The sequence below is a fragment of the Leucopleurus acutus genome (genome assembly GCF_964270905.1).
Source record: "Leucopleurus acutus genome assembly, chromosome: 3".
Lineage (NCBI taxonomy): Eukaryota > Metazoa > Chordata > Mammalia > Artiodactyla > Delphinidae > Leucopleurus > Leucopleurus acutus.
Window position 1 is genome coordinate 111,126,148 of NC_139145.1, and position 288,358 is coordinate 111,414,505.

At 37.7% G+C, this 288,358-nt stretch overlaps 1 protein-coding gene across 2 annotated transcripts; it reads right to left on the bottom strand.

Moving 5' to 3' along the window:
- Positions 1-13,852: 13,852 nt before the first annotated feature.
- ATG10 (autophagy related 10) lies at positions 13,853-235,802 on the bottom strand. 2 transcript variants are annotated; one of them, XM_082836068.1, is made up of 8 exons: positions 235,791-235,802; positions 220,392-220,511; positions 177,930-178,037; positions 104,198-104,336; positions 90,309-90,406; positions 15,697-15,794; positions 14,911-15,026; positions 13,853-14,586 (listed from the first exon to the last, which is right to left on the bottom strand). In XM_082836068.1, the coding sequence occupies exons 2-8, from the start codon at positions 220,497-220,499 to the stop codon at positions 14,549-14,551; spliced, it is 705 nt and encodes a 234-aa protein (XP_082692194.1). In that variant the 5' UTR covers positions 220,500-220,511; positions 235,791-235,802; the 3' UTR covers positions 13,853-14,548. The 2 variants fall into 2 exon arrangements, with proteins under 2 accessions (XP_082692194.1, XP_082692193.1); XM_082836067.1 differs by lacking the exon at positions 235,791-235,802 and adding an exon at positions 235,530-235,591.
- Between the last annotated feature and the right edge of the window lie 52,556 nt (positions 235,803-288,358).

Here is a 288,358-nt window from a genome sequence, read left to right on the forward strand (position 1 = left end):
AGAACATGGTATATCTATCTGTATCATCTTTAATTTCTTTTTTCAGTGTCTTATAGTTTTCTGTATACAGGTCTTTTGTCTCCTTAGGTAGATTTATTCCTGGGTATTTTATTCTTTTTGTTGCAGTGGTAAATGGGAGTGTTACCTTAATTTCTCTTTCAGATTTTTCATCATTAGTGTATAGAAATGCAAGAGATTTCTGTGCATTAATTTTGCATCCTGCTACTTTACCAGATTCATTGATTAGCTCTAGTAGTTTTCTGTTAGCATCTTTAGGATTCTCTATGTATAGTATCATGTCATCTCTATGTATAGTATCATGTCATCTGTACTTTTCCAATTTGGATTCATTTCTTTTTCTTCTCTGATTGCTGTGGCTAAAACTTCCAAAACTATGTTGAATAATAGTGGTGAGAGTGGACAACCTTGTCTTGTTCCTGATCTTAGTGGAAATGGTTTCAGTTTTTCACCATTGAGAACGATGTTGGCTGTGGGTTTGTCATATATGGCCTTTATTATGTTGAGAGAAGTTCTCTCTATGCTTACTTTCTGGAGCATTTTTATCATAAATGGATGTTCAATTTTGTCAGAAGCTTTTTCTGAATCTATTGAGATGATTGTATGGTTTTTCTACTTCAGTTTGTTAATATGGTTTATCACATTGATTGATTTGCATATATTGAAGAATCTTGCATTCCTGGGATAAACCCCACTTGATCATGGTGTATGATCCTTTTAATGTGCTGTTGGATTCTGTTTGCTCCTATTTTGTTGAGGATTTTTGCATCTATGTTCATCAGTGATATTGGCCTATAGTTTTCTTTCTTTGTGACATCTTTGTTTGGTTTTGGTATCAGGGTGATGGTGGCTTCATAGAATGAGTTGGGTAGTGTTCCTCCCTCTGCTATATTTTGGAAGAGTGTGAGAAGGATAGGTGTTAGCTCTTCTCCAAATGTTTGATAGAATTTGCCTGTGAAGCCATCTGGTCCTGGGCTTTTGTTTATTGGAAGATTTTTAATCACAGTCTCAATTTCAGTGCTTGTGATTGATCTGTTTATATTTTCTATTTTTTCCTGGTTCAGTGTCGGAAGGTTGTGGTTTTCTAAGAATTTGTCCATTTTTTCCAGGTTGTCCATTTTATTGGCATAGAGTTGCTTGTAGTAATATCTCATGATCCTTTGTATTTCTGCAGTGTCAGTAATTTGGTACATTTGTATGTGGTAACTGGACTGGCAGTTCTTGGTTTCCATCCCAATGCTTCCTAGTGCCTCTAATTGCACAGTTACTGGTTAAGCCATTCCCAAATGCTGACCAGATGCTTCCAGATGGGTGTAATTGAGCCAAATGGGGAGCCCCTGGGCCTCGCCTGCCTGTAACAGAAGAGGCTGCTGAGGGTCACAGTTTAACCCCCGGGCTCAGGTGCTGGGAGGGCACCCCTTGCGGGAGGGTGGGGCCCTGGCAGTAGGGAGCTCTGCTCAGGGGCGGGCACGCAGAAGGGAGGAGGGGTCGGATGATAAGGCCGGGTGGAACAGACAGCCACCTACTCCAGCGTCTCGCTCCTGCAGCGCTGAGACCTCAGCCAAACCTATAAAGATGAACAAGCCTGGGAGTTAAGACACCCTGCTACAATGGTTCGCACTTGTCTCCTGGGTACACCCAGGACGCCTCTGTCCTGTGACGACTGACCCATAAATCCACCACAGGCGCCTCAGACCCAAATGTTTGACCCTGATGTGAGTTGCCTCTGCCTCCTGTGTATTCCCTCCATCCCACCCCCTACTCCCCCACCACCTGTGAATAAAGCCCCTTCATTCTTGGATCCTTCTCGAAGTTCTAGGGAGGGAAATGAGGCACTAACCTTGGGTGCAAAATTTAAGCAAAATCCCAGCAGCTCTTTTTGGTAGAAATAGAAAAGCTAATTCTAAAATTTGTATGGAAAGGCAAAAGAACTGGAATAGCTAAAACAATATCGAAAATGAAGAATAAAGGTGGAGGAATCACAAACTGGTTTTAAGACAATTTGTAGCTATAGTAATCAAGAGGGTGTGGTGTCGGAGGAGGTACAGACACACATCAATAAACTAGGAGACTGGAAATAGACTTACACAGGTATGACCAACAGCTATGTGACAGATACAAAAGTAATTGAGGGGCGGACAGATACTTTTTTCAATAGATAGTGGGGACTTCGATTAGCAGAAAAATGGACTTCAACCTAAACTTCACACCTTTTACAAAAATTAACTCAAAATGGATCATATATCAATATAAAAAGTAAAGCTGTAAAAATTATAGACAAAAACATCTTCATGACTTAGGGTTAGGTGAAGAGTTCTAAGAGATTACACCAAAAGCACGTTCCACAAAAAGAAAAAAAGGATAAAGTGGTCTTCATCAAAATTAAAATCTTTTGTTCTGTGAAATATCTTGTCAAGAGGATGAAAAGAAACTACAGACGGAGAGAAAATATTTGCAAGTCACATATCCAATAAAAGACTTGTATCCAAAATATACGAAGAACTCCCTAATCTCAAAAGTAAGAAAACGATCCTATTACAAAATGGACGAATGAACAAACATTTCACTGAAGAGATGACAAGCACATGAAAAGATGATTAACATCAGCCGTTAGGAAAATGCAAATTAAAATCATAAGGAGATATCACTATACACCTAGCAAATGACTAAAATTAAAAATACTGACAATACCAAGCACTGGAAAGACTGTGGAGCAACTGGATTCTTGGTGGGACTCTGAAATGGTAGTCACTCTAGAAGTTTGGCAGTTTCTTATAAAGTTAACATATGCTTAGGATCCAGCAATTACACTCCTGGGTAGTTATCACACAGAAATGAAATGTCTGCCCCCACAAAATCCTGTACACAGATGTTCATGGCAACTGTATTTGTGATAGTCAAGAACTAGAAGCAACCTAAATGTCCTTCAGTGGGCAAATAAACTGTGGTTGCATCCATAAATGAAATGCTACTCAGTCGTAAAAGACACTTGCTGCATGCAACAATTTCTATGGATCTTAGTGGTATGCCAAGTACAAAAAGGCAATCTCAAAAGGTTACATATGTCTTGTATCATTTCATGTATATGAACTTCTTGAAATGACAAATTATAGCAATGGAGAAGAGATGGGTAGCTGCCAAGGATGAATGATGGGGATAGAGACAAACTATAAAAGAGTGGCAGGAGGGAGTGTCTTTGTGGTGATGGAACAGTCCTGTGTCCTGATTGTGGTGGTATTTACACAAATCAATACTTGTGATGGAATTTCATAGTCCCCAGAAAGTGCATAAAAAATTGATGAAATAAAGCAAGTTCTGTAGTTTAGTTAATACTGTTGTAATGTCAATTTACTGGTTTTGAAAATATACTCTGGTTATCAAGTATGTTATTAAGGGGAAGTTGGGTGAAGTATACAAACTATACTGTTTGTTCAACTTCTTGTGAGTCTTAGTTACAAATTAAAAGGTTTAAAAATTGTAGATGAGTAAATATTTAAATTCTGTGACCTCTTACATTTGCCTAGCAAACCTCAAACAAATCAGAAATTGTTAGTGCAGAAAGAATCTGGAGATCACTTAGTCCTGTGGTTCCCAAATCCAGAACGTCAGAATCCCTAAGGTATTTGTTAGATTATACAAATACTCCTGATCTTCTGGAAAACAATCTTTACAGTATTTCTGGAAAAAATCTGTCCTATCGACAAGCTATCAGGCAGTCTTTATGAAGCTATCCCCTTGCTTTCCGCACTTATGGGGATACTGCTGCTCTATTCCAGCCACCTCATTTTATAAGTCAGAAGCCAAAAATAGCTCAAGTATTTTTGAAATAATTTGCCCAAGTAATTGGCATAGCTGAAACTAGAAAAATAATCTGTCCTCTAAACTAAACTGTTCCTGTAGGAGATGCACCTCATAGCAAAATAATAAACACTACCTTACAGGTGGCTCCTTAGTGAATTATGGCATACATAATGCTGGGTATTTAATAAGAGTTTTTGTTGTAAACTGTATTATGGAAATACACAATACCTCAACTATATGGGGTTTTTTTCCTTTTATTTTTTGATAGAGCTGAGAGACAGTTCTAATTTGACAGCTATGCAAATTTGAATGTATATCTTTGTATAGATGAATTCATTCCAGGTAAATGTCTGGATTTTGTTATAATAGTCATCTGTGGTAACATTCCTGGAGGCTGTTTCACGTTTGTCAAAGTAGCTAACATGTCTTTATTGATTTTACACAAAGTTGAGAAAAGAGACTAAGGTCATAAATTACCATATTACAATAAAATTTTCACTAACAGCTGCTTGTATAATCTTTATTCTGACCTATAAAGTCTAAAATAAAATGGATCATCCAAGTATTAACTCACATTTCTTATGATATTGTACTTGGGGGACTGCCTTGGCAGGATGTACTAAGCATTCTTAGTTTCTAGCACAATTTCTATCCGTATTATTTGGTAAAATGATGTTATATTTACTAGTATGTGAGGAAAAGAAGTGGACTTTTTAAAGCTTATTGTCATGGTATTGTCACCACAGGAGTTTTAGAGCAAAGTATTAAAACATTTAACAACTGAATATTTTAGAGTGATCATTTGAGGGGACCCAGGAGTGACAGATAACCAACATTTACAAATATGCACACAAACAGTTGCCACCTCATCAGACTGTCACTTAAGCCTTCAGTATGTGGTGTCTATCTTCAAAATGAGGGAGCCACTCACATACAGCCCTTAGAACTTGAGCCAGGCTTGATGAACATCATTGACCTCCCTTGCTTCCCAGAGGATCTGAAGCTTTCAAACAGCAATTCTGACGATAAGGAGAGCTTTTCCTGTCGGAGGGAGAGGAGGAAATTGTGGCCCCCGATCACCCCTTCAGACCTTGCAGTCTGAGAAGTGTCAGCTTCCTCTGCAGTTCCTTACCAGTGATCTGCTTATTTGTGGTAATAAATTATTGACATGAATTGTCTAATGTACTCACAGTGTAGGAGTTTTTGTTTAAGTCTAGCTTTCTAAACCTCTTTGACTGTAGTTAAGTAGAAGTCGAACAGTGGGTCATGTTACTTGGCTGGGTTACAAGTGTAGGACATGCTGAGCATACCCAAATTTTCAAATAAGATGAGGTTAGATGCTGATAAATATATTATAATGCTTTCTTACCTCTTTAACAACCAGTGAACGTTTAAACCTGTACAATAGGGGGCAGAGTGAGCCACATTTTAAATAATTCTTTTTTTATGTCAATCACAGCTGAGAACAGTTGAGGGAAATGTTACTTGTTGAAACACGTTTTGTCCATTAACACCTGCTTTGGAAACAATGACATGAAATAGATTGTCTTGTCATATCTTTCTCCCCCAACAGCTTGGTGAATTTGTTTATCCAGTTTATAAGAAGATATGTTTTCTCTATATAGCTTGACAGCTTCAGGTATTCTGTTTTTGTGTGTGTTTGCAGGTAAGTTGGACCACACTGCCCCTGCTTAGGTTCCTGATAGATTCCAGGTATTTCCTTAGACTTTTAATTCCAGTATATACAATAGTTGACTTTGTTTATTCTACATTTTACACATTTTCTTATGTTTATAATTAGGTAGTTTTTTTTCCCCGTCACCATACCCCTTTTCCTCCTGCCCATGACATAACATAGATGTGTGTGTGTATGTATGGGGGTGTGTGTGTATGGGTGTGTGTGTGTGTGTAATAGAAGAAAGCCATTTTGAACGATTTATTGATTAAGAGTCTTGATCTAGGATTATATTTTAGAGGGTCTAGGAATCTCCTGAAACTTTATGTAGAATTTTCTGATATAAATATGTACCTGTGCGTGTATGCATACACACACACACACACACACACACACACACACACACATACCCAACACATACATTTTTCTGGAAAAGGGATCTATATATTTTTCAGATTTTTGAATGGTTTCTTCCCAAGAAACCAGCTACTGTTTAAATTTGTACATCAGTGAGCAGATTATTACATAATTTTCCAATTTAATCACAGCTGAGAACAGTCATGAGAAGTTGCCTGTGATTTGACATCATTTATGAAATGTCCAGAGTGGTAAGGATCTGCAGATGCATGATCCAGGCTGCAGAACCTGCAACCTGCACATTTCACATACTGCTTTGACGGCACCAGCTAACCTACTTATGGAGCAGTGGGCCATTTTAGAGAAAAGTTCCACAATGTCACTGGTAAATACAGAATCAGAAAGAGGGTGTATAAAGCCCCAACCTCAGGAATAAATGCAGAGGGCAAAAACCCAAAGATGTTTTAACACCTAAGACTGAAGTAAAACTTGACAGAATAGATCAAATAAAAAATGTGCAGTGTGTGCCTATAAAAACAAATGACACAACGTTTGTGTTTGCTTTAAAATATTTAAGCAACTATAAAGTTTTAAAAAAGGGTTAAATGAAGCAAATATGGCAAAAATCTTGGTAACTGCTGATTCTGATTTATAGGTATGTTAAAGTTCATTGTACTATTTACTTTTCGGTATGTATGAAATTTCCCATAATAATTTTTTTAAATTACATACATGTCCTAATTGCTTAACTGCCATACTCTCTCTGGTCATAGTAGAACCAGTACAGTCAGCTCTGATAGGGGCAAAATGAAGATATGGAACAATCAAGTGGACAATAAAGAAGCTGGAAACTAACCCAAGAGCACTGAGACATATGTAACACATGAGGAAGAAACAAAGCTGAGAATCCATGCAAATTTTAGCAAGACTAGATGAGAAAAATGATCAGTTCAATAATAAAAGCACAATAAACTAAAATCATTTTCATTGATTTTAGGAAATGGTAAAACACAGACTGCTTTGGGGAATGTAAATTGGTGTAGCCTTACTGGTAGAACAGTTTAGCGACATGAATCAAAAATCTTAAAACATTCCATATCCTTTGATCCCTTCATTCCCTTAGTAACAGTGTAACCCAGAGAAACATAATGTGAGCAACTATTTCTGCACACATATCTTACATTTGAAAGCTCTGGGGGGAGAGGGACCCTACTGAACACTATATCCCTAGCACAGGTCCTCCTAACCATGCAGGAAATAAGTGCTAGTTGAATGCATGTTAAATAAACAGTGAAGAATTAGAAACAACCCCAAAAGCCCTAAAACTATTTGGTACATTTTGATTTAAAAGAAATACTAGTCATTTTAAGTTGTTTTTCTTCAAAGAATGTTAAATGATGGGAAAATGCTGCACATAAAATGTTAAGTGGGAAAAATCAGGGTGTAAAACCATATACAGAATGATCCTAATTAAATATGTTTAACCACAACAAGAAAATATATCGAAATTTTAACTGTAGTATCCCTGGGTTATAAACACAAGTAAGTTTTAAATTTTCTCCTTCAAATTTTTCTGCGACTTCCAAATTATCTATAAGGACGAAAATCTTTTTTTTTAGTGCATTTTTAGTTTTGCAGTCTCTGGATACATGTGTATACTGCATTAAAAAAGAGCCCAAGTCTTCTTTGATCACTTCCAGTCCGAGTTCCCACTCTCCACCTCTGAGGTAACCTCTCTTACAAGTTTTGTGTGTCCTTCTGACCACTTTAATGTTTTTAGATACATATACTGTATATGTACTACAGAAAATGTGTGGTATTAGTGTATTTTTTATATAGTGTTAAGTGGCATGCATAGTTAGCATCTAGTTTTTGTTTTCTGTTTTAACTCAACATTTTATGAGAATTGCCTGGTTTTTTTTCTTTTAATTTATTTATTTCATTTTATTTATTTTTGGCTGCGTTGGGTCTTTGCTGCTGTGCGTGACACACACACACACTTTGTTGCTGTTGTGGTGAGCGGGGGCTACTCTTCGTTGCAGTGCGCGGGTCTCTCATTGCGGTGGTTTCTCTTGTTGAGGAGCATGGGCTCTAGGTGTGCGGGCTCAGTAGTTGTGGCTTGCGGGCCCTAGAGCGCAGGCTCAGTAGTTCTGGCGCACAGGCTTAGCTGCTCCACGGCATGTGGGATCCTCCCAGACCAGGGCTCGAACCTGTGTCCCCTGCATTGGCAGGTGGATTCTTAATCACTGCACCACCAGGGAGGCCCCGAGAATTGCCTGTTTTGATACATGGAGATGAATTCACTCCCCTTAACTACTGTATGCTACTATATTTAACCATCTCCCTCTCACTACGCAGGAAAGGGCTTGGGTATTCTCTCTCTGAACCTACTGAAGGAGGGGGCTATGGAAACCTTCTCCCACTCTGCTGCTGGTGGCAGGGGAAATGAATCTTCTCAAAGGATAGAGGAGTGGGTGTCAGTTCCCAGGAGCAAAACAGGTCCAGTCCTTAGCGTCTGCAGAAAGGAAACCATGGGAGGCTTCCCTGGGCTCAGTGATCACCCACATACACAAACATTCCACAGAGATCTATTGAGTACTACCAAGTGCCAGGCACCATACTAAACCCTGAAGATCTGGCATGCACGTGTAAATACCAATGCACCAACAGCTGCAGATATACTGAACTATGACTTCCTGTTAGCCTATCAGGGCATGCTTTGTTAAATTTCTGCTTCGCTGTTATTACTAACAGTGATCTCTGGGTATTTGAAAAGCTTTAAAGTAACCCTTTAAAGAAACCCTTTAAAGCTTTAAAGAAATCACCACCTAGCCATAGGTTTTATTTATTCTCATGTAAAGTTTATATGAATGTAGGAATACATGTGAGTTTCCAGTTTGTTTTTAATAATTTACAAAATGGGACTTGGTGATCTCTAAAATCACTTTTCAGCTCTAAGTCTGTACAAGATATTTGCAATATGACTCTTTTACCACTAGGTGTCGCTATTGACAACACAAAAGTTAGACAAAAGCAAGGGGTTTACATTACAGAACTGCTTTAAAGAACACTAAGAAATTTAAGAATAAAAATGTGAAAGCACTTTTACAGACAAGCCCTATAAAAACCCAGAAGGGGCGCTTCCAGAACCTATGTGCATATCAAAGTAGCCCAGTTCCATGGGCATGCTAATAGTTAAGTACTCCCTATACCTTCCAGAACAACCTTTAGCAACTTACTGGTCAGCAGCATAAGAAGGGAATCAAAGGTCTTAGCATTGGAAGGGAGTTTATTTGCCTATTAGTTTTCAAATCTCTGCTCCCTGGAGTTAGAGATACGTTTACATCACAACCTAGTGCACACACACACACACACACACACACACACACACACACACACACACCATAGACACAGATTTTCTATGTCTGTGTTTCTACTTCTAGTTGAAATCAAAGTTTCACAAAACAATGATACCCTCACTATTGCAATGCACTTTTTTCTATGTACTTGTGAACTAATAGAAAACATATATTGGTCTTTGCCCCAGTTCCTAGCACAGAGCTCCTAAATGCCTTGGAATTTCCCGGGTGATAGGAGTGGCTTTTGTTCTAATGGGTTGACTCTTGGTGGGCTCCTGAATAGCTTCAGGATGGGAGCTGGTCGCCAGGAAGACCAAGCCCTGATTAAAAGCTTGGAACTTTCAGCCCCATCCCCCATCATCCGGGAAGGGGAGAAGGGTTAGCAGTGGAGTTAATGATTGATCATGCCTATGTGATGCAGCCTCCATAAAAATTCCAAAAGTACATGGTTCAGAGAGCCTCCAGGGTGGTGAACTCGTCTACATGCCAAGTGGGTGGTGCTCCCCAACCACAGGGGGACAGAAGTTCCTGCACTTGTGACCCTTCTGGACCTCACCTGTGTAGCTCCTCCTCTGTATCCTTTATCATATCCTTTGTTATATAACAAACTGATAAGCATTAATTAAGTGTTTCCCTGAGTACTGTGAGTCATTCTAGCAAATTACTGGACCCAAGGAGGGGGGTCATTGGAACCCAGATTTATAGCTGGTCAGTTAGAAATACAGGTGACAATCTGGGACTTGCAACTGGTATCTTAAGTGGGGCAGTCTTATGGGACTGAACACTTAACCTGGAGGATCTGATACTAACTTCAGGTAGATGGTGTGAGAACTGAACTAAATTGTAGAACACTTAGCTGGTGTTGCAGACTTGTCTGATGTGTGGAAAACCCATAACATCTAGTGTCAGATGTGCTGTATGATAGTATTGTGACAGTAAAGGAAACCCAGGGAATGTTTTTCCTAGACATATTCTATTTCATAAAAAAAATACTGGTCATAATCCAATAAATTGATTTTACTTGATCTAATACCCTTCCTTCCATTTAATACGTTAGGAAACAGAGATTCAGAGAGGTGCAGTGACTTGCCCCAAATAACACAGTAAACCAGGACTCAGACTTTTCAGGACACTGGCAGGTTTTGCTTTGAAAGGTGCTAGGCAAAATTCAAAAAGTGTCCTTGACATACTCCCAGCCCTTTCTACACTCCTGTTTCTTCTAAAGTTTGTGGGCCAGTGCCTGCTGGTGAAAAAACCAACAAAGTGTATGTGTGATTAGTCCTTTTAAAAATACGAGTCCTTTCTGAAATACAAATATGATCACTTTAACTGTTCTACTTGAATTCCCTCGGCAGCTCTTTGTGGTTTTCAGGCCAAATACAAATCATCAGTGTGGCAATAAAGGCTCCTCCAGACCTGGCCCCAGTCCTGCTAGCCAGCCTCACTCTTTACCACTTTCCCCCATGCAACTTCAAGGTCTTTCCTTCCTCCATTCTTGGCCTGGCTAAATCCTAAGTTTTTCACAACTCTACTCACATTCCTCTTCTGTGACTCTTCCCTGGTGCTTGCTTTCCACACCTCCGCTACAACACACGTCGTGCCATCAATCTTCTTCTTGTCTGTCTTCTCCACTGGACTGGGGCATTCGTATGAGCCGGGTCAGGGCTCTCGGTCTGCTGCCCCTGCCACCCAGCCTAGGGCTCAGCACACAAGAGGAACTCAGTAAGTATCTGCCGAAGTGAATCTTTGCATATTCTTACTCTCAGATTTTAATCCCCCCAAAACTCCAACTCACTGGAATATCAGCTCTCTGAATTATGTAAGAACTAGTTTTTCTTTGTTTTTTTTTTTTAACATCTTTATTGGAGTATAATTGCTTTACAGTGGTGTGTTAGTTTCTGCTTTATAACAAAGTGAATCAGCTACACATATACATATATCTCCCTCCCTCTTGCGTCTTCCTCCCACCCTCCCTATCCCACCCCTCTAGGTGGTCACAAAGCACCTTGCTGATCTCCCTGTGCTATGCAGGTGCTTCCCACTAGCTATTTTACGTTTGGTAGTGTATATATGTCCATGCCACTCTCTCACTTCGTCCCAGCTTACCCTTCCCCCTCCCCATGTCCTCAAGTCCATTCTCTACGTCTGCGTCTTTATTCCTGTCCTGCCCCTAGGTTCTTCAGAACTTTTTTTTTTTAGATTCCATATATATGTGAAGAACTAGTTTTGATAATGCAGATCTCTGTTTCCTAATATCTTGAGAGTATTAAGAAAAACTATACCTATCTTGGGAGAAATGGATGCAAAAACCCACTTCTGACTCTTTTTTCCTCCTTATCTTATACATATTGGGTGGGGGGTGGTAGTTTCCTTTTTTTTAACCTCCAGATTGTAGGCTAGTACCTGATGATCAGCACACCCTCTGACTCTTCCATGGTTACTCAAAGAACTAGCCCACCCACTCGGGTCCCCAGACTGAAAGCTTTCCCTGGATCACTTACGAGGGGCAGACAGCAACCCTTCCTGAATGCCACCTTACAACATACCCAAAAAAGTGGCTCAAGAAGTTACTTATTATCCATCAAATCAGAGTGAAAAGGAGATAGTTAAATGCTTCTATGAATAAGTACAGGGATAACAAAGGGAGAGGTCCAACACGGGGGGCTGTGGTGGTCAGAGATGGCTTTGTAAAGAGTGGATCACATATATAGCAGGTTGAGAATTGGGCAGAGAGATGGGGAGGGAAACACTTCCAGGTGAGAACCAGCATGAGGGACAGTCAGGCTGTGGGCAGAGAAGGCGCCCGACCAGGAGCCCATTCGCCTGGGGAGAAGTCAGGCCCAAACTGAGGTGGGAAGGAGCAGGCATGTGCCTCAACGGCAGCAGGGCAGATTACCCTCTCCCGCTGACTCCATGCGGCACTGTGTTAGTTATGCAGCGCATTCAGACTCACTCACCATTTCGATCTCTGTGCCCTTGTTAGGTGAGTGGGATTGATATTAACGGACTTTTTAAAACAGAAGTGGTAACAGACTAAAGGAGATTAAGAAAATTAGCTCAAGCCACGCAGCTAGTAGCAAACCAACCTCACAGTCCAGCTCCCTAGACTTCTCCCAATTTCACAGACCCAAGAGTCAGGTGGGCCTCACAAGTCACATGGCTGAGCTTCCTCATGGTGCAGATGAAGACTCTGAGGACCAAAGAGGTGAAATAGTTTTTCCAAGGCCACACAAAAGTAGAGTTTAGGAGACTGACTTGTAGCAGCTTTAACCAGTCTTGTTCCTCACTGAAGGGGCTTTGCATTGTATTGGCTGGAGAGGAAACCCCGAAGAAGAAAAATCCTCATGTTGCAGAGAAAGAACTGTTACTTTGACAAAACAAAATATTTTCTAATTTTATGACAGTTGGGATAACAGTCTGTTATTTAACTGCATTCTTAAAAAAGGGAAATTTTTATCAACCAAAAATTAAAAGTTTAAGTGAAAAAAATTCTGAAAAAAATAGAGCTGCTTGAGGAGAAGCATCTGTCTGGGGAGGGTGGCCTCTACAACCTACAGGAGCTCTTCAGAACTTTGTTCTGCCACTGGTGAGTTTTAAGGTCTTCATCAATCAGGGAATTAAAAAAAAATTAACTTAAAAAAAAGAAACTAGGGCTTCCCTGGTGGTGCAGTTGTTGAGAATCCACCTGCCAATGCAAGGGACATGGGTTCAAGCTCTGGTCTGGGAAGATCCCACATGCCGCAGAGCAACCAAGCCCATGCACCACAACTACTGAGCCTGCACTCTAGAGCCTGCAAGCCACAACTACTGAGCCCATGTGCTGCAACTACTGAAGCCCGCCTGCCTAGAGCCTGTGCTCCACAACAAGAGAAGCCACTGCAATGAGAAGCCCGCACACCGCAAAGAAGAGTAGCCCCCGCTCGTGGCAACTAGAGAAAGTCCACGCGCAGCAACGAAGACCCAACACAGCCAAAAATAAATAAATAAAATAAATAAATTTGTAAAAAAAAAGAAAAGAAACTACACACCTGCCCCCAAACTGACAGACTACTATCATCTCAGAATCTGTTCAAAAAGGATAACTAGTATTTCCAGACAAGTACATCATCCAGATGACACATTATTACAATTTTTTTTTACCCTAGAAATGACATGGCTTGAGAAATGACTTGCTGAGAAATCTGTGTTTACATTAGGGAGAGTCGGGGGTGGGAGGTGGAAATCCCTTGCAGAAGCTGAAAAGATGTTAAGTGGTAAATACCAAAATGCCCAACAAGCATGTAAGCAGGCTCTCATCCCAGTAAGAATATGTGCAGCTCAGCGTTTTAAAATTTGCTTTTAGCTTTTCCAGCAGTTTGAATTAACCCTTTCTCTACTTCTGTTCCCTTCGTGAGAGTACAGCCCTTAACCTAGAGACTCACAGGGCTGTCGCTGTCCTCTGCTATTCGCCAGCAGATAATCCCCTCATCCTAACTGCTTCTCCAAAGTAGGCCGCCTCTCCAAATGCCTCCTAGACTTCCTTGCTATACAGAGTCTCGGGGCAAGGTCCGGGCAATGTTAGGAAGTAAGTCCATCTTGCAGGAGCTATGCACAGAATTGGAAAAGACCTACTGGGAGACCAAAGCAACACAAATAAATGCCACTTGAAAGGTACATCCAGACCAGAACTTCTTCAGGAGCATGTGCATCAGAATCACCCCAGAGGGGCTGTTCCAGCAGGTGGCCCCAGCGTCTGTAATTGTAAAAGATCCTCAAGTGACTCTAAAGTGCATCCCCCACTGACAGACACTAATCTAGATGTTCTAAAGAGTCAATTACGTTTTTCTCTTAGTTTAAGACCCTAGCAAGTTCAAATGAAAAACAAAACAGGCAACCCCAAACCGAAAATTCTATGGTTCATCTTAATATCTTACTGACTATTAAACTTACTGACAGCCTAGGTGAATGACAATCAAATATAAGAAAGGTGACCATTTAATGAATATTTGCATAATACTTTACCGTATTTTCTCATACACTAAGGCTCTCATGTGCTTCACACAGCAACCCTGTGAGGTAGCTTGTTATTCTCAAATTAAAGGTGAAGAGAATGAGTCTCAGAGACATGAGGGAACGACCTGGAAGTGCCCTGATGATGTCAGTATTTCTATTACCAAGTTAGATTCCTTTTTTGCTATTTATAGTGATTTGTGTCTTTGCAGTGTGTCTTCTAAACATAGAGTACATCAGTTGCTGCAGACATTGCTTCCAAGGGGAAAAAAATCCACGTCAAAATCTCGGTGATCTGAATCTCACACCATATTGGTCCCATTAAAACCAGGGCCGGCCACGTAAACTCTCAGAGTTCTTCTAAGCTCTTTGGCTCAATAGAAGAATCTGAAGAACAAGAACAAAACAAAAGCCAAGAAAATAAAAGAAGGTTAACTGAGCAGTAAAGACTTGTTTCAAGAATATCAATTCTAAAATAAAACCACTCAGCTCTGTGGTTGGGTGAGTGTTATTATAGCAAAGCCAGAAGCTTCCTAAATGAGTGGGTGCTGATTGGTTGGAAAACTAAACAAACAAGTCAGTGCCCAGTCCGTTAAAGATGAAAGCAGACTTAATACATGGTGGTGCCAGCAGGGACGACATATCCAAGTGCAGAAGAGACACCAGGATCTTTGCAACAGTGAAACATGCAGCGCAGGCTTCTCTTTTTACCTTGTCTGTCGACGTTTCCTTCATCCTGAAAGGCTGCTCTGGCGTAACTCAGAGGCAGATTCAGCCCGACAGCTGGCCCTACCATGCTCAGCCATGACGTGATGTAGTTGACATTCCTGGGAAACAAGTGAAACACAGAAAACTCTGTTTCCATTGTAGTTGTTTGAGTGGTAGAAAATCAGTTACCAACAATCATAGAAATGAGGCTTTCTTCAAAGACGTGCGCTCAGCACCTGGAAACTCAGCATTTCCAAATGCCAGCCTATTGCTTAACAGGGACTCGAGGGCCAAAGAGGCTGAGGATCCATCCCTCACTAAAGCAGTTAAAGGGAAGGTCAAGGCACTGGGGCTCCTGACTTCCCTGGATGATTCCAAGTTGATGCAATTGACAACATTAGCTAAGGTAGCAGAGTGCAGTTAAGTGCATGGCTTGGAGGCAAAAGTGCCTGGGTTCAAATGCCAGTTCTACTGCTTAACTAGGTGTGTGACCTTAGCGGAGTCATTTAGCCCCTCTGTGCTTTAGCCTCCTCCTCTGCAAACTGGGCAAAATAATGGTCCTTAGCTCGCAGGGGTGTTACAGGAATCCAGTGCTTTACTATAGCCGAAATACTTAGAACAGTGCCTAGCACACAGTAAAAAAAAAAAAAAAAAAAAATCAATAAATGTTAGCCATTACTATTATTACAAAGAATATTTCTTTTTTAGCTTAGCTTTTAGAATCACATAAAAAGATTTACACTTTTAAAATAAGAGTGAAAGCCAATGTAGCTTGATGGTGTTTCTTACCTATTGATTTTCTGAGAATTCTTTAACACAGGAGTCATGAATTCATTCGTCTTGCAGGGATGAAGTACAAAAAAGGGTTGTCCAAGTATCGGATGCTCCTGTAAGAATCAGAGTTGGCCCAGGATTGCCAGCTTAAGTTACCTTGAAAAAGTTAAAATCCATAATCTGGTTTACTCCTTTAAGATAAAGGTTTGTTTTAAATTTCAAGTTATAAAATTAAGATACAGATTGATTTCTATTTTGAAATATAATTCATAACCCAAACATGAGAAAAAGTTGGTGAGAAGAAACTATCGATAAAGGACAGACACTCAATACAAGCTGCAAATACATTTATCAGTTCCCTCTAACTGTTCTTTAGCTAGTGTTTCCTTTGGCCTATAATTATTCTTCAGTTTTAACTCAAGGATATCCATGAAGTCCAGGAGCCTGACCATCTGAACAATGCATTTCATTCATCTCTTTGTCAATGGTAAGGGGACCAAAATCATTCACATATTTTCTTACATAAATTTTGTCAACATGTTAATTGTTTCAGGCATAACTGCATCCAGTGCCAGTGGGCACATGTCCAGTGAGTAGACGGGATAGGTGGTGGTGTGGAAGAGGGGACCAGCTGGCACTATTTAAATTGCACTGCTTCTGTCTGTCTGTCTGTCTCTCCCTGAGTTTCTCTGTTTATCTATGTCTCTCCTTCTGTCTCCCCCAAGCCTACGGGGTTGTTTCCGTAAGTTCAAAGTCCGTAAGATGGAACTCCACTGCCTTTATGAGAGAATGACTGGATATAAGATACAGGTCAGACTGCTGCCAAGTTAGGGATGTGAACATAATTTGGCAAGCATTGGGGAGCCCTAGAAGGTTTCTATATAGTGAGTGATCTATGCAGAAATTCTACCAATGCAAAAACAATTATTGTTGATAAATTTATCAATTGCTTACATTGTGCATTAGCCATTATGCCAGAGATTGCAAACCCAAATGCTGCTATGATCTGAATGTTTGTGTTCCCACAAATTCATACACTGAAATCCTAATGCCCAGTGTGATGGTATTAGGAGGTAGGGCCTTTGGGAAGCGCTTAGGTCATGAGGGTAGAGCCCTCATGATGAGATTAATGCCTTTATAAAAGAGGCTCCAGAGGGCTAGCTTGCCCCTTTCTTCCATGTGAGGACACAGAGAGAAGTCTGCAACCTGGAAAAGGGCCCTCACGAGAGAGGGCTGGAGACCTAAACCTGGTCTCAGACTTCCAGCCTCCAGAACCGTAAGAAATAACTTTCTGTTGTATATCAACTACCCAATCTGTGGTATTTTGCTATAGCCGCCCAAAGAGACCAAGACAACTACCTATGAAGACCAGGCAAGTGACCCGAAGGGGTGAGGCCAATTAACTACATCAGCAGGTGACAAGGACTGTGGGGACCTGGAGAGCCCAGCCGAGGCTGTGCTTGCCAATCTGCTTCAGCCAGCTGTGCCACGTGGGGTGCAGGCTTGGTGTGCAAGGTCTTCCCATTTGTCAAAATAACCTAGAAATCTAGATTTTTATGCAAAACCCCCTAAATTTAAATATGGGCACAAATTTTTAAAAACATGGTGTGGGCCAAATAAAACAAGCCTGTAGGCTGGATCTCGACTAAGGGCTGCCTAGCTTCTTCTCCTGGCTTCTTCTCTTCTCAGCCAGTCCAAGGAGAAGCTGAACTCAGAACTGTCCATGGGAAGAATTGTATCCTGCTGCCTCCACTGTCCAACCCTAAAACATTCATGGCTGTGCACAAGTGAACACACCCAACCATAAGAAATGGGAGGAATAGTTCCATTTGTATGGGTGACATTGGGCATGGAGATGCATGTGTTTGTGAGCACGCGTGTGCACGTGTGGTGAGGGCTGAGCTATCCACTGGGAGTAGGTTGGAGTATGTCTCCCTGAGTGCCACCTCTGGATGTCTCTACCCAGGGTCCTGATTCTCACACAGAGCTTGAGCTTCCATCTCCTGCTCTCTCCCTACCCCTCATTTCTGTCCCTAGCCAGATGCAGGGGTCACAGCCCCAGATGTGTTATGCTTATATCACAAGTCCTCCTGTCCAACTTGACTCTGGCTCCCCTTACCTGCCTTAAACTAATATTTATTAATTCATCACATATCTAGTGATCATCTCTTATGTGTCTTCCAGGAATAGTTCTGGATCTAGTTACAGAGATCACTATTTCTAAGATAAACCAAGTCCCTGATCCCATGGAACTTACATTCCAGTGCAGGAGACAGCCAATAAACACATAGAACAAATAAGTAAACAGGATAATCTAGATAATATTAAGTGCTATGAATAAAACAAAACAGGGTAATGTGATTTTGGAGGGACTGTGGTAATAATTTCGATTTGGTGAAAGGGAAGGCCTTACTGAAGAGGTGATCTTTAAACAGAGATCAGAATGGCAAGAAAAACCCAACTGTGCAGAGAAACTTGATGGATACAGAAGACCATAAAGGGAAATGAGTACGGGAAATGTACACAGGAAATGTGAAAGAACTTTAGAATCATCCTGGACTAAAATAATTATTGCTTATAGAGCTGAGATTTAAAAGGTTAAATTTAGTCTACATTCTTTTTGGATTACTTGTGTAGTAAACACTGGAAGGAATGAAGAGCAGGAACCAAATCTGTGAAGACATGTTACCTTCTTTAATAAAATGAAACCTAGACCTCCAAGGATGGCATTACATGGAACACTCACGAAGGGGAGAGTCAGCTCAGCCATGCCTCCACTCCTCCAGGACTCACCCTCCCCTTGGCAGCCCTTGTTTCCCATGGCCACTCTCACACTCACGGGGAAACTCCCCCAACTTTAAACACTCGAGCCCAAGTTTCCTGTAGCTGAGGTGGAATGGACTAGTCAAACAAGACTCTACTGAAAGCCTAGGAATACTGAAAGGGTAACAGAACACTAAGCAACAGAGCTCTAAAAGATCCAGAGTGTTACAATACTGGGGCTCCCAGGCCCATTTGAGTCATGCGGGACACTAGGAAGAGATCTTGGCTGGGCTTTCCCTTTCTGGCCTGCATGGTGGATGGAAGCACTCACAACCACTATGCAAGAGTGTCCTCCAAGAATCTTAACCCCTAATAATTCAGTCTCCTTGAGGAGATGGTAACTCTCATGAGGAATGGCTTCATCATATAGACAAGACCTTGCCTCTTCCTTACAGGTCTGTGGCCTAACGTTTACAAGACCTCAGAAGAATAACCACATCAGAGTATAACATACATCTGAGAGTTACAGACACACTTAAAGTTCAGGGGTCCATTTTCTAAGCAGATGTCGGCCCATGTCACATTGTAGCTCTGCTTATTGGATGCTCCTTAGTAAAGACTTGGACTTCATGTCTACAAGTCATCTTTTGCTCACTCCATATAGCAAGTAGATAAGAGCAGGCTTGGGATCTGTAGTTAAGACTTAAGTTCTGCTCCACTACTCAGTAGCTGTGAGCTTTGAGGCAAACCACTTAATCATTTCATGTCTCTGTTTCCTTATCTGATAACTGGGACTAATGATAGTATCTACGTCATAGACTGACTGTGTTACTTCAATGAAAAAATGCCAGAAAACTGTTCAAAACAGTGCCTGACATATATAATAAGCACTTAGTTGGCTATTATTATTAAACCCATTGTTATCTAAACAGACAAGGATAGTAGCACTCAGACATCCAGAATATGGTCTTATAATACCCTATAACAAAGTCCAATTTCAATATGTAAAAACAAAAAGCTCCTATAGAGTTATGCAGCACAGGAAAAATATCCCTGACCAGTGTCTAAATGTTTAGGAACATTTGACAACTGATTATAACCAAGGGCAAGAAAACTCTAAATTAGTAAAAAGTCTATGTACAATATATATGGCAATTAGAATTATCAGTACATTGGTATTCAGGACAAATTAATGGAAAATAATTTAAAGAATTTAACTTAAAATACAAGTTCAGGCACTTCAAAAACCCTTCAGTAATCTACAGCATTTTAATATTCATTTTTCCTCAAACAAAATAAAAACAGTTATATTAGCATTTAAGGTTATATTCTAATAAAGTGCATGGTAATGCTTATGTGAAACACTTTTTTAAATAATAGGGACTTTCATGCCTTAGAAGAGCTTTTAGATCAGCTTGGACAGTTCTTTAATACAGGTTTGGTGAAATTAAAAAAAATTCTTTGTCTTTTATTATGTTAAGAACTTATATTTATATAATTAGATAGAATATATTTAAAGCAATGACTGCCTTTAAAAATCAAATGTTTAAATTGTATTTTAAACATGAAAATTATATTGTTTTGGTAAGATGCGTTGGTTTAAAAAAGCCAAGCTATGAGATGTTAATCTCCTTATAATAGGAATTATAATAAGGGACATTTGTGTAATCTCTTGAGAAAAGTTTTATAAATAAATAATAGGAGTAGACTTCTAGCTATAGCAGAATGATATAGAGGTCAACAAATTTCCTTGAAAAACAAGTTTAAAACTGAACAAAATTGTCAAAAAAACCCCACTTCTGGGATATGGAAATCAACCAAAGGCAAATAAAAAATTTGGTAAGTGTTTAACTCATGAAAAGCTGCTAGAACCTCAAGTCAGACACAGAGAGAGTCTGCAGCCTTCTTGCCTAGAAATACTCTCATACTCTCCCCGACCTCCACCTGGCTCCTCAACAGGGAAGTTTTACGGGAGTGGAGCTGGCCATGAGAATCAGTAGCTGTGCTGCTAGCAGGGCTGACTTGATTTCCAACAGTCAAAGAAAACTACTGCCCGGTGGCATTAGCAACAAAATCTAATAGGGAGATCTTGGAGGTGAGACAGTTGTAGAAGGGCTAGGTAAGTTCTCCAGGTATCCTGGGCTGATGGGAACTAAGCACATGTTCAGGGGAGGTACAAGAAGGCCTGATGAAAAGTAAAAGCTGATGACAACTTGAACATTAACTGAAATTTGGATGTGCTCCCAACCCACACACATCCATGAACAAATGAGGGAAGGCTTATAGGCCTGAGGTATATAAGCACAACCTCTGTCCAATCACTGGCTAACCAGCAAGGTATGCAGATAGAGCTGGTGACCCTGTGGAAGTCAGGCAAAAACATGAAAATAAGAATGAAAGACAAAATAGAGACATGAATGGCCACACTTACAGAGTAGGCAAATTCTGCAGGTAAAACCTAGGAAAGCTACTAAAACAAACAAAAACAACAGCAACAATAACAAAGAGACAACCCTCAGGAGAAAATATAGGAATCCAGAATTGCTACAATATATTACCTAAATTGTCTAGTTTTCAAAGAAATTTATGAGACAGGCAAAGAAACAGAAAAGATACATACAAAAGGAAAAAAATCTATTAATAAAAACTGACTCTGAGTGGGCCTGGTTATCAGATTTACAGAGAATTCAAAGCAGCTATTATAAATTTGTTTGAAGAATTAAAGAAAACTATATTTAAAGAGTTAAAAGGGGAAAATTATGATAATGACTCTGCAAACAGGTAATCTCAATCAAAGAACACAAACTATAAAAAGAACCAAATAAAAATTTGGAGTTGGAAAGTACAATACAGATATAAAAAATTCACTAGATGGATTCAGCAGTAGATATGAGATGGCAATAAAAAGAATTAATGATTTTGAAGATATGTTAATAGAAATTATTCAATCTGAAGGGAAAAATAAAAATGAAGAAAAAAGAACAAAGCCTCAGAGACCTGTGGGACAATACCAAGCATACCAGCATACCCGTAGTAGGAGTCTGAGAAGGAGAGAAAAAGGCAGGCAAAATGTTTGAAGAAATACTGGCTGAAAAGTTCTAAACTTTGATGAAAAACATTTAAGCTACAGATACAAGCAGCTCAACAAACCCTAAGTAGAAACACAAAAATCCACACCTAGCCACATCATAGTCAAATGGCCGAAAGCCAAAGACAGGAGAAAACCTTAAAAGTAGCAGAGAGAGCAAGAACTCATCACATAAAGAGGAATAAGAATACAATAATGGCTGGCTTCCCATAGCAGCAGAAAGACATATTCAAGTCCTGGGGGAAAAAAACCCTAGAACTGTCAATCAAGAATTCTATATCCAGCAAAACTGTCCTTCAAAAAATGAAGGTAATGTAAATACATTCTCAACTCTCAATGTATGAGAGAATTCCTTGCTAGTTGACTTGCCTATAAGATATACTAAAAGAAGTCCTTCAGGCAATAATACCAGAGGGTATTAGTGAGATACCAGAGGGTAACTCAAATCCACAGGAAAAAATAAAAAGCATCATAAATGGTAAACATAAAAAATGAGCTAAGTATATTTTCTTCTCTTAATTACTTTGACATAGGATTATATAAGCAAAAATTATAATACTGTAGTGTTGGGTTTATAACATACATAAATGTAATATACATGACAATAACAGCACAAAGGAAGGGAGGGGATAAAACTATATGGAACAAAGTTACTGTATTTTAGCCAAATTAAGTCAGTACTAACTTGTGCTCCTGCCATTAGAATGTTAGTAAAGGTATTGTTTTTGAGAGCATTTAGAACTCAAAAGGTCCTTCTTGTTGTTAAATAAATCCTTTAAGTATGTTATTAATCAAAGTTAGCCTTGTGACTTGAGCCAATACTATTTTTTTCAGTCACATTCAATGAGCTTATCCTGTAAGCCAAGCAATTTGTATTCAGACAAAGTAAGGTAGAGAATTTACAAATAATTTGAGGCATTTGATCAGTGTAGACAATCTGGATAATATTCTTCAAAAGCCTTTTTTCTGCAATGGAGATTTTTTAAGGTTTACACTATCAGGAAGGATTATCTGCATTTTCTACTTTCTCCTTCAGACAGCCAGAGTCAGAGATAAAAGCATCTTTACTTGGTTTAGGAATTATGTGTTGGAGTTAAAAAAAATCTAAAATCCTACACCTTATTTGTTTAACATACCATTTTCAGAAATGGAAGAACATCAAAACTGTCAGGATCGCTTTAGTGACATTTCTTAGATCAATTCAGAAGGTAAATTTGTGTGAAAGTGCTACCATCTGCTGTCAGTACTAATGAACTGATGCAAATCTGCGCTGGGAAAAATGTCAGTGTGTAAATGCAGGCAGCCAATGAACTGTGTTAGGCTTACAACTCAATAAACACTTCTACTGGAACAAAGTTCTGCTAAATGGTTTTCCGTGAAAGTAGAAATGATGGGTCAGATTTCTATCTCTGTAACTCCAGAGGAGTTATAGTGGCACATTCTCTTATGAAATTTAATTTAGCATAATCTCTTATGAAATTTAATTTAGCAATGGTTAAATGTCTCATAAAATAAGTCTGACATGAATACTGTGAATTGGTTTCAGAACTATTAGATATGACTATCATAAGGAAATGATAATACTGCACCTTCATTCTTACATCTAATAAATATGATGAGTTACTTGGTTCATTTCTTAATTTTCTTGGCTCTCCAGGACGGCACAAATAAAATTTCACGTGCTAAGCTTTCATCCAGTTTCACATTCCAGACTGATCAAATTTGCCTTCCACACGGGGCACATGCCTTAGAAATGGAGAAGGGTATCTCCCTCATCCTGCCTCCTCAGGCTAGGAAAGGAAAATGGCCACTGAGCACCTACAGTATCAGGCACTGTACTAAGAGCTTTGCAGGGGTCCCCTTTCCCAATAACTCTGAGATAGGCTTTATTACTGCCTCTTTGGAGAACAAGTTCCAAGAGATTATGCCTTACAGTCACCCAAGTGAGCATCCAAAGTGCATGCTCATACACCGTACCTCCTCATCCCATTGACCAGAGCTGGTGTCAAGGATCGTCCCTGGTTTTAATCCTCTCCAGTCCACTTCTTTAAAAATCTATTTTTTCAAATTTCAAATTAATGTATTTTCATAAAAATTATAAGCAATAAATGGAGAGTTCAGAAAATACAGAAAAGAACAATGAATAAAAACAGAATTATCTAAAACTGCCCAACTCAGATTTATTCCATTTGGTGAATTCCCTTTCAGATCTTTTATACACATGTTTATAGTTTTCTGTTGCTTTTTATTGACTGAACAGATATTTATCGAGTGCCTACTATGTGCCAGCCCCATCATATGTGTCTTTTGTCAATCAGTCCTTTGTCTTCTGTTTTACTAATTTCTGCACTTATTTTTATTATTTCCTTTCATATAATTTGTTTGGTTTTCTTATTCATTTATATTAGTTCTTTGGTATCTTTTGAGGATATTGATTCTTTTCATTTATTCAACCACGATTGTGAGCCATGCACTGGGTCAAATGTTAGTAATACTATGGTACATAAACAGATTACCCTTGCTCTCATAAAAGTTGCTGGAACAGTCAAAACATCGTTTATTTCCAGATTGTCATTAAATTATTTTCATGATGATTTAGATATGAAATGTATTATTAAATAATTAAATCAATAATTTTTCTCCTTTGTTATTTCTTTTATCATTTTTATGTTTAAAAAATCCTCTTCATAAGTCAGAAAGAGAAAAACAAATATCATATATTAACACATATATGTGGAATCTAGAAAAATGGTACAGATGAACCTACCTGCAGGGCAGGAATAGAAACACAGACATAGAGAACGGATGTGTGGATACAGGGTTGGAAGGGGAGGGTGGGATGAATTGGGAGATTAGGTTTGACATAAATATACTACCATGTGTAAAATAGATAGGTAGTGGGAACCTGCTGTAGAGCACAGGGAGCTCAGCTTGGTGCTCTCTGATGACCTAGATGGGTGGGATGGGGGGGGGAGGTCCAAGAAGGAGGGGATAAATGTATACATAGAGCTGATTCACTTCACTGTACAGCAGAAACTAACACAACATTGTAAAAGCAACTATACTCCAATAAAAAAAAATCCTCTTCAGAATCAGAAAACCAGATATTTACCTATATTTATGTACAGTTTATTATGACACTTCTTGCTGTTCCCCGAACACAATGCTTTTTCTTACCTCCAGACCTTTGAACATGCAGTTCTCTCTGCCGGGAACACCCTCCCCAAGCCCCCTCACCTACTAATGTCCTTTTCTTCCCTACAGATCTCAGCTTTCTTTTACCCCAACCCTGTATCAGGTGCCCTCCCTCTGTGTTCCCACTGCACCCATGCTTAAGCCTACTGCTTAATTCCTCACTGTTCTGTATAGGACATTGACTGTTTACAGGAGTCCTCCTCTACTATAATTTCTTGAGGGCAGAAGAAATACTCTGATTACTATTTTAATCTCAGCATCCAGGACAGTGCATTTCATCTAGTAGGCACTCAACAATAATTTGTAGAATTACTGCATAGAAAAAGACATCCTACTATGCCAAAGTAAATTATTACTGGCACACGCAGCCTGTTCCATAAAGGGGAATATTTGTGCAGGAATCACCAATGGCCTCCACGAAAGAGACCAAAACATTCTCTCTCCTTGGCACAAAACCAGGGGCAGCACCTCCTGTACATTTATAAGAGTCCCCAGATAAGAAATTCAATATCTGTTTTCTGAAATATTTCCTCGAAAGTGTACCTAAGAACAAAGGAGAGTTTGAGGGTATGGTTAGGAATAACTCTCTATGTAAAAAACTTATGTCTACTATACAATATATTCTAAAATCTACTGGTTTCTACATAAAAATAATACCTTTCATTATCATTTTAAAAAACTGATGAAAGATGCATATTTTAGTTCTGTGAATTAGCCTTCCCTCTGCCATGCCACCCTATTCCCCTAAGGTTTGTTACTCAGACTTAGAAGCAGATCAAATACTACTAAAATATGTAATAAACTCGTGCCTTTCTACTTAATTCACTCCTTCATTACTTCATGCAATTTTTGCTCGTGCATTCAATAAACAGCACTGAATACCTAATGTGGGTAAGACTCTATGCTAAACATTTGTCCATCTAGCCATCCACCTCCCCTCTCATTTATTCAACGAATATTTATGGAGCCTGTTCTATGTACCAGGCACTGTTCTAGGCACTGGAAATATAAGTACACTCAAGACAGAAGCAAAATCTGCTTTCACAGAGGTTACTTTTAGTTTGAAGTACTAGAAAGATATAAAACAACATCCTATTATCTCAACTCCTAAGGTTTACAGTCAGTTACATGCCCAGGACTGAAAGTCCCAGATCGCACCTCAAAGGCAGAGAGTTCCAAAGGTAAAGTAAGTTTGTCACTACTCACTTCCCTTCCCTTAGGATTTCTAAACAGAATGGAAAAGCAGATCCCCAGGGAGAATAGCAGTGTCACCTGGTCTAATGATGGGAGATGAATAATAGGACTTGTGACCAGTAACAAGAAAAGCTGGCAAGAGAGACGCCCTCGGTGGGAGGGATTTTTTTTTTTTCATCATTTGGAAAGAAGGCATGGGGAGGCTTCACACTCCACAGAAAACTGTGTAGGTGATCACAGTGGCACTAGCATAGAATGAGATGCTCCCCACTGTAGGATGGAGGGTTTCCTAAGGAAGACATATAAGTACCTGAGGCCATAGAGGAGCTCACCAGTAAACTAAAGGAAAACCACAATGCAGAGGTGGCCAAGCCTGAGACCCCACACATGGAAAGAAGGCTTGTTCCCTGGAATGATACTCATGGCATCCAGGTATCATGATATCCTGATGCCTGGAACTCAACTACTATTTTCACCCAGCAGAGCTAATGCTTATTGTAGTTATGCGATTCCTATAATTCTATGTTGAGTGCTCTGCAATGGGAAACACCAAACTGAACACAGGGTGTATAAATCTCCATGAGCTGAGAGCGACCTTGAGACAAATGAAATAGGTCATCTCCTCTCCTCATTTCTCCCCATGCTCCTGTTAGGACAGCTGCAATGCAAGGATTACAGAAATCACTATAATACACAACATTTAAAAGGCACAAACCCAGGGATATAGGAACTCAGAGAAAGAAAAGGTCAGTTTTGTCTGGGAGAAGGAGTGAGTAGCAAAGATTTCCTGAAGATGTGGTATTTAACCTGGTCCAAACCCTAAAGGATGGGCAGGGCTTGGAGCAGGGGAAGAATATGGCAGTAGAATTGAAGACAGAAAGAGGCTTCTCTAAGTTTAATGGGAAGGGAGTTAAGTGAGAGGCACAGAGACTTCCATCTTTTGAGTAAGACTAACAAGTTTGGTAAACTGAAGAAGAAAAAAAATGCCTTTTTTGTTTGTTTGTTTGTTTTGTTTTTTTGGTGTGTTGTTAAATGATTGAGGTAATCCCTGTAAGTTCCAAAGTATTTGCTGGAAATAATCAACACCACAAGACAAAGAAGGTTTGAAGTTCGAGCAATCCTCTCTTATAGTTTTGAAAAAAAGGGAAAAGGGGGGGAAAGAAGATATACCCTGGTACACATTTTTACCCCTAATAAGTGCATGAGGATATAGTTAGAAACACAGTGAGAAAATATTTAAGAAAAAAAATATGTGGAAAGAAATGAAAGTCATGCCGAAGTACCCAAGAAAGGTCCCCACAAGCTATGCTTTGCTCTAGCTGTACCTGTTGACATTTTGTGGCCAGTTAATTGGGAATAAAATTCTAGTGGTGTTTGGAAAGGTGGATTTAAAAAAAAATAGACAGTTCCTCAAATTCATATGTTGCACAGAAGCCACTAGGCTTCCTAGAAGTTGTTTTTTTTTTTTTTTTTTTTTTTTTTTTTTTGCGGTATGCGGGCCTCTCACTGTTGTGGCCTCTCCCGTTGCGGAGCACAGGCTCTGGACGCGCAGGCTCAGCGGCCATGGCTCACGGGCCCAGCCGCTCCACGGCATAGTGGGATCTTCCCGGACCGGGGCACGAACCGGTGTCCCCTGCATCGGCAGGTGGACTCTCAACCACTGTGCCACCAAGGAAGCCCAGCTTCCTAGAATTTTTATTAAAAATTACAGACACCAGAGCAACAGTCCTTAGATACGACCTCTCCTGCTAACAAAAACTTTCTTTTCATGGCTCCAGAGGAAGTCCAGAAACTAATTCTCCCACCCCTGCATAAATCTACAAAGGGCTCCCTCCTTGGGCTGCTGACAGTCCCAACTGCGACTCCTGGATTAGAGAGCAGAGTTTTAATATATTTATAGAGTCTATATATGGGTTGTTGCTTTAAGCAACACCATTAATATGCCAGAACTCTGCATTCTCAAACTTATTCACTTATCAATTTGTTGTACATAATTTAATCTTTCTGTATTTTGATATGCAAAATGGAAATAGCACTGCTGATACTTCACAGGGTGAAAGGAGATAACCAACAAGACGATTATAAAGCTTGCTGGGGGAAAAAAGAGCTTATGTAAATGTCTATTAATTAAACAGGAATGGCTGCACAACTAGGTCAGGCATGATGATAAGACAGAACAACCAACCCCAGCCATCAGCATCAAAAGGAAGAAATGAGCATTTAATGCTAATAGCACTTGTTGGTTGCATTTTATAAAGAATATTAAATTGTAATATTCTGTAACATAACATGGAATAGCATATTTCAGACCATCCTCAAATAATTCTTTGATAGAACATAAACTTATTAGAGACAACAGCCAAAAACAAAAACAAAAACACAAGCCAATTACTAATGAAGAACTTGCAAAAAGCTAATCAAAGCTCTCATCCAGAGAAAATGAGAAAATCTCAGCTCAGAATGATTTTGTATATTGATGAGATTTTATACAGCACCACAGAAAGAAAAATAAAGCAGCTTTAAATGAAGACAAAAAGGACTTTAAGTCTCTGTTAAAAAGCCTTGTTATGGTCCATATCAATGTTTTTATTAAAATGTTCTGTTCGGGTGGAAACATCCATTTTTAAAAAGTACCTGATGGGTGGTGTTGGCAGTAGAGGACACACTCAGTTTCCTGTCTCTCTGGTCAAATCCCTGAGTTGTGGGAGGGTCACACAGAAGAACCTTCATTCAGCCTCCACCCTTTTTGTACAAATCTGCTCAGAGAGGTGGCTTATCCACCTCTCTGGCACTCAGAAATTATGGAGTCAAGACTCATGTCTAGATTCAAGAATAGAACTTAGTCTTTCTCTACCAACACCAAGCCTACTGAGACTAAATGCGGCACTTGAGCATGAAACAACTTGCAGGCATTACATTTCTTCTATTTTTGTCTTAAAGGAAAACAATAGGGAGCTTGTGCTTTCCAAGCATTAATTCTTCTTTTTTTTTTTTCCCTTCCACTACGTTACATAACGGTGACAATTTTTGGCTAAGTTTATTTCTGGGATACTCACTAAAACAGTGACACCACTTTAGATTATGTTGGGGTATAATAAAGTGGTGAATCAGCAATTAGAAAAGTCAAGGATTTTCAAGAACAAACTCACAAAACAGCCTAATTTATTGGTAACCAGATATTAATGTCTAGCAACTATCACATAGGAAGATGTTTTATGAGCAACACAAAATAAAATAGCAGTCTGTTAGTATAATTACTCTTTAGGATGATGCCAAATAGAATTTTAAAGTAACAGAACAACATACAGATTAATCTTTAAGATGATTTTTTAAAATACCACAATGCTTCTCTTTATGTAAATATAATCAACATAAATTTCTAACAAAACACCCCAGTTTACAGCTAACAGGTATTTCCTTCCTGACTCTTACCCAGTTTTGATAATGAAAATATTCTTTTTACCCAGAAGCAGATTCCTAGTGATTTCTTTAAGTTAAAATCAGTTTTTCTCTTTAGAAGTGCTCTAGAAAGAGAGTCTATGAAGAAAATTCCTAAGGATGTGATAAACCCATTATAAAATCTGTTACTCATCTAATAATGAAAAATGTTAGGTAAATTGGACCTGTAAAAATTTAGCTACAATGAGATACTCCCCCAGTTTTTAGATTACTAGTCATTTGAAACCAGGAAACAAAAACAATGCTACTAATAGGCTACAGTATTAAGAAATCATATTCTTCTATATAATATATAATCATGGATTTTCTTTCAGGCAATAATTATATCCTGGTATTTTGCAAACAAGTGTTAGAAAGAGGAATAAGCTGATACATATGGGCAAGAATGGCAGATTCTTATATTTAAAGATATTTTATTAAAATATAAGCAACTTAATAATGTCAGGATTAAAAAAATGTACACTCTAATTCTATTTCCTGACCAAACATTTCTCCATAGTAACTTCTGTCAGAATCCTAAAAACTGATTTTTATACTTTGGATCTAGTTCTATATTTTCTAGACACTAAAGTCTAGGACACAAGAAAGAGTCTAAAGTCGAAAAAGAAAATCAGTAGCAGCAAATACAGAGGGTTTCCACATGAACTCAGGAGTGAACCCTGATTTAAAGGCTGAGCTCTGAGCTCACCATTTTTTTTTTTAATTTTTAAATTTAATTTAATTTTTATACAGCAGTTTCTTATTAGTCATCAATTTTATACACGTCAGTGTATACATGTCAATTCCAATCTCCCAACTCATCACACCCCACCCCCACCCCCACCACTTTCCCTCCTTGGTGTCCATACGTTTCTTCTCTACATCTGTGTCATTATTTCTGCCCTGCAAACTGGTTCATCTGTACCATTTTTCTAGGTTCCACATATATGCATTAATATACGATATTTGTTTTTCTCTTTCTGACATACTGCACTCTGTATGACAGTCTCTAGATTCATCCACGTCTCTACAAATGACCCAATTTCGTTCCTTTTTATGGCTGAGTAATATTCCATTGTATATATGTACCACTTCTTCTTTATCCATTTGTCTGTCGATGGGCATTTAGGTTGCATCCATGACCTGCCTATTGTAAACAGTGCTGCAATGAACATTGGGGTGTATGTGTCTTTTTGAATCATGGTTTTCTCGGAGTATATTCCCAGGAGTGAGATTGCTGGGTCATATGGTAATTCTGTTTTTAGTTTTCTAAGGAGCCTCCATACTCTTCTCCATAGTGGCTGTATCAATTTACATTCCCACCAACAGTGCAACAGGGTTCCCTTTTCTCCACACCCTCTCCAGCATTTGCTGTTTGTAGATTTTCTGATGATGCCCATTCTAACTGGTGTGAGGTGATACCTCATTGTAGTTTTGATTTGCATTTCTCTAATAATTAGTGAGGTTGAGCAGCTTTTCATGTGCTTCTTGGCCATCTGTATGTCTTCTTTGGAGAAATGTCTATTTAGGTCTTCTGCCCATTTTTGGATTGGGTTGTTTGTTTTTTTAATACTGAGCTGCATGGGCTGTTTATATATTTTGGAGATTAATCCTTGGTCTGTTGATTCATTTGCAAATATTTTCTCCCATTCTGAAGGTTGTCTTTTCGTCTTGTTTGTAGTTTCCTTTGCTGTGCAAAAGCTTTTAAGTTTCATTAGGTCCCATTTGTTTATTTTTGGTTTTATTTCCATTACTCTACTAGGTGGATCAAAAAAGATCTTGCTGTGATTTATGTCAAAGAGTGTTCTTCCTATATTTTCCGCTAAGAGTTTTATAGTGTCCAGTCTTACATTTAGGTCTCTAATCCATTTTGAGTTTATTTTTGTGTATGGTGTTAGGGAGTGTTCTAATTTCATTCTTTTACATGTAGCTGTCCAGTATTCCCAGCATTTCTGTTTTCATTTCTAATTTTATTGAAGAGACTGTCTTTTCTCCATTGTATATCCTTGCCTCCTTTGTCATAGATTAGTTGACCATAGGTGCGTGGGTTTATCTCTGGGCTTTCTATCCTGTTCCATTGATCTATATTTCTGTTTCTGTGCCAGTACCATACTGTCTTGATTACTGTAGTTTTGTTGTATGGTCTGAAGTCAGGGAGTCTGATTCCTCCAGCTCTGTTTTTTTCCCTCAAGACTGCTTTGGTTATTCGGGGACTTTTGTGTCTCCATACAAATTTTTAGATATTTTTGTTCTAGTTCTGTAAAACATGCCATTGGTAATTTGACAGAGATTGCATTGAATCTGTAGATTCTTTGGGTAGTATAGTCATTTTCATAATATTGATTCTTCCAATCCAAGAACATGGTATATCTCTCCATCTGTGGTATCATTTTTAATTTCTTTCATCAGTGTCTTATAGTTTTCTGCATACAGGTCTTTTGTCTCCCTAGGTAGGTTTATTTCTAGGTATTTTATTCTTTTTGTTGCAGTGGTAAATGGGAGTGTTTCCTTAATTTCTCTTTTAGATTTTTCATCATTAGTGTATAGGAATGCAAGAGATTTTCTGTGCATTAATTTTGTATCCTGCAACCTTACCAAATTCATTGGTTAGCTCTAGTAGTATTCTGGTGGCATCTTTAGGATTCTCTCTGTATAGTATTGTGTCATCTACAAACAGTGACAGTTTTACTTCTTCTTTTCCGATTTGTATTCCTTTTATTTCTTTTTCTTCCCTGATTGCCATGGCTAGGACTTCCAAAATTATGTTGAATAATAGTGGCAAGAGTGGACATCTTTGTCTTGTTCCTGATCTTAGAGGAAATGCTTTCAGTTTTTCTCCATTGAGAATGATTCTTGCTGTGGGTTTTTCGTGTATGGCCTTTATTATGTTGAGGTAGGTTCCCTCTATGCCCACGTTCCGGAGAGTTTTTATCATAAATGGGTGTTGAATTTTGTCAGAAGCTTTTTCTGCCTCTATTGAGATGATCATATGGCTTTTATTCTTCAATTTGTTAATATGGTGTAACACACTGATTGATTTGCATATATTGAAGAATCCTTGCATTCCTGAGATAAACCCCACTTGATCACGGTGTATGATCCTTTTAATGTGCTGTTGGATTCTGTTTGCTAGTATTTTGTTGAGGATTTTTGCATCTATGTTCATCAGTGATATTGGCCTGTAATTTTCTTTTTTTGTAGTATCTTTGTCTGGTTTTGGTATCAGGGTGATGGTGGCCTCATAGAATGAATTTGGGAGTGTTCCTTCCTCTGCAATTTTTTGGAAGAGTTTGAGAAGGATGGGTGTTAGCTCTTCTCTAAATGTTTGATAGAATTCGCCTGTGAAGCCATCTGGTCCTGGACTTTTGTTTGTTGGAAGATTTTTAATCACAGTTTAAATTTCATTAATTGGTCTTAATTAATTCATTAATTAATTCATTGATTGGTCTGTTCATATTTTCTATTTCTTCCTGGTTCAGTCTTGGAAGGTTATACCTTTTTAAGAATTTGTCCATTTCTTCCAGGTTGTCCACTTTATTGGCATAGAGTTGCTTGTAGTAGTGTCTTAGGATGCTTTGTATTTCTGTGTTGACTGTTGTAACTTCTCTTTTTTCATTTCTAATTTTATTGATTTGAATCCTCTCCCTCTTTTTCTTGATGAGTCTGGCTAATGGTTTATCAATTTTGTTTATCTTCTCAATGAACCAGCTTTTCATTTTACTGATCTTTGCTATTGTTTTCTTTGTTTCTATTTATTTCTGCTCTGATCTTTATTTCTTTCCTTCTACTAACTTTGGGTTTTGTTTGTTCTTCTTTCTCTACTTCCCTTAGGTGTAACGTTAGATTGTGTGTTTGAGATTTTTCTTGTTTCTTGAGGTAGGCTTGTATTGCTGTAAACTTCCCTCTTAGAACTGCTTTTGCTGCATCCCGTAGGTTTTGGATCATCGTGTTTTCATTGTCATTTGTCTCTAGGTATATTTTGATTTCCTCTTTGATTTCTTCAGTGATCTCTTGGTTATTTACTTACATATTGTTTAGCCTCCATGTGTTTGTGTTTTTTACGTTTTTTTCCCTGTAATTGATTTCTAACCTCATAGCATGTGGTCAGAAAAGATGCTTGATACGATTTCAATTTTCTTAAATTTACTGAAGCTTGATTTGTGACCCAAGATGTGATCTATCCTGGAGAATGTTCCATGTGCACTTGAGAAAAAAGTGTAATCTGCTGTTTTTGGATGGAATGTCCTATAAATACCAATTAAGTCTACCTGGTCTATTGTGTCATTTAAACCTTGTGTTTCCTTATTAATTTTCTGTTTGGATGATCTGTCAATTGGTGTAAGTGAGGTGTTAAAGTCCCCCACTATTATTGTGTCACTGTCAATTTCATCTTTTATAGCTGTTAGCAGTTGCCTTATGTATTGAGGTGCTCCTATGTTGGGTGCATATATATTTATAATTGTTGAATCTTCTTCTTGGATTGATCCCTTGATCATTATGTAGTGCCCTTCCTTGTCTCTTGTAACATTGTTTATTTTAAAGTCTATTTTATCTGACATGAGTATTACTACTCCAGCTTTCTTTTGATTTCCATTTGCATGGAATATCTTTTTCCATCCCCTCACTTTCAGTCTGTATGTGTCCCTAGATCTGAAGTGGGTCTCTTGTAGACAGCATATAGATGGGTCTTGTTTTTGTATCTATTCAGCAAGCCTGTGTCTTTTGGTTAGATCATTTAATCCATTCACGTTTAAGGTAATTATTGATATGTATGTTCCTATTACCACTTTCATAATTGTTATGGGTTTGGTTTTGTAGGTCCTTTTCTTCTCTAGTGTTTCCCACTTAGAGAAGTTCCTTTAGCATTTGTTGGAGAGCTGGTTTGGTGGTGCTGAATTCTCTTAGCTTTTGCTTGTCTGTAAGGCTTTTGATTTCTCCATCGAATCTGAATGAGATCTTTGCCGGGTAGAATAATCTTGGTTGTAGGTTCTTTCCTTTCATCACCTTAAGTATATCATGCCACTCCCTTCTTGCTTGTAGAGTTTCTGCTGAAAAATCAGCTTTTAACCTTATGGGAGTTCTCTTGTATGTTATTTGTCACTTTTCCCTTGTTGCTTTCAATAATTTTTCTTTGCTTTTAATTTCTGTCAATTTGATTACTATGTGTCTCAGCATGTTTCTCCTTGGGTTTATCCTGCCTGGGACTCTCTGCACTTCCTGGACTTGAGTGGCTATTTCCTTTCCCATGTTAGGGAAGTTTTCGACTATAATCTCTTCATATATTTTCTTGGGTTGTTTCTCTCTTTCTTCTTCTGGGACCCCTATAATGAGAATGTTGTTGCATTTAATGTTGTCCCAGAGGTCTCTTAGGCTGTCTTCATTTCTTTCCATTCTTTTTTCTTTATTCTGTTCAGTAGCAGTGAATTCCACCATTCTGTCTTCCAGGTCACTTATCCGTTCTTCTGCCTCAGTTATTCTGCTATTGATTCCTTCTAGTGTAGTTTTCATTTCAGTTATTGTATTCTTCATCTCTGTTTGTTTGTTCTTTAATTCCTCTAGGTCTTTGTTCTTTAATTCTTCTAGGTCTTTGTTAAACATTTCTTGCATCTTCTCGATCTTTGCCTCCATTCTTTTTCTGAGGTCCTGTATCATCTTCAGTATCATTATTCTGAATTCTTTTTCTGGAAGGTTGCCTATCTCCACTTCATTTAGTTGTCTTTCTGTGATTTCATCTTGTTCCTTCATCTGGTACATAAGCCTCTGCCTTTTCATCTTGTCTATCTTTCTGTGAATGTGGTTTTTTTCCAAAGCCTGCAGGATTGTAATTCTTCTTGCTTCTGCTGTCTGCCCTCTGGTGAATGAGGCTATCTGAGCTCACCATTATTTTCTCCCCATTGCCTTTCAGACCAGCAAAGTCAATAAATCTCATGATTGCTTTAGACTAGGTCATCCTTGAGTTCTATTTTTCCTTCCTCTTAAAGGTTGATTTCTTTCCAATTTTATTGATATCTACCTACCCACCTATCTATCTTTCATAGTTATGTACACAGTGAATATATAATTTTATGATTCAATTTTCCTTTTACCTCTCAACATTATTTCATATATGCTTTCCTATATTTTGCATAATCCTCATAATTTTCTTTTTAGCTACATAACATTTCATCTGGTGAATATATCATAATAGATATTCCACTGTGAGACATTTAGATTATTTTCCAGGTTTATATTGTTATAAATTGTGTGTGTGTGTGTGTGTGTGTGTGTGTGTGTATGTATAATAAAGTTTCAGGAATGAGTAGAAACAGTGGGGATATTTACATGGCTGTTAATCTATATTATCACTTTTCCCTCCATAATGATTAAACTAATTTATATTGCCACCAATGCAAATTGCTTGACTACTCCCTCACTGCTTCAAGTAGCACTGTCAATGTTACAAATTAAAACATCCTTTGAAATCTTTCACAAAAACATCACACAGACTCTACAAAGACTCTAAGCAACTAGCTTAGGCTTCATGCCACTTTTGACTTGGCCATAGGATGCAACCCTTGGGAATGACTGACTCGATTCAGGAGAACATATGGAAGAAGGCTTAGGGCTCATGATGGGGTTGAGTAACTCTCTTGAAAGTTTGTAAACACGTCATGTCCCTGGATGCTGTTTTTCCAGATTGGCTGAGGTAGGGTCAGCAACTTTTGAGGAATGGTATGCCAATGCCCAAGCTCTCAGAGCAGGCTTGCATTATCTGACCTGAGTCTCCAACAAGCTGGTACTTGGGTCTTGGAAGGTCAGGAAAATAGGCCAGCACAAATCACATTAACTAAAGTTTATGCTCTCCTCAGATTCTGTGCCATTTGGTATAAATATGGCTACAGTATTATCATATCACTCGTCTAAGAAGCTCTACTTTCCTTGGCAAGGGTCTGGAAAATAATGTTAAGTGAGAAAACCAGCTCACAAAATTGTATATTCATTATGGTTACAACTATGGATATGCTGACTTGAAACTTGCCCAGGAAGAAAACGGCATCTAAACTTTCATTTTGAGTTATGGCCGAAATAAGAATGAAAACTAAAATCGTGCACATCAAACTGATACAAATATAATTGTCAGTAAACACATCTGAGGCCATACACACTTTCTTCAACACTTATTTTTTTTACATAGGAAATAGCCCATTTGTAGCAAGTCCCTCATAAGGGGGCCATTCATTCTTTCCTGTCCGAGCTGGTGCTCCTCCAGTAGCAGTAACAGGTGCCTTTTCCAGCATGAAGTAAAGTTCTCAGAGCTTCCATCCAGCAGTACAGCCTCCCCATTTCTGCCTCAACAGGATCCACTCTGAGAGGACACCTTCCATAAGCAGATCAAAGGACAAATCCACCTCCCTCTTCAAAGGTAAGGCTCTCTCCCAGACATTACTAATTAACTTGGGAGCACACGTGTAGTCTTCACACTGACCTACTGTGAAGCACCAGAGATACTCAGCCAAATTAGTCTACACAGAGTCAAATCGACTTTCTGCCAGAGGAGTCTCAAAATTCTAGAATTTTACATAGTTTCCAAACTTGATAAGGAAGGTATTATTCTTACTATCTATATTCTTAATATCTAGTACTCAGAAAACATAAATTATGAAGTTAATTTTATATTTCTACTTTCACCATTACTCTGATTTATAGAGTTTTATTACAATGTCTGAATGTTTTTGCTTGCACATACCTATATTTTAAAAATATGTATCTACAAACCCCAAGGCAAAAAAAAAAAAACAACCCAAAGGCACATAGTTGACCTCTAAAATTTTTCATTAAATAGTTGCAAAGGATGTAATTTCCAGGGTATTGTAAATATGAACAATTTTAAAAACATTCTGTTTTACTTAAACATACAATTTTAAATAATACTATTGTCACTCTCTTAAATGCACTCAATCAAAAATAAATGCCCCAGTGTTATGATCCCCACCATCATTCATTTTAAAAATATATGAACAATTGGATGTTTTATATTTTTCTCCTTGAATTCATCTCCATTCTGCTTCTCTCAAAGAACTTTATCCTAATGTATATTTCATGGTTAAAAGCTTTTTATTGATCACATGCTTGTAAACAAAAAATATATATACAGAAAGGAGTTTACTTTCTAAAATTTCCTGTGACCATTTTGCTCTAGGTATTAACTAAGATGTGTGATTGAGTTGTCATTATAATTATTAGTAGTACTCGGTTGAGCAAAAACAATATATTATAAAATTTGATAAATAAACATGTAAAGTGAAATATTTTTGGAAATCATGGGCTAATAGCATCATTTAGCTTGTACTACAGGTCATACTTCTTTCACACATGCTTGAATTCACTTAATCCTCACAACACCCTATTATTATTATCCCCATTTTGTAGATGCAGAAACGGAGGTTGAGAAAGCTTAGACTTCTCAAGGTCACAGAGCCTGTATCCACAACCCTCCCTGGTTCCAGAGCCCAGGCACTTAATCACAATCCTGTACTTCCTGACTCTTAAAAATATGGATTGGGGGGCTTCGCTGGTGGCACAGTGGTTGAGAGTCTGCCTGCCAATGCAGGGGACACGGGTTCATGTCCCAGTCTGGGAGGATCCCACATGCCGCAGAGCGGCTGGGCCCGTGAGCCATGGCTGCTGAGCCTGCGCGTCCGGAGCCTGTGCTCCGCAACGGGAGAGGCCACAACAGTGAGAGGCCCGCGTACCGAAAAAAAAAAAAAAAAAAAAAAAATATATATATATATATATATATATATATATATATACACACACACACACACACACACATATGGATTGGGGCCTGGAGAGTGGAGCAATATGCCATGGTAAGGGATAGGGTGGGTGCGATGTATGCCTTTCTCGGTGGAGAAAGGCAAAAGGGGGAGGTGTGGTAGGAAAATCTCCGTAAGGGCCTTCGAGGCAGATGGATTTTATGAGACGGTACATATGGAAGTAGAAGATCTGGATATTAATTCCTTTAAACCTTTCTATACCCACATATCCTTTGGGATGTCTTCATATCCACTCAGGGGTACACACACCCCAGTTTGAATGCTATTGGTCCACTCAATCTTTGATACAATAAAAGGGAAGGTTTTGTGAAACATTCAGAATGCTTTAGAAACAAAATTTAATTAAAATTTAAATTATTTTAACCCTTGAATTTTATTTTAAAATGGCAGTCAATTTTGATAATTTGGAAGGACACAAATGCTAAAATATTACAGAAGAATAATAAGCAAAACTATAATCTACATGGTAGGTTTATAATGATTAGATGTAATGCATGAAAAGAGAGCAGGTCAGTAATAGAGCCATGCATCAAATGCTCCTCTCAAAATCTTTATTTGCATTTCTATTACTGACATCATTTCCTAATAATGAAGTTGCCATGAGAGAAGCTCCATTACTAAGGAATCACTGTTATAGAAACAATGTTATTAAAGCATTGCTATGTACAGGAACTTTTATTAGGATGATACAAGTTATATATCATTGTAATAAAGCTTCCATTATAATCCTAATTGCATAAAGCTGTGTTTGAATATAGCAGTGCTAGAGCTATAGGACTTTTAATAAAGTATCAAAATAATGCCTTGGTAATAGGATTGTTTAGAATACTAATACTTCAGGGAAGGCTGAACTGACTAATGGATGATGTTTATGTCACTGATTATACATGCTCTACCAAGAATTAAAAAGAACAGAAGTGAAAAGAACCCTCATGTACTTAGTGGCATGCAGTGTGGAAATACAAGTGTTGAGGCATACATACCAGCTCTCTTTGATATAACAACTCAGTATGTCCAATTCGCTTACTGACACAAGATAGCAAGTTACCAAATGGACATTTGTAACTGTGATAATTAAGAGGTTTAATGCTCATATCTATGAAGATCTGGTAATCAAAAAATTAATTATACCCAGCACAATTATATATACCCACAGACATGTACACAGGCACATCTTAGGAATTCCTGTTAGAAGAACCACTGGAGAAAGGTGAGGTTTTGGTGGAGAGAGAAAGAGATAGATAGATAGAGAGAGAGAGATAGAGAGAGAGAGAGAGAGAGAGAGAGAGAGAGAGAGAATATTTAAATACTATATAGATAATTCACCCTAAGGTGCCACTCTATATAATACATCAACAACATAGCGATCCTTCTGAGTTATAGCTAGAAGTCAGTATAAGACATAAGTTCACACCAGAGAATTTTAGCAGATTCATTCAAATGTTTGTTTTTGCATTTGCTCAAATGGAGTCAAGTATTCAGCTGTTCCCTCTAAAAGCGTATCTAATGTTTATCACCAGAGACCGCCAAAGAGCCATCCAATCACCCAGTAGGCACGGAGATGCTCCTCAATATACCCGCTGTGTGGAAAGCGTCAAGGAAGGCACCAGACTGTCGGAAAATGGCTTCGGCATATGCTAAGGCAGCAGAGACCCTGACGAGTGGCTCTGCCACAGTCACATTTGTGTCAGATAATGGGGCCAAGGCCATTTCGGTTTTGAGACCACTTGTGGCAGCTGGACTGACTTGAAATCGGCTTAGAAAGGTAAGTGCTTTGACCTTTGAAGACAGTGTCTCCTCTCCACAGTTCCCACTTGGCCTCTGCCTCCCAGATGTGCTCAACTACAAACAGTTGGGTGGGATTAACTCAGAGCCCAGAAGATTTATTGTCCTTACTGACTCAGGTGATCAAGAGCAAATATGAATCTTCCCCTAATGTGATGGTCCCCAAATCTTTGTTTTACCTCAGGGGAAGGTACAAGGTGGTGTTAGTTAGTTTGTTTGTTTTACTGTATAGTCAGCTAGAATATGTTATTTTTCAGAATTCTAATATTCTTTCATTAAATATGGTCAACCCAAACTAATTTGCACTGAGACAATGAGGGACTCTACTTCTGAAACACCTACAAAATTTGAAATCTCATGACTTGGGAATGTGTGACATTGAGAGAGTGAAAGGGCTTAGTTATCCAACTGGTCAACTAAATGTCTGCAACAACTGAGGCATCCAAAATATTTAGAGACATTTCAACTTCCACGAATTTAACTGAAAATTTGAAATCAGGTAATTTTGAAGGAAACTATCTTAATTTCAGCATTCATATGAGTTGGCAGTTCACGATTCACTAATGTCCTTTTATTTTTTATTTTTTTCGGTACGCGGGCCTCTCACTATTGTGGCCTCTCCCATTGCAGAGCACAGGCTCCGGACGCGCAGGCTCAGTGGCCATGGCTCACGGGCCCAGCCGCTCCGCGGCATGTGGGATCTTTCTGGACCGGGGCACGAACCCGTGTCCCCTGCATCGGCAGGCGGACTCTCAATCACTGCGCCACCAGGGAAGGCCCTAATGTCCTTATTTTTAATACATCTTTCCAATCAGGCCTTGCAAGGTAAGTCTAAGCTCTCATTGCCACAGGAATAGAGTTTTTATATGAAAGGCTTTACATCAACATGGTGAAGACTCAAGAGGCTTGAATAAATAAATGTTAACTGATTGATTTCTTTAGAAACTGATTTGAACTTCACTACCTCCCATTTCCCCATCTTCTCCACAAATGTTTTGACATTATCCCCCAAAGGAGAGCTTTCCTTTAAACACCTCCTTTTCCCTCTACCTCCTTGAAGATTGTCAGTCCCACCCATGGGGCTGTCACAGCCACATCTGTCCCTCCAGCCTGCTGCAGCCTCCCGCCTGGAGTCCTCTGCTCCAGTCTCTCCAGTCTGTCCCTCACCCTGTACAGATACCGGAGTCATCATCCCAATTACCAATTTTATGTCACTCTTGCTCAAAATCATTCCTTATTATCCATTACTTATTAAGTGAAGCTTAATTTGGAGGCAGGGGGCATGAATGTCTTTCAATATCCAATAAGAACAATGCACAGGTTTTTGCCTATGATTCAAGGGGTTCACATATATCCTGAAGCTTGGGGATTTGTGACCCTTAGGTAAAAAATCCAAACCTATAAAGTTTGAACTGCACGGCCCTCTCTCTATTCAGTTTCCCTGCAAACTGGCATCAGACTATTAATATTTTTCTAGGCTTATCTTCTATCAGGGTACCCTAATCACAGACAAGAGTGAAGGCTTCATTGTTCATATGAACATTCTTCTGCTGTTCATATCCTAGAGACTCACAGTTATCCCGTGTCTTGTCACACCCTAACCTGCTATTGCATATCCTCAAAGGTATGCAATTCCTAGTAACCTGGCTCTTCATGTAGTTTATACTGTCATTAATTGGGTTTGCTCTCTACTCTCAGCATACCTTGTGTTTCCTCATGTCTGTGCTGGTCCCACCTACCTAGAATAATCCTTTCTCTCTCCCTCTCCCTCCCTCCCTCTCTCTCTCTCTCTACCTCTCTCTCTCCCCATCTCCATCTCCACTTCCATCTCTATCTCTCTCTTTTCAAGAAGTCTTCCCAGAACCATTTCAGCTTACAATAAACAAACTTTCTTCTTATATCTCTATCAGTGATCTGGTGCTTTTTCATATACTGCCTGCAGCACCTCTTAAGAGTTACCTCATTTTATAACTTATTATTAATTAATTCTGCTATGTAATCTGTGCATTATCACCCCATCTTTGGAAAAGGAGACCATGCTATAGATTTCCGTTTCCCGAACAGTGCTGTCTATCACAGTGCCTTTTACACACACTACCACTAAATCTCTGTTTGGTGGCTATTGCTGGTTGATTGCAAAAGATGATGCCACTGAGATGATGAAACTTATCTGTAACTTTCAGGGGTGGTCCAGAGAAATTTCAGAGAATCTTTCTCTTCTTGGAGATTGATAATATGACCAAAGTGATGCACAACTTAAGCAAACCAACCCAACCACTGTTATTCATCATTCTGACTGTGAGACACCTGTGTGCAGTCATTGGCATGCGGACAATACGTAACAAGGTTGTTTATATTCCAAATAATAATTTGCTTTTGCCATCTACATATGGCAGAGATTAGATGCATTCTTATCTGACCTAACCTTCATGTTAATACGTGAATCGAAATCTTTGAAGGCAACAAAGGGCATCTTAAAACAAACAAACAAACAAATAAAAAAAATAGCTGACAATAATGGTATACATGTGCTGGCTTGTTTGGTGCTATTAGTCACTGTAAACATATTTGCTATCTGTCTGCATCTATAACTCTCACCATCACTTCCTTGCAGAGTAAACAAATGATGCTTATAAACTTCCACACGCAGACTGTCTTCGCAGTATTTTCTAACCTACCAATGTGCTCACCAGACTCAAATGCTTTGTTAAAACCAAGTAGATGGCATACAAATTACAAGGCTATTCTTTGGACTGTATCAGAGATGGGGTGATAGAATTTCTTAAGCTTGATACTTGTTTTCTTAGAAACCTGAAGGAACAACGTGTCCTGATTGTTATCCTGGCATGTCCATTTCCACTCATCCCTATGCAACCTCGCAGTTGATATGCTTTGAAATTCTGAAGAATATCTTCGACCTCCCAGAGCCTGGGGTAATCTCCATGTGGGTCGCTATTTACCCCAGTGACAGAGTTCCATAAAGTGATAATCACTATCAGATCATCCACCCCATGATGACTGTTGGATGGCAAAATAACATGAATTTATTTCTACTTAAGTATAGTGATATTTGTTATTTGAGCTTATGTCTCATACTAGCCACGTAGTAAGGTTAATTTTGAATTTGGTGAATGAATTCATAGAGACTATGTTTATCATCAACTTGAGATAAGATCATTAATAACAATAATAGCTAATATTTATTGTGTGATTGCATACTATGTGCTACAATCTATTCTAAACATTTTATATTTATTATTTTATTTAATCCATGTAACAATTCCATGAAGTATGTACTACTATTGTCATCATTTTACAGATGGGGAAACTGAGGCACAAAGAGAATTATTACCTTGCTCCGGGCTTCACAGCTGGTTTTGAAAAGCCAGCATTTGAATCTAAGAAGTTTGGCACTAAATCAAATATTCTTAATCACTGTGTAATACTACTTCTCATTTATTTTGTTCCATTCTTTTTTTTTTCCAACTTTAATGAGATATAAGTGATGTATGGCACTGTATAAGTTTAAGGTGTATAACATAATGATTTGACTTCCATATATTGTGAAATGATTACCATAATAAATTTAGTTAACATCCATCATTTCATATAGATACGAAAAAAAACAAAACAATTTTTTTCCTTGTGATAAGAACTCTATTTAGTTCCATTCTTAAATTGGGAAGTTGATGCATCACTAACTACATCCTGTCTTGCCATGTCAGAGGAAAAATAGTATCAGATATTTATCATGACTCCATATGCAGTTGACTGTTGAACAATGTGGGTTTGAACTGCATGGGTCCAGTTACACGCAGGTATTTTTCGATAGTAAATACTGTTACATGGTCCATGGTTGGTGAAACCCATGGCTGTGGTGGGACTGTGGACACCAAGGGCCGACTGTAAGTTATGCACGAATTAACTCTGCGTTGTTCAAGGGTCAACTGTATATGGTGTTCAATGGGCTGGTCTTAGGCAGGTGTGTAGTAATAATAATTCTGAGTTCTCCTCCATACATCCAAGCAACCTTTACTTTCGCAACAAAACACGCTCCATGCCATTGTTTGTATTGTGGACTTTGTGATGACCAGTGATTTGTCTGACTAGATGGTTTCAGCTAAAACAAGCACAGAATCATCAAGAATATTGTGGTGCTTTCTGTAAACCTGGGGAGAGGGTACTAATCAAACCATCACAGACGTATCTGTGTTCTCTGATAGCTTCTGCTTCTCTAACGTAGAAAGAAATGCACTATTCAGGTTCACAATTTGGCCTACTTCAAGCATGACATTTAATGCAACTTTGACACAAACTTCTCTGTCAACATTCACTGAAAGACTAGCAAAACGTTTCTTTGGTGAATATTCTGATTGGCATGCAAACTCAGGTCTTCAGACTCAGCATTATGCTGAATTTGCTGACTATATACTCAAGGGCTATTGGCCTTCCACATCTCCTCTATAGTCCTCTAGCACGTAACAGTCTGAATCATTCATCTGATACTTAGCTAGAATTCACTTTATTTGTTTGTATCTACATTTTTGCATGTCTACATCTTACACGGCCAGCATCAGGTCCTTGAACCATCTCTACATTGTACATTCTGAGTCCAGTCAAATGTCCTGATGCTGCCTTGGCTCTTGGCTTCTCCGGCTGTTGGAAAAACCTCAGAATGAACAGACACCAAGACAAGTGGCGACACCAAGACAAGTGTCAACACCAAGACATGTTGCCTGGCTTGCCCTGTCCTTGTGATTATCTGACATCTGGGTGTTTTCTAAATTATTACTGTACTTGGCACCCCATCTGCAACCTGAAGGCAAAAAACATATATAGTAGTTTAAAAAAAAAAAAAACAACGAAACTCTATCAGACCCGTTCACATCAATGAACGTTTATTAGCTCTTACTTACACAAAGGTTAACACCCTGCTTATGCATGTTACACAAATAAAAACAAAACACAGCCGCTACTGTGGAACAGGTTGTATGTAAGTAGGAGAGATACCTCATTGAACAGTTTCCAGTTGGTATCCTAAATAGAGAAACGCAGAGGCATCAAAAGGGCAAGCCATGCTAGCTCAGAGAAGATCTCTAGGCCAGGTGGGAAAGTGTTCCAGACAAAGAGAACCACAGGAGAACAGGCCTGGAGTCACGAAGCAGCATGGAGCACAGAGAGGGCCATAGAGAGATGCAGAACACGAGAGGAAGAAGTTCTACGTGTTGGAGGAAGGTCGGGTCATGTATTTCCCCAACCGGCACCCCCACCCCCATGCCTTCATCAAGTCATACATATTTTCCCTCCTAATATTTCCCTCTAATGTTATTTCCTTCCTCACAGTCTACATTCTCTTCCATCCCTGTTATTATTGGCCCACTGCAGTGGTCTTCTAACCAAAAAAGGGGAGGGGGGTTTAATATGTTGAAAGAATAAGCCTTCAATGGCAGGGCCTCTGTGCATTGTCCTGCTCTATCTCTGAGCCTCTCTTGGGGTTCCAGGCACCAGCGTCAAGGGCTGACGGAAGCCTGCTTCCTGCTCATGCCCGTGGAACCCTTTGTACACTGCTTGCTCCCTCTCACCCCCTTCCCCGTGTGTATGACAAACATACTCCTATTCAACTCCATCTATGAGTCCTTTGCCCAGGCAGAAAAACTGCACTTGTTCCTTCCTCAGCTCCTTACACAGTTTCATGGTGAGTCTTATCCTACTGTTTTGCAATTGCTTGTTCACAGAATTGTCTCCTCACCAGAATATAAGTTCTTTGAGGACAAGGACTGTGTATTAAATGTGTCCTAACCCCAGCACTAACCACAGCTCCTTGCTTATGACAGGTGTTCACTTAATGTTCGTGAACAAGAGAGAAAAAGAAAAAATGAATTATTGCTACATTTTCCCCAGACTCTAATAAGCCTGGAAGTAATGAAGCATGTAGACCAAACAGACCAAATCAGCTTGTCTAAAAGCAATGTTTCTGTATGGAGCAAACCTTCTCTCTGTGGCCAGGCAGACCACAGGTAACAGGATGTTGATATGCGGCAGGTCCTCACCGGGATGGTGCACTGAGTTGGCTGTTAGGCTGCTAGCCTGACTCCCCCAGCAACATAAGCCTCAGTGAAAGTGGCTGACGAAAGTCTCTTCACTATCGACAATGCCGCAGCTAATCAGAGAGGACTATTTGGGTTTTAAAACCATTATATGCCAAGACTATATCTTTGTAGAACCTAGTAAACAGTCAGTGCCTATTAAGTGCTTACTATTAATATAGCGTTTCAGTAAAAGAGAAGAGAATCAGTGGAACCACCACCCTAGCATGCTAATTAATTCTCTGTGTGAAAAGAAGTGCTTATCTCCATTTTAAGACATCAATCACGGAAAATAAACTAAAATGTGACCAGATTTTAAAATGCTACTTGTTCTAAAATCAGATGTAAATGAAAGCTTCCAGGATTCTGTAAGAGGCGATTATATGGTGCTGAGAAACCCCATTTAAACTCAATCTTCTAGGAAACTTTAAAATACTTTTTACCAGTTTGAAGCTGTTCCCTAATATCACCCTTCATATGCTTTCCTTGTCTAAGAAGCTTTGCTCTATAAAAATTTCTCCCGATTTCTAAGTGAAATATTATAGAATTTCCCAGAAGCATTAGCGACGGTTCCTTAGCAACTGTTGATATGTCTCAAAACAACCTGAGACAATCTTCTCTGAGACATACAGTCTCTCCCTCTATCTGCTAACAGAATTCCACAATATGGCATAAAAGATCGTGTGGCTAAAAATAGCTTCTGACACACATTTTTAAAGTTGACGGAGTCTTAATGATTTAAGTCTTCCATATCGCAGCTTTGGGTAGGTATGCCTCAACAACAGTATATCAAAGGATTCTGTGCAGAGAGATTTTTGAGTCTTTTTCTTTTTTAATCACACCATTAACACTCTTGACATGTCAGAAATAATGTTTATCGATTTTGGTGTTAGCACTCCCATAAATTAAGTAATGTAATGGACGGGATTATTGTGGTACTATAAAGAACGTGTCATTCAGATTGTTAACTACATATTAGAAAAAGCACAGACTTTGGATTCATGTTAAAAAAACCCCAGATCTGGATAGTAAATGAGAGATGGAGGAAACTGACATACTCCAGTGATTGATAGGTCTATCTCCACCATTCCCTCCTGGATATTGTACCAAAAACAACTGAACTTGTTTAATACAAGCAAGCTATAATAGCAATGGTAATTCTCTACACACACACACACACACACACACACACACACAGGCCCCAAAGGTGAAAATAAGACATATGAATTCAAGGTTATTCACACCAAAGAAGTCATTATGAAAAGAAGTATTAGGAATAGAGAAAAAAGCATTGAGAACCTATAGCAGAAAAGAACCACCATGGTACAGAAAGCAAAAACAGTCCCTAATAATCTGTGGGGCTATAAGCTTCCACAAGGAATTTGCCTCTTTTACTAGAAGAGAGTCAGAGTCTAGCCAAAATCTGTGATTATGGTTCTGGGGTAAGGATAGATAAGCTGAAAATGGTAAAACCACCATGTAATGGACAGATTGAAAGAATTCATGCGTGTGTGTGTGTGTGTAATGGTAAACCACCATGTAATGGACAGATTGAAAGAATTCCCACGTGTGTGTGTGCGTGTGTGTGTGTGTGTGATAGGACATATATGGGATAAGAATTGCACTTATACCTCATAGGGTTACTATGAGGAGTGAATGAACTAGTGCACATAAAAATAACGCAGTGCCTGGTACATAATAAGCACTTAACACATGTTAGCTGTGATCATCATCATCATCACCATAATCATCACCATCATTTCTCCCATTTTATATAGGAGGAGACTGAGTTTCCAGGGAAGTTAGGTAACTTACTCAAGGTCACACAGCTATCAAGAAACTAGGCAGAGACTGATGTCTGTCTAATTGCAAAGCCCATGACCTTTCTAATTTCACTACAGATCTAAGCAATCTTATAGAGGGGTTAAGCATCTTGCTTCTATGAGTTGGATTTCAAATAAGAAGAGAATATAGCTGCTGGTACCATCTTCACTCCTATAGTTGTAAATGCAAATAAATCTAATGAAAACTCTTAATAGTATGAGTTTTATTGGCCAGACATATTAGAATAATCTATTGCTAGGCTAAGACATTTCCTGGTCATAGGTTAAGTATCTAGAAGTGGCTTTTGCTAAAGTGTTGCCAGTCTGTCATTGATCTATTGTTCTATACATATACAATTAGCATTCCTGAAGTTGCTGAGGTGACTAATTTGATTATGTTATTTTAAAACAATAACATTACTGTGGATATAATGAATAATTTTTACCATATCAGAACATCAAACTCCATTCATTAAAGAATCCATCAAATAAGTCTCGATATAAATTAATAATATGTGTCTGTGTTCTGGTTTGGATATGAAGGAGGAAAGTTACTTGAAAATAAAGGGGCAGAAGATTTATTTTTAGTCCAGGATATACTTAGCATTAATAGTCCTAAGCCAGTGTGGCTCAGGGCCAGAGCAAAATTCACTAATTTGAATCTCTTTTTGTTGCCCTTCCTCTTTGCTCTCAAACAGGCAAGCTAATAAGCAGTGGGGACATAACTAGGATCTACAGAATATTTCTGCAGTTTCTATTTTCTAAATCATCAAGCTGTTCTTTAGTTTTATAGAGCAGTTTTTCAATTGTTGAGGATCTTTCTGCAGAAACGCAATTTGATTTCTATCCTTGGCTTTTCGATTCTACATTTCATCATCACTAAACACTGATTAAGCCTGCTGCAATACACTCCCTTGTATTTGGGTCTTTGAATTCTCAGAAGGTCATTATTTATTACAATGTAACAATCTGGAAATATTTTTTAAAATATGGTCAAAACAGGTGCTGTACTTATTGGTATTGACCTTTGTGGGGTTTTTTTCAGGGGAAAAAAATGAACCAATGTTTCTGAATAACTATGGCATATTTAATTCAATTTTTAAAGACATATGAAAATTAATATTCTTTTTCTGAGAATGTCATCATTTAAAGAAACTCAAGGTTTGGTAGGCAGCTTTCTAAAATGGCTCAATAATCCTTATCTCCTGGTATTCATTCCCTTGTGCAATCCCTTCTCCCTGCATGTGGGCTGGATCTAGTGACTTTCTTATAATGAACAGAATGTGGCCAAAGTGAGGGAATATCACCTCCATGATTAGGCTACAAAAGGCTCTGACCTCTACAGTAGTAGCTCTCTCTCTCTGTCTCTCTCTGTCTCTGTCTCTCTCTGTCTCTGTCTCTGTCTCTCTCTCTTGCCCTCTCACCTCCTCACACTGATGGAGCAAGCTGCCACATTGTGAGATGCTCTATGGAGAGATCCACATGGCAAGGATCTGAGGGAGGCCTCCATCCAACAGCCTGTGAGAAACTGAGTCCTGCCAACCATCATGTGAGTGAGCTAGAAAGTGGATCCTCCCTAATCGAGCCTTGGGAACCACTGTAGCCCTGTGACAGACCCAGAACAAGAGGACCATGCCTGTTTTCCTGATCCACAGAAAATGGAAGGTAGCAAACGTTTTAAGCCACTATATTTTGGGGTAATTTGTTATACTGCAATAAACAACAAATAAAAGCTGTAAAATATATAATGTCATCATTCATACTATTTAGTAAATATTTAGCAAGAGCCTCTTATGTGCCAGGCACTTGGCTAGGTACAGGGAAAGCTGTGGAGAATGAAACACACATGGTCCTTGTCCTCTGGAACAGAGGAAGATGGTCCTGTGTACACTTCCTTGGCTGCCAGTTTGCATTTGGTTCCCCACAGGAACTCTGATGAGTGTTAACTGCCGTCTGATGAGAGAGCCCCTCCACCTTGAGAGATACACTCTTCTCCCGCAGGAGGTTTTGGTAACCCACAGCCTGGTCTGAGCAATTATCCCTGGCTCCAAGGGGCTTATTATCTTCTTATCAGGTACCACAAAAGTCCTGGCATATGTAGATAGTGATGCTTTATTACTCAGATTCTTCTACACATGAAAGGTAAGAACAACCCTTGAATGAATTTTTTTCATATTAAAAAATGTATCTCATTAGTCTAATCATAATAATAATTATAATTGGAACCCAATTATATTGTTGCAACAACAATGCAACTGCAAATCTTCTGTAAATTAGTAGTCTTCATCTGCTTCTACTAAAGTAACCTTATCAAGCTTACAAAATATCATACATTTAACTCATTATCATACCTATTTTTTTTTGTTCTAGTTTTACCTATCAAAAAAGTCAACTATATTCTTGTTGCCTTCAGATTTTGTGGCACATTTTTTTGGTGGTAAATCTCTATTCTTTAAGATTAGTTACATTTTTAGAAAGATCTTAAGGCATTCATATTTAAATATCCATGGATTATGAAGCAGTGTTCAAAGATTAACAGGTGGAAATCCATGGGTATGAGTAGATGTCTTATGCTTCTAGCTTCTGATGCACAATTAGGCCAATGAGTAGTTTAGGTGACAGTGAGGCAGAACCTCATAATTAAACTGGTGAAATCAACCCTAAGTGTTTGGGATTAAATTTGTACAAAAGTTACCTTAAAAGACAATATCTAAGGCTCAAAGTGGAGAGAGCACGATTCTGGTTTGAATGATTCAGAAAGAATGTGTCAACAGAAGAGAGAGAATTAGCAGAGATCAGGGGAAAATGGGAAACAGAGAGCAGAGTTTGGCAGTGCTCATGTAGCACCATCCAGGACAGGGAACTCTGGGCATATTCATCCACAGGCTAAGTATTGGATTTAATGGTGAGCATAAAAGATATGGACTCTGCTCTCATGAACCCTATATTCTATTAGACCAGATGACAAAGTGACTAGTCTATTGGCAGAAATATGCATGGTGGAGTTGGCCACACCGAGCTATTTGTTACCTTTAAAATTATCTAACTCTTCTTTGCTGAGATTTCTAGACTCACCATATAATATTCTGATTATAAAGTGGCTTCCAATAATCTTCCTCAATGCTGATTAGCTGACACCAGCTTTCCCATTCACATGGCAGTTACAACACATAATTATAAATTAATACACTGGCATTCTAAGTTTTCCATATCAGTCACTTAAGACTCTGGTTGGCATTCTCTGAGCTTTCCCCATAAACTTGAAGCAAGGTGGTGGCCAGAGGAAGGAAGGTCACCAGGTAGGACTGGGAGAGGTAGTTAGAAGCAGCCAAGGCAGGGAGAGATAACAAGCCAGTATCATGGACAGGAGGAATCAATCTCTTAGCCTGGAAAACTATAACTTGTCTCAAGTCCAAAGAGGAAGTTTAAAACAGAAATTGGAGAGTGAGAAGCAATGTCAAATCTTCAAGTTAAAAGAAGTTAAAAATGGAATAAAGTCAAGGAATAAATAGACGCCAAAAGTTCAGGATTAAGTGAAATCAAAGATGTTGTTAGTTTTCTTGGCCCGAGAAACAGGGAGGGTAGTGGAGTCATTTAATGAAATTAAAAAGGCTTGGTGAGAGGAGGAGTGGATTTAGGGAGGAGGAAGAAGAATCAATCCTACTTGGGCCACCTTAAGTTTGAGATACCATCAAACTATCATCATGTAGACTGTTGAGATGAGCTAGTCCGGAGCGATCAGGAATCTCTCAGTTGAAGGTCTGACTTTAGAGTCACTGGTGTATAAAAGGTACTTAAAAGACAAGGAAGTGGGTAGAACCACTTAGGAAGAGAATGTAGACACAGAAGGTCCACAAAGCCCTGGAGGCACTCTAACGCTTGTAGGTCTAATACAGGATGAACTCCAGAAGTGGGGCTGCTGGGTCCAAGGGCATATGCATTTGGTAATTTTTCTAGATATACTCAGATTGACCTCCATTGAGGTTGTACCTATTTTCTCCCACTTCTCTGTGTGAAAATACCCTTTCCGCCATACTCTTCTCATTACTATGTTTTCAAACTTTTATATCTTTGCTGACATGGTATGGTGAAAAGGTCCTTTCAATATAGTTTTAATTTGCTTTACTCTTTTTGTGAGTGGGCTTGAGTACCTTTTCAAATATTTAAGATGTTTGTTTGTACCTATCTGTGAACTGCCTATTCATAATCTTTGAAGAGAAAGTTTCTCAAGATGGGTGAAAATAAAGGTGCTCGTAAAGCAGTAGAAGGATCCTGTGGCAGGGTGGCAGGGAGACATGATGATGCTAGAGGAATAGGGCGTTACTGCCAGAGTCACATCCTTGAGAAGGAAGAGGGTTTAGGGCCCAGGGCGCACAGCAGGGCTTAGTGTTGGGAAGGGGTAGTTCCACTTTTCCCATGGTAACAGGAGTTAAGGCAGAGTGTGTGGGTACAGGTGTCAGTAGGCTCAAGCACTGGTGCTGAGAAGATGAGGGGCTCTCCCCTGATTATATCTATTCTCACTGTGAGATAAGAGTGGGGAAGAGAAGCTGAGCTGTGAGAGGAAACAGTGTGAAATAGTGCCCTTGAGGAGTGGGAAAGTGAATTTACTAGAGGAGCGGCATTGAATGACCAGGTAGCTCTACACATCCTTTTGAGATTTGTGGTCATCAATTTGAAGTGAGCCTTGACAATGTGTTTGTGTGATTTTTTCCACAGGGATGTTCAGTTGCTTGGATATGGGCACAACATAAGAGAGATACAAGATGATAAAAAGTTTGAAAGAGCATGATTATTGACCCAGGCCATGGAATCTACACTGGGTCTGGAGAGATGTGAGGACACTGAGGTGCAGAGGTGTTAACAGTAAAAAGTAGAGGGGTGAATTGACTGAAGGACTCAGTGAAGTCGGGGGACTGCTAGAGTAGGAATCCACAAGTATGTGAACGAAGGGGAGTCCTAGGAAGCTGTACATGAGAGCAGTGAAGAGTGTAGACAGTAGATCAGCCCTGACCTGAAAGGAGCTGGGGATTTTACACAAAGAAGAAGGAGTCATGAGCCAAAAAGACAGTCTGAGATATGCAGGAAAGAGAAGGCTGCAGGAGCAGCAGGATCCTCTTGGGAGAGCCAGGATTCAGTTGAGGACAATAGCTGAAAGGAATATTCAGTGGAAAGGCTGAGAATGTTGGAAGCTCTTTCTACCATGGAAGAGCAATTCTAGACAGCATAGTGAAAAGTATGGCATGGAGGGAGCAGTGGGAAACAAAGGGGAAAAAAGGACAGAAGATAATGAGCATGAAGACCCAGGAGAGGTTAGATGAGTGGAGGCACTTACATCATGAGCAGAGAAACACCCAGAACCTGTAGACTGTATAAAAGAAATAATAAAAACATAATACAGTATAAGATATGAGGAAATGAGGCAGTTTCCATAAGTGTATACTACACAATGATCCACAGAACAGTAAATTCCTAGCAGATAATATTGCAACTGGTTCCCTATAGACTTAAGATTTTAGAATCCCATTGTGCATTACAGAAAGAAGCTGGTTCAGCAATTTACAACTGGGAGCTACTGTGCTGAAATTAAAACCCGGAAGTTTTCTTTATGATGATAAGCCTCCTTATCTCTATAGGAGAAATTTTAAGTTCTAATTAAACTTCTAATTAACCTAAATGGAAGCCCAGCTCATTTAATAGAATCCTAGAATTTCAAATTACACGGAAACTTAGATGTCATCTAGTTCAACCAACCTATCCTAAAATAAAAAAATAAACACTTTTATATTAACTCGCCCCTCCCCAAGCTCTCCAACTTCCTTAGCCTCTTCTCAGCATGAATCCTTTAACTCTTGTCCTGAGTAATATCTGACAGCCCCTAAGGTCTCTTTCCCTTGGAGCCCTCTCAAATAGAAACTCAGCGCCTGGAGGTAGGACAGGAGTGATCCTTCCCCACTGACAATTCCAAACAGTTCCTCCCAACCATCTTCCAAAGCCCCAGCTCATATGAGTTCTATATGAGCATGGTTCCTACTAGGAACTAGGCAAGCTGGAAAAAATTTAACAACATCTGTTTGAAGGCATCAGAGTTACAAAAACATGGGATTGTAGGACAAAGAATATGGAGAAGAAGGAAGCTCAGCAAAGTGAACCTGGCACTTGGAGCTGCCTTTTCCTTTGCAACTGCTGATTCTGGAAGTTCAGGGTCTACTAAGGAAGAGAGGCCCTAGTAAGCACATGAAGATTTTGAATGAGATTCGGAAGGACTACACTTCAAAACTAAGGGTATTGAAAATAGACCAGCCCATATAGCAACTGAAGCCCAGCTTCAAAACATCTCAGTCCTTAGCTGGATCAACATAGGCAGAAATTGCTAGTGTCTTAAGCTAGCTGCCTGCCTGAAGCAGAAATAAATCCTCTCTGGAGAAAAACAACATGTCACAGAGCCTTAAATTACCCCTGTAAACTTTTTATATGCACAACATCTGGCTCCTAATAAAAAGAAGCTATTAAACTTATATAAATGAAAAGACTTGACCAAAACCCAAGAGATAAAACAGACAATAGAAACAACCCACATGAACCAGATAAAAGTGTTAGCAGACATTGACTTCAGACTTCTATTAATGCATGTAAGACAAGCTTGAGCATCTTGGTAGGGAACTGGGATTTTTTAATGAATTAAATAAAAACGCTAGACTGAAAATACTATAACTCAAATCTGGAATTCAATGAAAGGCTTTCAGGGCAGATTTACATAGATGAAACTGGAAGACAGGTCAGAAAAAAAAATCCAGAATGAAGCACAGAGAAGCAAAAGTGTGTGTGGGGGGCTGGGGGGATGGCACGGGACGAGTCTAACAGACATACGAGATATGGTAAGGAGGTCTAAATACCTGTAATTGGAGTCATCAAGAGGGGATAGAGATCCTGGGGCAGAAGCAGTATATTTAAAGAGAAAATGGCCAAGAAACTTCAAAAGCCAATGAAAAACATCAAGCCACTGATTCAAAAGGAACCATAAATCTCAAGGAAGATGCATATAAAGATTATAATGCATAGATATATAATAGTTAAAAAACCAAGAAGTTCATCCTGAAAACATCCAGAGAAAAAGAAAGACTACCTTCAAAGGAGCCACAATGAGACTGACAGCTGGATAATATCATATCTATTAAAAAAATCAAATCCTTTATTAAAAACCTTACCATGAAGAAAACTCCAGGCCCAGATGGCTTTACTGATTAATTCTCCCAAATATTTAAAGAAAAAATACAACCAACATAACATAAACTCCTCCAGAGAATAGAAAAATAAGATCCCTTTCCAACCAATTTTATGTGGGTAACATATGCTTGATATCTAAAACTGACAAGACACTATAAGAAAGAAAAATGCCAATTTCTCTTATGAATATGGATGAAAATGTCCTAAGCAAAATATTAACAAATTAAATCAAGCAATATATTAAAAGGACAGTGTATTAAAACCAAATTGTATTTTTTTTCCAGGAATGTAAGGTTGATTTAACACTTGAAAATCAATCAATGTAATTTACCATATCAAAGAATAAAAGAGAAAAATCATATGATCATCTCAAAAGATGCAGATAAAGCATTTGATTAAAAAAATTAACATCTCAAAATCACTGAGTAAACTAGGAATAGGAAGAAACTTTCTTAATCAGATAAAGTATACCTATTATATAAAAATGTAAACATTTGGATTTGAAGAATTTTGAAGGATAACAAAAAAATAAAATATTTGATTTATTTGAAAAAAAAAAAAAGAATACCTAAAATAAAACTTAATGCAAACAGCAGAGATTGACACAACATTATAAATCAACTATACGTCAGTAAAGATAAATAAATAAAATAAAATATTGAAAGTTTTTCCTCTGAAATTGAGAATGAAATACCTATATCACCACTTCTATTCAACGATGTACTGGAGGCCCTAGACAAAGCAAGAAGCTAAGAAAATTCAACAAAAGATATGTCAGAGCTATAAGTAGAATACTATAAAATAATATTAAAGGAAAAAATTTTAAACTAAATTAATGGAGGAATATACCATATTCATGAATAGGAGGAGTCAATATTGTAAAAATTTCCACTCTCTTCAAATTGATCTCTAGATCCAATTTAATACCAAAATCCCAGCATGATTTTGTGGAAATTGGCAAGCTGCTTATAAAGTTTAAATTTATAAAACTTAAGACTACCTAAGAAAAAGAAGAATGAAATTAGGCAGCTTTCTCTACTAGATATCAAGACTTAATATAAACCTACAGTAATAAAGATAGTGTGGTATTGGTACAAAGGCAGACAACTGAATAGAACAGAGATTCCAGAAACAGACCTATGCATATGTGGAAACTTAACATGTAATCAAGGTGACAGAGTACTGTTGAAAGGACAATCTTTTGATAAATGGTCCTGTTCCAATCAAATATCCACATGAAAAAAATGAAATTTGACCCATACTTCATATCATAAACAAAAAGCAGTTCCCAGTGGCTCACCAAAATAATCTGAAAGGTAAAATAATAGATCATCTAGATAACAAAGCTGCCCAGTAGCACAATTAACAGCCACATGTAGCTATTTAAATTTATTAATATTAAAACAAAATTTAAAATCCAGGTCCTCAGTCACACCAGCCACATTTCTAGGGCTCAACAGCCACATGTGGCTAGTGACTATTCCATTGGACAGTACAGATAAAAACATTTACATCTTTGCAAAAAGTTCTATTGAACAGCACTGGACATTGACTATCTTCATGACCTTGTAGTAGACAATTATCTCAAACAGACTACAAAAAGCAAAAACCATAGAGGAAAGATTCATAAATTAGCTTACATTAAAACTAAAAACTTCTGTGTATTAGAAGATACCGGTAAGGAAAACCAAAGTCAGTCTACCACGCAGGAGAAGCTATATGCTATACATATATCCATCAATGAAGTCATACCCAAAATATATTACAAACTCCTACAAATCAGTAAGAAAAAGACAGGCAACCCAATAGAAAAAATGGCAAAGACCTAAACAGGCACTTCATAAAAGAATGTATCAAGCTCATTAATCACCAGGGAAATCAAATTCAAACCATAGTGAAATACCAAAACACATCCACCAGAATGGTTAATTTTTAAAAGACTGACAATTTCAAACAGTAGTCAGAATATGGAAGAATTGAAATCCCTATGCTGTGGATGGGAGTGTATGCTGATAAAATAGTTTTAGAAAACTGTTTGGTTTTACCTACTAAAGTTGAACATATTCATACCTTATGGTACAGCAATTTTGTTCTTGGTACATACCCAAGAGAAATGCATATGTATATGCATCAAAAGACAACTAAAAAAAAAAAAAAAAAAAAGACAACTAAAACTTGAGGGGGGGCACCCATATGTCCACCAATAGTAAAAGATAAATACTGTAAATTGTAGTGTAGTCATACAATGAAATACTGTACTACATAGCAATGAAAATTAATAAACCCCTGCTATATGCAACAACGTGGATGAATCTCACAAACATAATATTTTGCTTAAGTAACCAGGATTAAAAGAATACAATCCTGGGCCAGAGACCTGCAAGATGGCAGAAGAGTATGGAGATCATCTTTCTCTCCACAAATACATCAGAAATACATCTGCATGTGGAACAACTCCTACAGAACACCTACTAAATGCTGGCAGAAGACCTCAGATTTCCCAAAAGGCAAGAAACTCCCCATGTACCTGGGTAGGGCAAAAGAAACCAGAAGAAACAGAGACAAAAGAACAGGGACAGGACCTGCACCTCTGGGAGGGAGCCGTGAAGGAGGAACACTTTCCACACACTATGAAGCCCCTTCACTGGCGGGGACAGGGGTTGGCCAGGGGGAAGCTTCAGAGCCTCGGAGGAGAGTGCAGCAATAGGGGTGCAGAGGGCAAAGCGGAGAGATTCCCGCACAGAGGATCCATGCCGACCAGCACTCACCAGCCTGAGAGGCTTGTCTGCTCACCCACCAGGGCTGGTGGGGGCTGGGAGCTGAGGATCGGGCTTTGGAGGCCACATCCCAGAGAGAGGACTGGGGTTGGCTGCGTGAACACAGCCTGAAGGGGGCTAGTGCGCCACAGCTAGCCGGGAGGGAGTCCAGGAAAAAATCTGGACCTGCCAAAGAGGCAAGAGACCATTGTTCTGGGGTACACAAGGAGAGGGGATTCAGAGAACCACCTAAACGAGCTCCAGAGACGGGTGCAAGCCGCGGCTATCAGCGTGGACCCCAGACACAGGCATGAGATGCTAAGGAGGCTGCTACAGCCACCAAGAAGACTGTGTGCAAGCACAGGTCACTATCCACACCTCCCCTCCCGGGAGCTGTGCAGCCCGCCACTTCCAGGGTCCTGTGATCCAGGGACAACTTCCCTGGAGAACACATGGCACACCTCAGGCTGTTGCAAAGTCACGCAGGCCTCTGCCACCTCAGGATTGCCCCGCATTCCGTACCCCTCCCTCCCCCAGGCCTGAGTGAGCCAGAGCCCCCTAATCACCTGCTTCTTTAACCTCCTTGTGTCTGAGTAAAGAACGGATGCCCTCAGGCGACCTATACGCAGAGGAGGGGCCAAATCCAAAGCTGAACCCTAGGAACTGTACAAACAAAGAAGAGAAGGAAAAATTTCTCCCAGAAGTCTTAGGAGCAGCAGATTAACCTCCACAAACAACTTGATGTACCCTGCATCTCTGGAATACCTGCATAGACAACAAATCATCCCAAAATTAAGGCAGTGGATTTTGGGAGCAACGATATATATTTTTCTTCCTTTTTCATTTTTTGTGAGTGTGTATGTGTATGCCTCTTTGTGTGATTTTTTATGTATAGCTTTGCTTTTACCACTTGTCCTAGGGTTCTCTCTGCCCATTTCTTTGTTTGTTTCTTAGTATAGTTTTTAGCTCTTGTTATCATTGGTGGATTTGTTTGTTGGTTTCATTGCTCTCTTCTTTCTTTTTGTTTCTTTTTTTATTACTTTTAATTTTTTTTATTTTTAATAATTACTTATTATTTTAATAACTTTATCTTATCTTATTTTTTTCTTTCTTTCTTTCTTTTATTCTCCTTTTTCTTCTGAGCCGTGTGACTGAGAGGGTATAGGTGCTCCAGCCAGGTGTCACGCCTGTGCCGCTGAGGTGGGAGAGTCGAGCTCAGGACATTGGTCCACCAGAGACGTCCCAGCTCCATGTAATATCAAATGGCAAAACCTCCCCCAGAGATCTCCATCTCAACGCTAAGACCCACCTCCCCTCAACAACCAGCAAGCTACAGTGCTGGGCAAACTATGCCAAACAACTAGCAAGAGAGGAACACAACCACACCCATTAGCAGAGATGCTGCCTAAAACCATAATAAGGTCACAGACACCCCAAAACACACCGACAGATGTGGTCCTGCCCACCAGAAAGACAAGATCCAGCCTCATCCACCAGAACACAGGCACTAGTCCCCTCCACCAGGAAGCCTACAACCCACTGAAGCAACCTTACCCACTGGGGGCAGACACCAAAAACAACAGGAACTACACACCTGCAGCCTGCGAAAAGGAGACCCCAAACACAGTAAGGTAAGCAAAATGAGAAGACAAAGAAACACACAGCAGATGAAGGAGCAAGGTAAAGACCGAACAGACCAAACAAATGAAAAGGAAATAGGCAGTCTACCTGAAAAAGAATTCAGAGTAATGATAGTAAAGATGATCCAAAATCTTGGAAATAGAATGGAGAAAATACAAGAAAAGTTTAACAAGGAACTATAAGAACTAAAGAGAAAACAAACAATGATGAATAATACAATAAATAAAATTCAAAATTCTCTAGAAGGAATCAATAGCAGAATAATTGAGGCAGAAGAATGGATAAGTGGCCTGTAAGACAAAATAGTGGAAATAACTACTGCAGAGCAGAATAAAGAAAAAAGAATGAAAAGAATTGAGGACGGTCTCAGAGACCTCTGGGATAACATTAAATGCACCAACACTCAAATTATAGGGGTCCCAGGAGAAGAAAAGAAAAAGAAAGGGACTGAGAAAATATTTGAAGAGATTATAGTTGAAAACCTCCCTATAGGGGAAAGGAAATAATTAATCAAGTCCAGGAAGCGCAGAGAGTCCCATACAGGAAAAATCCAAGGAGAAACATGCCAAGACACACATTAATCAAACTATCAAAAATTAAATACAAAGAAAAAAATATTAAAAGCAGCAAGGGAAAAACAACAAATAATATACAAGGGAATCCCCATAAGGTTAACAGCTGATCTTTCAGCAGAAACTCTGCAAGCCAGAAGGGAATGGCAGGACATATTTAAAGTGATGAAAGGGAAAAATCTACAGCCAAGATTACTCTACCCAGCAAGGATCTCATTCAGATTCAACGGAGAAATTAAAACCTTTACCAACAATCAAAAGCTAAGAGAACTCAGCACCACCAAACCAGCTTTACAACGAATGCTAAAGGAACTTCTCTAGGCAGGAAACACAAGAGAAGGAAAAGACCTACAATAACAAACCCAAAACAAGTAAGAAAATGGTAATAGAAACATACATATTGATAATTACCTTAAATGTAAATGGATTAAATGCTCCAACCAAAAGACATAGACTGGCTGAATGGATACAAAAACAAGACCGGTATATATGCTGTTTACAAGAGACCCACTTCAGACCTAGGGACACATACAGACTGAAAGTGAGGGGATGGAGAAAGATATTCCACGCAAATGGAAATCAAAAGAAAGCTGGAGTAGCAATTCTCATATCAGACAAAATAGACTTTAAAATAAAGACTATTATGAGAGACAAAGAAGCACAATACATAATGGTCAAAAGGCCAATACAAGATGATATAACAATTGTAAATACTTATGCACCCAACATAGGAGCACCTCAATACATAAGGCAAATGCTAACAGCCATAAAAGGGGAAATCAACAGTAACACAATCATACTAGGGGATTTTAACACCCCACTTTCACCAATGGACAGATCATCCAAAATGAAAATAAATAAGGAAACACAAGCTTTAAATGATACATTAAACAAGATGGACTTATATATTTATAGGACATTCCATCCAAAAATGACAGAATACTCTTTCTTCTCAAGTGGTCATGGAACATTCCCCAGAATAGATCATCATATCTTGGGTCACAAATCAAGCCTTGGTAAATTTAAGAAAATTGAAATTTTATCAAGTCGCTTTTCCAACCACAATGCTATGAGACTAGATATCAATTACAGGAAAAAATCTGTAAAAACTACAAACACATGGAGGCTAGACAATACACTACTTAATAACCAAGAGATCACTGAAGAAATCAAAGAGGAAATCAAAAAATACCTAGAAACAAATGACACTGAAAACATGACAGCCCAAAATCTATGCGATGCACCAAAAGCAGTTCTAAGAGGGAAGTTTATAGCAATACAATCCTACCTCAAGAAACAAGAAACATCTCAAATAAACAACCTAACCTTACACCTAAAGCAATTAGAGAAAGAAGAACAAAAAATCCCAAAGTTAGCAGAAGGAAAGAAATCATAAAGACCAGATCAGGGGCTTCCCTGGTGGCGCAGTTGTTGAGAGTCTGCCTGCCAATGCAGGGGACGTGGGTTCGTGCCCCGGTCCGGGAGGATCCCACATGCCGCGGAGCAGCTGGGTTCGTGAGCCATGGCCACTGAGCCTGCGCGTCCGGAGCCTGTGCTCCGCTGCGGGAGAGGCCACAGCAGTGAGAGGCCCGTGTACCGCAAAAAAAAAAAAAAAAAAAAAAAAAAAAAGACCAGATCAGAAATAAATGAAAAAGAAATGAAGAAAACAATAGCAAAGATCAATAAAACTAAAAGCTGGTTCTTTGAGAAGATAAACAAAATTGATAAACCATTAGCGAGACTCATCAAGAAAAAAAGGGAGAAGACTAAAATCAACAGAATTAGAAATGAAAAAGGAGAAGTAACAACTGATACTGCAGAAATACAAAGGATAATGAGAGAATACTACAAGCAACTATATGCCAATAAAATGGACAACTGGAAGAAATGGACAAATTCTTAGAAAAGTACAACCTCCCGAGACTGAATCAGGAAGAAATAGAAAATATAAACAGACCAATCACAAGCACTGAAATAGAAACTGTGATTAAAAAATCTTCCAAGAAACAAAAGCCCAGACCAGACGGCTTCACAGGAGAATTCTATCAAACATTTAGAGAAGAGCTAATACCTATCCTTCTCAAACTCTTCCAAAATATAGCAGAGGGAGGAATACCTCCAAACTCATTCTAAGAGGCCACCATCACCCTGATACCAAAACCAGACAAAGATGTCACAAAGAAAGAAAACTACAGGTCAATATCACTGATGAACATAGAGGCAAAATCCTCAACAAAATACCAGCAAACAGAATCTAACAGCACATTAAAGGATCACACACGATGATCAAGTGTGGTTTATCCCAGGAATGCAAGGATTTTTCAGTGTATGCAAATCAATCAATGTGATACACCATATTAACAAGTTGAAGGATAAAAACCATATGATCTTCTCAATAGATGCAGAAAACAGCTTTTGACAAAATTCAACACCCATTGATGATAAAAAACCTCCCGAAAGTAGGCATAGAGGGAACTTAACTCAACATAATAAAGGCCATATATGACAAACTCACAGCCCACATTGTTGTCAATGGTGAAAAACTGAAACCATTTCCACTAAGATCATGAACAAGACAAGGTTGCCCACTTACACCACTATTATTCAACATAGTTTTGGAAGTTTTAGCCACAGCACTCAGAAGAAAAAGAAAAAGAAATAAAAGGAATCCAAATCGGAAAAGAAGAAGTAAAGCTGTCACTGTTTGCAGATGACACGATATTATACATAGAGAATCCTAAAGATGCTACCAGAAAACTACCAGAGCTAGTCAATGAATCTGGTAAAGTAGCAGAATACAAAATTAATGCACAGAAATCTCTTGCATTCCTATACACTAATGATGAAAAATCTGAAAGAGAAATTAAAGGAACACTCCCATTTACCACTGCAACAAAAAGAATAAAATGCCTAGGAATAAACCTACCAAAGAAGACAAAAGACCAGTATGCAGAAAACTATAAGACACTGATGAGAGAAATTAAAGATGATACAAACAGATGGAGAGATATATCACGTTCTTGGATTGGAGGAATCAACATTGTGAAAATGACTATACTGCCCAAAGCAATCAACAGATTCAGGGCAATCCCTATCAAACTACCAATGGCATTTTTCACAGAACTAGAAAAAAAATTTTCACAATTTGTATGGAAACACAAAAGACCCCAAGTAGCCAAAGCAATCTTGAGAAAGAAAAATGGAGCTGGAGGAATCAGGCTCCCTGACTTCAGACTATACTACAAAGCTACAGTAATCAAGACAGTATGGTACTGGCATAAATACAGAAATATAGATCAATGGAACAGGACAGAAAGCCCAGAGATAATCCAACGCACATATGGTTACCTTATTACGGATAAAGGAGGCAAGAATATACAATGGAGAAAAGACAACCTCTTCAATAAGTGGTGCTGGGAAAACTGGACAGCTACATGTAGAAGAATGATACTAGAACATTCCCTAACACCATACACAAAAATAAACTCAAAGTGGATTAAAGACCTAAATGTAAGGTCAGACACTATCAAACTCTTAGAGGAAAACAGGCAGAACACTCTATGACATAAATCACAGCAAGATGCTTTTTGACCCACCTCTTAGAGAAATGGAAATAAAAACAAAAATAAACAAATGGGACCTAATGAAACGTAAAAGCTTTTGCACAGCAAAGGAAACCATAAAGAAGATGAAAAGACAACCCTCAGAATGCGAGGAAATATTTTCAAATGAAACAACTGACAAAGGATTAATCTCCAAAATTTACAAGCAGCTCATGCAGCTCAATATCAAAAAAACAAACAAATCCAATCCAAAAATGGGCAGAAGACCTAAGTAGACATTTCTCCAAAGAAGATATACAAATTGCCAACAAACACATGAAAGAATGCTCAACATCACTAAGCATTAGAGAAATGCAAATGAAAACTACAATGAGGTATCACCTCACACCAGTCAGAATGGCCATCATCAAAATATCTACAAACAGTAAATGCTGGAGAGGGTATGGAGAAAAGGGAACCCTCTTGCACTGTTGGTGGGAAAGTAAATTGATACAGCCATGATGGAGAACAGTATGGAGGTTCCTTAAAAACCTAAAAATGGAACTATCATACAACCAGCCATCCCACTCATGGGCATATACCCTGAGAAAACCATAATTCAAAAAGACACACGCACCACAATGTTCATTGTAGCTCTATTTACAATAGCCAGGACATGGAAGCAACCTAAATGTCCATCGACAGATGAATGGGTAAAGAAGATGTGGCACATATATACAATGGAATACTACTCAGCGGTAAAAAGCAATGAAACTGAGTTATTTGTAGTGAGGTGGATGGACCTAGAGTCTGTCATACAGAGTGAAGTAAGTCAGAAAGAGAAAAACAAATACTGTATGCTAACACATATATATGGAACCTAAAAAAAAAAAAAAGGTTCTGAAGAACCTAGGGGCAGGACAGGAATAAAGACGCAGACATAGAGAATGGACTTGAGGACATGGGGAGGGGGAAGGGTAAGCTGGGACAAAGTGAGAGAGTGGCATGGACATATATACACTACTAAATATAAAATAGATAGCTAGTGGGAAGCAGCCACATAGCACAGGGAGATCAGCTCAGTGCTTTGTGATCACCTAGAGGGGTGGGATAGGGAGGGTGGGAGGGAGACTCAAGTGGGAGGAGATATGGTGACATATGCATACGTATAGGTGATTCACTTTGTTATAAAGCAGAAACTAACACACAACTGTAAAGCAGCTATACTCCAATAAAGATGTTTAAAAAAAAAAAAGAATACAATACTGGGAACTCCCTGGCGGTCCAGTGGTTAGGATTCCGTGCTCCCACTGCCAAGGGCCTGGGTTCAACCCCTGGTCAGGGAACTAAAAATCCCACAAGCCATACGGCAAGGCCAAAGGAAAAAAAAAAAAAAAAGAAAAGGAGTACAATACATGGTATACGATTCAATTTATATAAAATTCAAAAACAGGCAAAACGAATGGAAGGTTTGAGACGTCAGACAATGGCTTCATTTACAGGGAAAGGAACGAAAGTGATTGGGAGCAGGTATGAGGTGGGAGCTTCTGAGATTTTAGAATGTACTTCTTGGTTGAATGGTAGGTACACAGGTAGAATCACTACATGATAATTAATGATCTGTATACATTTTATTTGTGTATGTATGTTATGCCCCGATAAGAAATATTTTTTAAAAATCAGCTCCGTTGATGCACATGCCATTGGGTTCTCATACCTTCTACCTCCTCCCCATTTCTGTTAATTTTTTTCCCCTTGCTCTCCTTTGTTTATCGTCTGATACATATTCATTAAGAAATACATATTGGGTCACTGAATGAAGAAAAAGCAAGCCAGTTAAAGGTCCAAGCTACCAGAGTTATTCATGTCAGAAGAACTTTTAGAAGGACAGACAAAAATAGCAAGAAATCAGCCAGAAATGAAAGTTTCAAGAGGATATAAACGAATTTTGTGAAATACTGTAGTGTATAAACAAGGAGAATACTGATTTTATTAGCAAAATCAAGACTACAAAAGTAAGGGACATTTCTTACCATTTTAATTTTTAAAAATTTATATAGAGATATCTCGGAGTTTTCTTTGCTTCTTTAAATATTCTGAGGGTGATGGAAAGTGTTTGGGTTTGTTTTGTTTTAGGAAGCCTTTGGTCTTATTTGTATATTTGACTTTTTTTATGGAAAAATTTTTTATGGAAACATTCTAACACACAAAGATGTAGACAGTATCATGTATGGAATCTCTAATAACCATAACTTAGATTCAACAATTATAAACCCTTGTACAATCTTGATTCATCTATACCTTCACCTACTCTACACTCCCTATCCCCTACACCTGGAATATTTTGTAGATAATCTCAGACATCATTTCATAAATATTTCCATAAATATTTCAGTATATATCTCTCAAAGTTAATGATGACATTATCATATCTAAAAAAAATTAACATTGATTTCTAAATATCATCAAATAGCCACAAGAATTCAAAATTTCTCCGTCTCAAATTTTTTTATCACCGAACTATTATGTATGTTCCTAAATGTTTTTCCTATATTTGTTCCCCCTTCTCATTGCTATTATTTATTGATGTAGCCTCTAAGAATTTAGCATTTGATTCATAGTCTTTCCTTCTACTTCAAGTGCCGCCATCATCCAAGTTGACTTTATATCCATGTGGATGATCCATGCAACACCCTGGCCTCTCTTTCTTGACTTCCACTTCAGCTAAGCACACCAAAAGTCACACTGAGGAATTTATCAACACCAACAGTCACTCCCCCTCTAAAACCATTTCCAGACCAAAATATCCTATCTTTTCTGATCTCTTAGAAGATCCCCAAGATTTCAGTTCTTTGATCTCATGGGAACTTCTGGTCCACATTTTCTATGAGCTCACCTCCTCTTTTCCTTATTAAACTTAGATTCTATTCTTTGTCACTTCAATCACATTCTTACCGGTATTCTCAATTTTCTTTTCTACTGTCTCTCCATTTTAACACCTGGCAAAATCCCAATTCTGGCTGACTCTATTTTGCACTTCCATCCAGGTTGCACTGCTTGAGAAGATCATGTAACTGGGCACATCTCAAGTGGACCCACCATGCCTCCTCCTTGTCCTATTTCTCTAGTCTACTTTTCCATCACCATAGAAGGAATTCAAATCTCCATTTTCTCTAAAGCTCTGAAATCACTCTCTGTCAGCAGATGAGTTTGCTTCCAACTTTACAGAAAATTTAGAAACCATAAAATATATTTTTCTTGCCAAACTAAAAATACATCTGAATCCATAACCATATCTTGTTCTCTGTAACTTCTGTTAAAAAGGAAGAGCCATCTCTTGTCCCTCCATCAACCCCACCTTTTCTGGAACTTTGCTCTCTCAATTCTCCTTCTATATCCTCTCTCTCTGTTGGCTCTTTCCTATGAGTTTTTAAAACACTCAAGTCCTTTCCATCTTAAAAACAAACAAATCAACTACAATGAAAAATAAACCCCTCCTTCCCCTTCATTTTCTTCTCCAAGAATCAGCCTATCTTTCTCTCCCAATTAATGAAACAATTATTAACTCTGTCTACTTCCTCATTTCCCCACTGAGGCATCAAACCACAATAATCTGTTTACTCATCACAAGTACACAAATGACCTTGTCGTTACTGAACCCAATGGGCACATTTCAGCCTTTTCTTACCTAGCTTCTCTGAATACAACAAGCTCAAGGTGCTGAAACCCATTCCTCCCTAGGCTCCAGGGTCTCAGAATCTCCTGAGTTTCCTCCTACACTTTTGGCCACCCTTTCTCAATGCCTTTCATAGGCAGTCTTCTACTCTTCGCTTAAATAATGGTATGCTTCTGAATTCTCTCTTAGGCCATTTTCTCTTTTGATTTCACATTTGGCTGGGTGACCTCCTCTATTCCCATGGCTTCAATTACTATTTATTACTGATAACTTCCAAATCCACATATATATTCCTGATATGTTCTCATGAGGTTCAGAGATATGACACTTAGATGTCTTGCATGATCTTTAAACTTTAAGGATCTTGAAAACTGAATTCATCCCATCCCTCCTCTGTGACTGGTATCATCCATCACCCAGTTTCCCCAACACTGTCAATTCCACCTCCTAAAATAAACTTTCTCTTTATCTCTAGAATCATTCTTTATCTCCACACACCTCCACCCCCCATCTAGGCCATCATCATATTTTTCTTGGGTTACTTCTTTCTCCTAACTGGTCTCCTGCCTTCGGTCCTGCTCCATTCCAATCTTCTCCATACTATACCCAGAGTACGCTGCAGTTGTTTGTTTAAAGATTTGTCTTCTCATTAGATTATAAGATTCATGAGAATACAGACCATGTCAATCTTGCTAAACTATCAATTATTACAATGTCCTATTACATAGTAAAATTCAAGAAACACTATGGAAGAGATAAATACATTTGCATCGTTGACTTCATCTAGTATGAAAATAATATAGCAAAATCCCTTAAGACTTCACAGGTCTGGTTTTGCTCTCCATTGTACCCCAGAGTCTAGCACAAATCGGGCCTACATTTGTTGAATCCATGAATGAGAATAAAAACAAAATATGAGATATTAACTTGCTCTGCAAAATGACATATAAAATGCTATGCAAAAGAAACGTGCAAAGAACAAAGCAGTACTATTTCTCATACAGAAGGAAACTTGCCAGTTTACAGCTGTCAACTCTACCTTCCCATTGTTCTCCCTAACCCCTTCCCTGCTTTATATTTTTCCATAGCAATTTTTGTCCTCTATCAGACTATGTAGTTTACTTATTTATTTTGTTTATTGGTGTCTCCCCTGCAAGGATGTAAGCTCATAAGAGCAGTAATTTATATTTGTTCTGTTATTGAACACATAATAGGTGCTCAATTAATCTTATTAAATTATATTTACTGTACCTGGGACATGTTAGATACGTTAAATATTTTACCTCATTAATCTTGAAAATAACATTCTAGTTAGATCCTTTTATCTCCATTTTAGAGATTAAAATTAGGAATCTCATAAAAGTTACATAACTCTTTAAAATTAGAAGAATGCTATACGAGGAAACCAAAAAGGAAGACAAACAGAAGCACAAATAAGATGTAGGAGAAAAACTGAAATACATCACAATAAAAGTAAACAGATTAAACTCTCTGGTTTAAAGACAAAACTAATAGACTGGATTTTTTCAGTACAGCAATATGAGAAAAATATATAAATAGCACTTAAACATAAGGACTCTATACTTCTGGTGCCAGCCAAGATGGCGTAAGCCCACTACAACCTATCTCTCCGATTGACTAAAGCTAAAAAAAACCCCAAAATTTTAAAAGCAACTACTCTAGGACTCTGAAAAGTTAACAGTAGTAGCAGATTGGAAAGAGAAGCCAAAACTTGAAGAAAAACTTCCAGGGGAGTAAATTCCCTGGCTTTTCCTCTTTTATCTCCTGGCTTTGACCCAGGGGTTGCCCAGTGTGGGGTTGTGCAAGGAGTGCAGGCAACAAAAACACTGGCCAGACAGCCAGGAAAAGCAGTCCCTGTGAATTGAAGAGGATGGGGAAGAGCTATGTGATTTTTTTTTCCCTCTTTCTTCTCTCACAGTCCTGCCCCAAGGATGGCCCCAGTCATGGACCTGCACTACAGTGGCAGCCTAAAACTTCGAAAAAAACCAAACCAAACGAAAAAACACATTTCTGTGGGAAAAGGAGACATGGTAGTCTGAAGATGTGAGGGAATATCTGGGTTTATTTTTTTTCCTTCTTCTCTCTTTTCTTCTTCTGCTTTGTCTCAAGGGTAGTCCTAGTAATATGAAACTACACACAGAGCAAGAAGTTAAAACTCCAAGAGAAACCCTCTCTTTCTAGCCAGAAGACCAGGAAAAGGAGCTTCTGAGATCCAGAGAGTGTGGGAGAAACCATAGGGAGCTGGAGAAATGGATCCCCTAATTCTGCACACAAACAGAAGTCCCAAGCTCACTCCCAAGCAGTGCATGTCCAGGACAGATCCAAACCAGCCTAGGAAAGGCTGTGAGGCAAAGGAATAGCTGACACAATTTTGTCAAAGAACAAGGTTGAGAGACTTACACTCTGATTTCAAGACTTAATATAAAGCTACAACAAGCATGACAGTGTGGTATTAGTGAAAGAATAGAAAATAGATCAATGGAACAGAAAAGAAAGTCCAAAAATAGAGCCACTCATATATGGTCAGTTTATTTTTGACAAAGGTATGAGGCAACTCCATCAAGAAAGATTAGTCTTTTCAACAAATGTGCTGGACCAAATGGACAGCCACATGTAAAAAATAAAATCAACATGAACTCAGACCTCACACCTTACTCAAAAATTAACTCAAAATGTATCATAGACATAAGTATAAAAAGTAAAACTATAAAATGTCTATAAAAAATCTTTGTGATCTTGGGCTAGGCAAAGAGTTATTTGATATAATACTAAAAGTACAGTACATTAAAAAATTTTTTTGATAAACTGGACTTTGCATAATCTTAAAACTTTTGCTCTGTGAAAAATACTGTTAAAAGAATAAAAAGAGAAGTCACATAGTGGGAGCATGTATTGTATATCACATATCTTCTGGTAAAGGACTTGTATCTAGAATATGTAACGAACCCTCAAAAGCCAACAATAAGAATATAAAGCATCCAATCAAAAAATGGGCAAAAGATTTGAAAAGACATTTCACCAAAGAAAATATAGGCACACGAAACAAGCACATTAAAAGATACTCAATACCATTGGTCATTAAGCAAATGCAGAATAAAACCACACTGTGATACTATAATACACTAATTGGTATAGCTAAAATAAATTTTAAAATTGACAATATCAAGGGCTGGTAAGGATGTGGAGCAACTGGAACTCTCAGAAATTGCTGGTGGAAATGCAAAGTGGTTCAAACACTTTGGAAAACAGTTTGGTGTTTTCTTATAAAAATCATATGGACTAGTAATCTTAGTCTTAAGTATTTACCCAAGAGAAATAAAACTTAAATCAACCAAAAACCATGTTAATGAATTTTACCATGTTTCCACGTTAAAGAATTTTATAATGGGTTGTTATTTTTAATCAATGAAAAGTACAAACAACTCAAAGGTCCTTCAAGTGGTAAAGGAATAAAGAAAATGTACACTTATACAATGGAATGCTACTCAGCAACAAAAAATTATAAACTATTGATATATAGCAACATGGATGAACTCAAATGCATTGTGGTAAGTGAAGGAAGCCAGACTTAAAACACTATATACTGTATAAATCTATATACAACATTCTGGAAAAGGAAAACATAGGTACGGAGCACAAAGGCTGGGGCAGGAGAAAGGATTGATGACAAGGGGCTGCACTAGGGAATATGGGGCAGGTGTGAAGGAGCAGCTCTGCATCTTGTTTGTAGTGAGAGTTACACTTCTCTATACATTTGTCAAAATCCACGGAACTATACAGCAAAGAAAAATAAGTGAATTTTACTGTACATAATTTTTTAATGTCCTATTTATCAAGAACAACAAACAGAGAAAGATGAATAATTAAAGGGCAAAGAAAAGTTTATCAGACAAAGAAAGTTGGTGTTGCTATATTATACTAGGCAATGTGATTTTTAAGTAACTTGCCTCAAGGCATATAACTCGTAAGAGGCAGATTCAACCTTTAATCCACTTCTTCCTTGCTATAGATTCTATGTTGTTTTCAATATATCTTAATGATGAACATTCTAGTTATTAACATGTAGGAAATTTATTAATTAAAAAAGAAAAGTTTGAGACAATCTCTCACAAGCACACAAATTCTACCAAGAAATAATGCAGTTTTCATGTTTTGAGAAAAGTCAGTAAATATTCAGAAAAAAAATGTTTAAATCGGTAAAACAATTTTTGTCTCACTTGGAGATTTCTTTCCTTGTTTTCTTTCGTAATACTAGAAGTCATCCATTAATCCCACCCTAAATTTCAAAATTTCTACCAGACTTCTCTATAAGAAGAAATCAATATTAACATTTAGAATTGAAGAATCTCTGCAGCTAAGATAAATGATCAGAGGAACTTGCCTGCTTTGAACTGAAACATGTGCAGGAAATACTAGGGGAAAATTAGCTATATAACATGTCAGTGTGAGCTGAATGTGCACATGCACCTGAAAACATTTAAGGCATATCATGCTTCTTATAGGACATTAAAGGAAAATAATCATATTAACCATTAAGTAGGGACTTCCCTGGTGGTCCAGCGGTGAAGAGTCCGCCTTACAATGCGGGAGACGTGGGTTCAATCCCTAGTCAAGGAACTAAGATCCCGCATGCCATGGGGCAACTAAGCCCGTGCACCACAACTACTGAGCTCATGTGCCTCAACTAGAGAGGCTGCCTGAATGCCACAAACTACAGAGCCCATGGGCTGTGGAACACTCACACCACAACTACAGAGCTCACGCGCTCTGGAACCGGCACGCCACAACTAGAGAGAGAAAACCCACATGCCACAACTAGAGAGAAGCCTGCTCGGGGCGACGTAGAGCCCTCACGCTGCAACAAAAGATCCCGCATGCCTCAACGAAGATCTTGCGTGCCGCAACTAAGAGTCGAAGCAGCCAAAAATAAATTAAATAAATAAATAAATAATAAAATAAATATTAAAAAAAAGAAAAACCATTAAGTAATACTTCCACTGATGAAATTAGGGTGTTCGGTCTTCAGAAAAGTCAATGTGAAAAGTCAAACAAAACAGCAATTAAAGTTTCAATAAGTCCCCAAATCCCAAGAAACTATTCTAGTACTGTTCCCTCCTGGAGACGTAGAGAACAAATGTATGAATACCACGGGGGAAAAGGGACGGAGGGGTAGGATGAATTGGGAGATTGTGACTGACATACATACACTATTGATACTATGTATAAAATAGATAACTAATGAGAACCTACTGTATAGCACAGGGAACTCTACTCAATGCTCTGTGGTGACCTAAATGGGAAGGAAATCCAAAAAAGAGGGGATATATGTATATATATATGTATATGTATACATATAGCTGATTCACTTTGCTGTACAGTAAAAATTAACACAGCATTATAAAGCAACTACACTCCAATAAAAATTTTAAAAAAATACAATAGCTGCCTGTTCTTAGAATGTTGCAGAATGAAAGATGAATAACCTCTTAGACCAGGAATTCAGGTTGTGGAATCTTTGCTTTTGGGAGTGAGTCCAAAGTTGACATCAAAACTACAGAAAACCTGTAGAAAATATGCATCCTTATCCTAGCCTTCTTTATTGGTTATTAAATGAAAATCTGGTTTCTTTTTGCTCACTTATATATGATCTAATATTACTTAAGAGTATCTACAAATTAAATCTAGAATTGAGCAGGTGAATTAAATGAAAACCTAGAGGGAAATATACCACATTAACAGCTGAATCCCCTTAATCAACTTTCCCCAGACCCAGTCCCTCCCTCTCTCCCAATTTTCCTCACATTTTTCACTCCAAAATATGTGAGGGCTTCTCCTTCCATAGATAGGGCATGTAACATCATGCAGTAACCAGGACCTTGAGAGAACATTCATACATTAGGAAATGGATTTTACTTCCTGCTAAACACCAGTGCTTGGCAAGAGTGCTCAGGGCACTCGATTCAGCTGAAGTTAGTCCCCTGAACCCCTGAATGTGAACTTGGTATGGGCATATGGATCATTTTATCAATAGATATAGACAGACAGACATAAAATAAGGGGCACCTAAGATTTCCAAACCATTACCTGGAAAGCCACCGCTGTCCTTAGACTGGTTTGGAAAACCTCCCATCTTGGCTGAAGAGTTTGGGATGGTTAGGTAGGTCCTGCCAAATTTGTTGTTTGTGGGCCAGAAGAAGATAGGAGGATTTTTCTTCAAGTAACAAGACCAAAGCCAACGTTCACAAGAGAGAGCTGAGGTTTGTGCATCATGAAGACATCTCTCAAGTACCAAGGTCACAGGACAAAAGAAGGTCGGTACTAGGGTTACACAACAAAGTACTTGAAACCAGGCATGAATGAGACAAGGGTGAAAGCAGACTACACACAAGCAAGGAAGAAGGGGCATCCTGGATGATCTCCCTGAACTACATTGGTGTGTATGCAGATTGGCGAGCTTTATCTAAAGTACAGGTTAAGTTGAGTTAGCGAGGGAGACACTATTGGCAGCTGTAGAAACTTAAGATCCTTAGTTTCCAAAGTTAACTGGCTACATTTTCTGATTATAAAGGAGCTCCAGAAAATACCCAGAGGGCCAAAAGTTTGTCTCCTATGAAGAGCCAGGATGGAGAGCTCAGTTTAAATACCCTGATCACCTTCCTTCTGGGCCATATCGTTAGTTGTTAGAATCTGCCTCAGTTTGACAGAATGAACTGTCATATCCAAGGCTGTGGATTCTAAGAACTATTTTTATTCAATGCTCCGCAAAAAATAACTACAACAGATGCAAAGGTAAGCCTGGCCACAATGATCTCAGTTAAGACCAAAAGGATCTTTTTCTGAGCAACCTGCTGGAAATAATATGGACTTATATATTCCTGATTCAACTCTCAAAAGACAGACTTGACATGTTTAAAATTCCCCTTGTCAAGGAACAAAGCACTGTTAGTTGTACAGCTTTAACTTGACAGTCTTTTGAATTATATCTTGGCAATATGTCCTCTAGCTCAGACGTTTTCAAACATTTTAAAGCAGCAGAACACTTTTTGCAAAATAAAACCTTACAAGGAACTGAAAAACAGAAGAAAGTGGACGTGCTTTGACTGAAGTAAGGGGCAGAGCTCCAAAGACCCATCTACCTTACTTGGCCTCTTCCAAATATGTCCCCTCATCCCCCTCACACCCTCACATACACCCTAACATACACATAGAATAGCCCCAAGATACCCCCACTCACACATGGGACTTCCCTGAACCCAGTGTGAAACCCAGGTTAGCTGCCACAATAACTTTAGGAGATGGGAGTGTATGAAATGATAATGATGTGATTAAAGCTTCATCAGTAGAAGAAGGGCCTGTTTTGAGAAGATGGTTTCCATATGGTCCACACCTCTAGGGACAGCCACTTCGATCAATGGGGAAAACAACAGCCAAACTTGTGTTAAAGTTATAACCTAAATCTCCAAATTAAAGTCCAAGGGGAAATATCATTCACATATTCAAGAGAACAGCACTTTTGATCACTTAGCCTTTCCTGATGGTGACACTGATGTCAAACATGCCTTTGAAGAAATTCAAATAAAATGTGGAAAATAATTGCAATTTGCTGATTATTTCTACCTAGGAGATGGACTTCTGAGGATTCAAAGTGATCATTTTACAGGACTCTTAATTAAACAGATTTTCTCCTTTAACAGCTGTTTGCAATTAATTTGATTCTATGACCACCTTCAAATCACAGTGGAGGAGGAAGGCTTTCGGAACCTTTAAAGGGGTTACATAAGCAACCTTCTGAGGGCTACAGCATTGACTGTCTGGCTGTCCTGTTGTGGAGTTCCCCACTGGCTGTATATTAACAAGTCTAAGTTTTCAAAACCTGCCTGAACTGCCAGGTGAGGGTGTTCTTGGCTGTTAAAGACTATCTGAATAAGGCTGGGGGTGGGGGTGGGGTGGGGATGGGGAGAAAGCCTGGCAGAAAGGAGCATATTGATTAGAGGAAGCTACTTAGACATGTATTCCATTTAACTCCTTTAACCAGGAAGTGGTTTATCTCACAGTGTCCATGTATATTACCCTTTTCTCTTCAGTATATAACACAAGATTTTCTAGTCACAGTAAAATACCCTGTACTTCCTCTGGCTCCACCACAATTACTAGTGCAGTGCTGGGGATATTGCAGTGATTTAATGAAACAGTTTCTACTGCACAAAGGGTGCAAAATTTCTGGAGACATATTGCCCTTAAACTGAAGAACATTTATTTTATTTTTTAATTTTGTTAGCTATTCAGTATAATTGAACAAACTGTACCTGGATTGTGTTTCCTTACCCTTTAATGCTACTGGAAAATAAGCCTTAATATCTACTTCACTTTCTTACATGTAGCAATTTTTAAAAATATTTATTTCCAGCATTACTATTTTTTTAAATCTATTTATTTTATGTATTTATTTTGGGCTACGTTGGGTCTTCATTGTTGCACGCGGGCTTTCTCTAGTCGCGATGAGCGGGGGCTACTCCTCGTTGTGGTGCGCGGGCCTCTCATTGCGGTGGCTTCTCTTGTTGCGGAGCACAGGCCCTAGATGCTCAGGCTTCAGTAGTTGTGGCTTGCGGGCTCTAGAGCACAGGCTCAGTAGTTGTGGCACACAGGCTTAGTTGCTCCGCGGCGTGTCGGATCTTCCCAGACCGGGGCTCAAACACGTGTCCCCTGCATTGGCGGCAGATTCTTAACCACTGTGCCACCAGGGAAGCCCCCAGCATTACTTTTAAAAAAAAAGTTTTTTTAATCAATTCTAGATGTATTGTAGGATATGTTAAGACATTTCTGTATCTCTATGGGAAGCTGTAGGTTTAGCCACAAGCCCAATAACAACTACAGTTTCTAGAGTGCAGGTGCTCATGGCATGGCTCGGAGAGCAGCACTGTGGATGGATTCTCACAGGCCCAGATGGGCTACTTCTGCTCTAACAGCCTTGGGACATCCCTCCCATGATTTGCCAACCACATCACATAAAAAGAAGCATGTTGAAATAGCCATCTAAAGCTGAAGGTCTCTCCTGTGGAAGATTAGCTACCAGAATGTTTTGAATGCTATTTGAATGAGAACTACCAAACTTTTTATCTAGTTAACTAAGTGAATATGACCCGTAAGTACTCTACATCAGCTTCCTCCTCAATAAACTATCAGTTTGAGCCTGTGAATATATTGTCGTAGGAAACTTGAAGCTCAACAATTATTCTATTGACCACTGCAGTGCTGTATTTTATCCAAAACACAAATTGTGCCCACTGCTTTTTCTTTTCACAGTATTTAAGGATTAATGATAAATAAGAGCTCACATTCTTAGCACCAATCATGTGTCAAGCATTATGCTAGCACATCACATGGATTAACTCAAGTAATTCTCACAACAGCCCAATGGAGTAGTCCTTATAATAGTCCCCATATAGAAATAATTTCCCATTTTGTGAAAGAGAAAGGTGAAATGTCAAATAATTAGTCCTTGGTCACACTGTTAATAAGTAGAACTTGAATAAGAACCCAAATGTTTCTGAATTCAGAACCAAACTCCCAACCTGTTGAAAAAACTATCCTTAGGTCAAGCTATATAATATTGTATCAGTCAAGATTCAGTTGCAAAAAATGGAATCTCCTGTCTAACTGAAGCCCTCACTGGGAGAGCTGAATAAACACATTCTAGATTACTTTCCAGGAACAATTCCCAGAGCCTCCCTGGAGAACTGGAGACCATGGGACATAATGCCTCTTTTCAGATCAGGAATCTGCCATTCCAGAATCATATTCCCAACTCCCATGATCAGAAACTTGCCTCTACTGCGGCCACCTCCGGGGCCATGCTACACCTGCTGCAATTCACACCAGCAAAATGGTCGCCCCATCCACTGCCTCTTGACACACCCAAAGCTAGTGACTGGAGACTGGAGCCACACAGACAACCCTCATGACCCACAGTGCTTCCAACAAAGTACAGCCTCCAACACTTCTGCCTTCCAAATCCTGCACGAATGCAACCAACATGATGAACCTAAATCAAATTCAGACCCCTCTTAAAGAGGGAAATGGAGAATGGTGTTTTAACTTTCCAATGTCTGCAATACAGGAAAGGAACAAGAGAAGGAGGGTGGAATGGATGTTGAGTTCTAATCCACGACAGCCACTACAAATTCCAAAGATTTGGATGTTCTTCTTTAATAGGTTTGCAAAATTTTGTGTCAAGGAAAAGGCCCTGGAGTTTTCATCAGATTTCAAAGGGGTCCATGACACAAAAATGGATCAGATCTATATGATAACATCTTGAGAATAAGATAAACATTGCAGGAGGAGCTAAAGCATAGTGGTAATGATGCAGTTCTCAAACTCATGAGTTCATGAACATGAGTTCAAATCCTGGTCCTGTCACTTAATAGACGTTTGACCTTTAGCATGTTATCTGATGTCCTTATGCCTTGATTTTCCCTTCTCTAAAATGCGGAGAATAGAGTCAACCTAATATGGGTGTTCGGAAGATTAAGTGAAATAATAAATGTAAAATATTTAGAATACCTGGCACTTTGGAAATGCTCCCTAAGTGTTAGCTATTGGACTGAAAAACCTTTAGACAAGATAAATTCTAATCTTAAAAGGTTATATAATAGAGTTGCATTCATGCCCCACACTTTTCAATTCATTTCCAATTTGATTGAGCTTTTAGAAGTGAGTACTTGATTTCCTGTGATAGCAAACAGAAAGACAAGCACCCGTCTATATGGTGATGACCTGGTTCTACTTAAAGAATACATTAATCTCACAGCCAATTACTGCCAGGGGGAACAGCTCAAGCACAACTGTGCCAAAACCAAATTTGTCAGTTTTAGGAGATGTTCTTCAGGACCCAAATGGATAGTATTTTGAAAGTATTCAAAATGCTAACCCTTTTATTGTTTGGAGGGAGGTGTATTAATAGTAACCTCATCCTGGCTGGCCTGCTCTGATACAATGTTACTATCAAATATTCCACTCCTGTCTTGTTATCTGGGTGAGGTGGATGACTGACAACTCCAGCTTGCAAAAATCTTGCCATCCAAGAGCTTATCTTCCATGCTTAAAGGAGCAGGACTTCCGTGCTTCCATGGATTCTGCTCAATCATTTGTGCAAACCTAATAAAGCTTACAAAGAAAAGCCTCAGCCCTGCTGGCAGGTACTCCTACAGACTTCTCTGGATGGCAGAAACAAGACTATGTCTTGGCAAGAATGCAAAGCAGACCCTTTAATTCTGACCATACATCGACTTCCTCGGTGTCTAAAATGTATGTGCCAATCAACTGCGAGAAAAACCTACATTTTGTTCATCAGTAACTTTGGTGTTCGATTGTTTGATACATGTCTCCAATCAGAAGTCTGGTTGACATCAGATTGTAACATGTGAAAGAGAACAATTATGGCCAGTGTCAGCCAGCACTTAGGGAAAGGGTTCTTTAATATACTGCTGGTGGGAGGAGTTAGTACATCTTTTCTGAGATTGACATGGGAATATCTAACAAAATCTTTAAAAGTGAATGCTTATTGACTCACCAATTCAACTTCTAAGAATTTATTCCAAAGAAATAATCTGACAACTGCATAAATTGTATGTACAAAGATGTTCACTTAGGAACTGTTTATAATACAATTGTAAAAGAACTCAATGTTCACAACATAAAATTGGTTAAAACAATTATGGTATAGCTTTAGAATGGAATTCTAAGCAGTGATTAGAAGGAAAATTTAGATGTATTTAAATATTGGCATGAAAAGATAGCTGTGATGTAAATTTCAAAAAAAAACAGACGCATAGTATGATCTCATTTGTGTTTGTGTATATTTATATATAATGTATACATATCTGTGAATATATATTATATATATATAATTATATAAAATATATATATATATATATAATATTTCTAGAAAGCCATACACTGGAAGGTTAACAGTGGTAATTTATAATGCTTGAGATTGAGCAATTTTTATTTTTTCCTTATGCTATTCTGTATTTTATTAAAAATGATCCATGGGCTTCCCTGGTGGCGCAGTGGTTGGGAGTCTGCCTGCTGATGCAGGGGACACAGGTTCGTGTCCCGGTCTGGGAAGATCCCACATGCCGCGGAGCGGCTGGGCCCGTGGGCCGTGGCTGCTGGGCCTGCGCGTCCGGAGCCTGTGCTCCGCAACGGGAAAGGCCACAGCGGTGAGAGGCCCGCGTACCGCAAAAAAAAAAAAAAAAAAAAAAAAAAAAAAGATCCATATGTATTACGTTTTTAATCAGAAAAAATAAGTTATTAAAAAATTTTATGCTCAAGTGATAGCACTTTTATTTGAAAATAGTCCAAGATATTACTAAGATTCATATATTCATAATCATACATAATCTCTAAACTTTCTTTGTATCTTGTATCAATATTGGAATAGGCAAACCGATATGCCTTTAGAAGACAGGTGGGCAAAGTAAGTGAAATAGGGTATAAGGCGATACGAAGGGGAAGTGACCATGATTAACTACAGAGCACATAACCAGTCCAAAGGCTTTCAAATTCAAAAAACTTTCCAGGCACTCAAAATACATCTACAGGCTGAATTTGAATGGCAAGTTGCTAATAAGGACCTTTACAGTGTAAATCTACACACATGCAGAACATTACTATAACTCTCCCACACAATTACAACTGAACATCACTCCCTCTCCATCTTCTAAAGGTGGCTTAAGTAGTATCTATAAAGGAGATTATATTTTTATATTTGTAAAATTATCTTCCTAAAATTTAATATAAGAAAAAGGTTTGTCTCTCTTGATAAACTTTCATTTCATAACAGAAGGAAAGCAACATATTTAATTGGCTTTCCCTTTTTTTGCTATTTCCCTATTTTGTTCTAGAAAGCTCAGATATGTCCCTTAGTCTAGGTTTTCTGTAAAACTGTCTTTTCCCCTCTATCACTTAGTTCTTACTCACTTGCTTTGATCTTTAGAGTATATGTATTAATCTTACATTTGAGTGTATGTATATACACGACTTTAAATATTTTTGAAATTCAGATTGGACAGAGGGAAGTAGAAATTAGTTAATGTACTGAAAAATAACATCAGCATGCAATAAAATAATTGTAATGACTTGCAAACACACTTTATATACTTTGGTAGTATCTCTATTTATTTGCCAAATTTTAAACTTTGAAATACAGACTGCAAATGTAATATGGGGAATTTAACAGCTGACATGGAAAAGAACCAGGTAAACAACAGGTGAAAAGAAAAGGCAAAAGGGATAGGAAATAGAATTTTCTTTAAAGGTGGAATATTGTATTACAGAATATGAATGTGCAGCAACCACTGTGCCAAAAATAAGATAAAACAAATAGCATCTTTTTTAGGAAGCTTATACCCTTACAGATATATGGATAAGCCTGTCTGCAGAGTCCATCTTCCATCCCCTCTGGGTCCTGTGCCTGCCTTTCCACTCCCCCAGGCTTGTCTACCTGCTTCTAGCTGCTGCTTTACAGCCCACCCATCAATAACCTCTTTCTCAAAAACTAGAAATGAGAATATAAATATTCCTCAAACTTGAAGTTTTGGAACTAAGATGTTTATTAAAAAATAAAAATTGATGGGAGGTAATTATCAAAATGAAATGTGTTAAGATGAGTAATATTAAAATTAATTATTAAATATTTTAAATGGTATTTTATTTTCACATTTATAAGCTGCTCCCTTTTTTTATTCTTAGTTATCTATTTTATACATATTAGTGTATATATGTCAATATATGTCAATCCCAATCTCCCAATTCATCCCACCACCACCAACCCCCTTCCCTGCTTTCCCTCCTTGGTGTCCATACATTTGTTCTCTAGATCTATGTCTCTATTTCTTAAACTGCTCCTTTTTTAGGAATAAAAGTTCTAAGGATCAATGAAATGCTGGAAAATTCTTTAAAGAAAGCCCTCATATAAATTCAAGTCATATGCTGAGTCAAAAGTGCAACTTTGATGGCAAAAAGCTAAGCAATATTCTTCGCAACCAGATATACATATAACAAAAAACATTAACTAACCAGTCTCTTGTTTTTATTGTCTACTGAAATAAATTTCAATTTAAAGAAATAAGACCCAAATATAAATGAATAAGCTGGCTATTATAAGAAATACATTCCTTGTTTAACTATGTATCTTGAACTCTCATTGAAATGGAATAAAATAAAACATTCTAGAAATTAACTTAGTAATCAAAAGCTGGATGAGAAAGTAATATTATATCAATGCCTAAATAGCATTTAGTATGAAGTTAAGATTTTCTAAAACACTCCAGGGTGTAAAGTCAAAAAAATTTTGAGAAAAATTAATTATTTATTCAAAGATAATGAGAAAGAACTTTCATGTACCCCTTAATATAAGGAAAGTCTGAGGAACAAATAAAACTTACAAAAATGTGTTTTTTACCCCCAAACAAGAAAAGCACAATAGATTGTGAGTGACAGAGGATATTTCTGAATTGATTTTAAAAAAATGAATATGGAGAGTGAAGTACTCTGATGATGTATGGAATCCACAGCATCAACATTCAATAAACATTAAAAGTCATAATGCATGTGCAGATTGACAATCTAAAAATAATTACCAACAAAGGAAAATAGCACTGTCATCATTAACCCAGGATACCAAACAAAGTGACACACAACGAAGCATTCACTCTCCTAAAACAGGGAAGTGTGGTAGAATTACTGAGTACTGTTAAAACATTGGAGGGTTTCTACAAAAAGTCTGCAAGATAGATATAATTACTACAGGATTATAAACCTACCCACTAAGGTGACGAATTAATGTCCAGAATAAATACCTAGAAACTCAGAATCAACAAATTAGTAGCAAATTACAGAGAAAACAATCACATGATGTCTGCAATCCCATTTAAATAAAACTCTACCGTGAAAGAGCCAGCAGTGGAGCTGGCAGTGATTCTGAAGCAGCAGCAGCAATCCATAGAGGCTTCTTAATTTTCTTGTCATTTAAGAATTAAGCCACTTCCAGTTCACACTGATCCTACCAGGTGCACTAAATTGATGTCATTATGAGCCATCAGGAAATACCCACCGAGACTTACACCAACATTGAGAAGTTTTGTTAAACAGCTGGGTGTTTTAATTGATTTGTATTATTTAAAATAGGAACAGTTAAAAGTCAGTTATCGGATGTTGTGTAAAAGAGATGCCTAGAGACTCTAGGGAGACTGAGTTCAGAAGAAAGCCAATCACTGGAACTTCACTTGAGCACTTAAGATTATTACTAGAGGAAGCACAATTAAATCATCAGTTTATCAGCCATCATTATAAATCACCAGGCAACATATCAAGCTTCATTATTTAAGAATTCTTAACCAGTGACTTCCTGCATCACTGAGAGTCAAAAGCAATCTATCTACCAAAGGGTACCTAAGGAGTTTTAAATTTTTTATTGTGTGTGTGTGTGTCTGTTTGTGTGTGTGTTTGGTTTTTTACCCTGAGAGATTTATCATGGAAATACGAAAACTCACTGAAATTAATTCTCATACCTTTGCATGTTTTACACATGCTAAAATCTTCACAATGAAATTAGTGGTATTTGGGGCATGCAGAATGTGTATTCAAGGCTCTTCCTGGTCCAGTTCTCTCACAGCACTTGTGTGGGATCACATGGAAAAATAATCATTGAGTTTCTTTCCACTTCTATCCACCCAAACCCATTCATTTACCTGCACTTGGACAGCCTTCCCCAGACATGTAAAATCAGAAAACAAGGTACCTCAAAAGTCTTAGTTTTCCAAATCTAAAGCACACAGTTCAGGTGTTAGAAAGAATATATTTGAAAGGAGATGACACAGGTTGAGTTTTGTATACAACCCTCTCTCTTACTCTTCCTACCAACTCTATGTAGATGCTGCCATTAATTTTAATGGAAAAATAAGACACGGAGAGTTTTTGTAATTTGCCCAAGGTCATACAGCTAGTAAGTGGTAGTGCCCAAAGTTAAATCCACTCTGTCTGGTGCAGCACCTAGATAAGGACTCTGGAAGGGGACAAGCCTCCTTGGAGAATGCCCAAGTCTGGGCATCAACTTGTCATATCAAAAAGCAAGAAGCCGGGCTTCCCTGGTGGCGCAGTGGTTGAGAGTCCGCCTGCCGATGTAGGGGATGCGGGTTCATGCCCCGGTCCGGGAGGATCTCACATGCCGCGGAGCGGCTGGGCCCGTGAGCCATGGCCGCTGAGCCTGCGCGTCCGGAGCCTGTGCTCCGCAATGGGAGAGGCCACAACAGTGAGAGGCCCGCGTACCACAAAAAAAAAAAAAAAAAAAAGCAAAAAGCCATCAAAGCTACTTGAGTTGTATCAAAATAACTCAGGAGCCAACTTAGAGACTTACATTGGCCATGGAAATCCCCTGGCAGTCCAGTGGTTAGGACTCAGCACTTTCACTGCTGTGGGCCTGGGTTCGATCCCTGGTTGGGGAACTAAGATTCCACGAGCCACACAGCCCAGCCCCCCCCCCCCAAAAAAAAAAAAGAGAGAGACTTACACTGGCCAAAGATGAGACAAACCAAGCATCAATAAAGGTAATCACTACAATGAATTGAAATACATAAAACATTTATATCCATGACTCCATAAAAAAAACTTTCTTGGTCACCTTTGGAGGATGCTAGAGAACCAACTCATTATCTTGAAAGCTAGAACATAAAGAGAAAGAATCAAGCATTTATCCTGCTTTTTCTATACAAAGCACACCTCAAGTAACTAAGCTGGTTAGGGAAACTCTGTCATTACAGAAGTAGTCCAGCTAATAAATAACAAATGATAGAATTAGAACATTACCATTTTGCAACCCCTCTAATGAATTAATGGGTCTAAGCAATAATCATCAATGGCTGCTAACATCACACAAAAAAAGCAAAAACCAAATATTATGTGCCTCCTTATAAAAGTACCCAGAATCACCAATGAAGTATTCTTGCCCTAAAATACTAAACCTGAATCTGATCAAGCTTCCAGATCTAACTAGGAGTGTATATAAAAAATAGGGAGGAACATAGTAAACACACCACAGAGATACAATCAAAAAAAATCCAGACTGCAAATACTACAGGACAAACAACCTTTTTTCTTTAACAAAACCTACAAGAAAAAAATAAGGAAAGGAATGAGAATTTTAGTTTCAAAAGTCTTGAGATGTTAACCATGTTAATGTATAAACCTTATTTGGATCCTGATTCAAAGAAACTATTTAAAAAAAGAAGAGGAAGGAAGGGAGGGAGGAAGGGAGAGAGGAAAGAAGGAAAGAAGAAAGAAGGAAGGAAGGAAGGAGGGAGGGAGGGAGGAAGGAAGGGAGGAAAGAGGAAACAATTGGGGAAATTCAAACATTTGCTTATTTAATGATATTAAGAAATTATTAACAACTTTAGTTGTGATAACAGAATTGTGGTTATGTTTTTTAAGAATCCTTACCTTTTTAAAATAAACTTTTTTATTTTGAGATAAATGTGGATTCACACACAGCTGTAACAAATGATACAAAGAAATCACTCATACCCTTCACTCAGTGCCCCCAGTGGTAACATCTTGCAAAACTATAGTACATTATCACAACCAAGACACTGACATTGATACAGTCGGATACAGAACATTTCCACTGCCACAAGCTTCCCTTGTTGCCTTTTATAACAACACCCACTTTCCTCCTACTCACAACCTCTGAAAACTGCAATCTATTCTCCAATCTATAATCTCCTCATTTCAAAAATGTTAGCTAAATGGAATCATGTACTAGACAAACGTTGGGGATTGACTTTTTGCACTCAATAATTCTCTGGAGATTCATCCAGGTTGTTAAGCGTATCAACAGTTGGTTCCTTTGTATTGCTGAGTAGTATCGTGCTAAGGAAGTACCACCGTTTGTTTAACCATGCTCCTAAAGGACTTCAGAGTTGTTTCCATTTGGGCTATTATGAATAAAGCTGCTTTAAACATCTCTGTAGAGCACTTATCTTTTATTCACTTTTATTTTTTATTGGAGTATAATTGCTTTACAATGTTGTGTTAGATTCTGCTGTACAGCAAAGTGAATCAGCTCTATGTATACCTACATCCCCTCCCTCTTGGACCTCCCTCCCACCCACCCCACCCCTAGTGCCACCCATCTAGGTCATCACAGAGCACGGAGCTGAACTCCCTGTGCTATACAGCAGGTTCCCACTAGCTATCTATTTTACACATGGAAGTATATATATGTCAATCGTAATCTCCCAATTTGTCCCACCCTCCCCTTCCCCCTCTGTGTCCATATGTCTATTCTCTACGTCTGTGTCTCTATTCCTGCCCTGGAAATAGGTTCATCTGTACCATTTTCCTATATTCCACATATATGCGTTATTATATGATATTATACGTTTTTCTCTTTCTGACTTACTTCACTCTGTATGACAGACTCTAGGTCCATCCACATCTCTACAAATGACCCAATTTCATTCCTTTTTATGGCTGAGTAATATTCCATTGTATATATATACCACATATTCTTTATCCATTCACCTGTCATTGGACATTTAGGTTGCTTCCATGTCCTGGCTACTGTAAATAGTGCTGTAATGAACATTGGGGTACATGACTCTTTTTGAATTATGGTTTTCTCAGGGTATATGCCCAGTAGTGGGATTGCTGGGTCATATGGTAGTTCTGTTTTTAGTTTTTTAAGGATCCTCCATACTGTTCTCCATAGTGGCTGTATCAATTCACATTTCCACCAACAGTGCAAGAGGTTTCCCTTCGCTCCACATCCTCTCCAGCATTTATTGTTTGTAGATGTTTTGATGATGGCCATTCTGACCAGTGTGAGGTGATACCTCATTATAGTTTTGACTTGCATTTCTCTAATAATTAGTGATGTTGAGCATCTTTTCATGTGCCTCTTGGCCATCTGTAAGTCTTCTTTGGAGAAATGTCTATTTAGGTTTTCCACCCATTTTTTTTGATTGCGTTGTTTGTTTTTTTGATATTGAGCCCTTATCTTTTAAAGATACATACTTAAATACCTATGGATGAGAATGGATGAGATAATATGATGTCTAGGATTTGCTACCAAAAAATTCCAGATTGGGTGAGATACCAAAATAATAAGATTGGTCATTAGTTTGCAAGTACACTATACTATTACCTCTACTTTTGTATTATGTTTGTAATTTTCCATATAAAGTTAAAAAAAAGGAGGCGGTAAGAAAAAATTACTTATCTGATACACTTATCTGAAGATATGTGTATTTACACGTATCTTTGAGTAAAATTGAAAGTATGATTTCTTATCCTCTAATTTTAACTCATGCCAAGATTACAGGAGTTCTTTACCTAAAACATAGAGCCCACACCTTCCAGTGATTATTATTGTAACGTTCACTGTACCAAATTTAGGCAGATCGAACCTAGGCATCTGTTCACTTTCTCCTTCTGGAAGTTCTTTATTAGGCGGCAGGGTTGAGATAATAGGTAGTCCGTAATGTTGGACAAAAGCAGGTAAGTAATCACCATAATCAAATGTATGAGATTCACGAGTGGCTTGTCTTCAAAACAGAGAGTTCATATCTGACATGAATAGGTCCTTATCATCAAGACAAATGCTGAGAGAACAGAAGTGTGATTATTAAAGATGAAGAGCAATAAACTATATGAGCACAGCCAAGCCTGAAAATGAAGTGAAATGCATGTTATATTATGCAAAGGCTACTTTTGTTTTTAAGCCACTCTGGAGGACAGGATATTATTATCATGTTCAGTCTGCAACCTAATGGTTCTTTAGAATAATCCTGCAAAATGGTGTCTACTATTTGATGCTACCAATATTCTATCAGCTCATTCTTCCCCAGTGCTGTATCACACCCTCCCCTTCACAGCACTGAGGACACCCTATTTTTTCTCCACATGGAGCCTTACAAAATTGAGGACACACTCTCTCAAAGATCTCAAGCAAAGAACAGCACATAAATAGCAACCCATTAACTAAACTGGGATTAAAAGCTAAGACCTCCAAAGTAAATATTCATAATGACTTTCAAATACCAAGTTAGTACAATGACAACAAATGAGTTTCCCTTGCTAGGTCTTCAATGCCTGGACATACACTGTGATGAGCAGTTCTAAAGCTTAAACAAAGTATGTTATCAAAAGTGGGGATACAAGATCAATCCCAATAAGACAAATCCCAAAGGAACATCTAAATGTTATAGTTATGTTGTACTTTGGTTATATCAAATATCCCTCCCAATAAGTGGGCCTCATACTTGGTATTGAGATCGTAATGCTTATTGTGATAGGATTTGATCATTACTACCATGTTTTGACAAGTAGGAAAAAGATGATCTGCTAACAGGCTGTCTGTATGATGCTTAAATGCCTGGAAACTAAAAGATACTAGTCAATTTCATTAAAAACTATCAACATACAGATTTGTTCATGTGGTTGGTTTAGCAACTTAGGAATTCCATCAATGGAATGAAATCTATTGGCAACATCATATTAGGTAACTAAGAAAATATGGTTGACCTCAAAATCTTGTTCATATGTCACAAGCCGGAATGGAGACATGTGGAATTAAAACCCAAATGACATAGACCACGTGGAATTGTGCTATAGCACAATTAATAATAGCGATGCTAGTGACAGAAAAAAGAAAAAAATAAGATTCGGGCTCAGATGCACAATGTTAAACGTGATTGAGGAGCAGACAAAAATGGCCCTGAAGTTAAATACATATATATTTTTGGATGCTCCCTTCCTCTATCCTTTGCCGTCTTCCTTGACTCTCACAACCAAAGATTTTCTGGGTCCTGTGGATTCTGACTCTACATTTTTGGACAGTTTGTGGTCACTTACAAGACACTGGAAGTTGAAACACTTAGCACTTACCTTGACATACTTAAAGGTTAATCTAAAACACTATGCATAAAATAAAATGCTCTTGCCAAAAATCTTTATGATGGATTTGCTTATATATCTCATTATATTATCCTTCTTCATAGCAACCACTGATTCCTGGTCTACAGAAATGGCATTTCAGAGGGGGCCATTTTTGTAAGCAGAAGTAGTTTCCGAGAAAAGGAACCTATGAAAGAACGAGGGGGATATATAAAGATAGAACAAAGGCAACAGGGAAAGCATGAAACCTGGAAAGAATTCCAAGAAAAAACTGCACAAAATGGGCTTGGGGAAGTGAATAGCCATGATTGGCAGGAGCTGAAACTGTGTAGCATGGAGGCGTAGGAGAAAAGCTTGAAAGGGCTGGTGGGACCCAGGGAATGGCAGCCACTGGAACGCCAGCAAGGCATTTAGACCACATACCATAGCCCCTTGGACAGCTATTGCAGGTTTGCACATGGGTAAGATAAGAGCAGCATTGTTAGGAAAAATTGACTAGAGGGAAGGAGCAGGGAGGAAAGGAGCAGAAGACCAAAGTAGGAGGTTTTACTAATTGTTCCAGATGAGGCAACAGGGCTTGAACTAGGAAGGTGACAGTAGGAAGAGAAAGAAAAGGATTAATTTGAGGGGCAGTGTGATTCATATACTTAAAAACTAGTTTTGTCCTCAATTAAAACCTAGAAAATGGTCATTTGCAGTCATTGCCAAAGAACTACTTATGAGATGCTAAGGATTCTTAAGTTGATTGGGAGGTAAACTGTCATTATTGTGATCAAACACGTAAGAGGGCATAAAAATTCTAATGGCTGAGGGCTTCCCTGGTGGCGCAGTGGTTGAGAGTCTGTCTGCCGATGCAGGGGACATGGGTTCGTGCCATGGTCCGGGAGGATCCCACACGCCGCGGAGCGGCTGGGCCCGTGAGCCATGGCCACTGAGCCTGCGCGTCCGGAGCCTGTGCTCCGCAACGGGAGAGGACACAACAGTGAGAGGCCCACGTACCGAAAAAAAAAAAAAAATTCTAATGGTGGCTGATAAAGTTATTTTTAAAGGAAGCTTTGATTAAGCTTAACAGAGGCTGGGAAAAAATAAGATTTTTGATATAAGTAAAAATTATTTTTAAAGAGAACATGATTGGTTGAAAGGTGATGAGTATTTTTAAATTTCTAAAATAATTAACTACTGATTTTAGCAGGGCAGTAATAATGACTTATATGATTGACAAATCTATTTTTCTCTACTTTTGTAAATCTATTTTTTTTTTTTTTTTTGCAGTACACAGGCCTCTCACTGCTGTGGCCTCTCCCATTGCGGAGCACAGGCTCCGGACGCGCAGGCCCAGTGGCCATGGCTCACGAGCCCAGCCGCTCCGCGGCATGTGGGATCCTCCCTGACCGGGGCACGAACCCGCATCCCCTACATCGGCAGGCGGACTCTCAACCACTGCGCCACCAGGGAAGCCCGCAAATCTATTTTTTATATCTACTTTTGTAGATCTATTTTCTCAACTTTTTCAGATCACTATTGCAAATTTATCATTAATCAAAAGTTAATTGTTTTGCAAATGCACCTATTAGTAAAATTCTGAAGCATTATAGGTGACACAAGCTAAATCATCTATTTCTTGGTGTATGTGCCAACTTTGTTTCTATTCTCATTTACTTAATACATTTTTATTGAATACCTACTGTATGATAAATACTGTGCTGGGTATACAGTGAAGAGGGAAAAAAAAAACCAGGGTCTGCCCACATGGGAGTACACAGTATAATGGAAAAGACAGACATTAAATTTTTTTCAAAAAATCCAAATCGATAATTTAAACCTGTAAGATGCACTATGAAGGAAAATTACAGGGTGCTATGAGGGCTTATAACAGATAGGCTAAACCAAGCCTGGATCTGGGAAGATGTATTAAAGGAAACTGTCTTTGAACTGAAATCTGTAAGGAAGTAGAGGAGTGAAACAGGAAAAAAAAAAGTAGGAGAGAGAACTAGAAGAAAAGACGAGCAGAGGGAAAGAATCACATATAATACAATGAAAATACTCTCTAACCTGTTGGGTAATAGTGTCCCATGGTCCATGCAGCAGCCGAGTCTTATAGCACTCATGAACTCCTTCCCATATGTCCTTCAGAGCTAAAGGGCTTCCATCTGTGAAAGTGCATGGTAAAGACTGCCAGTTAGTAATCCATTTGACACAATGGTGCTTGATGTCTGTCTAAAACTACTGAAAGAATATTATGATTTTTAAAAAAATCTTTACTAGTACACACACTATTTATATATCAAAAGAGTGCTATATGAATTACTATTTTCTTCCTGAGGGAAATGTAAACATTCAATCTTGTCCCTTTGTAACCATCTAACAGTTAAATTATCTGCTCATTTATTGCCTCTAGGAATTTTTACAAAATAAATAAGATCCAAACGTGTTTTAGAGAACTGATAAATAGAAGCATCGGCAAAGGACCAGGTAGATTCACATATTCACAAGGGTGTACTATAGATACCTCTGAAGTCTTAATACTTCCTCTAATCCTTAAATCAGAGACCATACACATGCTTCTTTCACCCTTTTGTTGGCTGAATATCTGTAATGTTCAAATAACTCTGTTGGGTACCATGGGGAATAGAGAGGAGGAAAGCACACAGTTTCTCCTAGTAAGAAGTATTTCCTTACTAGGGAAATTATGACAAGTATATCAGTAAATATTGATACTAAAATCCTAGGTAGAAGGGTCAATGCCAGAGGAAAGCTGCAGTTCTCTGAGAGTCCAGAGGAGGGAGACATTAACACCCACTGTTTGTGGCAGGTGGAGAAGAGACCTTAGGGGTGGAGGGACTTGAGATGGACTTGGCATGAAGAGATCAGTAAGAGCTTTAGGGAACAATAAACCTTTTCTTTGAGCAACTTCGATTATTCACCTACATTCGTAATCACCCAAAAAATGTATTTTACGAAGAATACTATGACACAAGGTAAGTAAAGTGGAGAAATAGACATCTAGGTTCAGAAAAGAAAGCAGAAAGAGGGAATTACCTAAGGACTTTAAAACCACACACTGTTGAAAAGAAGGTGGTCTTAAATTAGAATTTAGTGCTACTTGGCCCATTTAGAGCTAACCAAGTCCTCAAGACCTATGGGTGTGCTCTTTTCTTTAGGTAAGTAGACAACGTCATTTAAAGAAGACTCATCAGCATATTAGATCCGAAGAAGTATTTGGTCATCAGGTACAACAAAACTTGGGTAAATAATCTACTCAAAAGCCCCCCAAACCAAAAGGTATTGCATTCAGACTTATGGAGTACAAGTAAAGATGTGGGGTGTAGGAGAAGAGCACGAAATTTGAAGTCCGGGCTGAGTGTGAATCCTAGTATTGGCACTTATCCTGTATGTGACTGCAAGGTATTTTGCTTCTTTTTTTTTTTTAATTGAAATATAGTTGATTTACTATTTTGCTTTTAACTTTACCTGAAAAAATGAGGATAATAATCCTTTTCAAATCGTGTTCCTGGGACTCCCCTGGTGGTCCAGGGTTTAAGAATCTGCCTTCCAATGCAAGGGACGCGAGTTCGATCCCTGATCAGGAAACTAAGATCCCACATGCCGCGGGGCAACTATGCCCACGTGCCGCAACTAAGAGAGACCGACGCAGCCAAAAAAAAAAAAAAAATCCTGCTCTTGTGAACAGTTTTCATCAGTGAACACACCAGGACTGTGTCACGCACATAACAAGAGTTCAATATATATTAGGTATCTCCTCCTAGCCCCCATTGCACCATTCCAGTAATTCTCATACCTTAAAGCTAAAAGGTTCATTTATAGACCATTATTTCTTAGAATTTTCTCACGTTGCTATACCACGCACATTGTGTTTGATACAGTAATATACTAATACCATAGGCAGGGCATTTCTCATGTTTGACCTGAAAAGTTGAACTTTTCTCAACCTTTATTTTCAATAAATAGCAATAGAATATTTTGATACATTTTCAATAAGTATCTTCATCTTGGCATTTATCTGGTGGCAGGAAACCATTATCTTGTGATAAATTGTTTTATTCCATTGACATTTCCATGTCTGTAAAATGAACAAGATTTATTCATCCAATTAACATTTGAATGTCATGTTTAGCTACAAGTTTAAAACAAGCTGCCTTCAATATCTGTTATATTATTTTCTGAACACATTTACAGAATAGGGCCAAACTTTAATCTCAAGCACTACACATCTTCAAAATATGCACATACACGTGTGTGTGTGTGTGTGTGTGTGTGTGTGTGTGTGTGTGTATTGATGTTGGAAGAGGGGAATAGCATCTTAGGTACGTCAGTGTCAAATAGCAAACCAAATAATCAAATTATTAAAAGGTGACATGCTTTTAAAATAATTTTCAGGTGTCAAAGTTAAAAGAAATCAAGTTGTAGAATAATAAAATATTATAGCTGGTACAATTACTAATTTTATAGATAAGGCAACCAAGGTCTTGGGAAATATACATCTGCCAAAATCATGGCACCAGCTCATGACTGCACTGGAGCTGGAATCTCAGGACTCACAGTTCAGTGCTCCTCCTGCTATTCCGTGCTGCCTCTGCGGGTGAAGACTGCATCTGTCCTTTCACCACAGCAGCCCTGCTGTGCAGTTCTAAGCCTCACTCACACACTGCAAATGCTTTATATATATTTACTGAATAAATGACAAGTGAAAGGATGCTTTCCTTAACTTTATTTCCTCTAAGACAGGGAAAGGCTTTGCATACCTAGAGAAGAATGCTGGGTTTAAAATCTGGTAATCAGTAATGATCTCAATTTTATTCCTTAAAATATTTCAGCTAAAAATCTAAGGATGGAGTAAATGGTTTGGCTATTACCACTGTCAAAACCCTGCACACCCTGCTGGAAACATTCATACAAAATGCAATAATCAGCAGCCTAGCAACAATGTGGAGAGACCCAAAACAAATGTTATAGGATATTTTCATCAGATTTGATGCTAGAATTAAGGGTATGTGTCATAAGTTTTCAGGCAACACGTAATTTAGAGAAAAAAATTTAACACCTTAAATATAAGAATTAAAAAATGACCTGGTTAGCTCAGAATAAGAGACAATCACAAGGAATAAAAAATAAGTTCAAAACATAGAAAGATGCATGATACTCTTTTATGTATGTCTATAAGAGTGCTACCTGCTTGCTACAAAGAGAAGAGTGTTTTTTAAGTGAATGGATGTGATTGGATTCTCTAATGTGTTTAGAAAACTGTTTAAAAACACACATATTAATGATGATCAAATGAGTGCTTGCGCAAGTTACTTTGACAAGGGTGTCAGTCTCTCCAGTTTCTGCCAACCATTTACACTACAGAAGATCTGGGTAATATAGCTTTGTCTCTCACATACAGATATGACAATAATGATTTAATGAAGTATGATGTGGATTCTTTTCCCTAAGCCCTCATCACCGGTTTGCCTAGTCATAGCTCACACCTTCAAGAGCAAAAACATACAAAAGTTAGTTTTGTGATCCTGTATTCAAAGACAAAAAATGCTGACCTGATCAGCAATATCTTCAAAACCATGACATATGCAATTGACATGCAAAATATATTCAAATATGACTGTATTACAAAAGCAAAATGGAGGCTTCACATATCCCACTGAAATCATTGAAATGAGATAGTCAAATATATTTTTTAAATCACATCATAAAACCTTAAATATGGCAGAAACATGAAGAATTTTGTGATTTTGAATCTATCTATTTATGAAAACTGAAGACCCAAAATTTAAAATTAAAATGTGGATATACACTATTGATACTATGTATAAAATACATAAAATACAACTGATGGGAACATACAGTAAAGCACAGGAACTCTACTTAATGCACTGTGGTGTCCTAAACGGGAGGGAAATCCACAGGGCAGGGTATATATGTATATGTATGGCTGATTCATTTTGCTGTGCAGTAGGAGCTAACACAACATTGTAAAGCAAATATACTCCAATAAAAATTAATAAAAATAAAATTAAATTAAAATGTGGACATAAACAAATACTTGGTTAAACTCATGAAACATTATTTTGTGCCTTCATGTTCAGCTGAAGTTATCTTCAATCAAGAACTTTAAGCCCTGTTTATAGGGTCTATTTTTTCCGTCTGGTCTCAGTCAGAGGAGACATAAGCATACTCAATCAACAACTCCCTAGTTTCAGACCCAAGATATTCGATAGCACCAATTTCAACATGCTTAGAAATCTCATTAATCACACTGAAGCTGAGAAGCTCAGTAAAATCCCTTGCATACTTGAAAAACAGAAGTAGAAGCTGAAATAATTTCAGCAGCAACCTACAAAGTGAGCATGGTAAATTAAGGTCATTTGTTTCACAAGTGTTTATTGAGTGCCTACTATGTGCTTCTATCACCTGGAATGATAATACACATTTGAGCTAAAGGAATATTCTCCCAGCAACCTATAATAAAATGTCAATGACAAAAGAGGCAGAGACATTGGATGAAAAATAGAATAATTAAAAAGTACAATCTTTAGCAACTGCCAGTAGCATTTAATTTAACATTTTCATATAAAATCTCTCAATTGAATAATAACCTACATGTCAAGTAATCTATATATTACTCAAAATGTTCAGCTTTCTAAATTAAATTTCTCGGGGCTATTAGTTTTCATGAATCAAATAACAGCATGAGATATTTCACTAGCACTACCTAACGCTACTGCAAGCATGCTGAAGTCACCTTTAACCTGCGGTGCATGCTTTCACTAAAATTTCATAACTCCTAAAAAGAAGATTAGAGAGAGTATAAATTATTTAGAGTAAATGTAAGAATAATGTTCTGAATGTGGTCACTAGAAATAAAAAGGAAAGGGTGGATTTTTCACAATGAAATATGTCATTACTCAATATATTGTCTTCAAGAGAGCTTTGAAGTCTATAAAAATTCATGTCACACCCACAGTAAGGCAGAGATGATGCTCCATCAAACGGGAAAATTCATTTTTGCTTCAGTGAGAAAATTATATTGTGATATGAAATGAGTGTTAATTGTTCATGTACATTCACATCAGCTACTATGCTGGCTAATTCTGTAATTTTTATTTATTCCTACATACATTTTTTGCATTTTGAGTATTAACCTCAAGAAATCTGAATGAAAATTCCAAAAGTATAGATTATGGCAACTTCTCTTTAATGTTTCTTAAATTTTGGTTACTGCATTGCGCAGTAAAATAAAAAGGCTAAAGAGTTTGTCTTAACTCCATAGTTTTCTATGTAGCCTTGAATAAATAAACCATTTAACCCCGCTGAGCACTCAGTTTGTATGACTGTACTTGAGGAGAGTAACAGTTCCTATCTTACAGTGTTATTGTGAGGGCCAAGACACAGAACTCAGCCAGCATTACTGGAAGGTACTACATGCCAAGCCCCACTTTATGTATTAGCTCACAAACCTTAAAACTCTATAAAGTAGGTATTATTATTATTATCTCATTTTTAAGATGACGAAAGAAAGGAAACAAAAAGTTCAGTAACTTCCACAAGGTCACATAGTAATTAGCAGAGTGAGGAATCAGAACCAAGGCATTCCAGCTCCAGACTCTGCATTCTGACCAGTACCCAGGAGCTCTTTGTAAACTATAAAGTGATACACACATATTAGTTGTGGTGGTGTTGGGTTTTTTTTTTTTTGCGGTACGTGGGCCTCTCACTGTTGTGGCCTCTCCATTGCGGAGCACAGGCTCCGGACGCGCAGGCTCAGCGGCCATGGCTCACGGGCCCAGCCGCTCCGCGGCATGTGGGATCTTCCCGGACCGGGGCACGAACCCGTGTCCCCAGCATCAGCAGGCGGACTCTCAACCACTGCGCCACCAGGGAAGCCCCTGTGGTGTTGTTTTTGTTGTCACTAGTAGTCTCTACCAGCATTGCCTAACCTAGGAGTATCTAGAATTTTGCCTTTCCTAGGTTTCTTAGTAGGCCAGGCCTGCCCTTTCCCTCATCAATGAATGGACAAATCCCAAGTCCAACCAGGGCCTCTCTTGATCCCTCCAGCTCAAGGTAATCTCTGCCCTCTGAGGCCTGGTGGTAATTTTTCCCCCAGCTTTATTGAGATATAATGGATTCATAGCATTGTGTAAGTTTAAGGTGTACAATATGATGATTTGATATATGTATATACTGGGAAATGGTTACCACGATAAAGTTAGTTAACACATCCATCCCCTCACATATTTACCATTTGTGTGTGTATATATGTGTTAATGTGGTTAGAACATTTAAAATCTACTCTCTTAGTAACTCTCAAGTATAAATACAGTATTGTTAACTGTAGTCACCATGCTGTACATTAGACTCCCAGAACTTATTCATCTTATATCTGAAATCTGTACCCTTTAGCCAACATGTACTCATTTCTCCCACCCCCGCCCCCACCCACCCACCCAACCTCTGTCAACCACTAACCTATTCTCTGCCTGGTGACGATTTTTACCTCTCTTATGGCCCTTAACATATTCTACTTGTTACAGTGAATTTCAAACCTGTCTTGTTTCCCTCAGTAGACTGTAAGCTCCTTGAGGGCATCAATCATCTCTGATTCCTTTATTCATCTATGCATTCCAGAAACATTTTCATGTCTTGTGCATAAATATTTTCCAATGCTTGGATAGATGGATGTTCAATATTATTTCTAGAGCAATTAGCACAATTATTACTAAGAATAAAGACTGAACAATCATGATTAAAAATTCATTGATTAAAAGCTTTTCATTTATGTAAAACACTCATATAAATCTATAGTGTTAAGTAGATGAAGATAGAGTGAATATTTGATTTTTCAGCATCCCAACATAGTTCCTACTTGGGAGATAAATTCCAAAATAAGTGGTAGGCAGAACCCCATTCCATACCACTAAAGCCAAAGAGAGGCAGACATCTTAACACTTTTGCCTTCAGTTGACTCTACAATCTACCCTTCCAATAAATCCTTTTCTGCTTATTATGGGAAGGTTCAATTATTTGTAACTAAGTATATGCTAACCTAACTAATACACCCCAGATAAATGGTTTATAAGTCTTGCTTAATATTTATCAATTTTCAAAATTATCATCCCCAATGTTTTAAATGTCATATATTTGTCTAGTAATTTTGAGTGGAAAATAAATGTAAGACATCTTTCAGTTACATGAGAAAGCTTATGTACGTTGCAATCCATCTTTATGAGAAATATGCCCAACAGCACAAAGAGGAGTAATTTGGGGGTCACCTTAAACTGTCCACAAACTGTGTTAAGAACTTACAATAATGCAGGTGATGCTATATCCTCTCATTTAAATTAAACATTTAACCTAGTAGAAGTACACACAAGACCTTCTTGAAGAATCTCTGAATCAGAAAATGTCCCAAGGGAAGCAAAACTGGGTCTACAAGGTACCCGAGACACCAACTCTGAGATACAGCTATTCATCAGAACTCCGAAGACCACATCACCAGATGAATATCTACATTAGGTCTGCTGGTTCTAAAGCAGAATGCACTCTACTTTCAATCCTACCCAAAGTGTTCTGAGGTATGGATTCCAACCTCTTGCTCTGGCACACCAGTACTCAGCATTTTGGACTCCTGGCTTTCTTCCAATCTCAGTACCCCACAGAACATGGACCTGTTAACACCTGCAGCAGCACCCTGACTATCCATCCAACTTGATCTCCTTCCCATGATCACCTTCTCAGCACAGCACCTAATATATGGACTTAACGAACTCTGCTTTGGTGACTTTAAAGGAGGAGAAAACCAATATACTAGTTTCCAGTTACGCAGTGATTTTCCTCAGCATATTTTTTAAATAGGCTAATGAGTTTTTGTGCTGTGCACACAGTAGGCACTCATGTACGTTTTAATGGATGTTTCAAACAGGGCTTGCTTTGTCAAGAGTAAGCAAAGAAATGTTTCTTCTTTATGGTCCACAACACATTTATTTGTCCAGGAAAGCTAAAGTATAGTCCCTTATTGGTAAGAAAATAAATTTGTCTGCCTTTTCATGTCCTCTTCCTGTCCTCTGAATCCATGTAAAATCTGTTTCTTTTTGTGTATGTGATGCTTTGTACTAACACAGGTTTGAATAAACCTTTTAGCTAATTAGATGTCCCTGTAGTTTTGTTGCACCTTTTCTTTAATACATTTTAAAATTAGGGTTTGACTTTTCAATGGGATTCTATCCCCATCATGTGTTCTAACCCAGCATCCTACTTGTACCCTAATTCCCCATAATGTTTCAAACATTTACCTGGTTCAACAAATAATTCTCATTAAATTCCCTCTATTATTTAAACTTTTTGGTTTGAATATATTTATATTAGTTAAATAATTTTTCATTATTTTTCTTAATAATTTTCACTGTTTGCTCTTCAAATTTCATTTCAACCCCTAGAATCTCTTTTTAATGCACTAAAATTCATGTTCCATTGCATTATTATGACTTTGGCTAGACCTATGGTTTACTTAAATATAAGTGGCATATATGAACTTCCTTAAAGATTCTCTACTACCAAATAAGACTAAATTGTCTGCCAAGTCATTTTCTATTTCCTGGTCACTATAATAATTAACTAGAATCATTTTTGCTTTAATCTTTAAGTACCCCTCTAATCCACCTTTCTTTCCTGTTCAACAAGCAGCCTTCACTCTCACTCTATTTTCCCTGAAAATATGTTCCTTCCAGTTCATTCTAAGAGACTATTAAAAATTTTTTTAAATATTTCTAACAACTATACCAAAAAAAGCCAAATTCCTTTTCCTAAATTTCACTCTTCATAATTTCTTCTCATCCTTCATCAATTCTCTCTCTGCTCTACTTGGTCATACTTCCTGCTCTAGAAAACCCCTCCTTTGATCCCATTCACTTTTGCTCAACCTCTTTCACCCTTTCATTATATCCTCCAACCCCATCCCATCCATTATCTCTTCCATAATTTTACCTCAACATATCTTTCCAACCATTTCTTCTACAATTTGGAATAGAGGTTTTCTTAAACCAGCCTCTCATTGTTCCCCAAATACGCCATGCTTTCCAGCCCTACAGCTTGGCACTCACCTGTCTCCCCCTTATCCAGTGCTTTTCCCAGCCTCTTCAGAAAAGCCAACCTGTTATGTTCCCTTGAAAATTGTTGGGCAGAGCTATGAATATTTTACTTTTATTCTCCAACTTCCTCCAACCCCCATCTTTCCTGTTTTCCTGTCATTTACTTCTATATGGTCCAAAGACTCCCTCCTGTTCCACACCAGGGACAAGCCTCTTCCTCCTCCTCCCTGATGATGTATATACTATTCTAATTCCAACCTTTTCGTTATTCTTCCTTTGAGCTGGGCTTTATCTTGGTTTGGTCATGCTGCCTTTAAGAAGGAATTATTCTCTGGCTATTTCTCTTGCCCTGTTTCTCCATGAGCATCATTCAAGCATATAACAAGTGGATAAATCTTCTACGTTAAATATCTGGGTTACATCTTTAATTCTATACTCTTACTCCCTGGGCCAATAATAGAATGGATCTCCAGAAAGAACAGACATTCAGTTGCTGAATGGAAGAAATGTTGTTTCCTTCCCTATTCAAAAGCAGCCCTTCTAACTAATTAAAGAAATATGTCAGAACGGTTCCCAAGAAGAACCCATATGTCAGCACCAAAGAATTAAATATTTTGAAAATGAGAAGAACCACTTGGCCTATTTTTCAATAGAAATTGCAAACAAAGGAAAGGAAGAGTGACAGGGAAGAAATTAATCAGAATTCAAGCTGAAATAAATATAGAAATCTCTAGTTGTAATGAAAGGTAAAACTAGGTAAGCTTAGGAGGCTGGTGAAGCCCAAAGCCATTATGTATATTTCTAAGGTTTACACCACATTTCTAACACTTACCATCAGCTTTTGACCAAGTCAAGCCCTCAAAAGGGAACACTGGGACATAAAAAGGTGCTGGAATGATGAGCAGCAGTTAGAAGCCTTTCGCACACTACAAATAATTCTTTAATGCGGTGCGCTTCAAAAATAGCTGGGGGAGGGCTTCCCTGGTGGCGCAGTAGTTAAGAATCCGCCTGCCAATGCAGGGCACACGGCTTTGAGCCCTGGTCTGGGAAGATCCCACATGCTGCGGAGCAACTAAGCCCGTTCGCCACAACTACTGAGCCCGCGGACCTAGAAGCTGTGCTCCGCAACAAGAGAAGCCACCGCAATGAGAAGCCCGAGCACCGCAACGAAGAGTAGCCCCCACTCTACGCAGCTAAAAAAAAGCCCACGTGCAGCAACGAAGACCCAACGCAGCCAAAAATAAATAAATAAATAAATTTATTTAAAAAAATAATAGTGGGGGAGAAAAAAAGGTGGGCCCTTGAAGACAAGAGTGCTTTGTGAGAATGGACTTCGTAGACTACAAAGCACTGTCTGAGTGTAGGCTATTTATTAGTACTTGAGAGAAGTGCAATTACCTCTCACCCACTGCTGGGCAGCAAATGGTATTAAGCGTGCCCCACCACCTCTCCTAAACCTAAAATGGCAAGAGTGGTTAGGGAAAAAAGAGTGCTGGGAAGGACTTATTTCTTCTCTTAAATTCATGTTAAACCCTAGGGAACGGAGTTCCCGTATGGCCAAGTAGTAGAAATGTTTCTGCGTATGCCCAGAAACAGAATGCTGTCTCACCTTAGCTGTCTGCCTTCAAGGATCAAATAAAAATATGTGTTTATAGAAGTGGAAGGGCTGCCCACCTAGCTTAGATGCTCACCTTGGAGTCCTCAGGACTTTCTATTTTCCTTAGTCAAGCATTCCTGTTGTCTCTGGGAAGCACCAGACTAAAGAGTAAAGATATATAGATGGTTTAGGTTCTGAGTTTCCTGGAGACAACAGCATTACTCCCTTCCATATAACTCATCAGAAAAGTTCAAATAAGGCACCATCACAAGGGCTATATGCAAAGATGGCTATATTTCCATCTTTGGGCTATATGCAAAAATGGTTAGAAATTCCTGCTCACTGTTTCATTCAATAAATACTTGTTGATACTGTGGGTATAAAAATGAGTAAGACAAAGAATACATATGTCATATATGTATTACACACACACACACAGAGCTATGAATAAAGTTTATAACTTTGTAGATTGTAAGTACTCACTATTAATTTCCTTCCTCCCTCTTTTTACCTTAAACCCCTATCTTCTAGCTTACCATTTTATAGGGGACAAGTAAACAAATATTTTTCTGATATTGTGCAACATGATATATAATATAATGTGATATGATATGACATGGGGGTGACAACAGTAAGTGGCATGTAAGCTGAGTCTTAGGCAGTAGTTGGCCTGGTGGACACTGGACATATCAAGGAATAAGAGGTAATCACAGTCCAATGATATGCATTTCAAGAAACAGAATAAAGATTTCCTCTGGCATCTAAGCCAGTCGATAAAAGAAAAGGTAATGTCAATTTAAATGGGAATTACTTACCACTTTCTTTACCTAAAAAAAGAGGTACTGAAATAAAATTTAGAGCAAAGCAGAGAAACTAATTTTTACTGAGTCAAATGCAAAAAAAAAAAAATCCTAAATATCTGTCAAAAACAAGGCTAAGTGAACTATTTTTGAAGCAACAAAAAAAGACCCCTGAGCAAGAAATTTTATAGCCATCCTTTTTCTAGGTCGGAACTCTCTTAGAATGAGACAAAGAAAAATCTGGACCTGGAATAAGAGGAAGATGTTAGGAATCCATTCACCACACTGACAGAGATTTGTTTAAGAGATGAAGGGCCAGAGTAATCACGTAACAAATAAAGAGGGAATGGACTGAGGGGAAAAAAGGAAAAATTCTGACACCAGAGTAAAGGCCGATACATTTTTAGAATACTCATTAGGTTAAGTTAGGTAGAAAAGAGAAAAGAAATTATTAGACTATGATAAAGGAAAGAACCATTTTTCATGTTTCTTCACAGGAAAACATTCAGTATGCTTTAAAAAAATTAAATGTGGTATTTTAATGTACCTGGAAAACCACTAAGTGAATTCCGGAATTAAAAAATTCCTAATGCTCATTCTATAGAACACAGAGTAGGGAGGGTGGAGAATAAGAAATGCTTCCACACAAAATAAATGACTCATTTTGATTTCCTTTATAAAAACGTAAATGAAGAGCATCTTAAAAATATATAAATAGGATCCAAAAAGGCTAGGTTTTTTTTTTGTTTGTTTGTTTGTTTTTTTTTAAGAAATAGAAAACCGTCATGAAGAAAAGATCTTAGGAAGTATACAAATTTCATTAAAATATAATTGGATTTGCAGGAACAATTACTGTGCTGAACTGTAAGGGGAGCTGTTGGCACATAAGAGCAAAGTACACGTATGAGCTCATCCGCCGGCCTCGGCAAGACCCACTTCCAGCTAGAAGCAGTCATGTTTCAGCACCTCCGATTCCCTAATGCTGACAAGCTAAACAACTTGTTTTGTCTCTGGGAGCTCTTCTCTGGTGATTAACTGCTTATGGTGAATACTAATTATATGAAAGTACAGTATTGAAGAAGTAGTGTCCTATTTCCTCTACCTGCAGCCTTGACATGGCTTTGAATCCAGAAGGTACTGGGTAGAGCCCTTGCAAACCAAAACCTAGAAGGACATTTTTCTTCCCTCTGGTAAATAAATGTATCCCCTTCTACTTTTTAGTATAACACAGCTCACTGACAAGAAACTTCCTTTAACCTCTGGGCTCCAAACCCAATAGAATTACAATAAAGTGAGTGTTTTAAAGGCCTGTAATAATCATACGGATAAATTTGCAGCAAGAGTTTGTGAATTGGTGAACTATCAGTGTCCTCAACTTCCCATGTTCCATGTTGAAAATTTACCCCAAATTGTCAGTTCTTAGGAGCTGCACCTCAGAGTAAAATCTTCTCACCAGGGAGTCTATGAGAATTTGTTCTTGTGTTTTAAATCCTAAGTGCTTGTTAAACCGCCAACACTGCAAAATTAGAGACCATTAAACAATATAAGGCAGCAAGTGATTAAATCTACCAAATACACATCCAAAGCAGCTTAAGCTACTTTTTAATTAAAAATAAAATATCACTGGCTAAATTCAGATGTCTTAGCTATCCAGAAAAGGTTAGAAGCCTGTTCAAAATGCAAAATGCTGCGAAGTCCAGACAGAAAAGGAGAGATAGGGTAGGGGTGGGCTGGGGTTGTCTCTGAGCCCAGGGTGGAGGCGCCTCAAGATGTTGACCGGGTTAAGTCACAGGACATGAAGAGGGGGAGTCCCGGCTGCGCTGCAGGGTGAGGGCTCCACGCGGCTGCTCATTAAATAAGCTTTATTAGCCAAGGCCTCAGAGGAGACAGGGTGTTCCACCTTCTTGGCAAGGGGGATGAGTTGAGTAACAGCATCGCAGGAAGCTGAGGTATTGGAGATGTATAGATGGCCGAAGGAAATGTTAGTGCTATTTTTAAATATAGCTTAAATGGATTGATAAACAGTTCCTGAAATAATAATTTGTGCTTGGGGAAGGAGACATGGGAACTTTTGAGTTAATGGGATCACTTGAGATTGAAAGAAATTTTTACTGTAAAGTTAGAAGTAAATAAACATTGTAGCTTTAAGTTGTTCCTCCTTGTTTAAAGTAAAGAAAAGAAAAAGGGCCAGGGGGCTTAGTCAACGCTGGGCAGGAGGCCAAGAATCTGAAGATCAGACTTAAGGCTGGGATGATATCATTCACTCTGAAGTCTTGATACTCTTTCTAAAGCATGAGAAAATTTACTGGTAAAACCTTACCTCACCCACAGTTTTCTTATTTTTAACTCTATTTTTTTCTCTCAAGAATAATTTTCCAAATCTGCTTTCTGCCTTATATGTAAATGCTATGAATTTACATTTAGCTTCCAACATGGTCTTACCTAAAAAGCTTGCCCTAAAGTAAAGCACAGGCACTTGGTAGCTGCAGGAATATAAAACATGATACTCATATTTAATCACTTCGGTTGCCGTGGTGGTCTCTGTCACCTCAAAATCATCCAGGGGTGGCTCTAAAGCCTCCTGAAAAAAAGCAAATACAAAAACTAAATGTGTCTGTCAATAAAAAGAAGTCCTTTAACACAGAGGGAGAAAGATGAGGTTTTCTTCTTGCAAAATAACAGTTAAATAAATATAGGACTATGAGGTAAGGAAAAGGGAGTTTCCCACATTAATGTTTAACATTTGAGTCCTGGGTAAATAGTAAAACCAGAAAACAGCATTAAGTAATTCCAGATTGTTTTTGAGAGACAAAGCAGCTCTGGGTAAAGAAACAGGAAGAAAAAAAAAAAAGTAAAAAGATTTATTGCAACAGCAACTCTGAAAAATCTTTACTGTACAATTTTAGCAACAAGATGATGACTATACAAGCTACCTTCTTCCTTACCTGTGAAAGCTAAAAACATCCTAACAATTGAACAAGATACTGCGAAATGTCCCTAAAGATTCTATTGTACTTGCCAAAAGGTGATTCACTGTGTGCTGAACAATTCCCAGTTCCATTTTGAATAAGAAAGCTATTTTGCAAGAGGCTGAATTTGTTAGGTACATTTCAAAACCTGAGATGAATCTGTTTTCTTTATTATTGTGTTATCTTTGATACATTTCTACAATAAATCTTGATTTATAATAGAGTAGATGGTAAATATTACTGTCAACTTAAATGAGGTTTTTTAAACAAAGATGGTTCTAAGCTAGTTCACTTCTCACCTAATCATTCTCCACTGGTTGATTTTTTAATATGTGTGGGGTTTCTTAAGAATGTATCTTAACGTTTGGAAGCAATTAATTGGAACATGTTGAGTCAGAATCTGATTCCATCCACATTCACTTATTTATTTGGGCTGAAGAATTTCCTTTGACATTAATTTAGTAGAAGGAAAGAAGCAGGTTGGTTTGGCTCATTTCTACCTCTCATTAAAATGGTAACAACAATGAACAATCGGGAAGAGCTACAGGAAAGATTTCAAACTTTACCAATATGAAATAAGGTTTCCTGTAGAGATAAGTAAAGCCACATACTACTCTCCAGATGTTATCTGCTTTACTAATTCCCCACTCACAGTCAATTCACTGGGGGAGATATTACACTAGGTAAATCACAGTTGAAGATATTTACAAAATAGCTTTTCACTAAACTCCAGTAAACACTATCAATTAAACACAATGAATTAAATAACCAAAGAGAAACCACTAAAATAAATATTCCAGATACAGAAAATTAATACAATAGCAAGGAAGAGTTTTGTCTATTTTTTTATTTAAATTTTCATTAGGCAAAGATAAATACGTCTTCTTTTAAAGCAGTTCTTCTAACCAAAATTCTTTCTTTTTGGTCAAAGATTGGGTTCTTTAGCATTTTTAATTTCTTTTCTTTCGTAACGTTATTAAATCATTGTGATTAAAAATAACTGCAAACACTGCACAAGTACATTAAAAAAAAAAAAAAAAAAGTGAAATTCCCCTCATCCCAGCACTTCAGTACCTCAGATTTGTAACCATTTTCAAAAGGTCATTGTGTATTTTTCCAGTCGTTTTTATCTTTTGGTCTGCAAACACGTTTATACACATAATCCACCTACCCTCCCACCTCTGCATCCCCAGTTAAGTCATGCTATATATACATATGTTCCTTGATTTGATTTATTCACTCATGAACATACTAGCACGTGCTGCCATGTCAGTGCTGCAGATTTTGCTCCTTCTTTTAATGACTTCACTACATTCCAATATATGACTATGCCATAGTTTTGTGTGTGTTTTTTTAAACATTTCCATATTGCTAGATATTTTAGGTTAATTATAATTTTCTGCTACAACTAATGCTGCCATGAATATCTTAGCACATATATTTTTATACACCTCTGTTTTTCTACGGTGCAGATTCCTAAAGGTGACATTAATGTATGAGGGGGTACGTACATTTCAAATTTCAATAGATTCTGCCAATTTGTCCTCAGAAAAAGGCTGTATCAATTTATATTACCAGCAAAAATGTAAAAGAATGCCCTTTCCCAATTCCCATAAATACTGAATGTTATTTGTTTTTAATTTTTGCCTATTTGATGAATTTTTAAATGTCAGTTTTTTGTTTTAGTTTCTAGTTCCCTGATTACTAGTGAAAGTAAACATCTACTCATATATTTATTGATAATTTATATTCTTCTGTGATGTGCCTGTTCTTATTCCTTTCCTATTTTTCTGATATTTAATTTCCATTTTTTCTTATTGAATTATACAAACTCTTTGTATATGAGAAATAATAACTTATTACTAGAAATATATACATCTCTGCACCATAGAAAAAACAAAGGTGTGTAAGTATATGTGTGGTATGTATGTGTGTATAAAACACTTTCACTCAGTTTTTTTTAACTTTGTTTCTTGTACATATTATCACAAATTTTTTTTTTACTTTCATGTAGTCAAAGATGTACATTTTCTGTTTGCATCTTCTGAGTTATCTATCTTCATTAGAAGGACTCCTGCTATGTTCCACCTCATCCTTAAAAAATATAAAAATGTTAAACTCCTCTATTCTACACACACATACTCTGTCTCTCTCACATACATACATGTTTTTAAATTGACATTTAGATCATTAATCCATCTGAATTTTGTTTTTGTGTATGGTGTGAGGTAAGAATATTTCCCAAATGATTTCTAATAGACCATCATTTTCCCATTGATTTTTAATGCCACTTTTACCATAAATTAGATTTGTGTGTATGTGTGTATGTATTCCCTATTCTTCTCTATTAAGCTATTTCTCTTCTTAGACCATCACTGTCCAGTTTGTAAATAAATATTGAATTCAGTCATTAATTTCTGCACAAAACTTCAGAAATAGTCTGCCTGAGACTCAGTCCTGCTAGGGAGGATAAAATTCCTGGAAAGACTGTCCTTCACCCAAATTCAAATTAAGCACTCAGCTATGTGCTGGGGTTGACACCAGGTTCTTGCAACTGGTGATCAATTAGACATAGATTCAGATTCTCTGGAACAGTTTGGAGGCCCACAGAATAAGAGAGAGGGGACAGAAAAAGCTTCTTCAAGAGCTATTAGAAGTTTCACTCCAGTCACTGTTCTCACTGGCAGCTGAGTACCTTTGTAGGATTTGAAGGCTGGAGTACCTGTCCTCTAATTGCAAGTGCTGCTATGTCAACCCAGCCCCTTGCTCTGAGCAGCCACCTACAGGCAAAGACATTTTTGCATCCTTAACTCATATTAAATGAACTGAATTCTTGGCCTGTTTCTGCTATGATCTTTCCATCATTCGTGGTCACCTTCATGATGCCCATGCAAATATCATCCTGTGAAGTCATGCAATTTGGAAATCTCGGACTTCTACATACTTTCTGCTTCCCTTTCCCAAAGTGCCAGATGGTTTTAGAACTTAAAGACCAAGGTCCTTGTCTTATTCATCTTTGTATTCCCAGAGACTCTAACACAGAGCTGAGAACACTGGTAAGCAATATTTTCTGCAGCAGTTGCAGATCTGGTTCCTCCCATTTAAGTATATTATAACAAACATCATAGGTGATTTACCAGCAAGCCTACTCTGACCTTCTGAAAAGAAGTAAATGGAGGAGTAAAAATGCAAAAGGTCACCAAAGATGATATACAAATGGCAAACAGGCATATAAAAAATAATTCGATATCATTAGCCATCAGAGAAATGCAAATTAAAACTACAATGAGATATCACTACACATCTATCAGAATAGCTAAAATAACAAAACAGTGACATCTTCAAATGTTGGTGAAGATGCAAAGAAACTAGATCATTCATACATTGCTGCTTGGAGTATAAAAGGGTACAGCCGCTCTGGAAAACCATATGGCAGTTTCTTATAAAACTAAACATGTAATTACCATACAGTCCACCAATTACACTCTTGGGCATTTATCCCAGAGAAATGAAAAACCTGTACACAAATGTTCATAGTAGTTTTATTCAGAATAGCCAAAAACTTGAGACAGTTCAGATGTCCCTCAGCAGGTCATGGTTAAACAAATTGTGGTACATCATCCCACACTGCTCGGCAATGAAAAGAGCAAATCGTTGATACACACAATCACCTGAGTGAATCTCCCGGTAATTATGGAGTGATAAAAGCCAATCTGAAAAGGTTACAGACTGTATAATTCCATTTATATAACATTTTAAAATGACAAAATTTTAGAAATGAAGAACAGAGAACAGATTAGTGTTGAGGGGATGGGCAGAAGGAGGTGGGTATGGTTACAAAATAACATGAAGAGTCCTTGTGATGATGGAATTGTTCTATATCTTGACTACAGTGGTAGATACATGAACCTACACATGTGATAAAGTTGTATACAGCCAAACACACACACACAGACACACACACACACACACACACACATAGAGATCAGTATAAATAAAATGGGGAAATCTGAATAAGATCAGTGGATTGTATTGATGCCGATACCCTGGTTGTGATATTACACTATAATTTTGCAAGATGTTACCACTGGGGTAAACTGGGTTAAGGGTACTTGGGATCTTTCTGATTATTTCTTATTACTGCCTGTGAATCTGTATTTATTTTAAAATTTCAATTAAAAAATGAAAAGGAAAAAATAGCTAGACAATTTGAGATTCGTTAAAAACAAAATACAATATCTAAGACCTCAGGGCTAACAGTACAGATGGCAGAGGGATTACGTTGATAAAGAGAGGCTGATGTCTGGAATTAGCCTTACAATAACACAGGAGAGGTGTCAGTGGATGGAGATGTGGAAGGGGCACGGTTGGCCACGGAATGATGATTGTTGGGGTTGATTGATGGGTCTGCAGGTTCTTTATACCTTTCAGTCTAATTTTCTGAATATTTTTAATTCTCATAAATTTTTTTTTAAGGCAACAAAAGTTTCTGCTATCATGTTACAGGATACAGAATCACAGAACTCTAATAGTGAAAGGAACTTCAATCATTCCATCTCGCCCAACACTCACCTTGCTGATCCAAACAAGAAGGCCCCAAAAGGTTAGTGGTTTACCCAATGTCACCCAGATAATTAGAGGCAGAGGCAGGCCTATGACCCACATCTACTGATCCTGAAACCACTGTTCTTTGTACTGGAGAATGCCCTTTCTTAACTGTTATATACTTAATTTGGACTGATGTTCTAGACACCATCAGATTACTATTAACATTTTGAGTACATTTGTTAATATTTTATTACTTTTCTTTTATTATGTTTTAAAGAGGATTTGGATATATTTAATTTGATATTAAGAGTTAATAGAAAAAGGAGTCACATGTACATTTATTTTCCTCACAATGTTGCTATTTCATTAAATGAGAAGATACCTGTGTTTAGAAAATTACATTCATTCAAAGAGCTAGAAGGTTAAGTAGTTCACATTAATTATAGAAACCTTGATTTTATTGAATTCAATTAACAATAAGTTGACAGTGATCTCTCATTTAGAAAATCTGATATGAATTAAGCTTTACAACTAAATCTCATTAAATAGTGATCATGCTAAAGACACTTCATAGATATTTTATTGAAAGCAAACCCAAATAGTGTACTGTGCTTAGGAAATGAGATCCATATCTCTATTTAGCCTACAGGGAAAAGTAATTGGAGGAAGAAAAACTTTTTTTCTATGACTAGAAATCTCTATTACTATTACTGAGCAAACATAAGCAACGAGATTTATTCATAATGTCCCTTGAGGGAAAGAGATTCTATTTGTTTATCTTCCACCAATCAGGTTCTTAATTCAAACCTAACAGTTACAGGCCAGAATCGTAGCCAAGAAGCCAAAGAGTGACAGAGGGAGAGTACTGGTTCAGGACAGTCTTTAGCTGCATCCACGAGCGGACACATAACCATCTAATCTTTCCATCTAATGGAAAGATGGACTGTGTAACAAACTTTGCTTGATTTTCCTGAGCCAACATCCTTTTAATATTTTCAGAAGTGCTAAAGACTGACAAAGCCTTTGGACAAATCGTTGAAAAATTAATTCCTTAAGAAAGGAAGAATTTTAATTATTAAAACATTTTAAATGAATTATAAAAATAACCTATGTGGGACTCTAAGTAAGCAGGCCCTTTTTGTTTTGTTTTGTTTTGTTTTGTTTTGTTTTGTTTTGTTTTGTTTTGTTTCACGTGCTCATTATTTTACAGTGGGGTGGTTTTTTTCACTATTTTTACTCCTAGAATGACTCTTTTTTTCATGATCTCTGTGGCTTTTGAGTGTGTGATTGTCACAAGAACTTTGCAAGTGATGGCATTCTTTTAGCAACTGTAAATGTTGCATCCAGTACGCCAGAGAGAGTTCAACACCAGGCAGGCGTGTGTCTGACAGCATCTGGGGTGACACTGGTACCAAGATGATCCCAAGGATAGCATCTCAGTGAGCCTCCCCCTTTCCCAGTGACTATCACTACTCCTGATATTTTTTGGAAAGAAAGGTGTGCCATTCTTTGCTCTCCAAGCTCCATCAGAGGGGAGCGAATTAGCATCCGCATGGCCAATGTGGGTTCTCACTGAGAGAAAGAATCTGTCTCCTGTGTGGGATTAAATCCGATGCAGCCTGGCATGCTCAAGGGCAAGGCAGTAGGGAGGGGACACAGAAACCTGCCAAAGCACATCTGGCAGTTTTCTGGATGTTTACTGCTGGCTCCATTGTGCTTCGAAGGCCATGTTTCCTTTAGGACTGTGCGGGAGACAGCAAGACAGCTTGAACCCAGAGTTGGGCAGCTAGCAACTAAGCTGAGCGCAAGGCAGACTGCAGAAAAGGCTGCCTCTGAGATTCCGTGCCAGAGAACACAGGTTCCCCGGCAGAAGGGAGTAGTAATAATTGTTAGAGGTACCTAACATATGTCCATGATGATTAGTCCTTACATCAGAACAATATATAAAAGTATCATTTTCTTAGAAAAAAATAAGGACTCAGAAGCACTTTTTAAAGGAAAAGTCATGTTCTTCTCATCTACTTTTTAAGATTTCTGAGAAGTTAAATGCAAAAGAATTAGCAGGATAAGGGATATGAAAACAAGAGATTCCTTATGTAAATCATGACTGAGTAAAGGAAAAGGGAAAGACTTTTTCTTAGTATTCTGAGCTTCAGAATCAGTCAAATGTGTTTCTATTCAGAGTTACCCTTTGCATGCTACATAAGAAAGACCAGCCTCAGTTACAACAGTTCACAGTTTTTCTAAGAACATTTGTGTACATTATGCCATTTGCTCCTCTGCTCTAGAGGAAGGCCCATGGTCACCCAGCAAGTAAGAAACTGAGCCAGAGCACAAATTTAAGCCCCCAGGCTCCAGGCCCAGGATTCCTTCACTCTGCACAGATGATGGGATTTGGGGGAGTAGGGGATGTTAAACATTTGACTCTCGGGCTCCACTCCCAAACTTCTGCTTTTGAACTCAGAAGTTCTGGGACAAACACAAATAGAGGTGGCCATACTCCAGTGAAATTTTATTTACAAAAACAAGCTATGGTCCATAGACCTTAGTGTGCCCACTCCTATGAGACCATCTTAAGGCCTTCCTTAATTTCATTTTATTGTATTTTTATAAGTAGTAAGAAGAACCTTATTAAAGGACCTGTGTCTCCATTTGGTGAACTTTCCCCCTTTTCTATTTTTTTCTATCTTAGAATGTTTCATTAGATTTCCTGAAGGGATGATAAATTCTAAGCCTTCAAAGAATGATGATAATTGAATCCAACAGGCTGAAGTTTGGCTGAAGTAATTTTCTAAGGTAAGAGATGGCACTACCCTAATTTAAACAAGTGAGATTTTTAATTGTCTTGATGAATAAACCGCAAATTCCTTCAGCATATGAATAAACGTCTACACTCAAATCCAGAAATGAGTAAATTTCGTTGCCAAAGAGTGAAACTGATAAGGTCTTGATAAACAGACCAAAAGGCAAGCACTAGTAATTTCAGGAGGGGCTGTCTCGGTATGTGCACAAGAAACATCATGTCTAGGAATCAGCTGTGAACTGCTCTACAAGTGAGCCTGAGTTCCTTCCCTTTCCTCAAAACTGTCTCTGGATTATGTGGATGTGAATAGGCTTTATTTGTTTGCTTGTTGGCTCTTTTACTAGGAGAACCTCTTAAAAAATTCCACAAGTGCATACCTTGTGCTTGTGCCAGGACAAAGACAGGGGCTGAGGGGTGGTTAAACAATACTATTGCAGCAGCAATGAGAGCACAGTGAACGTTCTCATCTTTCTACTGGAGTGGAAGTGTATATTCAAATCTCAGATAAAAACATCTAGATCTTAGAGAAGCATAGTATAGTCAAATGTGGAAAAGGGCATGGAATTTGTAGTTAGACCTGGGTTCAGTTTCTGACTCTGCACTCTCTGGATGAGCAGACCACTTAATCCCTCTGAGCCTGAGTTTCCTTATTTGTTAAATGAAGGCACTTTCTCCTTGTTTAAAGTGTATTAAACAAGATAAACTATAAAACTATCCGACACACAGTAGGTATACTGATCAGTTTATTTATTCATTCATCAAATGAATACCCTATAGGGTATTTTCTATATTCTACATCAAGGGTCCGCAAACATTTTCTTAGAGGGCCAGGTAGTAAATTTTTTAAGCTTTGTGAACCATGTGTCTCTGTCAAAACCACTCAACTTTGCCACTGTAGCACAAAAGCAGCCTAGACAATATGTAAATTAATGACTGTGGCTTTGTTCCAATAAAATGTTATTTATGGACACTAAAATTTAAATTTCATATAATTTTAGTGTGTCATGAAACACTATTCTTTCTCAACCATATAAAAATGCAAAAACCGTTCTCAGCTTGTGAGCTGTACAAAAATAGGAAGCTGGCCACAGTTTGCCAACCCTTGTTCTAGACTCTCTCCTAGGATCTGGGAACAGAGGGGAGAACAACAGCAGACATTGTGCCCTAAAGGGAAGAGATATGATAAACAATCACACAAATCATTAAAATTATCATCACAATAAGTGCTACTAGAGAAAATGCACAGAGTCCCAGAGTATACATAATTTTACCACATCTATAAATTTTTTGTGTGTGGTTTTTACCTTTTTTGTTTCAGCTCTTTCAAATATAAACCAGTTTTATATAGGATTGACCCTTTTAATATCCTAATCCCCATTCCCCAAGGTTTATTTTTTAGTCCAATGACCATATCATCCACCCAGATAGATTTTTAGTAACACCTCTAATCACCCAAGCTTCTTCCTAACAAACTCTTCTTGCAGACACTAAAAATTCTCCTTGCACACTTCATTCTGTCACTACACGTCCTGCCCTCAGCAACAGTTTCTGCTTGAGAATGCTCCATGCCTTTCTTTCTCAGCTTTGAGCAAACTCACATACATGTGTACACATGTACACAGCGTGTGCAGACAGAGCAAATATTCTTTCACTAACCATTAATGAGCGTCTACTATACGCTAGGCATGGTGCCACCACTGGAGAGTTAGTGGTGAAATAGAACAGACACAGTCTTTGCTCTCAGAGAGCTTATAAACAGAGGGAGAGTGCAGGAAAAACCAAATCGTTCCATAAACAATTATTTGATTATAGTGTTGCAAGTGCTATAAAAATATAAGAATGTATCTTGGGGCCTCATCTGGTCTGGGGTCAGGGAAAGGCTATGCTATGGCACACACACATCCCTTAGGACGTGAGTGCCCCGAGGGCATGGTTTTTGCCTATCTTATTCACTAAGGTATCCCAAGCATCTTGAACAGTACCTGGCAAATAGTAGGCATTCAATCAATATTTGTTAAATGAAATAAGTGAATGGAATGAGCATAAACTCTCTGTTATCATTTCCATCCTATAAATCAGGGGTCTCTCAACTTTTTTGATTGTGATTCCTGGAATCAAAAAATTTAAGCATTCATCTTTAATGTGTGTATATTTACCTTCTGATCAGTTATGAACATGTATTTCTGTGTAATATACTATGTACATTTTAAAAGATTAAAGTTGAAAACCTTCATGGATAAGACAAAGATGAGGGAAAAATATTTTCCCAGTGATTATTTTAGTTAGGTGATGATCTGGGCACTGATAGAAGTAGGCGTCCCGCTCTGCTCTTTGCTCTGAGCACCACAGGACCTTCACTGGCCCCTTGCCCTCATCTCCTCTTTGGGCATCTTGCCCATTTTGCCCTCAGCTTTATGGGGCAGTGGCTGTGGCTGAATAAAGTTGCAGAAATGTTGATTTTAAAGTACCCATTGCAAAAGTTAGCACCTAAATGGTCACACATGTAAATCACATGCAAAGGAGCATAGAGTTGCCAGCGTTTCACTGGGCTTCTGGCTTCAGAGCCCGAGCTGCTGAGCACCCAGCCCTGGTCACAGTCCTGGATGACCATACACCCAGACACCAAACGCCCAGATCCTGCCTGCCCCGCAGTCCTGCCTCTCTCTCCAGCACAGGGGCACAGCCATAATTCAAAACGGACTCCGAAGAACCAGACGTGACCTCCTTCCTCTTCATAAAGAATCTTGTTCTAATCTGCACATAGACAAAGAGCCCTGGGTTCCAAATGTGTAAATCAACACAGTAAATAAAGTGTTATTGAAAAACAGTTATTTAGTAGTGGTACAGACATGTTTTTTTGCCAGTAATATTTTGATGACAGCAATTTGACTGAATACGCTACAGAATTTTTTGTTTGTTCTGCTTTAAATCTTAATTATGACATGGCATTTAAAAAGTCTGGCTTCAGTTTTTTCTCCATTTTTTTGGTAGGTGATTTTAATGGTTGCAACAGCTAAAAAAGATACACAGATCCACGTGGAAGACATATATCACTGGCTGTGCCTAGTAAATCATGACACACACATTTCAGTCATTTCTCCAAGTCCTAAGAGGTTTGTCTTCATGCTCTGGATGCTTTCCAGTGAGTTGCCAATCAACACAGAGAGCTTCATGTGATCATCAGGCACAACATACACACAGGTTGAGGGTCATCATTAATAACAGTAAATATAAATCCTATCTCAAGAAGTCTTAACTTCAAATTTGGAGAGAGAATTTTTTTTTGAAAGATCGGATTATCTTGTCGTTTTTACATTCTGCCATTTTGTTGTTGTTGTTGTTCATTAAAGTTTCTTGGCAGGGATCTTTAAGGTCCCTAGTCTGACAAGTAGGAGTTGTGTTAACTAAAACTGGATGAGATCATCCCACTAAATCCAGGGCACAATAAGTTGTGATACATAACAAAAGCCTGTAGGAGTAAACCACCGATGTTGGCCCCCTTCCTAGCACCTGGCTCCCCATTCCCTTTCGGATGCCTTGAGTAACATATAGGACTCCTGGTCTTCTGACAAATGAACTGCGTGAAGACCCAGTGTGAGTCCATGTTTAAATATTAGTAAAGCTTCATTTAAAAAAATAAACAAAGTATAAAAGTAGCTCTAATATTATTTCCCACGTCTCAATGGATTGTTCTGCAAGCCCCCTGGGTGCATGTATCCACTTTAAAGACTATGCCGTTGACCCAGACCATTGTTAAAAAATTACGAAGAAGACAAAATTGATCCTTAGCATCTCCTATATCCAGCTTTTCATGCCCTTGTCTTCCTCTTTCAGCACAAGACTTCCAAATTCAGCCCTTCTGATTTTCAGAGGAAAGGGACTTGAAAAACTCATTTACAGTAAATGTTACAGGCTAGAAATGTGCATCTTACCAAGCATCTTTTCCTTTGAAAAGAAGTTTCCTTTGAAATGACTCACTGACCACGCAGTTATTGTAAAGGAGAACCAGACATGGGGGAAGAGGGGCAGCAGCGGCGGCTTCCCTGGCACCCTTCAGAACACACCCAGGGGACTAACTGCCTACTGTACTGAGGAGAAGGCCAAACCTGCCAAGGACAAGGATGGTGCAAAGTGGCATGTGGACATGACCAGAGCCTCACGATTTGTCTCTGAGGTAACAGAAATTGCTCCTGGAAGGAATGTGACTTCCAAATGCTGGACCCCCATTCTCCCTGTTACCAAGCATAGGCATTCAACCACTTTTTCTATTTGTAATGCTAATGATAAATCAAGATGCAACAGAAGTTTCCAAACAATAAAATAAAAGAAGCGTAAGCTGGTAATACTGAATTAATGTATTTTCCTGGTTACTTACAATGGTAGAGAATTATTTGCATAGTAAGGAAAATGCTAATTTCATTAAAGTGCTGTTAGATAAGGCTTTTAGACTAACTTGGAGCACCCTAAAATATTACATAGAGGGACTTGATTTGTCAGCTCTAACCTCTTTAGAATCGTTTGCCTGCACAGGTGCCACACGTGGAGGAAAAACCAAATCCAGAACTGACTTGTTTCCTAAATGAACTGGGAAGTTGTCATTAAGAAGCATCTGCTACTTTATTGCCTTCATGTAAAAGCATTCTTGTACCGCTATAACGGACTACTGAGCAGATGTTTTAGAGCCTATACCCACAGCAATACATGTATCATAAAAAAGGTGAGGAGCTACAACATAATTAATGATTTCAGTTCCTCGATAAATGAACTTCACTTTTTTTAAAAAAATGGATTTAAAGTTGTGTCACGAATTTCAACTTTTAACTCAAGCAATTCTTGCAAGAAAGTGAACAGAAAATCACTTACAGCAATAAATAACAAAGGGTCAAACCCAGCCTTACACCCAACATGATGAAATCTGAGGGTCCAGAAAAGGCTTCTCCAGACCAGACCACTCTATCACCTCCCCATGGATCAGCCAGAGAATTCACCATTGGAGATCGACTTCATTCACACAACGCTGGGAATGTAACATAATACAGAACCTACTTTTACCTAATTACACTACTATTCTAAAATCCCCCAAATCTGAATTCCAAAACACACTGTAGCTCAAGAACTGTAGGAATGTAGGTTTTTGGTACCTTCTGCCTTTGTTTGATTTTAGATTTGTCTTGAGCATAAACAAAATAATATAGATAGAAATGTGTTGACCTCCTCGAACAAAAGGCACTAAATAAATTCCTGAGCAAAAACTAGATTAGGGGCTTCCCTGGTGGCTCAGTGGTTGAGAGTCCGCCTGCCGATGCAGGGGACACAGGTTCGTGCCCCGGTCCGGGAAGATCCCACATGCCACGGAGCGGCTGGGCCAGTGAGCCGTGGCCGCTGAGACTATGCGTCCGGAGCCTGTGCTCCACAACGGGAGAGGCCACAACAGTGAGAGGCCTGCTTACCGCAAAAAAAAAAAAAAGAAACATTGGAGAAAAAGAGAATAGGGGTAAAAGGGGGAAGAGAGAAAAGAAATAGGAAGAGGAAGGGAGACAAATGAAGAGAGAAGAGAGACAAGACAAATTATGATAAAAAGCCAATAGCATCAATAAAAAGTGAAAGCTAAAGTAAGACTAAACAAAATAACAACACAAACAAGCTTTATGCTTCTATTCTCCAATTATATTGTTGCCAAAATCTAGTCCCCAAAACTTTTATACAGAAAGATAAAGGAGAGACAGAAAGAAAACAGAGACTATGCACATGGCTGAAATATTTAAGAACTGCCTGAGGGATCTGATGAGACACTTATCAATATTCAAAAGGAGATCACAACCCATACACCCAGAAGGAATACATCACCCCTCTGTTCTATAACCACCATTGCACTCATCAGCTCTATTTTACATCTGAATCTTTGTCTAATCCATCCCTGTGCAAGAATAGTCTCCCTTCACCTTTAGAACATAGGGTGTTATTAAATTTAACTTATTAAATTTTGGCTTAAAATTCCTCTGTCCTAGAACATCTTCAATGACTAACCATATCAGCCTAATGTTTGACCAAATGTCTTTAACAATAAAATTTTGCAATTATTATATTTGTATGTTCAAGTCTCTGTGAACTGGGCTTATTTTGGAATGGCAGTTATAGTTCCTAGAAAACTTTTCAGCTATGTGAGTATTTTTATTCACTGGGATTCTTGGAGCTCTCTCTTTACCATGGTCCACCCATGGTGAACAGTTTTAAAATTCCCATTTAAAATATTAGAACTTTACACCTTCAAAAACTCCCCCAGGAAAATCAAAACCCAACTCAGAGGCAAATATTTTAAAGTATGATTATTTAGAAAGGTCTCAGTCCTTTTAAAAAGGTGATTTCTTAAATTAACACATTTATAATTTCCATATCTGCCTCTCAAGCTCATATACTTCAGAAATCCAAAGCAATAATCCTAATTATTGAGGTCCACAATCACAAACTTTTATTCATTCAATAAACATTAACTGAGCATCTAGTATACCTAAAACAGTATACTGAGTAGATTCAAAAATAAAAACATGACAGATAAACCCACGAGTCATTTCCACAAGTGACTATAACACACATCAAACTGTTATAATGCCTGCATAAGAAGTAAACAGTGTTTATGGGATTACAAATGAAGACCTCAATCCTAACTGGATCCTACAAGGATGCAAGAAGTCTCAGCCTAAAAGGTGTCATTTAGCTTGAATAATGGATGATTCCAACTGGTAGAAATGAGGCATAGGTTATTCCAGGCAGAAAAGATGGCAAGATCTAAGGTACAAGAAAATGAAACTCATGGTCAATTTTTGCAAGTCACCCTGTTTGTTTGGAACATAGTTGTATGAGAGATTTAATATATGATAGAATTGTTAGTCTGAAGTCAGATTGTAGAGGACTGAAGTATAGAACTTAAACTATATATATATTTTTTTTAATAGATCTTTATTGGAATATAATTGCTTCACAGCACTGTGTTAGTTTCTGCTGTACAACAAAGCGAATCAGCCATATGCATACACATGTCCCCACATGCCCTCCCTCTTGAGCCTCCCTCCCATTCTCCCTATCTCACCCCTCCAGGTCATCACAAGGCACTGAGCCTATCTCCCTGTGCTATGCTGCTGCTTCCCACTTGCTAACTATTTCACATTCGGTAGTGTATATATGTCGATGCTACTCTCACTTTGCCCCAGCTTTGCCCTCCCAACTCATGTCCTCCAGTCCATTTTCTATGTCTACCTCTTTATTCCTGCCCTGCAACAAGGTTCATCAGTACCTTTTTTTTTTTTAGATTCCATATATATGCGTTAGCATACGGTATTTGTTTTTCTCTTTCTGACTTACTTGACTCTGTATGACAGACTCTAGGTCCATCCACCTCACTACAAATAACTCAATTTTGTTTCTTTTTATGGCTGAGTAATATTCCATTGTATATATGTGCCACATCTTCTTTATCCATTCATCTGTCGATGGACATTTAGGTTGCTTCCATGTCCTGGCTATTGTAAATAGTGCTGCAATGAACATTGTGGTACATGTCGCTTTTTGAATTATGGTTTTCTCAGGGTATATGCCCAGTGGTAGGATTGCTGGGTCATATGGTAGTTCTATTTTTAGTTTTTTAAGGAACCTCCATACTGTTCTCCATAGTGGCTGTATCAATTTACATTCTCATCAACAGTGCAGGAGGGTTCCCTTTTCACCACACCCTTTACAGCATTTATTGTTTCTAGATTTTTTAATAATGGCTATTCTGACTTGTGCGAGGTGATACCTCATTATAGTTTTGATTTGCATTTCTCTAATAATTAGTGATGTTGAGCATCTTTTCATGTGCCTCTTGGCCATCTGTAGGTCTTTCTTGGTGAAATGTCTATTTAGGTCTTCTGCCCATTTTTTAACTGGATTGTTTGTTTTTTTGATATTGAGCTCCATGAGATGTTTGTATATTTTGGAGATTAATCCTTTGTCTGTTGTTTCATTTGCAAATATTTTCTCCCATTCTGAGGCTTGTCTTTTTGTCTTGTGTATGGTTTCCTTTGCTGTGCAAAAGCTGTTAAGTTTAATTAAGTCCCATTTGTTTATTTTTGTTTTTATTTCTGTTACTCTAGGAGGTAGGTCAAAAAAGATCTTGGTATGGTTTATGTCAAAGAGTGTTTTTCCTATGTTTTCCTCTAAGAGTTTTATAGTGTCTGGTCTTACCTTTAAGTCTTTAATCCATTTGGAGTTTAGTTTTGTGTATGGTGTTAGGTAGTGTCAAACTTAAACTATATTTGATAGGCACTGGTGATCATAAGGAAGTAGTTGTGAAGCAGTGCAGTCTAACAAATTAAGAAGGAAGACTTTGGAGTTGCTCTGCCTGGGCTTAGAACTTGATTGCACCATTTATTAGCTGGGTGACATCACAAGTTAATCAAGCTCTCTAAGGTTCAGCTTCTTCATTTGTTCAACAGAGATGATAATGATAATATCTGGTTTATGGAGCTGCTGGGAGGGCTAAATGAAACAGTTCATGTAAAACACTTAGGGTACTGCTTAGCACATAAGAAAATAATGTTAGATGATGACGATGGTGATTATCCATGTAGTAGAGTAATATGATTAGAGCTTTGTTTTCAAAAGGATAATCTGGAAACAAACTGAAGGATGAATGGGAAATTAGAGAGAAAAGACCTGGTGAGATAAGTTAGAAGCCTTTCTAAATAGAATGATCCTCAAGAGAGATCATAAGAGGTTTTTTAAAAAATAGTTAGAAATAGTAGTGGGAAAGAGGGAACAAATAAGAGAGATGGTCCAAGAGAGTATTTATTTGTCTAAGCAAATCACTGTTGAATGGAAGGGGCCAAAATGAAGCCCATCCATTAGACAATACCAATGTTTTGAGCCTGAATAACTGAGAAGATGATAGTGTCATTAACTGTAAAAGGGACATCAGTACTAGGTACTATTTTGGAGATGCTGATTTAAGACATCTGGATTCTATAGTCCACTGAATTTGTAGGGCAAAAGTCTGAAGAGAGACGGGTACTGTAGAAATGGCTTTAATAATTGTTACCAACATTTGAGCATTAACCATAAATTATATGTATACTATAAACTATGCATGCCAATGTGATAAGCAACCCTATATGGTATTAGTATTTTACCCAGAGTGGGTCCTAAAGATCTTGGCTACACATCTTGCCTAAGGTCACAATTAGTAAGATGTAGAGCCAGAATTCTGCCCATGTATACAACTTTAAAGCTTGAATATACTTTGGATTTGAGTCATCAGCATAAAAGGAGTAACTGGAACAACTCCAGTAGTAGTAGATGAGATTTCTAATTGAAAAATAAGACAAGGCCGGGAAAAAATCTTGAGGAATACCATATTTCAGAGATAGAGGACGAGGGGAGCTGGCAGTGAGAACTTTACAGATAAAGAAGAAAAATAAAGATTTGAAAATTATATGGGGGCTTCACTGGTGGCACAGTGGTTAAGAATCTGCCTGCCAATGCAGGGAACATGGGTTCAAGCCTTGGTCTGGGAAGATCCCACATGCCACAGAGCAACTAAGCCCATGTGCCACAACTACTGAGCCTGCGCTCTAGAGCCCGCGAGCCACAACTACTGAGCCCGCATGCCTACAGCCCATGCTCTGCAACAAGAGAAGCCACCACAATGAGAAGCCCACGCACCGCAATGAAGAGTAGCCCCCGCTCGATGCAACAAGAGAAAGCCCGCGCACAGGATTGAAGACCCAATGCAGCCAAAAAATAAATATAATAAATAAATAAAATTTAAAATAAATATATAAATAACATGCCTATACTGCTATTTCTAAAAAAAAAAAGGAAAATGACATGTAAGTCACAGAAGGAAAAGCTTCCAGCAGACCATGGTCAACAGCCTTGAATGTTACAGAGAAATGAAGGATAGTCTGAGGAGAAATTTTGAATTGATGGTTCAGTTATCACTGATGTCTTTTAAGAGAGAAATATCAAAAGCATACTAAGAGAAAATGCAAAACTATAAAGAGTGGTATAAACTTGTGGTGAGGAACTATAAGTATTAAAAATAGATTACCCTATTAAGAAATGACATAGAGAAACAGAAAGATAACATATAGGTAGCTTGAGGTGATACCAATGTGAAAGTGAGAGCTTTAAAAATATATATATGTAAATCTGAAATTGGGTTTATCTGGAAGTTAAATGGAATGAGTCAGTTGAGAAGGAGGAACTGAAGATGCTAAGAGACTCAGACTTAGTGATAGAGCAGAGGATGCCCAAGTGGTAAAGTCGGAAGAGTGCCTAACAGACGAATCCTCCTCTAAATAACAGATATACATTCCAGGGGGGAAAACCTATTTGAAGGCTTTGGAGACTCAACGAAGGAAGACAGATTTTTGAGGGGAGTCAACATCTGGAGCAAGTGACTTGTTTTTTTCTGTTCTTCTCTAGAAGCAGCTGCAGTGGAAGTGGTGGTGGCAAAGGAACTGGCGGAAGGAAGTCAGCTAAAAGTCCCATCACCTCTCTGAGTAGAGAAACAGGGAGAAAAAGCCTGGAGCAACCACAGCTGCTGGAGAATATGGAGGAAGCCCCAGAAATGAGGGAGATAAAGAAAAAGAACCTTAAATTCCATGTTCAAACTCAGTCTAAGTCTCTGGCTGACTCCTGAGCATGAATGTGTGGAACAAACTGAAAGCAGCTGGGAGCTAAGTTGTAAAAAACTGAACTGAGATCTCAGCCACAGCCTACTATAGGCATGGCAGTTTGCAGTTTGAATCCAAGTTAATTGAATGCTAAAAGGAAATATCAACACTCTTTGGAAGAATGTAACTAAATCCAGAGCCTCCAAAACATAACAGTTAAAATATCCAAGATACACTCAAGAATTATTCAACATAGGATGATCAGGGAATATGTGACTCAATCTGCTGAGAAAAGTTGAACCAGATGTCAGCAATACTAAATAAGGACCTTAAAGAAACTATTATAAGATACTCAGTAAGGTAAAGAAAAATATGCTCATACTAGTTAAAAAGACAGGATATTTCATGAGAGAAAGAGGAAATGCAAAAAACAAAACAAAAAAACCCCAAACAAACAAACAAAAAACACCAAATGGAAATATCAGAACTAAAAAAATAAAAATATTTGTGATTAAAAATTCAATGGATGAGATTAATAGCAAACTAGAGACAACAGAGGAAAAAGTTATTAAACTACACAGTAGACAAATTGAAATCAGGCAGTCTTAAAAAGGAAAAAATTGAAAGAACATGAACAGAGAATCTGAGGCTTGTCCATCAGATATATAAAACTGGGTTACCAGAAGAATAGTTGAGAGAGAGAATTGAGCAGAAAAATGAGATTTGAAGAAACAGTGGCAGAAAATGTCCCAAATTTGGTGAAAGAAATAAATTTACTGATTCAAGAAGTTTAGAAAATCACAATCTAATAAATGCAAATAAGTCCACACCTAGGCACATTATAATCAACTGATGAAAACCAAAAATAAAGAGAAAATATTAAAAGTAGCAAGAGAAAAACAACACACTACATACAGGAAAACAACAATTAGAATTATCATGTATTTCTCATCAGAAACATTGTAGGCAATAAAACAACATCTTTAAAGAAACCTGTATCTTGCAAACATATCCTTTAAGAATATAGGTGAAATAAAGATATTTTCTGATAAAGGAAAACTAAGGCTATTCATTGTCACCAGACCACACTACAGAAATGACAAAGAAATTCTTCAAGCTAAAGAGAAATGATACCATAGGGAATTCAGGTTTTGAGGAATGAATAAAAAGCACTGGAAATGGTAAATATTTGGGTAAATATTAAGGAGTATAATTTTATCTTATATTTAAAAAATACCTGAGAGCTTAAAGCAAAACATTATAACACTATCATGTGAGGTTTATAATGTATGTAGATATAACATACAGGATAACATATAAAGTGAGGGATGTGGTAAATGGATGTATATAACTGCAAGGTTTCTACATTTTATGTGAAGTGTCATAACATTAACTCTAATTAGATTGCAGAAAGTTAAGAATGTATACTGTAATATATAATAAGTCAAAAAATAGTGCAAAGAGGTTTATTGCAAAAGTTAATAGAGAAATTAAAATGAAATTCTAAAAATTCATCCAAAAGAAAGCAGGCAAGAGGAAACGGAAGAACAAAAACCAAAAGTGGGATAACAGAAAAAGTGTCAGACTTAAATCAGTCACATTAACTATTACATTACATGTTAATGCACTAAGTACTTCAATTAATAGGTGGAGATTGGGCTTCCCTGGTGGTTCAGTGGTTGAGAGTCTGCCTGCCGATGCAGGGGACACAGGTTCGTGCCCCGGTTCGGGAAGGTCCCACATGCCGCAGAGCGGCTGGGCCCGTGAGCCATGGCCTCTGAGCCTGCGCATCCGGAGCCTGTGCTCCGCAACGGGAGAGGCCCGTGTACCGCAAAAAAAAAAAAAAAAAGGTGGAGATTATCAGAATGGATTTTTAAAAGAAATAGCAAAAGCAGTCTCTGTCTACAAGAGAAAAATAATTAGGTAGAAAAAGATTAATCATGTAAACAATAAACATGTAGGCTAGAGTAGATATATGGTACATATATTAGTACCAGAGAAAGTAAACTATAAGATAAAGAATATCACTGAAGATAAAAAGGGATACTTTGTAATGATAAGAGTCAACTTTTCAACAAAGTCATTAGGCACATATACATTTTTAATCATAAGTGTATATGTGCCTAATGACAGAGCCTAAAACTGACAGAATTAAAAGAAGAAATAGACAAATCCACAACCATAGTAAGAGACTTTAGCACCTCTTTCTCAGCAATTGATAGAAAAACTAAACTAAATTTTAGTCAAGACATAGAGGATTTATGATTTAACTTATATTTTTAGAATAGTATGGCCCCCAAACTGTAAAATATTGATTCTTTTTAAGTACACATAGTACATTAACCATGATAGGCTATACGCTCGGCAATACAAGTCTCAATACATTTAAAAGGACTGAAACCATACAGAGTATCTCTGACTACAATGTGATTATATCAGAAATCACTGCCAATAAGATATCTAGGAGAACTCTCAATATTCTGAAATTAAACAACACACTTCTAAATAATCCATGGGTCAGATTAAAAAATTTACAAAGGTTATTATAAAATACCTCATTCTTTATGAAAATATAACAAAGTAAAGTTTGTGGGATTCAGCCAAATCAGTGTTTAGAAGGAAAATTATAGCTCTAGGGGCTTATATTAAAAAAGAAGAAAAGTCCAGAATTAATGACCTAAGTTTCAACCTTTAGAAGAGCAAAGTAAACCCAAAGCAAATAAAAGTAAGGAAATAACAAAGATAAGAGCAAAATCAACAAAAGAGAAAATAGACAAATCAGAGGAAATATAGACCAAAAAACTGATTCTTTGAAAAGATCAATAAAATCCACGAACACCAGGTGAAACTGATCAAGAAAAAAAGAACAAAAATCATCAAAATCAGAAATGAAAAGGTACTATCACTAAAGATCCTACAGACATTAAAAGTATAACAAGAAAATGTTCTGAACTGTACACCAAAAAGTTTACAATTCATATGAAATAGATAAATTTCATGAAAGAACAAGTTATTGAAGCTCACTACAAAACATATAAATAAATACTCTAAGTAGCTCTCTACCTTTAAAGAAATTGGCTATAGTTTAAAACCTTCTCACAAAAGAAACTCCAGGCCCAGATGGCTTCACTGGTAAACTCCATAAAATATTTAAGGAAGAAATAGTACCAATTCTACCCAAAATCTTTACAAAAAGAGAAGAAGTATAAACACTTGCCTACTCATTTTATTAGGACAGAATTACCTTGATAACAAAACCAGAAAAGAAAATACAAGAAAACTATAAATCAATATCCCTCATGAACATAAGCACAAAAGTCCTTAACAAAATTTGAGCAAACTGATTCTAGCAATATATAAAATGTTAACACATGACCAAGTGGGGTTTATCACAAGAATGCAAAGTTAGTTCAACATTCAAAAATCAGTTTAATTCATCACAATGACTGAATAAAGGAGAAAAACCATACAGTTTTCAAATAGATGCAGAAAAAGCATTTGCAAAATTCAACACCCATTGATGATTAAAACACTCACCAAACTAGAAAGAGAGGGATCTTCCTCAATCCAATAAAATGCATATAAAAAATCCTTCAGGTAACATATTTAATGATGAAACACTGCATTTTGCAAAATTTAAGGGCAATTCAAGGTTTTTAAAATTAGGCTAAAGTGACAGGGCAAGAAGGTAGAATCAGTACCACCTCGGAGCTGAGACTATAACATGAGGCTATCTGGTAGGCAATTGGGACCTTTCATGCTATTTTTTTAAATAGCTTTACTCGTGTGTGTGTGTGTGCATGTGTGTAATTACACTCCTTAATTAGAATTTTGGGTTATAAAAATAGATTATCCTTAAGACAGAAGAAACTAAATCAAAGAAAGGAAATTCCTGACTCTTAAGCATAATTTTTATATATTCATTATTATTTTATTTCTTCCCTTTCTTCTTTCTTTTCTTTCTTTCTTTCCCTTCCTTCCTTCCTTCCTTCCTTCCTTCCTTCCTTCCTCCCTTCCTTCCTTCCTTCCTTCCTCCCTCCCTCCGTCCCTCCCTCCCTCCCTTCCTTCCTTCCTTCCTTTCTAAAGTAAGCTACATTTGTTGGCATCTCTGGGCATTTTGCCCAACTTAGCTTAATCATTTTTTCATCTGTTCAGTCTTTTCTGGGTACATGGTGACTGATAACTTTTAGATAATAATTTAGCATTATCTCTTCACTTTTATGCCCCCTTCCAAACTAGGATTATGACTTGAGACCAAAAGAGGGTGTCAGGCATTTTCTGTACTATCCACAGATACTTTAAGAAAAGGACACACCAAAGTTGAACCCTCAGAAGCAATTTTCTTAATTAGTAATGATTGTGTTCAAATTGGGTATATCAGTTTAAGAAACCCTTTAAAGCATGATAGGCTTCAATAACAAAAATATTTAAATTACAGGTTATTAATTCCTATATCCTACTCTAATTGTAATTCTCAGTAGATGGCTTCAAATTCTGTTCTTACCAAAATAAATCCCAAAATTTAAGGAGTAATATTTTATTGATAATATACTTATTACAAACATGCCCAAAATATTTCATCTTCTGGATATACTAAAAAAGGGTCCACAGATATCAGGGGAATAAAACAAAAAGTAGATAATCTATTTTTAATCTAACCATTTCCTTTTGTTTTAACAAGTAGTTTAGGGTTAGACTAGGCTGTACAGGCACTGCCTCCAACTTCTAATTGTAAAAAGCAGTCTTCATAAATAAAGCAACAATGTCCAGCTTCCAAAAGAAACTTAGTCTATTTCACAGCTTTGCAAAGGACCCACGCAAATTAGGAAATGCCTGAAGAGGGCATTTATGTCCTATGTCACCTTCTCAGTGTCTCCTGCTAGCAGGATCAGAGGACTGCAGTCATCTATGGCCATGATACCCCCAAATTAACAATTCTTTTTACACCAACCTGAAGAATTAACTATAGAAATGGTGATGTGACCTCTCAAGGAAAAAGGCTGTAGGATGGTATAACCTTTACTCCTAGGTCCAGGGTTACCGAACCCAATCTTGCAGAATGTAATTTTATCATTTCACTCATTTAACGAATACTTTGAAGACTTATGAGCACAAGTTATTAAGATTTCAAATATATTCAAGGTAATAAATATGAATCTTCCTGCCAGAAATATTAGAACCCTTTAAACCTAAATGGGTAGATAATACTTCTACTCTCCAGCCTGATCCAGGCCATTTGACCTCTAAATCACCTTACTGCCTCTTGGCTTAAATCTTGGCTGCATTACAATCATTCCTTTGGGGTCCAGTACTTACTTTTCTGCTCAGCCATGAGAGATTAAAATGTTGCCTGGAAAAGAGAGTATGGTATCAACAAAGACGGTGAGATTCGTTAGAGGAAATGGATGAAGCTAATAAAAACAAAACAAACAAACAGAAAAAGTAAATGCAGGGATTCTTTTGTGTCACTTCTTTTATCCATTACCAAAATCAATCTCTATATCAAGAAGCCAAGGAAAAGATGTTTAGAATAATCCCCCTTAATTAAGTTACTTTCATCCTACTTTGGGTAAGATTTGCCTAAATCAAAAATGCAAATGTTCTTTCTACAGTTTTTCCCTGCCTGCCTGACTACTCCTAAATACATATTCCATCCTTTATTTTGTGTCTTTTTCCCCATGTATATCCCACAGGCTCTGAAACTTCCTGCTGAAGTTATCGAAGACTTTCCTGGCACCTGGCCAAAAAGTACCAATGGCCAGGATAGTTTCTACTAAGTGCAACAATTGTTGGAGAACCAGAAGGGTTTCAATTTTGTATTGGGTTAGCCAAAAAGTTGGTTCGGGTTTTTGGTAAGATTGTACAGAAAAACCCAAAAGAACTTTTTGGCCAACCCAATATATAATCTCAACAAGTCAAGTATTTTTTTTTTATATTAAGCTTTTTTTTTTTAACATCTTTATTGGAGTATAATTGCTTTACAATGGTGTGTTAGTTTCTGCTATATAACAAAGTGAATCAGCTATACATATACATATATCCCCATATCTCCTCCCTCTTGCGACTCCCTCCCACCCTCCCTATCCCACCCCTCTAGGTGGACACAAAGCACCTAGCTGATCTCCCTGTGCTATGCGGCCGCTTCCCACTAATTATCAATCTTACATTTGGTAGTGTATGTATGTCCATGCCACTCTCTCACTTCGTCCCAGCTTACCCTTCCCCCCCATCCGTAGTCAAGCATTTTTGAAACATTAGGTAGCTTCTAAATCTTGTCAACAATTAATCTTTCAACCCAAATTTACTGATCATCTAGTGGAAGCAGAGTACAGTATTGATGGGGTCTATTTATAAGGAAATGTGTCATACTAAATGAGTAACATCCCATACAATTTATAAATTTAGAGATACAAAACAGATCTTTATGGGCACATACACTTGTATATCATAAGCAGTGGATTCCTGCAGCCAAATAATTCTTAAGTGTTTCTAATTTCCAAAGAAAGTTTTTATATTGTCTCTTTTAGTTCTCTCTGACTGATTGAATGGTAAAGAACCCAGGCTATTGCTAAAATAATTTGTTTTTCCAAAGAAAATCAGGAGAATAAAAGGGAGATTGTGATTTTCATTGTTGTTTAAAATAAAACTCATAGTAACTCAAAAAGCCTTACAAACCAAAGAATAACAGCTTCCCCATTCTACCTCACACATTAGTGTATTCACAAATGTTACAATAATAACCTTATGCATTAACAATCATTTATAATGATTCATTTGTCTTTAATTGCTTTAAAAGTGTTATCACAACTGAAAAGTAAAATTTATTCGAATGAAAGGAGCAATGGACCATAAAAATTTGAAGAGAAAATTAGTTTAGGACATACACTTCATTTAAAAGCACAAACTTATTTCTAAATTTTTGTCTTTTCCTCTTGCAGTTCATAGGCAACAATCTTAAGGCTGTATTGCCTGAACAATACTCATATAGAGGGAATTATAAGGTAATAGAAAGTATCCACAGTTTAAAGTAATTTGACCATAAATTAAAGAGTTAAGACATAAATTCTGAGGCAGAAAAAAAGAGAGAGAGAGAGAGAATAGTCCAGGAAGCCCTGACTTCCAAGAACTCTTCTAGGGATTCAAATTTCACAAATACTATATCCCAAGACATACTCCTCCTTGAAAGATTTTCCTCATTTCCCTTTGGTGACAACACTATCCCCTGACTTTTCTCCTAAAACTCTGGACACCCTTCTCAGTTGCCTTAATTAACTCTTCTTTCTCTACTTATCTCTTAAATATTTGTATTCCCTGGAATTCTGTCTTCAGCCATTATTATGCCTCACTTTTCTTACTCTATTAATCTCAAATATTCCATAGCTTCAGGTTTCACTTTCATCCCAAATCTGAATTGCCTACTACTAAGATCGGTCTTTTGAAGTTTAGATAGATTCAATCTCCAAGTAGATGTTCATGGCATCTCAATTCAATGCGTCCAAAATATAATCCTTTATGTTTTCACTAATCTTCCTCATCCTCATGTATTTCATGTTTTAGTTAAAGGTATTAAAATTCATCTTTAACAGTGCCTGGTAGTCAATAAATTGTATTGAACAAATAAACTAGTCAGTTGGTCAATAACTATTGAGTGTATCAGTATAGCCAGACACTATGTCTAGTACTAGGGAATATGGATATAAGCAAGAAAGACAAAGTCCCTGCCCTCATGGAGTTCAGTCCAATGGAAAAGACAGCCATTAAACAAATAGCTACAAATGTAATTAATTTTTACATTAATTACAATTGTAATGACAAAGGAAAAAGTAACCCATCTAATCACACATACCAGAAAATTTGGAAAATATCTTGAATATTTTTCTTTCCTTCCCTGCTCAATTTCCAGTTAGTTTCCAAATCTTACTAGTCCCATCTCTGACATTTTTCTGATTGATTTCTTCTTCTCCATCACTACTGTCTTGCTCAGTTCAGGGCTTCATCATCTCTTTCCTTTAACTGGTCTCCCTGACTGCTATCTCTCCTCTTTACGGTCCAGTCATGACACCATTCTTTCCAAAGTATAGATGTGATGGTGTCACAGTCCTCCTGAAAACCATTTATGGGTCCCATTTGGTATGAAAAATAAAGCACCAAATCCAAGTTTTTTATGGTTCTTACAGTCCAACCTTCACTTGCCTTTCCAAACATCCCTCTCAATCCTCTTGCACCCTGGTCTTGAGCCATATCACACCTGCATTTTCTCAGACCTTTTTTTCTAATATGCCATCTCAGAAAAAATAAAATTGGCTGGAAGACACTGGAGTCCTTGGCTGGAGTAGGATTCTGAATGTCTGGCCAGATCATATGAACAAAGCTCCTCTCGCTTGAAGCTGCAGTACGTCAAGGAGAGGGGCAGTTACCAGAAGTAGAGTACTTTGAGAGTGCCAGGTCAGACTAAGAGTAGATAGCTGAAAGTCAGGTCAGTAATCTAAAATGGACCAGATGTCAACCAGGATCCAAAGAATAAAACCAGATAGGACAGAGATCAAAGGTTGCAGTACAAAAAGCATCTGAAGCAGACAGTAGGGAAAAATGGAAGCAGAAGTACCTTCAGAGCTAAGGAGAGATGACACCTATTGATCCTTAAAAACCTGATTCTCACAGTTGGCATTATTAATGTAACAAGAAATATAATCAACCTCAATTTATTCTTCAAGGTTCTTTTCCATGAAAAATGTCTGTACCTCAACCCCATTCCATCTCCTAGCTAATCCTTTCCTCCATAATATTCCCATGGCCCTTTGCATTCACCACCACTATAACAATCGGCATACTCAATCACCATTACTTACTGTTTACTCAGCTCAAATGTGAGCAGCATGAGGGTAGGGGCTATGTCTTATTTATACTTTCATCCTCAATGGGAACACATATTAAGTTTGTTAAATTAATGAATAAAGGGAATTCCCTGGTGGTCCAGTGGTTAGGACTCCACGCTCTCACTGCCGAGGGCCCGGGTTCAATCCCTGGGCGGGAACTAAAATCCCATAAACTGCGCAGTGTGGCCCAAAAAAAAAAAAAAAAATTAATGAATAAATATAAAGAAATAATCAATGAACGAACAAATGAGTATAGTAGTCCTAACTTAATAGTACCCAATAAATTCAAATATCTGCCATTAAACTTAGAAATTGATTTTGTGAGCTTATTGCTTTTGACTATAGAATAGTTTGGGTACAGGAGGAGAAACAATTTTTTCTTGGCTTTAACTAAATAATTCTGAAATGGAACTCAAAAAGAAATATTCAAATAGTCCATAAAAGGTGCAAATAAATACAATTAGAAAACTATCACAATGCCAATATGATGCTATTCAATAATGTCTTGTTTTACTTTGCTTTTAAATATTCATGTCCTAGTGAGGCAACTGTATAACAAACATTCCACTCACTAATTTATTCCTGCATTAATGGTTTGTTTGCTGAACTCCCCCCTGCCCCCATTCCTGGTATGAAATGTAAAACATGGACACTTGCAATAATATTAAAATGTACACTATGTGGCTGTTCATTTATTGATGTGAGAAATTCTTGCTCAACAATAGTCCTGAGATTAGAAATATAAGTGTAAATACAATTCATAAGTTGTATTAATAAAATAAATTTTATTTTATAAATAAAATTATTCTTCTCTACTTTAATCAATAATCAGTTTAACCAAATATTTGCATTACTTGAATAATCATACCTATTATCTACTCATCTCAAAATCTTCTTGAGAGCATACATAACTGTAATTTTGTAATCTTTATGGTACATAACTCAATGCCAACTACCTGCTGGAAATGCAATATGAATGTGGTAACACTTAGAAATAAATGGGTTGAATTAAATGACCTCAACAGTACCTTCCAGATAAAAATTCTATACTATTACAATTATTTTAGATTAAATAAATAGAGATGATCAGGTATAGTGGTATATACATTTCATAATAAATAATGTCAATATGGCTATATGCCAAGTCAGTTAACCTGCCCTTGCAGGTTATGCAGCTGTCTCCCAGTAAGAATTAGCAGTCATCATTCTTACTTTCTACATAAATTATGCTCTCAGCCTTTTGACCTGGTCCCATCTTATCCATTCCAGATCTCTTTGGACATTGCTTCTTCCTATCCTCTCAAATCTGCTACTGGATTGCTCCTCTGGTTTTGCTCCCAAGCTACTTTTTATATTCAGCCCTTAAATCTGGGGTCCAACTTGCTATGAAAAGCTCTACCCTCTGCTGACCTATGTGGCCAGCTCTGCTACCAAATTTAGCCGTATCCACATGGGAGGGAAATGTGCAAGACAACTTGTCAAGGGTCATGGAGCAGGTGGGATGAAGAACCACGTGTCCAAAATATGATACAGTGCAATGTCATAGAAAGTGAACAGAACTTAGAGCCAATTGACAGATCTGAATCCTAACTCTGCCATTTAATGACTGAGTAAATGAACTTGGAAAACCGGCTGAACTTTATGACAAACAAGGAGCTCTCCCAGTTCAATACTGTTTATTATGAAAACATTCCACCACATATAAAAGCATAAAAACAGTATAATGAACATCATATGCCATTCAGCTAGCTAAAGATCTGTGAACACTGGCCAATCTTGTCTCAGCCACTCGCCGGCAAACACTTTTTTCTCTAAAGCAAACCCTAGGTATCATATTATTTCATCTGAAAACTTCACTGTTGTGTTTTAATAATACAAACCCATTGCTATTATCACACCTAACAAAGTTAACACTAATTCCATAAAACCACCTAATGCCTGATCCAGGTTCAAATTTCCCAGATTGTCTCAAAACTGTCTTTTAAACTTTTCATAGTTGGTTTCTTCTAAACTGGATCCAAGTAAGAGCTACACATTCCATGACATTTTTTATCAGATAATAAGGGAGAAAGCCTCTAATAGGCATTAAATTGACTTGTTAATTCTGTGATTTAGTGAAACTCAGGACTGTACTCCACTCAATATAAACCTCTAGATCTATGCTTTTCAATATAAGAGCCACTAGCCACATGTGGCTATTTAAACTGAAATTTAAATTAATTAAAATGAAGTAACTAAAAATTCAGTTCCTCAGCCACATTTCAAGTGCTCAAGAGCCACATGTGGCTAGTGGTTACCATATTGGATGGCAAAGATACAGAACATTCTCTGATCAGGAAGTGAACAGTAATATGGTACACACTTTACATCACTGCAGGAAATTCTACTGGGTATTTCTGCTCTAGATCCTAAACAGAAGGCATACCTATGCACCAGTTAGACTGCCTCTCACCTCACAGAACTTACAAAACAAGTCTTACTGTAAATCTACTGTGCAGAATCACTGAGGACTCGTTAGAGTCATCCAAGATCAACTGACCATTCCTGGTCCAGGGTCCTTAGATATGGCTCCTCAAGAAGACTGACCAGCAAACCACAAGCTACAAATGGGCTATGCTTCCAAAGTTTATTTGTAACCTGTTTTGAACTTGAAACCATTTTTTGTTCAGGTTCCCAGGCTACCCTTAAAACCACAATTAACTCAAAACATGGCTGACATTTTATACAATGAACAGTGGGAAAAAAACTATTATTGCTATTGTGGACTAGCCTGGAAATCAAATAATTATGCATTTCTATAATTTCTGTACGTAAAAGTGCTCTTCAAGTAGAGAAGAAGAGAAGAGAGTGTCATTGGAAAGGTCTAATCCCTCACTCTCCTTTCTCCACTTCTTCCGCAGTGGAGAAGTGTTATGGTAGCAACAAAGAACACAGAACACTGGACACTTCACTTGGGAAGGGCCCTCCACAACCTGAGGTAAAAAAAACCAATCATATCTATGGGATATCTGTAAATGAGTCATTATAAATAAAAAATCACACAGTCCAACAAAGGTAATTCCTTATAACTTATTTAAACTAAGCAATATGAAGGCTTTGTCTGATTACTCCCTCCTACATCACAGTTTCAAAAGAAAGAAAATGTTATATAATTTAGGGTTGTACAGGTCTTTCAAATCTTAACAAAGAAAGAAAGCATAGAAAGAAATGATTACTAGATTTAGCTCTAATCATTTTTTAAATTATATATGCCAAAAAACCACTGCAAACAAAGTTAAAATACAAAAATACTAGGTAAAATATTTGCAACATACACAACAAAGTGTGTGTATTTGTTTATTTCTTAACAAATAAAGAATTTCATAACCAGTAAGAAGTGAGGACCTTAATAGACAAATGGACAAAGAACAAGGATAAGCAATTTATAAAGGAAGAAATACAAGTGGCAGAATAAACAGGCAAATTTTCTAACCTCACTGATAAGGCAAGAAATACAAATCAACACAAAGATAATTTTTTTTCCTATCAAACGAGCAAAAGAAAAAAATTAATTTAAATTGGTAATCTCTAGCACTCACTCTTAGAGGGAGGCTTGCTAGAGAGAGCAGAGCTACTGGTACCTAAAGGTACATTTCCTGTCTTTCTCAGCCCTCAAGAGAGAATGAGTACAATACACTTGAAATAAGTCTTCACCCCACTGGAAATGCAAAATGCATCACATAAATATAAAATATCACTCCTAATAGTTTTGGTGAAGAATTTTATTAAGGGGATGGGCATGAAAAACTGAAAAACTGGACTTTTTATGTAACATTACTTTATCTCTATTATATTTCACATTAAGGCATTTTAAAGCCTTTTTAGTCTGCTAGTCTGCATCATCTCTGCATTGCTTCTTGGCATTGACTCATTAAGTATTCTTCATCTGATTCAAGGCAAAATATGCTTCTGATCAAATATGCACTCACATGCTCTTTGGCAAGCTACAAACCAAATTAGAAAAATCATAAATCTGGTGCTAAATATTCTGGAGAGATGGTATATGCTATACCTTCCTTATCAGAAAAGCACACATATGGATTGCAATATGTCAACAAACTACATCTGTGACTTTTCTCACTCTTAATTTTAAAAATCACAGATCAATAAAATAAGCTATATTACTATATTTGGCTTAATAACTAACAAACCTAGCTCCTCACTTCTCAAATGGAATTCATTCAAAATTACTTTGAAAGACACTTGAAATGTACTTGAAATGTACATTTAAATAACTGTATCTACATAAAAGTTAAAAATAAATATATTTGATATCCCAAGGCTGATACCAGTTTTAATATCACTAACCACAATATGGTTCTCCAAAGAAAGTTTGCTGTTAAATAGCCTATAAAATCATTCTATCACTTTGAATATACCCCTTTATTTGCAAAAAACTTCAGTTACCCTATTTAAATCAACATAACAAAAATGATCAATTATCACTAACCTTTAATCATATATGCAATGTGCATTTTATGCCACAATTTCACATTAAAATCATTTTCAAAGGTTTTTAAATAATTTTAGCATTAATGTCCAATAAATCATGTACAAAGCAAACAAAATTCTTTGCAACTCACAGGAATCAGGGTCTAAAAATACAATTCTGTATATGATCATTCACTGAAATTAACAACAACTGAATTCTGCAAAATGAGATTTAGGTATACAATTACCCTATAAAACAATAAATCTTTCTATTCAAGTAATAAAATGCATTTATCAAAATTCTAAGCATAAGACTAATCACCATAAATTTTAACGTATCTACACAAAACAGTCTAAACCCCCTCATATTTTATAAAATAAGTTAACAAACATTAATTTTTAAAAATTCATTACAATTGTTATTCAATATTTAAATATTTATTTCAGGACCAGTACATGCAAAGTACATGATATGGTTTGAGCTATGCACCAGTGAAGAGCAGAAAGATGCATAAGACATTGTTCCTGAACTTATCAAGGAGAAAAACTAATAGCAAGGATCTGATATACACATGTCAGAAACATGGAATTTTACAGCTTGAAGGGATAATTAAGTTTATTTAATCCAACACAGGTAACTACATATGAGAGTATCTGTATTCAAAATAGGGAAATTCCTTTGTGCTTTCTTAAAAGTTCACCTTTATGCCTACATGAAATTATTAGAAGTCTTCTAGTCTCTTGAATTTTTCCACTTGTGAAATGCGTCTGTGCGCCTTTTACCCACTTTTCTCTTGCAGCAGTGGTTTTATCATATATAAAACACATACACAACAAACATCTATCATCTAACATTTACTGTGAATATTTTACCTGTTGCAATTTTTCCTTTCACATTATTAGGACTTATTGCTGGTTTTTGTTTTCTGAGGGTTTTTTTTCCTTTCTGATGCAGAAAAACCTATAGATCATTTCTTCATGTTTTCTATCTTGAAGATTCTAAGAAAGATTAGAGGGCTACCAGTGTTTTCATCTACTAGTTGTATGGGTCTTATTAAAAAATTAATTATTCAGCCCATCTGGGATTTTATTCTGGGGTATATTGTGAAATAAAGGTTCAATTTAATTCATTTTCCACATGCTTATAACATTAAAGTTGAACAGAGGATACCAAAAGAAAAAAATTTAAAAGAAAGAAAAGGAAGAGAGAAGAAAAGAAAAAAAGGAAATCACGCACAAATCTGAGAACAATGAAGCCAGCATTGGATTTTTCCACAGCAATTTTCAACAGCAGAGGACAACTGACCAGTGTTTGTATAGTTCTGAAGGAATGAAACCATGTCCCCAGAGCAGTCTTCCTAACCAAGATGTCTGCATAGGATAAATACAACAAAATATGTTCTCAACAGGAAAGAGCTGTCTATAGCCCTTCCTAAATAATTCCACTTATTGATGGAAACTAGACAACTAAAATATGAATCAAAATTAAAATTCAAGGATGGAAACGCCAGGGTAAAAAAAAAAATCATGGTGAGTACTGAACTCCAGTTAAATATAGAACTAGATTTAAACAAGTATAGGCCTTAATTACAAAATGATGTAAATGTCATAAAGCTTAAACAAGTACAACTAATGTAACAAACACAAATTGAGAGGGGACAGGAGGGTAGAGCATACATGTGAATCTTTCAAAAACAATCAATCTAAATGGTCTCAACAGAAATGTGTATCATAAAACGGTAACTCTAACCTCGTTATGTTTGTCATAATCTCATTTCTTAACTGTAGACAGATCTTCCGAAATATATACTATGTCTTGTAGTCAAGAAGCACTTATTTGGAAGCTCTACAATTCTTTTAGGTACCTTTAGTTTCTTTTCCTTTTTATAAATTTAAGTAAAAGTAAATTTAATCCTTTTTATTTAAAATAAAAGGCATACTATGATCAACAAAGCAATAGGAAAAAAAGAAAGAAGGGAGGGAGGAGGAAGTAGAAAGGGAAGGAAGTTCTATTTCTGGTTATCTAATGTATTATGGTGGTTATTTAAGGGGTGATTTTTAAAATTTCGTCGTTGTATTTTAATTTTTTACAATGAACTTACGCAAAGACAATGACTTTTTTCTCTGTTATAAAAAATCAAATACAAAGTAGTCATAAAATAAAGATAAGTAATCAAGGCTACAAGGGCATTGTACATCTTTTGAAAACTATACAAGTGAGTTTGACCCACAAACAACACACCTGGATATCAAAGTTACAGTTCATAAATTTTGAGCCAAGGGGCGGTCCTCTGGATCTTTTAACTTTGCATAAACAGAGCTGTGAGGTGGAAGTCTACTTTGTATTTTAGTACACAACTAAAGGAACTATTTAGGAAGTCTGATCTCCTGAATAAACAAACCCAATGACCCTCCCATCAGTCCCCATCCTAAACTGTCCCTTGCAGCAGCTGACTCTGCTCAGGCCCCCTCCTTTACACTCTGGACAGAGGCTTCAGTGCTTTGCACACAGCAGTGATGCACATATTGTTGAGTGACAAATGGGGCATTTTCCTGACTACTCGCAGCTCTATCAGTGTCTGTGCAGGCTTCTTCCCACACTTCTTCCTTTCCTTACCCTCCTACATGTAGGCCTCCCCCAAGGTTTGGTTCTCACTTCACTCCTCTTCTCCGTCTAATTGCCCTGAATAATCTCATCCACTCTCAAACTCTAGCTCTGGCTTCTCTTCTGAGCTCCAAACCTAAAACTGGAAGTATGTGCTAGACATCTCTACAAGGATGGATGCCCTCCAGCATCTCCAGTCTGATACACCAGCATTGAATAATCCCTGCCCTCCACCTCCACTCCAGCCTGTCATCCCTTACATCTCCAATGGGAGTAATGGTAACTTGTTCAATTTCCTGGTCACAGAGACTGAAAACCTAGGCATTCTTTTGGGTACCAGCTTTGCTCTGAATTTTCTATGAGACCTGGTACACATTAGCTAAATGTACACATTACATTTTTAGTACAAATCTTTAAATCACAGGATACTTCTGAAGGATATATATTTACATATATGATTTAGGAAGAGTACTGTTGTATAAATTGTATGTATGTGAAAATATATACAAAAACACATATATATCAGTGTCTATATATACACATGCGTGATATGTATACATACAAATACAAAAGAATGATATTATTATTATAGAATATTCCTCCCATGAACTAGTACAGAAATGTCCAGTTTTAATCTCTCAATTCTCCAGGCAACCTTTTACCCAGAGTGAAAAACATCATTTGTTTCCTCTTAATCGTCTGCAATTTACTCTCCTTTGCCAAAAGAATAAACCAAACCTACTAAGCATGGATTTCAGGGTGCTCTGTATCTGACTCTACCTTAGCTTTCTGATCTCATTTCCCAGTACATCCCCTCTATCACTCATGTTCGGTCAAGCCACACCCTTATAGTTTCCTTTTCCCAAATACACCCTGCATTTATGCTGTTCTTTCTAATCTAGAATTTTCATTTTAGGAAACCTCTCCTTCAAGGTCCGATTCAAATATCACCCTCTCAAGAATACCTCCAATGATTCTTTATCAAGATAAGTGGCCCATATTCTACCTTGTAAATAGAAGGATCTTTATAATTGTCTCTATCCAACTAGACTATAAATACCTAAAGGACAGAGACTGTGGAGTATTCACCTTTGACTCTCCATTACTTACCTTATATACATTAGACATTTAATGGATATACGTAGAATTGAATAGCATAAATAATACCCTTTTAAGTCTTTTAATTTCAAACAAGAATTAGAAACACAGAGAAAGTTAAATCTATATAGTAAAAACTGTATAATCAATAAAAGATTAGTTGTAGATATATTTTTAAATGAAAATGGAGAAAAGAGTTTAAAAAACATTATTAAGCTTTAAGCTAAACAAAAATATTGTTTGGTGCTCCCTCTGCTGGCTTTGCAGCAGCAACTTAAGAATGCTGAACAATAACACCACAAAAAAGTAACCACAGATTCAGCTTATCTGTTCCCTGTATGAACCTCCTTCAGATGACAAGAGTAGAAATTTTTCACTGAGTTCATTTGGAAATAATCCTATGTGCAAAAAGGTTTAGTCTATGAAAATTGTTTATAAGGAAACAAAACTGATCTTACAATTTTGGTGATAATAATTCCTGTAAGAACTCTTGTTTATAACTTTGATTTCTAACTATACCACCTACTTTATGTATAAATTTTTTTTAAGTTTAGCTGAAACAATTGAGAAACAAAGTAAGATGAGATATTTTTGTTTTCTAATTAACCTATAGTTTTTTAAACTGATTTGGAACATAAGAGGTTAAATTCTTCTTGTGTTTCTAAACAGAGTTATTCTGAGTATCCTGAAGGCATTTAATTCCAAAACAGGAAGCCACAGAGAGGAACACTTGGTTACACTAATGTTATGCAGATCTTTTGGAACATATTTTCCTAAACACTTGCTGAAAGAACCTTTTCTATACTGTACGCTATCACATAAAGTTGGAGAAGGGTCCCATGGATACCACAGTGCATTTACTGTTCTAATTGCCCTTTATACTTCTCTATTTCCCTCCACTTTTCTTACTTTAAATGGTCCTCTGCTTGCTAATAGAAACAGTGGTAAGAAAATCAGCTTGGGGTCAGGGAATGTTTATTCACACACTATAATTCAGTTGTTTTTGCATATATTTGTACAAGAGCTATGATATGACTTAATGACAGTCAAATTTTTAAAAAATGATTATGACCCGATACCATAGAAAGATTATCTCGAGACCAGCAGAGCCATCACTATTAAAGATCAGTGTCTTTTCTACTAAATTCATGTCTTCTATGCTTTTAACTGTACTGTAAAATCTCTTTAATCTAAAACACCTTGCTGCTGAAACTAAAAACAACAATAAACCACAGCCAAGTGGAAAGAGCAGTGAATTCATGTAAGTGGTGTGGATACCGGAGCTACCTCTGTTATTGAGCTAATCACTTAACAGGATTGGCTCTCTTTCCCAACTTCTCAAGTAAGGATTCAGACTACTAGTGATCAGCAAGGTGCTTCCTATGGTTCCATGACTAAATAGGTGAACCAGATCCTAGGTCCACTTTAAGTTACAGGTGTAGGTCAGAAAAAAACACCAAGGTGAGTACAGTTTTCATATGCCATTTGATTTCATATACCATTTCAATGGCATGTTTAAAAATAGCTCTTTTTCGGGCTTCCCTGGTGGCGCAGTGGTTGAGAGTCCGCCTGCCGATGCAGGGGACACGGGTTCGTGCCCCGGTCCGGGAGGATCCCACATGCCGCGGAGCGGCTGGGCCCGTGAGCCATGGCCGCTGAGCCAGCGCGTCCGAAGGCCTGTGCTCCGCAGCGGGAGAGGCCACAACAGTGAGAGGCCCGCGTACCGGAAAAAAAAAAAAGGTCTGCTTCTTACTTTCTTAGTTTATATTCAGTTTTTTGTTTTTTTATTTTTTGGTTTTTTTTGCGGCATGTGGGATCCTCCCGGAACCGGGGCACAAACCCGTGTCCCCTGCATCGGCAGGCGGACTCTCAACCACTGCGCCACCAGGGAAGCCCTCAGTTATGTTTTAAAGAAGGTAAATGATCACTGAGCAATTATCCTTCTGTGCTGGAAATTAAGGTTTCATGCACATTCTTGATTATCCATAAAAATGAAGTGCAGTAATATTAAAAGCACTAGTCTAGTCAGAAGAAACCAAATAGGAAAAATAGTCAATATATTTGGATCTGCTTATTGTTACTTTCAAAGAATTTATGAAAATATTTATTCCATTTTTAACGTTTAGGCACTAAGAATTTTTGTTGAAATCAGCTGTGAGAGCATCAAAATAGTATGTTAAATCCATTCTGCAGAGCTTGGAAATTATTTTCCCTTAAAAAAAATCACCATGAGAACAAGAACAAGGGTTTAGCCACCACAGTGAGCTACTGCTGGCATTCTCGTGCTGGGATTCGTGACTGTTGCCCCCACCCCCTGCCACTGAGATCGCTGAAGTGAGAGACTGGTTGGTGAGTGGGTGCCTCCCTGTCAGGACCATAGGACAATGGAAGCCCGACACAGAGGAGTAGGCAGAAGGTCAGAGAGCAGAGGATGTTCCCAGGCTCATCCTGACTCTGTCATCTAATACATGGAAACCTCTAAAATGCTGAGCTGCTGTCTTTTGAGCAGGGCTGTCAAATCGTTAGATTTGTTTTTGGAATTTCAGCTCATGAACATGTCCTCTAATGTTCAGAGGGCATCTCATTGAAATGTACAATTACATATATGACTGTAGCAAAGAAACACTTACATCACAAAAGATTTAACAGCAATTCTTCATCACACAGTGATTCATTTCACTTTAAATTATTGAATACTCTATTCTGAAATGCTACAACAACAAGGTTTCAGAGCTGTAAATTAGCTGGCAGTTAGACAATATCTGAAAAGGACATTTTGAAGTGTGGGAGAAAAATATTCAGAATATGTAATTCTTTTTCATTTAACATAATATATACCTAGTGATGAATGAACACAAGAAACTTATGATGTGGTTTATTGCAAAATGGAAACAGTAGTAACCAGTAATAGTTATGTTTCTTGCATTCCTATTAGCCAATACCAGTGCAGTAAACTACTGAACAATTTCTGAACATTTCTGTAAAGAAAATTTCATTTCTGATTGAAATTACTGAACATTTTCTGTAGAGAAAATATCAGGGAAGTCCATTTATCAAGCTCCAGCTGTGCTGATGTCATTATGCACAAGTGTGTGACATCAAACACTGACATTATTACGTGTTCATCATAATAACTCAATCCTTTCTAGACTCTATGATGCAGCATGAACTGATAACAAAATCAACTCATGTATGTCACATTCATTTCAAAATACCTACAACATCAATAAACACTAGACGTTTTGAAACAAGAATACATATAGATGAATATAACTTTATATTCCAGATGTTTTTTCCATAGAAAATAACAATAATAACAAAAGGCTTTATCTATGATGATTTGATATAATCTCACATAGAACTTCAACGATGAAGGTTAAATTGTCTCCTTTAAGATCAGCCGGTCTCTAAAGTTGCTTAAAAGTTAATTTAATAGCAAGTCAAACTCTGCTATGCAGGGGAGTGCCATGCTCAGCTTTGAGTTTTAGAAATGTCACTCCGGTAGCCATGTTAGCCATGTGGCAGGGCTGGGGGCAGGATGGTGTGATGGTGAGAACGGAGTCCAAGAGACTCAACACAGCACTGGGGAACAGGTAGCTTAGCCTGTCTGAGTCTTAATTTCCTCATTTTAAAAACACAGAGTGATGACAACACCTACCGAGGAAGGTTACCATGGGATGAAATGAGAGCTGTTTTGCACAGTAAGTGCTTCATAAAGGTCAGCTATTCATCCTGTGAGCTGGTGTTCCAAGAAAGCTCATGAACCCTTGCTTAAAAGTTAATTTAATAAGACAATGGCATTTAAGAAAAAACTATTAAATTGTTATAACTCTTTTCTATCTATTGCCTTCAGCTAATCCCAATATGGCAGCCAAAACCAGTACAGAATCTGGTCAGTTAACTTACTACTCAGTTCGGCTGAAAAATCAAATGTTAAATCAGTTCCTTGAATATTATACAGAAAAACAGATTACCTGTACTTAATTTTTTTATTGGGTTGGGCAAAAAGTTCCTTTGGTTTTTATGTAAAAATAAAAGACACACTTTTCATTTTCACATGCAGTCTTGCATTATCATCATGGAAGATTATGTGTTTTCTGTTGACTAATTCCAGACGCTTTTTGTCGAGTGCTGCTTTCAGTTGGTCTAATTGGGAGCAGTACTTATTGGAATTAATCGTTTGGTTTTCCAGAAGGAGCTCATTATAGAGGACTCCCTTCCAATACCACCATATACATGATACACCACCTTCTTTGGAATGAAGACCGGAGTTTGGTGTGGTTGGCGGTGGTTCATTTCGCTTGCCCCACGATCTCTTCCGTTCCACATTATTGTACAGTATCCACTTTTCATCACCCATCACAATTTGTTTTAAAAACCGAATATTTTCATTACATTCAAGTAGAGAATCGTATGCAGAAATACGGTCAAGAAGGTTTTTTTTTTCACTTAATTTATGTGGAACCCAAACATCAAAGCGATTAACATAACCAAGCTGGTGCAAATGATTTTCAATGCTTGACTTGGATATTTTGAGTATGCCGGCTATCTCCCGCGTGGTATAACGTTGATTGTTCTCAGTTAACGTCTCGATTTGATCACTAACAACTTCAACTGGTCTACCTAACAGTGGAGCACCATCCAGAAATCTGCAGCGCGAAACTTCGCAAACCACTTTTGACACGTTCGATCAGTCACAGCACCTTCTCCATACACTGCACAAATCTTTTTTTGTGTTTCAGTTGCGTTTTTACCTTTCTGAAATAATAAAGCATAATATGCTAAAAATGTTGTTTTTCTTCCATTTTCAATATTAAAATGGCTACAAAAAAATTCACCAATTTTGATTTTTTTTTTAAATGCATGCTGATATGACAGCTGTCACAATACAATCTAACAAAACTGTTTTGAATGAAGTCAAAGACAACTAAGTGCTACTACAACCATCTTACAGAAAAAAACAAATGAATTTTGGACCAACCCAATATATTGATATTTTATAATTGCTCAAAGTTTGATCCCAAATTGATAGAAACATTTTAGCATTATTTAAAAACTGACAGTGAATTTTGAAGAGAGGAAATGAGAAAATTTCGACAGAGAGTTAATTTACTCCACCTTGTGGACAGAGAGTAGGCTCTTTTGAAACTATGAAGCAAGTAGGAGTATAAATTATTACAATTACCTAGGAAGGCTGTGTTGGTATGATCTACTAAAGATGGACATATACATACCCTCTGGCCCATCCATTCCACATCCAGGTATAACCCAACAGAAATATGTCCAGATACTGAGCAAAAGACATGTATAAGATTGTTCACAGCAGCACTCTTTGTAATAGTCAAAAAGTGGAAAGAACCCAAATCCCCATCATTCTAAAGAATGTATAAACAAATGTGGTAAATTCACACAATGCAACCGTATACATGAAGTAGAATGAACAAACAACTAACTACATACAACTTGGATGAATTTTACAAACAAAATGTTGAAAAAAGAAGACACACACAAAAAAATATGTGGTGTATGATATATTTATATAAGGTTAAGAAAAAGAGGCAAAATGAATGTGAAATATCAGAAATCAGATTAGTGTAACTGTTGGAGAGCAGATAGCGACTGAAAGTGCCTAGAGGGGGTCCTGTGGTTCTGGTAATGTTCTTCTTTATCTGGGTATTGGATACATAGGTGTGATCACCTTGTGAACACTTCTTGAGCTTTAAAAATCAAACAAACCAACCAACCTAGAAACCTGTAGGCAGAAGAAATGGGAGAGCCACTGAAGCCCACCCCAGGCATACACACATATACTGCAATTTAGCATGAATTTCTAAAAGAAAGATAAGTCTTTTTTCTGGGGCAGGAAAGGGAGACAAATGGGAAGCAGGACAAGGGAGGGAAGGTGAGGAATAGACCTAGTAACAAGCCATAGACATGCTGTAGAAAAAGAAGAGAAAGGGGCAGGTAGGTTTATGTAAGAGTGAATCTCAACCCAGCAAGCACAGCTAAACTGAGAGGCCCATGGAATAACAGCTGAGACGACAGGATCATAGGGGTCCCTGTTATATGAGGACCTCATTTTAGAATGCAAAGGGAATCACAATTGTTGATCATTATGTACTGTGCTAAAAGCTTTCCAACAAAATAATTTTACATTTTACTAGACCAAGATCCCAGAAAGAACTCAGATGTTTATTGAACTTAATTGCCATAATCCTTACATAATAGGCATTATTATCCTTATCTGCAGATAAAGAACCTGAGGCCTATTGAGTTATTTGTGCAAAGTTTTAGAAAAAGCAAGTGGCGGAAGAAGATTTGTCCTTTTTTTCTTGGGGAAGAGTTGGGAAGAAAGAAGGAAAGCGGCAAAGGTAATCAATCCCTCCACTTTAATCCTTCTCCCAGCAAAGTAAACTGTGGCCTTTAGAAGGCTTGGCTCAAGTCAGTTCAATGCAGTACATATCACATTAGTTAAGGATTCCATCTGAAGATCAAGTTAAGGGTCTTCAAACTAAAAGTATTCAAATTGGGTGTGAAAGGAGGCCTCGATGCCAAGCAAAAGGAGGACCAAACAGCTGGGATCCCACAGTTGCTTCCACAAAGCAGAGCTGATCTGTCCATGGTCTAGTAGGCATCAGGTCAGGGCATCCCCCGCAACCCTGTCCTTTTATGCTTTACACCATAAAAACTCTAGGTTGAAGCAAAAATGTTTTCCAGAACTGTTCTCTGTGAGTAACTAAAACAAAACTATACCTTGAAAATGTGTACAGGCCAAGTTATGTACACATAACAGTATTTTTATGTACTGGAAAATTCATTTAAGTCTCTAAAAGAGCACAATTTGACAGTGTTTACAATTGCATTCTTACTGATATTTGGTTTACCTATTTGGAATCTTGAAAAGAAAGTTTCTTTTTTATATGACATTTTTCTGGTTTGGCAAGCAATAGATTTTCTTCTTCTGTTTCTAATGGAGCAGCTATCCAACAACTATTGAGTATAACTTTTGAATATTACCTGTGTCTATAGAATAAGCACTGGCCTAGAAGTACTGGAGTGTTTTCAGTCTACTTCTTATAGATTTACGGTCCAGGCAGGGTACTATAGTCTAAAATTCCAAAACTCATAACTTTAATATTTAGATCTCTTAATTATAGAATTGTGAATACAAATCCAAAATACACATCACATCAACAACTCAATATTTTCTGAAGAAACTCATGTAATTCAGACACCAAAGGAAAATAAAAATCCACCACAAAATAAAACTGAACCTACACATTTCATATGCCACAAATATTAAAATGTATATGTCTTATAGCTATACTGAGTGAAATTTGGGTCAATCAGTTGATCAATACTTCCTGTGGCAAGTTAATTAATAACAAAATTCATAAGGCACAACACTTCATGTATCAGAAAGATTGCTAAATGCGTGAAGTTATGTGTCCACAAAATCCTACTTCACTAGAGTGCCTTCCATTTAAAGAATATGCTGGCTTCTGAATAACATGATAAGACTTGTGTACTAAGTATTCACTTTAAGGAACACGTCATTATTGATATGTAGTTAGCAGAAATCTGATTTTATCAAAATCTCTTATAAGAAAAGTTAATCAAACTAAAACTCGGCATGGCCCATGCACACATATATTGAAATAGTCTTGGCACATAGTATTGGAAGAAACTGTACCTATCAGCTCTTCCCCTAAAACTTCTCTGATAGGCAATTTCCTAGTTGCTTTTGAATGTTCAACAACAGTAACATCAGTACCTCTAAAAAAGGTGCCCTTTTGAAACTTTTACCTACTGGTCCTATTCTGCCTCGATAGCAGCCAGGTGTGGCCATGAGACTAAGCTATGGCCAAAAAGACGTAAGTGGAAGAGTTTGCAGAAATTCTGGGAAGGTTTCTTAAAAGGCAGAAGGTGTGCCCTTCCCCCACACCATACCTATGCTTCTTCCTGCTGTCTGGAATAGGGATGTGATTGCAGTAGCTCCAGCAACTTACTATGACGTGATCTTGAAAAGAGAAACAATCATTCATTGAAGATACCAGAGTCAGAGTCCTCAATGACTCTGTGGAGCTGCTTCTCTAGCCCTGGACTATCTGTCCCCAGACTTTATTTACACAAGAAAATAACCATATGTGTGCACTCTTGGTACCCATAACTTACGAACTTAATTCCTAACTCACATACTGAGTTTGCAGATACATTTTCAATATTTGATGAGCAACATCACATTCTACCGATATCCTCTCTACTTTAAACTTAAAATTTCCAGCTGCCTCATCATCTGAGTTATCCTCTTCTATACAGTTTCAAGCTTTTCAGAGTCCTTAAAATTTTTAGAATAGAACTCTACAATTCACCAGATGTGATCTAACCAGTGGAGAACAGAGGGATTATTAACTTCCTTTTGCTTCCATTCCGAGACAGACTTAGCTTCTTCAGCCATCCTCAGGACTAAAGATTCATACTGTGGTTATAGGCAGCCAAAAAAAATCTAGATATTCCATTACTCCATATAACAGAAATAAACTTTGAACCCCAATTTTAGTAGCCTACCTAATTAATTATCCTTCTTAGCTTCTATCTTTTGATTATTTGGTTAGCAAGTGTTCTGTGTCCCCACCAAGTCCTTGGTAAGAATTTGACATGATCAAGGTAAAGACGGAGCCCTTTAGTGATCCACTGAAGACCTCTCTCTCAGTGGGCAGGTAACATCTGATCAATACTCTAAGGATGCTGGTCCAACCAGCTCTGAGTCCCACAATGTGTTCCTTCAAGAACTCAGGGCCAAGGACAGGGCCATAAGATGCCCATGGGTGGCACTCAGGAAGCCCCTGATCTTGACATCTGCCACCTAGAGAGACGGGCAGCATGGGCTGCCTCACTGTGCAGGGGGTAAGTGTGCAGGAAAAAGGTGGTAGGGGAGAGGAGGCAGTCAAAGCAATAGCACCAGCCTATATAACAAATACTTAGAAAGAAGTCATTGTCTCTTTAAAAAGAAAAAAATCTATTAATATTTTGAGTGTAGGGCGGAGACTTGACTAGTGATTGATTGACAAAGCTGTGTAAATTCCATAACCACCTCATTTGCATAGATATTGATTGCAGTGGGCTTCAAAAGACTGATTATGCTGCTTCTCAGATTTCAAATGAGTGTCCTGTACCTTAGCCCTACAGAAAAACCAAGATAGCAAATGTTGAAGAACTTAAATATGCACATGTGAAAATGTATTTATGATTAATGATAATTTATTAAATGCAATACTATGCTAAATTACTACACGCAGAGTAAGACTGACTTGTGCTGATGGGATTATCTTGTTTATGATTACTATTATTGACTTTAAAAGAGCTATATCACTATTTTCTGAACAAGAGGCACAATCTAACATACACAGTGCCTTTGGATATTTGACTACATTGTCCCTGCTAGTTTGATGTAGTCACTGTAAATTAACAATTCTCTATATATATAAATGTCATTCCACTTATAAAAAAATTATACAGAAATATTTAAATATAAAAAGATAATCATACAAAGTAAATTACAGTACTTTGTCAATTAGCAATTATACCAATATCCCTTAAATAAGTTATCTCTTAACTAAAATTATTCAATATATAAACAATTGCTGCTTTAAAATTAACTATTAAATATTTTTATTAATCTATGTACTTTTTAAATTCACTTAACTACCATGAAATAGAGAACAAACTGCATCCATTCTTTTCTTTGGGGAGTTAAACTCTTTTTTTTCCCAATTAAATAATATATTTAGGTTTGGCTCGCAAATATTTATATATGTTCTAGTTTGGTTTTTCGGTTTTTTCCAATGAGTAATCTGAGAAAGTATAAATCTAGGTGAAGTTGCAGTTTGATCACTCAGATAGCTTTTTCTTTTCCTTTTGGTGAAAGAAAGAAGATCTACAAATTAGTATGGTTTGTCTAGTTTTTTTGGTTCACGGTTCACGTCAGTTCAAGTCCCTACTTAAATCTAAATTAAGTTAAATTCAAGATGTAATGCTGTTTTATTGCTCTTATATGGTTCATTTTTCTATTTTACTTCAATGCTGTCAACAAGTCTATGGGTTGTGGGTAAGCTGGGCAAAGGTCCCTGTAATTTGGTCAGGCTGACTTGTTGGGGACCATATAAAGGAGAACTATACAGCACTTGCAAACTCACATTGTTCTTGCTGTGACTAGGACTGTTTCAGTAAATCTTACTCAACTCTAAGTGACCTGAAAATTTTTCACTGGTCCCATTAACTAAGAGCTTTGTTTTTAGGTCAAATCAAGTATGGAAGTCAAGAAACAATGATCCCTTTATTTGCACAGTGTTAGTTAAAACTAACATGAGCAAATAATTTAAAAGAAAAAGCTGAGCTCAATTTAAAAAGTTAAGTTCACTATTACCATATATTCTATTTTTTTAGATACTAAAATACTAAACTTAAGAAAAGACTTAAATATTTCATTCCTGTGTCTCAAAACTGATTAACTAATCTAAATTAAAAGTATTCAACACCTTAGTATTCAAAAGCTTTAGCTTTTGACAGCTTGGGGCTGAAAGATAACTTTCCTGACCATGCTGAATGAGACAATCAAGACTACAGAAAATCCAGACTAAATGTCACAGTGGGAAACAAGATTTCCTTACAGCAATACTTCATCCTTTTCCATATGGCATCTTTATTGTTTTTTTGTTGATATTATTAAACCAGTTTTAAGATGTCCATTCCCTTCCTTCTAGTTCTCCAGCTCCATATAATAATTCTCTCCCAGACCCACACCACTGTGAACACAGGGGTATGGTAAACAACACCTCAATTTTACAAGATTGCTTTGGTTTTGTGAGAGATATGAATAATAGTGAAAAAAAAATCTGATACAGTAGAAATATGCCCATTATTTTGTACCCTATATGTCTGGCATCTTCAATTATTAAAATGAAGCTAATATAATGGGAAATTACTGGAAATTTCTTTTTAAATTAAATGAAGAAAATGATTCATGTTTCTAGTTTGACTTAGTGTTTAAACATGGCTATTTTGTTGCTCAGGTTGAAACTCTTGTGGCATGGATCTATTGTAAGCTCTCTTGAGACTTCTTTGGGCAAATATTATGCTATAATTTAAGATGGTCCTAGACCTTTAGATAAACCTTTTCACATAATTTAAGCAACTGTGAAACAGACTTTCTAAATACTTTGATATTTTAGTACTGAATTATCATAGCTCTGTGACCTTTGATCTTTTATTCAGGAATGTTCGGGTTTGGCAAAAAGAAAGGTATTTTAAAATTTTAATGTTAATATTTATAGGGATAAAGGTCATTAGCGTCCATAATAACAATAATACTTTAGTATTTACATAGTATTCTTCCTCAAGAAAGAAAATTCCTTCCTTAACCAAAATAATCAAGGTTGACCGAAAATTCTGTTTTACAAAACACAAAACAATTTAAGATATTTTAGATATAACTAACTATAATTTTGCAGAGGATTTACTTTTGCTAAAGTTAAAAATAGATTATGTTATTGCTTCAAAAAGCATACACAGCTACTAAGTAAATGCAGCTAATTTACCTTAACCTTGAGGTAACTCAGAAGATATTTCTTTGTAGGTAATTCATAGGTATCTCTTTATAATTACTTCTTTTAGGTAGTTTAAGAAAAATATATATAATAATATAAACATGAAAGACAGGGATAGAAGGTATTATTTGATCAGATGATGTTATCAAGAAAATTGGGGCAGTGGAGTGTAGCAGAGCACAGTATAGAAAGTATATGAAGTTACTAATTAGTGATTTCTTTTGTTAAGTAAGGGCATTAGTCTACATAATGTGTTCATAGAGACTTTTACTTTAGGATGAAATGCTAAGTTACCAGGCTTGCCCCCACGTCTCACTAGGATACTAACACTAGCAAACAAACTTTGTAATATTTTGGATAGATGGGCCCCATTATAAGCTCTCAAGACTTTAATAATAAAGCCGGCATAGTTAGCCCACAACCTATGGCGCCCTCCCCTTAACACCTCAGAGCCTGACACAGGCACTCTTCGAGGAAATACAATAATGGAGGGTGAAGCCAAAGGGCTAGAGGGCAGCAAAAGAAACTGCAAAGCAATGTTGATACCATGGACTAGAAAAGACTGCAAAATATTGAAACAGCAATATTCCAATAGGGGGAGGGTTCCATTTTGAGCTAACTTTGGATTTAAGTCACTCCATGGGAAACATATCTGAGAGATAAAATAGGTTACAGGTATAAGTTGTTCTAAAATAAATATGAAGCTAGACTTATAAGAGCTAACTTCTAAGCTGCTCTACTAACAGCAAAAATGACTGAAATTGACATCTGCAGAAATTTTAAACCCAAATCACCTGATAAAATAGACAAATCTTAGAAATAGATGTGTGAGTGCACCTGCTCTTCTCACAGCAGTGCATAAAAATATTTCAAACCCAGAAAGACCGTAGAACTGAGGCTTTACGAGTCTTTATTTGACTATAAAACAACATCCATGTGATAACTGATGTGCCAATGTTTTCATTTAAAAGATTAGTAATGTCTTTGGAAATAAACATTGATTCTTATTTCACAATATTAGTGGCAAGAAACTATATTTAAGTGAAAGGAAAGAAACTGATAGACTTCTTGCCTCTGTAAAGTCTCTAAAGCTGGGCTGTCATAAGGCTGCATAAGGGTAAAGAAATGTTTTTTATTTGAAGAGTTCAAATCATTAATGTCTATTAATTTTCCTACTAAAGTAATACACCTTGTTTCAAGAAACACAAGGTTCCTCTTGTTCTTCAGAGACAGCTTATCTCTAGGAGTGAAGGAGTGGTTAGAAACAGAGAGAAGGCAGAGAGATCCCCAGGAGGAAGGGAACCAAGTCACTTGGCCCACTTCTTCAGCAGTAATATAAGTCTTTGCACCTCCTGCCTAAAGCCATCTCTCCCCAGCCAGAAGTAGGAGCCACGGTGGGCTGTGGCACACTGAGGAAAGATAGGACAAGAGGAACTACCAGCTGTAAGTACAGACACCACTCCTGGCTAAAATGAAATGAAACAAAATACTCTGTGATTCTCTTAATTGAAGATCGTATTTTAGACAAAAATTGAGCTTAATTGAAATTAAAGATAGCAGCTCTCATACAGAGATAATTAGTATTTGCTAATTGCAGCATGATAATAATAAACTCATCCCATCATCCGAATAGATTTTATGCCCGGTAAAAACTATTCTCATTCCCTTATTTTATATTTTAAAAATTTATTAAACTACTCTTTGCTGAGCACTTTTTATTACTTGTGACATAAATATAATAATTATATGATATATTACATTTGAAAGTAAAGACTTTAAAAACTATTAGAGATGTTTAGTAATTTGCCCACAATCACCCCACCTATAAAGGAAAGAGCCAGGACTCAAACTTGGGTCCTGCTTTTTCTACTAACCAGATCTACCAACTGACAAATCACAGGTGTCATTTCCATTTTACAACCCGGTTTCTTGGAACCTTCTAAGGCTTCTCTGTGAAGGTTTCCTTTCTGATATCTTAGTGTTTAAAATATAGAAAGAGCATTTTTTTTCCTGAGTGTACAAGTTCATTATTTACATGCTTATTATTTTGAAAAATTAAAATATGTAAGAATGAGAAACTAAAAAATAAAAATTCCCTGTAATTCTACATTTCAAAGAAATATTGTACGTGTATATACATGTATGTTTGTATGTGTATATTTCCCAGATATCATCTATACGTACTAGTTCATCTAGTGCCTTTTTCACTTAACATGTTGAAGACATCTTTTTGTGTTAATAAACATATATTTACTTCATTGTTTACAATGAAAGAATAGTGATACCCTGAATGTATATACATACATATATTTAACCACTGAAGAAATAATTGCAAAAAATAGTAAAGATAATTATTGTAGAATTAAAAAATAATAAATAATTGCACATATAAAGATTAACTATTTGACTAATAATTGGCATTCAAGTTACTTTTAGTTTTTATTGGTGATTCTACAATAATTTTTTTTTACAAACTTGCAGGAATATTTGTTTAGGATAAGCACCTAGATTTGGAATCACTAAATCAAGTAACTGTTTTAAATTTTCATACATATTATCAGACTGCATTCCAAGAAAATTGTGACAATTTACATTCTTACCTACGTGTATTAGTACCTATTTTGCTATCCGTGTGTATCATCATTTGTTATCTTCCTTAAGAATATGACAGGTGAAAAATGGTATCTCTTGATTATTTCAATTAGTATCTCTTTGATTAGCATTGTGACAGAAATTTTTTCATGTATTTATTGGTCATTTTCATTTCTTCTTTTATCAACTGCCCACTAACAAAAGTAAATAAACAAACAAAAATACCCTTTTCCATTTTCCTATTGGGAATGTTCATCTTTTTCTTATTGATTTACGAGACTTGCTTCTATATTGGAGCTCTCAATGCTTAGGAGGGCACAATAATTGTAAATACTTTTCCCAGTTTGTAACCTTGTCTTTCAACTTAGTTTACAGTATCCTCTACAATATTGTTATTTGTTTTTAATATAGTAAAATACAAATGTTACTTGCCATCTAAAGTTACTAGGTTTCTGAAGACCATTTCAGCCAAGAAGAAGTAACAGGGAAGAGATTTATCTTGCCACCTGAAACAACTAAAAAACTGGACAAAATATATGAAAGAATGATTCATCAAGACATTGGACATCAGGCAACAAAAGACAGTGATCCCTGAAATATGGGAAACAAACAAAGTAAGCTCTAAGATTGCCCCAGCTTATTGCCAAGAGAGATTTTTCGGGCCACAGGACAGAGCCATAACCCAGGCAGAGCCCACAAGGTTTCAAGTTAAGGAGATAGAACTGGGAATCCGGGAGGCCAAGCACATTAAAAGTTTGCAGGGCAAAGAATCAGAGAGGAGAGAGTTACACAGAAAAAGAAGTCTCTCTCATCTTCAGCTAAGTACGGATTAGCTTATGTGTATGAGGAAACAACACAGGTCAAGAAAACAACCATCCAAAAGGATTGGTGGAAACAATAGCTGACATTTGCATAGAGCTGGAAATAATTCAGGTTCCTACTAGTCATAATTCTTGAGGCATTGGATAAATTCCTCAGAGGAGCTATGCCTCAGTGATGGGTAAAATTAGCCCTAGACAAAAGGCTGCTCTGGTCCCACTTAAGAAACAAACTTTAACAGTCAGACTTGAAAAGAATCAAACTGCCTTCAGAAAACCTAACTGTATCCCAAAACAAAGCTGAAGAATATTTATAGGAATACAAAAATATCCAGCACTCAACAACCCACCAATATCTGGCATCTAATCAAAAACTACCAGGCATGCAAAGAAGCAGAAAAATACAAAACTGTAGTGAAAGGAAAGATCAATCAATTGAAACTGACTCAGAAATGACATCAGTGGTAGACTTAGTAGATAAACATAGTAAAACAGTGATTATAATGGTATCCCATATATTCAGGAAGCACAGAGGTCAGCATTTTTTATTCTATAAAGGGCCTAATAGTAAGAAATGTAGGCTTGCATAGAATCTGTTAAAACTACTCAACTCAGTTATTGTAATGCAAAAAGCAGCCATAAACAATGGGTTAACAAATAGGCATGGCTGTATTCCAATAAAACTTTATTTACAAAACAAATTTGCTAGGACAGATTTGGCTCATGAGCTCTTATTTGTCATCCCCTGAGCTAGAAGACTGAACATGTTAAGCAGAAACACTGAAGATATAAAAAAAGATCCAAACCAAACTTCTACAGATGAAAACTACAATGTCTAAGAAAGAATTAAAGAAAGACTAGTCATTGCAGAAAAAACGACTGGCGAACTTGAAGACAGAGCAGTAAGTCTATCCAAAATGAAACAGAGGGAAGAAGACTAAATAAAAAAATAAACAGAGCATTGGTGAGCCGTGGGGAAACTTCAAGTAGACTAATATATATGTAATTGCAGTCCCTGAAGGAAAGGAATGGTGGAGGGGGCGGCATATAAATATTTATACAGGTATAAACCCACATATCCAAGCTCAATAAAACTGAAGCACAGGAAACATGAAGAAGACTATACCAAGGCACATCATAATCAAATTGCTTAAAGCCAGTGATAAAGCTATGAGATTTCCAAGTTAGGATAGTGCATATATAGTTGGCAAATGCAGACAGCAAGGTCACCAGATTATCCAAATCTATTTAGATCTTAAGTTTCAGACAGCAAGTAGCTGAACAAGAGTAAGAGATTTATCCAAAACTTTAACCAGATCTACTTTGTTCCTGTTTTTAGGCAGAGTGTTTAGATAGCAAGAGATTCTGAGGGAGGTGATTATAATAATGGTTCCCAATGAATTATGCTTCATTATGTCTGCATCTCTTTGCGTTGTGATATTGCCGCTCAAGAGGCAGTCTATTTATTCACCCCCTTTTATCTGGCTGACCTTGCAATTTGTTCTCACCAAGAAAATGTGGCAGAAGTGAATATGAGTTCTAGAGTCTAGAACAAGCCTCATAGCTTCTGCCTTCACTTTCTCAAGACCCAGCCACCATGTAAAGAAGCTTGGGCTAGACAACTGAATAAGACACTACAGGGAGGGAGAGGTCACAGCCACCAGATAAAAGAAGCCTTATATCTGGTGAGAGGTGAGACCCTTGGAAGAATAACTTAACCAATCTACAGAATCTTGAGAAATAATAAATCATTGTTGGTTTAAGCTGTTAAGTTTGGGGATGGTTTATTGTAGGAAAATAGATATCAGAAACACACATTTTTTGGTTATTACTGTCATGTTTAGAAAGCCCTTGCCACTTCATATTATAAAAATATAAACCTATATTTTCCTCTAGGGCTTTAATACTTGAATTTGTACATTTAGCAGTTCAATTTGTTTTGACATATGATAGGAAGATGGTATCCAATCTTTTTTCCAAATAGGTATCTGGTTATCCTGACAACATTTAATAAATAACCATTTTCCTCCATTGATTTGAATGCTACTTTTACTGTATATTAAATTTTGAGGACACCATAATGAGACAAATCCAAAAGAAAAATGTCAAACCCACCTTCAAATACAGAAGCTATTAAGCCAAATTGGTAGTGTTTCATAAATACGAAAATTTCATATTTCCATTTTAAGTATGTATATGCATACTTTATTATAAATATTATTTTTCTACATTTCAAGAAGAAAATCAGAAACATATGTTTTCCAACATTTTGTCATGGAAATAGTCTTATAATTCAGAAAGCTTTTTAGATTATATTGACTGTAATATGATTTTGCTGGTACTAATTAACCCTGGTCTTGTAATGTGGTTTCTACAGCTCCCTGACTATGTATTAACCAAATGACCTTAAGTCAGCTCTAATCCAACAGAAAATGCTTCTTGAAAAGACTTCACTGCTACCTACAACTATGGGATAAAATTCAAGTCGATTTTTTCCACATTACAAAAATATGGCAAAAAAACCCAGATCTCATTAAATTCCAGGTAGGACTTTGTCAACATGCAGGTCTCCTGCAAGTTTCATGAAAGCCACTGAATTGGAGTAAGGAAAAAAGCTTGACAAAGGTAGAAATAGCAAAGAAGCTGATTTCTAAATGGGGTCCCTAGAAAAGATAGCCTGCCTACACCTTACTTCCTTTCCAAAAAATGTCCCACATTGCTAGTATTGCTCCAGTTGATTTGGTCCTGTTGCTTGAAATCACATCAATACACCTCAGTCAATAAGTATCCTCTTTCCAAAATATACTAAAATCTCTAAGATGTTTAAGAGCTTATCACACTTGTGTAATTTGTTCTTTCATTGGATTTTTCTAATAGATTATGGAAATCACCTGTATTGAAGAAGTAGGATTTTTCTAATTATATTAAAAAGTACCTTCATTCTCCCCGTTATTGGCTTTGAAATCTAAAATCATTTTTAATTAAACTTTTAATCTCAAGGTAATTATAAACACACATGTAAGATAAGCATGTATTGTAAGAAGTAATACAGATCCTTTACCCAATTTCCCCCAGTGGTTACATCTTGCAAAACTATTGTGAAAAATTAAAACAAGGATACTGACATTGATACAGTCAAGATACAGAGCATTTCCATCATAACAAAGATCCCTTGTGACACTCATCTCCCTCCTACCCCATCTTCTCCTTAACCCTGGCAATCAGTTTTTTGTTCTCCAATCTATAATTTTATCACTTTAAGAATGTTATATAAAAGGAATCATATATTATGTAACCTTTGAAATTGGTTTTATTCATTCAGCATAGTCCTCTGGTGATTCATCCAGGTTGCTGTGTGTATCAATACTTTGTTGATTTTTATTGCTGAGTAGTATTCCAGAGTATAAGATGTACCATAGTTTGTTTAATCATTCACCCATTAAAGGACATCTGGGTTGTTTCAGGTTTTGGTTATTACAAATAAAACTATTATTAAAAATGTGTGTATGATTCTGTATGAGCATAAATTTTCATTTCTCTGGGATATGCCTAGGAGTGTAATTGTTGTGTCATACGGTAGTTGCATGTTTAATTTTTCTAAGAGACTGCCAAACTTTTTCCAGAGTGGTTATAGCATGTTACATTCCAACCAATGACATTTGAGTGACTGTTTTCTCTGCATCCTTGCTAGCATTTGGTATTATAACCATTTTTAAATTATTATTATTTTAGCCATTTTGATAGGTGTGTAATGCATTTCTCTAAAGGCTACTAATGTTAAGTATCTTTTCATTTGCTTGTCATTTGTATATCCTCTCTGGTGACTCTTCATGTCTTTTGCCTATTTTCTATTGGACTGTTTGTTAAGTTTTGAGAGTTCTTTATATATTCTCAATAGTAGTCCTTTGTTGGATATGTAGTTTATAAATATCTTCTCCCACTCTGTGACTTCTCTTTTCATCTTCTTAACTGGGTCTTTTGCAGAGCAAATGTTTTAAAGTTCAAGGAAGTCCAAGTTATCAATTTTTCTTTTTATGCATTGTGCTTTTGGTCTCAAGTCGAATTCTTTGCCTAGTTCTAGATCCCAAAGATTCTCTTATTTTCTTTCTAAAAGCTTTGTATGTTTTATATTTTGTCTTTAAGTCCATGATCCATTTTGGGTTACTTTTGTATAAGATGTGAGACTTAGGTGAGGGTTCATTTTTTGCCTGTGGACGTCCAAATTGCTCCAGCACCATTTATTTAAATGGCTATCTCTCCTCAGTTGAATTGTTTATGCACTTTTGTCAAAAATGAGCTGGACATATTTATGTGCGTCTATTTCTGGATTCTCTGCTCTATTCCATTGCTCTATGTGTCTGTCCCACCACAAATACCACACAATCTGATTACTGTGTTGACATAAGAAGTCTTAAAATCAGGTAGACTGATTCCTCTCACTTATTCTTCTTTTTAGAAGTGCTTCTAGCTATTCTAGTTCCGTTGCCTTTTCCTATAAATTTTAGGACAATATTTTCTATATCCCAATAAATCTTGCTGGAAATTTAAGAGGAACTATGTAAACATATATATTTATATATAATAATAATACATTATAATATATAATTTTTATATATATATATATATATATATATACACATATATATAGGAAGAACTGATATCATTGCTATGTTGAACCTTCCAATCTGTGAACACAGTGTATCTTTCCATTTATTTAGATTTTCTTTGATTTCTTTCATCAGTGGTTCGTAGTTTTCAGGATACGAGGCCTATGAACGTCTTTTATAAAGGCTTCCTAAATAATTTCAGACCATGTTTATCTCTCCCTTCCGTGAAAAGTTGTCAGTGCTTATGGAGTACTATTTGACCCCTGATGGGTAAAACTTGTCTCAAAAACTAATGTTGCTTGAGTGCTGGGTCTTATAAAACAGGGTCTTATAATTCCCTGTATCTTTCCCCTAATGACTTGGGCAGTACCTTGTATCCAGGGCATACTCAACATAAACTGAAATGAAAGCATTAAGGCAATTATTTTCAAAAGATTTATTTTTCTCATTGCAAATAAATCTCTTACTAATCTTCAGGTGAAAGTATATTTTGGCTATAAAATACTGTTATGTATAAAATTAATGTGACTTTTAATTTTGGAAGTATGTTGATACAAATTATATCAAAAATATGGTGAAATGATTATTTTCCACTTATGAATGAATATTTCACATTGTGATAGCTAATCTCTAAAGATATCTCTCCTCCTTCCCCTCTCTCCTTCTCCCCCCACAATAAACCATGCCTTCTGAGTGTACACATGCCCTTATGTGGTTTTCTACCTTTGAATCTGAGCTTGCCCTGAGACTCACTTTTGCCCAAGAGAATGTGGAGGAAGTGATGCTGCATGCTTTCCAAGGCTAGGTTATAAGAAGTCCTTCAACTGCCCAGAGTCTCTTGGACTATGTTCTCTGGGAGAGAAGGCCACCAGCTAAGAAATCTAACTACCCTGAAACAGCCATGCTAGAGGAAGCCCAAGACTGCCACGTGGAGAGAGCATATAGAAAGAAAGAGATGCTCTGCCAGCCTCAACTATTCCAGTCATCCCAGTTGCACATGAGTGTTTGGCACCTCAAACCATCTTGGATATCTGTCTCAATTGAACCTTCAAGTGACTCTAGCCTCAGTTATTGCTTAAAGCCACTAAATTTTGTAGTGGTTTTTTAGGCAGCAATATATAATAGAACCAAAACATACTTAAAACATAATCACTCAGGCACATGCAAAACAAAATTATAATATACATATGTTATTTCAATCATATCTCTAAAGCTATTACTGTTTTGTCTATTGTTGTTTTTCATGGTTTTATTTTTGTTAATTCTATTGCCACTTTTAATTTTACTCCATTATTTCATATTAGAAATTATAATTGGCATTAATAATAGTAATACAGCAGAAAATGTTTTCTTTGTAGAATCCACTCAGATTATTTATTAAAATATGTGGCTTTTAAACATTTATTGAAAGTCAAGATAATGTCTTGATTATTTTTTCGCTATACAAAATAGTACATAGTAGTTATTCAATAAAGATTGAAAATTGAATTGATGAGTGATGGGAAATGATAGTTTGGTGAAAAATATAATAAACATCATGAACTGAATCCACCATTGACCCAGTTAAAAACTGTTTGGCATCTACTGTCTTAAGCTTTTATTCCAACTCATAGTATCCATTTTAATCCCTTATTACCCCAAAATTCATATTGTGATTAACCAACAATCACTTCATAAATAAAAATAAAATAATTTAACATTTTAAATGTATTTGAGGGCCTAATAGAAAATAATTAGAAATAAATACAATAGTCCTTTAATATAGCTTTTGAACAAACTAGAAAAACCTTTATTTTAAAAAAAATATTTTATTTATTTTTATTTTGGCTGCATCGGGTCTTCGTTGCAGTACACGGGATCTTTGTTGCGGCATGTGGGATCTTTCGTTGCAACCCACGGGTTTCTCTCTAGTGGTGGTGCAGGATTTTTTCTCTTCTCTAGTTGTGGCACAGGCTCCAGAGTGCATGGGCTCTGTAGTTTGTGGCACGCGGGCTCTCTAGTTGAGGCACACAAGCTCAGTAGTTGTGGCGCGCAAGCTTCGTAGTTGTGGTGCGCAGGCCTAGTTGCCCCACGGTATGTGGGATCTTAGTTCTCCGACCAGGGATCAAACCCGCATCCCCTGCATTGCAAGGCGGATTCTCTACCACTGGACCACCAGGGAAGTCCCAGAAAAACCTTTTTTAAAAACCTTATTCAAACTTCTTACCGAGTTTTTGCAACTATCCATGTTTTTTTTTTTTTTGCTAGCTTAATGGAATAACAATTTCTTAAACCTTTATTGAGTATTTATTTCAATTCTACATTCTATATGTATCATTAATAATTTAAAATTTTCTACCCTAATTTTTTATATACCTAGTTTACAAAATTGGTTTCTAAAAAAACCTTGATTGTGACTATCTGTAAAAATTATGAATATATCTCTACTTAGTAAAACCTCAGTCTTCCATAACTTTTTTTTAAATTGAAGTATAGTTGATGATGGATACATGTCATTATACATTTGTTCAAACCCATAGAATGTACAGCACCAAGAATGAACTGTAATGTAAACTATGGACTTTGGGTGATCATGATGTGTCAATGTAGGTTCATCAACTGTAACAAATGTACCACTCTGCTGGGGGATGTTGATAATGGGCCATAACTTGTGCAGGGGCAGGGGCTATGTGGGAAATCTCTGTACCTTCCATTCAATTTTGTGGTGAACTTAAAACTGCTCTAAAAAAAGTCTATTAAAATACTATAGAGGAAAAAAATATATAATTGATTTACAATGTTGTGTTAATTTCTGCTGTATAGCAAAGTGATTCCATTATACATATATATACATTCATTTTTTAAATATTATTTTCCATTATGGTTTATCACAGGATACTGAATATAGTTCTCTGTGCTATACAGTAGGACCTTGTTGTTTATCCATTCCATATATAATAGCTTACATATGCTAACCCCAACCTCCCACCCCATCCCTCCCTCAACCTCCTCTCCTTTGGCAACCACAAGTCTGTTCTCTATGTCCGTGAGTCTGTTTCTGTTTTGTAAATGGATTCATTTGTGTCATATTTTAGATTCCACATATAAGTGATATCACATGGTATTTGTCTTTCTCTTTCTGACTTACTTCACTTAGTATGATAATCTGTAGTTGCATCTATGTTGCTGCAAATGGCATTACTTGGTTCTTTTTATGGCTGAGCAGTATTCCATTATATATATGTACCATATCTCCTTTATCCATTCATCTTTCGACGGACACTCATGATCTTTCCATGTCTTGGCTATTGTGAATATTGTGCTATGAACACAGGGGTGCATATATCATTTCAAATTAAAGTTTTGTCTGGATATGCCCAGGAGTGGGATTGCTGGATAATATGGTAATTCTATTTTTACTTTTCTGAGGAGCTTATCAATATATACAGTTTTCCATAGTGGCTATACCAACTTACATTCCCTCCAACAGTGTAGGAGGGTTCCCTTTTTTCCACATCCTCTCCAGCATTTATTCATAGAGTTTTTAATGATGGCCATTCTGACTGGTGTGAGGTGCTACCTCATAGGATAGTTTTGATTTGCATTTCTCTAATAATTAGAGCTGTTGAGCATCGTTTCATGTGCCTATTGGCTATTCGTATTTCTTCTTTGGAGAAATGTCTATTTAGGTCTTCTATCCATTTTTTGATTGGGTTGTTTTTTTGTTGTTGAGTTGTATGTGCTGTTTGTATATTTTGGAAATTAAGCCCTTTTCAGTTGCATTGTTTACAAATACTTTCTTCCATTCTGTAGGTTGTCTTTTCGTTTTGTTTATGGTTTCCTTTGTTGTGTAAAAGCTTGTAAGTTTGATTAGGTCCCATTTGTTTATTTTTGTTTTTATTTCCATTGCCTTGGGAGACTGACCTAAGAAAACATTGGCACAATTTATATCTGAGAATGTTTTGTCTATGATCTCTTCTAGGAGTTTTATGGTGTCACAGTCTCTTCAGCAAGTGGTGTTGGGAAAGTTGGAACAGCCGCGTGTAAATCAATGAAGTTAGAATACACCCTCTCACCATACACAAAAATAAACTCAAAATGACTTAAAGACTTCCATAACTTCTTAATTTGCTTTCTATTTCATGAAGATGAATGAGTTTCTAACCATTTTAGTAACTTGGTTAAAAAAAAAAAAGAAGGAAAGAAAGAAAAAGTACTAACAGTTGGATAAAAGGCTGAGAATTTATTTTAGTCCCAATGCACTCATATGCACTTTTAAAAGAAAATCTAGAAGTTCATCAGTCAGAAAATATGTTATAAAAGGAATTTAGAATAAATTAAGCATGTTCAAAGACTCTCAAGAGGGTCTTCAGAATGAAGCTGCCCTTGAGACATGATGTTAATCAAGTAATTGAAGGAAAAAAAAAACTCAGCATGACTAAGTTCCTATTTACTGAGATATTTCTGGGTTCAACAAATGAGAAGATATAAAAGAATAGGTGTTTAGGTATTCCTAGATTGTATTTCTTATATTTTTACTACCTTCTTCAAAAACTCTCACACAGTCACTTCACTGAATTCCAGGATGTATAGATTGTTATAAATCATTGTGGCCAAGAGGTCTAGAAAAAAAGCCAGTCTCATTGTACCCCTTTATCTTCATAAAACAGAAGTTTAGGGGTCAGGACTTGCAGTTTATCAAGAAAACTGAATGACTGGCTTAGTCCAGACAGAACCATGGAGCATCAAAGCAAACTGTGAAACAAAGGAAGAGACCAGGAACGCGAATCAACTTACAAGGTTGAGTTCAGAAATAAATGGAGATTCACACAGGACCAAGTACAAAGAAAAGCAGAAAGATGAGCAAAGCAAGGTGCAAAATTCAGTCAGGTTAGCAGAGGTAGGTCAGGAGTACCAGTTTCAGATCTCAGAAAGGGAAAGTGAGGCACTGCGGTTTGGAGTCACTGGCTGACCAGGCTCCCTGGTAGAGAGGAAAAGGCTCTAAATGGTCTCTGCAATACACCAGGTTGAAGCTGGTATTAGCTTCACCCCCACCCAATGTAATGCATGTGTTAATCCCTAAATACTTAGCTTCAAGGATCCTAATGTAGCTTTTACACACTTTTCAGAGCCAAAATATTGAAAAGTTTCCTCCTGGTGTTCCTACAGCAAGGTGAGAGCAGACAAATAAATGACTGCACTTTTGTATGATCCTTACTTATAATTTCTTATGTAGTAAATGACCAAGGAACTCCAAAGAGACAAAATAATCACTTTATCTTCTAAGATTTCTGGTGCCTTCTTCTTTGAGTATAAAAATGTATACTAAAACTTTCATTGCACATTAAAGTAAAAAACTAAAAGGAAGGGGAACTATCAATCTAAGAAAGCACAGGGAATAGTGGCTAGACAGGAATCTATATCCTTTGAATAATATAAATCATAAAACCTCAGTATTAAAACCCTTCGACCTACTGAGATGCTTGGAAAGATTATGATGGAAGAAAAATGACTGTATTACACTCAAGTTAGAAAGTCAGTATATTTCCATTCTTAAAAACCATGATCCCAATGCACCAAGACCTTACTCCCTAGTAATAATTGATCAAAGGAGAGAGATTACACTGCTTACTTGTACTGCAGTCAGCGAAAGATCAGAACCCATAAGAACCTGCCAACAAAATACTCCAGACAAGTGCAAAATCTATGAAGTATAAGGAGTATATGCCCCACACTATAAAGGAAAGGAAATCTTCCAGCTTTTTCTAAGGCATCAATCAAATCAGAATGAAGTGGCACAGACAGGATTTTGCTTTATGAAGTGCTGGCTTCCTTCAAGGTCATTCATGGCGATAATGCAAAGATATCTACAGTACTGTGCTTTCAGTCTCAGCTAGAGAACTGCCTAGGGTCCTTACTTAATGAGTTTACTAGCTGAGCTTCATCTTAATAGAAGCAGTTGAGTTCTTAAAAAAAAAACAATTTTTTAAATCTCAGCTCAGTGCAGTCTCTTTCACGACTATGAAAAAATAAACAATACTCCTATTATAAACTAATGAATACTAAGTTAAAATAAATGTGACATCCAAAGAGTCACTAAGTATTATTATTATTACATACACGAGTTTTTCTCATTTATTCATCATTCTGATCAAAAATCTATAAAATATTTACCTTTTAACATTGAATCTCATATTTGTTGCTCTCCTTTATGCCTAATGACACCTTTCATTTACTAAACCTCAAATATTTGAAAGACAATCCAACTTACAAAGGTTATAAAAAGCCTAAACCAATGAATTGTGAAGCAAGATTAAAATTAGGTAGCAGATAAATCTGAAAATGTAGACTTAGTACATATATATTTTTAACTATCAGAATGTACCTATACATCCAAATTAAAAAGGAAAGAGGACCATTGAGTACTCTTCATATTATTCTAATACTATTCTTCTGAACGAGTCCAATTTGGTCTGTTACTTGGTCATCTCGTCTGACCTTTCAATGTAAAATTCATCACTGATGACCACTCATATATTTAGCCCTCTGGTTATATTTAAGTAATACATGTTAAACTAGCTTCTCTGAGAATATTATTATAATCAGAGGCCCTCAAAAGGATCATCACATTTTGCTTTTTCTCTAAGATCTTCCAGTCACACTCACAGGACAAGAACTACACCACAAAAACTAAAGATAAATTCCAGAGAGGTTCCCAAGGAGGACTTATGTATCCTCTTATAGCACTTCAGGGTTATAGGAGAAGCCAAGAAATTCTGGTTGTCTCTAAGTATGTCCATAAAAATGATCCAAATAATACTATTTTTAAAAATTTTACAATTTAAAAGTATCATAAAAAACTAAATAATAATGTTCAGTACAAATAATAATATTCAATACTAGTTATGGAGAAAACCTAAAAAACCTAACACAAACCATAAAATGCCAGAAAAAATATTCTTTTCTAAACTCTCCTGAGACGTATGTCACTGCTTCTGAGGAGTGTTTTATTCCTTTTGGTATCCTTTAACATAGTGCCTAACACTCAGTAGATACTAAAAAATATTTGTTGAATGAAGTGGTGAGTTAAAAAAATGAAATTAAAAAAAATATAGGCACTAACTTACTGAGGTTAGTGGAGCATAATTTAGTATGCAGAAATAATACTTCACAAATTACTTAAAGTATTACCTAAAGCTTAGCATATATGGATAACCAATATTCAAAGGCATTTTTGTTTTGAAACATAATATTTCGATGAAAAATGTGTAATTTGTTTACTCCAAAGTTACTTTTAGTACTACTATTCAATAAACTACACAGTAACAGAGATGTCTGTAACTAAACATTCTTTATTAAAATAATTACAGATTAAATTTAATATACAATATAGTACAAAACCTTCAAAATGCAAATACAAACTAAATAACTCCTCTTAATAAACTCAGCCATACAGAAAACATTTAATCCTGCTATTTAACATGGATGTTGGATGTCCATTAAAAATATCCTTTAATTTTTCTCACCTACATGTTTCCAGGCACTGAAAAAACCCTAGTCTAACCTCTCTATGTCCTCCTATGCAAGCTCTTTATATCTTGCCTTCATAGTATTTTCCAACTGTCTGCCTTACACAAAGAGTCCTTGCTGGCATTGGCTTGTTGCTAGTCAGTATTTAGCTCTCTCTTTCTGTAGCGAAGAGAGAGCAACCATCTGCTTCCCACAGCTTTTCATTCCTATGATAGCTTTCTGCTCTTTCCTCTTCCAACTCAGAAACAGAAAGTAAGATAAAACAAAGCATCTTAGGTCCACAAGAAGCTGTAGAATACCCAGGGGAGTTTCCTCCCAATCAGGAAAATGCTTCCTTAGCAACCAAGTTACTAAGGCCAGTTAACCTCCCTTCTCTATCAATATTCAATTTACATTGAAACCCTTTTTGGTTAAGCCCAAATGAGCTTTCTGGCAGAGAAAAAGGTACTTCTGTCTTAAAGGAGCCACACCTCTTCTGAATATAAGTGTGATTTGAACTTAACATAAAGTGTTAGGTGATTTCCTAACACAATGTAAGGTACTGGAAACATAGAAATGAAACCAAAATTAAGTGTAATCAACCAGCACAGGCCTAAAATGAGAGTGAAATATTTCAGAACAACCAGAGTTGAATACCATGGAGAATAAGAGATATAGAAAAGATGCTTTGTATCTGTCATGGTCTTATACTTGCCTTGTCTGATTTACGTCCCTTCCCCACAACCAACAAAGCCCAGGTTACCACTAAATAATCACAACATCAGTAAAATTCTAGAGAAAAGATGAATGGAAGAGAGAAGCACAGACGGTATCAAAACCAAGGAGTTTTCTTTCAGGCAAGAAAATAAAAAATTAAAACTAGTGAGGAAACAGCATTTCAAAGTTATGAACTAACTTAGAAGTAGTAAAAACTGTAACACCTTTAAAGTAAAGAAGGTACAAATATACAATAAAAATTCTCCTTCCTCCCAAGATTTCAAGCTGTGAGATGGAGGCTACATTCTTCTACGACTCACAATTAAATTATTATACTGCATTCCAGTTAAGGTAAAGAAAACGACAGAAATATTATACAATAGGTAATTAGTTGTCTTCTGATGTTCATTTTCCAGGTCTTGATGAAGCAAAATCCTCTGGTGAATAATTATTAAGTTTCTTTAAATTCTATATATAATGTAAAATGCAACAACTTGTATATAGTAATTTATAATAGGCACTATAAATCATCCTTTGGCAGTTTTGGTAGCAGTTCTCCAATATCCACATGCAATACCACTACATCTCAAAACAATCCTTGCTACTAAGTCATAATACAGAATTTCAGAACCAGTTTTATTTTCTAGTGTTGTCACTTAACCTTTGCAGGACTCTATCCCACTTGCACAAGATTTATTCTGAAACAGTGATGCTGCCTTAAGGATGCTCTGATAAAAATTAACATTAGTTAATCCTTGGCTCCCATTATCCTATGTGATCCTCACAACCACCCTGTGAGGCAGGGGTTATTACCACACCCTTCCCCAGGTGAGGTGTTTGAAACTGAAAAAGAGTGGGGAAAGGAACATAAACTTTATGAAGCACCTACCACTTTCTCAGCAACGGTCAGGTGCTTTCTTCCATGACATAATTTAATATAGAGCCCCCAACTCCCCACTTCCTGACTCCCTCAAATATTTGGAATCTGTGTTTACAGATGAGGGATTTGAGGCTCAAAGAGGTTCAGTAACATGTTCAAAGTACACAGTTAAAGTAAGGAAAAGTAGGGATTTAAAACCAAATTTTCCCAACTCCAAAGCCCTTGCTCTTTCAACCATGCCACACCACCTGCTACCTAAAGCCCATGGCAGCCCCATTATGCTACTCTCTGAATCCCTTCCACTGACATCAGCAATCATCAAGGATCTAACTAACATTTTCTAAATGTGAGTCATGAGCTGTTAGGAGGTTCTGAAGTCAACTGGTGGACTTCAGCATTTTTAAAAAAAACAAAATAGAGCAGAATAGATTAATAAGTAGGTAGATCATAAAGAATAAAAATTGTTTCTCATGAACCTTGGTTTCAGGTATGTGTGTATGGAGTGTACTGGGTCCTGATGTAAAATGTATTTCTTAGTGTGGGTATATATCAAAAAAGTCTGAAAGCCACTGGTCTCAGAGGATGCTCTCACTCAGACCTGGAGCATGGAAAGACTTATCAAGGGACTGGAAACTACTCAATGCTCCGCTCTGTTCATTTAAAATTAACATCAAGAAACACAAGACAGGAAGCCCCTTCTCAGACAAGGAAGAAAAAGGATTACCTAGAATCAGCATAGGAGGAGGATGCTGATTGTATAATTACATACCTCCTTCACAGCAGCTCCAGTCCATCAAGTAGACGGTATGGTTTATTTTTTACAGCACTAATTATGTAATTATCCATAACATTAAATCAGTTCCACCTGATTCAGTCTATCAGAGGTTTCCTGAAATATTCATTTGTTTATTATTTTTAAAAAAGAACGCTACACTACCAATCATCTTACATGTAAAAGCTCCAGTGTGGAAGCTGGCAAACTTTTCTTGAAAAAGATCTTCTGTCAAATACGTCACTTTCGGTCCTTTGGGATAACTGGTGATCGAAATTTCATCTTAATATACCTTGGCACTTCTACAAGCAACAGATTTCAGACAATACTTGGATATTTCCATTTATTTTATGTAAAGTTATTTTTCACCCTTAGGCACGTAAATACAAAAATAAACTTTAAGAAATATTACTGGCCACTTCATTTAATAAGTACCATTTAATAAACAGACAAAAAAATTGATAATGACAAAATATTTATTGTAACATTGCTGACTTTTAGTAAGTTAACAGTATTTCAGAGAGAAGGGAATTTTAGAAAGTTCAAATCCAGAAAAATCAAGATACAGGCTACATTAGTTTCTGGCATTAATATGCCAGGCACTGGGCTAGATGCTAAGGACACAGCGGGGATCGAAGTGATCTAACCAGGTCAGTGCTTAGAGTCTAGGAGCAAGGTTGAAACCACTATTCCAGTCTGAAAATGTTTTGTTCTCTCCCTGTAAAAACAGTCCATCCACATTTTTAATAAAGCCTCCTTAATAGGAGCATTTCAGGTACTAGTGAAAGAAATATTGGGAGCTATATTGGTCCAATTATATAAGTAGCAATCTACATATATGAATGTCCTTAGTTCTAGGCAATAATTTTGTAGTAAAACAATATTCTATATAATAGTCCTTATCTGACACTTAAAAAAAATCCTGCCAAGTAGCTAATTTCATTCAAGCTAAAAAACAACAAAAAAAAAACCCCAATCTTTTAAACATCCAAAGATTGCAGTTTTCCATGATATTTCACATTCCCATTTCAACATTCAATTTCTTTAGACTTTTTGAGCCCTGAATAGAATATTATGCTGATGGGCATTTCTTTCACTCCAGGAAAAAAAAAAATTATATATATATATATATATATATATATATATTTTGTTGTTGTTTGTTTGTTTGTTTTTTTGTGGTACGTGGGTTTCTCACTGCTGTGGCCTCTCCCATTGTGAAGCACAGGCTCCAGACGCGCAGGCTCAGCGGCCATGGCTCATGGGCCCAGCCGCTCCGCGGCATGTGGGATCTTCCCAGACTGGGGCACGAACCCGTGTCCCCTGCATTGGCAGGCGGACTCTCAACCACTGAGCCACCAGGGAAGCCCCAGAAAATATTTTTTAAATTAACCTTTTCAACTTAACTAAGGAGGACTTCCCTGGCAGTCCAGTGGTTAAGATTCCATGCTTCCAGGACTTCCCTGGTGGTCCAGTGGTTGAGAATCTGTCTTGCAATGCAGGGGACCCCTGATCAGGGAACTAAAATCCCACATGCTGCGGAGCATGCGTTTTACTCTGTGGCATATATTTACACTCTAAATTAGACAAAATTAAAATTTACTTTGCCTTTGAACATTTTCATAATACCTCAAGAAAAACACAAAAATGGTATTGTGGGATTGGGGTCTGCTGTATTAATAGTTATTTACTTTAAAAATCCACTTATCTATCAGCATTAGAGTCATTAAATCAATAAATAAATACTGACTGACTATTACAGGTACTTTTATTTGCATCTACACACATTAAATATAACAGACTTTCTGGTATGTTAGCATTACTTTAATAATTACATTTTCAAATACTAGTGGTAATCATGCTTATTACTCATCATTTACATTTATCAACATGTCTATACGCCAGTCTAAAAATAGCAGTTGCTTTACAGAGAAATTGTTAACACTGAGAACAGTAGCTTGTCATTTATCCATTATATATTAAAAAAAACCCCACAATATTCTGACATATGAGTCTATTTCAGACATACAAAATATTACTCATCCTAGAAGCCACTTAACAACATCCTTAGGGCAAATGTGTATATTTGAAGACCTGGTTACATCAGAAGATCATCAATCTCTGAATATGTTCTTTTGGCAATTGAGATCATCTCCTGTTACTGATTCTCAGCTTTACGCTTCAGGGAATTTATGATAGGTTGTTTTTTGTTCAGGGCTCCCTGGACTAAGGCAAGTCCCAGTTAGTGGACTACCCTGCCCTGGACTAAGGCAAGTCCCAGTTAGTGGACTACAAGGCCCTAGGACAAAAATCCCTTTTTCCAGTAGCATACTATTACTATTTTTATGAATCTATCATTTTCATAGTTTTAAAAAATTTAATCTGAAGGTGTAACCTCAGGCTTTAAAGTAATGAAGATAGTAAATGAATAAATAAAATATTCTCAATACCCATCTCTGATACCTCATCAAAAGGAAGAAATGGAACTTCAGACAGAAGAATCCAAACTTCAATAATATAAAAAAATAACTGACCAACCTAAAATAAATATTTATGGGTATCTAAATTGAATGAATCAAAGGGCAAAAACTGGGCCATCTCTATTCTATGAAACTGATTCAGAATTTCATAAATGAAGAAGTTAGAGATAAAAATAAAATGCAAAGCAATGTCAGACAAAAGCTAGCTCTACAGGAAGGACTTTCAGGCGTTTCCCTCTTCTAAGCATTCATTAATAATTTTTACTACTCATGATTAACAATCAATATCCATGTTGAATATTCATCTCATTGTTTCCTTTTATTTAGAGTAGTTTAATGTTAAACATGATAAAAAAAAACTTACACCTTGTTTCTTCATTCTAGTCATTGTAGTCTTTATTGGCCAGTGAGTTAATTTAGAACCTTACAAAATACATTTTTTAAATTTACTTATTTATTTATTTTTGGCTGTGTTGGGTCTTTTTGCTACACGCGGGCTTTTCTCCAGTTGTGGCGAGTGTGGGCTACTCTTCATTGAGGTACACAGGCTTCTCATTGCGGTGGCTTCTCTTGTTGTGGAGCACGGGCTCTAGGCACGCGGGCTCAGTAGTTGTGGCTCACAGGCTCTAGAGCGCAGGCTCAGTAGCTATGGTACACGGGCTTAGCTGCTCCGTGGCATGTGGGATCTTTCCGGAACAGGGCTCAAAACCGTGTCCCCTTCATTGGCAGGTGGGTTCTCAACCACTGTGCCACCAGGCAAGCCCACAAAATATTTTTAAAGTTTAGTAGTTATTTTGCAATAATATTCACATGAGTTTTAAAGGTTAATGACTAATTTTCCTCAAAAAATTGTCTAACATGAATATAGAGCCTTTGTTCCCACTTCCATTCTCAAACTATTGTTTTATTTATGTAAATAAGGCTTTGATAAGACTTTCCACAATAAGCTCATATTTGTTAAAGCATTTAATATGTTAAATCATGTTTTTCACTAGTGTTAAATGATATCTTAATTTCTCTAAGAAAAGTCTTCAGTTAAATCCAAAAAGTCCTAAGTTGATAAAGTGAAGTATTAGCACCAACATCCATTTATAGAAATTAGTGTTACGGACTTCCCTGGTGTCACAGTGATTAAGAATCCGCCTGCCAATGCAGGAGACACGGGTTTGAGCCGTGGTCGGGGAAGATCCCACATGCCGCGGAGCAATGAAGCCCGTGTGCCACAACTACTGAGCCTGCACTCTAGAGCCCACGAGCCACAACTACTGAGCCTGCATGCCACAACTACTGAAGCCCGTGTGCCTAGAGCCTGTACTCTGCAACAAGAGAAGCCATTGCAGTGAGAAGCCTGTGCACCACAACAGAGTAGTCCCTGCTCGCCACAACTAGAGAAAGCCCGTGTGCAGCAATGAAGACCCAACACAGCCATAAATAAATAAATAAAAATTAAAAAAAAAGAAATTAGTGTTACATATAATAAGATATTCAAGAACCAGTGTTGATTATGTTGGCTCCTGTTGAAAATATTCACTTACATTTATAAGATTTTAAATTGAGGCAATGAATTTCTCTTGGTCACTGGTAAAGAAAAGATCTTGTTCAAAAATTGCCACAGTCTTGTTATTTCACAAACTCAGAAACGTCACAAGCAAATCATATAAACTACTCTCAACAATAAATGTCTTATCTAATGATTAACCTATAAGAACTCCTGCTCCCCAAAACCAGAACTAAGTTACCCCAATATATTTAGTAGATTTCTGAATATCATCTCACTCTTTCAAGTATCATTTTAAATTATATTTTAAAAATTCAAAAAAGACATAGTTTATGATTTTCACAAATTACTTCCCTTATATGTTCCATTATATTTCACTTTGATTTTTAAAATCCTGTTTATTAAAGGTTTAAACTCACAGGCATAAAAATCATGAATCCAGCTACCCTTCTATAGTCAAGACTGCCGGTTCTGGTTAGAACAAAGAAGTGAGTTGACTTTGCACTTCAGACATGGCCAATTTTTTAAAAAATCTTTTTAAAGCAACTATTAGTAGAGGCATTCTTTCAAATAAATAGGAAATGTGATATACAGATATGGATCAGGCTTTAAATTCTAAAGAGAATTCAGAGGTCCCCTGGCTCAGTCTTCTACACAATGCAGGATTCCTTTCTATAATATTAGAGGCTAGGTTATAAACTGGTGGCCTAAGGACCATTTGAACCCATACACATAGTTTATTTGGCCTGCACAGTTTGTTTGTTTTTCAATTAAACCCACCTGGAGCTGCATTTCTACTACCCCTTTGGATGAGCCATTCCCTCTCCACTTCTCCACAGCTCCCACCACTTCCCATCACCCCACTTCATTCACTCACTCATCATCTGCCTTGTGCTTTAAGCATCTGAACATTTCCATCAGTGACTACTGTTATGGAGAAAGGGTTATCTACTCTGTGGCTGAACATTTCCATGAAAGGGAAGGGAACTCACAACTTTGCAAGTTGACCAATTTCACTGTAGGCAACTCTTAACAGTAGAGAGACTTGTCTAGAATAATTTCCAGACACAAACTAATTTTATCCTCAGAAACAAAATGAGTCTACTCTGTCTTCCACAGGAAAGCCTTCTAGATATCTTAAGACAACTAACCTTCCTAGGTCTTCAGAGCTCCCAAATAGTCCTCATAATAATATATTTTCAAGCCCACCCATGGCATGCTTCTTTGAATGGATAAACCCTACTTATGATTTATTTTCAGCTATTATTTATGGATTCATTCATTATGCATTCTAGCTATCAATGTTGCTCTTCACACGTAATAATGTAATATTTCCTTTAGATCAGTGATTTTTAAACTTTCTGGTCTCAATATTCCTTTATACTTTTAAAATTCATTGAGGATTCCAAGGAACTTTTGTTTGAGAGTTATATATATGGATATTTACTATATTAGAAATTAAAATTGAATTTTTTAAAAAATTTGTTAATTCACTTTAAAAATACATAGTAATATAACAGCAAATTTCTATGAAAAATAAATGTTTTCCAAAATAACATAAATGAGTAAGTAAAGCAGTATTGTTTTACATTTTGCAAATACTTTTAATGTCTGACTCAATTAAAAACAGCTGGATTCCTATAACTATTTCTGCATTCATTCTGTTGCAATATCACACATAGGTAGCCTCTGGAAAACTCGGGGAGAATGGAAGTAAATAATACTTTAATATTGTTAAATAGTTTTGACCTTGTGGACCCCTTGAAAGGGGTCCCTCCAGGGGCCCCTCTTTCAGGGACCCTCCAGGGGTCCCCAGACAATATTTGGAATCCATTTATAAATGCTTTCATTAGTGTAGCTTAGGTTCCAGTTATTTTCTCTAGTATCCATGGCATTCTTTTCACTTATCTTGAGCTTATGGTCAACTAAAATCACACGCTCTTTCTCAAACAAATTTCCGTCATGTCAATGCAGACCTTATACATAAATTTCCCTACAGCTGCCATTTTGTTGGCTTCAGATTACCCTTTGGTAGTAGACGCTGTTGGTGCCCTACCCAGGTCCCCTTAAGGCCGGTGTAATTGTTGGCTGATAACACACAGCAGCCCCCTTCTCTGAAGAATTTCTCAGTAATACTGGAGCCATCTTGCTTGGGAAGCTATGTCTATCTCTACGTCAGCCAGTGACTGACTGACAAACCAATAACTTGCGGAGTACAAAAGGTCAGCCTCAAGGACACAAAGTAGGACTAATTCTGGGTATCTATACTCCGGAGCTTCAAGGAGATCAGACTAAAGTTAGTCTCTAGTGAGACCACAATCTTCCTTAGCTTTTATCCCTTGTTCTGTCCTGCTTCTGGCACTCTTTTTCTCCTAAGAACACATCCCTAATAAGTCATTTTAACAGGAATCTCCATATCAGCCTCAACATAAGACATTTTTTATCTCATCAAGATTATTGCAATATCAACTCTACCATACATCATATTAGCTAACCATCTCAGCTGTACACCATCTCAAATATGCTAAGAATTGTATTATGAAGTACTGCAGTGGTTTCTCAAAGTGTGGTGGTCCCTGTACCAGCAGCATCAGCATAACATGGGAACTTAGAATTGCAAATTCTCAGGCCCCAGTCCAAACCTACTGAATCACAAACTCCATCACAGAGATGTGCTGTAAGTAACTAATCCACCACTGTTGAACATTTTAGTTTCTATTTTTCCTATTATAAATAACGGTAAAATGAATATACTTGCATGTAAAACTTCGTGTACATTTCTGATTATTTTATAAGTATTTGTCTGCAATTTACTTTGATGTAAAAGTACTGCATCAAAAAAGAAGATGTATTGATACATGAATCAGGAATGGATACGTAATACAGCAAGCACAGCAAAATGTTAATGGTAGAATCCAGGTGATGAGTACATGGATGTTCATTGCAAAATTCTTTCAACTTTTTCATATGTGTTTGAAATTTGTTGGGAAATGTTGAAAATAAAAAATGTTGAAAAAATATATTTTATGAAGCTAAATTCCTAGAATTGGAATAGACTGTTCATAGTATGTGCACGTCTTCAAACTTTGTAAAGTTAAAACATCAACCAGAAAGTGTCAGTTCCCTCACACTGTCAACACCACTTTTTAGTGCTTTTCAAATGTCTGACAACTTGTTAGGCAAAAACTAGTAATTTATCTCTTAAATCGTCATCTCCATGTGTATTTTTTAAAGCTAATATATAATGAACTGAAAAGCTTCCCAACATGCTTGGCTTCAGATAGGATGTTGGTTACTTGAACCAGGAAACAGTAATCAAGATTTGAACACCTACTCGGGGGCACTTACCTTATTACCTACCCTCAGGAATAACTTGCAAACTAAACTGTACAGGCGAGAGTTACTTCCAGGCCAGCATCATACACAGTCAGAGGGGGTTAGTGCTGGACTGTCCAAGGGGACTGATTTAACAGGTCCTAAGAAAGGACTCTTACTTCACAAAAAAGTCTCCTTTCCCATTTTACCAGGATACTCAGAATTCTAAGCATTAGAGTTCTTTCTTTATGTTAAAGCAATTAGATTCCCACTGATTCAATTTTCTTTTTTTTTTTTTTTGCGGTACGCGGGCCTCTCACTGTTGTGGCTTCTCCCGTTGTGAAGCACAGGCTCCGGACGCGCAGGCTCAGCGGCCATGACTCACGGGCCCAGCCGCTCCGCGGCATGCGTGATCTTCCTGGACTGGGGCACGAACCCGTGTCCCCTGCATCGGCAGGCGGACTCTCAACCACTGCGCCACCAGGGAAGCCCCTCAATTTTAAAATTCAAGTATTTTACTTCAATATGGGTTCCACGTAATTATGGTGCATCCATAGGATGGAATGCAATGGAGATATTAAAAAAGAACTATGGATATCTACATCTACTGATGTGAAAAGATATCCATGCTATGCTTGTTCATTGCAGAACACAAGTATGTATGTGTGTGTATGACAGAAATATGTATAAGGATACTTACTAAAATATTAATAGTGGTTACCTCCAGTTGAAGGACATATGGGAGTTTTTTTACTCTTTTAATATATTTCTCTACTGTTTATTTTTACAATAGATACATAAAAAATTTTATTAACAATATAAAGTACAATAAGGCTATTTGCATTTTGATAAAAAGAAAATTGAAAATATCCCAGAAAACCATTAAGCCGTTATTAGCACCTTATTAAATTTTAATTTAGCAAGATTTTCAAGTCAAGGTTAAAGTTGCCTAAGGAATGAGACCCAGATCCAGCATATTTTAAAGGACATAGGAGAAAAATTAAAGGCAGACTAGGTAAAGAGATCTCCATCCATGTATTAAGCAGCTGAGGTATAGGCCTGTATTATCCTGGTGGGATTTTTACTGGGAAAAAATCAACAGGCAACAGAAGGCATCTGTGGTCTTTAGATGCAAGAGAAACCAAAAGGGTGAAGGCTTACTACAATCTGTATAGACCCGGAGTGAATCTTAACTTTACCACAGTTCCTGCTCTCAATATTATTGAAAATAACCTCCTACAAATGATGTTCACTTCTCCCCCTACAGCAGGTCCAGGATCTGATGGCAGTTAATTTTTAAAATATATTATTTATCAGATTTAAATTTTTACTTTATACTTTACAAAGACTGAAAAGGAAAACATGACATGTTAAATCACTCACCTCCATGGGAAGACATGTTTGTACACGGGCAGATGTTCCTCGATGTGACACTGCAGTCCCATTTTTAATTTGAAACTGTGTTTTGCACATGTAGCCATCAGAACAGTCCTGTGTTCCATCACCAAACAATACATAAGAAAATGCCAATTATTGTAAGAACTCATCATTCTAAGATCTACAGCATCTCGTAAGTTCCAAACCGAGCAATGAAAAACTAAGTATATTAAATGAGATAATATGGATAAAGAAATTCATCCAATACCCCTGTACCTAGTAGGTAATCAATAAATAGAAAATTTAATCCCCTACTTTTCATACCTATTAATGATGTTTCTTCTTCTCTTAGATTAAATCCCTTTTATTCCCCAAGCATTTCAAAGCATAGAATTCATAGAACACAATGGGTTGGCAGCTGTTTAAAAATATCTAAACTTATAGAAATATCTTGTCACATAATTAATACTGATGTTCATGGCATATACAGAAATAGAAATTTTAGGAGGACATGCATGTTGAAGCTAGAAGGGACCCTCTATTTCAATTTCTTGTTCAAGGGAAGATCTCTATTAAAAGGTCCCAGAGAGGTAATCATTCAGCACCTTCCTAAGCACTTCCAGGAGCCTGCACTTCACTCCCTTACATGACTACCACCTCCATTTTGGCATATGACACATTGTTCATTGAGAAAGTTTAGTTCTACATTGCATTAAAATATTTCCCTTTAACCTTAATTCACTGGTTCTAGTTCTGCCCTCTAGAGTCTAAACTCTTTTCCACAGAGCCATTTTTCAAAGAGTTGAAGACAATTACCACCATTTTCAAATGTTTGTTGTAAGATATGATTTCGAAGCCCTTCACCAGTTGCACTTCTCTTCTGTTTTTTATGCTTGCTGTTAAATACACTAATGGATGATGTTCATCTAATTGTGGTAAGTTTCATTTTTTTTAAGGCAAAACTTGTTTGAACTTAATGAAGTTGTGTAAAAATGTAATAACTTGTCATGCACAAACATACTCACATATCAATGAATATTATTAATTCTCCACCAAAATGTCACACTAACATTCATATTTTAACAGAATTAAAATAATTATAATTAAGAAAAACATGGTTACTTGACGTAGTAAAAAAAAAAAAAATACAAAATAGCATCCAAAGTAAAAAATTCATAATTTACTTAAATACTTTTACTAAGCTTAAAATACCCAGTTTTTAACTATAAAATAAGACAATTTTAGAGTGTTTGTGAGCTATTTAATATTGAGTATTTTTTAAAATTTGTGTCATGACAACTATGTAAGAGCATTTGATATTAGGTAACTATCCTGGGTTGAATTGTATCCTCCCAAATTTCATGTCCACCGGGAACTTTGTTGGTGACCTTATTTGGAAATAGGGTCTGTGCAGATGTAATCAAGTTAATATGAGATCATACTGGAATAGACTAGACCCTAAATCCAATATGACTAGTGTAGTTATAAGAAGAGGGACATTTGGCTACTACAAGCCAAAGAACGCCAAGGATTGCCATCAACTACCCAGAAGCTAGAAAAGGCACAGGAAGATTCTTCTCTAGAGACTTTGGAGGGAGCATGGCCCTGCTGACACCCTGATTTCCAACTTCCAACTTCCAGAACTGTGAGAGAATAAACTTCTGTGTTTTAAGCCACGCAGTTTGTGGTACATTGTTATGGCAGCCCTAGGAAACTAATACAGAAACTATATTTTCTGAGAAATCTGGTGGCACCTTTTTAATACCTCCCAGTTAGTTAGGCTGTCATCCTGCCAGGACTCACACAGGGGCCGCCCTGCTGTCTGGTCATGATCAACACTAGTTCTGATTGACTGCAGCCAACTCATTCAGACTGGTTGATGCCACTACCATAGGTTGTTAAATATTTTGAATATCCTTCCTGCCTGTAAAGTAAGCTATTAGGCATCGAATACTATCATCTTTTATTATTTCACTAAAGTTCTACATTTTGTAGATGGAATTATTGTTTTAAATTCTAGTGAAAGCTATTCTCGTTTCTACTAGATTTGAACCAGAAAGATAAAACCCTGGCAGTGTTGGCAGCCATCATGTGATTAAATGGAGCCTGAGAATAAAGCCAATGTAGAGGAAAGCAAGGCCATAATATGCAGAGACCAGATCCTGATTACACTATTTATACCAATCATACCTGAAGCTAGCTCTACCCTCAAATTTTTCAATTACATGGACCCCAAAAGTCCCTTCTTTGCTTCACCCAACTTAAGTTGGATTTTCTGTCACTTGTAACCAAAATAATCTTTTTATAAAGTGACCTATATTGCATTTAGTAGTTTAAAATGAGACTTTCTACTGTATTGTATTATCACTCTCATTATGATAATCAATACCTGATTATATAAAAGATTTACCAAATACAATAAAACCATAATAGTATGTGTTTCTGAGAAAAAGTACTCACAGTCTGCAATTTAAAAATAATCTAGCGACTTTGTAGCCAGCAACTTTGCTAAGTTTGTTTATAGACTATTTTTGATTTTATAATTATAATATTTGTATCATCCATTAATAAAGATGTTTTCAGGGCTTCCCTGGTGGCGCAGTGGTTGAGAGTCCGCCTGCCGATGCAGGGGACGTGGGTTCATGCCCCAGTCCGGGAAGATCCCACATACCGCGGAGCGGCTGGGCCCGTGAGCCATGGCCGCTGAGCCTGCGTGTCCGCAGCCTGTGCTCCGCAACGGGAGAGGCCACAACAGTGAGAGGCCCGCGTATCACAAAAAAAAAAAAAAAAAAAAAAGATGGTTTCACTTCTTTTCCAAAAAAAATTTAAAAAAATAAAAATAATCTAGCAACAGAGAAAAAAAATCATAGGATATTCAGAGAAAAGTCAGAGCTAAACTGTGTGTACTGAGTATAATTCATCAAATGAGGATAAATGTTCTATTTCATATTTTCTATACCTGAGTGCTGGTCATACAACCTCTTCCTAAGGGAAGCTACAATTTAGTAAAACTCTAATTACAATGCAAAATACACCTCCTTTGACATCAAAGAGGTGAGTCAGAAATTCCTGTATACCTATGTTATAAAATCTAAATAAATTATCTGGTATCTTTTAAGATAGAGACATTATTTTCAGTATTATTTATAATTTAAGCAATTTAAATCTCTGTTTTAGGCAATTTCTGATACTATTTATTAGTGTCTATAGGGAGGTGCAAAAGAGTTTTTGACTCAGCCTATATTTGGTCATGGTGATTTTCTTTTCAGTATCAATCTCTTAATAGTCAAGATTAGCCTTGAAAAATTAAATATAGAAAAAGGAGAGTTTTATAGCATTTCAAACATTTACTTCCACATAAGTAGGCCTTTCTCCCATATCATTTTAATTTAAGGCAGAAAAAGTTTTATTCTTCGCTGTTGAAGGATGCTTTTTTAGAGACAACAAACATAAAGGTATGAAAACTGCCCTCTGAACTGGCACTACAGTAAATCAAGGCCAGTAAACAAAGTTGAACTCAAACCTCCCCCTGAAAATTCCAGTGGACATTCTGCTCTAGCTTCCCTGCATTCTTTTTCTACTTACAATTTAACATTAACCTCCTTTAATTTTTTAACATTGATTAGTTTTACTTCCTCCAGTTGATCCTAAGATCAGGGCCTAGTCCCCATCCCTAGAGAAAGAAAGGCTGCAAAGGGAAACCAGCGTCCTTACTCTAGAATCTAGACTGTCCTCCACATAAAAACCTCATCCCCACAGAGTCTGAAAACACCCCGGACCTGCATGGGAGGAGGTGGAACAAAAGGAACCTTACAGCTTACCCAGTTCAACCCTCCTGCTTTAGCGATAAGAAGGTGAAGGACTGAAGCACTTTTAAGCTGTCTTACAGCTAATTAGGGGCAGAGCTAGAAGTAGAAGGCAAGCCTCTTGGCCTGTGTTCTTTCTACTACACTAAGCAAGTTCTGCCAGAGAGCAGGATCATGGTAGAAAGATCTTTACTTATGCTCGCGGACTGGTATACGCCAGGCTCTGCACATGGAATAACAAGCTCAAGCCACTCAAAGTGTGGTCTGGGGACCAGCAGCCTCAGGGTCACCTGGGAGCTTGTTAGACATGCAGAATCCCAAGTCCCACTTCAGACCTTCTGAATTGGAATCTGTATTTAAAAGGATCCCAGGTGATTTGTGTGCACATTTGGAAGCACTGAGGCAGGGAGCACTGCAATCCCTGCGGGACAGCAAACTGACTGCATTAAACAGTGGTTCTCAGCCCTAGCTGCACATCTGAATCATCTGAGGAGTTTTCAAAATGCTGTTGCTGGGGTCCACCCTCAGACTGGTGAAGTAAGAATCTTCCCAGTAGCCTCTAATGAAAAGCCAGGGTAGAGAACCACTGCACTAAATTCACTGGAGTCCCCTTCTGAACTCTGAGAACAGAGCCAACCACAGACTCTGCAGCTGCCTCTGCAGAAAAGGCCACAAACAGCTCCCAACTTTCAGGAATTCCAGGGCTCACTCGGAGCACTCCACATACTAAACTTGCCTCTGCGGATGCTCATCTTGGAGCTTCGACTGTGCTGAGACTGCTTTTTATATGGTCTTCACTACCACCTCAAACCCTACTCTCTGGCAACTTGCCCAGCCTTGACCTGGTCATCTGTAACAGCCAGTAATCTCATAACTTAAAACCTTCCCATGTCCAACTACACTTCTGCCATCAGGACTCCCTGCTGCCCACTGCCACGAAGCAGGTTGCTCCACAATGTCACTGTAGAAGAGAAACTAATAGGAAATGCAGGTGCTGTATGTAACCCAGAAACCACTAATAAAAAGAGAACACATCCTCACAGTCAAAACTCCTCAGGTCATCTAGATGGAATGCCCTTCACCTTATGCCAAAACAAGGAATAAAGATTTAAATGAGGAAAACAATACCATAAATGTGTTCACAATGAAAACACTGGAAGATTATAAACTCCTTATCTATCTATCTATTTATTTATTTATTTTGTGGTACGCGGGCCTCTTACTGCTGTGGCCTCTCCCGTTGCGGAGCACAGACTCCGGACGCACAAGCTCAGCGGCCATGGCTCATGGGCACAGCCGCTCCGCGGCATGTGGGATCTTCCCGGACCGGGGCACGAACCCGCGTCCCCTGCATCGGCAGGCGGACTCTCAACCACTGCGCCACCAGGGAAGCCCTATCTATTTATTTTTATTTTTTTATTTTTTATTTTTGGCTGTGAGGCTTGCAGCATCTTATTTCCCCGACCAGGGATCAAACCCGTGCCCCCTGCAGTGGAAGCACAGTCTTAACCACTGGACTATCAAGGAATTCCCTAAAAGTTTTTAAAGGATATTTAAAAAGTAAATAAAAATCTTGAAGTCATGTAAAATAATGATAAATTCTACTGCATGGAAAAAATTCTAAACACCATAAAGTCAAAAGGCAAATATTAAAATGTGAAAAAAAGATCTGTAGCTCAAATCATAGAAAAGGACTAATTTTTTCAATATATAAATAGCTTTAATTTCCTCAGCATATTAATAGTTCTCACAAACCAATAAGAGGAACAGCCCAATAGAAAAATAAGCAAACGATATAAATAGACAGTTCACTAAACAGGAAGTATACATGGATTTTAATCATATAAAAATATGTTCAATGTCACCCATAAGAAAAATGCAAATTAAAACTATGTGATACCATTTTTTACCTATCAGATTGGCAAAGATCAGAAAGCCAAAGTGAAATACACTCTGTAGACAAAGATGTGGGTAAAACAGGCAGGCGCTCTCATACATTGCCAAGGGCAGGGTAGTTTAAATTAGTATAACCTCCCTGTAGAGCAAGTTGACAATAACTATCTAAACTTAAAATGCACATACCTTCCATCCAGAAATGCTACTTCCAGGAATTTATCGTACAGATACAATTGCATATGTAGAAAGTAAAATTCGTGCAATGATATGTATTAAAGTATTGTTTTAATAGCACAGTATTGGAAATAACCTAAATGCCCATAGGTGAGGATCGGTTAAATAAATTATAGTATATCCAAATAATAGAATGCTATGCAGTCATAAAAAAGTGACTATAAGTATTCATATGGAATAATAACCAAAATAGATCATTAAGTTAAAAATATGCAGAACAGCATGTATATATGTATATTATCCTACCATTTGTTTAAATATAAACGCATATGCTTGTGTACATTGAAGATATCTGAAAGGACACCCAAGACATTGGTATGAGTAATGACCTCTGAGGTTTGGGTAAGGAGGGTGGGAAGGTTAGGAAGGAAACTTACTTTTTTAGTGTACAAACCCTTTTGTGCCTATATACAAAAAACACTTCATGTTAAACAAATACTTCATTGATTGCCTTTTGAACATATGCCTCCAGGCCAGCGCAATGCTGCAATGGATTCCAACGTGAACTTTTCAGGAGAAAATGTTCTGGAGGCCTTATAGAACCCTAGAGAGACAACCAAGTTTTCTAGTGTAGTACTGACTGCATACTAAGGATTTCCTAACAGAACATGTTTAGGTCTGCTTTCCTACAAGCTGTCAAAAGCTATGCCACTCAGACAGTTATGTTATGCCTGCTGGAATCGAGCTACCCAAATAACTATGGGGCTCTTGTAGCTGAATTTTAATAAGCTTTTAACAATCTACTCTAGAAAAACACTGCTGTCTAAAAAATTAGGTGGTTATCTAAGAGCCTCAGCCCTGCTTTGGAATAAAGGATTGCATATAGGATGTAAACTCAAGTTAACTGCCCATAATGATCAGCTGCAGGAAGGGCTTGTCAAGGCCACTGGGGAGGAATTAAGACAAGAGGAAGTTTCTACGTCACTGCTGGCACTGAACAAACAACAGGACCTTCAAGGCCAATGGAACCCTGAGGAACAGGCCAAACCTAAGCCACAGATCTCAAGTGGTTGTTCTTTCCTCTGTAAGAGATCAAACCAATACTACCAGTAACTGCCCAGAGCTAATTAATCTTGGGGTCAAAAAAAAAAAGAAAAACTGCTGCTGAAAAGCAAAGCTTACACTGGGTAAGTCAGACACTAAACTAATATCTGTTCATTTTTTTTAAAGCCTGAAAGTTAGATGGTGTATGAAGGTAACTGTTAAGGATTTAGAGATCCTCCAGAACACAATTTTGAATATATTAAAACGTCTCCTCGTGCCCCAACCCCCACCCAATCTCACTAACCGATACTGCTACACCTTCCCAATATGTTTGTGGATGTCGACCATGGCTGACTCTGATGCCTCTGAGTCAGTATCAAGAGTGACCAGATCCAGTCAAAGTGATTCATGGGTAACTGCCAGCCTTTGACTCAGGCAAAAATTCAAAAGAGCAAAAACTCAAGAAACCAAAAACCCAAAAGTAAAAGTAGGTATATAACATATTTCACCTTTGAAAAAGACCTTGGTCTTCTCCTTGGTCTTGTAGTATTTTGGAGTTTATTAAACATGACACAGCCATTTATTGAATAGTCCACCAATACCTTCTCCATACTTTCTGGGGGAGAGGGTTGGAGATACACCTCAGATAATAATAAATTCCAGCTGAGGGAGCAGCAGCTGTCCTTCTGGGAAAGAATTAAATCTTCTTCTGGATGTGTGGTCACATCCAACAGAGGCCCATACCCCTTTGCTTCACCATTTGCACAACATAACCCGTTATGATTATTGCCTTTATCTGTGTGACCTAAGGTGTGAATGACTACTGAACACATTGGTTCACTACCTGGGAATTAAACCACAAAACATGGTGACCATTGGTCCTTAATTGGAGGTTCTCTGGCTCTGCCCAGTTTAAAAGAGCTTTTTCTTAGCATGGTCATGGTATGAAACTAAAAGAGAATCTGTGGGATTTTAACTTGAAATATTCTCTCTAAGGCAGCCATGTGTCAGAGGGTTATACGGCCTTCTCTTACAATACTTAGTTCAGCAGTTACTCTTGTTTACATTAGCATACTCATTACAGACTCTTATTAGGTTTAAAGTTCTAATCAACCTATAAACAAAGCACAGAGGACTAATTATAGTTACTGAACAGAATCTAAATATTATAAATCTTGATGATGTAAAAATAATAATATAATTAATTTAAAAATCAGAAGGAGGAATAGAAAGGAATGTGGGATATAGTATAAGTACCCTAAATTCCTCATCTATCACAGCAGGAATCAATAGTTACTATCCAAAAATGAAAAATCAGGAATTAAAAGTATTGATATATTGTTAAAGGTTACAGGGATCACTGTGAGCATAACTGAGTTATTCTTCACCAATAGGGGTTCCTTTAAACAAATTTAAATCATCCATATGATGGAATACTATGTAGCTATCAGTAATAATGAGATAGTTCTATATATGCTCACAAAGAAAGATGTCCATTATGTACTGTTAGGTGGAAAAAGTAAGTTACAAAACAATGATCCCACTTTCGTAAATATGTTATAAACGTACATATATTTACATGTGCATAGAAAACAAACAACAAAATTGAGTCATAGGAGAGGGAAGGAAATATTTTCATCTGTATTTTATATATCTATATATTATTAGAATTTTTACAATGATCATGTGTTGTTTTACCTTGTAAAAGTTATTTAATTAAATATAAAAATCCAATCCATGAAAGAAAAATGTAATACTGTGCTTTCCTTCCACTCTCTGCAATCAATAATACTCTAAGAACCATAAAATGTTCTTGCATACAGTATTAACTTTTATTTTCTCTCCTTTTAAAACTTACCCTCTAGTTGCTAAACCAAAATAAGGCCAATACTTCTTTCCTAGGTCACTACCTAATTATGGTATACCTTCACTTTGCTTCTCAAGTGGACATTGTTTTACACCACTTAGGGCCTTCAATTTTCAATTCCATTCAATAAAGACATATTGAAAACCCCAGCACTGTGCTCATTTTAGTTAGTTTTCCAACAATAGTCCAACTCCCTTTCCCTGACAGGACTCTTAGACCTACCCTACCAAGTCCCTCTGCTTTTTACCTCTAACCCCTTCTGACTTCCTAGATGAGCAGTAGAATGCACTGCTCTCCCCTTCCCCAAAGGCAGGTCAAAGCACAGCAAGCACCTACTGTATAAAAAAATAAATAAAATAAAATTCAAAAATTAAAAAACAAAAAAGCACAGCAAGTGCAGTGACCCCAGGGAATGAAGAGCAGAAGAAAATCAGCCACTTGTTAGCCCAGAAAAGGAGGTTACTGGACCAATTTGATGACCTTATTGGGGAGGGGGGGGCGGGGATGAGCACACACACATACCTGTTGATGTGTACTTGCACAGCCTGCTTATTTCATGCAAATTTTAAAAAAGTGGTTACAGTTTAAATAATGCTAAATCCCTCTCTTTTTTGGAGCCAAAGCATCAAAAGTTAGTTTAGATCACATTGGTTCCATTTTCTTTATTAACACTTTCAACAGATATCGCTACAATGTTGTTTCACTATTAAGCATTTTTGTGGAATTTCATTCTCTTTTCCCTCTTTCACCTTTTAATAATTTTTTTTCAGGTTTTCCAAACTGCCCATTTTGATTTTTCAACTTTCAGTTCATAAATGTGGGACCTCCATGTGTACCCTCATACTTTTTATTATATTAAACAATTTGGTTCTGCTTCCAAGAGCATTTCTGCTTATTTGTGCCCAAGGATTGGCCAACAAATGCTATAACTGATTGGAGAGGAGATGGGGGCCTGCTATAGAAAAAAATTTTTTTCTCTCTTTGTTTCTACTTTCAATTTAAGTTTGTAGAGATTTTACCATATTTTGTTTGCTCTAGATGAAATGTTCTCAAAGGTTTAACACTGCTTTTCTAATATCATAGATAAAATAAGAAAACAAAGATGACCCAAGTTCTGAGCTTCTCCATCTTGATTTCTAAATTTAAAGTTACTCCAAATCTTATTCCTCTCATAAATAATATTTTTATAAAATTACCTGTTATAAGGGAATTATTCAAGGAAATTAAGAGTATTAAATTAATTTTGTACTTAATAAAATAAATTGAAAGAAATTCTATAGACAGTAGCAAATTATCAGGGTAGCAAACTGTCACTTTCATTTCAAAGCACTGTCCTTGCAAAGCCATACAAATAATTTATTAAGTTTCCTATTTTTTCATGAAATGAAGGATGCCTGATCTTAAGCAGTTTTACTGGGAAAAGGATCCTGCTGTGCGGGTGGGAAGAAGGAAAGGAAGGTGAGAAAGGCCTTCCTGGCATGGGTGCATACAAAGTACCGCAAAATGGGTGGCTTCAAACAACAAAGATTACTCTCACAGGTCTGGATCTGGAAGCTAGAAGTCTGAAATCAAGGTATCGACAGGGCCATGCTCTCTCTTCAGGCTCTAAGGGAGAATCTTTCCTTGTCTCCTTCTAGGTACTGGTTGTTGCCTACTTATAGACACATCATTCCCATCTCTGCCTCTGTATTCACATGCCTTCTTTCCTGTGTGTCTGTATCTCTGTGTCCAGAGTTCCCTCTTCTTAGAAGAACATCAGTCAGATTGCATTGAGGACACACGCTAATCCAGTATGGCCTCGTCTTAACTTGATTACATCTGCAAAGACCCTATTTTCAAATAAAGTCACATTCACAGGTTCTGGGTGGACATGAATTTGGGGGGACACTATTCAGCCCAGTACAGGTGAAGAGGCAGGAAGAGGTGGGAGAAAGGCAGTCCCACAGCTCCTGCACCTAACACAGGGGTAGTTGCCCAGAACAGCTGAGGGAGGCCAGTGTTTCAGAAGCTGTTTCAACCTGAAGATACTAGGCCAGATTCTCACGGCTGTTGCGGGAAAACAAAAGGGCTTTGACCAATAACGGGGATGAAAGTACTGACAGCTTTTACAGAAGGCTGCACAGTAGTACACTCACTGTTTTTATGCATGGGACCTGGATAATGTGAGATTGAAGACTTTACTGGAGTCATCCTACGTGCCAAAAAGAGCATTCAATATCCACTACTTGGATCAAAACCAGAAACGTGGCAAACTCAAACTGCTGGCAAAGAAGAGTGAAGAGGAGGAAGGAGAGAGGGAGGATGTTGTCCACTCAGCCTTTTTTATTGATGTAACAAAAGTTTCCTGACATATTTTCCAGAATTAGTCACAATCTCTGCCCTCATAGTCATTTCCATTCCAAGCCTGTGCGTGTTTAAAGCTCTTATACTGATTCCCTCTCTTTCTGTATCTTCCATCAGAACTCCTGCTTCCCATAGCTTGACATTAGCAGGTTGCCTCTGCATCAAGGCAGGAGTTGTGTGAAAGCCAGGTGGACACAAGAAGGAGGAGAAGCTCACCACCTCACCCCACACTTATGCTACAAATCTTAGAGAGTCTTTCCTCATTTCCACGAATTAATCATGTTCTCGCCATGCTGTGTTCCCAACCATAGGTTTAGAAACAAACCAGCTGAATTGATGGTCATGTATCTAACAGAATCTTAGCTTAAAACCAGTATTCATTAAATTTACATTTCATATAATAAGGCGATAGACTGGTATCCTTCAAGAATTTTTGCATTCGTCTAAGTGTTTCTTTGGTCTTCTAGCCATGATAAAATAACAGAGACTAGATCTACTCTCCATCTTAAACAACTAGAAAACCAAACAAAAAATATATGAAATTGGGCTTTGAAGATGTTGGACACAGGCAGTGTAGGACAGTGATCTCTGAGGAAAAGGAAATAAACAAGGTAAGCTCTACAAATGTCCCAGCTCACTGCCTGAAGAAAGTTCTCAAAGAAAAAGATTAAAATGGCAAATGATTTCATTGTTTGTTTAAATAATCTAAGAGAATCAACAGAAAAAGCAATAAAATAAGAGAGTTTCAGAGAGTGGCCAGGAAAATGATCAATATATAAAAATCAGTAACTTTACAACTGTAGCAATAATCAGTTAAAATCATAAAGATAAAATACACTATTCCTGGTACGAACACAAATTGTCAAATATCCAGGAAAATACCTATCATTATGTCAAGGAAACTCTATAACTGTACTGTAGGACATGAAAATAATCCCAACAAGCTTTTTATGAAACTTGTAAAATGATTCTAAAATTACTTTTAAAAGAAAATGCATGGGGTAATTAATTTTTAAAAAACAATGAATGATAGGATTATTAGATATCAAAACCAACTAAAGAGCACTAGTAATAATTAAAATCTATGTTATTATGACAGAAAAGAAAAATAGATCAGGGATTAGAGTATGGAGTCTAGAAATAGACACATTTACATGTTGGAATTTAATATATGATAAAAAGAGAATTTGGATCACAGATGGAAGAATGGATGAGTCAATAATGAAATGAAGTCAAGCAGTTCACCATTAAATAAAATAAACAAACTACATTACCACATCTCACAATCTCTAAAATAAATTCCAGATGGATTAAAGCCCTAAACATAAAAAATAAACTAATAAAGGTCTAGAGGAAAATATAAGAGAATATTTTCTTAATTTGAAGTTAGGAAAGAGTTCCTGAGCAAAACACCAACCCAGAAGCCATAAAGCAAAAGACTGGCAGATTTATTAAATATTTAAAAACTCCTGTTTGACAAATGATACTATTAACAAAGTCAAAAGAGAAGTGACAGTCTGGGAAAAAATATTTGCAATACATATAGGAAATGAAGGATTGATAGTCATAATATATAAGTTACTTCTACAATTCACTATTACAAAGATAAACAACTACAGTAAAAGAGACAAAGGGCATAAACAAGAAATTCCTAGAAGAAATACCAGTGACCAATAAGCATATAAAAATATGCTCAACACCAATGTAATGAGGAAAATGCAAATTGAAACAATATATCATTTTTCATCTTTTAGAATGAAAATTTTTAAAAATCAGTAATATCTCATAGTCTAGAGAGTATGAGAAAATGGGCATACTCATATACTATTTAAGAATATAAATTGCTCCAGTCAGGAGAGAAATTTTGCCTTTCTCTTTCACTCATTTATTCATTCAACAAATATTAGCACTTAGTTCATATAACATGGTGTGCTAGGCCCTAGGAATACAGCAGTGAACCAAACAGACAGAAGTTCTTGCCCTCAGGCAGCTTGCACTCTGGAGGAACAGATGCAGGGCGGAGAAGATAACAACTGAATATGTACAGTAGATGGTTTTAGTGCAATAAAAATAAATAAATTAGAGAGAGGGGGACTGAAGTGATAGGGTTAGGAAGATGCTATTTTACATATGGTGGACAGACAGGGGGACCTTACTGATAAGGTGAGGGATGATTTGACTGAAGTAGGGAATAAGTCATAAAGCTACCTTTATGAACACACTAGACAGTGGGAATGAGCTGCACTTAGACTCCATAGTGGAAACAGCAGAGATAGTATATGGCTGGAGCAGAGTGAAGGAGCATGAAAATGACGGAATTTAAGACTAGAGAGGAAAGGGTGCGAACAATTTAGGCCATGCAAGTCATGGTCAGAGCTTTGGATTTTACTCTGACAAAGACCGGAAGTCACTGGAGCATTCTGAGGCACAGACTGTTATGATTGTACTCACATTTTTAAAAGATCACTGTAGCTGCTGTTTAGAGACCAGATTCCTAATGGGCATTAGTTAGGAAGTTATTGCAACAGGCCAGGCGAGAAATAATGGCAGCCTGGGCTACAGTGGTGCAGTGGAGGTGGTGAGAAGTGGTTGATTATGGATATATTTTGAAGATAGAGTTAGTAGGATTTATTAATGGATTAAACATGGGATGTAAGAGAAAGAGAGAAGTCAAGGGGAATGCCAGGTTCCTGTCCCTAGCAACTAGAAGCTAATATTTACTGAAATAGGGAAATTTGTGGAAAAAGTAGGTTGTGAGGGAGAGGGGGAAGGTTAAGTGAAAGTGAGTTAAATGTGCTGCCCCATAGACACTCAAATGTATGTCAGGTTGTTGGATATAAAAGCCTGAAGTTCAGGGACATAATAGGTGTTAAAAATACAATTTCAAGAGTCATCAGTGCATATATAGTATTTACAGCCAAGGAGCTGGGTAAGATCTCCTAGAGAAAGTGTCTAATTGGAGAAGAGAAGTCCAAAGATTGAGCCCTGGGGCACTCCAGAGTTGAGCTATTGGGAGATGAGGAGGAAGCAGCAGAGGAAGCCACTAAGAATAGTTGAGAGGTAGAAGGAAACCACAAGGTCAGCGTCTCAGGCACCGAGGAGTAGTTCAAGAAGGCAGTGATAGCTGTGCCAATTTTTCAGCATCTGTCAAAATGTCAAGTGCGCATACCCTCTCATTCAATAATGCTATTTATCTATTCTACAGAAATAAGAATAAGTACACATAAAAATTGTTTTGCATGGACATTTATTAAAGTATCATTTGCCATAGAAAATTAAATGCCCATCAATAGAGGAAAGCTTAAATTATAGTGCATCTGAACAAGAGAACAAAATGTAACAATTAAAAAAAAAAACTGGCAGATAGAAGTTATTGATATGGAATAACCTCTGGATATTAAGTTAAAAAACTACTTTAAGAACAATCATATGAAATGATTGATTCCACATATATGGAAAAAGAAAACATATATGTATATGTTACCTGCAGGGCAGGTAGGACAGTGTGATGAGAGAAAGCATGAGCTCCAAATCAGACTTCCTCAGATGTAAATTTGGCTTGTTACCGCGAAAAAATTTCTTAACTTTTCTGACCTTCCTCTCTTCTATAAAATCCCTCAAATGGCGGTTCTAAGGATTAAATGAATTAATATACAAAAAAGATCAGTGTCTGGCATATAGTAATCCCTCAATAAGTGTTAGATATGAATAATGTCTTAATAGTGTACATTATAATATATAATAACCATATATATGAGTGCATAGGAAGAGATTTTGAAGTTTACTCTCCAAACTGTTAACACTGGTTTTCTCCAAGGAGAAGTTTGGGACTGGGAATTGGCAGGGGGATGAGAGGTAGCTGAAAGGCACTTAAAACATTTTGACATGTGTGTCTAAATTACTTTCATTTTTAATAATATACTAGTGCAGATTTTTACAAAAGTATACGTGCATTTCTTATGAAATTTTTAAACTTTTTTTTTTAATTTAGAGAAGAGAAAAGAACAGTTAACATTTATGGACCTCAAAAGCTATTGCAATTTCTATTCAGCTGACACCAAAAAAGATAAATCAAAGAATTGGGATAATGTGAAGCAGGTAATGTAACATTTTCTAGCCATTTCCAAGAAAGATACACAGACAGACTGTGGCAATAAAAATAGAAAAGACAGAAAAGAAGAGCCTGAATAATGAAATAAAGGGAAGAGAATGAAATCAAGCACAGATTCACAGACTCTGAGTCTAACCATTCAGGCAAACAAAAGCCCTACCTATCACACCTGAGAGAGGCAGTCACCCAGTGTCTCCTGACACATTTCCAGTGACACAGACAGCATGTGTCACCTTATATTAACCAAATATAGTCCCTCACTGATCCTACTTGTCTCATCCAAAGTAACACATTTAAGACTCTCTCTTCACCAAGACTGACTCTTGGCTACATATTCTGGCTCCACTACCTTGTCTGGGCGAGCCCAGCCCTGCCCAGTGTGGGCAGAGAGAGCACTCCAAGGAGCAGGCTGCTACAGCTGCTCCAAATCTAAAGCAAATACAGCTAAGATTCTTTCCATTTAATGACGCCAACAGGTAGAATTGTTAAGACAATGTGGATGTACAATTGCATGACTTCTGACTTTGACTAAATTCTGCTTGGAGAAACAACATGTATTTGCAGGAGACAAATACTAAAGCATACTCTATGCAGGCTCAACTTAACTCTTTTGTACATAACTCAATGTTTTTCATCACTTCTTTCTTTGTCTTCAGTACAAACCCTTCACCAGCTCCTTCTCAGACCTTCCCAAGGTAGAGCTCACTACTCCATGTATGGCTGTGCCTCTAATTACTATTTACTGCATTTGCATGTGTTTTTTCTCATTATAATGTCATTAGCATGTGAGGGAGCCTGGTTGCCAGGGCAACCAGGAGTGGTGAATGCACAGCACAGCCTTTAATGAAAACTTAACCCTACTTCGTTTAATTCCCACTGTGTTTTTTGGCTCACTTCACTTTTGTGGTCGCAAGAATGGAAATATCCTGCAGTTACCCCTTCTTATGTGGTGCTGCTCCAAGGTCTTGGGAACCTTTGTGTTCCCCTGAACATACGAACAACACTTTATATTTCTCATAACTAACCCTGAAAACTTCCTCTGATAACAATAAATTCTTCTGATCAACAGTGCTCACTCAACACGGTCCTTTGAATATCTAAAATAGTTTATTTTTCTCCAGACTAAATATTCTCAGGTTTTTCAAATTCGATGTTTTCTGCAGTCCTTATCCACCTAACGGCCCACCCCTGAAAACATTCTAAATTATCTGGTTGAGACCAAACTCACTCCTTCTATAGCATCCTGCCAATCTGGTAACCTTCTCAAAAGGAAATAGATTAGTTTGACATGACTTCTTTTTAGCCAGCCTACAAAGGTATGCTTATAAAAGCTAGGTATAATAATAATAATGGTTTATCAGATGATCAAATCAAGATTTAATTTAAAAGAAATCTCAGTCAGGCAAAAATGAGATGATATTTGGCATGAATAAAAGCAAAATCCTAAAACTAGGCTCAAAAATCCAGCTACACAAATACAGGAGCTCTGCTTAGCAGCAAAGCACACCTTTAAGCCACAAGATATAGATGCCTTCAAGTTCAATAGGAGCCAAAGTGTGACAGGCTGTCATGAAGGGATTTCTTAGAACTCAGTTTGTAATTGTTATACTTGCAAGATAAAGTAAGGAGAACAAGGTCAACAGTATCACCGAACTGTTTTAAGAAAGTAAATCTTGTATGAACCAGCAATTAATGACCACAGAAATCTATTATTTTCTGGTATCACTGTCTTTCACAATATGAGGAAAGACAGAAATAGTGGGGCCAGCCACTGAAGTAAGGCAGCCTGAGGAGTTAGAAGCCAATAGGAATTGAGCTCTCACTTCTGATGGAGCATACGTGAAGAAGGGGACCAGTGAGAATGCTATTGTCCAACAAAACCAGCAGCAATGATGGTAATGTTGTTTTGTCCAAAATGGTAGGCAGTAGCCACTTAAAATGCAGCGAGTGCAACTAGGAAACCACATTTTTCGTTTTATTTAACTTTACTTAATTTAAATTTCAACTTGAATAGCCACATGTGGCTAGTGGCCACCATATTCTACGGCACAGCACATAAATGATGGGCTGCTGCAGAGTAAATGTTCTGATAACATTTTAAGATCAGACTATATTCTTTAGCTTTCCCCCAAACAAGCAACTGAAGTGGGACCCAGCAACATCCGAGTCACAGTCTAGGAGGAGGCCCTACTATAGCATCCACTGTAGGCCACATTCTCTACAGGAGAAGGCCCAAGTCATAAGAACAATCTGCTTGAGACCAGGGGTGGGAGTTTAGAAGGAGATGGGTGGTTAGTATTACTACAGACTTGAGAAGCAGTATGGCATAGAGTCAAGCACACAGACTTGAAAACCACACTGCCAGAGTTCAGAAACCATCTGTACAGCTATCTGGCTTAATCCAGCTTAGTCTGGTTCATCACCCTCCTGCCATCTATGCATCCCACTACTGCTGGCCCTTATCCCCCATATCAGTAAGACATAAGACACTACACATGCCCAGTTGGTAAATGTATTTCCTGAAACTTTACCCTCTCCCAGTCCTTGCTTTTTACTCCATTTTCTGATATCTCTTAGTTATTGAATTTGGGACCCATCACAGTTAGCATTCCTGCCTCAGCCTTCCAGATTGTCATATGATTCAGTCCAGTGCTTCCTAACCCTTTTCACATCATGACACACAAAAATTCATACTTGAACAGCAGTATAATGGAGTAAACTGTAGGGTATTTGGTGGTATCTATATGAAAGCTGGTGAAAAAAATCTTAAATATATTTTCTTTATACTATACAATTATTACAGTCAATTCCCATTCCTACTCCCAGCCCCAGGCTAATCTACTTTCTGTCTCTACAGCAAGGAGTATTTATCACTTTTCTCCAAATGATGGAAACTCCTTTCTCATCACTAACCACAACTTGGATAATTCAAATCTAAACTGTACTTCAAAAGTGCCATCATTCAGTAAAACAAATAGATTTTCCTTTACTTTCATCAACAAATGAAACGTGAAAATTTCTTATGATAGTATGAATAATTGTAAATACAAATGAAAAACTGCTTTAACCAGTGAAGCAGCTTTTCCTTAAGTATACAAGATGTTGCTCTACTTGTCTTCATAATCATTCTTTACTATTCAAACTGTGACGCAGACTAAATACCACAAGTGAATCTTTTTTAACTCCTTATTTCCAAGGCTGAATTTTTTGTTTGTCTGCGGTACGCGGGCCTCTCACTGTTGTGGCCTCTCCCGTTGCAGAGCACAGGCTCCGGATGCTCAGGCCCAGCGGCCATGGCTCACGGGCCCAGCCGCTCCGCGGCACGTGGAATCTTCCTGGTCCGGGACACGAACCCGTGTCCCCTGCTTCGGCAGGCAGACTCTCAACCACTGCGCCACCAGGGAAGCACCTCCAAGGCTGAATTTTTGACTTGAATCCATAAATTTTATCAGTACATGTGAATACGTTATCATGACGTCCTGGCAATTTTCTATTAATTAGGTTCATTCATTCAGCTAATTATGTTTTTCTTTTTTTTTTTTTTTTTGCTATACCGCATGGCTAGTGAGAAGAGTACAGAGTCCTAACCACTGGACCACCAAGGAATTCTCTAAGGTTTTTTTTTTTTTAATATATTTATTTATTTTGGCTGCATTGGGTCTTCATTGCTGCGCGTGGGCTTTCTCTAGTTGTGGCGAGCTGGGGCTACTCTTTGTTGTGGTGTGCAAGCTTCTCACTGTGGTGGCTTCCCTTGCCATGGACCATGGGCTCTAGGCGTGCGGGCTTCAGTAGTTGTGTCTCGAGGGCTCTAGAGCACAGGCTCAGTAGTTGTGGCGCATGGGCTTAGTTGCTCCGCAGCATGTGGGGTCTTCCCAGCCCAGGGCTCGAGCCCTTGTCCCCTGCATTGGCAGGCGGATTCTTAACCACTGCGCCACCAGGGAAGCCCTGAGCTATTTTTTAAAGCCAAGTAACTACCTTTTAACAAATCTTCAAAGTAAGAATTGCTTACCAAAACAGCTTCTAATTCTTTCATAAACTTTTGACAAAACTCTTTGTTGGACATCCTCTGCCCTTCAGTTGAAAGTTGTATTCCAATCCCATTTCTTCACATGAAGCCAAAAACAAATGTGAGTGAAGCAGCTTCAGTTACATTAGATTCTCCATTTTGATATATGAGACTATGTGAAACTCATATACAGGCAAACTCTTACACAACAGAGTTTTTCTGTGAATAAAACATCGTATTATTTGAATCTCAGTGTTTTCACGACTCCTGATGTGTGGCCATTATGCCATCCTGTCACTGCAGTCACTGTACCAGTAATACAAATTCAAGCATGTTTCCATAATACCTTATTTATTTCAAAGTATGAATTTACCACCTTCAATATTTCATCCCCGGTAATTTGTTTTGGTACTTCTTTACAGAGAACCAATATTCCTCCTAGCGTTTCTCTTTAGGAATTCTACCTGTGCCAGAATTTGGCAGTTTCTAACATGTGTAGATTCACCAATGTGAAATAAAAGCTTGTTTGATTTAATAATAATCTAGATTAATTTTGTCTTTATGCCATCTGACATATCATCAATACATTTACAAGTATTATTTGAGAGTGCCACCTTCTCCATCTCTTTTGCTTTACTGGCCTAAGTTTCTAGCCTGGCTGGTAAAATGAGGGCTTCCATCCTTGTGGGAGGCAGTTCGGCTTCAGCTTTTAATGATGTGACCATGTAACTGGTTTATTTAGCTTAATCTAAATAAACTGAAATAGCTGGGGGTGAGGTGTCAGTGCAGTTTGCTTGGTACTGTGTCTTCATCTCATAACTTCTCCTGCCAGGAAGGCATTTAGGCTAAGGGGAAAAAAGTCACAGGCACATACATCAAAGTTTGAGATGATTCTCATTTCATTACCTAACTAGTGACTTCAACGTTTTTTCATACTGTGTTTCTTTGTGAAACTGATGGCTTTCCAGCTCTAATAAAAAGTTATCCATTAAGATGGAAAAGTAAGTACAATATCTGTAAAATTTAAGTATTTGTTAAATATGAAGAATAGGGCCAATAGGCTTTTACAACCACATAAAACCTGTTTACAGGAATGAGAAATCTGTGTTCATTAAAATGTTTTAAAAACAAATTTCATGAAAATTCAAACAAATAGTCATTTATCACTCCAAAAATTAAAACTTTGAAATATTCACAGAATATATGTAATGCATAAACTGGTAGATATATGATTAAAATCTTTTGCCAATTTATTTCCTGAAACTAGAAAGCCTTTTAATTAATCAACTTAATTAAATTACATTCAATGATTATTTGATTTTTAGAAACAAATAATTTCCAAAAACAATAATTCATTACAAAATTCTAACAAGAATGTGACTTTGGCTAATTGTTAACACCAAAAGCAAAAACTAAGTATAAGTAAGTAAATAAATCAAAAGGCAACAAAATTCAATGTTTTATTTAGCAACACTTAGTATCAGAAAATGATAATAAAAGTAATAAAAACAATCATACATAAGTTCTGTCAGAAAAATTATAAAATGATGATGGTGATAGCAAAATTAAATTGAAATTAAAATACAAATATTTTCCATGCATTAAAAAACAAAATTTTAAAAGATAAAAGCAACCCAAATATCCATCAAAAGATGAATGAATAAATAAAATGTAATATATATACAATAGAATATTATTCAGCCTTAAGAAGGAAGGAAATTATGACACATTCTATAATATGAATGAACCTTGAAGCCATTATGCTAAGTAGAATAAACCAGTTGCAAAGGACAAATATATGATTCCATTTGTATGAGGTAGCAGTCAAGTTCATAGAAACAGAAAGTGCAATGGTGGTTGCCTGGGCTGGGCGGAAGGAGTTGTTTTCTGAGTAAAGAGTTTCAGTTTACTAAGAGGAAAAACTTCTGGAGAAGGGTGCTAGTAATGGCTCTATAACAATATGAATGTAGTGAATACTACTAAACTGTACTACTGAACTGAACCACTTAAAAATGGGTTAAGATGGTAAATCTTATGTATTTTTCCCATAATTTTAAAATATTTTAATTTAAATGCTTAAAATGGTACACTTTATGTTTTACATATATTTTTGTGGTATATATTTTATCACAATTTTAAGAATAAAAAAAAGTTTACTAATGACAAGTATATCACAAGTGTGTAATCAGACATACTGGAATGATTCAAGGTCTAATGTCAAGGGTAGGTGCAATGTGACGTGGATACTACAGAGAACCTCCAGGCCACAAGTACCACACCTAAAGCTTTTTGGTCCAAAATAATTACTGAATTTAGTTTACATAGGGAGCCATTCAAATAATACTCAAATATCATTTCAACTACTATAAATTTCTGAATGATGGTACAAAACACTGTTAATGAATTATGACTGTAGTATCCTGAGGCCCCTTGTAGCCTGTTCACGGCACAGCAGTGTGGCACAGCAATGTGCATGGCATGGCAATTAGGAAGCTCTGATCCAGTAGTCAACTTTCAGCTTTCTCCTGAATCAGCTTATCTCTCTCCCAAGCTCAGCATATTCTTGGACAATCCTCTGGGTAAGTCTCATTCCAGCTCAACCAGGGCATGAGACCTGTGCTTCTTGCATGATACACCCAGGATATCTCCCTTCCGGCACACCCCACCCTCAAGGGCAGAACCCATAGACTGGCTACAAAACAACTAATGCATCATAAGCAGCCTTAGTAGAAGCAGTATTCGGAACAAGGTGAATTATATGACCTCCTCACTGTAAGCCTCTATTTCTATGACTTATGAACATTTTTATGACTCGAGGTTCTATAACACATAAATCTCAGCTTTATACTCTGATTGCTTGTCCAGGTATCAGCAATGAATAAAATGCATACCAAAGAGGCATGCCTCGTGATGATTTTTAGTAGCACTAAGATACGCTAGGTAAAACTGAAAAGTAAATGAAATTTGTCAATTGGTGCTCTCCCATTTCTACTTCCCCTTTGTTGTCAAGGCCCACATAATGTCCCATGGTGGTCCAAAATTCCTGATCCTTCAAAAGTGCCACAAAGTACGTAATTCAGCTTTCTCTGTTCTTTCCTTTCCTCCACCTAAAACCTACCCTCATTTTAAAAGATATCTATTTGGCAATGGCCCACTTCCATTTGGACACAAGATCCTAGTCAGGCTTTTCTTATGAGATTTTCTTATGAGAATGTCAACACCAACGCTCACTCAGTGGTCACTAGAGCATATGGACCTGCACTTAATGGGAATCAGAATATCTCCACCTCAGGTTCTACTATGCAGCCCTTAGCTCATTAACCATTCAATACCATCAAGCTGTTCTGTTAGGGTATGGGAATTATAAATGATGGTCTTTCCTTTTTATTCAAATTTTAATATCTAATGTTATGTAATGGGGCAAAAGGACATAAATCAACATTTGAAAATCTCATCTTAGACCAAATGCTTTTCAAGCCATCTGTGGCGAAATATCAGGATTTTTATTTCCAATCTGTCATAGACATACTTTTGTGAAAAACACTAAAAATGGATTACTAGAAAAAATAAAAATTAAATTTAAAAATCCAAAACATACAAAATACAAGCCCCAATTAAAAAAAAAAAAAAGAACTTTTTTTAGAGTAGTTTTAGGTTCACAGCAAATTTGATAGGAAGGTACAGAGATATCTCATATATCCCCTGCCTCCACACATGCATAGCCTCCCCCATTGTCAGTATCTTTTTTTAATTTATATTTGACAGATATAAAATTACTCTGTCAAGTTACTAACAAGTTTCTAAGTACTTGTTTTCAATTTCTTTACTTATCTCCTTGCATTGGTGCCAATCTAGGACCACACTGAGTAGCAATGCTCTCTCATCCCAACCCAAATATCTACCTCCATCCTATCACCAAACAATCCTCTCCATAAAGAAGCAGGAAGATAGAGGATGCCATATGCTATGGTTAGTGAAAAAGCTACTTGGGATATACACACATCTGCCATCTATAGATTTCTAATTCATGCAAGATGATCCTTTTTCATAAGCCATTCACCAATTGAATACACTTTCAGGTTTATGAGAGTAACACAGTCTAGGTGTCTCATATACACCTTTCATTTTGAAACCTCTCATTTTTTTAGGGTAGTTAAAATCCCTATTCTGGTTCTTGATTATTTACATAATAAAGATCCATTTAAATGCACATGCACTATACCCTCCTGAAGTCAGCAGGAGGTGAACATGAAGATCTGAGACCAAACTTCTCTGTATGTGTGCAAAGCATGTTTCCATTGTGCAACTGCTTTACAAATAAGAAATAAACGCTGGGTTTATAAGACTTGGAAGAAACGGTTTAATGGCCTTTGACTGTTTTCCATTACTGGAAAATTTACATGCTGAAAAGTAGCAAAAACCAGTGCAAAAGAATAAACAGTGGGCACACTTCAAGGGCTTGCTTCTTTTGAGAATCAGGAGTAAAATTGCGTTTTATTAGCTGTTTCATTAAGTTTTACTTTGAAGAAAAACAAACAGTGAAGGCATATGTGCAACATCTGATGAAAAAGGGATTTTATTCTAAACAGTCTCTACAAAACTCATTAATGTAACATTAAATCTGAAGACTTGTCTAGCAATTTAAGGATAATTTTACTCATTTTAGTTTATTTATAATTTCTGACACAGTTTATTTAACATATTCTAATCTTTAAATCACCATGTGCACTAAACTAATATATTAATTCTGTCTTTTCAATGACATTTTGCAATAATTATCTACAGCAACTGTTAAGGGCAATTAGTGTATGAAGTTTGTACCAAATTCAATACCTAAAGATAATATAGCTGGATATTGATAACTTGGAAAATTCATGAAAACAGAACAGTTCATCTTAATCAAACTCCTAATTATAAATGCTTTTCTTATACTATAAATACACCTTTCAAGAAAAATCTAAATATAGGTGTTATTATAATCCAATATCTAAAATCTAAGCATCTAATATAATACTCAAATTATTAAATAAAAGTAAATATTTTTTCCTCAGAGCAAATTTCTACATGCTGGATATTCATCATATTCCCACTGAAAGAATTTACTCAATTGCTATTTTTCCATTTCAAGCCTAGATGCTGTTAAGAAGCAACTAAAATTTGATAGCAGGAAAAAAATACATATATTCCAGTTCTTTTGTGTTGGCTACAAAATAGCATGGGTCTCTGGTATAGAGCAGATTAAACTTCAGCTTCTAACTAAGTAGATGAATTTTATATATATATATATATATATATATATATTTTTTTTTTTTTGCTGTACGCGGGCCTCTCACTGTTGTGGCCTCTACCGTTGTGGAGCACAGGCTCCGGACGCGCAGGCTCAGCGGCCATGGCTCACGGGCCCAGCCACTCCGCGGCATGTGGGATCTTCCCGGACCAGGGCATGAACCTGCGTCCCCTGCATTGGCAGGTGGACTCTCAACCACTGCGCCACCAGGGAAGCCCGATGAATTCAATATTAAACTATAGGTTGGGGGTTAAGTCCACAGTCTTTGAAAGCAGACACACGTTGGTTCCAATCTTCACCCTGACTCTTACCTAAAGACCAGGTAACCTTGGACAAGTCACTTAATTTCTCTAGTCCCACATGCTTCATCTGAAGTAGATATAACAACAGCTAACTCATAGAGACATTGTAAGGATTAAATTAAATGAGGTATATGTAAATAACAGCACAGTGATGGTGCTTTGAAAATAGACTTTCCTCTATAGAAAAAATTTTTTACTGATTTTAATCAAAGTAATTTAGTACATAATTTAAAAAGTCAAACTGCACTAGAATGCAGTTATGACAAAAATCAGCAGCCCCTTTCTTACCCCTCCCCATACTTTGGTCAGCCTACCCAGAGGCAACCTCTTGTAACTTTCCTTGCTATATCTTCTGCCATTCATCTCCAAATTCCATGTTTTCTGTATATAGCTTTCTCCTGATACATAAAATTTAGATATTATCTATTGATATATTATGTAGATTATATACATTCAAATTCAGTGTGACCCCCAAATTAAAACACCAGGATCTTTAAACAATGACTTCTGGGGTAAATTCATATTAGAAAGAATATATAGAACAAACAGTCTCTGTTTTAAGAGCCTATGCAGTCCAAATCAATTGTAACCTGTGATTAAGGGGTCTACTCCTCAGAGCAGAAATATGAAATGAATTTATTTTTTCCAATAACTGCTCTTAGCTTTCCTGTATGGAATCTCCTTTCCCACCTGATAGGTGTGGCAGATTGATTGCATTAGTGACCCCAATTGTTCACACCTCCCTATATCTTGTCCTTTGGTAGTGCCTTTCCACACTGACTCTGAGCTTGGCCCCTCAAGTAAAGGTCTGAAAGAGTGCTTGAGTGTTTCTACTTGCTTCCTTTCGACCCTAACCACTGCTATGAGAACAGGCTCAGGCTAGCCTGCTGGAACACGGAAGCAGACTGAATCACCCCTCTTAGATGAGGCCCTCTTAGACTAGCCAGCTCCCAGCCAATACTCGGCTGGATTGTAGATATATAAGTAAGCCCTATGGAGATCAACTGAGCCTGTCACAGATCAGCAGAACTGTCCAGCCAATTTGTAGGTTTCTGAGAAATAATAAATGGCTATTGTTTTAAACCACTAAGTTTTATAATGACTTATTATGCTGCAATTCCTAACTGATATATTAGGGATCCTTAAACAACAACTTGGTCCCAATCTATAACTTTTTAGATGCTTTCAGTTTTTAGAACTCAAGACTTCAGAAAATTAAGACTCAAGCTTATATTATTTTTGTTTTATGGGGGGGTTTTTGCAGTACGCGGGCCTCTCACTGTTGTGGCCTCTCCCGCTGCGGAGCACAGGCTCCAGACGCACAGGCTCACAGACCATGGCTCACGGGCCTAGGCGCTCCGTGGCACGTGGGATCTTCCCGGACCGGGGCACGAACCCGTGTCCCCTGCATCGGCAGGCAGACTCTCAACCACTGCGTCACCGGGGGAGCCCTTTTTGTTATTCTGAAGATTGCAGACTCAAAATCAATTTGAAGTTCTTTTTTCCCTGTAGTTCAACCCACACTCTCTGCTGCTTAGAATGGAGAAATGAAGCACTGTCTTGCTCAGAGAAACCTTCTGCCCCTCACTACTTCTTCCAGGAGCCCATGGCTTGAGAACTGGAAGCAGGAAGGAGAATCATCCCCTTGCTAAACTGGTTGCAGTCACAGTCCTCTCCTTGTTGTTTGCTGTTGCTTCTCTGGCTGACACTGACTGCTCCTGCGTGTGGCAGGCATGCAGCTGATGGCTCCCTCATGAGTGATTAAATGGGCTCTTCAGAAGATCCTGCAGGGACATTTATCTGATCTAGACAGTAACCATCCACCCTCTACCACTGCTGAGGTCCCTTTACACCTCCTGGCTTGAGCAGGACAATGGAAAAATAGGTCTAGCACAGCTATTCTCTGAAGTGACCATATTAAACAGATTGAACAGTGTCCCCTGCTTCCCACTCTTACTCTCAACTCCCTTTAGCCTTGCTCCAGCAGAAAACAGCAGATCAGCAAATCCATGGATAAGGCAATGCTCAACTAGGCAATGAAATGTCCCCTCTCCCAACTGTAAAGTACTCCATACTTTACAAGTGGTTCTTTGGAGAACAAAGAGAGGTTTGTGAGGGAGGGAATCGTTTCTCAGTACAACTCTGCACTTCTGCTCGCTGAATCCTATTCTCATATTGGGGTGGGGTGGGGGATCCCAGTTCTTCAGGAATGGTTCCTCTGAGCAGTCTCTGCAGGCAGGTTTCTGGCCCCAGTGGCTAGTAGATTATTCATAGCAATCCAAATATAGAAAATCAGTTACTCAAAAGTCTTTTGTCCTCAGCTTGGGGCCTTAGCTGCAATTCAGAAGCAAGATAAAAAGGTCCCACTCAACACACTGTTATATGGTTATTTTAAAATCTAAAGTATGCATTAAATTCTACTATACTGCATATAATTATAGAAGAATTCCATTTTTACAGAAATGCCAGTTTTATTAAAAAGACTGCCCTGAAGAGGTTATTTGAATGCTACTTACTAACTTTTTATGTAAATTTTATGGTGTTTTCATGGATCCTAATTCATCAATTAAGGTATAAAAGAAGAACATTGGCATTTTTTATAAATTTCTCATATTTTTTCAAATAAAACTTTTTGTCTAATAAAATTCTTCAGACAAAGTGTAGGTTTTTCTTTTTTCCAGAAAATCAGATATTCAATCATCCATTTAGCAAATACCTGTTTGTGTACCTACTTTATACCCAATGATATTCTAGTTACTTTGGGCATATCAGCAAACAAAATAAAGATCTCTGTCCTCATAGCCTGAGCAGGGAAAGAGAGACATTAAACAATAAACATAATAAATAAGTAAATTACTGAGCATGTTAGAAGCTGAATAATAGTATGAGAAAAAGAAAATGTAGAAGAGGATAAGGGAAATCAGGAGTGAGGCTGTAGGTAGGTGGACCAAGTAGTTTGAAATATTGAATAGGGTGGTCAGGGAAGCCTCAGAAAGAAGGTGACACGTGAGGAAACACATGGGATGGGAGGACAGAGGGATGGGGGCAGTTAGTCATATCTGGAAGAAGAGGGTTCTAAACAGAGGGCCCAGCCAATTCAGAGGCCCCCAGGAGGCAGTGTTTGTCTGGTGTGTTTGAGGAACAGCAAGAAAGTCAGTGTGCCTGGCTGCCCTAATATTATGAGGTTATGAAAAGGAGTGAAGAGTAATATAGGCGGTAAACTGAGAGTAAGGACACCAAATGAAAAAAGTATTTCAAGGAGAAAAGAATGATCAATCCTTGTCAAATACTACTAAAAGATCAAAGAATTTACCAGTGAGCTTAGCAGCAATAAATTTAGAGGTCGCCGATAACATTACATAATAACATTGGACCCAATGATTCATTCTACTAAAAAGGAATTTTACTATTTAATGAAAATTCTTATAAAACAAATAGGTTTTTAACTACTAGTCAATGACCCATTTATTTCAAACAATATATTATACAATGAAATGAAATACAATGAGATGCATTTACACAAATAAAAAACCTGGCAGAGGACTTCCCTGGTGGTGCAGTGGTTAAGAATCCGCCTGCCAATGCAGGGGACACAGGTTCGAGCCCTGGTCCGGGAAGATCCCACATGCCGCCAAGCAACTAAGCCCGTGCACCCCAACTACTGAGCCTGCACTCAGAGCCCGCAAGCCACAACCACTGAGCCTGCATGCCACAACTACTGAAGCCCGCACGCCTACTGCCTGTGCTCCGCAACAAAGAGAAACCACTGCAATGAGAAGCCCGTGTACCGCATTGAAGAGTAGCCCCCGCTCGCCTCAACTAGAGAAAGCCCATGCGCAGCAACAAAGACCCAATGCAGCCAAAAATTAATTAATTAATTAATTAATTAAATTTAAAAAAAAAAGAAATGCATATAGAGTGCTTACTACACTAAGCACCAAGGATATAGAAGTGAGGGTACAGAAACAAAATTCCTGCAGTCAAGGAGCTTTCAGACTACTGTGGGGAATCAGGCAAGTATACAGATAACCACCATACAAAATTGTGCGTCAATTATATGAAACTACAGAGAAGGGGCAGGCTTCTAAGCCAAACTTGAGGGTGGGGTTACCTATCTGCTTAAATTTAATCTCAGAAAAATATGTAGTGATTATGGGCAAAAGACTTAACCAAACAAATCACAAAGGAAGGTACAATAAACTAATAAACATATGAAAAGGTGCTCAAATGAACTAGTTTTTAGGAAAATGCAAATTAAAATCATCCTGTGGCGTCAGGAGGCAGGACTTCAAATCTTCTCCAAAAAACAACTTGGAAATTGTTCAAAATTGTTAAAAAAAAAAAAAAACCATTTCAGGATTCTGGTAATCAACCAAAGTCAAATAACTTAGTAAGAAGTACTTATTCATGAAACACTGTTGAAATTAGGGTAAGAACAGTGGGACTCTGTGACACTCCTGCCTGGGGCTGCTGACATTCCTTCCCTGTGGTCAGGTGGTCAGGGATAGGGTTCTCCCTGGAGCGTAGGCTAGGGCAGCTTCAAGGCCAGAGAGGCTCAATTGATCTGGAGCCAAAGATGAAAATATGCAGTCCAGCAGCATCGCCAGCAAATGTAGCAATCTCAGGAGCAAGTCTGAGGTAGCCATCCCAGTTGGGACAAGCAACCTCCTGACAACAAAACCATAAAGGTAATAGGTAGATCCTGGAAATGAGAGACCACAGAGGGGCTTGAACTCTGCAAACAACCCTGGCTGCCTCCACCCACATGCCTCAAGAAAACCATACTGTCCTCAAGTCCTGGGCTGATGGTGGAGCTGCTCACATGAACAGAGGACATGGAAGAAACTAGAAGGCAGGGCAGAGTAGAAACCTGCCTGAACTTTGAATGTGCTCCCCAACCCACATATAGATCGTTTGGGAAGGGTGGAAGTCTTACTCCATCCCTCATGCTCAGGTGTCCAAGCATAACCTCTGACCAATCACTGACCATAAAGTTATGCATAAATGAATGTTGAGCAAACAAAGCCAGACTCAAAATAGTGCATCTTTTTTAGATGTGAGCTGTGTATGCTTAGCTAAAGACCCTAAACTATATCCTGAAATAATGGAGAATAACTAAAGGGTCTTAACCAGGGAGTAATGGATTGGAAATGCGTTTTATAACATCACTCTGTCAGGGTGGAAGTCAGATTGGCGGAGAGCGAGATCAGAGACAGAAAGCAGAAACAATGGCCTGAGCCAAGACAGTGGCAATGGGAAAGGAGGGCAGAGGAGGCAGCGGTAAGCCAATGTGAGAGATTTTTAAAGATGGAATAAACTGATATAATGATCCATCAGGTCTAGGTATTGAGGAGACAGAGGAATGTAAAAGCCTTCAGGTTTATGGCCTGAGCCAGAAGGATGGTAGAGCCATCTACTAAAACAAAGTCAACTGACAGGAGGTTGAAAGATGAGGAGCTCAATTTTCAGAGCTTGAGGTTACCGAACTCTAATCTGTGAGATCACTTATGTGATTAAACTTTGTACAAAGGCTATTATTTAGAAGCAGATAAATAAATGGAAATTCGGGACTGTAGTGGTCCAAAGACCTGGGTCCTTGCTCCAGTGGTAGCTCAGACTTGGGCAGGTCAATTGTTATCTCGGTGTCCAAGTTTATTCGTTTATTTAAGTTATCTTGACACAAAATGAAGAAAAAAAGACTGCCCCATATACTTACAAAGTGTTGTCAGCCTAAAAAAGGATGCTGTAAAGCAAGAATACATGTGATTGCTGCTATAGCATGCAATTAGTTCTGGAAATTGTCACTAAAACAATATGACCAAAATGAAGCCATATATTTTGGAAAAGAAACCATATTTTTGCTATGTCAGATGACATGGAAAGCACCAAATAATTATTTTTAAAAGCACTAGAAGTAGTATGACAGTTCATTTAGGTAACCAGTTACAACATATACCTAGCAGAATCAATCTTTAAAGTGAACACCTATTCTGTTCCTAAAAGGGAAGATAATGTTTTAGATATGTAATTTCACTCCAATATTTTAAATTTAAAAGAACAACCATTAAAATCCCATTTAGGAAATTTAGCAACACGTGTTTAAGAGGACCTAAAGATGAAAGCCTACACATGAGGGAAATTCACCAAAACAACCACAATTGTATTAGGGTAATGTGATTCTTGTATGATTTTTTTTTTCTATTTCTACAAACATTCAAGATCAGGGTAATGCTGTCTGTAACTGGAGGCCCAATCCAAGGCTTTAGAAATAAGCATTTTTCGAGTTCAAGCATGAAATTAACTCATAATAGATCAGAGCAGATGGGCAAATTACCCTAAAGAGACAGAATAGCTCCCCAGTCTGCAAGATTTGGCTATAATCAAATGGTGACTAAAAGAGACTGGTCAGTCATTAAAATTTAAAAAAAAAAAAAAAAAATGAGATCAGTGGAGGAAACATTAGCACTGCCCACTACACTATTCAAGAAAGATTTCCTACCCTACATATCATTACTTTAAACAACTTGGCCTCAAATGGTAAGATTATCCCTACTGCAGAGCCAGATGTATGATGCCACTCTTAGATTATGCCACTAAATATTTCATTCATATAACTACACATGAGAATTTGTACTCATTCTGTGTTCACGCAATTGTGATTTGCCCACTTACAAAACAAAATGAATCATCACAATGACAGGAGCATTCCAGTTCATTTGACAATTCTATTCATTATAAATTAATAAATTAGATTCTGATATATATATATATATCAGAATACAAATGTCAAAGGATATATATATATACATATATATATATATAATTTGACATTGCTCGATGTGGATCCCTCTTTGAGAGACATTCTATCTGAATTCCATTCTATCCATTCTATTCTATCTGAATCTGAGGGTAAGATCCTGGGCTTGATAAACTTACCAGTGTTAACTCCCTAGGAGACTTTTTGAAATAGAGTCTGCCAGCCTGCTCAATGAACCCAAACATCACTGTCAGCCAAGAATGTGCTTTTAATTGTTAAATGTGCACAATTACTATCACTGTTTAAGTTCAATTGATAAATTTGTAAAGTATTACAGCTTTCCTTTCTGATACTCTTGATAGTCTTTAAAAATGGTGTTCAAAAATATTTAATTCACAAGTAATACAACTTGTTCTTCTCGAAGTGATTGCTTAAGATTTGCATATGCTTAAGTGACAGATCATATCATAACACACAATAAATTATGAATGAAAAACCTAGTGTAACTATGAGTCAATGTTTGTTACAAAAACACAGCATGCTGCTCCAAGTGCATTTTTCTCCTAATCTCCAAAGATAAACTAAAAAAACTCTACTTTAGTCTAATCAAGAGACTATGTGAATGCAATATATTTAATCTTTATCTAGTGACATTTGGGGCCAGAAATGATATTTCATTAACTCACAGTAGATGACTTAAACAAATACAGCATTACACTAAAACTAATAGCAATAACATGCTCACAGCCACCCTAAAAAGGATTAATACTGGGATATATAAAAAATGTTTTTAATAAGCTGGAGGAAGAAGAATAAAAGTTAAGCAAAATTAAGTATTTCAGGCCAACAAATGTATTTATTTGTTACTCACATAAAGCAATATTATACTTAAGAAACCTGTGGGAAACGTCTATTCTTTTCATAAACCTTAAAATTGTCACTAAATTTTAGCAAAGAATCTGTCTAAGGATATTGTGTACATAGAGATCAAAAAGTATAAGAGGATAGTTAATATTTCACCTTTAAAATAGAAAGCCTTACTTCCAACAACTCAATGTATAAATACCACAAAAATGAATGCATAGGCAAAGTAAAATAACCGTATTTAAGATATTAATTCCATTATTTACTCTCGAATTTGATTATGTTTCTGATAGAACTAGCCAGTAGGATTTATACAGTATCAGCAAATTGGAGACATGATGAAAAATTAGTCTTACTAGACACACATAGAAAGCACTTTTAACTCTCTTTAATAATGTCGTGCTTCAAAATAAAAGAAATGAAATCTCTTAATAGAATGAGGCTATGTAATTCAAGATGTCATCATCTAACGGAAATTCACCCTCCAATTCTCTGTTTAGTTCTCTACTTTATAAATCCCTAAGTCAAAATTTGTAGAAATAATGGGTGAACTTCGAAGATGTCATCCTAAGTGAAATAAGCCAGTCACAAAAAGATAAATACTGTATGATTCCCCCTATATGAACTACCTAGAGTAGTCAAATTCATAGAAAGTAGAAGGGTAGTTGCCAGGGGCTGGGGAAGGAGGAATGAGGAGTTAGTGTTTAAGGGGTATAGAGTTTTGATTTTGCAAGATGAAAACAGTTCTGGAACTTGGTTGCACAACAATGTGCATGTACTTAAGGCTACTGAACTATACACTTAAAAATGGTTAAGATGATAAACTTTATGTTATGTATATGTATTTTACCATAATTTTTTAAATAAATAAAAATTTGTAGAAATAATATTTTATGTCTCTAGAGTCTTTTTCTGAGATTATTAATTTTAATATTAATGATAAATAAATTTAAAGTGCACTTGAAAAACCCATAATTTTAAGACATATGGGGGAAGGGGAAAAAAGAAAGTCAACTTAATTGAGATATATCATGTCACTTCATGATATATGCTTTAAAACAGTATATTCCTGGCTGTGAGTTGGTAATTGTGGGAGCTAAGTGATAGGTACATGGGAATTCATTATACTATTCTCTTTGCTTTTGTATGCTTAAAATTTTTCATAGTAAGACATTAAAAAAAAGATATCTGTGCAAATAAACAAAGTGAGAAATTCAGCACGGCAGCAGGATTGATGGGAAGCGTAGGGTGGGTTTTCTAACAAGATAGTGTTAAAAGATGGAATGAAGTAAGATATGGAAATATTTTAGAATCTATTTTAAAAATATGAATTTGATGTAATTAGGATAATGTTGAAGGGTTTTAAGAAAATCAATGTGAATTAATCATAGTGAAAGACTACTGAAAGGAAGGAATTAAAACGGAATTAAAAATCAGGAATCAAGGGCTTCCCTGGTGGTGCAGTGGTTGAGAGTCCGCCTGCCGATGCAGAGGACACAGGTTCGTGCCCCGGTCCGGGAGGATCCCACATGCCGCGGAGCGGCTGGGCCCATGAGCCATGACCGCTGAGCCTGCGCGTCCAGAGCCTGTGCTCCGCAACGGGAGAGGCCACAATAGTGAGAGGCCCGCGTACCGCAAAAAAAAAAAAAATCAGGAATCAAAAAGAAATTTAAATTGTTTAAATTTCTAAGAATAAAATTTAAAATTTTTACTCTATATAAATTAGGAAATAAGCCCTTTCAAGAAGGGTTCCTAAGCTGTCAGGGAAATAATCAAAATATTTCTAGTGTGCTGCTATGAAATTTCAAAATATAATCAAGTAGGTTTAACTGAAGAGACAGGGATTAATAGGGGGTGGGGAGCAGAGGCCTTTTAATTCTTCTTTCAGAATAACAGGACTTCCATGGCGTTCCAGTGGTTAAGACTCTGTGCTTCCATTGCAGAGGGCATGGGTTTGATCCCTGGTCTTGTAAGGTCCCTCATGCCGCCTGCATGCCGTGCAATGCGGCCAAAATAAATAAAATAAAATAAACAATTCTTCTGCATATCATTGTAAATCAAAGTAAATCAACTATACTTCAATTTAAAATTTTTTAAAAAAACGAGTAACATACAAAATAATCTAGTGTTATTTGTATAAAATTTAATCTCAAAATTAGTATTAATAGAATAGAATATTTTGTTTTCAGTACCTGAATGGTCTCTCTTCCTGTTTCTGCTATACAAAAGTGAGAGAATATAGTTGAAAGCTATGGGAAATTATTTAACCAATAACCTGTAAAAGGTGATATCACAGAACTAATGTACTCATATCCAGTGAGTAAAAACACAAAAACAAAAGAAAAAATTTTAGAAGGCAAGTTGCTTTGAAGTTTTAAACTGCACAAATTCCCAAAAGGGCTCTGAATCTAAGACAAGGCTAAGAACATATGCTACGATGAATAAAGTTTAGGGTGAAGAATAAATTGTGATGACGCTGAAGAAAAGGAAGCATATATGTAATATACAAAGAAGTAGAGAGAACAGTACCAAAATTAAACCTATATACACATTACTTAGATTCAATATATGTCATGATTTTGCCACATTTGCTTCATCTATCCCTGGTATATTTTTTTCTTTGCTAACATCATTAGTATCATTTTATACCTTAGTCCATAATCAAATATCCCCAACTGTCTCAAAAAAGGTCCTTTTACAGTTGATTTGAGTCAGGGTCCAAAGAAGGTTCACACATCACATTAGGCTATGCCTCCTGATTTCTATTAATTTAGAGTAGTGCTACTCAAAATGTGGTCTGAACTGGTGCCAATTCAAGAACTAATTGTAAATTACCAGTCCCAAAACTGTTCTCAATCTGCAAACTCTTTGTTATGGGTCAATACGATAAATTCAGAAAAGGAAAGTAAGGACTTGGAAACTTTCATAGCAAGTTGACACTGTCAACACACCCAAGTGCATGGTCAGTGGACCCATCTAGTGAACCAGGCTGGTAATCTCACCCTCCCGTGATTGAGTCTCACATGATCTGAGCTGCACACTAGTTTTGCGCACCGGGACAGCTTACTGGTCGCTGCCCCAAGGATATTTTAAAAACAAAACAAAACAAAAAACTGGTCCTTAATTCTAAATAGTTAGAAGTGCAGTCCTCCTCCTCACTTCTTTATCCTACCATTAACTTTTTAAGGAAACTGGGTCAAATGTCCTTTAGATTTCTGAATTTTTCTATTTGCTTCCTGTGGTGTCAATTAACTTGGTCCTCTATCACTTATCTTCCTTAATTGGTTCTATTCAGGTTCATCTTTGGGGGCAAGAATATTCCATAGACTGTGCTCTGTGATTCAGGTTATAAAACTTCAGAAAGTACATAATATCTGGATATTCTATTTTTAGTAATGATAAGATTGAATGCTAGGTTCAGGTAATGATAGGTCAATCCCTCTTTTGTAAATTTCACATCAATTTTTCACCTTATATTTTCATCTACTGATTATTGTTGACTAATTCATTTCATTAGGGATTGAAAAGTGGTGACTTTCTAATTCTATCATCCTTTCCATATTTATTAGATGGAATTCTCAGGGAAAAAACAATTTTCCTTATCAAATTAGGCTATTTAGTTACTATGAGATATAATTCATGCAGGAAAGACAGGATAAATGCTTATTTCTTTCCTTTTGACTAACAATTTTCAGACCAAGGAGTTGATGAGTTGATGTCCTAGATACTCCCAATGGTGTTCAATGAGTTAGGTTTGGAGTCTCTTCTGCTCCACTCACTCTCTCTCTCTCTCTCTCTCTCCCCCTCCCTCTCTCTCTCTCTCTTTTTCCCCACCCCCCCATCCCTCCCTCCTTCTCTAACATTATGAGCCCATGGGTTTTTAGGATACATACAGACATATATTGGAGATATAAAGGGCTAGGTTTCAGAACTCCACAATAAAGCAAATATCAAAATACAGCAAGTCACATGAATTTTTTGGTTTCCCAATGCATATAAAAGTTATGTTTACACTATACTAAGTTATGTTTCCCAATGCATATAAAAGTTATGTATACACTATATTAAGTGTGCAATAGCATTAGGTCTAAAAACACATTGTATGAACAAAAAATACTTTATTGCTAAAAAATGTTAACCATCATCTGAGCCTCCAGTGAGTCATAATCATTTTGCTGGTGGAGTGTCTTGTCTCGATGTTGATGGCTGCTGACTCATCAGGGTGGTGGTCACTGAAGGTTGGGATGGCTGTGGCAATTTCTTAAAATAAGACAACAATGAAGTTTGCAACATCAACTGACCACTTCTTTCACCAACGATGTCTCTGTAGTATGCAATGCTGTTTGATAGCATTTTACCCATTTTGAATTTCTTTCTAAACTGGAGTCAGTCCTCTCAAACGCTGCTTCTGCTTTATCAACTAAGTTAATGTCATATTCTAAATCCTTTGTTGTCAGTTCGTCACAGCATCTTCACCAGGAGTAGATTCTATCTCACGAAACCACTTTCTTTGCTCACCCGTAAGAAGCAACTCCTCATCTGTTCAAGTTTTATCATGAGATTGCTGTAAGTCAGTCACATCTTCAGGCTCCACTTCTAATGCTAGTTCTCTTGCTATTTCTACTACATCTGCAGTGACTTCCTCCACTGAAGTCTTGAACCCCTCAAAGTCATCCATGAGGATTGGTCAACTTCTTCCAAACTCCTGTTAATGTTGACATTTTGACTCCTTCCCATGAATCACAGTGTTCCTAATGGCACCTAGAATGGTGAGTCCTTTCCAGGAGGCTTTCAATTGACTTTGCCCAGATCCAACTGAGGAATCACTATCTTTGGCAGCTATAACCTTATGAAATGTATCTCTTACAAAATGTGACTTGAAAGTTGAAATTACTCGAACCATGGGCTGCAGAATGGATGTTGTGTTAGTAAGCATGAAAACAATATTAATCTTGTACATCTCCATCAGGGCTCTTGGGTGACTAGGTACATTGTCAATGACCAGTACTATTTTGAAATGAATCTTTTTTTCTGAACAGTATGTCTCAACAGTGGGCTTAATATATTCAGTTAACCACTTATAAATAGATGTGCTATCATCCAGGCTTTTTTGCTCCATTTATAGAACACAGGCAGAGTAGATTTAGCATAACCTAAAGGGCCCTAAAATTTTCAGAATGATAAATGAGCACTGGCTTCCACTTAAAGTCACCAGCTGTATTAGCCCCTAACAAGATAGTCAGCCTTTATGTCTTTGAAGTTTTGAAGCCAGGCATTGACTTCTCCTTTCCAGCTGTGAAAGTCCTAGATGGCATCTTCTTCCAATAGAAGGCTGTTTTGTCTACACTGAAAATTCGTTGTTTAGTGTAGGTACCTTAATTGATGATCTTAGCTAGATCTTCTGGATAACTTGCTGCAGCTTCTACATTCAGCCCTTGCTGCTTCACCTCACACTTCTATGTTATGGAGATAGTTTCTTTCCTGAAACCTCATGAGCCAAACTCTGCTATCTTCAAACTTTTCTTCTGTAACACCCTCACCTTTCTCAGCTGTCATAGAATTGAAGAGATAGGGCCTTCCTCTGGATTAGGCTTCGGCTTATGGGAAGTCGTCCTGGTTTGATCTTCTATCCCAACCACTAAAACTTTCTTCTTATCAGTAGTAAGGCTGTTTCACTTTCTTATCATTTGCATATTCACTGGAGTAGCACACTTAACTTCCTTCAAGAGCTTCTGCTTTGCATCCACAGCTTGGTTAACTGTTTGGTGCAAGAGGCCTAGGTTTTGATCTACTCAGCTTTTGACATGTCTTCCTCACTAAGCTCAATCATTTCCAGTTTCTGATTCAAAGTGAAAATAGGCAATGCTTACTTTCACTTGAGCACTTAGAGGCCATTGTAGGGTTATTAATTGGCCTAATTTCAATATTGCTGTGTCTCAGGAAATAGGGAGGCCCGAGGAGAGGGACAGAGATGGGGCAATGGCCAGTCAGTGGAGCAGTCAGAACACACACATTTATTAAGTTTGCTGTCTTAATGGACAGGATTCCTGGCACCCCCAAACAATCACAATACTAACATCAAAGATCACTGGTCACAGATCACCATAACAAATATAATAATGAAAAAGTTTGAAATACTGTGAGAATTATCAAAATATGACACAGAGACACGATTAAGCAAATGTTGTTGGAAAAGTGGTACCAATAGACTTGCTTGAGGCAGGGTTACCACAAAACTTCAATTTGTAAAACATGCAATATCCATAAAATGCAATAAAGCAAAGTGCAATAAAACAACGTAACCCTATAATGTGTTTCAAACAATTGCATTCATTGTTATTTACCATCTTCTGCTCCCCTTATTGTAGAGAATTCAGAACAATACACTACAGACCATTACGGTATATTTGGTGCTAATAGATTTTCATGAAGGTTTCTGAAAACCTAACTACAATTTCATTCATAGCTTTATTTCTATAACAAAAGATGCTGAAAATTTCAAACAACCAACTAAAAATTGTAACCACAATATAACTGTCCACGTGCCAGAAACTGTGCTAAACTTTTTGAATGCAAATCTCATTTAACGTATACAATAGCCATGTTAGGTGAGTATTACTATTATTCCTATTTTATAGATAAAGAAAATGAAGTTTGGAGACATTAAGTAATTTCACTAAAATCCAGTTAGTAAATGGTAGAGTCAGGATTTGTACTCAGGTCTATCTAACTCTGAAGCCCATGCTATTAACCACTATCTTTAATATCTGACAGACCATCATGTTAAACAATGGCTCTCAACAAAAGTGTACCGCCTTCCTGAAGGGTTTGGAGATGATGGAGGTAGGAGAACAAGAAGAACTATCCTGCCCAGATGCCAATAGAATTAAGACCCACTGAAAAAATACTGATTTAGAAGTATTCTCCTTAATCTGCATACCTCCAGATATAAAAATTAGGACTATTTTGATTATTTTAAGAAACTTCTTCCTTTCAAAAATTTTAAATTATTTACATGTTTCATTAATTCACATTGCTTTTCTCATCAACTTTGCAGGAAAAAATGATGCTTTGCCTTATATAAAAAGTTGAATTATACCAATTCTCTAAACATTGTCATAATTATTTTAAAATTAAAAAATAAAATGGGTGGTACCAAAGTGATTTGTGAACAAACCTGAAGGTATGAGTGACAATATATGTACTCTTTAAAGGAGCCTCTACATACAGGGATAAACAAAGGTTGTTTAAAAAATAAGGGGCAAAAAGGGGCAGAGAGAGGCATTAAAAAGTTGTATTAGGAAACTTTTAGGGATAACGGATATGTTCACTCTCATGATTGTAGTGAAGGTTCAAGGTCCGTACATATGTCAAAACTGATCAAATTATACACTTTAAATATGTGCAGTTTATTGTTTGTCAATTATACAACAATACAACTATTTTTAATATAAAAATTAATTTCTGGAGCCTAAAAAGTAAAAGAATATTCTAAGTATTGTCTCCAAACAGTCCCACAAAGCCTGAGATGTAATACAGATGGAAGGTTAAAGGAAATAAAGTGACTGGTTCACAATTTCCTTCTTAAACTGTGTATAGAACTGCAGAAATTAAGTAGTAAAAATACTAATATTCCAAAATACAGAAGAGAGGGATCTCCTTGCTGGAGCCCCTTTTCCTAATTCAGATCAACAGCATGCACTGAGGCAGGGCTGGGTGAGAAACCGCAGTCAACACCATGCAGACATCCAGTCCCAGAAGTCACCCACTGGCCACACAGAGCCCACATATTATACATCACTGGCATGCTGGGTTTGGTCCTCACTGTGTTTAAAAAATATCTTTTTAATTAGTTGCCAACCTTTAAAAATTTAGATTTTATCCCCAAATCTTTTTTACTTTTCTTGGAAGACCTGGTAAAACCCTAGGCCCATGTTTCCAACCTGGTCTCAAGCCAAGCACTCTGGTCAGCCACAGGCCCCAAGACTCAGTGTCCATTCTGTCTTGTCCCTGGCAGCTTGACCCACTTACATTACCCAACCAGGTCTTCACAGACTTTTGAGTTTGCAGTCCTTACCCTAAGGCTATAAAGATTTTCTCTGATGAATGTTTTGTTTTGTTTTGATACTATCTACAGGCTTACCCCCACATTAAAGAGAACAGCCCTTAATTAGAGGTGCAATTCTTACTCCAAAGGGTAGGGAACTCAGCAGAAAGTGGCAGCAAACAAGAAACTAGACTTAGCCATACCCATCCGTGAAGTAGAGGCCAGGCCAGAATAAAAACAAATCCTGGAAACTGGTTCTTATGGCACTAGTTTCAACAAATTCAGTGAAGAAACTTCTGACATAAAATTTGTCTCTTGGAGATCTTCCCCAGAGTCTCCCAACACACACACATACATACACACACACACACACACACACACACACACACACACACACACATACATACACACACAGACCCAACTTCCTACCTTTCTGCTCCCCAACTCTGCTAGGTCACTGAAATGGTAACAGGAATCTCTATTATCCTGCTTCCAACTTAAGATAAAAGAAAAATTCTTTTTTTTTTTTTTTAACCTGGTAAAAAGGGAAAGTTCCCAGGGAATAATCACACAAATTATTACAGGACAAAAGGGGTCAGAAACCTATTCTCATTCAATGAATAAACAACCAACGTTTTAATCATTACATATCAGAAGCATTAATATTAAAGTCAGGAAGAAGACAAAGAGAGCTGTTATTACTATTAACAGTTTTCTACTCAGTTCATAAATAGTAGGGAGAAATATTACAAAGAAGGCAACAAAAAACTCCTCATTTGCAGATAACCTCACTCTACCTAGAAGACACAAGAGAAATCACTGAAAAATTATGAAAATTAACAGGAGAATTCAGTAAGATGACTGAATGGTTACAAAATTAATATACAAAAATTAGCAGTTCTTTTATATGTCAATAATAATCATAGAAGAAATAAGATGAATAAAAATTCAAACACAATAGCAAACAAAATTTTTAAATACTCAGGAACAAAATTAATAAAAGATGCTAGTAAGGTCATGTTATCCTAGAGCAAGAGATGCCTTAAAAGTTTATGAACTGTCCCATCACTAGCTTAGAGAGTGGGGCTAGAATCCACCACAAGAAATTGACTCTATACCTCTGAACCCTCACATGAGCTCCCCTGTCAAAGCTTAGCTGATATACGACCCAAGAGGAATCATGGCTTCTCCTCCCAGTGACAATCTAGATCTGATCAAGGCCTGCATTTCCCTAGCCTCTAGATCTGAATCATAGGAATAAGCTCAAAACTGTTCTCATTTCTCAGATTTCATATAGGAAACAGCTAATCAGCAGAGAATCAGGATTCACCACTTTTTCACGGATCAGATAAAATGTCAAGTAGAGAAAACTTACTTATTCTCTAAGAACAGTATTTCAAGGAACTCTTAAAGAGCTTTTGGCAGAGAACCTCACTAAATGTATGTGTGGAAATAAATGAGTACATAGACCTTTTACATTATTACTACTGAATAGAATCAAAAGAAAGAATGTTTTGGAAGTATTTATATTATTAAGAAATTCCCAGTGAATACAGTCCTCAATATTTCAGAATTTGTGATTATTTGACTATGGTTTGGTTTCTGGATTATCTTTCCACTCTCTGGACAAAAGTAGTTTCCTAAGAAAATTAATAGTGTAAGCAAATGGTTTGAAGCACCACAGAAGCATCTGTTTACATTCAGATAATTAATATGCTAACAACTCTTATTATTAAATTGAAGCAGTTCACCTAAGGACTTTTGTAGATAATACTTCATTAGCCTAATTATAATGAGTATATATAGCTGAAGTAATAAAATGGACATCTGTTTTAAAACATTCTTCAATTTAAGCCTTCTACTAAATCAAACTAGCTTTCATACATTACTTTCAATTACTGAGGTTTTCGTGGGGGGGGGACAAAAAAAAAACCCCATTGAAATAGAAAATAAAATTTTCTTACCTTTGAAGTTCTCCATTCCCAGCCATCGCCTATCTTCTGTGAATGTTTAATGAATTCTGCACAATAATGCTGGAACGTTTCTTCTCCAAAGAACTCATCTTCTTCCATACTAAATAACAACTGAAACATAAAAACTATTAGCATCAGCTGTGGAATGAATACTAAAAAGAATTCAGCTAATTCACTTATTTCTTTAAACAAACAAAAATTTGGGATGTATATTGGAAAATAACCTTAGAGCCACTCCAAAAAAAAAAGTGTTTTGTTTCCATCTTTCTCACCCTATCCCCCTTTTTTAATCAGGAAGAAAATGTGATCAACATGAAAACCCAGGGACTTCCCTGGCGGCACAGGGGTTGGGAATCCGCCTGCCAATGCAGGGGACACGGGTTCAAGCCCTGGTCCGGGAGGATCCCACATGCAGCAGACCAACTAAGCCTGTGCACCACAACTACTGAGCCTGTGATCTAGAGCCCGCACTACTGAAGCCCACGTGCCTAGAGCCCGTGCTCCGCAACAAGAGAAGCCACTGCAATGAGAAGCCCACGCACTGCAACGAAGAGTAGCCCCTGCTCACGCAACTAGAGAAAGCCCGTGCACAGCAACGAAGACCCAATGTATCCAAAAATAAATAAATAAATAAATTTATTTTTTAAAAAAAAAAACATGAAAACCCAAAACCTAGCTTTGTATTGATAACAAATACATATCTATGGTTCAAAAAGTTTAGTTTGTCCATAAATTAACTTTCAAGTGTTCATTATCTCACTTCTTCTAAGCTAATGCTTCCAAACAACCTCCTCACGCTTCCTTCTCTATCTCCTACCTTAGCTCTTATATAGGCAGCATCACAGTGATTAGTGGAGCTGGGCTGTTCTTCACACCTTATATTAGAGTTCAACTCACTAACAAAAGATGTTCTAAAGCCTGAAAGTATTTGTTTTGCAAGGTGTAAGGTGATGATCACCTAATTAATTACCTACTTTATTGAGTTTACAAATGTGCCAAAATCAAGGATTACCCACATATTTGTTATATAAATCTATCTAAAACATGAAACATTGTTTATAGAAAGAAAATTTTAGAGCAGCTGGAAGGAAACTCAGATTATATAGTTCAAGTCTCTTGATGAGAAAAGTTGGACCAAGTGAATTCCCACATTCTCCTCATTAGTGATAAGCATCATCAGGACAATTAGCACTTGTTAACTGCTTACTATGTCAGGTGCTTATGCTAGACACTTCACATTCCCATTTAATCCTCACACAACCCAAAGGCTGCTGTTATCCTCATTCCTCAAATGAAAAAGAGTAAGTAATCTGCTCAAGAATACAAATGAGGAAAAGTTCAAACCCCAGTTTGGCTCCAGGGCCAATGATCTGTCTATACTAGCTGATTCTCAGTCCAGTGTTCTTTCTGAATATTCAAATTTAGTATGACCTACATAAGAATTTGTTCACTCATCCAACAAATACATATTGTATGTAAGTAGTAGGCACTGTGCATAGGTAAAGGTTAGATACACAAAAATGAAAAAGTGTATAGTTCTTGCCTTGTAAGAACTTATCTTGAATGAAGCATTGTAGGATGTTGAGCAGCATTCCTGGTCTCTATCCACTGGGATGCCAGTAGCGTCCCTTTCCCCAGTTGTGACAACCAAAAATGTCTCCAGACATTGCCAAAGGTTACCTGGGGGACAGTCACTCTACAGCTGCTTACTTCTCTGTCCTTCGTGGTTGCAGAAGCGTTTACCCACCTGGCAAACTCATACACATTCTACAGGTGTCCCTCCAGGATGCTTCCATCAAGATGTACCTTGTTTCCCCCACTAGACCAGGAACATCTTGAGGACAAGATCCGAGTCTAATTCATCTTGGTACCCCCAGCACCCAGCTTAGTGCCTGGCTCTAGACTGAACCTGATAAACATTTGTTGGATGAATGAATAAGTAAATGAAGTATGAACTGTAAAAAAAAAGAACTTATCTTGCAATGAAGGGAGATAACCAGTAACAATAATTACAGCAGAAACTCTCTTATAAGACCAACCTCCATTCAACTTGCCAGATTAACTGACACAGCATCTATTCCCTCTGTAAAACAATGACTGATGTCTACAGCATGCTTTTTATGAAGCATCTCTGCTCCTATCAGTTGAGTGTACTTTCACAAACCATATTCATGTATCATAAATACATACTTTAATTAAATGCAACACAAACCAAACCAATAAAATGTAAGTAAAAAAGAAACACAACTGTTATTTCTAAGACATAGACTTTATAAAGACTTGGAAAGACTATAAAGGTAAGTCTTCATAAGAAAAAACAAACTACTATTGAACTAGTTATAGACAATACAACTGAAAAGATTGGCTGAGGGGGAAAAAAATCATACAAATCAAGGATTATGCACTCAGATTGCGGCACAAGTGGCTTGAGTTCTTTCTTTTAAACCAAAACTAGAAATTTACAGGATGCATTCCAGGTTCAGTATAATTAAGAATGAACAATGAATTCCAATCAAGTACCCATACTCAAAGAAAATGCCTTGGTCATACATGAGAAAATTCGCAAATGAATGTTTATATGTTTTAAGTTGAAATAAAATGTTTTAAGTACAAATGTATTTTTTTAACTCTAGCTTTAGTCAGATTTCTCAATTAACAGCTCAACTCTTAATTCTGACAGCAATGCAAAAGAGGACTTCGAGTTAAAGTATATACAATGGAGTGATGCACAGATTATGGTAGGCACAAGAAGAGTTCCTTACAAAGAGGGGATGGTGTGGGAAAGTGTCTGGGGTGAGGGTGGAGATGAACCTTTAAGGTTAAGTAGGAGTTTTTGCAGGGCAAATTGTCAGTGAGTGAAGCACAAGGGTTAGAATAGTGGTCCAAGTGGGGAGGACAGTGTGAACCAAGGTAAGTAAGGGTGTACAGAACCGCAAGTTTGATGTCACCAACATGATAAAGAGAGTATAGTAAGACAGAGATAGTCAAATCCCATGCAAGTTAAATCTGTCTGCCCTCACTAGTGGAGGAGAAATGGATGGGAAGGGCCTCAAAGATACCAGATAGAATAGTGATGAACTTCCTGAAAGGTCACTTGTGTGCCATGCCAGAGTTTGGACTGTCTCCACAGGAAACAGAGAATCAGACGTTGGAGCTGAAAAGGTCAGAATAGTAAATCATCGGTGGTTCTGTGGAAGATGGATCTGAAGGGTACAGCCTGAGGGCAGGGAGGAGAGTTAGAAGCTGTTGCTGGATGAGAGGTCATGAGGATCTAAAGCCAGGCAATGAAATGGAAATGAAATGGAAAGAATATGCATCTTAAGTTATGGAGGCAAGCTAAAATGAACTTAAGAGATTTGCAAGTCATCTGTTTAAAAGAGACAAAAGAAACCATGAGGGTGAATACTGCCCAGCTGGAATGCATATAGCAAATTCTTAATAAGCCTTCTGGTGGGTCATGAAATTTTACACTAAATTTTGTATGTATATGCCTATCTATATTTTGGAAAGGAAAGATTCTATAATTTTCAACAGATTGTTTGAGGGGTCTTAACCAGAAAGTTAGGAACCTCTGTGCATAGTGAGAAGAGCAGTGGGTTGAGGAAGAAACCTTCAGAGCAGCAACATTTAAGGGACCTACTGAGGAAGAGGAATGAACAAAAGAGCTAGAGAATGAGTCAGGCATTGGGAGATCCTAGCAAGAGCAGTGCCACAGAGCCCAGGGAGTAGAGAATAGCTAACAAAGAACCAACAATGTCAAAAGAAAAGAGAGGCCCATTAAGAAAAGGACTGAAAACATCCATGAAGCTTGAAAATGAAGCAGTCATTGATGCCTTAGTGAGCAGTTTCAGGAATGGTGGAGAGAGAAGCCAGATTGTGGTGGGCTGAGGAGAAAACTACAAGTGAGGAAATAAGTGAAAACTTTGTAGACTACTTTTCAAAAAATTTGATTGAAAAGTGATACAAATTGGTAACAGAAGCAGCACATAGGCTTAAGGGAGGATACTGTTTTTCCTAAGAAAGGGAGATATGAATATATGTTTAAGCTGAGCAAAGGGGGTTGGAGAGAGGTAAAAGTTGAAAATACCAAAGAGAGAAAGTGACTGATGAAGCAATATCCTAAAGGGGCTAGGAGGAGATGTGGTCATCAGCACAGGATGGATTTGAACAACACAATTAACACCTTGTCCCTTGCAATCAGAGGAAAGGCATTTGAGGATGAATATAAAAATTAGAGAAGTTTTTCAATGGCACCCCAAATTAAGGAAGACAAAGTCTGATGATCACAAGATTTTCAGATGCAGGGGTAGAAGATAATGATAAAAGCAGAGTGTTTGAGAAAGCGAGTATAGATTAGGAATTGATGGTGAAGAAGAAGAGAGGACAGCATTTTAAGATAAGCAGGTACAAGTGAAGGCCCACCACAGGTTGCGAGCCTGAATTTGCAGTGCAACACTCTGTGAGGTATTGTGGTTGCCTTCGGCAGTCCTCAGCTCCCGAAGTGTCAGAACAAGCAGAGAGGGCTGCAATGAATATGCATGCAAGTTGAGGTTTTGCTGGGTTGAGTCAGTGGAAGGATAAGGATGAAAGAGGAAACAGAATATGCTAGTGAGAACAGCTCAGCGGTCCAGATTATGTAGAAAAAGAAAAGATGCCAAGAGAAGGTTAAAGGGGCTGGGAAAATATGGCAGTATCAAGAAATACTGCATATGAAAGAGGGTAAAGGACAACTGCAGTGAAAGGAGGGAAATGGAAGATGGGAAGACTATGAGATTTAGAAATTGAGAAGGTCTCAGCTGTGGCCATGGAAATAAGTATATAAGGTAACTTGGAGATGAAGGTCACTGGAGCTCAGGAAGTTTAAACAACTATAAAACGTGTAATGTTTACTGTCTTCCACATGGACACTGAAGTCATTTAGGATTATTCTGAGAGCTACCGGGAATGGAGAGCTCTTTAAAAAATATGTAAGTTAAACTAGGAGATTTAGAAATGACAAGGGGCAAACGGTAGAAGACAATAGAGCACAGAGGTGGTAAGTAATATGTGGTCCAAGTCCATCAAGAGTAATCACTAAAAACCAATACCTGTGTTCATGATAGCCAAACACAGCCTTGGATTCCTTCTCAAGATGGCCCTCAAGGCAGCAACTACCAGTGATTAGGGACAGCATGTGAGAAAAAAGTCTACCTTGCCATACCTGGTAGAGCTGAATTTCATGAGCCTCAAAGGAGCAGGAATATTTACATGAGGCTGGAGAAGCAGTAACCTGAAGTTGGCTCTTCAGAAGTGGGGTTACCAGCAATCTCAGTACCCTGAGCTTTGTAGAGTGAAGGAAAAAGCCTCCATTCAAAGAGTTTTTGGGTTTTGTTTGTTTGTTTGTTTGTTTTTTAAGTCAAGTTTCCTTTAAAACGAGTTAGTGGAAGCACTAACCTGTGCAGATGTTAACATCATGTAAGATACGTGTGGAAACATCCACACTACATCCACTCACCACTCCCACCCTGGAGATTCACAATGCACATTTATATGGGGAAACTATTAACTCAGGGTTTCCCAACTCTTTTGACCACAAAATTCTTTTTCCTGGGAACACTTTTTAACATATTACTCCACAGAATGTAGTAAAGGAAATAATGAATTAAGGGTTTAGACAAGTTTTTTTTGCTGTGGATGTGTGCTCCTGAGATCACAATGGAGAGGAACAGGGGAACAGTGGGAGAACAAGTTTGGGAAGAGAAAGCACCAAGTACAAGAACCAAGTACAGAAGAGTCGATAAACTCTAGGGGCTTCTACAAAGGCAGTCAAATGTTTCAAGGTGTAAGTGAGATCTCCAGTTTACACAAAGAATTCTGGGTAACAAGGTGCTTCAGTGCAGATACAAGTTGAGAAAGTGACATCTAAGAAGTCTGTAAAAGGAAGAACAGAAGCTAACAGCAAAAGGAGGAGGTAAAGGGAACAGACTGTGCAAAAGCCTAAGAATGTAAGAGAAGGTCTAGTAATTGAAGAACTCTTGTCTGACTGAAATACAGAGGTAGAGGAAGGGTATTGAGAAAACCACAGTTGATGAAGACAAGACAGCCTTGTAGCCTGAGGGCTCTAAAGGGTTTTGAAATGGTAGTAAACTGAGCAGATTTGCATTCTGGTTTCCAAAAGGGACTACAGATCTAACCAGACTGAAGACCCGTTAAAAGGTCCTTACAATCATTTAGGAGAGACAAAATAATGCTAAACAGAGCCAAAGATTGGCAGTAGGGTAGAAGAGAGACGGATTCAAAAGATATTTTGATAGTGTAGTATACTCATCACAACAACTGGCTGACCTTGGTATGTAAGGGATTGATGGGAGAAAAGGTTCAAGAAAGAGTCCTAGCTCTTTGCCTTAAGTGGTGGTCTACTGACTGAAACAGATCCCTCTAGGAAAAGCAGGTCTGGGGAGTGAGATGGGTTTAACGTAGCACTACGGAGTTTGAGTTTGAAATGCCTATGGAATACCCAGCAAAGAGATCTAGCAGGAATTTTGAGATGGATCTGGAACTCAAGAGGAAAGAGAAATCTGAGCTAGAAATATTGATTCTAAATCAGCATTTCATAGATAACAGAACACATTTGATCACTCAGGGAGAGGATAGAGAACGAGAATAGAAAGACCAAAACAAAGTGGTTAGAGAAATCATTTTTCCGACTATATGATGACTGTGACATATACTGAGAGATACTAAATCAAAGAAAAATTGAATTTAATTCATAAAGAATACTAATACATTTTGGAACATTCTATAAATTCCAAACAAACCCTCACTTAATAATAAAATTGAACTAAGTGAAAACACTCCATTCCCTAAGCCCTCCAGTTACTTGAGGTTTACTGAACTCTTCAAAATGTTAGTCGAAACATAAAATTTCACTCAATAGCCATAGTTTATCTAATTAACAGCACTGTGCCACTAGCAAGATGACTGAACATCAAAGCACTAATTAATATTGGGTTGAATACTTTTAAAATTATCTAAGGACCAGGCTTTGCTGAAGGATGTTACATACAATAATAAAAACACTTATGGCTTGATTACAAAATTAGGAATTATACTATATTAAAATGATATCCATCTCAATTCAAATCATCATAATATGGTATAATGAAATATCACTGAGTAATTATTGCCTCTTTGCTCAAGTTAGAATATTTCAACTCATTAAAAAGGAAAATATAATTCAATTAACATTTTTATATGTACTTTTCAAGTTGTAATACTCTGGTCCTTTATCAAGTTCCTAGACTAGTAGAGACAGAAATTAGAATCTTAAGAACTTTCTATTAAGAGATGGCTGAGGGCTTCCCTGGTGGCACAGTGGTTGAGAGTCCGCCTGCTGATGCAGGGGACGCGGGTTCGTGCCCCGGTCCGGGAAGATCCCACGTGCTGCGGAGCGGCTGGGCCCGTGAGCCATGGCCGCTGAGCCTGCGCGTCCGGAGCCTGTGCTCCGCAATGAGAGAGGCCGCAACAGTGAGAGGCCCGCGCACCACAAAAAAAAAAAAAGAAAAAAAAAAAAAAAAAAAAAAAAGAGATGGCTGAAAGTATGGTCAAAAATGGAAATAACCACAACTGCAGCTTATTAAGCAATAATGGCAAGAATAATCCTTATTTTGCACATGGAAAACCTGAGACATGTGAACTGCCTATGTTTCCAGACTTAAGCTATCTTCAGACCAGAGGTGACAACAGAACACAGATGAACTCACAGTAAAAGACTACTTCCAATTCTCATCTTATCCTAAACAATGAACCTCTCATCTCTTATAAGGAAAAGTCAGAAATGAGTCAGAGCTCTTTCATGTCATAAGGTGTAAGCTGTTAATACATCTATTTTGCTTGAGTTTTCACACTTGCTGAACAGCTGTTTGTTTGGTTTTTTTTAAGCTCAAACAATCAAAACCTTACTTTAAGTGCTCCAACAGAGGCTAAAGATTGGAAAGGTAGAATAATTTTTTTTCCTCACCAAGTGAAAGAAGTCTTTCTAAACTATAGGTTAGCCCTAAAGTAGACAGTGTGAAGAAGCTTATTCTGCTGCTATTAAATATCTTTTCAGAAACGCGGCCCCAACGAATTCTAACACTGTGTATATAATCATTGTTCAAATGATCCTTCTTAATTTTAAAAACAATTTTTTTCACTACAGCTCTCCACATTTTTTTATAGGATTTTTAATCTAATGTGTGGGGAACTGATTCTTTGTTTTTGTTTGTTTTGTGCTTTTGGTCAGAGACATTTCTTTTGATGAATCTATAAATCAATATATATTAGAGTCATAACAAGACTAAAACACTTTAAGACATATAACTAAATTTCCCCAGAACTTAGATCATTTACAAAAATGTGATTATCACAGAACATATTGTACTATGCATACCTTTAAACATTAAAGATCTTTTTTTTTTTTTTGCGGTACGCGGGCCTCTCACTGTCGTGGCCTCTCCCGTTGCGTAGCACAGGCTCCGGACGCGCAGGCTCAGCGGCCATGGCTCATGGGCCCAGCCACTCCGTGGCATGTGGGATCTTCCCGGACCGGGGCACGAACCCGTGTCCCCTGCATCGGCAGGCGGACTCTCAACCACTGCGCCACCAGGGAAGCCCTAAAGATCATTTTTAACTAATAAAAGTAGGCAACTTCCTTGCCTACTTGTACTTGTCCCTCCCTGCAGCAATTCTGCATTTTAACTTTAGATTTAGACTCTTTCCTAAAAAAACATTCAATTACTAGCAAGGGAAGTGAATTCAACCTATTATCTTTATGAGAACTTGGCTTGAATTAATTTAGATTAGTTAATCACTTACCTAGCAGGATCCTCGGGCAGTGGTCCTCAAATTTTAGAGAGTAAAGAAGCACCCAGGGTGCAAATTTTAATGTGGAATCCTAGGCTCAGACCAGAAACTACCTGATTCTGAAGGCCCCAAAATAAGCATTTGTAATTAGCACCAGAGATACTTTTGAGGAGGATTCATGCTAGAACACTGAGACAAAAGATAGATCATTTTAATAGGGGTATTAATGGGCCTGGATTTCAAGGCATTTGGCAGCCTGGGCAGGGCACAGCAGGTGTGACCCCAGTAATCCAATAAATAGCACAGGAAGCAGCAAAAGAAAGGAAGCTGGTTCAGGCTTGGCAGCAGTTGGCCAGCAGGCTCAGCACTCCTTCCTTGCCTTCCCACTGAAACACACATCTGAAATCAAACTTTAAACAGGATACAACATTGTACCTAAACTAGAATTGAGGGATTTGGGGTAGCTTTATTGGTAGCTGATGCTTGCTATGGCCTCTGCAGCAAAAGGCCCAGTTAGGAAGAGGGTAAGAAGGCTTCTCACTCTCAATTCTGTATTTCCTTCAGAAAAAAAGAGGCTGCAGTGGCCCCGCAGCTTGGGGCTGAGGACAGAGTTCATGAGACCGTTTCCTTTCCTCAACCCCCACCATCTTCCAAGAGTTTAGGGAACATCTCCTTCAGTGGGACTTTATGCCGTGGCATGCTGGAGCTGGATTATATCAAAGAGTCAATAGTTAAGTTTTCAGGAATTTGGGGAGCCAGTTGACATAATGTTGACAGCCTGAAATTGACCACAGTGGGAATATTTACACCAGAGAAACTGGCAAATGCCACAACTGACTTCTAATACCCATTAGTAATTCTCTTTCAAGAACATTCTTTACCAATGATATAATGTTCATGGCCAGAAGTGGAAGGTGTCAGCAATAGGTAGCTGCGGGAACAGTATGAGCCCTCAGAAGAATACGGTCTCACCACTAAACTCAAAAAACTATAAACCAGGCTTCCCTGGTGGCACAGTGGTTAAGAATCTGCCTGCCAACGCAGGGGACAAGGGTTCGAGCCCTGGTCCAGGAAGATCCTACATGACGTGGAGCAACTAAACCCGTGCACCACAACTACTGAGCCTGCGCTCTAAAGCCCACGAGCCACAAGTACTGAAGTACATGTGCCACAACTACTGAAGCCTGCACACCTAGAGCCCATGCTCTGCAACGAGAAGCCACAGCAATGAGAAGCCCGCACACTGCAACGAAGAGTAGCCCCCACTCACTGCAACTAGAGAAAGCCCACGTGCAGCAACAAAGACCCAAAACAGCCAAAAAAAAATAAAAATAAAATAAATTTATTAAAAAAAAAACCTATCAACCACTTCAAATTATAGAAAAATACTCCCCTCATTAGAGACATAGGACTGAAAGATTAGACAATAGGAAAATAAGACCTCTCCTGAGTACAGAAAGATCTATCCTTCATAAATTGGGTTGTATCTATCAACATGCTCTCCGACCTAACACTGAGAAGAAGAGTCCCCAGCATCTAAGTGTAGTGAGGAGGATGAAGGTAGCTTACTCACTCTGACAAGAATGAGCAACACCATCCCTACACAAGTCCCTCTTCTGTCAAGGTAAGAAAACCAAAAACCTCAATAATAGCACAGGGCCAAGATGAAGCTTGTGCACCATACGAAAGAGGAGCACTGCCATAAAGAGGAAGAGAGAAAGCTTGCTCCTATAATGGGCTTACATTGGGAATCAGGAGAAAAACTTAGAAATTATCTAATTTACCAATTGAAAAAGAAAAAGGAAAAATAAAAACGCAGCCTCTGAAAGCAAGAAATAAGAAGGAAAAAGACAGCTAAGATTAAAAAGGAAACTGAAGAAGAAAAAACTGGAAGGGAATTCAAACAAATAATATTGGGTTGGCCAAAAGGTTCATTTGGGTTTTTCCATAAGATGTTATGCAAAAACCAGAACGAACTTGGGCCAACCCAATATTAGACAAACTCTATATAAGAGGCAAAAGAGAGAAGTACAAGAAGCTGAAAAAGAATCTCATTAACATTTTAGCATATACACATGAGGTGATCTCCAAACACGGAAGGAAAAGAACCAAGATGAAAACAATGCATACTGATTGATAGAAAGGACAAAGAACACAGATCCAACCTACAAATAACTAGCATTTCTGAATTGAAATCATAAGCAAACATACCATTGAAAAATTTTTCCTGATCTGGGTAAAAGAAAGATTAAAGAGATTTACTTCTATAAATTGAGTGGACTCACTATGTTTGAGAAAACTGCTAGAAGGAAACTTGTGCCTACAGGTAGTCTATGGAATATCTTTATTTAAAGAACAAAAAGGAAAACAAAAATGCAGGCAGAAAAAAACAGTTTATCTACAAAGGAACAAAAATCAGTGTAGCCTCAGCCATCTCCTCCACAGCAAGGAAAATCGGAAGATGATAGAGCAATGTCTAAACTGCTGAGGACCTGTGACTTATAATTTTATATCTTAGCACCTATAACAAAGTTAAGCACACGGTAAATATTAAGTAAAAATTGTAAGGAACAAAAGGAAAATTCAAAATTTTAAATTAATTTATTTTACATATCTCTACCTCTTTATAGCACCTTTCTTCAACTAAACTTTTAAGCCTATTCATCAATTGGATCTTTTCCCATTCAAACAACAGATTTATATGACATCTAATCTTTGATACCGGTGTCATTACTTTTATAAGAAGATTATCATTTTTTTACATAAACCAAGACTTCTCTACATGCACATGAGAGAAATTGTTCCTCCGACAGTGATGATTTGAACTGATCCATCAGCTCAAACTCTTTTGCTGCCTTTGAACAGTGGGACTTGTAGAACTAACTCTAGTCAGCACATATGCTCATTAGACCAGAACCAGGAACTAAAGGCTTATGACCTTGGCCAAAGATATTCAACAAATAAGAAGGTACAAAAAGATCAACATTGTATCAGAGGTTATGGACTCAGTGCTGGTCTAAATAGTCTGAATATATGATAGAGCAATGTGTTTTTAAAATATATTACCAAGTGTCATTATTTTTTGGAAAAAAAAAAGCTGTTGGATTTTTTGTAACAGAAGAGACAGTCCCTTTAAATTTTTCTTCTTGCAAAGTCTCCATTAAAGGCTAGATTAATGTGCCTTCTTATTTCCGCAAGCTTTTCATTCATTCACTCAGCACCTACAATATCCTAGCACTTGCTATGTGTGTGTCCTCAGAGGAAGAAGTGTCAAATTTTTTCTGGGAAAATCAGAGAAGACTCCAAGAAAACAGGGAGTCTGGAAAACGCAGAATTGAATTTTGAAATTTGAATAAGGGCCTACCAAGTGGAGACAAGAGCATGTCAAAAAGATGGAAGTGCTCCAGCAAGACAGGGCCTGAAAAGAATATGCTAGGTTAAAAGGGAAAAAAAAAAGGCAGTAGTTGAAGCATAGGTTGTATAAAGTATGGGCAGATAAGGTCCAATGGTTCCCAGCATCAGGAGGAACCACTCTTGAAGGGGTTGTTTGGAAATGAGTAGTAGGATCACACTGGGTTGTCACAAAGGGTGGGTGGAGGTTGTAGTCTGCTATTGCCATTTAGTGCTCAGGGACCAAGTATAAGCATCCTGCAATGTACGGAACAGTTCCATAAAAATGGCAGTTGAGCCCCCTTTGAGAAAAAATGAGAAGTAGGCTTAACAAGGTTGGAGAACTTAACCCTAGGGTTTCTTAGTATGACTTTGCATGCATATCTTTGAAATCTGTGATCACAATGTGCATTTCACTCACTAAATACTTCCAAGGAAGCTATGTTTTTCCTCAGCAAGTGATATGTTTCCTTCTTTCCTCTGACCATCATGAAACTCATAACTCAGTCTATATCCCACCACTAACAATTATACAAATGGTCACAGTACATATTTGAGTATAATGCACCCCAACCTCACCTTTCTATTCAAGCTTCATATTTTCATGACTGATTTACCTTTATTTTGTATGTTTTTATATTATATATAGTTTATAATCTACTGTAAGTACTTTTAGAGCAAAATAGGGTATACATTTTAAAATATAAGCAACAGAAGTAAAATGGAAAACAGAAAATAGAAAACTAGATAGTAAGATAGGGAAAAAATATATCGAGCCCCCAGAATCATCCTGGGAGAACTTTAAGAGACTTTTTTAAAAGATTATAATATATGATCTTTGCCCTCAACAGATCAAATTTATAAGAAAAGATTCAAACTGAAAAGAACATTAGACAATAAAAGACAGTAAAACTTAGTGATAAATTGTACAACCGCTGTCTAAAGAATTACTATGGATTAAATAATCATTACAATAGCATGTATTCAGCTCTTACTATGTACCAAAACTATAGTAACTTGTTAAATCCTCACAGCAACCCTATGAGGTAGTCACTGTGATTTTCGCCATTTTACAGATGAGGAAATTGGGACAGAGAGGTTAAGCAATTTGTCCAAGGTAACAGCCGTAAAATGTGGCAGTTTGACCTAAGGCAGTCAGTCTGGAACCAGAGCCTCTGCTCTAGAAGAGTTACATTTCAGATAATCCTAGAAGTAGAAAAGGATACTGAAAGGCAGAGATGCTACAAAAAATGATGAAGAGTGGGGGCAGTCAGTGAATCTAGGAACAGGTTGAAATGAGGCAGAGTAGACAGGTAAAGAGCCTAAATAGAGAGTGTTAGGAATATTAAGGAATATAGGAATACTGGGGGTGGGAAGGGGGAGTAGAGCAGTTTCTAAATCACCTTAAAACTCTAAAGAGATTCTATTTAAAACAGAGGACAACAGGAAACTATTGTAAGTTCTTGAACTCAGAAGAGATGATTAAAAAGTTTCTCGAAAAGCTATTACATGACAGTGATATGAAATAACCCTAACTTCAAAGCTAAATTCATATTAGTAAATACTCTTTCTGGGTCCTATAAACCTACAAGTTCAATAAGGCCTGGGGTGCCAGGTACATTAGAGGAGCCTCTGGGTCTACATCGTTTTCAGCTGCCTCTCCCTAATCTGGATGCTTTTACATAGGGTTTCTTCTCTGTTTCCCTATTTTCCAGTTGTTTTATACCCAGCTGCACTTGGCCCCTGAAGACATTTGTTAATCACCAAATAATCTCTAGGGCATTCTGTTGTTGTTATGGTTCCCTGAGCATGTTTATGTTTCAAACACTGCCTCTAGGGTCCCAAACGGTCTCTAGGCTTCAAAGATTTTAATAACCAAACCAAGCCCAGTCTTAAGGAAACTACTTAGATAAACTTTACCCTACTTGTTTTTCCTAAGGGGTTGCTTATCATTCTCAGAAACTTAAAAGCATAATCTTGTAACATTCTATTGTATATCCAATGAATCCAGTTTAGAACCAGTGAAAAGACTGTTTCCACTAGTTTCAAGTAAAATATCAATTTTTAAACCTTGTAATTGCAAAACTTTAATTTGACTTTCTCAATACTCAACTTTTTTTTTTTTGGGCCAAGTTTTCATTTTGTAAATGTCTCCTCTTGTCCATATTTGACCCTTCAGAAGCAAGGAGGATTCTATGCAGGATTCTAATAATGTAATTGAACACTACATAGGGCCTATGCCTTCCACTTCTGAAAAGTATAAACTAAGCTTTTGCCACTTAAGAGTGAGGCCACTGCCGAAGTGTCATTTTTGAAACGTTATAAACATGATTCATACAAAGTGAGCCTGTGGCAAAGATTTACTGAACTCATAATGAAGGAGCAAGCTCAACGGTAAAAATTATAAAAATCTTGGAAATAGGGCAATAAAACTATAATCATCAGTAGTATTTTTTTCTCCCAGTCAGAAATAATTTGCTCCATTAGACAAAAAAAAAGTAACTGCAAAGCTTGGGCCCTAATCGATACTATGTCAAGCAAAAGTGTAGTCCCCTAGATAATTAATTGATTCTCAGGTGGGCCTATTAGACGAGGCTCTATTTTGACTTTGAAAAGACATGTAGCTATCCTTTCGCCTTGTCAGAGATGTTTATAATTTCTAGCATCATAAAAGTTTGTTTCTACAAATCAGTTAACTATTCCTTTATCCCACCCACCCCCGCATTCGTGATTTCAAATGCTGAGTAGATACGTTATTTGGAAGAAAATCTCCTAATTCTTAATGATTAGAAACTCCTTCAAGTTAAGTGGCACTTAATCACTGGAATCACCAGTAACTTCATATCCTCTGTTTCAAGGTTACGAGGCAAAGAATTTCTGTCTCGGTACAGGCTTTAAACACAGGTCTGTAACTACCTAAATCGAGGGTGAGGTCTCCATGGTGGCCCAGGAGTGCGATCCACACCCGCCAGCGGCTCGCCCCCGCGCAGCGGCTCCAGCGCGACCCGGCCTGCATTTCACCGGCGGGAGCCCCGCTTCCCCAGCCTTTTGTTCGGGGCTGGGCTGTTTCCCGCCCACCCGCGCCCGCCCTTCCTCTCTACCCCGGCAGTTGGGTGAGGACCGTGCGGGAAACAGAGCCGGAAAGAGACGGCCGGCAAAGGTTGTGGGAATACTCACCCGGCTCCGCTCGGCCCCTGACCCTGCCGCCCAGCCCAGAGTGGGCGGGGCGACGGGGTGGGGGGAAGGGGAGCCGGGGAGAGGGAGCCTTCACCCTGCGAGGTACCGCCGAGCCAGCGGTAGCGGGGAGGGGAGCAGCGGGCCCCCGGGGGCCAAGAGGGCGGTGGCACAGGAGCAGAGCCAGCCAGCAGAGACGCCCACTAATAAGACCGCTCTCTACACCTCCCTCAGCCACCGTCGCCAGAGGCGACCCAGTCAGAGCATGCGCACTGGACCTCCCGCACACCCTAGGACTAGGCTCGCGCGGGCGGCTGACGTCGTGGGCCTCGTGCGTGGGGCGGAGGCCGGAAGGCGTGACCTCCCTGCGGTTTGCTACGGCGGCCGCCGAGGCCCCGCCCCGCACTTCAACGGCCTAAAGAGCCGAAGTGCTGCTGTTTCCTCAGCGCATTACAAAGGCGGCGCATTGAGGGAGAGGAGGGGTTGCCAGCGGTTTCGAGAGGCACTGCGTACTCTCCTCTAACAAACAGCCAAGTGTCTGGAAAATAAAAGGATGACCAATGGTGAAAGGTAGGGCAAGAACGGAGCTGAACCGTTTAGTGCCCCTAGAACGTCTCTCGGGGGTTGGAGAACCGTGCCGGCTCTCATAACGCAAGCTGCAAAATTACTGTGAACACAACAATTAGGCACAAGCACCATCCCCTTTGAAACTTAAGGACCGAGGTTAAAAGTTAGGGATTCGGGAATTGACAGTAGTACCATCTGTGTCACAAAGCTCAGGAAAAAAAAAAATCTAGCAGGAGAATTAAATTGGGAAAAGGTGGAATAATGAAAAGACTAGAGAAAGATGTAGGAGTAACAGCGGTGATCCAACTGAAATACTGAAAATGCAACTGCAGACATCTAAGGGAAAACTAGCATCTGCTCCTCTTAACACAACAGAATTAAATTTGTGTCAAAAGAAAAGAGTAAACAGGCAAAGAAGTGAAAGGAAAATCTGCCTTCAAACATGCAGGTCATGGTTTTGATCTTGTACGACAGTTATGTAAGATGTCACCACTGGAGAAAGCTAGGTGTTGGGTACTCAGGACTCTATGTACTATTCTTGCAATTTCCTGTGAGCCTATAATTATTTAAAAGTAAAAGGGTCTGAAAAAGGGACAACACTGATCAGTAGTGACCAAGGGAAGGGAATGACTAAAAAGGGGCTTGAGGAAGTTTTGAGGGGTAATGGAAGTGTTCTATATCTTTGTTTGCCAAAACTCATAAAAGGGATAGATTTTACTGCATGTAAAATAGTTTAAAACTCAATTTTAAAAAAGATTCTGCTAGTAAAGATGAACTGTCCTAACATGTTTGAGCAACTATAGATATAAATTAATCAGACAGCTGACAATTAAAATTATCCACTTGCTTTTTTAAAAATCACAGGGCAATGAGAATTTCAGTGGGTGGGTGTCTCCAACTTTAAGCAGTTATCTTTACAACATACAGCTTTATGGGAATTCCCACGGAGTCCAGTTAGGACTCCGTGCTTTCACTGCCCTGACCCAGGTTCAGGGAAATAAGATCCCGCAAGCTGTGTGGCAGGGCCAAAAAATAGAAATAAGTAAAAACATAAAGCTTTAATACAATGATAAGAATGTGTTGCTTTACATTGTATTCAGTAATTTACAAACACTTTTCATGCATTAACAACACACCATGTTAACAAATTTTTTTTTTGCATTTGAGATGTTTTTAAGTTTCATGATTCACCTGCCAAAACCAAAGAAACTAAAAGTAAATCAGGTAACTTCCAGGCAAGGGATAGTACTGGCAGGCTGTACACTACACAGTACTTTAGTGCAGTCTGTCATCAGTGCCTACCCAGCCTCGAGCAGGGCTTCTCACTAGTAATTAGTATTAGAATAAAACAATGAGTTAATCACAAAAAGAGAGAAAGGAAGGTATAAAATTTATTGAGCACCTACCACAAACCAGAAGCTTATGTTTAGTTTAATCTTGTAATAACCACATGAGATACCCATTTTATTGATATGAAACTGAGACTGAAGGTAATTATCTATGAATCATTAATCATTTTCATTCCTTATTTTATTGGATTTCTCTGTTTCATTTGGACATGTTGATCACTTCTAAAAAAAGTCTTGCTTCCCTTAGCTTCCATAAAACCATAATCCCTTGATTCTCCTTCTAGCTCCCTGACCATTCTTGTTTTCACCCTCACAGGTTTCTGTTTGTCCATTCCACTTTAAATGTCCATGTTTCCCACAGGGCCTCATAGAACTTGAGACTTCTGGCTTTTCATTTATTTTATTTTGCTGAGACACTGTAAAGTGGGAAAAAAAATCCAAAATAGGGTTATACAAACTGTATTATATTTAGTGTTTTCCTTTAATCAATGAATACTTTTATACATATTCTTTCTGCACATATCCTCTGGGCCATACCAAGATACATGGAAAGTAGGAAATGCAGTCCCTAGCTAGGTAGCCAAGGGCTCAGTCAAACCTTGACAAAGTGGGATTGTTTTATTAAAATGAAGAAGGGGAAAGTAGATACAGGGGGAGAATAGCTATCTCTGCTGCAGCCTGTAGTAGGCAGATGTCCTCTACCACCTTCCAGGAGGTCCTCAGGAAAAGGTAAATTACATAAAAGAAAGAGAGGAGCTAATCTGATTGGACGACAGAGATAAGAAACTTATCTTGAAGCTCTGTGTACATAGCACTTACCTTAAAGAATGAGAGGAAAAAAACTATGGTTGGCAAAACTATAGAGACAGTAAAAAAATTGGTGGTTGCCACAGTTTATCTATCCATTCATCTGGGAAGGACGTTTAGGTTATTTTCAGCTTTTGGCTATTATAAATAAAGCTGGTATGAATAATTATGGAATATTTTAGTGAATTTTGATATTTACTCCATTTTCTAATATTCTTGGTTGGACATTTTTATCTTTTAAACATTTGAGGACATTTGGGAATTATAACTTGTGTTTTAAATTTGTCAGGGAAATTCAATGTTCTAAAGGGATCTCTCTGGCAGTGGTCTGATATTATCCAGGTTACTTGTCTTATTCCACTGGAATTGGTTGGGATGGCCCTATGTTCTTTCATTTTTGAAGGAGGGGTATTAAAAAAATTATGCGCGTCTATAACATATTCTTCTGGGTTATTAGATTCTAGCCTTATTCATTGAGCTATTTTGCTGTTCTTTGTAAGTCATGGGTAATTGATAAATGTGTAACTTCTGTCCTTCCGGTAGTGATTTTATTTGTCCCATCCTACCCGTGGAAGAATCAGTGCTGTCCCATTTTGCCTGGTTCTCTCATATTATATGAGTAAAATGAATTCTTTAACATGTGCCCTTTTTTATATCTGTATGAAAGTCATCATTTTATCTTTTTCTGAAAATTATATTTTAATAAGCCCTGGCAATTTGTACCCAAAAACCTCATAGGAATAAGTTCTCACTGTGGACTTTCAGTCCCAAGTCTCAATGAAGTGTCCAGGACCCTGAAGGGAAAGTCAATCCAGAGTCTTTGGAGGCATAAGAGGACAGCTGCCCCAGGGAAACCAAAATCTTGACCAACTGCCGTAGTGTGAGGGCCAAGAAGACATAAATGAGAAAGTAGATCAATAGCAAATTATCTGTGATAAAAGAATGCGTAACACCTTTGGACTATGTGGGGAAAAAAGAGTTCAACAGGATATTTGTAGTACTCTGTCTCCAGAATCCATTGATTTGGCAAGCAATGAATAGAGAATAGAGAACTATAGAATCTCATAAACTCTTCAAAATTTTTGGTTCAACCTCCTTTGCCTTCTAGGCCCCAGGTTAGATTCCTTAGACCAATGTAGCAAGATGCCCTCCCCTGCTAGACATTCCACTTGTCATTCGGTGAAGAAAATAAGGGGGGGAAAGGGTAATGAGACAAGATCAATGTACATACCTAGGGTCTGCTGTTAAGCTTGCAGATTTGAATGTCCTTTTTCAATAATGACCTGTTTTCTTTAATGTTGTATGGCTATGTTCACTGATCAGGAATTAATTCTTATTGTAGGATTCAACTGCATATTGATACTGTTGTGTTATAATGATGTTTTGCATGAAGAAGAATTCAATCTGCAGCCCTAGAAGCCTTTGTGCAGTTTTAATTTGGGAAGTTGCCCTAGATTCAGACCAAATCAGAAGTTGTTCCTGAGGCAATGACTCCCTTTAGGCTGTGTCTTTAAATAAATAACAATAGGGTGCACTTGCCCAGCCCCTTCATCTGCATTATCTCATTACAGAGACAGGAGACACGCTGTGTGGAAAGGGCACCAATTTGGAGTCAAGAAGTCCTAGAGCAACCTTTATTTCTGCCACTTACTTGGTATGTAAATTTTCAAGTCACTTACCCACTCTGAACCTCAGGATCTGTATTTCTATATAAGGGAATTAGTAATAATCCCAGCTTTGCAGGGCTGTGGAGAACAAAAAGATATACATTTTCAAATTTATGAGATTGATACATAGAAGCAATGGAATAATACAATCATTAATATAATCATGTAATCTGTGTTTTCTAAAAAGGAAAAATGACCAGGTACAAATCAGTGTGTTAAAGTATGACTTCATTTATGGTCCTAATGAAAAATGGTAAATTATAACCAAAAATTAATAATGGATATCCCTATGTAAGTGTATTATGGATGACTTTTATTCTTCATACTTTTTATTTCAGATTTAAGAAAAAATAATGTATTATCGATACGTTACTTTTTATAATAAAAATAAAGAATGCTATCTCCAATATAAAAAATTAAAATTAATGTCTGTGATTTTAGATGGGAGCAAATTATTTATAATCTTTACTGAATATCTATTTGACACAAAGAAAGGAATGTTATCTGGATATAGATTATATCCTGTTGTTCTTAAAGAGAATAACAATGGAGGTAAAGAGGTCAACTTCAAAGGGAGGAAAGCTAAAATGTGATGGCCAGCAAAGGATAATAATGGGACATTCCAAATGTGCAGTTCCCCACCTTCTGCAACCCAGAGTTGACTGTGTTGAATGTCCCTGCATGGTTCAGTCTTCCTCAAATTAAGGTACTGATAATATAAAGAAGTAGGCATAGATAGTAGAAGGATGTAAAGAGACATCCTTATTCTATATATACTCAAGACATGCTAATAAAAAGCATATAATGGGGCTTCCCTGGTGGCGCAGTGGTTGGGAGTCCGCCTGCCGATGCAGGGGGCGCGGGTTCGTGCCCCGGTCCGCGAGGATCCCGCGTGCCGCGGAGCGGCTGGGCCCGTGGGCCATGGCCGCTGGGCCTGCGCGTCCGGAGCCTCTGCTCCGTCCGCGACGGGAGAGGCCGCGGCAGTGAGAGGCCCGCGTACCGCAAAAAGAAAAAAAAAAAGCATATAATGGAACATGAATGATGACAGGAAGAAGGAGGACACCATGAAAGCTGTCCAGTCCCATTGAATTGATGTGCTGTTAGAATGCTAAATATGGATTGAAACAGGCCAAAGTTGTTGCTACATTTTTGATGTAATATCTGACTGCTTTGTATTATGAGGCTTTTAATTCTTTATATTGTTTGATGTGTATGATGAAGGGGAGGTGAAGCTTTTTTTTCTTCAAAACAACTTTTTATTGACGTATAGCTGATTTACAGTGTTGTGTTGGTTTCTGGTGTTCAGCAAAGTGATGCAGTTATATATTCTTTTTCAGATTCTTTTCCATTATAGGTTATTACAAGATATTGAATATAGTTCCCTGTTCCATATAGTAGATCCTTGTTGTTTATCTATTTTAAATATAGTAGTGTGTATCTGTTCATCCCAAACCCCTAATTTATCCCTTTTCCCCTCCTTTCCCCTTTGGTAACCATAAGTTTGTTTTCTATGTCTATGAGTCTATTTCTGTTTTGTTAAGTAAGTTCATTTGTATCGTTTTTTTAGATTCCCCATATGATATTATATGTTATTTGTCTTTCTCTGTCTGACTTACATCACTTAGTATGATAGTCTCTAGGTCCATCCATGTTGCTGCAAATGGCAATATTCCATTCTTTTTTTTATGGCTGAGGAATATTCCAGTGTATATATATACCACATCTTCTTTATCCATTCATCTGTCAATGGACATTTAGTTTGCTGCCATGTCTTGGCTATTGTAAACAGTGCTGCTATGAACATTGGGCTGCATATATCTTTTCTAATTAGAGTTTTCTCTGGTTATATGCCCAGGAGTGGGATGCTGGATCATACAGTAACCCTATTTTTAGTTTTCTAAGGAACCTCCATAATGTTCTGCGTAGTGGCTGCACTAATTTACGTTCCCACAACAGTGTAGGAGGGTTCCCTTTTCGAGGAGGTGATGCTTATTGCCCTATATATAGACTTGTCTCTAAAATTGGCTCTTAATACATACAACTTGTAATAAATGTTCAGTCCAGTCAGTGGGGAAATGCTGGAATTTTGCTTGGCTGATGGGTCATGATGGCTTCATGAGGATGGTCTTTAAGGTGATATATATATGGGTGAAGCACAGCACTTGAAAGGGCCAGTAAAGAATTGAAATGCCTTCCTTGATGCTTATGAATTCCACTAGTCTTAATAAAGGTCTTCAACCAGAGGTTACTGGCTTGTGTGATGCTTGGCCTAGAGATTCCACCAATCTGAAGCTGCCTATGGCTCTAGCCAGGCAGACTGGCTTGCGGCAGCTGTGTAATGCTAAAGGACACCTGCCTGGAATAAGAACATCAACCCAGAAGATAGGAAAGCACTCCACATGTGAGTTAAACCCTTGTCACATCACTGTTATCATTTTAATAAATGCCTTTGCTAAGTTGAATGTGACTTATCTCACTTCTTCAGCTTTTAGAACTCTAACTAAAACAAGCTGGATTGGCATATCCAATAGGTGATATTCAGTAGGTAGTTTGGTGTATAAGTCCAGGACTCATGAAAGAAGTCAGGCTGAAAATATATACAGTGGAGTTATCTCCTACACTTACTTAACATATTAGCTCTACTCTACGTGCTTGGCAAAAAGACAAAAACATATTTTCCTTATAACATGGCCCCTTAAATGCAAGCCAACAACTTCATCTGGTGTTCAACTAAAGAAACAACCTTCTGTTCCAATAGCAGAGGAAAACTGGCTGTGTAGGATTTCTTGGTGGGTAGTATATATATTTAAAATCGTGTATACAGTATTTTAGGAGATTTTTCAAAGGTAATTTTAACTCTACTCTATTTTTGCCTTTCATGCTGACTTTAAATCGTAATTCCCACTGGAAAAAATATCACTCCCTTGTATTTGGATGTCGCTGATATACAGGTGATAGTTGCAGCTATGTTAACAAAAGGCACTATTCAAGGGAGAGTATATATAGTGAGAAGAGATCTGAGGGTGAAATCTTAGAGAACATCAATATTTTAAAAATAGTAGAAGGGTCCACAAAGATTCTGAAAGAATTAGGAGGGGGACAGGAAAAACCAAGAAGAGAGGTTCCAGAGAGTGGTTAACTGTATCAAAAATAAAGCAAAGAAATCAAGGAAGATAAATACTGAAAAGTGACCGTTGGATTTGGAACTTAAGAAGACACTGATCACTTAGCAAAGCATTTTGGTTGTTATGGTGGTGGTCTAAGTCAGTTTCTGATGGATTACAAAGTAGATGGGTCTTTTAAAACAACAACAGCAAAAGGAAGCAGCAAGGAAGTGGAGATGTCAAGCTTTTCTATGAAGACCAGGCAAAGATAGGGTGGAAGGCAGCAGAGAATCAGAGCCAAAGGAAGGTACTTTGGTATTTCACTTTTTAAGGGGGTATGAGTTGATCCAGTCTATAGGCCAAGAACTAAAAGGAAAAGAGATAACTGAGGCAACACAGCCCCTGAGGAGAAAGGAAGGGGGTTGAGTCCCAAATAATAATATGCATTAACTAGAAGGAGGGCAAAGGAGAAAGATGTAGTGCTAGGAGTGGAAACAGATGCTTTTGTATCTGGGAGGAAAGAAGTGCTGTGGAGGCCAAGTTGAGGAAAGTATTTATTTATTTATTTTTCATTAATTAATTTATTATTTATTTTTGGCTGCATTGGGTCTTTGTTGCGGTGCACGGGCTTCTCATTGCGATGGCTCCTCTTGTTGTGGAGCACGGGCTCTAGGCACGCAGGCTTCCGTAGTTGTGGCTTGTGGGCTTAGTTGCTCCGCGGCATGTGGGATCTTCCCAGACCAGGGGTTGAACCCATGTCCCCTGCATTGGCAGGCGAGTTCTTAACCACTGCTCCACCAGAGAAGCCCCGAGGAAAGTATTTCTGGTAGCTTCTACTTTCTCTGTGAAATGGGAAGTTAGCAGAGCCAGTTTTCGAAAGTGAGGAAAAGGGCTTAAAAAACAAAAGTTTGTAATAGTCTTTAAAGGAAAAAAGAGAAGCTGAGAAAGGATGTATAGGATTTGAGAGTACAGCTCAGACTAGATTCCTATATTTGTGGAGATACTAGTTCCTACACTACACTTAGTGATTTTTTTTTTTTTTTTCTCAGTACCACCCATCCTGCTTGGGTGAAGAAGTATAAAACACAGATGAGTGAATGAGTCCAGAATTGCAGGCTTGCCAGGTGCTGAAGAGAATTGAAAGAGCAGGGTTAATTAAAGTTGCTAGTAGGAGAGTGATAAAAGTGAGATTCCCTGGGGTCTGAACTGGGTGGTAAGGAAGTGATGCAGAGAGGGGACCAACAGAGTTGGAAAAGAAGAGGAATCAAGGAACTAAAGATCATCATGGTGTCAATAATAGAGTAGGTTTACACAAACAGGAGAGGACTGGCAGAATAGGAGGGTATGTTTGGAGAGGAAGAAATTGATGTGTGAGAATCCAGGTATATCAGTTAGTTCCAGGTGAAGACAAGACCAAAAGTTCATTGCAATGTAGGTTGCTGAAGTAGACTGAAGTGAAGCCATTAGCATTGAATATACCGCAGAACTATGAGAGTGTGGTAGTTGATGGGTCATTCATGAAGGCCTTGACATTTTTGCAGTGGTTGGGTTGGAGAGAAAGACAGTGAGCCTGGTACCAAAAACCTAGATGAATATGGAGGATTAAGAAAAAAATGGTGATGAAGAGGATGGGAAATGGTATAGATGGGGTGGTATAGAACCAACTCAAGAGAAATTTTGCTTGATAGGAAAGTAAAATGATCTGGAATTGGCATTCTGTAGCTAGGAGAATGCAAGTAGTACTTCTAGGCTGTGAGTAAAGGAGCCAGGCTAAAATAAAGTGGGGACCTCAAAGAGACCTGTGTTTCAAACAAGTGGGTATATCAGTCATGGTTCTCCAGAGAAACAACCAATAGAATATATAGAGATATGTAGAAAACACATTTATTATGAGGGATTTGTTAGGGGAACCACTGACCGAAACTGCCCACTATGGCCAGGCACGATAGTAACCACTTGCATGAGTTATCATACAACAGGAGGTCCTGGTAAGGAATGTGGAACTAACAAGCTATCACCAACTAGAATAATTTGGGAAAGGTCAAAAGGAGAGAGGAGACGCCAGTCCATATGGCCTAACAACCTCCCAGAATCCTTCTTGCTGGAATCCATCTTGGCTGAGTGATGCGTGCACCACTAGCAAGCACCCTGAGTCAGAATGATTGGCCAGAGACAACCCAGAAACTAACCCCATTACCATAAAACCTGAGACTGTGAGCCACGTGGCAGAGCAGTTCTGGGTTCCCTCACCCTGCGGCTCTCCACCCAGGCACCCCTTCTGAATAAAGTCTCTTGCTTTGTCAGCACGTGTGTCTCCTCGGACAATTCATTTCCGTGTGTTAGACAAGAGCTCACTCTTGGGCCCTGGAAAGGGTCCCCGTTCCTGTGACAGATTGGCTCACATGATTTTGGAGGCCAAGAAGTCCCACGATACGCTGTCTGCAAGCTGGAGGCTCAGGAAACCTGTGGTGTAGTTCTAGTCCAAATCCGAAGCCTGGGAACCAGGGGAGCCAATGGTGTAAGTCCCAGTAAGAGTCTAAAGGCTGACGCCAAGAAGATGAATGTCCCAGCTCAAGCAAGGAAAACAAATTCACCTTTCCTCCACCTTTTTGTTCTATTCAGGGGCCCTCAAAGGATTGAATGATGCCCACCCACATTGGTGAGGGTGATCTTTACACAGTCTATAGATTTAAATGCTAATCTCTTCCAGAAACACCCTCACAGACACACCCAGAAATAATGCTTTATCAGCAATCTAAGCACCTCTTAATCCAATCAAGTTCACATAAAATTAACCTTCACAAGTAGGTCTACCTCATACTGGCTCTTTCTATGAAAAATGGAAACTATTAAGCCTATTAACATTCATCCATTCTTTTCACAATTTATCAAGAATCTGTTATATGCCAGGTGCTGTGGTAGGTGCTGGAAATACAGTGAAGACAAAGCACTGCCCCTGCCTTAATAGAGTTGAGTCTTTAGTCAGCAAGAGCCTAGACAGATAAGCAGAAAAAAACTTTTCAGCCTGAGCATGTTGTGAGGCTGTGTAGATCTGTTGTTGGAGGAATGTTAAAGGCTAAATCAACCAAGCTTTCGCATGAAAAAAAGATATGTACACAGTCTGGCAGGCATTGATATTGATAATGTTGATAAGCCTTCCTGTGTATTTGAGAAAGTCACTGATAGAGCTGTTTACTAAAGAGCAAACACTAGTTTACTCTATCTTTAGGGCTTATTTACATCACAACAAGGCGTAGAATCAATTGATATGGAAATCAGTTAAGAATGCTCTAGTAGCAAAACAACTGCAGAGCTGTATGTTATTCTAAAACATAATACCTAAGATCTACATGAAAGTTAAATTTAAATGATATATGCATACAAGATGGAAAATTTCCTAGATGTTTTTAGAAACATTATTGTGGATTGTTACTCTGAGTACCAAATGATAAGAGCAGTGAAAAGAACTACAAATGAATTATAACTAGATAACATGTGACATGTAAATGACATGTAAGATCATTATTCACTTGGCAAGCTTTACCCAATAATAGTTTTTTCATTTATAATCAGTAAATTTCAGAGATAAACATTCAACCATCTAATTTTTTTTTAACATTCAATTTTTTTAGATCCATTTCGAAAAAGTTTTCTTACATCACCAAATCTATAAATACAATCAATATATTAATAATTTTCTATAAAAATAGTATCGGGAAGATAAAATATAAACTAAAAATGTCAAGTTATCAGAGGTAAAATTTTTCATAAATAAATGTAATGAAATGATAAGATATAATATTAGAAACAAAAAAACCCACCAAAACCTTTAAAAATCAATTGTAACTTGCGCTGTGGGAGAGAAGAGAGACTAAAAAGGAAGAAGAATGCTAAGCAACAAAAACTTTCACGATACACCCATATTCCTAGAGTACAAAACTGTTCAAGCCTCAAATCCTGAAGCCAACCATTCCCTTTAGCCTTCCCAGCACATCCTCACAACCTGAGGCTTGAGCATAAGCTTTTAGGGCTGAGTAAAGCCTGTGGGAGGCTTGCCACCTTGGGTTTCACTGTGGATAAGGCTCAGTGAACAGATACCAGGCTGAAACACAAGCTGACCTTCGCTTAGGAGGAGGGATTTGGCTTAGAATGGGTTCAGGGATTTCAGTCCTGTGTTTGCCTCCCCAACTTCCACAGGATTGTGCCAGAGGCCCCCTACCTTCCTGCTGCACTGCAAATTTGTCATTGGTATCACTTGTCTTATAGAACTTATGTGTTCCAGAAAATGTTTATTAATATTTCATAAAATAAAAGTTCTTCTGACTTATGTTAGAATCAGAAATATGGTCCCACAGAAAACGTACTTGGTCAAGGAGTAAAAAATGACAGCCACTTGGTCATTCAACAACTACTTATTCAGTAAACACAAAGCACTTTGAGAAAAGCAGTATAAAGATGAAGTTCTTGCTCACAAGCAATAGAAACTGACTGGCTAATTTTAGCAGGAAGGGAATTTATTGGCAGAATACCAAAGAGCTCATAGAATCAACATGAAGACTGAAGAACCAGGTTGAAAAAACAGGCAGGAACCAAGGGCAATCAGACAGTAGGAACCACAACAGGGTTACAGTCAAGTCTGGTTAGGATACTTCTGCTGACCCCGCCAAAGTAAAGATACTGCTAGACACCATGCTGGAACCACTGGCTCCTGGGAACATAACCATCCTTACCCTCCAAATGATTCACTTCAGATTCAAATGCCCAAGTCTGATTGGCCAAAACCAGGTTTCATGCCCTGGTTTTGCTCATGCCCTCACTGCTGGGATTTGGGAAGAGGGGATATCTAGCTAACTGGGCTTTTGGAGAGGGAGTTGGAACCATAATGCTCACCAAGACTCACACAATGGGGAATTTCTCTCAAATAGGGGGAGCATTTGGCTGCTTAATGGCCAAAGAAATTATAAATGGTGACTTCAGTCCAAACTCCGACCATCCAACATATACTCTTTTCCCCATACTTCCCCAAAGAGATTCTATGGCCATCACTGTTGCATCTTTTCAGTATGCCATATTTATTAAGGAGGGGTGGGGATGATGTACCACATAATATTCTCATTATTCACTCCCTCTACCCTCATTACCGCAAAACATCAGTTTTGGGGTAATATTAAGGTATACCTTCTATACAACAATCAGTATTGGGAGGAAGGGATTATAATGAGCTCATATTCCTAGCAACGAAGATATCAATTTTTAAAAAGTGCATTCTTTTTCCAAGATGATAAAGAATATAACAGCGATCCCTAGCGGAAGGCAAACCTAAATCACACAATAAGAAGAGTACCAAAGGATACGGGTGCGAGCACTGTGTTAGAATTGCAAAGACAAATAAGACAGAGCCCTTGCCCTCCAAGAGTTTAGAGTATAATAGAGTGACTCATTTGAATAGCCTGTTGGAATATATTGTGAGAAGTACTGTAAGAAACATATACAGAGTTTGATGGAAGCATGTAGGAATGACCCTGATCTCAAATGTGGGGGCAGGGTGGAGAATGTGAGGATATGACAATCTGAGCTTTCTTCTAAAGGATGAGTAGGAGTTAGCTTCGGTCTTGTGAGCATATTTTATAATCAAGAGCAATAAGTCACTCAGACAGTAGTTATGTTGCATTTTTATTGAGAACAGTTCCAATAGCACCCTGTACTTCACCTATCATAACACTTATCATGCTGTATTGTAATCTCCTGTGCCCTTGTCTATCTTTCCACCAACCTTTACGCTCTGTGGTGATAGGGACCGTGTCAGTCCTGGTCATGGTTGTATTCTCAGCATCTAGCACAGTACCTAGCACAGGGTGACAAATAAATGTTTGCTAAAGGAAAGAACAACATCAAAACATTTTAAACATGGACATAGAAATAATTGCTGGAGAACCAATCTTTTTTTTTTTTTTTTTTGGCTGCACGGCATGTAGGATCCCTGACCAGGGATCAAACCTGCACCCCCTGCAGTGGGAGCACAGAGTCTTAACCACTGGACCACCAGGGAAGTCCCTGGAGAACCAATCTTGACAATTAGTTAATATACTGTTAAACTTCAGAGGCAGCTTTACTATAGCTTACTTTTAGTCAGTGCTTAGGATACTCAAGTCATAAAACTAGGGTTATATCTTTGATCTGTTGTAAAAGACCCAAAGACTCACTACTGCTTACTAAATAACAATGCAAAAGATTAGTGGTGTTCATATATTTTTTTACATTAAAAAAAAAGGATTAACTTCCAAACTTTTTACTTTTCCATCTAATGACAAAACTTCTTTAAAAAAACAAAAACAAAACACATGTTTAAAGGGAAGTAGTACTACAATGCTGCAATATAATAGGAAGGAGAAGTTAAAAAGGAATCTAATATCCCTATTTTAGCTGGAGAGGCAGTAAACTTCAGCTTGAGGGTTAATACTTTATGATGCACAGAAACTTACATGATCGCATGGAAAACAACATCCAACTATTAAAAAAAAATGGTGTTTGCAGTAAATTAAATCCTAAATAGGTGATACCAATGGTTCTCAAACATTAGGGTGCATCAGAATTATCCAGATTGTTTAAACACAGATTTCTGGCCTTTACCCCTTCCCCCAAAGTTTCTGATTTAGTAAAATTGGGGTGAGGCCAAGAATCTGTAGCTCTTAGCAAGTTCCCAAGTGTGCTGATGCTGCCTTTGGGAGGCTGCACATTGAAAAGAACTGGACTACAGCAATTATTTACCTTTTACCATAGCTTTAGTGATTTCACTTATTATATCCCTCAACTCTTCATTCAAATTTAAACATCTCTCCTCATCTTAAAAAATTCAAGATTTTCTTTTACAAACTTCTCTCTTTGGGAATCCCTTAGAAATGCTGAAATACAAATAGCATGGACCATTGCAATAAACATACATTTTTATTGAAATTTCTTAATAAATAGGAAGCTGAAAGATCAGGAAAATTAAGAGTATGATTGTTGGGACTTCCCTGGTGGCGAATTGGTTAAGAATCCGCCTGCCAATGCAGGAGATATGGATTCGATCCCTGGTCCGGGAAGATCCCACATGCCACGGAGAAACTAAGCCCATGCACCACAACTACTGAGCCTGTGCTCTAGAGCCCATGAGCTACAACTACTGAAGCCCACGTGCCTAGAGCCCATGCTCCGCAACAAGAGAAGCCACCACAATGAGAAGCCCATGCACTGCAACAAAGACCCAATGTAGCCATAAATAAATAAATTTATTTATTTTTTAAAAAATAGAGTATGATTGTACTGGTCAGGGTTCTTCACAGAAACAGAACCAATAGGAGATATATATGAGGAGATTTATTATGATGAGCTGGCTCACAGATTATGGGGGCTGAGAAGTCCCACAATCTGCCATCTACAAGCTGGAGACCCAGGAAAGTCAGTGCTGTAATTCCAGTCTGAGTTTGAAGGCCTGAGAATCAGGGGGCCTGATGGTGTAAATTCTAGTCCAAAGATAAGAGAAGACCAATGTCTCAGCTCAGGAAGCAGGCAGAAAGCAAAAGGGGTAAATTCCTCCCTCCTCTGCCTTTTTGTTCTATTCAGGCCTTCAACAGATTGGATGATGATGTTCACCCACAGTGGGGAGGACAATCTACTGAGTCCACTGGTTCAAATGCTAATCTCACCCAGAAATATCCTCACAGACAGAAATAAGCTTTAATCTAAGCACCCTGTGGCCCAATCAAGTTGACACATAAAATTAACCAGCACAACGATGAAATGTTAAAATCAAGATTCGGGATTTCCTTTCCTGGAAATATGACAGTTGAAATAAACTGAAAACTCTGCTACTACTATGTAAGAAATACTGGAAAAAATATTACTTTAAATCCATAATTGAGAGGTAGTGTTTTTAATGATTAAAATACAGAACTTGGAGTCACAATGTATGGATTTGAATCCTAGGTCCGCCACTTAATAGCTGTGTGACCTTAAGCAAGTTAATTAACTTATCTGTGGCTCAGTATCCTCATCTGGAAGGTTGGAAAGATATTATTACATATTATATAAAGGGTTATATGAGGACCAAATGCAGAATGCTTAGAAAATATCTGGCCCATTATATATGCTCTATAGAAGTGTTAGCTTTTATTATTGTTGTTATTATCGTTATATTGTTATCTTCCAAGAAAATATGGGAAATATACAGGTGTTCAAATTAAAATAGAATAGAAAACCAGACCAGGCACTGTGCTTTGCTGGTCTTAGCAATCTAAGGACTTGGGTTTTTATGCCTATGAAGAAAGATCTACCTAAAACTTTATCCCCTATAAAAGAGTCAACAGAATTTCCACTTACTGGATAAGAGAGTTTGTTTACTTTGGACTGAGTTCTGGGTAGAAAAGTCTCCCTCAAAAATTTATAACCATAGGTCTTTGACTCCCACGATTATAGAGTTCAAATTTATACTATTGCCTCCTCCTGGAGCCCTTCAAATTAAGAAATTATAATAAAATTAATCCTAGGCTATTGATATACCTAGGGTATCTCAAAGGGGAAAATACAAAACTTCTCTGAAGAAATATACTTTAACTAGACTGTCTAGGATTATACAGAATAAACATCTCTGAAAATGAGCTTAAAAATATAAAATTACAAAACATGGATGAAAATAATCCACCATGAATTAGAGTCAGCAGACACACTAAATAATAAGATATCATCCTAAGAATTTTATATAACAGAAATTCTGATAGAGACTATCATATAAAATTATAATCATACTAAAGATATTTTAGAATCCAAATTCTATTTTAAAAATTGAGAAACTGAAAAGAAGAAAAAGTTATTTGAAAAATAAAAGTTCGAGAAGTGAAAAATATACTCACTAAAATTTTTAACAATCATGGCTAAAGAGAGGTTATGAACTGGAAGATAGCTCTGAAACAGAGAATACAATTACAATTACAGATCCTGGTTTGCCTAGGACTTTCTTGGTTTTAGTACTGAAAATCCCACATCCTGGGGAAAGCTTCAGTCCTGAACAAACTGGATGATTGGTCACCGTAGTTAATAGATATGAAGACTAGAAGAAGAGGGCCAATATAGGAATTCCAAGATAAAAGAATATTACAAACAGGAGAGAAGAAATACTTGAAAAGATACCAATGTGAATTTTCCAGAATTGATGGATATGCGTTCTAAGAATAGCAGAATAAGAATTTTAAGATTCAGGAATCATAGATACTAAGAAAAATAAATAAAAATAAATATACCCAGACACATCATAATGAAACTACAGAGCCTCGAAAACAAAGGGTAACTACTCAGAGTTACCAGAGAGAACAAACAGATGACTTACAAAGGAATAAAATGTAGACTGGCCGGAGATAATACAAATATTAGGCAAAAGGCAATATAATAATAATTTTAAAGGCCTGAGATGAAATAACTTGCCACCAAGAATTCTGTACTTAGATAAAAATAATTCTCAAGTTAAAGCAGCACCCCCACCCCACCCTATGAAAGACTATTTTCACACTAACTGGTATAAAGGAAGGCCACATCCCTGCCTGTGGCCCAGCCTCATGGTGCATCCTGCCACACCCCAGCCCAAGTTTACCTTGTCACCAGATAGCGAGAGACAGGGGACCTATGTACTTGTGATTGCCTTTGTCAGGTACTGTGGCTGGTGTTCACCTTGAGCCACCATAACCAAAGTGGAAAAGAGAGCTGAAACCAGAGTGGTAAGGAAATACCATAGGCTACTCTGAGGGATTTGCCAATAAAAGGAACCTAGAGCCTCATGACTGAAAGCGATGTAGGAGACTGGAGAAGAAACCTTGACCAAGAAATGGAGAGTTTGAATTGAGGCCTTTACAAACATCAGCCAAGATGCTTTCAAGGGCTACAGTGAGAGGATGAGAGAGAAAAAGCTCTGCTGAGAAAAAGAACCATAAAGAAAAGCTGTCTCTCACAGGTCTTATTATGGGCTGAGGGAGAAAAAATTTTTTACATGATGAATTCAAAAGCACAAACCTGCCCACACTGGGTTTGGTATTTACATTAATTTGTGTGGTCTAGGAAAGTTTGTGCCAAATGCTTCTAGCTCGATAATGCCCCAGGGAATCTGGCAGAAGCAAAGGCAAATCCTCACTAGAAAAATGTACCTTCAATTCAGGTTAGCCATGCTCAGTTCTACTATTAAAAACGTGTGTGTGTGTGTGTGTGTGTGTGTGTGTGTGTGTGTGTGTGTGTGTGTTTTATTGATGTAAGTTAATAGCTCTTCTGATGACTATTATGGAACTTCATTATTCAAGCAGCTCAATATATCATTAGTGCTAAAATTGAATTCCTTTTAGAATTCAATAGTTGCCAGGCTACTTGCTCAGTGACACCTTCTATCCTCGCTACACTGGATCCAGGCTCTTTAGATGTAGAAATGGGGAGAATGACCTTTCCACAGGGATTAGTCTTGGCCCCTGAGTACTGAGCAGGCCTAGATGATCAGATGTCTCCTTGTCCCCTCCATCTCATTGTTGCTTTGGTCCCTGGCCCGAAACATAGAAAGGACTTCTTTACTCTCCACTCATATCACTTGGTAAAGTGATGCATGCATTCCAGTTTAGGCTCAACTGGAATATCTAGCTATAAAACATTTCCTTATTTATTCAAAAAACATCTGTGGAGCATCTGTTACATGCAGGGTGCTACGTTAGAAGCTGTGACAAATACAACGGGGAGTTAGAGGCAGCTACTCGGGTATGAGATTGACATGTTTCCACCTGAAACCGATGGCCAAGGAGTTCAGTTGTGGTGTATTTATTTATTTATTTATTTATTTATTTATTTATTTATTTATTTATGGCTGTGTTGGGTCTTTGTTGCTGCATGTCAGCTTTCTCTGGTTGCAGCGAGCTGGGGCTACTCTTCGTTGTGGTGCGCAGCCTTCTCATTGAGGTGGCTTCTCTTGTTGCGGAGCACAGGCTCTAGGTGGGCGGGCTTCAGTGCTTGTGGCACACGCTCAGTAGCTGTGGCTCATGGGCTCTAGAACACAGGCTCAGTAGTTGTGGCACACAGGCTTAGTTACTCTGTGGCATGTGGGATCTTCCCGGACCAGGGATCGAGCCCGTGTCCCCTGCATTGGCGGGCAGATTTTTAACCACTGCACCACCAGGGAAGTGTCAGTATCTTCTTTTAAAGAATTTCACCAATCCTAATATCAACCCCATTACATTTTGAAATTTGACCTTTAAAAATCTGACTTAGGACAATGGGAGGCTAAGCCAAATAAAGAAAAGCCTACATTGCTTCCAAAGGTTAATGAATGATGGTGAGGTTTATTATTCAGAAAGATGAATAAAAATTCAAAGCAGTTTAAATCAAATACATGTCTATACATGAGGAGCCATAATCTCCTGGTGCCTAAGCTACTACCAAGTCAATAGAAACTTTTGGAAGCTGTGTTAATACGTTCAATAAGTTCCTGCCTCGAGCACTAAATGGCTAGGACTGAAAGAACATGGCTCCCCTAATGAGCGTACCTTATCACCTTGTCCTGTGATGGCAGATGACAAGATAGATGTCCTGTGATGGAAGATGACAAGAGGTCTGCATCACTGTAGACAAAGAAATGATTCATATCGGAATGGACACCTGACCAACTGATTGTCAAGAGGAACTTAAGTCATAATGCTGACACCTAAAAGAGAGACACTTAATACCACAGGGAGAAAAAACATGATGGAAGTTTCCTACTGTGTGGAAATGTATACCAGATGGATACATTTAACATGACAAAAAAATGAAATCTACATCCTGGATTTCTCTTCCAGCTCTGAAACTGTGGGATTTATATCCAGATTTGGATACTTTAGGCCTGTGCTGTCCAACACAGTAGCCACTAGCCACATGTGGCCACTGAGCACTGGAACTGTGGCTAGTCTGAATTGAGATGTACTGTAAGTGTAAAATGTGCATCATATTTCAAAAGCTTATTAAAAATAAACAATGTATGGGCTTCCCTGATGGCGCAGTGGTTGAGAGTCTGCCTGCCGATGCAGGGGACACGGGTTCGTGCCCCGGTCCGGGAAGATCCCACATGCCGCGGAACGGCTGGGCCTGTGAGCCATGGCTACTGAGCCTGCGTGTCCGGAGCCTGTGCTCCGCAACAGGATAGGCCACAACAGTGAGAGGCCCGCGAACCATAAAAAAATAAAATAAACAATGTAAAAGATCTCATCAATATTTTAAAATAGTAATCACATGTTGAAATCAGAATTTTTTTTGATATTCTGGGTTAAATAAAATATGCTTTAAAAAATAAATTTACCTATTTCTTTTTCATTTTTAAATGTGGCTATTAGAAAATTTTAAATTACATTTACAGCTTGCATTATAATTCTGTTGGATAGCACTGTTTTAGATATAACTGTATTTATTGTATTTAGAGATAACAACCCGGAGCTGGCCCTTTTTTGTTTAGATAAGATGTCCACTAATACCACCTCCAACAGGGTTATTCTCATAAGCAAATGTCACTGGGCTTAGTGTTCTATGAGGCAAATATGTAGTAACTTGCACCACAGATAAGGCCAACATTTTATCATTGCACTGACTTCAAAACAAGGCTCACCATGAAGAAGCCTACAATGCAAGGCCACTTAAAAACAGTTTTACAGCCCACTAACAACAGACCTTATCATACAGTGGCTTCAGCTATGAGAGCTAGCATAAACAGCTAAATTAGGTAAAGGCTAGAGCTGATCCCCACAAGATCCTATGGTCACTGAGAACTGATATTTGAAAGAAAAGTCCTGTGGAAATGAATGGAATATATTTGTGAATGCCTAGAGTTGGAAGACTGAATAACAAGGTCAATGGCACTGAAAACACCTTTGTTATAGACTGAATTATGTCCCCCGCAAATTCATATGTTGAACCTTCACTCTTAGTGTGACTGTATGTGAAGATAGGATCTTTAAGGAGGTAATTAAAGATAAACAAGGTCATAAGAAGGGGCCCTAATTGGATAGAACTGGTGTCCTTATAAGAAGAGGATGAGACATCAGACCAGACCTCTGTCTCCACCATGACCCCTCAGTGAGCACAAGGAAAGGCCATGTGAAGATGCAGCAAGAAGGTGGCAATCTTCAAGCCAGGAAGAGAGTCCTCACCAGGAACTGAATTTGCCAGCACCTTGCTCATGGATGAGCTTCCAAAACTGTGATAAAACAAAATGTCTGTTGTTTAAACCTGTTGCTTAATAATACCACAGACTGTATTTTATTGTGGCAGTCCAGGCAGACTAGTCCAACCCTTAAAAGGGATTCTGGAGAAAGAGTTTATAAAACCACTTTAGTGGGTCTTTAACCGCCTTCTGCTGCTGCTGTTGTGACATCACTTAATGGAGACTGTATCCTGATGTCTTAGCAGTGACACAGAACTACTAAAGAAGTCAACAACACAGTCAAAGACTCAAGAATTGTAAATTTCTCATTTCTGAGAATATTTTGAAAATATAACTGTTGTATCCATACTGTTGTATCTATACGTTCCATGGGACCTTTCTAAAATTTTTCTTGCTGAGAAAGTACCTCAGAAATTTCAAGAGAAGGAGAAAGTTTTAGCTGTAGATATCATTCTAATGAATACCAAAGAGATTTTTTATCTTGTTCTTTTATCTTGTATTCAAACTAGCCCTTAATTTAATACATCTTCACCTAAGTAGTTTTCATTAATAAGAATATACTCCAGGGGCTTCCCTGGTGATGCAGTTGTTAAGAATCCGCCTGCCAATGCAGGGAACACAGATTGGAGCCCTGGTCCCGGAACATCCCACATGCCACGGAGCTACTAAGCCCGTGCACCACAACTACTGAAGCCCACATGCCTAGAGCCTGTGCTCCTCAACAAGAGAAGCCACACAATGAGAAGCCCGTGCACCGCAACAAAGAGTAGCCCCCGCTTGCCGCAAATAGAGAAAGCTCGTGTGCAGCAATGAAGACCCAACACAGCCAAAAATAATAAAAAAATAAAATAAATAAATTTATTTAAAAAAAATAAAGAAAAAAGAATATGCTCTAAAACCAAGCCATTATCTATACTAAATAAATGCAATGGAGCATTTATTTTAATTCTAGACAGGCTGGTATCAAACTGTTCTGGCATTAAGAATCATGTATGGAGCTTGTTACAAATACAGATTCTAGGTTCCCATACCCTGGGAATTTTGACCTGGGAGGTATCTGGAGTGGGGCTACCCCTTTTATATTTAAAATATACCCCAGGGAATCGTGACTAGGCAGTCCCTAGACCACACTTGGAGGATCATTCTAGATTTCAAGCAGATATGAAGAACAATTTATCCTAAATTTAAATGGAAACATACTTAAGGTTGTTCACATGTTACCATGAGTATAATTATACTTTGAGATGAACATGGGCCCTCCTTTTTTCACTCTCAGTTATATCCTCAACAATGGCAATTTTAATGAAAAGTTTATATGTGTTAACTTCATTTACTGTTTCACACACAAACTATGTGCTAAAAATCATGTCAACACTCCATCTGAAGGGGCATTTTTTAAAAAGTGTAAAGAACATTTGCATTCCACAATAACTTTTGATCTAAAATGAACAATGAAAGGAAAATAGAAATGCATTCATTCATACAACAAGGCTTTATTAGCGATGACTTTAGTGAAATGTATTCATTTAAGCAACAAACATATGTGCGAGATATTGTGCTGGCACAGCGGGAGAGACAAAGATGCGTTAGGGAGAGAAGTGTCCTCAAGAGGTTTACAATCCAGTAGGAGAGATAAGGCAAGGGCACAGACACTGACGCAGAAAATAAGATGTGCTATACCATAGGAAGCACAAATTGAACATGGTTAAGAATTGAGGAGAGGGAATGTTCAGTATGAGTGTGGCAAAAGCTGAATGGGGGAAACGGCAGAAGATGAATCAACAGAGGTAGGGAAGGGCCAGATCATGAAGAGTCTTGTGTGCTAAACTAGGGTTTGATATTTATCCTGAGAGCTATGGGGAACGTTGGTAGATTTTAAGGCAAGGAATGGAATGTATTCACTCTCTCCCTAATTACTAAACACTTGCTGTGTATCCAGCACTGAGTAAAACTGCTGACCAGAGTCACCTGCAGAACTTTTAAACCATCTCTGAGTCCAGGCCCGACCTAGCCCTACCCAATTAGAACCTGTAGGGTTGGTGAACGGTACTGTGTCATTTCAAATCTCTCCCAGTGATTCCAAAGCATAGCCAAGTTAGGCAACCGCCATTGAAGGGTGTACTTAAATGCATATATATGAAAACCTCTTTTCCCTAAGGTGTCTTCACAGGGAGAGCATTTGAGCAAAGGAACTGAGCTAGTGATAAAATCACTTACATGGTAAATGGTGCTGAAATCAATAGGAAAGAAATAGCAACAGAAAACCTGGACAGGTGAGGTGTGGGTCAACTGACTGGGTCACTTAATTCTTAAACAAGGAAAAGTATACTCTGAAAAATTTATTTTAGGAAATTGTTTTGTCTGTGATGTCCAGAATAGATTAGAAGAAGAAACTAGAGGCAGAGACACCAAAAAGAGCTGAACATTGTAATCCAAGCATAGGATTATGGCAGATGGCTGAGGTGACAACTGGAGGGATGGAGAAAAGTGGGTGAAACTGAGTGACAGTGTTGGGAAACTGCCACATGGCTTGTAACATGTGTCACTAGTGAGAAAGGAGAAATACACAAAGAGTAGAAGGAAACAAGACAGGAGAGAGAAAGTGGATGAGATAATGATGAAACTTGCATTGTAAGAAGAGATAGTTGCATCTAGAGATGTGAACTGCTGGTTGTTTGTGTGGAGCCTAGAATATAAGGTATTTGAAATCGTACTGAAAGTTGCTATTTTGTAGATGGAAATCTTAAATGTAAAATGACAAATATTCTGAAATGTCAAGTAAAAGTGGCAACTTGTTTTGTGACTCAGACTTGAAGTTCTTTATTGGAATTATTTTTTAAAATACGTAACGTGGGCTTCCCTGGTGGTGCGGTGTTTAAGAATCCGCCTGCCAATGCAGGGGACATGGGTTCGATCCCTGGTCCGGGAAGATCCCACATGCTGTGGAGCAACTAAGCCCATGTGCCACAACTACTGAGCTTGTGCTCTAGAGCCCGCGAGCCACAACTACTGAGCCTGCGTGCCTAGAACCCGTGCTCCACAACAAGAGAAGTCACCACAATGAGAAGCCTGCACACCACAACGAAGAGTAGCCCCCACTCTCCACAACTAGAGAAAGCCTGCGCGCAGCAAGGAAGACCCAATGCAGCCAAAAATAAATAAATTTATAAAGTACATAACGTAACAAATCTGCAGTCTTGTTACTATTTTTAAATTATCAGTATAAATTTTACTATTTATAGCTTATTTTTTTTTCATGAAGAAACTACCTCTCTCATACTAAAACCACCTCTCTGTTCACCTACCCTTTGCTTTGTTGAGGTGTCTCTCCTCATGTCCGTGCTTTGGCTGGAAGTCAATTATGATAACAAGGGTGAAAAGGCAATAAGAAGCCTCTTGCCAGGGCCTCCTGCCAGGGACAGATGCACTTGCTCTCTCGTGCTTCCTGTGCACAAAGGACGTTTAAGCTTTAAACTGAAGGCTTGAAAGAAAACAAGGCTGCATACGTGTGTGCAGGTTGTGTACTGCACAGCTCTGGAGTGCTGTTTACCTCTGTAGTTTGTATATTTAATTTCTGGCAGATGGAAATCAAGTGTTCGATTCCATCACTAAGGCACTGTATAGGCTAGAAACAATGCTGAAGGAAATGCTCTTCCTTCATTGTGTCTCAAATCATGGTCATGGGACTAACTACTTTTTCACAGTTCCTTTCTGAATTGACTTAATAATATAGATTTTTGGATCTCACTTCAGACTACTGAGGCAGGCCTTGGAATCTGCATTTTTAACAAACTCCCACCAGGCAATTCCCACATTCTGTTTAAACACAACTTTTCAATTACTTGGCAGATGACCTCATTTTCCCCCAAGCCATCATAATGGCATAAAGAAGTATATATATTTTAAACCATTTTACTATAAAAAAAGAGACAGCACACCAGTTTTATCAATAGAGTAAAAATATAGGAATAAAAATACAGATATAGATGATGATAAGTGAGGTGCCTCAAAATAGTGTAGGAAATGCCATACTAGGTCATATGTTTGTTCTGCCCAAGCCAAAATGTCAGATTTATCCCTCTCTACAACCTCAAATGTCTACAACAGGAGTATTTTTCACTAGTTTGCACATTATGAATCATTGATCAATGCTTATAAACTCTCATCAAGCATACATATTTATATTATCAGTCTGCACAACCCATGAAATAACACAGTTCTTATTACCTAATGTGTAAATTTTCACCTACCTTTCTGTGTCCTGAAAGGAGACAGAAGCCTTGCGGAGTTTTAAGTGGCCCTCTCAGCGGCTGCGTCGTGGGATCTGATGGACAAAGTGGTGTTTTCACTAGCCTTCCCATTGCTTCTTGATTTACAGGCTGCAGTCTATGTCCCTTGCAGGATGAAGAGCCTTAATCTTTTCAGTCTGTTCTCATAACAAGAACTGCCATCACCTTTTAGTCTTTTTAGTTGTCCTTGTAAGGATCTTTTTTGTTTTTAATCCATGTTGTCTTTTTTAAGGTTTGGTGACCTGAAATATACACAGTTGTCTGTATATATACATATATACCGGCTTTCTCACAAACATAAGACCTTGTATGTGATGCTTCTAATATCATTTCTCATCATGGTATCACATTCCTGACCTTTTGAGCTATCATTTGAGACCTCAGAAACAATCCCAGATACTGAAATATCAGATATTGAGATTTGATAAAAATGGAAAATTACTGAGGTAGAAGAGCCAAGATAAATTGAACACCATTAGCCAGCTGTTTTCCCCTGAGCAGCATCACCTTCCATCTTACCTAGACTCACCCTCAGCTGCTTGGCTTCCATCCAAGTCCACAGTTTAGCCAGGAATGTCTAAGGCAGTAGACTGCACTGCAGGGACCTGGTGAAAGGGAAGCATTTAACAAAGCATCATCTGGACAGTGATGATGCTGCTTCTCCCATATGCCTCATGATTCCTTAAAAGATTCAGATCCTGACCTCCACAAGCATTCATCCTATGGCATGTGGATATTGATAAGTCCTGTTCTTCTTTTGTGGGGGTGGCCTAAAGAAGAGCACAAAAAGCCCAGAGCCAGGTGTTTTTGACCCTTGCTTTACAAGGAGATGCAGACTTAGGTGTTATTCACATTGAAGGTCACTGTGTGTCTTGTAGTGACTGTACAAGGCCGCTGAGACAGCAGCAGTGGCCTGAAATCCCTCACTAAGGGTGCCTGACCCTCCTCCCTCCCACTTTTGCTCACACACTGATCTCATCTGGGATATAGTTTCTTCTGACTGGCTTCTCTTTGGATAAACCCTCTGGCTCTCTGCTTGGTTTCCCCCGTTGGTGGACCCCCATCTAGAATGACTTGGTAGGCCTTCTTATGTGAGCACCCACCCAGGACCCCACTGCCCGTCCAGGCTGCTGCTGCCCAAATCTCAAACAAATCCTCAAGTACACAAACACACCACCCTTATCTACTTAGCAGGCCCCATTCCTTCTGGGTTTATTTGCTCCAGGATATGACGTTTGGATGCTGTCTCTGAAACAGGAAGTAGTCTCCACCAGAAATCAAATCTGCAGGCACCTTGATCTAGGACTTACCAGGCTCCAGAACTGTGAGAAATAAACGTCTGTTGTTTATAAGCCACCCAGGCTATGGTGCTGTTGTTATAGCAGTCCAAACAGACTAAGACAGGTGCTCAAAGCAAGGAATAGAGAAAATTAACCTAATGTGGGAGAAGGCATAGAGAAGATCCAATAGGATGTGAAAGCACTGAAGCAGTGAATTAAGATAGTGGCAGTGGGAATGGCTAGCCACTTTTTAAAGGATGAGTCCCCATGCCACGTAAGAAGTACCTTTCAGGGTTAGACCCCAACCCCTCATAGCCTGAGTTCTCACTTAGTCTTACATTCTGTGTTCTCATCACTTGTTCCTGATGTCTTCAACACCAATCCCTTGCCTGTGTACACCTATCCCTCTCACTTTGGATTTGACCCTCTGACACTACGGCTCTCATTCTGACCTCTGATTCTCTCCATCACTACCATTCACACCACTCCCCTTGCCTCACACCCAGTGGAGCATCTTCTCTAGGACCAGCTAAGGCTACTGCAACCAGAATTCTCTCTAGGTCTCTACTGGTTTCAAAAACAGAACTCAGTTGCCTGACAGTTTGGTGGGGATGAAAGATAAGACATTAGGAGGGAGGATATGATCCTGGGGTTTAGGACCTGGGGTTGAGGACTGGTTGAATGGAGTTTCACTGTATGAAGATAGAAAGGTGGAAAACCCACTAGTCTGGAAGGTAAGGTGAGGCAATCACTTTTCACACACAAATTAGAGGTGACAATGGGACATCTGAGTGGAAATGTCTGATGTGCAGTCTAACATGTTGGGTAGCAACTAAGGAGAGAGGTCAAGGCCAGAGTCACAGCATATAGACACACAGGCCATGTACTGCATAATTGCAGTGGGTGGCATTCACATGGACTAGGAGGTACTTGACGACCCTGGAGTTATATAAAGCTGCAGTCTTGATCAGGGCAGGGAATTAGCACATGGAGGAAATAGATGAAGTCAGAAAACAGTAAGACTAAAGGGAGAGAGCAAACCAGGGGAGCACAGGGCTAGGATTGCACTTTGGGGGAAATGTAAGGGCAGAAGAGAAACTCTACCTCTGTCATTTCAATATATACAAAGTAGAAAAGTGATAGTGACCCTCCAGGATGTGTTTTGAATAGAAGTGAGAAAGGCAAAAACACGATTATAATGAAAGAAGTGTGATGGTAAAAAAAGAAAAAGGATTGTGAGCATTAAAAGCAAAAGAGTCAAGTAACGATTGTTTCAAATAAAGATAAGACCTGTGTATAGTGTTGCTTGAGGGGAAGGAGCCTATGAAGAAGAAGAGACTGAAAATGCTGAAGACTGAGGGAAATTGACAGAGCATGATTCCAGAGAAGAGAAGTTAGCGTTGAAAAGGGAGAGACACCCAAGAGGGTGCAGAGAGACTGATGTTTAGAGGCAAGGAGTAGGAAAAATGGAAAAATTCGTGTATGAGCTCCTGGGCGTTAGGAAATACGAATTAAAAGAGCAATCACCTCAAAGTAGACACAGGCCTCAGCGGAAACTTTTTTGTATTTTTGTTATATTACAAAATGTACTCACAATAGAAAATCTGGAAAAATTTTGGAAAAGTAGAAAAAAAGGTACCTAAGTCCTAGGAAACAAAGATAACCACTAGAGTGTATTCCTTTCAGACAATTGGGTGTTTTTTTCCCTTCACATGTTAACACTAGCATTTCTATTTATTATTTAGCTTTCATAAACCTCACATTTAAATTTCATTTAACATTCTACCAAGTGGATGTGCTATAATATCCTTAACCATTTCCTGCGTTTGAGCTGCTTCCAATTTTTTGCTATCTCATAAAGCTGAACTGGACATCTTCACACATAAAATGTATTCTACATTCAGAATCACTTTCAAAAGATAGAACGCTGAAAATATAACCATTAATTCGACGACAGTATAATTGTGAACATCTTTAAGGCTTTTGACACTTCTTATACCATTTTACATTTTACCAGTAATGGATAAGGATACCAGTAATGGATAAGGATTCCTAATCCCTTGCCAGAATTAATCATTTACAAAAAAAAAAAAAAAAACCCCACAAAATTTTGTTAATTTGACATATCAAAAAGTAATACCTTATTATATGACATTTCTTCTACTACTAGTGAGGCCTGAATAATTTTTCATATATTTGTTAATTGTTTTTTTCTACTTTGTAAAGTGTTTATTTTTGTCCTTTATACATTTACTTTTTAGGTTCATAGTGTTTTATAGTTTTAGGAGTTATTTATATAATAAAGATATTAATATGTTCCCAATTTAAACTTCTTTACTACATTTTAACTTTATTAGTTTTATAAAATGTATTAATCAAAATAACTTTTCTTATTATTTTAAAAAGTACTACATATTCTGAGGCTGGTTCTTTAATCTCCTTTTAATCAAATAAACTCCCCCATCCACTTCCACTCAGTTCCCTTTTGGCTTAAGTTGGTCAGAGTTCCTGTCTGTGGGCTACAACAAAGACTTCTAAGAAAACCCGGCAATAGTCAATTAAGGAGTGCAATAAAAAGAAGCTGATATATGTTAGCAACCAGAACCATAAACTATCTAGGAATAAACTTACGAGCAAGCAAGCTAGACCTCCAGGAATAAAACTATAAATCGTTGCTGAGGATATAGGAAAAAACCTGAATGGAAGAATTTTTCCTGGTGAGAAGAACTGACTGTTATGAAGATGTCAATATTTCTCCACATGCTTGTATAAATTCAAAGCCATTCCAATGGGATTATTTGGAGTATGACAATTTGGTGCAAATGCAGAAAAATAATATGTGAGAACAGCCAGAATCTTTTTGAAAATTACAGCCTAAGGTAAGGTAGTGATTGATTCAGCACCTTGTTTGTGCTTAGGGCAGAATAGACAAGTAGAGTGGAAGAGTCTGGAGATAAACCTGGGTAAACATGGGGAAAAATTGGATAAAAGTGGCATTTCAGATTAATGAGGAAAGGCATTGGTTGTTCAATAAATCGTATTTTGGAATAGTTGCCTCGTGACTTCCAAGACACCTCACTCTACTAGATTTCCCCGTACATTGCTGGCTGCTCCTTTTCTGTTTCATTTCTTGGCTTCTATTTCTACATCTAAGTGCACCAGAACTTGAACATGGACTTATTATTTTCTTTTTTAGATCTACATTATCTAGGAATCTGGCTTTAAATACCAGCTCTCTACCAATGAGTCCTAAATTACTCTCTCTAGCCCTTACCTAGCTCCTACACCTTAGCATCATACATTAAACTGCCTACTTGATATAAACCTTAAGGAACCCTCTTGCACTGTTGGTGGGGATGTAAATTGATACAGCCACTATGGAGAACAGTATGGAGGTTCCTTAAAAAAATAAAAATAGAACTACCATATGACCAAGCAATCCCACTACTGGGCATATACCCTGAGAAAACCATAATTCAAAAAGAGTCATGTACCACAATGTTCATTGCAGCTCTATTTACAACAGCCAGGACATGGAAGCAACCTAAGTGTCCATCAACAGATGAATGGATAAAGAAGATGTGGCACATATATACAATGGAATATTACTCAGCCATAAAAAGAAATGAAATTGAGTTATTTGTAGTGAGGTGGATGGACCTAGAATCTGTCATACAGAGTGAAGTAAGTCAGAAAGAGAAAAACAAATATCATATGCTAACGCATATTTATGGAATCTAAAAAAAAAAATTGTTCTGAAGAACATAAGGGCAAGACAGGAATAAAGACGCAGACATGGAAAATGGACTTGAGGACACGGGGAGGGGGAAGGGTAAGCTGGAACGAAGTGAGAGAGTGGCATGGACATATATACACTACCAAATGTAAAATAGATAGCTAGTGGGAAGCAGCCACATAGCACAGGGAGATCAACTCCGTGCTCTGTATCCACCTAGAGGGGTGGGATAGGGAGGGTGAGAGGGAGACGCAAGAGGGAGGAGATATGGAGACATATGTATATGTATAGCTGATTCACTTTGTTATAAAGCAGAAACTAACAAAAACTACTAACTACTACTAAACTACTACAAAAACTACTAACTACTGAAACTACTAACAAAAACTAAAGTAATTGCTCTACTAATTGTAGAGCAATTATACTCCAATAAAGATGTTAAAAAACCCCGCAATATTTCTAAATCAGAACAGGTAATTCTTCTGCTACCACCCTCCCACCACCACCACCAAACATACATACCCATCCCTAGATTATAGCTTCCCTCATATTTCCTATCTGAGTAAATAACACCACTATCCACCAAGTGCATAATCCCAAAACCTTCCCAAAACCTAAGTCATCTCTGATTTCTGCTTTTCCTTCAACCTCCAACATTCACTCTACCAGCATGTCCATGGGCTCTACTCAAGAGAAATTAAAAATGGGTGCTTAAGAGCATAAGCCCTGGAAACAAGCTATCTGGGTTCAGATCCCAGTTCTATCATTGACCAGTTATATCACCTTGGGTAACCTACCTACGTTCGGTCAAGTTGCCATATATAAAACAAGGATGATGACATTATCTGATTCATAGGATAATGGTAGGGATTAATAAATTGTTAAGAAATTAGAACAATAGCTGATGCCCATTATGTGCTCAATAAATATCAGTTATTACTATTGTCTTCGAAATACATCTCAAATCTTCTAATTCTCTCCGTATACATGTATACGTCCTGACTTCAAGCCACCATCATCCCTTCTAACTGATCCCCCCACTTTATTGTCCCACTACAATTAGTTCTCCACACAGTAGTAAAGGGACCCTTTAAAAATATAACAAACAGATGTTCTCCTGTTTAATAATTCTCACTGCCTTCTTGAACGTGGTCTGAAATCCCCTGGATGAATTAGCCCCAACCCAACTCTCTGCCTCATCTGGTAATATCCTTTTATTTTTTTAATTTAATTTTATTTTTTATACAGAAGAATATCTATTTTATACATATTAGTGTATATATGTCAATCCCAATCGCCCAATTCATACCACCACCACCACCACCCCACTTTCCCCCCTTGGTGTCCATACCTTTGTTCTCTACATCTGTGCCTCTATTTCTGCCCTGCAAACCAGTTCATCTGTACCATTTTTCTAGGTTCCACATATATGCATTCATATACGATATTTGTTTTTCTCTTTCTGACTTACTTCACTCTGTATGACAGTCTCTAGATCCATCCATGTTTCTACAAATGACCCAATTTTGTTCCCTTTTATAGCTGAGTAATATTCCATTGTATATATGTACCACATCTTCTTTACCCAGTCTGTTGATGGGCATTTAGGTTGCTTCCATGACCTGGCTATTGTAAATAGTGCTGCAATGAATATTGGGGTGCATAGTCTTTTTGAATTATGGTTTTCTCTGTGTATATGCCCAGTAGTGGGATTGCTGGATTGTATATATGTACAATCTATTTTTAGTAATTCTATTTTTAGTTTATTAAGGAACCTCCATACTGTTCTCCATGGTGGCTGTATCAATTTACATTCCCACAAACAGTTCAAGAGGGTTCCCTTTTCTCCACACCCTCTCCAGCATTTGTTGTTTGTAGATTTTCTGATGATGCCCAGTCTAACGGGTGTGAGGTGATACCTCATTGTAGTTTTGATTTGCACTTCTCTAATGATTAGTGATGTTGAGCAGCTTTTCATGTGCTTCTTGGCCATCTGTATGTCTTCTTTGGAGAAATGTCTATTTAGGTCTTCTGCCCATTTTTTGACTGGGTTATTTGTTTTTTCAATATTGAGCTGCAAGAGCTGTGTATATGCTTCAGAGGTTAATCCTTTCTCCGTTGATTCATTAGCAAATATTTTCTCCCATTCTGAGGGTTGTCTTTTCATCTTGTTTGTAGTTTCTTTCACTTTGCAAAAGCTTTTAAGTTTCATTAGGTCCCATTTGTTTATTTTTATTTTGATTACTCTAGGAGGTGGATCAAAAAAGATCTTGCTGTGATTTATGTCAAAGAGTGTTCTTCCTATGTTTTCCTCTAAGAGTTTTATAGTGTCTGGTCTTACATTTAGGTCTCTAATCCATTTTGAGTTTATTTTTGTGTATGGTGTTAGGGAGTGTTCTCATTTCATTCTTTTACATGTAGCTGTCCAGTTTTCCCAGCACCACTTATTGAAGAGACTCTCTTTTCTCCATTGTATATCCTTGCTCCTTTGTCATAGATTAGTTGACCATAGGTGTGTGCGTTTATCTCTGGGCTTTCTAGCCTGTTCCATTGATCTATATTTCTGTTTTTGTGCCAATACCATATTGTCTTGATTACTATATCTTTGTAGTATAGTCTGAAGTCAGGGAGTCTGATTCCTCCAGCTCCGTTTTTTTCCTCAAGACTGCTTCGGCTATTCGGGGTCTTTTGTGTCTCCAGACAAATTTTAAGATTTTTTGTTCTAGTTCTATAAAAAATGCTACTGGTAATTTGATAGGGATTGAATTGAATCTGTAGATTGCTTTGCACAGTATAGTCATTTTCACAATATTGATTCATCCAATCGAAGAACATGGTATATCTCTCCATCATCTTTGATTTCTTGTGTCATCTTTGATTTCTTTCAAAAGTGTCTTATAGTTTTCTGAGTACAGGTCTTTTACCCCCTTAGGTAGGTTTATTCCTAGGTATTTTATTCTTTTTTTTGCAATGGTGAATGCGATTGTTTCCTTAATTTCTGATCTTTTGTTGTTAGTGTATAGGAATGCAAGAAATTTCTGTGCATTAATTTTGTAACCTGCAACTTTACCAGATTCATTGATTAGCTCTAGTAGTTTTCTGGTGGCATCTTTAAGATTCTCTATGTATAGTATCATGTCATCTGCAACACTGACAGTTTTACTTCTTCTTTTCCAATTTGTATTCCTTTTATTTCTTTTTCTTCTCTGAATGCTGTGGCCAGGACTTCCAAACCTATGTTGAATAATAATGGCGAGAGTGGACATCCTTGTCTTGTTCCTGATCTTAGAGGAAATGCTTTCAGTTTTTCACCATTGAGAATCATTTGGTAATATTGTTCATCTCACTCCCTTCACTGCATCCACAGCGGTTTCATTCTGCTGATTGAATACACCTGGTTTGCTTTGGCCCCAGAGCCTTTGCCTTTGCTTTCCCCACTGACTTGAACATTCTTTTCTTGGCTCTTCCAATGACTAGATCTTCATCATTAAAGTGACAAATGTACCATCCTAGAGGAGATTTCGCTGACCATAGTATCTAACAAAGCTCTGTTATTCTCCATCATATCATCCTGTTCTGTTTCCTTCATATAACTTCTAGCTATCTGAAATTACCTTGTTTACCTGTTTAATTTTTTGTTGAATCTCTTCTCCAACTGTATGAGAAGTGTATGAGAACAGAGACCCTGTTTTTTTGGTTTGATTGTTTTTTGTTTTTACACTTGTATTTACAATGCTTAGAATGGTGTATAGCACTTCTCAGGTGTTTAATAAATTTATTGAACAAATTTTAATAAATTGGTGAATTACTGAACGAATTTTAAAAAGCAGGCCATTGGAACCAGTCCCTCCCATCAGGAAACTTGCACAAGCCTCTTAGATAGCCTCATCCACCAGAAGGCAGACAGCAGAAGCAAGAAGAACTACAATCCTGCCGCCTGTGGAACAAAAAACAACTTCACAGAAAGGTAGACAAGATGAAAAGGCAGAGGGCTATGTACCAGATGAAGGAACAAGATAAAACCCCAGAAAAAACACTAGATGAAGTGGAGATAGGCAAACTTCCAGAAAAAGAATTCAGAATAATGATAGTGAAGATGATCCAGTATGTTGGAAAAAGAATGGAGGCAAAGATCAAGAAGACACAAGAAATGTTTAACAAAGACCTAGAAGAATTAAAGAACAAACAAAGAGAGATGAACAATACAATAATTGAAATGAAAACTACACTAGAAGGAATCAATAGCAGAATAACTGAAGCAGAAGAACAGATAAGTGACCTGGAAGACAGAATGGTGGAATTCACTGCTGTGGAACAGAATAAAGAAAAAAGAATGAAAAGAAATGAAGACAGCCTAAGAGGCCTCTGGGACAACATTAAATGCAACAACAGTCGCATTATAGGGGTCCCAGAAGGAGAAAAGAGAGAGAAAGGACCAGAGAAAATATTTGAAGAGATTATAGTCAAAAATTTCTCTAACATGGGAAAGGAAACAGCCACCCAAGTCCAAGAAGCACAGCGAGTCCCATACAGCATAAACCCAAGGAGAAACACACCGAGACACATAGTAATCAAATTGGCAAAAATTAAACACAAAGAAAAATTATTGAAAGCAGCAAGGGAAAAACGACGAATAACATACAAGGGAAGTCCCATAAGGTTAACAGCTGATTTCTCAGTAGAAACTCTACAAGCCAAAAGGGAGTGGCATGATATACTTAAAGTGATGAAAGGGAAGAACCTACAACCAAGATTACTCTACCCGGCAAGGACCTCATTCAGATTCAATGGAGAAATCAAAAGCTTTACAGACAAGCAAAAGCTAAGAGAATTCAGCACCACCAAACCAGCTCTACAACAAATGCTAAAGGAACTTCTCTAAGTGGGAAACACTAGAGAAGAAAAGGGCCTACAAAGACAAACCCAAAACAATTAAGAAAATGGTCATAGGAACATACATATCGATAATTACCTTAAATGTGAATGGATTAAATGATCTAACCAAAAGACACAGGCTTCCTGAGTGGATTAAAAAACAAGACCCACATATATGCTGTCTACAAGAGACCCACTTCAGACCTAGGGACACATACAGACTGAAAGTGAAGGGAGGGAAAAATATATTCCATGAAAATGGAAATCAAAAGAAAGCTGGAGTTGCAATACTCATATCAGACAAAATAGACTTTAAAATGAAGAATGTTACAAGATACAAGGAAGGACACTACATAATGATCAAGGGATCAATCCAAGAAAAGATATAACAATTATAACTATATATGCACCCAACATAGGAGCACCTCAATACATAAGGCAAATGCTAACAGCTATAAAAGAGGAAATCAACAGTAACAAAATAATAGTGGGGGACTTTAACACCTCACTTAAACCAATGGACAGATCATCCAAAATGAAAATAAATAAGGAAACGCAAGCTTTAAATGACACAATCAGATAGATTTAATTGATATTTATATGACATTCCATCCAAAAACAGCAGATTACACTTTCTTCTCAAGTGCACACGGAACATTCTCCAGGATAGATCACACCTTGGGTCGCAAATCAAGCCTCAGTAAATTTAAGAAAATTGAAATCATATCAAACACCTTTTCTGACCACAACACTATGATATTAGAAAAGAATTACAGGGAAAAAAACGTAAAAAACACAAACACATGGAGGCCAAACAATACGTTACTAAATAAACAAGAGATCACTGATGAAATCAAAGAGGAAATAAAAAAATACCCAGAGACAAAAAACGATAAAAACACGATGATCCAAAACCTATGGGATGCAGCAAAAGCAGTTCTAAGAGGGAAGTTTATAGCTATACAAGCCTACCTCAAGAAACAAGAAAAATCTCAAATAAACAATCTAACCTTACACCTAAAGGAACTAGAGAAAGAAAAACAAACAAAACCCAAAGTTAGCAGAAAGAAAAATCATAAGGATCAGAGCAGGAATAAATGAAATAGAAACAAAGAAAACAATAGCAAAGATCAATAAAACTAAAATCTTTTTCTTTGAGAAGATAAACAAAATTGATAAACCATTAGCCAGACTCATCAAGGAAAAGAGGCAGAGGACTCAAATCAATAAAATTAGAAACGAAAAAGGAGAGGTTACAACAGACACCACAGAAATACAAAGCACCCTAAGAGACTACTACAAGCAACTCTACACCAATAAAGCGTACAACCTGGAAGAAATGGACAAATTCTTAGAAAGGTATAACCTTCCAAGACTGAACCAGGAAGAAATAGAATTATGAACAGATCCATCACAAGGAATGAAATTGAAACTGTGATTAAAAATCTTCCAACAAACAAAAGTCCAGCACAAGATGGCTTCACAGGTGAATTCTATCAAATATTTAGAGAAGAGCTAACACCCATCCTTCTCAAACCCTTCCAAAAAATTGCAGAGGAAGAACACTCCCGAACTCATTCTATGAGGCCACCATCACCCTGATACCAAAACCAGAGACAGATACTACAAAAAAAGAAAATTACAGACCAATATCACTGTTGAATATAGATGCAAAAATCCTCAACAAAATACTAGCAAACAGAATCCAACAACACATTAAAAGGATCGTACACCATGATCAAGTGGGATTTATCCCAGAGATGCAAGGATTCTTCAATATACACAAATCAATCAATGTGATACACCATATTAACAAATTGAAGAATAAAAACCATATGACCATCTCAATAGATGCAGCCAAAGCTTTTGACAAAATTCAACACCTATTTATGATAAAAACTCTCCAGAAAGTGGGCATAGAGGGAACCTACCACAACATAATAAAGGCCATATAGGACAAGCCCACAGCAAACATCATTCTCAATGAAGAAAAACTGAAAGCATTTCCTCTAAGATCAGGAATGAAACAAGAATGTCCAGTCTCACCACTATTATTTAACAGAGTTTTGGACGTCCTAGCCATGGCAATCAGAGAAGAAAAAGAAATAAAAGGAATACAAATTGGAAAAGAAGTAAAACTGTCACTGTTTGCAGATGACATGATACTATACATAGAGAATCCTAAAGATGCCACCAGAAAAGTACTAGAGCTAATCAATGAATCTGGTAAAGTTGCAGGTTACAAAATGAATGCACAGAAATCTCTTGCATTCCTATACACTAATGGTGAAAAATCTGAAAGAGAAATTAAGGAAACACTCCCATTTACCATTTCAACAAAAAGAATAAAATACCTAGGAGTAAACCTACCTAGGGAGACAAAAGACCTGTATGCAGAAAACTATAAGACACTGATGAAAAAAATTAAAGATGATGCCAACAGTTGGAGAGATATACCATGTTCTTGGATTGGAGGAATCAATGTTGTGAAAATGACCATACTACCCAAAGCAGTGTACAGATTCAATGCAATCTCTATCAAATTACCAATGGCATTTTTTAGAGAACTAGAACAAAAATATCTTAAAATTTGTATGGAGGCACAAAAGTCCCCGAATAACAAAAGCAGTCTTGAGGGAAAAAAACAGAGCTGGAGGAATCAGACTCCCTGACTTCAGACTATACTACAAAGCTACAGTAATCAAGACAGTATGGTACTGGCACAAAAACAGAAACATAGATCAAATGGAACAAGATAGAAAGCCCAGAGATAAACCCACGCACCTATGGTCAACTAATCTACGACAAAGGAGGCAAGGATTTACAATGGAGAAAAGACAGTCTCTTCAATAAGTGGTGCTGGGAAAACTGGACAGCTACATGTAAAAGAATGAAATGAGAACTTCCTAACACCATACACAAAAATAAACTCAAAATGGATTAGAGACCTAAACGTAAGACTGGACACCTTAAAACTCTTAGAGGAAAACATAGGAAGAACACTCTTTGACATAAATCACAGCAAGATCTTTTTTGATCCACCTCTTAGAATAATGGAAATAAAAGCAAAAATAAATGGGACCTAATGAAATTTAAAAGCTTCTGCAAAGCGAAGGAAACCATAAACAAGATGAAAAGACAACCCTTAGAATGGGAGAAAATATTTGCAAAGGAATCAAGGGACAAAGGGTTAATCACCAAAATATACAAACAGCTCATGCAGCTCAATATTAAAAAAACAAACAACCCAATCAAAAAATGGGCAGAAGACCTAAATAGACATTTCTCCAAAGAAGACATACAGATGGCCAAGAGCACAGGAAAAGCTACTCAACATCATTAATTATTAGAGAATTGCAAATCAAAACCACAATGAGGTATCACCTCACACCCGGTAGACTGGGCATCATCAGAAAATCTACAAACAACAAATGCTGGAGAGGGTGTGGAGAAAAGGGAACCCTCTTGCACTGTTTATGGGAATGTAAATTGATACAGCCACTATGGAGAACAGTATGGAGGTTCCTTAAAAAACTAAAAATAGAATTACCATATGATCCAGCAATCCCACTACTGGGCATATACCCAGAGAAAACCATAATTCAAAAAGACACATGCACCCCAATGTTCATTGCTGCACTATTTACAATAGCCAGGTCATGGAAGCAACCTAAATGCCCATCAACAGACTGGATAAAGAAGGTGTGGTACATATATACAATGGAATATTACTCAGCCATAAAAAGGAACGAAATTGGGTCATTTGTTGAGAAGTGGATGGATCTAGAGACTGTCATACAGAGTGAAGTAAGTCAGAAAGGGAAAAATAAATATCGTATATTAACACATGTATGAGGAACCTAGAAAAATAGTACAGATGAACCAGTTTGCAGGGCAAAAGTTGAGACACAGAAGTAGAGAACAAATGTATGGACACCAGGGGGGGAAAGTCGCAGTGGGGTGGGGATGGTGGTGTGCTGAATTGGGCAATTGGGATTGACATATATGCACTGATGTGTATAAAATTGATGACTAATAAGAACCAGCTGTATAAAAAAATAAATAAAATAAAATTTTTAAATTTTAAAAAAGGAATGATTAAAAAAAACAGGCCACTGGGTCCTCAATTTAAAGCTTATATAAATGTAACCTCCCAATGATTAACACTGTAAACATTAAAAGAAATAAAATAATGACCATATTAAAGAAAAACACAGATAAATAGTTTTATGGTCTTGGAGTAGGAATAATCTTTCTCAGCAAGAAAAAAATACTGTGAAGCCATAGAGGAAAAAATTCACTAGTTTGGTTGCATAAAAGCTGGAAAATTTTGCACAGCTAAAGACACAATGGTCAGTTAAGTGGACAAACAGGCTAAGAGAAATTTTAAATTTAAAAGGCCTTATAAATGTAGATGCAAAAATCTTCAACAAAATACTAGCAAACCAAATCCAGCAATATATAAGAAGGATTATTCACCATAACCAAATGGAATTTACCCTGGGAATACAAGATTGGTTTAATATATGAAAATCATTCAATGTAACACACTATATTAATAGAATAAAGGACAAAAACCATATATTCAACGCAATAGACATAGAAAAGTGTTTGACAAAATCCTACATATATTCATGATTTTTTAAAAAACCTATTAACCAACTAGGGATAGAAGAAAATTTCCTCAACCTGACAAAAGAATATCTACAAAAAGTTCACAGCAAAATAATTCTTTATAGTGAAAGACTGAACAGTTTCCCCCCGTGGTCAGGAACAAGGCAAGATGCCTGCTTTTACCTCTTCTATTTAACATACTTCTGGAGGTTCTAGCCAGTGAAGTCAGGCAAGCAAAAGAAGTACAAGGCATCCAGACTGAAAAGGAGGAAGTGAAACTGTCTTTATTGCAGATGAAATGTTCTTGTATTCAAGAAAATCCTAAGAAATCCACTAAAAGACTAACAAACAAACAAAAAAAAAAGTGCAGCCAAGTTGCAGGATACAAGATCAATATACAAAAATCAATTTTTTGTTTATACATTAGCAATGAACTGTCCAAAAATAAAATTGCCCAGGCAATTACTAATCTACTTTATGTCTCTATGGATTTGCCTACTCTGGACATTTCATATAAATGGAACTATATTGTATGTGGTTTTTTGCAACTGACTTCTGTGACTTGGCATAATGTTTTCAAGATTCTTCCATCTTGTAGCATGAATCATTTCTTCATTCCTTTTTATTGCTGAATAATACTCCACTGTATGGATATGCCATATTTTGTTTATCAAGTGATAGTTATTTGGGTTCTTTCCCACTTTTGGGCTATTACTAATAATGCTGTTATGAACACTCAGGTACAAGTTTTTGTGTGGACATGTTTTCAACTCTCTTGTATTTATACCTGGAAGTGGAATTTCTGGATCTATGGTAACTTTATATGTAACTTTGTGAAGAACTGTCAGCCTGTTTTCCAAAGTGGCTGCACCATTTTACATTTCCACTAGCAGTGTATGAGGGTTCTAATTTTTCTATATCCTCACAACACTTGTTATTATCTCTTTTTTGTTTTTGTTTTTAATGGCCATTCTAGTGAGTGTGAAGTGGTATCTCATTGTGGTTTTGATTACATTTCCTGATGGTTAATGTTGTTGAGCAGCTTTTCATGTGCTTATTGGTCACTTGAATGTCTTCTTTTGAGAAATATCTATTCAAATCCTTTGTCCATTTTTAGGATGTCTCTTTTTTTTATTGTGACTTCTTCATATATTCTTATCAGATTTATGACCTGTTAACATTTTCTCCCATTCTGTGGATTGCTTTTTCACTTCCTTGACGGTGTCCTTTGGAGCACAAAACTTTTGAAGTTTGATTAAGTCCATTTGATCTATGTTTTCTTTGGTAGATTGTGCTTTTGGTGTCATATCTGAGAAACCATTACCTAATCCAAGGCCTCAAAATTTGCTCCTATGTTTTTTCTAAAACCTGTATAGTTTTTGCTCTTACATGTAGGTCTATAACCCATTTGGAGTTAATTTTTGTACACAGTGTGAGGTAGAGGTCATTTTTTTTTCCATGTGGATATCCAGTTGTCTAAGCACCTTTTGCTGAAAAGACTTTTCTTTCCTCATTGAAGTATCTTGGAACTCTTGTTGAAAAAAACTCTAAAAATACGATATTTTGTTTGAATGAAAAGTGGCAGGATGACATCTTTGGCCTCCTGGTAATTTTTTGACATGCTGTTGAACAGTTGTCACAGGTGTCATCAATATCTATAGATGGTTTTCATGTAGAGAAAACGCTAATCCTGTAACTCATCTAAATGAAATGGGATTTCACATGGGACTCTGTCTCAGTTTCAACCAGGGCTCCAAGGCAATAGGTGCCTTTGTGCAAATTAGCAGAAAAGCAATCCCACTGGGTAGGTGAATTGCAGTAAAGTGCCCCTCTGGCACCCTGTGCTGCTAGAGGAGGAATGGCTGTAATTCAGCACTCACTCATCCCTGTAGCTTGATATCTTTGTGTGGGGTACAAACTGCATAGTCATTTGCAGTAGTTTTGGATTCCTTCTACAGCAACATTCCAAAGTGAGTTTTGAGGCTACCTAAGAAGAACTTCCAAAAGAGTTGGTAAAAACTACCAACTCTACCCTGAAAAAAGAGATTAGAGAGGTCAAGAGAGAGGATGTATTTGGAGAGAGTTGTGCTGAGAATCTAACAGTCTAAAAACTAGGTAGGATGGGAGATACTTCTTCACCTCAAATGTGAGAGGACCTCTTTTGGGACCACCCAGAAAGTATCCTATGTGTTTCCTAGTATTGGGACTGCATGTCTGATACAGGTCTGAAAAAATATAAACTGGCTCAAGCTTTAAGCTACCTTTAGCCACAATGCAGAGGGGAATAACTATAGTATAACTGATACTAGATCAGTGTTTTGTGGACCAGACTAAGCTATGGATGAGCAAAACAGGCCAGAGTTGTCTAAGGTTCTGCCCAGAAGGATCACCTGGAGAGTGCGGAGACCTCAGCATAAAGAGGTACAAGTTTTCTGCTAGATACTCAAGAGCTAATGGAGGCATCAGAAAAGACCACTTTGAGGAGATACATTTCTGCTGGACATTCCAGGTAAGAGATACCCAATGATGTGGGAGTCTCAAAAAAAAAAAAAATTATAGATGAGCTCATGAGGGAAAAAGTCAGGTGTAAACATTCACCAAGTCTGAAGAGTGTCAACACATCAAGAGTGTACCAGTCAAGGGACTTCCCTGGTGGCGCAGTGGTTAAGAATCTGCCTGCCATGGGCTTCCCTGGTGGTGCAGTGGTTGAGAGTCTGCCTGCCGATGCAAGGGACACGGGTTCGTGCCCCAGCCCAGGAAGATCCCACATGCTGCGGAGCGGCTGGGCCCGTGAGCCATGGCCGCTGAGCCTGCGCGTCCGGAGCCTGTGCTCTGCAATGGGAGAGGCCACAACAGTGAGGGGCCCACGTACCGCAAAAAAAAGAAAAAAAGAAAAAAAAGAATCTGCCTGCCAGTGCAAGGGACGTATGTTCGATCCCTGGTCTGGGAAGCTCCCACATGCCGCAGAGCAACTAAGCCCGTGTGCCCCAACTACTGAGCCTGTGCTCTAGAGCCCTCATGCCACAACTACTGAGCCCATGAGCCACAACTACTGAAGCCCACGTGCCTAGAGCCTGTGCTCTGCAACAGGAGAAGCCACCGCAATGAGAAGCCCGCACACCACACGAAGAGTAGCCCCCACTTGCTGCAACTAGGGAAAGCCTGCACGCAGCAACGAGACTCAACACAGCCAAAAATAAATAAATAAAAGAAAAAAAAAAAGAGTGTACCAGTCAAGTAAATCTTTGCCTGTTTCCTTACGTCTTTCCCTCACTCACATCCCAACTCTGGTGGGGTCAGAAATCACAGTGAGTGGCAAGGAAAAGAAGGCAGAGTCAAAAGAGATGAAGCTAACTTCACCCTGTTTTCCGCTAAAGGCCCAAAGTAAGAAAAGGTGCTTAACTTCAAATTAATGTCTTTAACAGTTACACAGAACTAGGCATTAATTAGTAACATTAGCCTTTTTAGATTAAAAGTGTCCAAAGACATTTTATTAGCTAAGTATGTATATACATCTATCTATCTATCACCTATCTATCTATCATCTATCTATCTATCTATCTATCTATCTATCTATCCTAATACTGTAGTGCCTTCTACAAGGCAGGGGAAAAACTGGTTGCACAGAGTGCGTTTGAATAGGCAGTATTGGGGGAGGGGAGAGAGTAAAATTGTATTGGTGTGCACTCTAACAGTGCCACTTTTCAATGTATTCATTCCTAAACTATCAAAATCAATAAACTACAATATAAAGAATAGCCATGTCTTTTTAAATCACAAAATGTCATTTCAAGAATCTCTATAAAAATAACTTTGATTCAATTCAAACAGTACTTTAAGTAGATCCCTAAAGAAATAACTGTACTGTAATTTGGGCATTGAAAGCTGTAACACAATTTAAACACGACTTCACTTTTTTGTCTTAATACAATTCCACCCACTGCATCCTTCTGTGTGTTGTTTTGATGACCCTGTCACTTAGGGTTCTTTGAGCTCAGTTTAAAGGTGTCAATAATGAATGAAATGAACTCAGCATTGGGATACATTTTCAAGAATTCTGGTAGTTTGAAACCATCCTATATAATTCCATCATACTTGATTATAACATGAAATAGAAACAAAAAAGCTAATCATGACGTAGAAGCAACTTCATGTCAAATGATGTACATGAAAGAGCCAATTTAGTAAACTCTGAATTTACTTAGCCTGTTTGAACATCCATAAAGGGGACTTAGCAAAACAGTCTTTCCATATGCCAGGTGAAACCCTCAGAGGGAATAGACCTCAGTTTAATAATGAAAGAGAAGGGAAGGGCTGATAATTATTCTGTCTAAACAGTGTTTTTGTGGCCCAACATTGATTGTGTCTTGAAATCTCCTTTGGGAATGGAGCAGGCAGCTTTTCCTTTGCTTTCAGAAACATCATGCAAATTATTTAAACATTTTTGCAATTATTTTCCTGAAACTGAGTTTTGGCACAATGCCTAGAAACACTGAAAAGTGACATCACACCGCACCCAGAGATGCAGTTTCCAAAAAATTCTCTGGGGAGCCTTACAACTGTCTTGGAGGCCGATTTCCATATCACCATGTAAACATGGGAGTCTATTGGTACTTCTGCCTTTAGAGAGGCTCCAGATAAGGACACCACCAGCAAGCAAAAGTTTAGGCAATTTAATTCTAGTTATCTTCCTGTAACTTGACTGTATGTGCAGTTTCTTTTAAAGTCCTTTCTAACTATCTGTGTGAAAAATATTTCTGTTGGCACTTTCTTAAACCCTTGATGTGTCTATGACCACCCCTTTTTAATGTTAACCACAGAAAAAAGTCTGATCGCCTTTTCTCTATCCCAGACCTTATATCTGGTTATTCGTAAGGATAATTTTATAATTCATGCAGATGACTGGCCTAAAAATGATGACCCTCTTTTGTACTATTACTTCATGCTGAGGACAAAGAGGATACAGGAAAATTACTCCTTGGCCCAGGAAGTTTATTAAAATGCTAAATGAAGGTCTGGCGGCAGCTCAAAGAACTTTAAATAACCTTGTGGTGGAAAACCTCCAAAACCTCTTTTTACCGTCAGCTTAAACTAGGCTGGTTGTGACAAAGAGTAAGAAAATAAGTAGTTTCAAGAGTGCAAAAACACATCTATTTTTAAAAGGTAGGTCTGTACAATGGTTGCAGGCAAATGTGACACAGCCTTCTGAGGCATGATGACAATAATTTATCGTACAGAGGTTTTGCAGGGTTCACAGCCAGTCCTGGGCAGATTCCACATGTCAGGCATGGATGAAGTTGTGCAGAAGGAAGTGTAATTGCATCGTGGTCGATGCAGTGTTCCCTTTTGTTCGTCAGTGCAAAACATGCCACAGACACATCCTGTGAATAACGTTCTTGTGGCTAAAATTCCATGGAATAAAAACACAAAATTATGTGAAATAGAATGGCAATTGCTACTCCAATTAATTCCACTCTAGTGCCATATGGGCTCTAACTCCATATGTGGTTTTGGCTCTGTGTTGCTCTGCTGGATCCTTCAACATTCAACAAGTAGCAGACTCTCTAAGAGGTAGGAGTCTCCAGGGCAAAGTCATTGAGCCATGGTATCTATAAATTATTACTGGGTCATCTGAAACCTGTATTCAAATTTTCAGGAAACCCATAGGAATGGGAAAACCACATACAAATTGAACACAAGAAACCTTTTAATAGGGTCCCAGGGAGAACAAAAGAGGTAGATCTCCACAGCCTCAGAAGAGCCAACAGCAATAGAAAGAAGGCATGTTTTTCCCAGAGCCCTCATCTGGAGTACCTGTGCCCTTTCTTTCCATCCTGACTTCCTGAAACACAGATGTACAACCTCAGTGAATACAGCCTGTCCCCATGGCCTTTTCCCCAGTCCCTGATGTTGTCCTCCGAGGGGGTCCCTGGGCTCCAAATGCAGCTATTCTGACAACCCCTTCCCTACATCCGAGCTCCCCAGGCCCAACATTATTCAGGAATGACTTAAGGAAATTAAGCCTGGAATTCAGTGTCTGCTTTAGGTCTGACACCCAGGCTTGGAAGACCTGTTCCCACCGTATTCATTGGTCTTGTAACTGCTGCCCTTTTGTGTTTCTTCTCCTTGGTAATTTAACTATTATGGGTTCTTCTAGAACTAAAGCTCACCTTGATCCTATTTTTCAGTCCCCAGGCTGTTCCTGAACCTCAGGCAAAGGTCTGGAACTCTCAATCTCCGACAGCTTCTGGATTCTTCCTTTGGCATCAAGCCCCAAGCTGGCAGCCTTCTGGCTAGACAACAACCAGGTCAGATGCAGACTTCCTTTGCTCTTGGACTGGACTCACTTCCAGCGCCTGCAGCTGGGCCTGTGCCCCCACTGCCTGCCTCACCCTTGTAGGAGAGGTAACTCCTTAACCTGCCTTTTCTAGTCCATCCTGCCTCACTCAGGTTATCTAGGTCATCTCAGACAGTGCCCCAAGATATGAAGGCTGGAGCTCAAGAGGCTGACTTTTTCCTGAAGAGTGCTAACTGAAGCTAGAAAAATAATTCAGATAGCTCTGGATCAAGATGCTTCTTCCTGGACAAGTCATAGGTATTTTGGTAGGAGGAAATGCCAATATATTTTGTAAAAACAAAAGAATCCCTGAGACCAGTCTTCCCTCTCAATACTGAGCTACACATATTTTTTATTTGTTTTAAAAGAACTAGATAGTCCTTTGAAGGGTGGCCTGAGAAAATTGGACTGTGTATGTTTAGGGAAATTTAACATCCAAAGCAATATGGAAATTCTTCTTAGCGCTGATCTTTATGAATGTGTATAAGCACAGGAATGCTGCTTTTATGATGCTTTGTTGGTCTCTCTTCAGTAGATATCCCAACAGTTTATTACTATGAGTAATAGTCTAAAATAATAGGTGATTGAACCTTTCAGTAATTCATGTACTTGGTTGAGTAGCTATCAGCAAATGTGTGAGTAGCACAGAGGAAAATGTATAATAGTGTCCTTCCTTAGAACAAAATCCCAGCTACCAAGAGAAAACAAAGAGCAACACTGATAGGAAGCAGTGATAGTCTTGCTTCTTTGTGTAAGAGCGCACGGAGCTTTTCAGTATCTCAGCCTCATGCTAAGAGACTGCCTGCTTTTGACCATGGGTGAGAGATCAAAGTTACATGGGATAAGAGCCTCCCACGCTTCTATCAACACCACCGAGAAAACAGTCAAGGGAACTCTGACTCTGAACCAGCTCTGATCATTGAGTTGCTGCAACCCTCAGAGTATGGGGACCCCATTGATCTTGCCAACTGAAGCAGCAAAGTACAGTGAAATGGAAGGAGCATGGCATCTAGTCCAACAGACTTGGTGTTAGAGCCCAGGCCAAGCATCCATCAGCTGATTGCATGAGTTACTTGACCTCTCCAGGCCTCAGTTTCACCACAGAATGCAAATAAATAAACACCTCATGGTGTTAAAGGAAAAAACTCATGTAAAACTCCAAGCACAGTTTCTGGCTTATAATGGGTACTCAGTAAATGGAAGTTCTCTTCCATCCATGACCCCTGCCCCCCTTATTTCTCTGGAAAATTCTTTATCTTTTAGAAAGACTGACTTCAAATGCAATTTTTGCAAAGATCGTTATTTTCTTCAAATCTCTCAAATCTGGTAAAAGGCTAGAGTCACCTTCTAATTATTTTTTAGAAAGAGATGTCGTGCCCCTGAACCATGAAAAACTGTTGATAAAGGGAAACATTCTCAATTAGCTGAGTGAATGATCTATGTCAATATTGCATGTGAGAAATGGATCATCATTTAACATGTAGGAATCAACATTAAAATTTAGGAAAAAGGTATTAGAGCCCATGAAACTGAATGGTGTAAAAAAGGATTGACATTTGCTTGGCGAGTATGCCAAGCTTCAATAGATGATCAACACTTTCTTCTGTTTATTGAATAAGGGAAATACTCCATATTGAGCAAAATGCCTTCATAAACTGTTTAGGTGTGGTTAATTAGCTTGGACGTTAAGATGCAGCTTCCCATATCCTTCCAAACAGCATTTTTCTTGCCAGTGTGTAAATGGAACTCCAGTCTCTCAGAAGGGGATTCAAGAATAGAAGTGCAGAAAGAAAGGAAACTCAAACTGGAAAAGAAGCTCTGTAAAAAAAAAAAAAAAAAAAAATCAATAATTTTGCTACTGGGAAATTGCTACCATCCTTATCCAGGAAGAGGTAGAAAGGTCAGAATAACTTGTGTGATAAATGAATTTATAAAGTAGCCGGTATCAGGAGACTAATTTAATTGGCTGCTTTAAGTATGATAATATACCACACTTCCTACAAATTTTTTCCTTTATTAAAATCTTCAAATTAAGCTGAGTATAATCAAGGCTCACCATGTCCACCTTAATGGGACAAGCAGCACCAATTGCTTCTGGGGCATAAAAGCACCCATTATTAATTATTATTACCAATACCTATCCCAAAATATATTTTTTAAATGAGATATTTTTTGTTCATCACATTTTAGACAATTTCAAGTCATAAAAGACAAAGGAAATATTTTTGTTCTACCATCTCCCTCTCTCCCAACCCCTGCCCTGGATACTTGGAACCTCACTAAATACCCAGTGTTGTCGCTCCCAAATTACAAATTAAATGGAGCATTAAATTAAGGACATTTGACTGTATAAATTTATAAACACCTTAGATGTGCATTCTCAAGTTTAAAACTCAGTTTCTTTCATTGCTACTAGTTATATGTTATCAATGTAGTTCATATTCCACTGGCTGTCACTTTCTCCATTAAGAGAAAAATAAGATATTTGGAAGACAATGTCAATTTTAAACATAATTTTATACAAGTTCCCTACCGCTTTTGTAAGAATAACTGTTAGAAGAAATAGCAGTGGATTAGCAAGACAGTTGAAAATACTATAGAACAATGTAATCCAGACACCATGTGCCTCCTAGAATATATATTTTTTTAATTTTATTTATTTTTGGCTGCGTTGGGTCTTTGTTGCTGCTCACGGGCTTTCTCTAGTTGTGGCAAGCGGGGTTCACTCTTCGTTGCGGTGCGCGGGCTTCTCATTCATGGTGGTTTCTCTTGTTGCGGGGTGCAGGCTCTAGGCATGTGGGCTTCAGTAATTGTGGCACGCGGGCTCAGTAGTTGTGGCTCGTGGGCTCTAGAGCACAGGCTCAGTAGTTGTGGTGCACAGGCTTAGTTGCTCTGAGGCATATGGAATCTTCCTGGACCAGGGCTCAAACCCGTGTCCCCTGCATTGGCAGGTGGGTTCTTAGCCGCTGTGTCACCAGGGAAGTCCCTGCCTCCTAGAATATTAAGAGAAGGAATAAAGCCAGTGCAAGAACTGTGTTGGTGCACTCAGTAAATGGTCCTGAGTTTAGAACCTGCAAATCTAACTCTATACATAAGGGAAACAGTGAGAAATGAGAGGAAAAGATCCAGTGTAGTATTAAATCTTGTTTTCTGGTGATCATTGATAGAGCTGATAGTAGATGTTATACAAAACAACCACCAAAAAAATTAAAAGTTCAACTAAGGTTAGGAAAGTCTGTATTAAACAGGGTGAAACAGGTATTTTTTTTCCTCTCCTTCTCCCTCTCTCTCTCTGTTTTCTAACTTGAATAATCCCCCATGCCTCTAATAAGCTAAGGTATACCGAAATCTTCAAAAGGGTAACAATAATAATAGACTTCTTCTTGTGCAAGAAAAAGCTAAGTTTACATATTAAAACAGGTAGCCTGCTGAATACTTTCCTGAATTTTCCGAGTTCTCTATAGTGAACATGTATTAAATTTTTCATCAGGGAAAAACGAAAAGCTCTCTCCTTTCCTAACCCTTATATTCAGTCCAACTGTAAGTCCTGTCAGTTCTGCTTCCGAAGTATATCCTAAATCCAACCTCTTACCATCTCCTAAGACCACAACCATAGTCGAAGCCCCCATCTTCCTTTTCCTGGATTAATGCAACACCCCCAGTAAGTGGTCACTGCCACCACTCTTGCCAACCTTCAGTCCTTCTGAGTCCTCCACAGAGCAGCCAGCTAGAGGAATCTTCCTGAAGGATAAAATTGGATTATAGAGTTTCCCTACTTGAAACCCTCCAAAGGCTTTTCTGTGAACCAGAATAAAATTCAAATTGCTGTCCTTGGTCCTCAAAGCCCTTCCTGACCTGGCACCTGTCTGTCCTCTTGCTCTCACAGACCACCCCGCTCCCTGACTCCTGTGCTCTGGTCACTGTCTCCACAAAAGCCAAGCTCATTTCACTCTCGGGACCTTTGTTCTTGCCGTGCCTTTCGCTAAGAATGTGCTTGTCTGGGATCCTCACCTGACTTCCTCGTTTTCGTCTTTCAGATCTCAATTCACACATCACCTTCCCAGAGAGCTTTTCCCTGACCGCCCCCCCCATTTAGCTAGAGCAGCCCCCCACCCATTTAACCCTCATTAACACTTATTGCAGCCTGAAGTGATTATATTTATCTCTCTTCATATTTATCATGTCCTTCTTTACTAGAATATAATCTCCTTGAGAACAAGGACCTTTACCCAGCTACACGTCCAGAATGGTTAGAATGAGGCATAGCACATAGTACGTGCTCAATACATCTTTGAAAGAGAAAATTCAGAGAAAAGCACATTTATTGTACCTCATATGACACAGTGCTAAATATCTGATTCTCTCCATAGACTTGTGAGCTGTATGTTATCCTCATTTTTCCAGAAAGAGAAACTAAGATTTAGAGAAGTTAAGCAATTTGTCCAATGTCTCTCAGCGAGCTCCTGTATGTAACCAATAATAACTGGGAGAAGATACCTAATTCAAAAATTTTATTTCATAACCCCCAAAACCTCAGCAGTGTAAACTCCCCAACCCCTAATAACTACTACCATAACAAAACCTACAGTTTCTCTCTTTCTTGTTATTGCAAAAATATATTGATATTTCATTTATCAGGCACTTGACTGTTCTAAATAAGTGAATTTTTCAGATAATGTAAGCTTACCTGTTACATGTCAAAACTTCATTTATTTACATTGTGTTTGGTAAGATATTTCTGTATATTTCTCAGTCTTCTGAAACAGAGTATATTCAGCAAAAATTTTTATTTTCTGAATAACACATGGTAATTTTTAGAAACATCAGTTACTGTTCTGAGCAAAAAGAATTTTCTATTCATTATAACAGGAGTGGCTACATAATCTGTAGGGCCCAGTGCAAAATAAAAATGCAGAGCCTCTTGTTCAAGACTTGATAAGAATTTTAAGATGACAACAGAGCATTAAACCAGGCACAGGGCCCTGTATGACTGCACAGACCGCATGCTATGAAGCTGACCTTGCATCATATAGTGTGTTATACATAATAGGAATTCATAAGCATTTACTGAATAATGAATAATATCTTTAAGCCTCAGTGAGCAGGGCTCATTTCTCTAAATGAATTCAGATATGTGAAAATAATAATAACACTGAGTTATGTATTAAGCACTGTTTTAATTGTTCTACATGCATTATCCTATCTGATTCTCTAAAACCCTTATGAGATTCATTTAGGATTTTACGGCTGCATGTAACAAACTCAGCTGAAGTGGCTTAACCAAACATGGATTCTATTTTCATATATTTGATAAGGGTCTAGTATCCAGAATATATAAATGTATAAAGAACTTTAGCAATTTTTATGTCAGAGTTCTTCAGAGAAACAGAACCAATAGGATGTATATGTATACTGTGTGAGCGTGTTTGCATATTATATATGTGTATACACATATATATACATATATAAATATATAATGTTTATTTATAAATATATAATATATATAAGCATATATACATATATATTATATATGTAGTTATACACACACACACACACATGCATATGAAGAGATTATTTTAAGGAATTGGCTCACAATGTTATGGGATCTGGCCTAAAGGCTGGACACTCAGGCAAGATTTCTAGTCTTGAGGCAGAATTCTTTCTTCTTCAGGAAACCTCAGATTTTGCTCTTAAGGCTGATAGAATTAAGGCCCACCCACATTATCAAGGGTAATCTCTTTTACTTAAAGTCAACTATAAATGGCAATCACATGTACAAAATACCTTCATATCAACACATAGACTAGTGTTTGACTAAACAGTTGGGTGCCATAGCCTAGCCAAGTTGACACATAAAATTCGCCATCACACAACTCAAGAACAAAACAACAGACTATGCAATTTTTTTTTTACATCTTTATTGGCGTATAATTGCTTTACAATGGTGTGTTAGTTTCTGCTTTATCACAAAGTGAATCAGTTATACATATACATATGTTCCCATATCTCTTGGAAAAACTTCTTGAATACATATTTCTTCAAAGAAGGTATACAAATGTCCAATAAGAACATGAAAAGATGCTCAATATTGTCAGTCATCCAGGAATGCAAATAAAAACACCAATAAGGTGACTGACCTTATGACACTTCATATCTATGAGGGTGGCCATAATAATAATAATATTTTGAAATAGAAAACAGCAAGTATTGGAGAGGATGTGGATAAACTGGAACTCTCATACAATGCTGTTGGGAATGCAAAATGGTGCAGCTGCTATGAAAAACAGTTTGGCAATTTCTCAATAAGTTATACATAAAATCACCATATAACCTAACAACTCTGCTTCTAGGCACATACCTAAAAGAATTGAAAACAGGTGTTCAAATAAAAATCTGTACACAAGTGTTCACAGCAGCTCTATTCACAATAGCAGATAGGTGGAAAAGACCCAAACGTCCATCAAAAGATGAATATATATACATATATATATATATATATACATATACACTACCAAATGTAAAATAGATAGCTAGTGGGAAGCAGCTACATAGCACAGGGAGATCAGCTCGGTGCTTTGTGTCCACCTAGAGGGGTGGGATGGGGGGGTGGGAGGGAGACACAAGAGGGAGGCGATATGGGGATATATGTATATGTATAGCTGATTCACTTTGTTATACAGCAGAAACTTAACACACCATTGTAAAGCAATTATACTCCAATAAAGATGTTTAAAAAAAGCAAAGAAAAGATTAA

Excerpts from the sequence above, each read along its gene's own strand:
- ATG10 (XM_082836068.1), bottom strand. The coding sequence starts at position 220,499 with ATGGAAGAAGATGAGTTCTTTGGAGAAGAAACGTTCCAGCATTATTGT. Across the intron at positions 178,038-220,391 it reads GGGAATGGAGAACTTCAAAG|GACTGTTCTGATGGCTACAT; the intron begins GTAAGAAAATTT and ends GATGGAACACAG. Across the intron at positions 14,587-14,910 it reads AGGAAACGTCGACAGACAAG|ATTCTTCTATTGAGCCAAAG; the intron begins GTAAAAAGAGAA and ends CTTGTTCTTCAG.